Source organism: Manis javanica, chromosome 5 (assembly GCF_040802235.1).
Source record: "Manis javanica isolate MJ-LG chromosome 5, MJ_LKY, whole genome shotgun sequence".
Classification (NCBI taxonomy): Eukaryota; Metazoa; Chordata; class Mammalia; order Pholidota; family Manidae; genus Manis; species Manis javanica.
The window spans coordinates 73,946,160-74,150,851 of record NC_133160.1 but is presented as its reverse complement, the minus strand read 5'-3'; the positions used below and the strand labels follow the sequence as shown (position 1 = coordinate 74,150,851).

The window sequence follows — 204,692 nt, the reverse complement described above, 5'->3', positions numbered from 1 at the left end:
CCCACAAAGTGAGGGACTGATTGCCTTGTGGTGCTATAGATCCTTGGCCTTTATCAAAGGGACAAGAATCTGGGATGGTCACTGGGGGACAAAAGGTGACTGAAGTCAGCATTGTTAACTCAGAAACTGTAGCTACCCCCCATGGAACAAATAGCATTTATACTGGACTCAATTCTTTCTTTCTGGAAACAACTAAACTGCTAAGGAAATGTGTTCTTCAAGTACTACTGTGAAAGATTCACGGTGAAACATTCTTTTTGTCCCCAAGGGCTCTGAGGATAACTACGAGCTGTGGGTCACTTCTGAGAAGGAAAAAACCCTACATCCACTCATTGGTAAGTGTCAGGGAAAATGTATGATGAGGTTGGTGGGGTTCAAAATTCTAACTCTAAAATCTCAAGTTAATGGCTCTTTGGTCTTAAGTTTAAATACCTGTCAAACTGAAAATCTCACACAGTGTTCATTGATGTCGTTAGTATTCAAGTCTTGAATTCCTCTGTTCCACTTCCTAACTATTAAATAGCCTCTAATTTGTGAGCATCTTCTAAAACCCAGTCATGTCTCTGAATCCAAATCCAAATGTTTATCATCTGCTCTGTGCCCAGAATTTTTCTCAGTGGCCTAAAGAAAATGAGATGATCACATTTAGATTCCTCAAGCCGTCACTTGACTGAGCCACACGTACTTTGCTGTGTCTCAGGCTAAGTTTACCACCATTGTTCCCAAGGTTATTGATACAGAGCTTACACCTCTCCTAAAATAGTCATTACAAGTCAGCTCAAAATAGTAATTCTTGGATCATCAAATTTGTTCACTGTGGAAATGGAAATTCCACATTTCCATTAAATAAACACATGCACAGGATCTGAGAGAGACCTTGCAATAGAGTAATGGGGGCAATGATTCTTGCTAGAAACCTTAGAGCATTTCCTCTTACAGAATTATTAATTTTTAATCCTTCCGACAATCCATTGGCTATTACTCTTTCTCCAATGATCTGAAGAGTATTTTCAAGTGATCTGGAAAAATGTAAAGAACCAAGTTTTCTCCTTGAAACAGATATTCCCCATCTTAGAATACAAAGAGTCACCACGTGCATAGCTGAGGACAGTGTGCCCGCCCCCTTCATGGTTTTTTTAAATTAATAATAAGTCAGCAATAAAGTGAAAAACATCAAAACCCTAGGTATATTTATTTTAATAAAATGCATTAACTTAGATAAAACAATAAAGATGGTAACTTTTATGCTTAGAACATCACGTACCACAGCTGGCAATAAGAAATGTGAAGAGGCCGCCCAATCTTGATGATCCCTTAGCAGCCATTCTGAATACTCTTCTTAGCATGCTGGAAATTCTCAGTGGTGAACTAACTCGTGGCTATACTTGTGATTTCATTGTATTTTATTGCTGTCACAGAAGCTTCTTTTGCCTTAAAAGATGGAAGTCGCTGTGATTGTTGTGCTAAACACGGTATTGACATTGTATGTGCACCAGATGAAAGGAAAACAAGAGCTCCTCAAGTTACATTCAATAATACCTGTGAGCTGAAAGAAAGGGAACTTTCATTCTACCCTGGAAAAATGAAAGCTAGGTCATGAGCCCAGAGTTTTGAGTTTTCTATGGAGAGGAAGCAATTTAAAGCATGAAAGAGCAAAACAAATTTCTGGGAGTGGCAACTCCCATGATTTTGGGCGCAGTTTTCCACTCTGTAAACAAGTGTTTTGCACTCTGCTTTTGGGTTCCCAACACAGTGTGCATCCTTCCATCTGACCACTGGCAGGAGCCTCCTGGGGGCAGGGGGACAGTGGGAGGGAAGCATAAAGGCTCCCTGCTGCTCTTGTGTAGCCCTGGGGTTAGAACTGACAAAAGCAAATGGAAATTCTGTTTGTTAAGATGACACCTTGAGGGAGACAACAGTGATCATAACAATTCTTAACATATCCTATTATTTAAAATTTATTAACTACCAATGTTTACTATATTTACTTTGATCCTTATAAGCAAGTGCTTGAAAGCATGAATGTAAGGTTCCAAGGGGCAATCGGCCTGAGCCTTACACACCTAGTTAGTGTCAAGACAGAAACTAGGAGGCGTTAAATAGTCTCAGATGGAAGCACAGCACAAGCCAACACGGTGCACGGCCCTCCCTGATGGGGCTGTGCATTCCAAGCAAAGCACCATGTTTAAACTTTGTTTTTCTCTTTTTAAATTATTGCTTGGGCACCTGCTTTCTGCAGGGGTTTCCCAGGTAAGTGAATATGACGCCGACTCAGAGGCACAGCATTCTTTCTCCAGAAGCCCCAGGAGAATGGCAGCACACCCCAGTATGGTGCACATGCTCATGGTAAGGCAGGTTTGTACCCTACTCACCACCATCAGCCAGAATCTGTATTTAGGTTTTTCTCCATGCAGGGCATGAACATCCTTATGGTATTAAAATGAGCCTTCTTCCTGCTCCGTTCGTGCCCCAGGAACTGCAGGATGCTATCTTTTCTTTCATCCTGAAGCCCAGGCACCTGGCCAGGAACCAACGGACAGGTGAGCCCCGTCCTTTCCCACACGGGCTTCTTCTTGGCTGATGTCTCCACTCCTGGAAACAAACTCACAACATAGAGTTGATTCTTCTCCATGAGGGGGTGGGGAGGCAGTACATGCAAGAACCTAACAATGAACAAATAACCCAAAATAAACCTCAGAGGCACCCAACGCCATTGCTAGGAAGGGTTTTCTCCCCCTTCATTCCTCTAGGTAGACAGTCTCTTCTGTCTCTGTAATTCCAGAGCATTTCCAACATTGAATTACATTATAATCACAACTCTAACTTATTAGAGTGTGAGCTTCATATGTCCGGGGAATGGATTTTTCCCATGACAGGTTTTCTACAATATCTAAGGCCATCACAAGAAGTGATCAAATGGTGGCCTCATTAGAGAGACGTGGGATGAAAGAATTAAGGGGGAGTAAAGAATTACAGGACATATCGACTTTACATAAGGTGAAATTGAACTCTCAGTTTTACCCACACAAGAGCTCACTCGCGTCTGCTTCACAGCATGTGGAGGCCACAACTGGATAGAAATTTAGGGATTGGGCTTATTATTATTTCTTCAGATGATTTTTATCTCTGCAAAGCCAAAATGCTCCCGATGATGTGTCCTTCTCAGAACACACCATGCTATTAATTTGAGACATGTTTGAGCCAGAAAAGAATTTCTACTTAGAGCATTTCTAACATTATGATTGCTATTCTATAAGAACAATTATGCAAAAATTTGTTTTTTAAATGTTCACACCTTAATTCCACCTTGAGGAAACACTAAGCCACATCATGCCATGACCATATAAAAATCCTACATTCCTAAAATTTACCTTCTTTTAGCATTCCCATATACTCATGGCAAAAGCATATATTTTTGGAGTTGCAGAGGCAACATGAACTGTAAGACTAAATAACCTATATTACAAATATTCCAGCTAAGCCGAATAAAATTTCTGAGAGAGTACAGGACTCACTGTGTCTAATTTATGTTTGTTCAAGGGATACAGCATTGTTTTTACAAAAGCTGAATAATAGATTACATTCGCATAGTTCTAGAAATAACAAAATCAGGTTACGAGTAGGGAAACCAGGTCACATACAATTCAACCTACATATGCACATGTAGCATAAGCATGTGTACATGTTGACACACAGAAACCTCCTGCTGGATTAAAGAACGTATTTGCATCATTCCTTCTCTGCCTTTAAAATGGTTGGGGTGTGTATCTCAGGGCAGGAAGAAAGACCCTTAAGTAGGCGGAGTAGTGGCATTATTCCTTCACAACCATGTACCTTCTGGAAGCCGAAAGAGACAGTGGAGAATGGGGGTGGGTATCAAAGATGCCTTAGGTCCTCAAAGTGAAGGAAGTTACTTTTATCGAGGCCAAGTGAGCCCTGACTGGTGCCGACCTGTACGTTACATTCTCTAGTTCACCAGTAAGATACAAGGAGCTTCATATATGTTAAAGTTGAGCAAACTGAAGCTCAAAGACTCTTGAGCAGCTTACCCAACTAAGTGGGAAACCAGGAGCCTTTTGGTTACTTGATTCTGGTCTCGCTGACCCAGCGTCACAAGCACTGCTCCCTATGGGTGCACGTGGAAGTGCACTCACTCATTACGTCCGAAAAAAGCCAAGTGGATGGACGTTTGGGTATATTCGGTGAAATGTTACTCATGTGCGTATCCTTCCTACAACTTGACTCCACTGTTGACTTCTTTAAAGCTTTCAGTTTTGCAAGCAGGTGGTTTAAGCAAATATTCAGGTGCCTTACTTGAAAAACATTCATAGATGAGAAATGAGAACATTAAACTCAAAACGATCACCTTTTCTTTGTAAAGCTCTTTGTCAGTATTGTCCTGAGCTGTTCAGTAATTGGAAATCATGCCTAGGCAGCTTGGTGGGGTATCAAGACAACTGGCCACCTGCAGTCTTGTAATACAGGCAGCATGTAATGACTATTTGCCAAGGACCCTGACTGCAGAAAGTCATCCACGGAGCTGCCTGAGGGTTGTGGCCTCCCAGAGCAAAGGGCCAGGGGCTGACTCAAGAGTGGGGTCAAGCAGGTGGTGTCAGGAAGGGCAGATCCTTTTGACAGGAGAAAGTTGATGATGTTGGTCAAATAGAAAGCCCAACAGGAAATCTCAGAGTCACAGGAGACTTCCTATGAAGGTAGATATTGCCCACACTCTGCCTCATTTGAATACCAAATTTTCTTAGCTTTAAAATTGGGCTCTGACACTGAAATCCACGGCACATAGTTAGTACCAGGAAACTTGTACAGCTATAGGTTGAGTGTTTCATGATGCAGTGAAGCAGGCAGTAGATGCCCCTGAAAGGACTGACCCTGAGTCTGGTCAGGCCTGGAGGTTTAACTACTTGTTTGCAAAATATGGTGAAGGAGAACACATTAGCACCACAAGGATGCAATTGGCCAATTTCAGAATGTGGGAAATTCTAAACAGCCACTGACTCAATTTCTTCTCTTCTCTATATTGGAAGAAATGTGATGTGCAATGGCAATGGTGGAAATAAGGTGAAGTGAATTAAACTGCCAGTAATGATCATCCCACTTCTCCCTTAGATTCACGCTGGAAGAGAGTTAAAAAGAGTGTTGTTGCACACCTGGCCTGTTGGAAGAGCTCCAGCACTTCGCAGGACAACCCCAGCCCAGCACCACCACCTGCAAAGCCAAGACAGCTCTTTGGCATTTCTATGATGGACATTTGTGACGATGACAAGCTGCTCAACCCCATTCTGGTAGGTCTCACTGCAGTCTTGTGTAGCCCTCCTGAGGAATGAGAGCTCAGGAGCGAAAGGCTTCTCCTCCAAATCTAGCTCCAAATGGCTCTGGCTGAGAGGCTTTTTCAATATTACATCAAAGAATCAAATCAGACTTAGGTACTGCAGAGTTATAAGGCAAATACCACAGGAGAAGGTACTTTTGTCCATTGCACTTGTTTCAGGAAATTCACACACGCCTGCTCAGGTCCGTCAAAATGGGTTTCGTGTGTATGAATCTCTGAGGGTCCTCCTCATCCTCATAGTCCCTTTTCATCTCCTTCCTTAAATTCTGCAGTAGGTCCAAGTCTCCTTCAGCTAAAGTGACTCAATCATACAACTCAAAATTGCATCCCATGGATTTGACTTGCATGTCAAGTGCTTAAGTGTAAAGACTCATCCTCTGGCCAGTATGCACACTTTAACCCAAATGGCAACTGTCAGGTTAAAGCCACTGACGTGGGCCTATGTTGTCTTCAATGGTGTACTGATTGACACTGTTAGAATTCACTGAGTGTCCAGTACATTTCCTAGCGCTGTAGTAGATACAGGAAATTTTATTCCAAATTGAAAGACTTTATCATGCTACCTACTGCCCAGGTCCTCGCATCCTTCCCCACAAATTTAGGGGATGCGTAGCTCTGAGTATCATTATCCACACAAAGACACACACCAAGAGCATCAGCAGAGTATGTTTGTGCCCCAGGTCACATAGAAGATAGGCTGGACACTAGATTTTAGAGCCCTTGGACTATGTAACTCCAAGCCCTATTATCTCCCACACTGCAAGCAGAGGCCCTGGAGATATGGCCACAGTAAAGAAACACTGTTGACAACGGAATGTAATCAGAGTAGGTGGCCAGGGATTGGGGCCTGCTTTTAAAAGAGGGAAGGAAATACAAGAAGTGGGAATGGGGTATGTATATACTTGCTCAAAAGGGAATAAACAAATGGGAAATGAGTATGGCAAAATGATTTACAGATGTGGGGAAGAACGTCTACCTCTATTAGGGACTAATGAACAATGAATGGAAGAGGACAAGGTGATTCCACAAAGGCCTTGAAGAAGACAACTTTGATGAAAAAGCATAAATTCCCTGAAATGGAAAATCTGATTCAAATAAGTGATTGAAGTGTTTCAGAACACGAATGTAGAGTGGACTGTTGGGTAGAAACGTATTTAGAGAAATGGAAAAACGATTCCACATGTAGTCCCCCCAACACTACCACAATGCGTCCACATACACTCTGGAGATGAGCTGCCATATCTCTGTCTTTCCTTTTCTTTCTATAGGATATGCTTGCTTTTATCAATGAAAAAGGGCCTCTCAGGAAAGGTGTATTCAGGACAGCGACCCACATGAAATCTGGCATAGAACTAAAGGAGAAGCTCAATTCCGGGAAGAAAGTGAACTGGAATAGTGAATCCATCTTTGTGATAGTGGCAGTCTTAAAGGTAGGGAGACTTCTAGCAGTGTTCACACACAGACTAACTCTGAAGTTGTATGATTGGTATCATCTATCACGATGGCCTAGGAGCTATCAAAGACATAACAGGTTAAGACTGTGCAAAACTATAAAACACAAAGTCAAAATTTCACAGAGCTACTTTGATCATCAAAAGCCTGCTTAGATATAATTTCCTCTTATTCACACACGACCTTCCCCATCATACCTCCTGAGCGCTCTATGCAAAATAACCATGATAATAATAACAAAATAATAAATTTCAACCTCCACACATATACAAAATGTTTACCAGAACAACCGTCCTAATTTGATGACTTCCTGCCCATACTCCTAAGGAGGGAAAGTTTCCAAAGGAAAATTTATATTCATCTTCAGAGATGGTTGTATTACTTTGCCGTAGTATGCAAAATTAGACTTAAAATGCATCAAAAAATGCTCAGTGCAGCCACCAAAATCTCTGGTCACTTCATTATCATTCCTTCCCATTACCCTCATGCCTTTTACTGTCAGAGTCACATAGAGATGCCTCCAGCATGTGGTGTCTTTTCACCTTTAGCGCCTTTGGCATCCTCTGTTAAAACTTGAATTGATTTGTTTAGCCCACTGCCACAGACACAGTCCCACGGAAATCATCTCCCACCACATGCCTCGCCTGGTAAACATGACTTGTAAAAAGTGGGTGCAGCAGCTACAGTTTGATTGGAAATTTTAATGTTTAGTATGTCTATACAAAAAATAGATCAATTGTGAAGGGACACATCTAAATCACAAGTATCAGTTACATGTCTATAAGGAGAATAAGAGAACTGAGACAGGGTATCATCAGTCCATCTTAGAGCTTGTTAGCAACTCTGAACCACAACATGTTAATGTAGTAATGACTGCAAACAGGTTAGGAAAATTATCACATAAATGTCAGTTACATTTGGTCTTTCCTTGTCCTCCATGAGACTATATGATAAATAGCAACAGATAGAAACGACGCAGAGGTGACCACTACCCCCACAGAGACCACAATAATATACACTGGGTATGTGACTAGCAAGGCTGCTGCTGCTCTCTGCAGGGTGCACACATGGAACTGCTTTGATTTTCTAGCAAGAGTCAGCTTTGTTCTACGCCCAAACTAGCCAGAGGATGGCACTCATAGGTACAGTTCTTAGACATTCCTCAAGTTTTCTCCTCCTAAAGTTCACTGATCCTGGTGGAGAATCAGACTTTGCAACTTTGGCCTTGATAATACCATGTGAAACTAACTGGAGACATAGGCCTTAACCAGAAAGGACTATCTCCTCAGGGCCACACTCATTTTGCCATTAAGCTGTCTTAAAAGAGAGGTGCAACTACAAATACCGTTGGCACAGTCGGGTCATGTTCTGGCTTCAGCACAGCTGGCCACCAGTGGATTGTGCAGCACAGGGTCAAGGAGAGAGAGGGGACACACATGTCATGACAGCTGCAGTTTGGGGCACAAGGCTAGGGCCCTTGCGCTCCCTGCTAGACTCCCAGAGCCAGCCAGGACTGTCGTGCTTCCTCCTTCCAAATACACTGGGATGGTTCCACAGCAAACACACTGAGAACTCTGTCCTGGGTGGGTACAGTGTGCCAGTGACTCAGTGGAGCAATGACAGGACTGGGACTTTCCCCTTTTCCTTCACTGCTCTATCACCAGCACTCAAAAGAGCACCTGGCACAAAGAGTGGCTCCATAAGCATTAGAAGGAGGGAACACTTACTGGATCGTAATTGTGATGATTCCCTGCAGACATTTTCTGACTGAGCTAAAACTAAGAGAAGTCCTGGGCTATGTAGTGAGCTCAGTGGAAGCGAGCTATGCCTGTGACGCTGGTAAGGCCATCAGGCTTGCGCAGAACTTTAAAGCTTCATAAATGTTAATAGGCTCACTTGTATAATGGTAACACTTGTTCATCAGCCTTCTGTGCTGCCAGATTTCCAGGCCTCCACTTAGGAGGCTTACATTTGCCTATCCCTAACCCGGAGGCATGAAATTGTGATGTATCTAAATCTTGAGACACTTCCCCTTTTGGGGGGAAGATATATATGTTCTACTGAGGGACTGAAAAGGGTAACAGGTAGCTAGGCATTGAGGATCTGGCTGTATTTCCAACATCTGCTGCTTATAAGGCTGCAGAACGGGACTTTTATAGGGTTACAAAAGGGAGGAATCGAACTATTAAAAGAGTAGTTTTCTCCCAAGGGGCACAGATTCCTCTGGGCGGAAGGCCTGGTTCTCTCTTAATATCTGTGCAATAGCATGCGCGTGTATGTTTTGCTTAAAAAACTTTACTTGCTAGAATTCAGAGCAAGCACTGTCTCAAACAAACAAGCAAGATGGGTACGTGTATTTCTTCTCAAGAAGCTGAATTGTTTTACCACCAGACCTGGTCGGTTTGTGCTAGTTGGCTAAAATGTACACAAAAAGTCACTTCCAGAGGCTACAAGGGGCTTTATCTTCATTGCCAACAGAACCCAGACTCTGTCTCTATGCTCCTCAGTTGTGGTGAAAATCCAAGCTACTGCTTTGGGTGTGCAAGTCAGTGCAGAGTCAGAACCGAACTCTCCTAGGTCATGGTTTGGGTGGCTTTGAAGGTAGCGGGCACTGAACTGAAGTTTGCCACTCAAGGTTTTTCTCTGCAATTTCTCCAATATGTATTGACTGCAATAATAATATTCTTTATTTTTGCAAGGATTTTCTTCAAAATATCTAAGGAAGTCTTTTTTCATCCAGTCTGTATGATAAATGGCTTGCTATTCCTTGTCAAGGGAAGAGGGAGGATGAGAAAATAACTGCCACCCGGAGGTAATGATGCAACAATTAATTACTCTACTAGGCTCACATTGAGAACTACAACCGACATACCCTTAGGAAAATATGCCTATCATTTACAGCTTTGACCACTAAAATAGTTATGAAATCCGAAGGGTTTTCATTTGATCACACTCAGAAGACCAGTTTAAACATACATGCACCTCTTAACTGCCCTCATTGAACTCTTTTTCCCTAAGCTTACTCGTATGGACTCCTTGACCATTTTACACCTTCTGAATGTATGAAACTGATAGGAAATGAGACCCACAAGTCTCTGAGAGATGCTAGCAGACAACTTTGCCAGTGGTATGACCTCACTTTGGCCAAGCACTTATTTAACCGGAGAAGTTATTACCTGGTTCAGGAATTGAATTGGGTCCAACATTTCTCTATGCATTCACACCTGGAGCTCTGTGTTTCCCACTTCCACATCCAAATGATTCCCTCACTTAAAATTTCATTTTTCTGTCTTTAAGCTTTTAGACCAGCTGCCAAGAGCCAATGCTGTGCTCTTGCGGTGTCTTTTCGGGGTATTAAACAACATCAAGCAGCACTCTTCATACAACGAGATGACCGCTTTCGCCTTATCACAGCATATAGCCCCGAGCCTTCTTTGTCTACCTAACCCTTGCAGCACAGAAGCAGGAATGTACTTGATGAAAAGGGTAAAGAGATTTCTTATTTTTATGTCCTGTGGGGCTGAGTCACCACCTTGAGTCTGAAACATGTGCTAGTAATTCAGACAGACCAGTTTTTAAAAGTGCACATTTTAATTACCCCCCTGCCCATCAGCAGGCATTTATCTAGTGGTGTACAGGACAGTGGGCTGTACAGTGGGAAATGGAGAGGAGCTGAGTCACTTCTCTCTCTTTCTCTGTGCAAGAGGGTCAGTGCTACACTGACTAAACTATACAGTGACAAGAGTGATGTGATGTGACTCCTGGGCTTTGGAGTTTGACAAGCCAACTTTCAGCTCTTGGCCTGCTTGCTGAGGACTTGTAACTATGGGCACACTTTGCAGGCGGCGCTTTCCTCATTGTGCAATGGCGGGGACACCCAGGACCTCACTGGTCGTGAGTGGCACATCCTACATGGTTGGGCACTATGTTCCACACACACTGGTCTTCCTCTGTCAGCAGTAGGTCATTCCCAAGAATGCTTGCCTACCATTTCACTTGGTACATGCTGAGGTAGCAGTAAAAGACTCCGGAGCATCCTAATGGAGCCACAGCATGCCTCATGAGATCATAGCTCTGCCCCAACTCGGCCAGAGAGCAGGCATGAGGTGCAGCAGTGCGTGAGGAGTGACTGCCGCAGACAGGCCGCCATGGTTTCTCTCCAACTGCTGACCTTCCATCACAGAGAACCCACAGAGATCTCTGCTTCCCAAGTTTAGGGTTCTTCCACACTTAGTAAGTGAATTTCACAAGTTTTGGTCTATTGGATGCTTCATAAATTTTAGTAAGGTGTTTTACATCATTTGCATCTCAAAAGACCTGGAAAGTTCTTCATAAGAAATAAAGCTTGGTAAGAGATTATATATACATCTCCAACCCAAGCATCCTATGTGACTTCCTTGCAATTTAATCTATCTTTAAAGATGTAAGCATTGATTTAAAAATGTGACCTACTAAGCTAGGGCAGAAATCATAACTTTCGTTCACGCACTGAAAGTTTTTTAACATCTGTGCCAAAGTAGTCTTGGAAGTATCATTTATTTCTTAACGAAAACTGGATTATTCTTGGTTCTTTAGAATCAACTATTGATTTTTCCTCAGAATTCTTGTTCATTTTTTGTTAGACTCAAGATTCACATGTGAGATGGGATTTCTAACATTGCCATGTGAAGAAGAGCACCCTGTCTTCGCCCTTTTGTGTTACAGATATCTCTGGTAGAATTTCTCATTGAAAACTGCCTCAAGATATTTGGTGAAGATGCCACCTCCCTCCTGGGGGAGAGCTCAGTGAACGGTGGTACCAGTGAGGTCGCAGGTACTGTGAATAATTAATTCAGTTGGCTTTGGTAAGGAACACGGTGAGCAGGGTTGCCAGGGTTCATGGGAGATGCTCAGACAGCGCTGTTCTGGAGCCTGCAGCAGCACTTCCCATAGGCAGTGATTTCCACTTGATCCTTCTCCCAAAGGCAGGCACATGGTCAGGTGAGGTTTCCCACCATTGTGAGATCAAAGAAAAGATAAGAGAAGGTCCCTGACTTCAAGAGGTTGCTAGTGCAGATCATTACCAGCATTAGGAGACATCATGGTATGATTCAGTGTTTGGGAATCTTTCAAACAAAGCTTGCAGCAGGACCCCTTATACACATAATCATAAGAGATATACTCTGGTTGAAAGTGCAGTGAGTGAAGGGCCTAGAGCACAGCCTGTTTGATTCACCCCACAACACCCCCGCCTTTTTCTACTCTGTGGCCCTTGAGGCACCACAGGATTCCAGTGCTCTTTGACACAGGCTGGAAAGAAGCAGCATCACTGACACAAAGTCTGACTTCTTTATAGTGTAAACTTCTTTATAGTGTGCCTCCATTTACAGCTATGTTATCTCTGGCCAGTTATTCTAGCTCAGTCTCATTTTCCTCGTCTGCACAATGTGTATGGAAAATTATGTGTAAATCCAAGGACTGTTGTGTAGATTAAATTATAAATATAAATGAAAAGAAAAATAATGGAATTTGCCTTAACACAAAAGTTGAAGTTATTTAATCCTAGCTAATCATGTCTAACTAGCAGCAGTTTGTATTATAATGTAGAGTTTTTAGATTCAGAACCTGCAAATGTGTATCATGCGACCCTTCATATCTTGACATTTCTTACTTTTATGGTAATTCAATTACTTTTTGTCAATTGTTAGGAAAATACATTTGATCGGGGGTTTAGATTAGTCTTGTATCTGAGAATTTGCTTATACTAACACAACTATTTGTTTTTCTTTTCATCAGCAACAACAGAACAGTCTTCTTGCATCTCAGCCAGTGACAGTGACAGTGACAGCGATTCATAAATGGTGCAACTGGAGCATGATGCTGAGGTCCTGCCAGACATGCTTTAAAACCTCAGCTACTGGAGCAGGGGTCAAGATGGTGGCGTGAGTAGGGTGGTGGAAATCTCCCAAAACCATATATATTTTTGAATATACAACTGATACAACTATTCCTAAAAGAGAGACCAGAAGATACAGTACGACAGCCAGAGTACATCTACATCTGCAAGAACTGAGCATCTAACAAAAAGGCCGGTGCTGCAAGCAAACTGGCTGACTGCCACAGCTCCAGAGCAGCTGGAGAACAGCCCCGCCCACAGCAACCACACAGAGTCTCCTCCCAGCACACAGCTAACCGAGACAGACAGAGGAAGCCATAGCAAGGTCCAGAAGGCACAAAGGGGCACCATTCTCGCAGGAGAACACACCAGGTGTGTCTGCCACCCACTGCAGTGCATTAGGCTATGCAGAGGGCCGCCCTGCCCACAGAACCTAAGGAGATTATCCCAGAGACTGGTCCCAGTGTGCGGGTAGACGGCACAGGCAGCTGAAGCCGAAGCAATGTCAAGAAGGCATGAAGTGGCCACAATCCACTGGGCTATCCCAGGGCCGCCCAGACCATGGCAGCTAAGTCACTGAATGGATAAAAAAGCAAGACCCATCTATATGCTCCTTACAAGAGACTCACCTCAAACCCAGAGACATACACAGAGTAAAAGGGAAGGGGTGGAAAAAAATATTTCATGCAAACAATAGGGAGAAAAAAGCTGGGATTGCACTACTTGTATAAGACAAAATGGACTTCAAAACAAAGAAAGTAACAAGAGATAAAGAAGGACATTACATAATGATAAAGGGGGCAGTCCAACAAGAAGATATAACCATTATAAATACATATCTACCCGGATTCACGATGGCCGCATGAGAGGTGAGACAGAGAACTCTTCCCAAAACCACAAATGGTACAAAAATATGGTTAATTAATACAACTAACCATAAAAGAGCAAGAAGAAAGAAAGCTGAAGTAGACTGCATACACAACTCACAAACAAGGCAGACCTCACAGGGGTATGAAAGCCTTGATCTGGCGGGAACCAAGTCCTTCACCCACCCCAGCTCACCAGCGGAAGGAAGAGAAACGGAGTGGGGAGGGGATGGAAGCTGGGAATTGTTGAACACCTGGACCTGGAGATCTGCTTTGTGAGCAGAAACCTATATTGTGTGGTGCTCTGGAGGTTGGGGAGCTGGGACAGGTGGAGTACTTGAGAGATTGAGATTCCGGCAATTTGTGGAGGACGGGATTCACACTCGGACGCTCTGGGACAAGGAAAAGGCAGGTGGTCTGAGAGGCTTCCTAGCAGTGAGAGGGCTGCTGAAGGGTCAGGATTTGCACGGAGCTTGCTGCTTGGGGGAGGGGAGAGCCGGACAATGTTGTCTGGGTGCACTCAATCCGGCTGCCTACTCAGCTCCGAGGCCCCCCACTGTGAAACGCAGCCTGCTGATTCTTCTTCCTGGCCTGACAGCACAGGATCATGAATGGGCAGTCACTGCTCTGGTGTCAGGCCAGCCAGAGGGAAGCCCCACCTACAAAAGCTAGAGATGCCAAGCACAAAGGCTTACACCTGTGTTCTTGGCCCACTGGCACTGACACTGGAGACAGTCACTGCAGACAGGAATCAGGAAATATCTCTTTCCTCCCCTCAGGCGCCGGCTCCACTCCCCTACGACCCCCAACCTCACTCTAGGGACTGAGCATCTCCAGAGACTGAAGCTTCTGGGCAATAGTGGGCACCACACAGAAATATGAAACATCAAAAGAACATGGTTCAGAACAAAATCTCACAAACCCCCAAAAAAGGGCCAAATGAAACTGAACTTACCAATCTTACTGAAAGAGAGTTCAAAATAAAAATCATAAACATGCTTATGGAGGTACAGAAAAATATTCAAGAACTCAGGAAGGAATTTAAGTCAGAGATTCAATCAATAACAAATTCCATATCTTAAATGAAACATACAATGGAGGGATTTAAAAGCAGATGAGATGTAGGAGAAGAGAAGGTAAATGGAATAGAAATAAGAGAAGAGGAATACAAAGAAGCTGAGGAACAGAGAGAAAAAAGAATCTCTAAGAATGAAAGAATATTTGGAGAACTGTGTGACCAAACCAAAAGGAATAATAGTCACATTATATGGGTACAAGAAGAAGAAAAGAGAGAAAAAAGGATAGATAGTGTCACTGAGGAGGTAATTGCTAAAAACTACCCCAATCTGGGGAAGGAGATAGTCTCTCAAGCCATGACGGTTCACAGATCTCCCAACAAAAGGGACCCAAGGAAGACAACATCAAGACATATAATAGTGAAAATGGCAAAGATCAATGATAAAGACAGACTTTTAAAAGCAGCCAGAGAGAGAAAAAAAATCACATACAAAAGAAAACCCATCAGGATATCATCAGACTTCTCAAAAGAAACCTTACAGGCCAGAAGGGAGTGGCATGATATATTTAATGCAATAAACCAGAAGGGCCTTGAAACAAAAATACTCTACACGGCAAGGTTATCATTTAACTTTGAAGGATGGATTGAACAATCTTCACATAAGCAAAAGCTGAGAGAATTTACCTCCCACAAACCACCTCTACAGTGCATTTTGGAGGGACTTCTATAGATGGAAGTATTCCTAAGGCTCAATAGATGTCACCAAAGAGACAGACAAAGAGTACAGAATATGATTCATAACATTCAAAGAATGAAGGAGGAAGAAAAAGGAGGAAAAAAACAACCTTTAGGTTGTGTTTGTAATAGAATATGAAGTGAGTAAAATTAGACTGTTAGAAGTAAGGGAATTACCCTTCAACCTCTGATTAACCATGCATCTAAAGCCAACAATGGCAATAATTACATACCTATCGATAATCACCCTAAATGTAAATGGTCTGAATGAACCAATCAAAAGACATAGAGTTACTGAATGGACAAAAAAAACAAGAGCCATCTATATGCTGCCGACAAGAGACTCACTTCAAACCCAAAGACGTACACAGACTGAAAGTAAAGGGATGGAAAAAGATATTTCATGCAACTAGTGAGAAGAAAGCAAGAGTTGCAGTACTTTTATCAGACAAAATAGACTTCGAAACAAAGAAAGTCACAAGAGACAAAGGACATTACATAATCATAAAAGGGTCAGTCCAGCCAGAGGATATAACTATCATAAATATCTATGCTCCAAAGACAGAATCACCTACATATGTGAAACAAATACTAACAGAATTGAAGGGGGAAACAGAATGCAATGAATTCATTTTAGGAGACTTCAACACACCACTCAATCCAATGGACAGAGCAACCAGAAACAAAGTAAGTAAAGAGATAGAGGCACTAAACAACATACTAGAACAGATGGACCTAATGGATATCTACACAATAGTCCATCCAAAAGCTACAGGATACACATTCGTCTCAAGTGCACATGGAACATTTTCAAGAATAGATCATATACTAGCACACAAAAAGAAACTCAGAAAATTCTAAAAGATTGAAATTGTACCAACCAGCTTCTCAGAACAGAGGCATGAAACTAGAAATAAATTACACAAAGAAAATGAAAAAAAACCTCACAAACACATGGAGGCTAAACATGCTCCTAAATAATCAATGGATCAATGACCAAAAAAAAAAACAAAGATCAAGTAATATATAGAAACAAATGACAACAATAATTCAACAATGCAAAGTCTGAGGTATGCAGTGAAGGCCGTGCTAAGAGGAAAGTATATTGCAATACAGGCCTACCTCAGGAAAGAAGAACAATCCCATATGAACAATCTAAACTCACAATTAACGAAACTGGAAAAAGAAGAACAAATGAGGCCCAAAGTCACTAGAAGGAGGGTCATAGTAAGGATTAGAGCAGAAATAAATAAAATCAAGAAAAATAAAACAATAGAAAGAATCAATGAAAGCAGGAGTTGATTCTTTGAGAAAAATCAACAAAATAGATAAATCCCTAGCCAGACTTATCAAGAGATAAAGAGAGTCTGCACACATAAACAGAATTAGAAATGAGAATGAAAAAATCACTACGGACACCACAGAAATACAAAAATTATTAGAGAATACTATGAAAAATTATATGATAACAAACTGGATAACCTAAAAGAAATGAACAAATTTCTAGAAAAATACAATCTTCCAAGGCTGACCTAGAAAGAAAGAGAAATCTGAACAGACCAATTACCAGGAACAAAATGAAATTGGTAATCAAAAAACTACCTAAGAACAAAACCCCTGAACCAGATGGCTTCACCACTGAATAATATCAAACATTTAGTTAAACACTGAAAGAAATCATTTTAAATCAACTCCTTCAGTCTGATAGTGAATCCTTGCTGCATTTCAAATTACAATAGTTTACTCTATTGGGGGAGGTATCTCACTTTCCTTCCCTGGATTCCCTCCTCCTTCTATCTGCTAAACGTGAGTGTCTCTTTGATACTCTCTTTGGCTGTTTGTTTTCTTTGCCATTTTGCACTCCCTGGAGAAATTCTCAAGAAACTTCAATTCAGCTACTACTCAGAACTAGGTTACTCCACTCCTACAACTCAATAGCAAAAACACAAACAGCCTGAAGAAAGAATGGGAAAAGGACTTCAATAGACATTTCTCAAAAGAAGACATACAAAATGGCTAACAGGCCAAGAAAAGGTGCTCAAAGGTCATTAATCACCAGGGAAATGCAAATTTAAACCACAATTAGATAACACGTCACACCCACTAGGATGGCTATTATCAAAAAGATAAAGAATAACAAGTGTTGGAGATCTTGTAGAGAAGTACACACCCTGGTACACTGTTGGAGGGAATGTGAAATGGGTGCAGCCATCATGGAAAATAGTATGATGGTTCCTCAAAAAATTGTAAATACAACTACCGTATTATTCAGCAATTTCACTTCTAGATATGTATCCAAAAGAAATTGGATCCTGATGTAATATTTACACTTTCATGTTCACTGTAGTATTTTTCACAATAGCCAGGTTATAGGAACAATCTAAATGTCCATCAACAAATGAACAGTAAAGAAAATGTGGTACATACATACAATGGAATATTATTCAGCCTTAAAACAAGAAAGAAATCCTGCCATATACAACAACATGGATGAACTGGAGAAAATTATGATGTATGTGAAATAAGCCAGTCAAAGGAGGACAAATACTGCATGATTCCACTTATATGAGATGTCTAAAATAGTCAAAGTCACAGAAGCAGTAAGTAGAATTGTTAGACAGAAAGACAGATGAGCAGGATGAAAAGAGGGTGGAGCCCACCAAGAACTCAGCGAGTTAAGCAGATTAAGCCAGAGAGCTAGAAAGGACTCAGGCCCTTTGCAATGTGAGTTCATTCCACATGTTCTGAAACTGGGCTGGTCTTGAGACTTCCTCTAGCTAATGCAGGTGAAATATGACAGAGACGAGGGACAAGCATTATGATCAATTTTCCTAAAAAATGATGAGATGAGCGCAATAATAACAGGAGAGACTTATCTTAAGGCAAGACAAACAGTTCTAACTGATGTGTTTCAAATTCTTGGGAGAAGCCACTATCTTAGAAAGGAACAAAGGTTTGTCCCACAGAATTACCTAGAGGACGGGTTATAGACAATGACATAGTGTCTCTCATCAGACAGAATCATGAGATGAGACCTCCTGACAAGCCTACGCCCCCTGACCCTTTACCTTTATCCCATTCTTGAAAGCCTTACAAGACAGAACCTTAAGCCCTTAAGTGCACCTTCTCCTCTCTGAGGTTGCCCACACTGCGCTTTCTTGGAGTGTGAATTTTCAAAAGACTTTTTACTGTTCAACTTATTACACTTTGTCTCTGTGCTCTGCCAGTGATATCTTAGACACTTTGCTGTTCCATTCCACTTTCCAGATTTTAAGTGTAAGTTTTCACTCTCTCTGTCCTTCTCTAGATAAGCAAGTATACCTGCCTTTATATATCTTGACTCTAGCCGGTTCCTCCCTTAGAGTATATTCAAATAAACCTTTCATTCTGTTTCACTACTGTGTCTCTGCCCTTCAATTCTTTATTGTGGCAGGGACAAGAACCGAGAAAAACAAACATCACCCCAACAGAATGGTGATTGGCAGGGGCTGGGAGGAAAGGAAAATGGGGAGTTGTTATTAAATGGGTATAAAGTTTTACTGATGCAGGATGAATAAATTCTAGAGATGTGCTGTACAACACACTGCCTGTAGTTAACAAAACTATTACTGTACACTTCAAAATTTGTTAAAAGAGGGTAGATCTCATGTTAAGTATTCTTACCACAAAGAATAAAATTAAAAAGAATCAGATTACTCCCAAGTTTATGTCTTCAATGCATTTGTCACTCTGTTCTCCATACTCTTACAAATGCCTTTCAGTCATTTGCAGATGGATATATAAGTCCCTCAGCCTTAGCATATCTGATGAACCTCATCATCTTCTGCACAAAACTTAGTTCTGAAACATACATTCCTTATCCTGGTGAAAGGCACCACCCAGTTCCTCCTCCTCTCTCCCCTACATTGGATTTTTACTTCATCACGTTGATAGTTCTTAAACATCTCTTATTCTGGCTCCTCTTCTTCCACACAATTATATTTGCCTTAATTCAAGCACCCTTCATCTCTCAGTGCACACTGCAATAACCAGTATTCCAGCCTCCACTCTCTTCTATGGTCTCTCCTTCATTCCGCTATCAGACACATGTATCTAGACTAACAATCTAATCCCATTACTCCCTTGATTAAAATATTTCAATGTGCACCAACCCACCCACAGGAAAAACCCAAAGATGTCTCTTGTGATGTTATTTCGGCCTACCTGTACAGTCTCACCCCCTACTCTAAACATCTTTAGTTGCCTTTTTCCTTTAAACTGACATGATTCAATCCTCTGTATCTCTGCTTATATTATTCCCTCTATACAATTATTTTTCTGCCCTTTATGCTATTATTCTCTATGCCTTATCTTTCTGGAAAAACGTATTCATCCATCAGTATCACCTGAAGAGTATTCCTTTCTTGGAATCCTGTGTTTTTTTGAGGTCTTTCCTGTGCAAACTGCTCACAGAAGCATCAGACTCTCTGGACACTGGTTAGAAATGCAGAATCCCAGGTCCACCCCAAACCTACTGGGTCCCACTCCAGGGGGTTTTGTGGATGTGAGAGTTTGAGAAGCGCTGTGCTAGATCAGAGCTGCTCCTGGCATGCACCGTTAGCAGCAGGTGGGACATTCCTGCACATGCAAATCACAATCTGATGAAAGATGTGTACCCAGAACATATAAAGGGTTCCCAAAACTCAGTGATAAACATTTTCTTAATGGTCAAAAGATATGAACAGACATTTCACAAAAGAAAATATACACGTGGGAAAGAGGCACATGAACAGATGCTGAACCTAATTAGTCATTAAGAAACCACCTTGAGCTATCACTAAACTGTCCAAATGGAAATAACGACAAAACCTGAAAATACCTAATGCTACCGGCAAGAACATGGAGCAACAGTAATTCTCATACACTGCTGGCAGGAACGCAAAAAGGCTGCAGCCATTTTGGAAAGGAGGTTGTCTGTTTCTTATAGTGTTAAATATGTAATCAGCGTATTACCCAGCAACCAGACTGCTCAGATTTACCCAAGTGAAATAAAACCTATGTTTGGACAAAAGCCGTAGACAAATGTTAACAGCAGCTAGCTTCATTCATGATCTCTAAATAAACAAACCTAAATGTCTTTCAACTGGTGAATGACTGAGCAATTGTATTTCACCAACACAATGGAATATACAGAGCAAGAAAAAGAAATGAACTTGGATATACTCAAGAACATACATAAACTCAAATTTATAATGCTAAGTGGAAGAAGCTAGACTCAAAAGGCTACACACTATTTCATTCACATGACATTTGGGAAAAAGCAAAACCATAGTACGTACAACAGATTGGTAGTTTCCAGGACCTGGGTGTACAGGGAGGGACTGACTACAAAGGAGCACGGAGAAATTCAAGAGGATAATGAACTGTTTTACATCTTGGTGTACATTTGTGTTTTTGGTGGCAAAGTGGCTGCTTATATGATTCTCTGCTTTTGTCAAAATTCACAGAACTGTACATTAACAAGAAACTGATGTTAATATATGTGTTATACTTCATCAGAAAATGAAAAAAGTTGTATTTTACACAGTACCTATATGCTATACTCATATATTCAAACAGGCCAATTTTTTCACATGCTAACATTTCTGAAATTCTGAGATATTTTATAATGAATGGCATTTAACATCATATCATAGTTTCAAAGGATAGCATTTCTTCTTATTGTAACATACTAAGATAATGGTGTCTCCCCATCAGTTGTGTCTTAGATCTGATGAAATATGGTATGCACATGTACTTTAACTTTTAAGTTACACATGCTTATTTCAGAAAATGTGTGAAACACAGGACTGTAAAGAAAAAAGTAAAATTAGTCAATAATTCTAGTTTGTAGCATTACATCTTCTGTGTGGTCTATTTTATTGTCTCTTTACTATGCACACATACTTACATTTATAATTTAAAACATTTTTGCATTTAAAAAATTAGGTAATTTTAGCTTCTACCACCTCTATCACAGAATAACTGAGGTGACACTGGACTACATCTCTCACCTCTCTCATCCTTGGTTTACTCACATGACATCTGACTTAGCCTTTGTGGTCAGTGGACTGAACATCTTCAAACTATTTTATGCACTTACACCTAAAATTTTTTTTAAAGGCTATATACTTCCTCACACATTTTTAGTTGGCGTAAAATATTTTCTCAGATCATTAAGTAGATGGAACTTCTCCAATATTGAGAATAAAAGTTACTTTGCTCCTTTAATAGTGTCTAACAGAGTTTAAATATCATAAATATGTGATACCCATTCCCCCAAAATACATGATATATGCTGTTGCTAAATGATAAAAATTAACATATTTTGGTTTTTTATTTTACAAAAATATATAATATTTTATATTGGAAGCCTTTAATTGATCATTTTGTCATTCTCTTCTATACCAGAAGCATGCAAAGCAATTTGAAATGTTTTCTTCCTAGTGACCAAAAGACTTCAAATGTTTTAAATGTTCTTCTGGGTTGAGTTATCATTACAACTATTATTAATTTCTAAGTAATAAAATGAACATGTTACAAATTTTGGTAAGTAATCATTAAATATTTAATTTTATTAGAACTATAAATCTTAATGAGACAAATGGCTATTTTTTCCCAACTAGTTCAACTATTTATGAATAGACAAGATTACTCATGAACAAATGCCAATTTTTTATTTTTAGAGTTGGAAATACTAAGTAACTTAATTTATACAAATAAGTAGATAGCAATGAAGGGGTTTTCATAGAACACTGACACCCGTTTCTTTGAACTCTTCCAGATTCATGAGCAAAAAAAAATAGAATCACTTAATGAGGTATTACAAAGGGGTCCTTTTTATTGTTTCAAGGAATCAGCTGAAAACTCAATTAGGTTCCCATTCAATTTCATAGAAAGCAAAAAAAATTAAGACCTGTTTGACTTGCAAATGTATTTTTACGCATTATTTTGAAATACAAATCGTATGTACCACCTCTTGTCCACCTCATCCATTCGGTTTTGGTCACCAATTTATTTACACAAAGTCAGTCCTTTTCTTTCAGGCCTGGGGCCTGGTTCTCTGAGGAGCCACGGAGGGCTGATGAGGACGGAGGCAAGCCTGGGCTAGTGGGATGAGGCCCCGGGAGGGGCTGAGGAGAGGACGACGTCTCCTCTGTCTCCTGTTTATGAGCTACTCTGAGTAGAAGTTCCTCTTTAAATTCTTCCAGAAAAGTCCAAAAAGTACTTTTCTTTTTTCTAAAGGACCACTAAATTGTGACTGCTGATGTCTTGCTGTGATTCAGTGTGGTAATCACCACAGCAAGACAGGTTTCCCAGCCTCACCCATCCTTTCCCCCTACTTTGACTGCCTTAGTCTTACATGTCCCAAGTACAGTGTTAGGCTTTTCAAGAACTGTAGAAGGCTTGATTGACTTTTTACCCTGCTTATGAGCTCCTAAGTGGACTGCCACAATTTCACACGTGCTGAGAGAAGAAGACACCAGGCTGCTCTGTCAGAGACAAAGGACAACGTCACTGACAGCACAGCAGGCAGTGTTAGCTCTCTGTTTACATTGGCTTCCCATGCTCACCAGCTCACATGGGGGTACTGCACACACAGCAGATTTGTGTTACAGCTGAGAAACCATGAGCTTGGGAACTTTCACTATTTTAAAGGCATTGGTACAAAACCTGTCAAACCATCTTGGTCAGAAAACAGATCTGTCTTCTGCAACCAGGGTGCTGCATTCCTACCTTCTAAGGCTGTCTGCTACACAAACATCCTTCAAAATATAATCTGGGACAAAAGCAGTCATGACTGGGTAGAGCACTACAGAGCATTGCTCCTCAAGGAGTCTTTCATCTTTACCTGTGGAGACACTTTCTAAAGGAACTAAATTATAATACACAATCATTTTCACAGTTTCCGAGTATTTTCCAACACTTCTGGATCCTCATTTCACCCTTTTGCACTATTCCATGCTGTGGGGGCTGACCTGCAAGGCCCTTTTACCTTCCCTGTGTTCAGGCAATGAGACCTAAGTCAGAGTAGTTTTACCCCTTGCTCCTATCCTGCTAGGTCTTGGTGCTGGCCTCCTTCAGGCGGCAACTGATGTGAGAGCTGGAGTATATTTTATCCTTTGTGCAAAGGACATAGAAAATATATTTTTTAATTATCGAATAAGATGAGGATTAACGTTAATTAGAATAAATCTTTAATGACATGACTTAAAAAAGATTTTAATTACTTTAGTGAAAAATATACAGTGACTTTGAAAGAGATCACATTAAAGCTTTATCTGGAGATTTTTCCCAAAATATTTTTTAAAGTTCACTATTTCCAGAAAATACTGAATTACATTTTTAAAAAAAACTTTCCTACTTTATATACTTTGGCTGTTCTTTGGTGCTTTCCAATACTAGAGAATTATTACTGAGAATAGTGGAAAAGGAATTCCATTACTTAAACATATAAAAAAGATCATTGGCAAGCATTTAGTATTTGTTACTGATGCTCCTTCTTTTTTCCTCAGTGTACTCTTCCTCAGAAGCCATGAATTTCTGGAAATAAAGGAGACTAAAGAAGCAAACTTGATTAAAGAAAAATTGATATTACTCCCTTACTCTCTATACCACGTATCTTAACTCATCACATTATTAAGAAGAAAATATACCAGATTGACCACTAGGCTTTATCCTTAACAGAAATACGTATAAATTTTTAAAAGACTCAAGCCCCCTACATTCGCGCTGCTGTGATTAATCAATACAAAGCCTTCCCCTTTGATAGACACCTAGATTGATTTACCCTTCAGGCCATTCACCTTAATAAGATGTAAGAGGAGGATGAGGAATTTGCATATCCTTTATGAGGTGGGACTTGGGTTTTGGGAACTCAGTGTGGTTTTCTGACACATCAATTGTGGGGAAAAACTACATATGGAAGTATTGGGAAATGTATTGTCTTAAAGCCATCCATGCTTAGGTATTTTGGAAAGCTGGTATAGACTCAGAGGTTCATGAGTATGTACTCACCATGCTAGACTGTACTTCTAAACATTGGGAGGGATGCAAAAAGCTTATAAAAATATTAAATTATCAAGTTCCTGCTTCACAAAACCTCAGTTACCACAGTATAAGGATGAAATCTATTCATACTGTCCTTTTGAAAAACATAATATAGAGAATGTAATGTTTTAAAATAAAAAAGGGGAGCAACCAGAGGAGTCAATCCGTGTCACCCTACCATATTTCTCAGGCTCAAAGTTCGTGTGGCCCTCCATCGCTCCCTTAATTCTCTGTCTAGCTATCTGTGCTGATGTACTGTGCTTGGTGGGGCAGCATGCCTTCCTTAGGTTTTAGAATGGAGCGTGGATCAATGAGCCCATTATCCTGATCTCTTCTAGGGCATATTCTCAACTCTCCAAGACTGAGTCCACAAAACCTAAATGTTGTAGACCCATCTCTTTTGTTCATAGGCTGTGAGAAAACGCATTAGAGAAACATAAAGAAAGCTCTTCTTTCTGATACCCTGAAGTACTTAATGAGCACCAACTATATTCAAAGCACTATGAAAACCCTGCCTAATTTTCAGTTCTTTAAAACGCAGATGTATTTTAACCTAATTGCTTTTATTGCGTTGATGAGCTGTTAAGGAAAGTTGGCATGTTTCAGAGGTTCAAGGTTGTAACTCTAGGGAGAGGAAATCCTGGGGCAAAGTACCTCTAAAACCAAAATCAGTCAAAGGGACAAATGAAGTTTAAAACCTTTTTCATTACTTACAAACTGCAGTCCGGGGGCCCTCTCTTTCTTGCTCAGGCAAAAGCAAACAAGACTTGCCCCGAAGGTCTCACGTTCAGATAAGCCCTTGGATGCCCAGGTAATTACCCATTGATATGGAGATGAATGACTCTCCACCCCTGAGGAACTCCTTTTCATATGAAGATGCACTAAAGCCAGGCAAGATATTCTGGAAATATTACAATTTTACCCACAGGCCACCCCTCCAGAAATCTCGCCTTACAATCTACTCATTTCCCCTCTTCTGCAGTGGTCCCTGGGTGAGAACTGGACTGTCGTGACCAGACTAATGATATACAATAGCAACAGCAATAAAATCATGATAATCCTCAAGCTGGAGGATTCAGCTAGGTTCAAAGTCTTATATAGATTAAGTCCATCGCTCCCCCATGCCATGGGCAGGCAGTCGCTGAAGAGGTAGAGGGTTCAGAGCAATGATCACGTGGCAGCTGCAGCCAGGAGGCGCATCCAGGCCACAGGGACTGTAGAAGAAAATAACTTTAAGGGCAGTAAGACACATGTTTTAATGACGCCAGCACAGCCAAATTCTTGTCCATCAGGTAGGATACACGCAAGAGAGTGGTCCTGTGATAAAACAGTGGCAGGAATGGAATCTCATTCTCGTCTAGTATACCAGACTTTCAGACCCCTCGCTGTGGGAGTTACAGATGGATCAATACATAGGGCTATGGGAGGACTATGCACTGGTTATAAAGATAAAACAAAACTTCCCCATAAGATGCTAGTACCTCCTGGACATTTTGAGAACACTATCTTGATATTTGTGGGCCAATCTGCTATTACTCCTTGAACACACATTGAGACCAGCTTCCAGGCCTTTTCTTCAAGTTGCCGGATGGGCCAGCCATCGCTGGTCCATCTTTTGGAATGTTCAGGGCCATGTCCATATAACAGTATCTCCAGGGTTTAATGCAGTGCGGGTTGACAGCAGGATGTTGCTCTCCTGGGACAAATGAAGTTTAAATATCCTGGCTTCAATATCTCTTCTTTGGTTTGCACACCCAATTGTACAGGAAAGCCAGCAATATGTGTTTGCATGTCCACAGGGATCAAGGCTCCTTTCTGATTCCTACTCAAACGCTGTGGTACTGTCCATAGGCAAACTGACCAGCCCCATAGACTATTGCTGCCCAACTTCACACCAGATTTCAACAAACCATTGTCCCTCTCTATCATGCCTGCCCCAGTAGGGTTATATAGTACATGAAATTTCCACTTTATTCCAATTGCTGCACCCATCCTTGTAATGCATGTCCAGTAAAGTGGGTGCCTTGATCACTCCCAATCACCTGCGGATAGCCATAGGCTGCAACGAGACGCCCTAGTTCCCCCTCCCGGTGGTTTGCTGATCTGCACGACATGAAGGAAAAGCAACCAATAGTCCAGTAGCCGTGTCCACACAAGTCATGGCATACTGATATCCTTCTGATATGGGCAGAGGCTCAATATAGCTTATCTGCCACCTGACAAAGGGTATCGATCCCCTTAATATTGTTCCATGATCCTCCGGACTCGGTGTAGGTTCTTCTCAGAGCACACAGGCACTCCTTCCGGGCTCTGTTGACTTCTTCAAAGGTCAATGGCAAGCTCCACCGATGGGCTACAGACCACACTGTCTTCTGTCCTGCATGCAACCAATGCAGATGCAACCATTGGGCTACATCAGAAGCAGGCTTTCCTTCTAGTCAATGCACCTGGGCCAAGGTGTCTGATTCATCATTGCCCGGGAATGCCAAAGGCAAATGGCCAGTCACATGATATACGGTAACTGTCTCAGTCTGACCAGAGGCCCACAGGTCTTGCCACAACTCTTGCCCCCAAAGGGGATAATATCCAACCATCCAGTTGGCATGGTACCATGTCGGTAGCCACAGGTCGAGCCCCAATAGGCAGCCCAGCTGTCAGTGCAGACGACTATGGGGGAAGGCTCCTAGGTGATCATGAGCGACTCTGCCCACAACTCAGCCCACTGGCTCTTCTTCCCCTCTCCAACCTCCATCCATATGGTCTCAGTCTAAATGGAAAGTGACAGCCCTCCACTTTGGGGGCTGCCCATGACCACAGCTTTCTGTATAACAAGCATCTTCAGGTATAGGGGCTTTTCCCTCCTGATAAGGACTCTCAGCTACCAATGGCTCAAAAGCAACTTCTTCCTGTTTTCCATTGGTATAGGCCACTGGCCCCAATAAGCACTGGAGTTCTCCACTTAATGGGGCTGGCAGAGAGGGCACAGTGCTGGTGTAAATATGTGCCCCATTAGGCCAGTGTAGGCATCAGTGCCATGCCACTCCGTGGCTTTTGGTTCCAGTCTTGAACCCACCCTGCGATGGGATAGGTAGTTATTACCTTGATTGGAGCTGCTACAGTGATGGGCTCCACAGCCAGCAAGGCATGGCACACAGCAGGCAGTTGCCTCTCTTATAAAGGTGTACTGGACCTCTGCTCCTTTCCATAGTTGGGACCAGAAACCAGCAGGTTAGCATGTGCATTCAAGCTGTGGCCAAAGACGCCATCCATAACCATCTTTGGTTACATGAACATCTAGCTCACAGGGCCTTGATGAGTCCATCACATTCAAGGCCTGCACGGCCTTGACTGCCTGCTTAGCAGCAGTAAAAGCAGCTGCACATGTCTCATCCCAGTCCCACCGGATGCCCTTTCATACCAACCGGCATAAGGCCTTCAGAATTTGTGCCAAGTGCGGGATAAACACTCTCCAGTAGCCTCAAAGACCTAAAAGCTCTTGTAAGACGCAACAGGGGTAGGGGTGGGGAAAGCCTGGACCTTGTCTATGATTGCTTCAGGAATAACTCTAGTTTTACCGAACCAGACAACCCCCAAGAATTTCACAGACAAACCAGGTCCCTGAACCCTGGGGCTGTACACAGCCCATCCTTTCTCCTGTAGATGTTGCAATAGCCTAGGAACTGCCTCTTCTAAATCTGATACAGTATCATATGTGAGCATAATATCGTCAATACAGCCACACCGTTTGCAGTTTCTTCCATGTGGCCATGTCCTGAGCGACCAGTCCATGACAGATGGTGGTACATTGGAGGTATCCCTGTGGAAGGACAGTGAAATCCACTGCCAGTCTTCCCACACGAAGGCAAACTATTCCTGGCTCTCCGGTGGTATGTCAATAGAGAAGAAAGCATTAGCAAGGTCTACTACATAATGATATGTTCCCAGCTCATGGCTGAGGGTGTCCAGAATGTCTGCTATAGAGGGGACAGCAGCATGCAAAGGGGGTGTGACTTTATTCAATTCCCTGTAGTCTATGGTCATACACCAGGAACCATCTGGCTTTTTCATTGGCCACACTGGGGATATTCTGGAAATATTACAATTTTACCCACACAGGTATATTTTACCATCTTTGATGGGTACAGTCCACATTCAAAAATTCCAGATCTAAATTAGGATATATTTTAATTGTACACCATTCCAAACCTCTTCAATCTGTCACTAGGATACATTGCCACCAGGTGGAGGGGAATGCCTTTGTTTCATGAACTGAGCTACTTGGCAAAAACTCATATTGGTAATTATTTTATTTGGTTTTCATTGTAATCTCGACTCAATGGAGAACAGTATTGATAATGTGTTAATTCATAATTCTTAACAATAGCTAATAAAATTCCTCTCCCCTTCTGTATCTCCATGGGATTATAATTACACATCATTGTAACTCCAAACATTTTGTACTCGTACGGTGCACTGACTGCAAGAGTGTGGTCTCTGGGGTTCCTAAAGACTCTTTCAGAGGTTTCACAATGTCAAGAATATTTTCTTAATAATGATAAGATATTATCTGCCTTCATCACTCTCATGTTGTCACAAGTGTACATACAGTAGAGTTTTCCCGAGGTTACAGGACATGAGATAAAATTACTCTGACATTAAAGCAATGCTCTGTTATTGTATGTTTGTATTTTAAATTTGCTCCGTAGCCAATGTGGTAAATATTGATAGACAAAAGGGAGACAGGGACTGTGAACTTAGACAGAGGAGGGTTAGGCCCCCGCAAAAGGCCAGGCAAGACAATCACAGTCAGAGCAATGTAACTACATGCAAAGAAACCCCACTACCAAAACTCCATGTTAAACATTAAGCTCTAGAGTCATTCTTCAGTGAGATCAGTTAATATTCCCCAGATAAAGTATCTTGGCATAGCCTGTGTTTTTATTATGCTAATCATTTGTAAACATGTGTAAGATTCACTTCAGCATGCTAAAAGGCCCAGGCCTATATGCTGTTTTTCCTCCATCAGACCTGATCAGGTGATTAGCCACGTGGGCAATTAATAGTGGCAAGCAAGCCCAGCCATAAACAGCACAGTAAAAGCAAGAAAGATTCCATCTTAGACTGCCTTTTAAACTCTTCAGCAAACAGACAATAACTCAGCCCACCTTGAGGGCAGGGCAGGCAGTCTTGACTGATGATTGTTATGCTCCCAGACCAAGAAAAGCTGATATTCTGGGCAAGAAATATGCAGTAAATTTCTTATGTTAACTTTTCACAATTACCTGGAGGACTGATGAGAAAACTCACGTAATGTCTCATCAAGGATGAACATTCTAAGACAACAGGTCCACACCCCTAAGCTCTTTATCACGTTCCCGAAAATCCTCAACTGCCTATAAAGCCCAGAGACAATGCACAACAATGGGTTCTCTTGTCCCCTCCTCATGTCAGCCAGGAGCTCGGTCTTCTCACTTTATATCTAAATTAAAGTCTCTCCCTCACTCTTCCACCTTGAGTGCTTGCTAAGTTCATTCTTCAACTCCTCAAACAAGAACGCTGGCACCATGAGGAGTACTAAAAAAAAACATTCTCTGGGATCCTCAGTAATTTTTGAGAGTCTTAAAGAAGTACTGATACCAAAATAATTTGAGATTTTCTATTCGAGTTACACAGCTAGAATTAAATGTTTATGTATTTTTCTCTCTCCTGAGGACAGGTATCTTGTCATATTCATCTTTGGAAGCAGTCTCATTGAAAACCTTGCACTAACTGTACATACTTGATACTCCCTAAGAGTATACTGAAAAACAAATTACCAATAGCTAAAGCATGTTATTAGAATGAAACAGGTATTAATGGAGATGCTACACATTTTTTTAAGTTTACCCATTAAAATTAAATAACAAAATACTCAAATATGTCTTTAGGCAAAAGCTTAAACCAAATATATTTTGGTCCCTCTCTCTCCAGTCTTTCACTATATTATTGAATACAGTGGTCTTCTCTCCAAAATTCAAACATTAAAAAAGATATTTTTCACATATGTTAGAATATATTTCCTACATATAACCTTACAATATGTCGTCTTACTCAGACATCAGTTCTCAGTTTCTATTCTAAAATTCTACTTTGTCACTTTTTAAAACTTTAAACACAATATAGCACTTTGCTGGTGAATATGACCTTGATGTCCTATAAATTATCTTTAATGCAAACTTTTTTTTCAGTTAGCATACTTTAACATGGAGCATCATATTTTGATCACCCTTCTTTTCCCTTTAAATGTTACAAGGGTTTTACACAAATTTAAGTAGAACTACTAGAATCACTATGAGTTCTAATGTAAATACGTTAGGAACTATCAAAAGTGAACAGGAAGTCATGCTTTATTATGCATTGAGGACATAAGAAGTGTTTAAAATATCTAAAACAAGGACATCCTTATAACACAGTATCATGTGAAATTGATCACTTGAAAAAGCAATTAGATGATATGAACAATCAGCATAATTAGAACAGACTTTGAAACATAGGCAAATACAATTTGCTCGGAGAAAACCTCTAAGCAGCAGCACAGCCAAGGAGGAACAGCCTTTTCAGGCTCCAAACCTACTTTCAGAAGAGGGTTAGGGATGACTCCTGACCATTCTAGGTACAAATCTTCATTGAAATTATCAGCTGGTTTCACTCAATTCTTTTATCTAAAATACTTAAAAGGAATTCTTTACTTGGACTCCTGAGTTAAAACACTGATAGTGACTGAATCCAAGCTATGGAATGAGAAAAACATACAATAAACTTTTCAAGAGTATGATTAAGTACAGGCGAAAATCTTGTAAAAAATGTTGTGTACTTCTGCCAGTTCCTTCCATTCTTTCAAGCTAAGGAACAAGTTATTATACTCTCAACTTAAGGTGGGGGATAAGAAAACATTTTCTAAATCAAAGAAACACTTTTACTTATTTTTTTATTACCCAGGGGTTTTACTGTAAATTAATTTCCTCTGTATTTCACACTATTCATATTTCTTGATACTTCCTAGAATTTTTTGTTGTTGTTGTTTAAATCAGGAATTGAAATAAGTACCAACTATTCTTAGATTATTCAACTGCAGTTGTTTTAAGTTTCAGTTTTTGGTAAAGATTCTCCATAAGCAATTTCTGTAGCTCTTGAGGTTTGTTCTTAGTTGTATAGAATTTAGTGAGCTTCCCACCCAGTGTGTGCTATAAAGTCTTGCTGTTTTCTGTATGTAACAAAACAGCAAAGCATATTGCCTGAAAATGGCTAAAGATTTTTGTCATTTTTACATTAAAACCTGTGAGGTGTTTGTGGATAGAAAATGCTGGGCACAGTCTTTCTTTCCTGAGTAGAAGCAAACCTCCTACAGTAGGCAGCTGATGACAGGGTTCCCAGCTGGACTCCCTGTGAGCCCCTTCAGTGACTACTGCTTTTCTCCCTGCTCTGTAAAAAACAGAGGGCAGACCTGGCATATTTCTCAACTTACTTGTGGGAAGCAAAATTCTAGTACTGATAAGAAAGGGAGACTTACGACTGTTTATTAACCAAATTTTTTAACTTCTCTACTCTCTGTATTTATGAGTAACAGTAATCCTGTAATTGTAGTACCCCTTTACAATACCCAAATTCACCCATGGGCAGAAGCAGGAATGAATCAGAGAGGCACTGTTTAAAAGTCAGGTGCTCTTTACCTTGCCCATTCTCTTCAAACCATCTTATTGCTGTGTGACAGTGAAGTCTGACTGAAGATTTGCATTTCCTCGAATCTCCTTCCATTTCCCTACTTTAGCCCTAAGCATCAAGAAACCACCCCAGATGTGATTTAGCGGAGTGGCCCAAAGTTAGAGCAAGCAAGCCCAGCAGTTGTCTCCCTGAGAGGAAGGAGGAACGGAGAACAGACATTCCGCCCTCAAACTGCAAATCACTCCTCATTCCTTCCCTATGAGTGTTCTCAGTAAGTTATTGGAAGGATGAACTGTCCAAATTCAGAGAGACAGGATGGGAAGGCACTAAAGAAGGATAAAACAAGCCATACATGAATTAACAGAGATAATAAAGGCTGCTGACTGACTTGATGATATACTTTCGCTGTTTCAGTGTGGAGCTCTTTACGTGGAAGAAAATAAACCATTCTAACAAAATACTATGTGAACTCACTTAATAGAAACGATGATGATGATGATAATCACAAAGATGGTGATGATAAAGGATGGTCTAACTCTGGTGGGAAAATACTTTCCCAGCCCAGGGCAAATTACCTTTGAAACCAAAATCAGTCAAAGGGATAAATAAATTGGAAGGAACGCATTTATTGCTTACAAGCCATTGTGCACTTCTCTCTGGTGTCTCCCATGACCCACTGCTAAAAGGGACCCCATGCAATCTCTCCGGTCCAGCTATGCCCTAGCTCTGCATGTAAACACCTATTGATATGGAGATAGACTAAGGCCAGGTGAGAGACTCCGGAAATATTACAATTTTACCCATAGATGCTTAATATAATTAAAGTACTTTTTATCAGAGAGTTAAGTTACATACCTATGTCCACAAACAGAATTTTTCTTTTCCCTATCCTTCATCTATTTCTGAGTTCTTGAGTATATTTATTTATTTGTTCAAAGCAATAAATAATGAGTTTATTACATTGTAGCAAGGTTATTAAATATGGAATACAAATAGGTAAAATGATTTTTATGAAAATACTTTCCTGGCTGTAACATGTTATATAAATGTGTATTAGTATTATTTACAACCAAAAAGATTTATGTGCTTTTAACACAGCGAATTTTACTCCTCTTTTCGGCTTAGGTTGTTCTGGTTCATAGGCAGATACTGATGTTATCTGTATCGCTGGGGAAGATGATAGCATCTTCAGAGAGTGATACTGGCAGATACCACAGGCAGATACCGATGACCAGAAAGTCTCTGGAGTAAGGCTGCCATTACGAGAGCCCATTCCTGAGTGGACTGAAGCTAATAGTAACAAAAGGGAGTGCAACATCTCTGAAACCAAATGTCATGGTGTAATTTTTCCCTACACATATGTATAACATTAAAAGTATTATACACAGCAGTGACAGCAGTGTGACTTCATTTGGGTACCCAGACCCCATTCCAATGTGTGTGGGTCTGTGGGAGGGGGTCTTCCCACATGTATTTACACCAAGCAATTCTTGAACACCAGCAGGGTGTCGGGTAAGTTAACTCAACTCTGATGCTATCTGCCTGGAAGACAGCACCAGATTCCCAGTTTACAGGCTCCGTCCTACAAGACTGCCCTCCACCCCCAACTCCAGACACTGGTGACAAGGCCCAGGCAAGCTCCCTGTGCTTCTGACCTACTGGCTACAGACTGTGGAGTTTCCCACAACCTGCCCCTCAAGTTCCATTCATTTGATAGAGTGGCTCACAAAACTCAGGAAAACACATTTACCAGTTTAATAAAGATATCATAAAAGATACAAGTTAACAGCCAGATGAAGAGAGCCATAAGGCGAGGTCCCAAATAAAGGAGCTTCTATCCTCGCGGAGTTTGGGATCTGGCTCAGTGGCACGTGGACGTGTTCTGGTTCCTCAAGCACAGGAGCAGGATCCAACTGAGCAGAGCACAGAGAGTGAGAGCTCCTCTCATGGGTTCTGTGAGGGCTTCACTGCATAGTCATGATTGACTAAATTACTGGCCATTGGCTGATTCAGCTTCCAGCCCCTGCCCTAGGGTGGGGGGTCTAAAAGTCTCTCATTAACATGACAAACCACCTGTTTTGCCTTTAAGACTCCTGGTGTTTGCAGGAAATGTGGATGAAGATCAAATATACCTGGAAAATATATATTTGGTCATAAGTACAACCAAATATATATTTCTTACAACTCATTCTATCACAGAAAGAATCACACACATAGGCAAGAATGAAATCTCTGAGTATCATCTATGAGTATCAAATCCAGCTCTCTAGAATACCCAACTCTTGTCTAAAGAGCAAGGTATAACAGAAGAGACCAGAGAATTGGGAATAGATTGGTATGCATTACTACAGGTCTGAGATTTTACCCGATTACCTGTTAGGAAGGTCACCTGAACCTATTTCATGAACACTGGTAGAAGATTTGGGACTCCTGAGTCAGGAATAAAGGACTTTTTTATTCAGCCCAGGAAGCAGCAGGGGCATCTGCTTCCCTTGCTTTGCCAGTCCTAATACGGTGATGTGCAGGAGGGCTCCAATGGGGGCTCTCATACACAGGAGGTGGTGTTACCGGGGAAAAACACTGATGTTGCAGAACCCACCATTTTATAGCAAGAAGTAAGCAAGCCTGCCCTTTGTCTCAGAGAGAACATACTTCATTCCTCAAGGTGTTCCCTGAAAATAAAAGCCCTAAGAATGCTCCAGGTCAAAAGTAGTGATGACTTTGCATTCATGGTACACCCATGATGCATGTGAGAAGCTGTGAGAAGCATGAGAGAGTCATGAGACATATCTCCCAACAAGTACTCAGAACACATCAGGCCACACTGTGTCAGTACAAAGCAAAAGGATACTAGAATCCTACTTTTTGGTACCACTGGCTAGAGGATTTGCTGATGACTTAAAACAGTCATCTTTCAACCCAAGCTGGATATTAGAATTGGACCATTTTAATTCCACATCCTAGAGATTCTGATTAAATTGGTGTATCCTGTGGTTTGCCATGAGTATTTTTTAAAAGTGATGCTAATGTACAAAGTAGAGACTCCCCATCTGACAGCCCATGTGGGGTTCAAGTACGTGTTTCCATCTTTTCCAATGAGAAGAATCACGTATGGCAACGGTTCTCAAGCTTTAACATGGATTAGAATCATTTGGAGGATTCTAAAACGCAGATTACTAGGTTCCAACATGACACTTTCTGATTCAGTATGTGTAGGATGAGGCCTGAGAATCTGTAATTTCAATAAGTTCCCTGGTGATGCTAATGCTGCTGGTCTGGAACCACCCTTTGAGAACCACTGATTTAGAGCAGTGTCTTTCAAGCTTGTATGAACACCTGGAATTCTTATTAAACTCAGATTTTGATTTAGGAAGCCTAGGGTGGATTCCTAGAGTCTACATTTCTAACAAGCTGCCAGATGATACTAGCTAGTGTTGCTGGTATACAGTCCATATTTTGAATAGCAAGGATATGGGGTTCCATACCATATTCTTAGGAACCTTCACCCTATAGTTTTACTACATCCAACCTCTCTCATCTCATTCCATATTTTAGCCAACCTACATTTGTGTTAAAACAAAAGATCATTATTTTTCTTGCATTGCATCTCCTATTCCATATATTTTGCCATAAGTATCTTAGGTGCGGAGAACAGCTTTTTGGACCCCCCATAGATCATCCCCATCTGTTGCACATAACAACTATTTCATCATCAGTATCCAGAACACTGTCCTCAAGTATTTCCTTTTGGTCACTACTCAGAATCCCAGACCTCAGCCCCAAGAGTACATTTGGGTAATGCCTGTGCACACCTCTGTTTAGAGCATCCATGGCTAGCTTGTCCCTTCCTTGGTTTATTGAGGGCTAGGACGAAGTCCGATTTATATATTCTGTCTTATGAAGTTTCTTTTATCATATCATAAATACCTACTGACTGGTGCTTTATTTTCTTGCAAGCAAGGCTTAATGACATCTGGGCTATCCAAAGCAGAAAGAAACCTCTCTCACCCATAGCCACCAAAAGACCATTCAGATCTTTTCTCATGGGATATTGTGGGATATGCAGAAATAGCCAATGGGCTAGGAATATTCCCTTGCCTTTGTTATACCAATCAAGTGTATGTATAATTACGTTTCTCATTTTCCAGCAAATTTTACCGGTGTCTTCAGCTAACCTTTTCTGAGTGCCTATCATTTCCACGGCATTGTGTAAAGCACTTCACATGGGTAACCTCATCCCATGCTCACAGACATATGTAATAACATATTCCCCATTACACAGGTCAAGGAACTAAAGCATAGAGAGATGTAATAAGTAACAAAGCAGAGATACCAGCCCCAGGACTGTGGGTCAAGAGCCTTGTTCCTCAATCACTACAGCAGGTTATCTCTTCCATTCTCAGCCTTGGTATCAGTCCATGCAGGAACTCCTCCCTGACCTCAAATGCAAACAAATAATGCTGGCAAGCTGTCTCCTCATTCTGACACAAGAGCTGGGACCTGAATTGAGAATGCTTGGACTTAGTGACAGTTTTGCCATTTATCAACTTTGTGCTCTTAATCCCTCAACCTCAGTTACTTCACCTATAAAATGGGGATAATAATAATACTATCTCATGAGGTAGCTGTGAGAATTAAATAAGGTAATGCATGTAAAGTGATTATTCCAGGGATTAGCAGCTAGTAAGCACTCAAGAAAAGTATGATTACTATTATTCTGATCCTCAAAGGAGCTGAAGTCAATACATATACTTAGGATAACTCACTTCCTAATAGCCAAAGAGAAAAATTCCTCTTGAGTCAAGCATTCCTTTTTAGGTCTTAATACCATAAAAGTCAGATATGTTGAAAGTTGAAATACTCCTTTGAAAAATTAGATTGATACTTTTGAAATTATTTAAAATAATCAGAGGGGTAAGGGACTATAAAACTGTAGGTGGGTATTTTTATCATACTGATTTTAATTGTGAACTCTATATACCATTGTTGTAAACTGAGAAATATTTCAGTTGATTCCGAAATAACTTTGCAGTAAGGTAAAAATGATGGCATTTAAGAGAGAGGCTCAAAACAACTGTACACCAAATACATCAAAGAGAAAGCTGTTTGTGAATGGATAAAAAAACCAACACCCACCTATTTGCTGTCTACAAGAGACTCACTTTAGACCTAAAGACACATAGACTGAAACTGAAGGGATGGAAAAAGGTATTCCATACAAACAGGAATGAAAAAAAAAAAAAGCTGGAGTAGCAATATTTATATCAGACAAAATAAACTTTAAAACAAAGACTGAAGCAAGAGACAATGAAAGACAATATATAATGATTAAGGGCACAATTCAGCAAGAAGATATAACAATTGCAAATTTCTGTACACCCAGCACACAGTATTAAAAATATGTAAAACAGTATTTAACCAGCCATGAAAGGGCAGGTTGACAGTATTACAGAAATAATAGGGGTCTTAAGCCCCACTTACCTCAATGGATAGATCATCCAGACACAAAATCAATAAGGAAACAATGGATTTGAATGAGACATTAAACCAAATGGAATTTACAGGTATATTCAGAGCATTACATCTAAAAGCAGTAGAATATACATTCTTTTCAAGCACACATGGAACATCCTCTAGAATAGATCAGGTTAGGCCACAAAGCAAATCTCAGTAAGTTTAAGAAGACTGAAATCACATCAAACATCTTTTCCAACCACAACATTATGAAACAGGAAATCAATCACAAGAAAAAAATACATTAAAAACATAAACATGTGGAGGCTGAATGGCATGCCACTATACAACCAATGCGTCAAAAGAAATCAAAGAATAAATCAAGAAATACTTGGAGAATAATGAAAATAGAAACAAAGTGGTTCAAAATCTGTGGATGCAGGCAACACAGTCCTAAGAGGGAAGTTCATACTAATACAGGCTACCTCAAGAATCAACAAACATTTGAAGTAAACAATCTAACCTGACACCTAAAAGAACTAGAAAAAGAACAGCAAAGCCTAATTGGTGTAAGGAAATAATAGATCAGAATGGAAATAAATGCAATAGTCTTAAAATACAATAGAAAATATAAATGTAACTAAGAGCTGGTTCTTTGAAGAGATAAACAAAAACTGAAAAATTTTAGCCAGACTCATTAAGAAAAAAAAGAGACGGAACTCAAAATAAATGAAATCAGAAATGAAAAAGAAACTACAACTGACACCACAAAAACACAATGACTAAAAGACAACAGTATTATGGAAATTATGTCAACGAACTGGAAAACTGAGAAGAAATGAATTCCTAGAAACATACAATCTTTCAAGGCTGAACCAGAAACAAATTGAAAATTTGAACAATTAGTAATAAAATTGAATTGGTAATCAAAAAACTATCAACAGGACAAACTCCAGGACCAAATGGCTTCTCAGCTGAATTCTACCATTTAAACAGGAGTTGACCTCCCCTATTCAAACTATTCCAAAAAATTAAAGAGCAAGGAAAGTTTTCAAATTCATTCTATAAAGCTAGCACCACCCTTGTACCAAAACTAGGCAAAGGCAGTACAAGAAAAAAAGAAAATGAAAGACCAATATCCCTGATGAACACAGATACAAAAATCTTCAACAAAATATTAGCAAATGAAATGCAAAAATATATTAAAAAGATCATTCACCTCCTCAAGTAGGATTTTTATTCCAGGGATGAAGAGGTGGTGCAATATCCAAAAAAAATGGCACATATATATATGATATTAACAAAAGGAAGAGTAAAAATCTCAAGAGATGCTGAAAAAGCATTTGACAAAATTCCACATCCGCTCATGAAAACAACAAAAACAACAAAATAAAAACATATATGACATATATCAGCTCACACCATTTAGAATGGCCAATTTTTATTAGAACTGTCACTGTGCCGCTCCGAAGACCTCTCGGATTCTGCGCCCGGCTCCCACCCCCTCCTCCCTGGCTGGGAGGCGACTCACCGGGGCCACAGAGGGCGGTGGGCTGGACGTGGGCACGAAGGCTGGTGGGCTCGGGCCGTAGGCGACAGGCATCCTCGGTTCCGCCGCGGAGGGAGTCGAGAGCAGCGGCCTGGGCCCTGCACGGAGGGCGCCGGGTGTTTACGCCCAGGCGGGCTCCCATCCAGGTGGTCTCTCGCCTGACGGCCCTTTACTTTCTGATATTGGGAAGGACCGGCTGCCTTCCCGCCTGCCACAGAGACCGTGCTCCAGGCAGGCACGTGAGGGGAACCTACACCCCGTTTTCTGCCTCCATGAGGACTCCGGCCTCCCACCTCCTGGCTGGGGAGCGCCACAGGGCTTGCGCATGCTCAGCTGCTGCCCAGAACTGGCCTGCGCCGGTCTCATGGTCTGATCCAGACAAGGCCTGTTGAACCAGGGGGTGTGTGCGATGGACCGTCATCCGGGGCCCAGACCCACACTCCCAGATCCCAACCCCTCTTCCCATTTACTGGAGCGGGGAAGATTGGAAATCCAGGTCATATTTCCAACACTGGAAGAATCAGAGGTACTTTCATCTATGTCAGTAAAGTTACCCATGAAAACAGCCTTTCCAACGATACTCTTTACCAGCTCCAGGGCTTAATTATTCTCTAAAATATTTAGAAAATAACCTCTCATGCTCCATTCTGGTGAGACAGGGACTGTGGGTGTAGTCCAGTAGGGTGAAGGCCTCCGGAAAAATCAAAGCAGGAAGGATTCCACCTTAAAGACAAGATTGCACTTTAACACCCAGTAAGTTTAAGAAATAAGATTTTTCCTCTCTGGCCAACAATACGTCAGCCCTGTAAAATATTTTTGAGTATTATAGCATTATAACTATTAGGCATGATCGATCAAGCTGTTCAGACACAGTCTGCAAGCTAAGTCCAAAAGCATTTCAGGGTACAGAATGCAACAAATTATGTGGGTATTTAGCTTACCAATACTGGTCAATATTTACAATGTTTCTACAGAGTACTCCTCACTCTTTGAGATTTCTCAGGCTCCATTAGAATGGAGACTATTACCGACCCTCTGAAGCTCAAAATAGAGCTGAGCTGAAACTGCTCCAGTATTAAATTCCTCTTTCTCAAAGTTATATCCATAGAGCCGTTTCCAAAAAACATGTTACTATATTGCTGCTATCCTACCACCTTTACTTTGTTTGACTTTCCTAATGCTTCTATTTTCTGCTGTAACCAAATATATATAGTTTTAAAAAATGACTTTCCATTCCCAATTTCATCCCTTTGCTTTGGCATAGTCTATTTAATTTGCAAACACTCACCCAACTTTGTTGGACTCTCCTATCTGTAGGGCTATATCCACACACTCCTCAAGTAAACTAACCCTTCTGCCTTACAAATGACTTCTTTGCAGAGGATCTTCCACTGCCATTCACTGCTAAAGCTGAATCTGAATTAAGCTTTTATGACTAAAAACAGGCAAATGCTTCCATTAAGAATAAAAATATGAAAACTCTAAGTTACCAACAAAAACCAAGAGCAAATCATTTATTATCTCTGGATGTTTTTATCTCAAATGTCTCAATGTTATCCATTTATTCGCAGGCCAAAATCAATGATACATACATTATGGTGACTAGAGCTAACATTTATCAGCAAGGACTTTCATACTCAAATGGAAGATGTGGGGGAATGTTACAAAGTCACCAAGAGTACTTCTAACAAAGTATTCACACAGACTCAACCACCCCCACACCTCTATACACATCATGAACCACTGCAAAAGTGAACCGCTCCTGCTAACAAGCTTAAGTTACATCTCCTGTGGGTGGTGGTGTGGAAAAACTAATATACACACAACTTTATTTTCCAGAGATTTGGAAGGTTCCATTTTAAAAACAGTTGAGGGTCTTCTTCAAGACTAACATTGGTAGACACATAGGCAGGACTTAGATTCAGGTATAAGCAACCAATCCTATACTTTATTCTCACCTCCACAGCACAGCTAATTATTAATGTGCCAAAATGAAGAGTTCAGTTTCTGGCGTCCTGCAATATTCAGCACCAAATCAACTCCTTCTTTCCCTTTATTTGGCTCATTCTCTCATTAGCACATTTAAAATTATCTTATGAAAAACTCCGTGCTCAGGAATTACAGCTAAATTTCTCTCACCTAAAGCCTGATACCCTAGCCTTGATACCCTGGCCAAGTCAAGTTTTCTGGGCCCCAGTGCTCACATCTGTTAAGTCAGAGGAATAGTGAGGTTAGATCTAAATTCCCTACCAAGTATTAAAACTTTTATGATTTTATGATTCAGATACCAAGTCATCAATCATAAATCATAATAATCCAAGTAGCAGGATCCTTATTCTAAGGTGGACAGCAAGAACTTTTTTAGTAATAGATGAATGAAATCAAACTTAATAAGAACCAACCAAATATGCTGTTAATAAACACTTCACGTTTACATAAATTTACATGTATATGTATACACACACACACACAGACACACACATACACACACACACAATGAATAAAAAAAAATTCTTACTTGTCCAGATTTTCTAACAATGACTGGCACAAAATTGTCAAATATCCAGCTTCCACTGCATTATGAGACACATCTAAAACAAACAAGTAAACTGCAGGTTGAGGAGGAGGAAGCTGAAAGGAATAAACATAATGTAATTTATTTAGTAGGTATAATTTATTCTTTTCATACCTCCCTTTCTGCTGTATATTAACTAAGTATATTACACCAAAAAATATACACAAACAGGATTAATGTTTTCTAAGACCTTATGCGGTAAAGAAAATGACACTCTTTTCACTTTTTTCATATAAAGCTGTTGTGGATCAAGCATGGTAAGGCAGCTACTATACAGTAATGGTTAAATAGATGGGCTTAATGTTTCCCTGATAGAAGGTTGGCTGACATCTTTCAAAGGAAATTACGCTTATTTATTATTTAACACCTCCACATCCCTTCCCTACTCCTAAGAAAATTCTTTTTATATTTATGTTTTTAAACCTAACAACCATTAGTACGAGCTATTAGGTCACCTGCTGGTGGCTAAATCCCCAGGGTTAAATGATAACTGTAAACACAGTCCTTGAGATGGTGTTCTATGTATGCTGTGTCCTTATCTGCTAGACATACATATGGAAGTATTTATGGGTTAAATGATATGATGCTGGGATTAGCATTTAATAAACTCCAGGGTGAGTGAGGGGGAAGGGGGTTAGGATGGAACGGGAACAGATGAAGTACATTTAGCAAAGTGTTGTTAACTGATGAAACTCAGTGATGGGTAAATGATGGCTCATTACACTGTTTTCTACTTTGAGGTGTGCTTGAAAATTATTGTTATAGCAACTTAAAATGAAAGGATATATAAAGTCTTTTTTATTAAACATGCTAACCCAGGATCATACAGCAAAAATTAAAGATTACTTCTTGCTGCACTGCTTCAGTTAGCTTCAGACTCCTAAGGAGCCAGAACAGAGTTGGGAACAGAGTAAATTCTAAAGCAGGCAAGAAGTTGAGAGCAAAAGTGACCAAATGCAAATTCACTGTAGTTGATACAGAAACAGGAAAATAGTAGGTAAGTGGGCAGTTACTAACATGGACATAAGGGACCATAACCATTATAAAAATAAAGAAATGGGCCAAACACCAGGAATTTAATACACATTAGCTATCTCTGTTTACCTTTCCCTACGAGCAACACTACATTTTTGCAGGTAACAAAGATTAGAAATGAGGATACAGAAGAAATGTAAGTTATTATAAATATATTTAAAGTAAGTAGATGTGATCAAGAAGATAAGCAGAACTTAGGCCAAGAATTCATTTTTGTTAAGTGGAAAAGACAAGTGAGATCCTACAGTCTGTATATCTAAAGAACAGGCAGAATTTTATGATGACTGGAAACAGAAAAGTTAGAGTGCAGTCAATATCCATTTGTCTTGCTATCTGTACCAGGTGAACCAGTAAGATGGTGGTCTCTTTAAGAGCCTGAAAACTGCAGTTTTGGCAAAAACAAAATTTTCTGTTTGAGGGTCTTAAATACTACATGGTAAAAGAATATGTTCATTCCATACAAGTATTCAAATCAAGATATAGCAACCAACTGTATATGTTATTAGTGATTATCATAGAACATTACTGAAGTTTCTTAGTAATGTAACATTTTTCTAGGTCAAGTAACCTTTACAAAGAGTTTTCTATTTGTTAAGGCTAAACTCTCAGCATTATTTTCAAAAATTCATACTATAAACAATTTCAAGATTTTGACAATTCACTTAACAACAAATTACAAATAATCAATACAACTGCATTCCATGACTGATTTCAACACTGAATAGTTACCATGTAATCTGAAGAAGCAATAAACTCCACGGTTGAATTCTGAACTTCTGGTCGTTTATGAGGCTCTCCGTAAGATCGAGTAAGGGGGCTTATACATAAATTCTTTAGGAACTAGGCAAGAATTAGGGACCCAGTACAAATTTAGTAATTTGATTTGCAACTAAATACACATAACACATGCCTAGAAATAAATACCTGTATCATCAATATTTATATGAGGTTTATAATCTCATCTGTGAAGAATTCATGGAAAGACTAATACCTTAAGAGCTCTTTAAAAATATATCAGAAGCATAAAAAGACTTATTTTCTGAAATCAGGAGAGAAAAGCAGGTAAACTTGCTTCTTAGGATTGTTTTTCCTAGTGTATCACATAAAATTGATGACAGAAACACAAATTTGAAAGCAATTACATTAAAAGGATCTAAGAAACGACCAAAGGGGACAATAGATACACACACACCTTAAGTGTCCATACTGGCAAAGGTCTACACTTAGTTGAGTGAACTAAATGTACAAACAGAAGACAACCTTAACATGTCAGGGTCACGCAGAATTAGTCTGCACGACCTATAACTGCTTGTTTTATGAATACTGAATACTTTTTTCACTTTCCCCTTGTCACTCTCCTCATTATCAATTATCTTCCTGCCCAGCCAAAATTTAGTATCTGTAACCTCATTCTATTCATTAAATTCATTAAGAGGGCCATGAAAATTTTAAAAGCCATGCGGGGAGAGAATAGATAATGCCAAAAGTGTCAAAATGTTTAAACTAATATTAAACACACTTATTTTTAAGAATCTGAAACTTACCATCATTAACTCATAGCACAAATTGGATTTCCACCTACGTTGATCAATGAAGGATACAAAAGGATTTATATATGTTCAACAAGATCCGCATCTCACAATGGTAGTTGATGTTATCACTGGTAATTGCTAGGAAATAAAATAAAGATACTGTAGCAGAAACAGCACCCCAGGGAAAAATAAAATACATACTGCTCTGCTTGTACACAGAATAGAACCTCTAACTGAGCTTTGAAATTAAAGCATTTTAACAAAATCCAGTGATGTGCTGAGCAACACAAGTAGCTACCACAGTTTCTTCTTCTATCGTCACAAACTTTAACACTAAAATAAAGTCAAACCAAATGTAATGAGAGTTACTGGCTGACAAAAAAGCCTAGTTGTCAAAGAAAATAATGTAACCCAGAGCTCATCAACTGGACACATGAAATAATAGTGAGATAGAAACATCTACCACATAAAAATGCCATTGTCTTTGTTCCTGCCTGCGCCTAATCCTAGACTATAGGGCCCTGCTCACAGACAGTCACAACAGTCCTGATGGGAACCGAGGCCATAGGGAACCAAACACAATATGCCTTTAAAAAGCATACGTCTCTCTCTATGCTTAGTTTGGGAAAGGAATTTTAATTCAATTTTAAGAAATTTAGAAAATATGAAAAAAGAAATCACATATTATTCTATTTCTCTAAATTAACCCCTGATATTTTGGTATGTTTCCTCTGCTTTTTCCCCCTATCTATAATATACATAAACAGTTACATCTTTGTATTTAGTTTTTTTCACATATTTAATCTTTATCACATAGTACATATCATTTGTGAAAAAATCAGAAAAAAGCTATATGAAAATGAGAAAATAAAAAATTACTAGGAATTTTACATCCCAGAGGAAGCTACTGTTGCCAATTTAGTGTACATGCTTCTAGAAGATAATCATATATATCCTATTAGGGAACTAGGCTCTACGAGTAAGCTTACTGACCTTGGTATCTCCACCATCTAGCATGACAGTTAGTCAAGAAGTATTTTTCAGATGAATGAGAATAAAAGAAACTCAGTAATAATAAGAGAATTAGAAAACCACAGTAGTAAAAAGCTGTGAGGGAGAAATGCAACTCACAAAGTATAAATAAAATGTGCCTGGATAAACCTTCTGAAGTCTGGAAATTTTAGTTTAAATATAATATATTTACATGAAATACCATAAGATTATGTAAAATTCCTGCAAACTAGGTATTAGGCCACACAGACTATGGAATCTTAAGCAAGTAATATTTTAATTCAACAGACTTGAAGCATTTGAACTGCATTATTACAAAGCTTACTATTTGTTTAATACAGTTAGGAACAATCATATAGTTTTCCTTCCTAACTGGCATCGTGGTTGGTGTTTGCTTTATATTTAATAAAGGAATCTTCAAGTTTATCTATCCTCCATAGCATTTTCAACTTCCAAAACCCAACTTAGACCTAATTAGACTGGTAGAAAACTTCTGCTACTGAATCCAGAGGGGATCACTTCCCATACTGCACTCAATACCTAAGTACCACACAGAATTTTGTTAGTTACATGTATTAGTTATCTTTCCCTGTAATTATTTTTTATATCTTTATCCTGTTAGATAAAAACTTCTTAGGGACAAGGTCAATGACTTAGTCAACTCTGTATTTACTAGTGCTTAGTTTATGGTCTTCCACAGAGCAGGTGCTCAGAAAATGTTTAGTGAATTGAATTTGAAATAAATGATTGCTTCTAATTTCAAATAAAATTCCAATTAATACACAGCAATCTGTTGTGTTCCTATGTACTAAAACAATGAACTAGCAGAAAGAGAAAACAAGAAAACAATTCCATTTACAATCGCACCAAAAAAGAATGAAGTACCTGGGGATAAACTTAACCCATGAGAGATATTAAAGACACAAATTAATGGTAATCTATCTCATGCTCATGGATAGGAAGAATACTGTCAAAATGGCCACACTGCCCAAAGCAATATACAGATTCAGTGCAATCCCTATCAAAATACCAATGGCATTTGTCAATGATCTAGAGCAAATCATCATAAAATTCATATGGAATCACAAAAGACCCTGAATAGCCAAAGCAATCCTGAGAAAGAAGAAGAAAACTGTTGGATTACACTCCCTTACTTCAAGCTATATTACCAAGCTACAGCAATCAAAACAGTATGGTACTGGCACAAGAACTGACCTATAGATCAACGGAACAGAACAGACAGCCCAGAAACAAAACACAGGCATTTACGGTCAATTACATATGATAAAGGAGCATGACTATACAATGGAGAAAAGACAGTTTCTTCAATAACTGGTGTTGGCAAAACTGGACAGCTACATGCAAGAGACTGAAACTTAATTACTGTCTAACTCCACACACAAAAGTAAACTTGAAATGGATCAAAGGCCTAAATGTAAGACATAAAACCATAAAACTGGTAAAGAAAACATAGGCAAAAACCTCTCGAAGATAAGCATGAGCAACTGATCTCCTCGGGCAAGGGAAACAAAATAAAATAATGAGTAAGTGGGACTACATCAAGTTGAAAAGCTTCTGTACAACAAAGGACACCAACAACAGAACAGAACAAAAAGGCAACCTATAGTATGGGACAATATATTCATAAATGATTTATCCAATAAGGGGCTAATGCCCAAAATATATGAAGAACTCGTATGCGTCAACACCAAAAAACCAAATAAGTCAATTAAAAAGAGGTGGAGGACCCCAATACACATTTTCCCAAGAAGAAATACAGATGGCCAACAGGCACATAAAAAGATGCTCCACAATGCTAATCATCAGGGAAATATTAATCAAAACCACAATGTGATATCACCTCACACCAGTTAGAATAGCCACTACTCAAAAGACAAGAAATAACCAGTATTGGCAATGATGTGGAGAAATGAGAACCCTCCTACAGTTGATGGGATTGTAAACTGGTGAAGCCACTGTGGAAAGCAGTATGGAGGTTCCTCAAAAAACTATGCATAGCAATACCATGTGACCCAGTAACTCCACTTCTAGAAATTTACCTGAAGAAAACAAAATCCCTGATTTGAAAATATATGTGCACCCCTATGTTTACTGCCATATTATTTACAAGAGCCAAGATATGGGAGCAACCAAAAGGTCCATCAGTAGATTAATGGATAAGGAAAATATGGTAAAAATACACAATGGAACATTATTCAGCCATAAAAAAAGAAAGAAGACCTGCCATTTGCAACAACATGGATGGATCTAGAGCGTATTATGCTCAGTGAAAAGCCAGGTGGAGAAAGACAAATACCATATGATTTCACTTATTTGTGGAATCTAAAAACAAAGCAGAACAGAATGAACAAAACAGCAGTAGACCCACAGACACTGAGAAGTGACTGTGGTTACCATGGGGAAGGGGGTGGGTAGGTGGGGAGCGTGAGGGGAGACAATAGGAACAAAAATTCTCAATTGCAACATAAGTTGGTCCACAGGGAGGAATACAGCCAATGATTCAATTAAAATCTTCCTATGTTGATAGACAGTAACTGTACTAGTGGTGGTAAGGATTTAATTATATGGGTAACTGTTGAACCACTGCGTTATCTATTTGAAACCAATAGAAGATTGTATATTAACAATACTTCAGTTAAAAACACAAGATGAAAAAATTCTAAGAAAATATATGATCTAAACCCTTGTACATAAGCACACATATCAGTACTCACAAATATTTTAAAATATGTCACTTTACCGTTAAGTCTCTGAAGGGATGTAACAACAATCCTAAAGGAAGCTTAGCTTTATTCAGTAAAGCCTGTGTCTGTGGAATATTTGTCAAAGTACACCGAAATGAGCTGCAAAAAATGCAAACACAAACTATGTCAACTATCACGAAAATACACTAAAGTAGGTATTTGTTGTAGATAATTAAGAACACTCAGGACAAAAGTAAAAATCATTTGGCTATGTTAACTATAATCGGAAAGTCCTGATTACTTTAAGCACCCATATATGTGACATGTGTCACAAGATCTAAATTAAAGGCACAACATTTTTATGGTCGAAAAGTACAACATATTTCAGGGAAAAACATTATCCCATTAGGACCAGCATATACAGCATGAACAGGGGAGTAGAAAACATGAGTCAAAATGCATACATTTGCATCTTTAATGATGCTGTTGCTGCTTTACTGCCCATTTATCACCTGTCGAGCTCCTTCTCTGAGACTCATCAAAGTTATTGCTGCTTCTGAAACCAACTCATCTCTGATCCTAAGTCAGAAGGAATGGCTTCTTTCTCTGTGCTCTGAGATCTGTTTATGTTTCTATGGCATCAGTCTGCTTTGCTTTAGTTGGCATGTACCTTGCCTGTCTTTTCCATTTAAAATCAGAGATCATTTTGTCCTTGTGCAACTTTAGCACCATTCCTTTCATAGAGAAAGTGCTTATAATTTATTAAGTTATATGTTAATGTCAGTAGACACAGAATCAATAAAGGAGCAACCACAGAGGTAAGAAGCAGAAGTACTGAAAACCACGAAAGGAAAGTTTTAAAGAGTTGGTTGACTAGAAATATCCCGATATGTATGGGCTCTAAGCTGGTGGTGTTCCTTGAATGCACCAGTCTGATTCCAGCTTCAGGACTTCTACATTTACTGTTCTTTCAGCTTGGCATACCCTTCCTAGGGAGTCACATGGCTTTCTCTCTCACTTCAGATTTCTACTCAGATGTTAACTCCTTGGCAAAATCTGTCTTGATTCCTCCATTAAAAACAGTCAAGCTCCACCCTTATTACTCCCTACTTCATAGTAATAATCAAACACTGTATTATATAGACGATCCCTGACCTACGATGGTTCAGCTTATGATTTTCAACATTACGATGGTATGAAAGAGATACGCATTCAGTAGAAACTAAACTTTGAATTTTGATCTTTCCCCAGGCTGCTATATGTGGTATGATACTGTGTCATGATGTGAGCTACAGCTCCCAGTCAGCCACACCATCACAACAGTAAACAACCAATACAGTTACAACCATTCTGCACCCAAATGTTTTTTCACTTTAAGTACAAGTATTCCATAAATTACATAAGACAGCCAACACCTTCTTACAAAATAGGATTTGCATTAGATGCCTTTGTCCAACTGTAGACTCTAAGTGTTCTGAACACGTTTAACGTAGGCTAGGCTAAGCTATGAAGCTCTGTAGTTTTGATGTATTAAATGCATTTTCAAGTTAATGATATTTTCAACTTACAATGACCGGACATAAGTCAAGGAAGATCTGTAACTCATTGGTTTGACTTTCAGCTAGAATGTGTTCTCTATTACGATATATACTGCATGAGATTGGGAACTTTATTTTGCTTCCTTCTTCACTCTCAGCACCTACAAATAGTGCCTGGTACTTAGAAGGCATTCACTAAATATTTATTGAATAAATTATTTACCTTAATACGCAGGCACCAATTGTTTCTGTTTTACAGTTGGCAATACTGAAAATTTGAAAGGTTCTAATGATTTGCACAAGTGTTAAAGTTACTTATCAGTAGAACCATGGGAATAACCTAGGTTTGTCCAACTCTAAAGCCTGTACTCCTAATTATTCTGCTTTGCTATTTTGATAAGAGAGATTTTAACAGAAAACACATAACTGAGAAGAAACATATATACCATTTCCTATCTATGGGATCTCTTTATACATACACATAAACTATAGTCACCTCCTTATAGGGCACCTAACCATGTATAGTACAAGGCTGGAATCCACACTCTTACTGACCTAACAGGGGTTTATACTCAGAAGGATGAGGAGCTGTTTCCAACCTAGAATCAATAATTATACATTTTCATGGAAATGATCTTGGCACTGCCTTAAGCAGTGATGGGGAGGGGGCAAGCGTTGGTGGTGGTGTGTAGCAGAAGGGGGCAGCTCCATTTTCCGTTTCTGTATTGAAAATCTTTAAAAAATTTTGACTGAACAGAGAGGAACTTTAAGTTTTTCAAGAGCTAAAACACTATTTTAAAAAAGGAAAATATCAGTTCTAAAGAAGAACACTAATTCTCCCTATGTAAGAAAGAAGACTCTCTTGCTCTGTGAATCAGAGCTTACTTTATGAGGAGGAGAGATTTCAGCAGTAGGAAGGTGTCTTCCAGAAGCACCTGGGTGCAGAGGGAATATCCTATTCTTAGGAAGTACTGAGAGCAGGTAAGAACAAACAAATTTTGGTTTTGGAAGCACTGTGAGGTGAGTAACAGAGCTCATCCACCCAGAGGACACACAAGAGGTTGGTGGCTACCAGACACAGGCTGCCAGCTAAACTTCTCCATGAAGTGAGTAGATACTCAAAAAATGAGAACCAAACCTAAATACAGTCTGGATAAATAAGCTGGGGGTTAGGGGTTTCACATTCTCTCGTGAGTGGGAAAAGAAAACCTGTTCTTGGGAATACATACATCAAGTCTGTATCGTTTTCAAGCAAAGATTGAAGGGTAAAAACTTGAAAGATTCCACCTAATTTAGAAGACATCACAAATTATTACTGGTGAAAAGTGGGGAAGAGAAATGTAAGAAAAATACAGTTAGATTTGGGTTCTTGAAACCGTTCCCTCAAACAAGAGAAAAATCTCCAAAGTATGAGGTGACAGTGAATGAGACTGGATGGAGACAGGAACAGGTGACCTGAATTGAATTTTCAATCTGGAATTTCCATACAAATTAAAATAGAAAAGTCCATGATAACAGGACTTCCAATCAAGGAAGTACTATCATAATACTTTTATTATTTTTGAAAGTCATTCAATGTTTTTGACAAAGTGTATTACTTACTAAAGATTATAAAATAAATACTTACTCTGGGCTACAGTTTAATTTCTTGCGGTCTAAATTCAAGTTAGGTACAGGTGCCCAAACAGGAGTCATGGGTAAAATATTCCCCTCCTGTGTTAGGTTTACCGGTCTCAGGCTTTCTGATTGTGGAGAACTGGGAAGACTCAGTCCTCCCAGACTGGAGGACAACTGGTTCGCACTAGGATACTGCTGAAAGAACAGAACAAAACAAAACACACACACACAACAAACATGAGTAAAATTTATTATACTATATATAGGATTTTAACATACAGTTAAGCAAGAAGAAAATTTTAAACTGGCTTGAAAACAGCAGAATGACTTCACAGTGCAGCTGAATATAAAGCATTCTCAAAAAAGCAAAGTAATGAATAAATTTAAATCTCATTATTACCATTAAACCTCATAACAAAATTTCAGCAACAATACTTTTTAACATCAAGATTTTGATTTCTCTGGATAGAGTTCATACTGGAAAGGCCCAATAAATGCTCTTATTTCGGGGGTTTTTAATTATGAATTTTCAGAATAATGATCCATAGAAAGGAACAATGATGTTTAATGAGTTTCGATTTGCTTATATTTTCTTCCTTTTGCTGTTTTTTTAGTGTTAAGAATTGGAGGCTTTTTATTAACTCAAATGATACAATGAACTGTAGTTATTACTCATTTTGATGCTCAAACTACACAGTCTTTGGCCAGGGAGAGCCCCTTCAAGCTGGCCCAAGTGTCCTTTTGATGTGAACCGACCAGTCTTAGTTAGTTAGCTTCCTTTCTGAGTATTCTGCTCTTCCTTCAGACCTTAAATTAGTCATTGATCCAAAAAGGAGTCTTGGTTCCTTTCAGGTAAGGATGGCATCCAGAGACCGAAATTTGGGCAATAAGAGTGTCCATGCTAGTGTACTGTTATTATTCCCAGACTTTTAAAATACATAGAGATAGAAAACGTGTATTTTTAAATAGAGTAGGGGGGAAACTGAGTTCACATTGACATTTCCAATACAAATTTAAGATGATGATATACAAATTTAACTTCTTTGTTGTTATACCTGTGTATTTCTTTTTTCTTTTGCTGAAAATCTTGATTCTTAATGGTAACAGCATTACTTGTTTCATCTTACAATACCCTAGTGTCAAAATAACAACACCAATACTATTATAAAGGTAAGATAATTAAATTAAATGTAAGATTTCTCTGTAGTTCATTTTGTCCTTACATCCTAATGAGAATGTACAAAATACTGGGTTTTAAGATTAGCTAGAACCATCCTTTTCTCTGTATAAGAATATATGCAACTTGATAAACAGGTTTATTCATTTTTGTTTGCTTTAAACTTTTAAACATGTCAGTGTTCAGTTTTCTCAAAATAAAAAGATAGATTTAAAAAAATTCAAAAGATGGAAGCACAGTCATGGAAACAAGTACGGCAGTTTGTCAGTTATGACATGAGCCTTAGAACTTTGACATCATAATGGCCAGAGAGCTTGACTACTGGAATCCACAGGCTTACTTCAGGTACTTCAGTGCTCAGCCAAGCACTGTAGACACTCTTGGTTTTCAGTGCCAAGAACTGACGAACAAAGGATGTTCTCGTCAATCAAAAAGCGCCGAGATGGTCATTCAAGGCCTCAGAGCATAAGGTACTCTTCTAATACGCTACTTTCGGCATCAAAGCAGTCTGGCAGTCACGGGAAGTGTTCTCTTTTGTTTTCTCTAAAATATATGAACTAATTCTCAACTTCAGAGCTGGATTCATGAAAAGCTACTCATGTTCCTGAAGCTTCATACTGCTGAGCATGAGAGAGCAGGCTTTACATTCTGGGGAAGACAGTTTTCCTGGCTTCATGGGAGAAAACAAACCCCCAGTAGGTCTGTGAAATCCTGCCCTACTTATGAAAGAATTTTTGTGGTCTGTTCAGTTGGGTTGCGGCCAGAGTCCTGCTAGAGCCTAGTCATGGCTCAGGCAAGTAATAGCTAAGCACTTACTTGGGTTTAGAAAGTTTTTGATGTTCCCAGTATTATTTGCTGATCTTTGAGAAATCTGAACAATGACTTAGATAAAACTGAGGTTAGTTTTCTAGAATCCTCCATTATAGAGATTTTTATGTTAACATGAAACCGAATGATAATTACTTCTTCACAAATCTCCTTATCATTTGATATTGCCACAAATTGTCCCTTTTCTTTTTCCTATCTTTTTCTTTTTTTATTTAACATCTCGTTGTAATGCCCTTGGCCTCTTGGATCTCTCCTTCCTAACAGCTTGTCATCGGCTCTGCTTTCTTCTTTTCCCCAACCCTAGAGTCGGCCTGCTCCAGGGCTTCGTCCTGGAAACCCTTCTCCAACTGCTGATACTTTTAAGGGATCAGCATATTTCTACTTCATTCTTTTTATGCTATTGGGGAAAATATCAAACCATTAGCCCCAATTATTCATGTATAATTTGATTTCTGAAATCATAGTGCACTATCAAAGACATTTACAATGAGGAACAAAATATTCTGTTTATTTCTTATGATACTGTTATACTTCATAATACTCTCTTACGCTTTATAGCAGCTCTAGATCATACACAATACTATTTTAAGGTGGGGGGGAAAGGTAGTTTAAGAGAGTTATTTCCCATAAGTAACCTCCCTAAGTAACCTCATCTCTTTCAATACTTTTCTGTAACTTGGTGACCCTAAATTAGAGCAATCAACCCATTTTGGGGGTCGAGACTAATTTTTAGTGCTGTGTCAACCTTGGCAGATAGCATAAAAAATGTTACTGTGTATTTGGACTGTGACTAGTTGCTTTTGGTGTTTGATATGTTGCAAGAAAAGCCCTTCTGTTGAGGTGGACACCCACAGTGAAGCGACTACATCATGCGAGGGCCCCCTGCTGCTTCATCATGATGTGGAACTCAGGAGAGGCGGGAGGAGACAGCAGCGGCACCTCTCCCTGTTCAGCAATGCCTTGCTTGTGTCTAACACCGAGTATGCGGACACCACACTTGTTCTCCTCATTACCATAAATTCACTAACCCTTTTACTAATCAACTGTAATGAAAATGTTAATGAAATGCCTTTAAAAGTAACAAAGTATATTGAAAATATTAACAACACAGATTGATTTGAAAATAAGCAAATAGGTAACTCATCCTACTATTTTGGGTTATTATTGAATTTGATTAGGTACAGCAATTTGGCCAAAGAGGACCAGCCCAAAAGCATTTCCCTGGACATCTTCACGGAGGACATCAAGAAGTGTACCTCTGTAAGTGTTTTTAAGACCAACAATTAAATTTCAAGTTTCTGATGTAGGCGGAATCAGAGACACAGCGAGCTCGGGGGATGGGAGGGAGAAAGGAAGAGTGGAGGAGAGAGTATTTAGAAAGTGCCATGTTGGGAAAATGTATTTTTGTGTATATAAAAAGTGAGTCCTAGGTGATACGAAGAAAGGGGAATCCATAATAGGTACAGTGCTTAAGCATGGAAAGAGCATGACATATTAATGCCCATAACGTGTCTCAAGATCCTTCAAATAGCAACTATAGTGGCTTCTTGTAATTAAGTGATTTTTTATTTTCCTATTAGAATTAAACATTTTTTCCAGATGTCACTACTTACAGAGTGGTTTGGGTTGTTTCTATAGTTTTTATTCCCTATGATGTTTTATTTGTAGTAATTGTAATCTTACAGGAAAGCTGCAAAAACACAGTATAAACAATACCCCATATGCCCTTTACCTACATTCACCTATTTAGTAATATTTTATTCCATTTGCTTTATTATTTATTTTCTCCTTCTCTCCGTATCCGTATGTGTATGTGTATAACTATGTTTGAGGGCATACACTCACCACAGCCCTTCATCCTTAAATATTAAGTATGTCCTAAGAGTAAAGATATTCCGTTATTTAACCACCATACGGTCATCACCTCAGGAAATTTAACGTTTAATCTACTTTGTTGACCCATTCTGTCAGCTGACCTCAATAATATCATCTTTCCACTACAGGATCCACTCAAGGGCCAGGTATTACATTCAGTTTCTATGTGAAAGGCAGACTTGTTTTGAAAGTCTTTCATTCTGAGAAATGTCTGGATTGAATTGAGCTGAGAGGATGATACTTTTAAGGGATCAGCATATTTCTACTTCATTCGCTATTGAGGAAAATATCAAACCATTAGCCCCAATTATTCATGTATAATTTGATTTCTGAAATTACAGTGCACTATCAAAGACATTTACAATGAGGAACAAAATATTCTGTTTATTTCTTATGATGCTGTTATACTTCATAATACTCTCTTACGCTTTATAGTAGCTCTAGATCATACACAATACTATTTTAAGGTGGGGGGAAAAGGTAGTTTAAGAGAGTTATTTCCCATACAGTAGCAGAACTCATGCTGCCTCTGAGTGGCACATACATGCATTAGTTGAGGGATATGAGACTAGACAATCCTCCTGTAGCAAAGGCACAATCTTGTCTCTGCCTGTTTTGATTTCCATTGTGCCGGTGGGTTACATTCAGAATTTTTCATGGAAAATCACCTTGAAATTTTAAAAAATGAACTTCATTTACACACACTTTACACAAAATAAACATTTTTAATGTGCTTCATTCATTCCCAAAGACCCAAGTTTCCCTCTCATACTGTTTCACTTCATCCTGGAGAAACTTCCCTTAGCATTTCTTGAGAACATCTTGTACCAACAGTTTTTCTTTATTTCTTTTATCTGACAATGTCTGATTTTCACTCACGCTCTCAAAAGTTTCATGTACATTAGAGCCTTTGATATTGTCCACAGGTCCCTCAGGTTCTATTAAGTTTTTTCAATCTTGGTTTCTCTCTTTCTTTTTCAGACTGGATCATTTCTCTTACCTATTTTTAAATCACTGACTTTTACGCTTGTCATCTTCATTTTGTTAATTTAGCCCATCCGATAAATTTTCTTTCAAATATTTTACCCATAAAAACGTGTTATTTTTAAACATTTTGAGTTTCTATGCTGAGATTCCTATATTTTTAATTAATAGCATATTTTCATTGATATCATCAAACATAATTACAATAGTTGTTTTGGCTAATAATTTGAACACCTAGACACTTCAAGGTTGGCCTGAAGTCTTGAGAATTGATCACATCTTTCTGGTTCTTTATAGACCATGTTAACACTTAGGTCAAAAGGGAAAAACAGGTCATATTTCTGTTTTTCAAACTGTTTGATAAAATGGTTTTTTTTTTTTCAACCTATTTTCATACAAAGACTCTACTGGAATGTATCTGTTTGGGAGAAGAGACAACATGCAGGAAGAAATACATACAACCCTGTAATTATTATTTTGAACACAGTATGTTCCATATGCTGTGAAAAGCCATTTACTGTCTTACAGGCCAGATAAATGAGGGAGTGATTGCCAGCATTTCAAAACAGATTAGTGTTTTTGTTTTTTTTACCTTACAAGCAATGTCATGGGAGAGTTTTTAAATTGTATTGGAGAGTTTTTGGACATCTTTAAAAATAGAACTGTTACAAAAGTTTTTTAAAAATAAAAATAAAAAAACTTAAATCCCAAGCTAAAACACACTGTTTGAATACTTCTATAAAAATTTAGCACAGTGCTGTTAACTCTACTTCTGGGTTCTGAAACATTTATTCATAATCCTTAGTGCTACAAGTAATTTGAAATCCATGAATGCTTTTGTTAAGACAAGTCCCATTATCAAACAATTTTCAGGGCCATGTGGCATATCAAGCAATTGAACTGAAATCAAAAAGAAAAAGAATACAATGAAAAGAAAAATAATAGGCTAAAAAGGGTTTCTTTTAACTTTGTTTTTAATTTTTAAGGCCCATGAGTGTCCACTTACACAGTTTTCTTTGAGTCCTTTATCAGATGACACGGGCCTCATCGTCTGATAATATTATAATGTTATGTTGTGCATAGTAAATGTTCCTTAAATATCTTTTGAAATTCAGATAGTTTGATAGATACCATCTCAGTATCCTATTAATCCCTTTTAGGTAATTTTCTGTAAACTGTCCTGCTTTTATGAGCAGTTCCTCAGTGTGAAAAATGATAGAAAGCTAGTATAAATACTTGTTCACTGTCAGATTTGGGAACGGAACTCCAATTTCTAACACTTTCAGTATCATTTGCTAGACTCATTGGTTATGTCTCAACAGTATTTCAACAGTGAAAATCTTAGTACTCATGTCATCTGATGGAGAGAAAGTACACTATTTTTTAATGTCTTTATATATTAAAGACATTTCATGTTTCTTATTCTGTTCTTACTGAAGCTGAGTATATAACTGCAAAGAAACAAAGCCATACTATAAAAACACAACGCAGTAAAGAAAGAAAAGCATCCAGTTCCTCTTTTTTCAACTGCTCCCCCCTCCATTATGTTCACAGCCTGAGGATGTTGAGGAGAAGCCCATGTGCCCTCTCAGAGTTCTCAGTCTTTCTCTTTCTTAATGAAGCTGTTACGTTTTATGCGCCACAAATCCTCTAAGAGAAATACAGTATTTTACTGAAATGCTTCCTACTACCTTCATGCTATATAAAGGAATGGAAACAAATTGTAATCAGGGTTTGCTTTACATGTGCTTTATTTTCTCATTGCTTGAAAACAAGTTTTGACTTTTAGAATATGGGATAATAATTTGCCAATAATTATTTGCTCACCTGGTTTAAATTTTTTAATTCATGGCCATTTTCTGATTTCTTTTTTACAGCCTGTAACTATAACTGTAAAAACCTCAGACACAGTCAAGGATGTCATTCACATGGTGCCTACAAGTGCTAGGAGTAACTGTAAGTTACCTGCAAGCTATTTTTAGTTAAAAAACCAAATTTGGTTTTGCCAAGCTCGTGTGTGTGTGTTCACCCATCATAAAATAGCTCATTATTGTAGATGCCAAAGTCTTATTTCTCCCCCAAATGTAGAAATTGGAGGTAGCAAAGCTATGTTATTAGCCTATACATGGGGTACTATTCCTGTATTCCCAACTTAATTTTGTGCAAAATTGAAAGTCATAACATTAAATTGGGCTATAATTTTAGAGGGCTAATCACATTGCATATTTATTATAAATAATATAAACAAAGAATATACATAAGACAACTCATAAGACTCTAAATATTTCTTCCTCTATGGGGCTACTCTTTCTGAATCTTCTTTCCTGATCCCTCCTCTCCCATCCCTGTTTACCTTGGTCATCACCCGAGAACTCAGTCTAGGTAACATGCATCTCAAATGGCATAGATGATCGACATATAGAGGTCACCTGGCTAAAAGCTACATCCCCTTGATGCAGGTCCTCAGAATGAGATAAGCTAATGCCTTGTGTCATACAAGTAAAGGAGGCGAGGGTTTGAATAAGACCCCAGTCTGGGGACTATCTGTATACGCATCACTTTCATCTTGTTTTCTTTTAAATGTCACGTCCCTCATTTAGATGGGGCTAGAGTGAGCTGCTGAAATTTTTTTTTGGTGAAAGAGATGGGTATGTTTCAGGGTTGAGGTTTTGTACAGGGAAGAGATATCAGATGGACAGAGCTGAAGGAAGCATTTGCAATGCACAGTTTCTTATATAAAATTCTCTGTAAATGGGAAATGTCCTGTTATTGTGTGACAGAATTACAAAATTGTAATTTAAGTTTTATTTGACCCAATGGGACATTAAAGCCCCTTAAAAACTCTAGGCAACCAGAATTTGCACAAGAAATTAAGGATTCCTATGCAAATGGAACTTAATAATATGCATAAAGTAAAACTGAATATAGGCATTGAGTAAAACACATATTATATTGATTTCTAACCTATATGATATGTATGCCCTGAATAATAAAAAAATATTGGAAAGAGAGCAGCTGTTTTCAGGGATGAAGTTGGGGAGACTGATTAATGATACAACTAATTTCATTTTATGTTTGTGATTTTCCTTTGCTTAAGGCGATCAATCTCAACTAGGCAAGAAAAAATTTCTATTTTAATGAAAAACAGGTTATTTGGCTACATATGCATGCTTGATTTAAAGGATTCCAACATCGTGTTTCCAATCCCTACTTTAAAATACTTTTATTGGCTCTCAATTCCTTTTTGCAATGGTTTTGAGCAGATTGAGCTGTGTGTGTGTGTGTGTAGTGTGTGTGTGTGTGTGTGTGTGAGTGAGAGAGACAGAGAGAGAAATAGAGGGAGAGAGAGAGAAATAGAGGGAGAGAGAGAGAGAGAGACAGAGAGACAGAGAGAGAAGAGAGAGAGAAGACGAGAGAGACCGGAAGATAGAGAGAGAGAGAGAGATTGCTTCCATGCTTCGACCCTTCTTCATGTGGGGTAAGGCCATGATTTTTAATCAGGAGTACAGGCAAGCATAATAACTATGATCAACTCCATTTCAAACATTTTTTTGCTTCATTGTCTCCTGAAGGGTTCTTTGAAAGAGTTCAGCAGTCTTTCTAATTTAGACTTGTTTGTTTCAAGTGCGAATGCTGGTGTTACTGCAGGGACTAACTGCTTTCTGCATCTGACCTGTGCGCTAGGTTAGAGTCCATGTCCATTCAGTCCCTAAAGGGGGGCTTGTCCGCACCAAAGCCAGTGGGCTGACTTCACGCTGCCATCTGCTCAAGGCCTCTTGGGCATTTCTCTCCTTCTGCTCAGGGTTGCTGAGCTCATGATGCCTTTCAGGTTTTACTTTGCTCAGGAATAATCATGGGACTGTGTGTGGCTTTCTGGAGGGTGTCGTTGTGTGGGCAGGGACATTTGGAAGCAAAAACCAAACATTCTCCAAGGAGTCTGGAGACAACACGAGGCAGGATTCCTGAGATTAGCCTTTTACTCCTTAGTGATGGGGGCATAAAAATGTTTTCTTGTGCCACAAACCACCCACAAAGTGAGGGACTGATTGCCTTGTGGTGCTATAGATCCTTGGCCTTTATCAAAGGGACAAGAATCTGGGATGGTCACTGGGGGACAAAAGGTGACTGAAGTCAGCATTGTTAACTCCACAACTGTAGCTACCCCCCATGGAACAAATAGCATTTATACTGGACTCAATTCTTTCTTTCTGGAAACAACTAAACTGCTAAGGAAATGTGTTCTTCAAGTACTACTGTGAAAGATTCATGGTGAAACATTCTTTTTGTCCACAAGGGCTCTGAGGATAACTACCAGCTGTGGGTCACTTCTGAGAAGGAAAAAAACCCTACATCCATTCTTTGGTAAGTGTCAGGGAAAATGTATGATGAGGTTGGTGGGGTTCAAAATTCTAACTCTAAAATCTCAAGTTAATGGCTCTTTGGTCTTAAGTTTAAATACCTGTCAAACTGAAAATCTCACACAGTGTTCATTGATGTCGTTAGAATTCAAGTCTTGAATTCCTCTGTTCCACTTCCTAACTATTAAATAGCCTCTAATTTGTGAGCATCTTCTAAAACCCAGTCATGTCTCTGAATCCAAATCCAAATATTCATTATCTGCTCTGTGCCCAGAATTTTTCTCAGTGGCCTAAAGAATATGAGATGATCACATTTAGATTCCTCAAGTCGTCACTTGACTGAGCCACACGTACTTTGCTGTGTCTCAGGCTGAGTTTACCAGCATTGTTCCCAAGGTTATTGATACAGAGCTTACACCTCTCCTAAAATAGTTATTACAAGTCAGCTCAAAATAGTAATTCTTGGATCAGTAAATTTGTTCACTGTGGAAATGGAAATAGATTAAAATAAACACATGCACAGGATCTGTGAGAGACCTTGCAATACAGTAATGATGACAATGACTTTTGCTAGAAATCTTCAAGCATTTCCTCTTAGATAATTATTAATTTTTAATCTTTCCAACAATCCATTGGCTATTATTCTTTCTCCAATGAATCAAAGAATATTTTCAAGTGATCTGGATAATCTAAAGAAACAAGTTTTCTCTATGAAATATTATACTCCCCAACTTAGAATACAAAGAGTCACCAGGTGCATAGCTGAGGACAGCGTGCCCACTTGCTTCATTTTTTTCAGTTAGTAAGAAATCGGCAATAAAGTGAAAAACATGAAATACCGGTACATGCGTTTTAATAAAATGCATTCACTGAGATAAAGCAATAATAGATGATAACTTTTAAGCTTAGACCATCACGTACCACAGCTGGCTCTAAGAGCCTGTCCATTCCTGATGGTCGCTTAGCAGCCATTCGGAATACTTTTCCTAGCATGCTGTAAATTCTCAATTGTGGACTAACTGTTCCTGGCTATACTCGTGATTTCATTGTATTTTATTGCTGTCACAGAAGCTTCTTCTGCCTTAAAAGACGGAAGTCACTGTGATTGTTGTGCTAAACAGAGTACTGACATTGCATGTGCACCAGATGAAAAGGAAAACAAGAGCTGCTCAAGTGACATTCAATAATACCTGTGAACTGAAAGAAAGGGAACTTTCATTCTATCCTTGAAAAATGAAAACCAGGTCATGAACCCAAAGTTTTGAGATTTCTACGGAGAGGAAGCAACTTAGAGCATGAAAGAGCAAAACAAAACTCTTGGCCGGCAACTCCCCATGATTTTGGGTGCAGTTTTCCACTCTGTGAACAAGTGTTTTGCACTCTGCTTCTGGGTTCCCAACACAGGGTGCATCCTTCCATCTGACCATTGGCAGGAGCCTCCAGGGGGTGGTGGGTGGGGTTGGGGGGGGGGGAAGCATAAAGGCTCCCTGCTGCTCTTGAGTAGCCCTTGGTTTAGAATTGACAAAAGCAAATAGAAATTCTGTTTGTTAAGCTGACACCTTGAGTGAGAGAACAGTGATCATAGCAATTCTTAACGTATACAATTATTTGAAATGATTAACTACCGATGTTTACTATATTTACTTTGATCCTTATAAGCAAGTGCTTGAAGCATGGATGTAAGGTTCCAAGGGGCAATCTGCCTGAGCCTTACACATCTAGTTGGTGTCAAGACAGAAACTGCGGGGGCCTTTAATAGTCTCAGATGGAAGCACAGCACAAGTCAACATGGTGCGCTGCCCTGATGGGGCTGTGCATTCCAAGCAAAGCACCATGTTTAAGCTTTTTCTCTTTCCAAACCCTTGCTTGGGCACCTGCTTTCTGCAGGGGTTCCCCAGGTGAGTGAATATGATGCTGACTCAGAGGCACAGCATTGTTTCTCCAGAAGCCCCGGAATGGCAGCACACCCCAGTATGCTGCACATGCTCATGGTAAGGTAGGTTTGTATCCTACCCACCACCATCAGCCGGAACCTATATTTAGATTTTTCTCCATGCAGGCAATGAACATCCTTACGGACTTAAAATGAGCCACCTTCCTGATCCGTTGGTGCCCCAGGAACTGCAGGATGCTATCTTTCCTTTCATCCTGAAGCCCAGGTGGCTTCCCAAGAACCAACAAAGTAGAGGTGAGCCCCCTCCCTTCCTGCACCGGCTTTTTCTTGGCTGATGTCCACACTCCTGAAAAGAAACTCAGGACATAGAGTTGATTCTTCTCCATGAGGGGGTGGGGAGGCAGTACATGCAAGAACCTAACAATGAACCAATAACCCAAAATAAACCTCAGAGACACCCAATGCATTGCTAGGAGGGGTTTTTTCCCCTTCATTCCTCTAGGTAGACAGTCTCTCCCTTCTCTGTGACCCCAGAGCATTTCCAACATTCAGTTATGTTATGAACAAACATCACTTGTGTCTTAATTAGAGCATGAGCTTCATATGTCTGGGGAATATATTTTCCCCATCACAGGGTTTTCTCCAGTATCTCAGGCCATCACAAGAAGTAATCAGATGATGGCCTGCTCAGAGAAACCTAGAATGAAAGAATTCAGGGGGAGCAAAGAATTATGGGACTTACCGACTTTAGATACGGTGGAGTAGCCTTGGCATTCTACTTAGAATTGAACTCTCAGTGCTACACACACAAGGAGCTCACTCCCATCTCCTTCACACCCATGTGGAGGCTACAACTGGATAGAAATTTAGGGATGGGGCTTATTATTCTTTCTTGCTACGATTTTTATCTCTGCCCTGCCAAAATGCTCCCAATGATGTGTCCTTCTCGGAAGACACTGTGCTATTAATCTGAGAAGTATTTGAGACAGAAAACAGTTTCTACTCACAGCATTTTTTAACATTATGATTGTTATCCTATAGGAACAATGATTCAAAAATTTGCTTTTTAAATGTTCATACCTTAATTCCACCGTGAGGAACCACTAAACCACATCATACCACAACCATATAAAAATGCTGCATTCCTAAAAATTTAGCTGCTTCTATCATTCTCACATACTCATGGCCATAGCATATATTTCTAGTAGCCGCAAGGGCAACATGAACTCTACGACCAAATAACATACATTACAAATGGTCCAGCTAAGCCGAAAAATATTTTTAAGAAAGTTCACAACATAGTGTCTCCTTTTGCTTTATGTCTGTGCTCATAGAGTAGCTAGAATATATAGCTTTGTATCAAGTGATACAGCATTGTTCTTATGAAAACTGAAGCTTTATCACAGAGTACATCAGATAGTTCCTAGACATAACAAAACCAGGTTACAAGTAGGGAAACCAGGTCACATACAACTCCACCTACATATGCACATGTAGGGTAAGCATGTGTATGTCCTGACAAACAGGATCCTCCTGCTGGATTGAAGAACGTATTTGTGTTCTTCCTTCTCTCCCTTTAAAATGGTCGGGGTGTGCATCTCAGGGCAGGAAGAAAGACCCTAATTAGGCGGAGTGGTGGCATTATTCCTTCACAACCACATAGCTTCTGGAAGCCGAAAGAGCAACTGGAGAATGGGGGTGGGGTCTGCTGTGGGTGTCAAGGCTGCCTTAGGCCTTAGAGTGAAGGAAGTTACTTTTATCGAGGCCGAGTGAGCCCCGACTGGTGCCGAGCTGTATGTTACATTCTTTAGTCCACCAGTAAGATACATGGCTTCATTTATGTTAAAGTTGAGCAAATTGAAGCTCAGAGACTCTTGAGTAGCTTCCCCAACTAAGTGGGAAACCAGGAGCCTTTTGGTTATGTGATCCTGGTCTCGCTGACCCAGCATCACAAGCACTGCCCGCTGTAGGTTCACGGGGCAGTGCACTCACTCACTACGTCCGCGAAAAGCCAAGTGGATGGGCATTTGGGGATATTTGGTGAAATGTTACTCGACTAGACGTTTATCTTTCTACAACTCGACTCCACTGTTGACGTCTTTAAAGCATTCAGTTTTGTAAGTAGGTGGCTTAAGCAAACATTCAGGTGCCTTATTACAAAAACATTCATAGCTGTGTCGTGGGAACATTGAAACAGTCACCTTTTCTTTGTAAAGCTCTTTGTCAGTAGTGCCCTGAGCTGTTGGGCAATTAGACATCATGCCTAGGCAGCTTGGTGGGGTTTCAGGAAAATTGGCCACCTGGGATCCTGCGGGTAATACAGCCGCACGTAATGCCTAGTTCCAAGGACCCAGACAACAAAAGTCATCCATGGAGCTGCCTGAGGGTTGTGGCCCCCCAGAGCATGGGACCGGAGGCCGGCAGAAGAGTGGGGTCGAGCAGGTGGTGTCAGGAAGGGCAGACCCTTTGGACAGGAGAAAGGGGACCACAGTTGGTCACTTGGATAGAGCCCAACAGGAAATCTCAGAGTCACAGGAGACTTCCAATGGAGGTCGATGAAGCCCACACTCTGCCTGATTTGAATACCAAATTTTCTTAGCTTTTAAAATGGGCTCTGACACTGAAATCCACGGCACATGGCTAATACCTAGAAACCTGAACAGCTACAGGTTGTTTCATGAGGCAGGGATGCAGGTAGTAGACGCCTCTAAAGGGACTGACCCTGACTTCAACTACGATATGGGGGAAGGTTCAACTACGAAATGGGGCAGAACAACACATTAGCACCACAAGGATGCTATTGGCCAATTTCATAATGTGGGAAATTCCAAAAGGCCACTGACTCAGTTTCCTTTTCTTCTCGCCATTGGAACAAGTGTGATGTGCAGTGGCACTTGTGGAAATAAGGTGAAGTGAATTAAACTACTAGTAATGATCATCCCACTTCTTCCTTAGATTCCTGGTGGAGGAGATTCAGAAAGGGTGTGGTCGCACACCTGGCCTGTTGGACGGGCTCTGGCAATTGACAGGAAAAACCCGACTGGGTAGAACACCACGGCGCATTGCTCCTCAACGAGTCTTTCATCTTTACCTGTGGACACACTTTCCAAAGGACCTACATTATGATGTACCAACAATTTGTCCCAGTGTCTGGGTATTTTCCAACACTTCTGGATCCTCATTTCACCCTTTTGCCACTATTGCATGCTCTGGGAGGCTGACCTGCAGAGCCCTTGTACCTTCCCGTGTGTTCAGCCAATAACACCTAAGTCAGAGTAGTTTTACCACTTGCTCCTTTCCTGCTAGCTTCTGGTGCTGGCTTCCTTCAGGCCGCAACTGGTCTGACAGCTGGAGTATATTTTATACTTTGTTAAAAGGGCCTAGGAAGTATATATTTTTAATTACCGAGTAAGATGAGGATTAATGGTAATTTTAAAATAAATCTTAAACATGACTTTAAAAAGATTTTGATTACTGTGGTGAACAATATACATTGACTTTGAAAGAGATCACATTAAAGTTTTATCTGGAGATTTTTCCCAAAATATTTTTTAAATTTCGCTATTTCCAGAAAATACTGAATTACATTTTTTAAAAAAAGCTTTCCTACTATATATACTTGGGCTGTTCTTTGGTGCTTTCAGAGACTAGACAATTATTATTGAGAATAGCGGAAAAGGATTTCCATAACTTAAACATATAAAAAAGATCATTGGCAAGCATTTAGCTTTTAAAATGGGCTCTGACACTGAAATCCACGGCACATGGCTAATACCTAGAAACCTGAACAGCTACAGGTTGTTTCATGAGGCAGGGATGCAGGTAGTAGAAGCCTCTAAAAGGACTGACCCTGACTTCAACTACGATATGGGGGAAGGTTCAACTACGAAATGGGGCAGAACAACACATTAGCACCACAAGGATGCTATTGGCCAATTTCATAATGTGGGAAATTCCAAAAGGCCACTGACTCGGTTTCCTTTTCTTCTCGCCATTAGTATTTGTTACTGATGCTCCTTCTTTTCTCCTCAGTGTACTCTTCCTCAGAAGCCATGAATTTTTGGAAATAGAGGAGACTACAGAAGCAAAGTTGATTAAACAAAAATTGATATTACTCCCTTACTGTCTACACCACGTATCTGAACTCATCACATTCTTAAGAGGCAAATAGACCAGATTGACCACTACGCTTTATCCTTAACAGAAATATGTATAAATTTGAAAAAGACTCAGGCCCCCTAGGTGCAGCTGCTGTGACTAATCATTACAAAGGCTTCCCCCTTGTTAGGCACCTAGATTGGTTTACCCTTCAGGCCATTCACCTTAGTTAAGATGTAAGAGGAGGATGAGGAATTTGCATATCCTTTATGAGGTGGGACTTGGGTTTGGGGAACTCAGTGTGGTTTTCTGGCACATCAAGTTTGGGGAAAAACTACATATGGAAGTATTGGGAAATGTATTGTCTTAAAGCCATCCATGCTTAGGTATTTTGGAAAGCTGGTATAGACTCAGAGGTTGATGAGTATGTACTCACCATGCTACACTGTGCTTCTAAACATTCGGAGGGGTGCAAAACGCTCATAAAAATCTTAAATTATCAAGTTCCTGCTTCACAAAAGCTCAAAGTTACCTCAGTAAAAGGATAAAATCTATTCTTAATGTCCTATTGAAAAATATAATACAGAGAACATAATGTTTTAAACTAAAAAAAGGGTGCAACCAGAGGAGTCAATCCGTGTCACCCTACCATATTTCTCAGGCTCAAAGTTCATTTGGCCCTACATTGCTCCCTTAATTCTCTGTCCAGCTATCTGTGTGCCAATGTACTGCACTTGCTGGGGCAGCATGCCTTCCTTAGGTATTAGAATGGAGTGCGGATCAATGAGCCCATTATCCTGATACCTTCTAGGGCATATTCTCAACTCTCCAAGACTGAGTCCACAAAACCTAAATGTTGTAAACCCATCTCTTTTGTTCATAGGCTGTGAGAAAATGCATTAGAGAAACACAAAAAAAGCTCCTCTTTTTGCCACCTTGAAGGACAGAGCACCAACTATATTCAAAGCACTATGAAAATCCTGCCTAATTATCAGTTAATTAAAACATAGATGTATTCTAACCTCATTGCTTTTATTGCATTGATGAGCTGTTCCGGAAAGTTTGGGAGTTTCAGAGGTTCAAGGTTGTAATTCTAGGGAGAGGAAATCCTGGGGCAATGTACCTCTAAATCCAAAATCAGTCAAAGGGACAAATGAAGTTTAAAACCTCTTTCATTGCTTACAAACTGCAGTCCGGGGCCCTCTCTTTCCTGCTCAAGCAGAAGTAAACAAGACCTGCCCCTAAGGTCTCAGGTTCAGATAATCCCTTGGTTGCCCAGGTAATTACCCACTGATATGGAGATGAACGACTCTCCACCCCTGAGGAACGCCTGTTGATATGAAAATGCACTAAAGCCAGGCAAGATATTCTGGGAATATTACAATTTTACCCACAGGCCACCCCTCCAGAAATCTTGCCTTACAATCTACTCATTTCCCCTCTTCTGCAGTGGTTCCTGGGTGAGAACTGGATCGTCGTGACCAGACTAATGATATACAATAGCAACAGCAATAAAATCATGATAATCCTCAAGCTGGAGGATTCAGCTAGATTCAAAGTCTTATATAGATTATGTCCATCGCTCCCCCATGCCATGGGCAGGCAGTCGCTGAAGAGGTAGAGGGTTCAGAGCAGTGATCACGTGGCAGCTGCAGCCAGGAGGCGCATCCAGGCCACAGGGACTGTAGAAGAAAATAACTTTAAGGGCAGTAAGACACATGTTTTAATGATGCCAGCATAGCCAAATTCTTGTCCATCAGGTAGGATACATTCAAGAGAGTGGTCCTGTGATAAAACAGTGCCAGGAATGGAATCTCATTCTCGTCTAGTATACCAGACTTTCAGACCCCTCGCTGTGGGAGTTACAGATGGATCAATACATAGGGCTATGGGAGGACTATGCACTGGTTATAAAGATAAAACAAAACTTCCCCATAAGATGCTAGTACCGCCTGGACATTTTGAGAACATTATCTTGATATTTGTGGGCCACTCTGCTGTTACTCCTTGAACACACATGAGACCAGCTTCCAGGTCTTTTCGTCAAGTTGCCAGATGGGCCAGCCATCGCTGGTCCATGTTTCGGAATGTTCAGGGCCATGTCCATTTAACAGTATCTCCAGAGTTTAATGCAGTGCGGGTTGACAGCAGGATGTCGCTCTCCTGGCCACTTCCTGGCTTCAATATCTCTTCTTTGGTTTGCACATACAATTGTACAGGAAAGGCAGCAGTATGTGTTAGCATGTCCACAGCGCTCGAGGCTCCTTTTTGGGGCTTCCTATTGAAATGCCGTGGTACTGTCCATAGGCAAAATGATCAGCCCCATAGACTATTGGTATCCAACTTCACACCAGATTTCAACAAACCACTGTCCCTCTCTATCATGCCTGCCCCAGTAGGGTTATATAGTAGATGAAATTTCCACTTTATTCCTAATTGTTGCACCCATCCTTGTAATGCATGTCCAGTAAAGTGGGTGCCCAGATCACTCTCAATCACCTGCAGCCAACCATAGGCTGCAAAGAGACGCCCTAGGCTCCTCCTGGTTGTTTGCTGATCTGCACGACATGAAGGAAAAGCAACCAATAGTCCAGTAACTGTGTCCAAACAAGTCATGGCATATCGATATCCTTCTGATATGGGCAGAGGCTCAATATAGCCTATCTGCCACCTGACAAGGGGTATTGATCCCCTTAATATCATCCCATGATGCTGTGTGATTCGGTGCAAGTTCTTCTCAGAGCACCCAGGCACTCCTTCTGGATTCTGCTGACTTCTTCAAAGGTCAATGGCAAGCTCCACCGATGGGCTACAGACCACACTGTCTTCTGTCCTGCATGCAACCAATGCAGATGCAACCATTGGGCTACATCAGAAGCAGGCTTTCCTTCTAGTCAATGCACCTGGGCCAAGGTGCCTGATTCATCATTCCCTGGGAATGCCGAAAGCAAATGGCCAGTCACATGATATATGGTAACTGTCTCAGTCTGACCAGAGGCCCACAGGTCTTGCCACAACTCTTGCACCCAAAAGGAATAATAACCAACCATCCAGTTAGCATGATACCATGTCGGTAGCCACAGGTCAAGCCCCAATAGGCAGACCATCTGTCAGTGCAGATGACTATGGGGGAAGGCTCCTAGGTGATCATGAGGCACATCTGCCCATAACTCAGCCCACTGGCTCTTCTTCCCCTCTCCAACCTCCATCCATATGGTCTCAGTCTTAATGGAAAGCCACAGCCCTCCACTTTGGGGGCTGCCCATGACCAGAGCTGTCTGTATAACAAGCATCTTCAGGTATAGGGGCTGTTCCCTCCTGATAAGGACTCTCAGCTACTAATGGCTCAAAAGCAAGTTCTTCCTGCTTTCCATTGGAATAGGTCATTGGCCCCAGTAAGCACTGGAGTTCTGTACTTAATGGGGCTGGTAGAGAGGGCACAGTGCTGATGTAAATATGTGCCCCATTTGGCCAGTGTAGGCATCAGTGCCACGCCACTCTGCGGCCTTTGGTTCCAGTCTTGAACCCACCTTGCAATGGGATAGGTTGTTATTACCTTGGTCGGAGCTGTTCCAGTGATGGGCTCCGTAGCCAGCAAGGCATGGCACACAGCAGGCAGTTGCTTCTCTTATAAAGGTGTACTGGACCTCTGCTCCTTTCCTTAGTCATGACCAGAAACCAACAGGTTAGCATGTCCACTCAAGCTGTGGCCAAAGACCCCATCCATAACAATCTTCGGTTACATGAACATCTAGCTCACAGGGCCTTGATGAGTCCATCACATTCAAGGCCTGCACGGCCTTGACTGCCTCCTTGGCAGCAGTAAAAGCAGCTGCACATGTCTCATACCAATCCCACTGGATGCCCTTTCATACCAACCAGTATAAGGGCTTCAGAATTTGTGCCAAGTGCGGGATAAACACTCTCCAGTAGCCTCTAAGGCCTAAAAACTCTTGTAAGACTGCAACAGGGACAGGGGTGGGGAAAGCCTGTATCTTGTCTAGGACTGCTTCAGGAATAAGTTTAGTCTTACCTGACCAGACAACCCCCAAGAATTTTACAGACAAACCAGGTCCCTCAACTTTGGGGCTTTTCACAGCCCATCCTTTTTCCTGTAGATGTTGCAATAGCCTAGAAACTTAACCTTCTAATCTGATACAGAATTATATGTGAGCATAATATCATCAACGTAGTGATACAGCCACACCGTTTGCAGTTTCTTCCATGTGGCCATGTCCTGGGCTACCAGTCCATGACAGATGGTGGTACTGTGGAGGTACCCCTGTGGAAGGACAGTGAATGTCCACTGCCAGCCTTTCCACATGAAAGCAAACTATTCCTGGCTCTCCGGTGGTATGTCAATGAAGAAGAAAGCATTAGCAAGGTCTACTACATAAGGAGATGTTCCCAGCTCATGGCTGAGGGTGTCCAGAATGTCTGCTATAGAGGGGACGGCAGCATGCAAAGGGGGTGTGACTTTATTCAATTCCCTGTAGCCTGTGGTCATACACCAGGAGCCATCTGGCTTTTTCACTGGCCACACTGGGGATATTCTGGAAATATTACAGTTTTACCCACACTGGTGTATTGTACCATTTTGATGGGTGGAGTCCACATTCAGAAATTCCAGATCTAAATTAGGATATATTTTAATTGTGCACCATTCCAAACCTCTTCAATCCGTCACTAGGATACATTGCCACCAGGTGGAGAGGAATGCCTTCGTTTCATGAACTGAGCTAGTTGGCAAAAACTCATATTGGTAATTATTTTATTTGGTTTTCATTGTAATCTCGACTCAATGGAGAACAATATTGATAATGTGGTATTAATTAATAATTCTTAGCAATAGCTAATATAAATTCCTCTCCCCTTCTGTATCCTCATGGGATTTTAATTACACATCACTGTAACTCCAAACATTTTGTTTTCTGTTGCACTGACTGCAAGAGTGTGGTCTCTGGGGTTCCTAAAGACTCTTTCAGAGGTTTCACAAAGTCAAGAATATTTTCTTAATAGTGATAAGATATTATCTGCCCTCATCACTCTCATGCTGTCACAAGTGTACATACGGTAGAGTTTTCCCGAGCTTACAGGACATGAGAAAATTATTCTGACATTAAAGGAATATATTATTATTGTATGTTTGCATTTTAAATTTGCTTCATATCCAATGTGGTAAATATTGATAGATAAAAGGGAGACAGGGACTGTGGGCTTAGACAGAGTATGGTGACACCCCCGGAAGAGGCAAGGCAACACCATCACAGTCAGAGCAATGTAACTACATGCAAAGAAACCCACTACCAAAACTTTGTGTTAAACATTAAGCTCTAGAGTCATTCTTAAGTGAGATCAGTTAATATTTCCTAGATAAAGTATCTCAGCATAGCCCATGTTTTTCATTATGCTAATCATTTGTAATCATGTGTAAGATTCACTTTAGCATGCTAGAAGGCCCAGGCCTATATGCTGTTTTTCCTCCCTTAGACCTCATCAGGTTATTTGCAACCTAGGCACCTAATAATGGCAAGCAAGCCCAGCCATAAACAGCATAGTAAAAGCAAGAAAGATTCCATCTTAGACTGCCTTTTAAATGCTTTAGCAAACAGACAATAACTCAGCCCACCTTGAGGGCAGGGCAGGCAGACTTGATTGATGATTGATATGCTTCCAGACCAAGAAAAGCTGCTATTCTGGGGAAGAAATTGGCAGTAAATTTCTTATGTTAATTTTGCAGAATTACCTGGAGGATTGACGAGAAAAAGGCACTTAATGTCTCATCAAGGATGAACATTCTAAGACAACAAGTCCACACCCCTAAGCTCTTTATCACATTCCTGAAAATCCTCAACTGCCTATAAAACCCGAAGACAAAGCACAACAATGGGCTCTTTTGTCCCCTCCTGGAGTGAGCCAGGAGCTCTGTCTTCTCACTTTATCTCTAAATAAAAGTCTCTCCCTCACTCTTCTACCTTGAGTGTTTGCTAAGTTCATTCTTCAACTCCGCGAACAAGAACCCCAGCATCGTAAGGAGTACTAAAAAAACATTCTCTAGGATTCTCAATAATTTTTGAGAGTCCTACAGAAGTTCTGATATCAAAATAATGTGAGATTTGCTATTCGAGTTACACAGCTAGAATTAAAAGTTTATGTACTTTTCTCTCTCTTCTGAGGACAGGCATCTTGTCATATTCATCTTTGGAAGCAATCTCATTGAAAACCTAGCACTAACCAAACGTACATACTTGATACTCACTAAGAGTATACTGAAAAACAAATACTGATAGCTAAAACACGTTATTAGAATGAAACAGGTATTAATGGAGATGCTACACATTTTTTTAAGTTTACCCGTTAGAATTAAATAATAGAATACTCAAATATGTCTTTAGGCAAAAACTTAAACCAAATATATTTTGGTCCCTCTCTCTTTCCAGTCTTTCACTGTATTATTGAATACAGTTGTCTTCTCTCCAAAAATCAAACATTAAAAAGATATTCTTCACATATGTTAGAATATATTTCCTACATATAACCTTAAAATATGTCTTCTTCCTCAGACATCAGTTCTCAGTTTCTATTCTAAAATTCTACTTTGTCACTTTTTAAAAATTAAAACACAATATAGCACTTTGCTGGTGAATATGACCTTGATGTCCTATAAATATCTTTAATTCAAACTTTTTTCAGTTAGCATACTTTAACATGGAGCATCATATTTTGATCACCCTTCTTTTCCCTATAAAAGTTACAAGGGTTTTACACAAATTTAAGTAAAACTACTAGAATCACTCTGAGTTCTAATGTAAATATGTTAGGAACTATCAAAAGTGAATATGAAGTCATTCTTTATTATGCATTGAGGACATAAGAAGTGTTTAAAATATCTAAAACAAGGACATCCTTATGGCACAATATCATGTGAAATTGATCACTTGAAAAAGCAATTAGATGATATGAATAAGTAGCATAATGAGAACAGACTTTCAAACATAGGCAAATACAACTTGCTCTGAGAAAACCTCTAAGCTGCAGCACAGCCAGGGAGCAACAGCCTTTTCAGGCTCCAAACCTACTTTCAGGAGAGGGTTGGGGATGACTCCTGACCATTCTAGGTACAAATCTTCATTGAAATTATCAGCTGGTTTCACTCAATTCTTTTATCTAAAATACTTAAAAGGAATTCTTTACTTGGACTCCCAAGTTAAAACACTGACAGTGACTGAATCCAAGCTGTGGAGTGAGAAAAATATATAATAAAGTTTTCAAGAGAATGATTAAGTACAGGCGAAAATCTTATAAAAAATATTGTGTACTTCTGCCCGTTCCTTCCATTCTTTCAAGCTAAGGAACAAGTTATTATACTCTCAACTTAAGGCGGGGAATAAGAAAACGTTTTCTAAATCGAAGAATCACTTTTATTTATTTTTTTTTCACCCAGGCATTTTACTGTAAATTAATTTCCTCTGTATTCCACACTATTCATATTTCATGAGACTTCCTAGAATTTTTTTTTATTTAAATCAGGAATTGAAATAAGTACCAAGTATGCTTAGATTATTTAACTGCCATTGTTCTAAGTTTCCGTTTTTGGTAAAGATTCTCCATAAGCAATTTCTGTAGCTCTTGAGGTTTGTTCTTAGTTGTACAGAATTTAGTGAGCTTCCCACCCAGTATGTGCTATAAAGTCTTGCTGTTTTCTATATGTAACAACAAAACAGCAAAGCATATTGCCTGAAAATAGCTAAAGATTTTGTCATTTTTAGGTTAAAACCTGTGAGGTGTTCCTGGATAGAAAATGCTGGGCACAGTCTTCCTTTCCTGAATAGAAGCAGACCTCCTATACTGGGCAGCTGATGACAGGGTTCCCAGCTGGCCTCCCTGTGAGCCCCATTCAGTGCCCACTGCTTTCCTCCCGGCTCTGTAAAAAACAGAGGGCAGACCTGGTGTACTTCCTCAACTTATTTGTGGGAAGCAAAATTCTAGTACTGATAATAAAGGCAGACTTACGACTGTTTATTAACCAAATTTTTTAACTTCTCTACTCTCTGTATTTATGATTAACAGTAATCCTGTAATTGTAGTACCCCTTTACAATACCCAAATTCACCCAAGGGCAGAAGCAGGAATGAATCAGAGAGATACTGTATAAAAGTCAGGTGCTCTTTACCTTGTCCATTCTCTTCAAACCCTCTTATTGCTGTATGACAGTGAAGGGTGACTGAAGATTTGTATTTCCTTGAATCTCCTTTCATTTCCCTACTTTAGCCCCAAGCATCAAGAAACCACCCCAGATGTGATTTAGCGGAGAGGCCAAAAGTTACAGTAAGCAAGCCCAGCAGTGTCTCCCTGAGAGGAAGGAGGAATGGAGACCAGACATTCCGCCCTCAAACTGCAAATCACTCCTCATTCCTTCTGGATGTGTGTTCTCAGTAAGTTATTGGAGGGATGAACTGTCCAAATACAAAGACACAGGATGGGAAGGCACTAAAGAAGGATAAAACAAGCCATACGTGAATTAACAGAGATAATAAAGGCTGCTGACTGACTTGATGATATACTTTTTCTGTTTTAGTGTGGAGCTCTTTACGGGGAAGAAAATTAACCATTCTAACAAAATACTATGTGAATTCACTTAATACAAATGATGATGATGATGATGATGATGATGATGATGATGATGACGATGATGATGATAATCACAGAGATGGTGATGATAAACGATGGTCTAACTCCGGTGGGAAAATACTTTCCCAGCCCGGGGCAAATTACCTTTGAAACCAAAATCAGTCAAAGGGATAAATAAATTGGAAGGAACCTATTTATTGCTTACAAGCCCTTGTCCACTTCTGCTCTCTGGTGTCTCCCACGACCCACTGCTGAAAGGGACCCCACCCAATCTCTCCGGTCCAGCTATGCCCTAGCTCCCCATGTAAACACCTAGTGATATAGAGATGGACTAAGGCCAGGTGAGAGATTCTGGAAGTATTACAATTTTACTCATAGATGGTTACTATAATTAAAGTACTTTTTATCAGAGAGTTAAGTTACATACCTATGTCCAGAAACAGAATTTTCTTTTCCCTATCCTTCATCTATTTCTCAGTTCTTGAGTATATTTATTTATTTGTTCAAAGCAATAAATAATGAGTTTATTTCATGCAAGGTTATTAAATATGAAATACAAATACATAAAATGATTTTTATGAAAATACTTTCCTGGCTGTGACATGTTATGCAAATGTGTATTATTATTATTTACAACCAAAAAGATTTATGTGCTTTTAACACAGTAAATTTTACTCCTCTTTTGGGCCTAAGTTGGTCTGGTTCATAAGCAGATACTGATGTTATCTGTATCCCTGGGGAAGATGATACCATCTTCAGAGAGTGATTCTGGTAGATACCACAGGCAGATACTGATAACCAGAAAGTCTCTGGAGTAAGGTTGCCATTACGAGAGCCCATTCCTGAGTGGATTGTAGCTAATAGCTACAAAAGGGAGTGCAACATCTCTGACACCAAATATCATGGTGTATTTTTTCTCTACACATATGTGTAACATTAAAAATATTACACACAGCAGTAACAGCAGTGTAACTTTATTTGGGTACCCAGACCCAATTCCAGTGTGTGGGGGTATGTGGGAAGGGGTCTTCCCACATGTATTTACACCAAGGAATTCTTGAACACCAGCAGGGTGTTGGATAAGTTAACTCAATTCTGATGCTATCTGCCTGGAAGACAGCACCAGATTTCCAGTTTAAAGGCTCCGTCCTAAAAGGCTGCCTTCCACCCCCCACTCCTGATGTTGGGACCTTTTGCCTCTTTTAGGCCTGTGATGGCCGCAGACTGGAGGTTTCCATCCTCCCTCGTTACTTCCGCATTTGTGGCCTAACTAGCTTCCTGTGCGCGCGATCTTGGCCCTAACTCCGCCTCCCCACCTATCCTGAAATCTGCCTAAAGACCCTAGTGACAGATGAGATAATCAATTCCCATTGGTTTCTGTTACTTCCTTATCTTCCCCTATATAACTAAGCCTCTGATGGAATAAAGCTGAGTCTTGCTGCGCTCTTGAGGCTGACACATCTCCCGGCTTGGTATGGTTCTGTTTTCCCCAGGATCTCAGGGGAGGGTGTCCAAGCCACCGACACTTGCCCTCTCGCTCAGCCCCGGGGATAACAGGCTGGTCCTGCTTGTCCCCCCGCCTTCTTGTTGCTGAAGAGCAACAACTGGTGCCCCATGTGAGGAAAGAGGAACTTCGCTGATGAGCTAATCGGACTATGGGTAAGTGTAATCCCATAAAATACGGGACATTCTTCTTCCAAGCCTGATCCCTCTCTTGAATCCCTTAGGGTCCTCCTCCGAAGTAGAGGCCTAGAGCTCTCTGACAGCCAAGCTATCAAAACCTGGGAGACCTTAGTTAAGGTCGCCCCGTGGCTGCCTGCAAGTAATTTGTTTGACTGGGAAACTTGGGACAGGGTGGAGCAACTCGTACGCAAAGCCCAAGTTAATCAGGGTGATATCCCCCCTCTGGGGACCTTCCCCACTTAAGCAGCCCTTAAGAGTTGCTTCCCTCCTTGGCCATCGAAGCCAGCTGCCAAGAACTTAATAGACAGGGAAACCACTGGGTCGGGAGCCCCTTCCCGGGGAGATTCTGATCCCCTTCCTCAGGCTGAGTCCATGCCAGCAGGACAAGAAAGCCATAAAGAGCCAGATGAGAATTGTGGCAATGGCGTCCTCGACCCTTTTGATGCCGTCCCCTGGCCTCCCAAATCCACGGCTCCTTTGTACCCACCACTTCCTGGTACTAGTTCCTCTTCTAACCCTTTCAAATCATCATCAGCCCCCCCTCCTCCATACCAACGAGCAGGGGTTTCAGCTCCTCTCCCATATAAAGACTCATGCTCTCCCATTGGCTGCCAACCCCAAGAGAATCCATTTGTTCCACCCACAACTTAACCCAGGGCCATGTCAGCTATTTCCGGTCAATGTTAATCCTGGAGGTAACCGCCCTGCCCCCTGGTACCCTTGGGAGCCAGGTGACCTTAAGGAATTAAAGAAGGCCGTTCTTGAGGATGGCCCCAATGCTCCTTGGACTGAGACCATCCTCCAGGGACTTTCTCACCATCCATGCACCACTGCAGATTGGAGGGCTCTTGCCCAGGCAGTTCTCCCTGGCCCCCTTTATATTAAGTGGTGTGCTTTGTATAAAGAGGAATGCCAGCAACAAGCTGAGAGGAATCTGACATACTCTTGTACATATATATGGATGATATTATCTTGGGGGCCACTTGTTCCCACAAATTAGACCTCTTCAAAAATGGTGCCTTTCCCTGCTCAAAAGCTATAACTTTCAGATTGCCCCAGATAAAGTTCAACAGGTAGCTCCTTTTAAAATTTTGGGGACTACTTTGACATTAGATGTTGTCTCCTCTGTTAAGCCCCAGTTATGTATTCAGGAAGCATATACGCTACTACAGCTCCAGAAATTGCTGGGAGAAATCAATTGGATGAGGCCCTGGATTCCTATAACCACAGCTGATCTTATCCCTCTTTTCAACCTATTAAAAGGCCTTGATCTAGCTTCAACAGTGACTTTAAACCCTATACATAGAGATACATTAACAAAAGTTCAACATGCCATTGATAATGCTGCCTTAAAAAGATATGATCCAAACTTGCCGCTGGTCCTCTATATTATGGCGGGAGAGACCCTCCTCACTGCCCTTTTGGCTCAGGAGGGAGATCCCATACATTGGATACATCTATCTGTGGGAGGGGCACCCTGAGTGTACTCTATAGTGGATCAAATGGCTGACTGCACTGTCAAGGGATGAGATCTTTCTGTCCGTCTTTTTGGGTGTAAACCCCACTCTTCGATCATCCCTTTTTGGGTCAATGATTTCTCATGGCTACAGAGAAATAATTCCAGATTGGCAATGGCCATGGAGGGCTTTCCGGGGATAGTGGACTGTCACTATGGTCCCTATAAGCGGATGAGTTCTTTTAGCCAGTTGGCATGGCAGCCACCAAAAATGTTCCTCACTGAGGCACACCCCTCTTTCCCCCCTGTTTTTACTGATGGGGGTAAACGGGGAGCCTCTATGTTAATGTTCCCCCCAGGCACAAGTGAGTGCCCTCCGGCCGTAATCCTCTTTCATGAGGTACAGGGCTCCGCCCAGTTTAAAGAGCTTTATGCTGTTCTTTTAGCTCTATCTGAGATCCAAGGCCCTCTTAATCTGTTTTCGGATAGCCTTTACCTTGTCAATCTACTGCCCAACCTTGTGGGCACACACATCAGACTTGACGATAATCCCATCACTCCTTTGATGATTCAAGCCCGCAATTTGTTAAAACAGAGACTAGTTCCCCTTTTTGTACAACATTTAAGGGGACATCAAGACTTGCCAAGCTTTTTGTCGAGAGGCAATGCTCTTGCCGACCAACTAGCTTCAGCCTACACAGTACAGGAGGCCACCTCTTTTCATCAACTTACACATGCTAAATGGAGGGGACTACACCATCGGTTCCCTCAGGTCCCCATCAGAGACTTAAAAAAGATCATTAGGACATGTAAGTCATGCTAGCCTTTTCTACAAGTTCCTCCGCTTCAAAAGGGCAGAGTGAACCCTCGAGGCATGAGGCCCAATAACCTTTGACAGACTGATGTCACACATTTTGCCCCTTTTGGGAAGCTGAAATACATATTTTTAACAGTTGATACCTTCTCCCATGCTTATTGGGCTACAGCCCATATGGGAGAAAAATGTAAACATGCCATAAGCCATTTTCTCCAGTGCTTTGCCATTCTTGGCCTGCCAGATCAAATCAAAATCGATAATGGTCCCTGCTTTATTAGTAAATCTTTCACTGAATTCTTGAGTAAATGGCAAGTTTCCCATACCACTGGAATTCCTCATAACCCTAAAGGACAAGCAATCGTGGAAAAACACAATCATACCCTCAAATGTCAAATAATAAAACAAAAAGGGGGAACACTCCCCCCCCATGATCAACTAAAGATGGCATTATTTACTCTAAATATTTTAAATTTTGCCAAAGGTGAACACTTCTCGCCCTTCCAAAAGCACTGGACAACAACCGTTACTTATCGGACCATTAGAGCCCGATGGAAGGACCCCCTTACTGGAGAATGGAGGGGCCCAGACCCCCTCATTACAGCTGGAAGGGGATTCGGCTGTGTTTTTCCGACCAATGAAAGAAGGCCGATCTGGGTCCTCGCAAGGGATCTCAAGTATTACCCCCCTAAGGAGGGGGAGTTCACTGATGTCAATGATGACCCAGAAGGCCCCCTGCCTCCTGAGGATATCTCTCTTCTTTCTCTCTTTCAGGGTCTGCAATGAACCCAACGAGGCTGGTCTTCCTGTTAATGGCAATAAATCTCGCATTAGCTAGGACAGGATTTGGAGATCCCGGTCAAGCAAGAGCCATACTACAAAATACCATCGGAGACCCCTGCACAGCCTGCACTCACTCCAAGGCCCCTCCCCACACACACTGTTATACTTCTACCAAAACCTGCCCTAATGGGCAACAGGCAGTTACACTTATGCAAGGGACAGAAAATGGATGCCCTGGGAGAGTTTTCTCTCTCACCATTGTTGGCCAGGCCCCAAAATATCTTCACCTGCCCAAGGGAAATCCCCCTCTGAGTGTCCTTGCACCACTTTTCTTGCCTCTGTTCATGCTACATGCTATCAGGAGGTCATCCCCTGTACTCACCGAAACAAAACATACTGGTATGCAACTCTGATAAAAGGCAAGGATGAATATGCTGACTGTCAAAAGAATAGGGGAGAGAACGTCTGCTGGAATAAATTTGCCCCTATAGGTGCCTCTGATAGGGGCGGAGTCCAATATCAGGCTCAACAGTACCAAAATTAAAAAACTGGTAGACAGGCTGATTGAAGACAAAAATCCCCCAATTTACCACCCTCTTAGCCTCCCGGAGATCAGGGGAAAATTGCTTCTTGATCCTGAGACACAATCAATCATACAGGCTGCTTTTACCTTACTCAATAGAACCAATCCCGATTTAGCTAAGGATTGCTGGCTGTGCTTGAGGCCGGGACCATTACAAGCCAATGCTCTTCTTGTTAACCTGTCACAGACCGAGCCCCAGTGCCAGCTGTTACCCCCAAGTTCTAGAGTCTATCTAGACCCTCTTTTCCCTAAAGGCCCATGCTTCAAAGCTGACCCCCGTACTGATAATATTAGTAGGATAGATATAGGTCGAATCCACTATTCTTTTTGTCAACAAAATATTACTGTGAACAATACCTTTCTCTGTCCCCCTAATGGAACAGTCTTCATTTGTGGGGAAGACGTGTTTGGCTTTCTCCCGACAGACTGGACAGGGCTTTGTGCTCCAGCTGTAAATTTCCCTGACACTGGAGTGGTCCCTAATAATCAGAGCCTCCCTATTCCTGCTTTAGACCACATTGGAGGTAGATCAAAAAGGGCCATCCAAGTTATCCCCTTGCTTATAGGCCTTGAGGTGGCCACCAGAGCTGCCACTGGGGCAGCAGGATTGGGGACCTCTCTGCATTATTATAAAGCCCTTTCTCAACAGATGATTGATGATATACAAGCTGTAGCCAGCACAATTCTTGACCTCCAAGCACAATTGTATTCCCTCACGACAGTAGTCCTACAGAACCGTACGGGGCTTGATCTCCTCACAGCTGAAAAGGGAGGCTTATGTCTCTTTTTACAGGAAGAGTGCTGCTTTTATGCAAACCGCTCCGGCATAGAAGGTCAAGCAACTTCAAGAAGACCTTGAGAGACGCCGAAAAGAATTACAAGCCAATTTTCTTTGGACTGCGTTACATGGGTGGTTGCCCTATATTCTGCCCTTCCTTGGTCCTATCCTTCTTTTGCTCCTACTTTTCACTTTTGGGCCCTGCATTATTAACAAGATTATCCAGTTTGTCCAAAAAAGAGTTGAATCAATTCAGTTGATGTGCGTGCAGGTACATTACCAGAGAGTTGCCACAGAAGCCAGTGACCCCTACAATCGCTGTGAACTTTATGATGAGGCCGTGTCCATTAATTCCCCCTAACTATCTCCCTGCGCGCCCATGATGGGTAAGATCTCCAAGGTGGAGACAACCTAGGACAGGCCACGGAGGATGAGTAAGCTTGGGACAACCCAAGAGCTGCAAGGTACCCAGTGACGGGTAAGATCCCCAGAGGGGAACAACCTAAGACAGGGGCCTTGCCTGCTGGGACATCCCAGAGCATTTATAAAACAAAAAGGGGGAATTGTTGGGACCTTTTGCCTCTTTTAGGCCTGTGATGGCCGCAGACTGGAGGTTTCCATCCTCCCTCATTACTTCCGCGTTCATGGCCTAACTAGCTTCCCCTGCATGTGATCTTGGCCCTAACTCCGCCTCCCCACCTAACCCAAAACCTGCCTAAAGACCCTAGTGACAGATGAGATAATCAATTCCCATTGGTTTCTGTTACTTCCTTATCTTCCCCTATATAACTAAGCCTCTGATGGAATAAAGCTGAGTTTTGCTGTGCCCTTGAGGCTGACACATCTCCCGGCTTGGTGTGGTTTTGTTTTCCCCAGGATCTCAGGGGAGGGTGTCCAAGCCACCGACACTTGCGCTCTCGCTCAGCCCCGGGAATAACAGGCTGGTCCTGCTTGTCCCCCCACCTTCTTGTTGCTGAAGAGCAACACCAGACACCGGTCACAAGCCCCAGGCAAGCTCCCTGTGCTGCTGACCTCCTGGCTACAGACTGTGGAGTTTCCCACAACCTGCCCCTCAGGTTCCATTAATTTGCTAGAGCGGCTCACAAAACTCAGGAAAACACATTTACCAGTTTAATAAAGGATATCATAAAAGATACAAGTTAACAGCCAGATGAAGAGAGACATAAGGCAAGGACCCAAATAAAGGAGCTTCTAGCCTTGTGGAGTTTGGGGTCTGGCTCAGTGGCACGTGGAGGTGTTCTGGTTCCTCAAGCATAGAAGCTCTCACGGACCAAGGAGCAGGATCCAATCGAGCAGAGCACAGAGAGTGAGAGCTCCTCTCATGGGTTCTGTGATGGCTTCGCTGCATAGTCGTGATTGACTGAATTATTGGCCATTGGCTGATTCAGCTTCCAGCCCCTGCCCTAGGGTGAGTGTCTAAAAGTCTCATTAACATGACAAACCACCTGTTTCACCTTTAAGACTCTTTAGTGTTTTCAGGAACTGTGGATGAAGACCAAATATACCTGAAAAATATATATGTGGTCATAAGAACAAACAAATATATATTTCTTACAACTCACTATATCACAGGAAGAATCACAGACATAGGCAAGAATGAAATCTATGAGTATCAAATCCAGGTCTCTATAATACCCAACTCTTGTCTAAAGAGCAAGGTATAACAGAAGAGACCAGCGTATTGGGAATAGATTGGTATGCATTACTACAGGTCTGAGATTTTACCCGATTACCAGTAAGGAAGGTCACCTGAACCTACTTCATAAACAATGGTAGAAGATATGGGACTCCTATGTCAGGAATAAAGGACTTTTAATTCAGCCCAGGAAGCAGCAGGGGCATCTGCTTCCCTTGCTTTGCGAGTCCTAATATGGTGATGTGCAGGAGGGCTCCGATGGGTGCTCACATACACAGTAGGTGGTGTTACCAGGAAAAACACTGATGTTGCAGAGCCCACCATTTTATAGCAAGAAGTAAGGAAGCCTGCCCTTTGTCTCAAAGAGAACATACTTGATTTCTCAAGGTGCTCCCTGAAAATGAAAGCCCTAAGAATGGTCCAGGTCAAAAGGAGTGATGACCTGGCATTCATGGTACACCCAGCAAGCAGTGGGAAGCATGAGAGAGTCATGCGACATATCTCCCAACAAGTGCTCAGAACACATCAGGCCACTGTGTCAGTACAAAGCAAAAAGACACTAGAATTCTACTTTTTGGTAGCACTGGCTAGTGAATTTGATGATGACTTAAAATAGTCATCTTTCAACCCAAGGTGGATATTAGAATTGGACCATTTTAAATCCACATCCTAGAGATTCTGATTAAATTCGTGTGTCCTGTGGTTTGCCGTGAGTATTTTTAAAAAGTGATGCTAATGTACAAAGTTGAGACTCCCCATCTGACAGCCCATGTGGGGTTCAAATATGTGTTTCCATCTTCCCCAATGAGAAGAATCATGTACGGCAATGGTTCTCAAGCTTTAACATGGATTAGAATCATTTGGAGGATTCTAAAACACAGATTACTAGGTTCCAACACGACAGTTTCTGATTGAGTCCGTGTAGGATGAGGCCTGAGAATCTGTAATTTCAACAAGTTCCCTGGTGATACTAATGCTGCTGGTCTGGAACCACCCTTTGAGAACCACTGATTTAGAGCAGTGTCTTTCAAGCTTGCATAAATACCTGAAATTCTTCTTAAACTCAGATTTTGATTTAGTAAGTCTGGGGTGGATCCCCAGAGTCTACAGTTCTAACAAGCTGCCAGGTGATGCTAGCTAGTGCTGCTGGTAGACCGTCCGTATTGTGAATAGCAAGGATATGGGGTTCCATACCATATCCTTTAGCAACCTTCACCCTATGCTTCTACTACATCCAACCGCTCTCATCTCGTTCTATATTTTAGCCAACCTACATTTGTGTTAAAAAAAAGATCATTGTTTTTCTTACATTACAACACAGATTCCAGACATTTTGCCATAAATATCCTACGGATGGAGAACAGCTTTTTGTACCCACAAGAAATGATCCCCATCTGTTGCACATAACAACTATTTCATCATCATCAACCAGAACACTGTCCTCCAGTATTTCCTTTTGGTCACTACCCAGAATCCCAGACCTCAGCCCCAAGAGTACATTTGTGTAATGCCTGTGCACACCTCTGTTTATAGCATCCATGTCTAGCTTGTCCCTTCCTTGGTTTATTGAGGGCTAGGACCAAGTCTGATTTATATATTCTATCTAATGTAGTTTCTTTTATCATATCAAAAACACCTACTCATTGGTACTTTATTTTCTTGGACGCAAAGCTTAATGACATCCAGGCTGTCCAAAGCAGAAAGAAACCTCTCTCACCCATAGTCACCAAAAGACCATTCATATATTTTCTCATGGGATATTGTGGGATATGAAGAAATAGGCAATGGGCTAGGAATTCCCTTGCCTTTCTAACCAAACCAGTGTATGTATAGCTAAGTTTCTCATTTTCCAGAAAATTTTACCAGTGTCTTAAACTAACCTTTTTTGAGTTCCTATCGCTTCCCCAGCATTGTGCAAAGCACTTTACATGGATAACCTCATCCCATGCTCAGAGACTTATGTAATAATATATTCTCCATTATACAGACCAAGAAACTAAAGCACAGAGAGATGTAACAAGTAACAAAGCAGAGATACCAGCCCCAGAACTGTGTGTCCAGCGCCCAGGTCCTCAATCACTAAAGCAGGTTTTCTCTTCCATTCTCAACCTTGGTATCAGTCCATGCAGGAACTTCTCCCTGACCACAGACGCAAACAAACAATGCTGGCAAGCTATATCCTATAGGGGATTTTACATTCTGACACTAGTGCTGGGACCTGAATTCAGAAGGCTTGGATTAGTCACAGTTTTGCTGTTTATCAACTTTGTGCTCTTAATCCCTCAACCTCAGTTACTTCACCTAAAAAATGGGGATAATAACTATCTCAAGGGGTAGCTGTGAAAATTAAATAAGGTAATGCACGTAAAGTGATTATTCCAGGGATTAGCAGCTAGTAAGCACTCAAGAAAAGTATAATTACTATTACTCTGATTCTCAAAAGAGCTGAAGTCAGTACATATACTTAGGATAATTCACTTCCTTAATAGCCAAAGAGCAAAATTCCTCTGGAGTCAAGCATACCTTCTTAGGCATTAAAACCATAAAAGACAGATATGTTGAAAGTTGAAATATTCCTTTGAAAAATTACATTGACACTTTTTACATTCTTTAAAATAATCACAGGAGAAAGGGACTATAAAACTATGCATAAATATTTTTATCTTACTAATTATAATTGTGAGCTCTAAATACCATCGTTGTAAACTGTGAAATATTTCAGTTGATTCCAAAATAACTTTGCAGTAAGGTAAAAATGATGGCATTTGAGAAAGAGGCTCAGAACAACTGTATACCAAATACATCAAAGAGAAAGCAGTATGTGAATGGATAAAAAAACAACACTCACCTATTTGCTGCCTACAAGAGACTCACTTTAGACCTAAAGACGCACAGACTGAAACTGAAGGGATGGAAAAAGGCATTCCACACAAACAGGAATGAAAAAAAAAAACCGAGCTGGAGTAGCAATACTTACATCAGACAAAATGACTTTAAAACAAAGACTGTAACAAGAGACAAGGTAAGACAATATATAATGATTCAGGGCACAATCCAGCAAGAAGATGTAACAATTGTAAATTTCTGTACACCCAGCACAGTAGCATTAAAAATATGTAAAATAGTATTACCAGCCATGAAAGGGCAGACTGACAGTATAACAATAATAATAGGGAACTTAGCGCTCCACTTACATCAATGGATAGATTATCCACACACAAAATCAGTAAGGAAACAATGGATTTGAATAACACAGTAAACCAAGTGGAATTTACAGGTATACGCAGAGCATTACATCCAAAAGCAGTAGAATGCACATTCTTTTCAAGCACATGTGGAACATCCTCTAGATTAGATCAGGTTAGGACAAAAAGAAAATCTCATTAAATTTAAGAAGACTGAAAACACATCCAGCATCTTTTCCAACTGCAAAGTTATGAAACTGGAAATTAATCATGAGAAAAAATGTTGCGAACATAAACATGCGAAGGCTGAATAGCGTGCATCTAAACAACCAATGTGTCATAAAAGAAATCAAAGAAGAAATCAAGAAATACTTGGAGAATAATGAAAATAGAAATAAATTGGTTCAAAATCTGTGGATGCAGGCAACGCAGTCCTAACAGGGAAGTTTATAGCAATACAGCCTACTTCAAGAATCAACAAACATTTCAAATGAACAATCTAACCTGACACCTAAAGGAACGAGAAAAAGAACAGCAAAGCCTAATTCGTATATGGAAATAATAGATCTGAGTGGAAATAAATGCAATAGACTTAAAATACAATAGAAAAGATAAATGTTAACTAAGAGCTGGTTCTTTGAAAAGATAAAAAGTGATAAATCTTTAGCTAGACTCATCAAGAGAAAAAGAGACCGAACTCAAAATAAATAAAATAGGAAATAAAAAAGAAACTACAACTGACACCACAAAAACACAACGATTAAAAGACAACAGTATTATGGAAATTATGTCAACAAACTGGACAATTTAGAAGAAATGAATTCCTAGAAACATACAATCTTTCAAGACTGAAACCAGAAACAAATTGAAAATTTAAACAATTAGTAATAAAATTGAATTGGTAATCAGAAAACTATCTGGACCAGATGGCTTCTCAGCTGAATTCTACCAAACATTTAAACAGGAGTTGACCTCTCCTATTCAAACTATTCCAAAAAATTAAAGAGCAAGGAGTTTTCAAATTCATTCTATAAACTAGCACCACCCTTGTACCAAAACGCGGCAAACACAGTACAAGAAAAAAAGAAAATTAAAGATCAATATAACTGATGAACACAGACGCAAAAAATCTTCAACAAAATATTAGCAAATGAAATTCAAAAATACATTAAAAAGATCATTCACCTCATCAAGTAGGATTTATTACAGCGAAGAAGAGCTAGTACAATACCCAAAAATCAATCAATGGGATATACTATATTAACAAAAGGAAGTGTAAAAATCTCAAGAAATGCTGAAAAAGCATTTGACAAAATTCCACATCCACTCATGAAAACAACAAAACAACATAATAAAAACATATATGACATACATTTTTATTGTCATATATGACAAATCCACATCCAACATTATATTCGATGGCAAAAACCTAAAAGCTTTTTGTCTAAGATCAGGAACAACATAAAAATGCTTGCATTTACCACTTCCATTAAACATAGTGTCAGAAATCCTCCAGACACAGCAATAAGAAAAAAGAAAGAAACAAAAGGCATCCAAATTGGTGAGGAGAAAGTAAAAGTGTCACTATTTGCAGATGACATGATACTCTACATAGAAAACCCTGAAGACTCCACCAAAAATTAGAATAAATGAATTTAGTAAAGTCACAGGATACAAAAATCAATTACAGAAATCCACTGCATTTCTACATACAATGAAATAGAAGAAAGAGAAATTAAGAGAACAATCCCATTTACAATTGAATTAAGAAGAATAAGATACCCAGGACTAAATGTAACCAAAGAGGTGAAAGACCAGTATACATCAATATAAAACATCGCTGAGAGAAACTGAAGATGACATGATAAAGGAAAACAATTCCATGCTCATGGAAAGGGAAAATTAATATTCTCAAAATGGCCATAATGCTCAAAGCAATCTACAGGTTCAAAGAAATGCATATCAAAATGTGAACAGCATTTTTCACATAACTAGTGCAACTAAACCTAAAATTTGTATGGGAGCACAAAAGACCCTGTATAGCCAAAGCAATCTTGAGAAATAACAACAATGCTGGAGATACCACAGCCCCTGATTTCAAAATGTACTACAAGGGTACAGTAATGAAAACAGAGTGGTACTGGTAAGAAAAAAAAAAAAACAGATACCAAGACCAATGGAACAAAATAGAAAACCCAGGAATAAACCCAGGCCTATATGGTCAATTTGTCATTGACAAAAGAGGTAAGAATACACAATGGGGAAAAGACACTCTTCAATAAATGTTTTCCTGGGAAAACTGGACAGCGAACAATACTGTGCAAAAAGAATGAAAATGGATCGTTTTCTTACACCATACACAAAAGTAAACTCAAAATGGATTAAAAACCTCAATGCAAGACATGAAACCATAATATTCTTAGAAGAAAACATAGGCAAGGCTCTAATGAACATAAACAGGATAAATTTCTTTCTGGATACATCTCTCTGGGCAGGGGAAACAGAAGTAAAGATAAACAAGTGGGAATACATCAAACTTCAAAGCTTTTCTGCACCACAAAGGAAACTATCAGCAAAATGAAAAGGCAATCTACTATATGGGACAATAATATATTTGTAAATTAGGTATCTGTTAAGAGGTTAACACTTAAACTATGTAAAGAACTTATATGCCTCGACACCCAAAAAATAACCCAATTAAAAAATGGGTGGAGGACCTGAACAGACATTTCTCCAAAGAAGAAATACAAATGGCCAACAATAGACATGAAAGGATGCTCCACATCACTAATCATCAGGGAAATGCAAATGAAAACTACAATGGGATATCAGCTCACACCATTTAGAACCGCCAATTTTTATTAAAACCCTGTCACTGCGGAGTTCCCAAGACCCTTCGGATTCTGCGCCCCGCTCCCACCCCCTCCTCCTTGGCCTGGGAGGCAACTCACCGGGGCCATGGAAGGCGGTGGGCCAGACGTGGGCACGACGGCAGGTGGGCTTGGGCGGGGGGCGGTAGGTGGGCTTGGTTCTGCGGCGCAGGCAGTCGAGAGCAGCGGCCTGGGTGCTGGCACGGAGGGCGCCGGGTGTTTACTCACAGGCAGGCTCCCATCCAGGCGGTCTCCCGCCTGATGCCTCCTTACTTTCTGATATTGAGAAGGACCGGCTGCCTTCCCGCCGGCCGTGCTCCCAGCAGGCATGTGTGGGAGCCTACATGCTGCTTTCCCCTGACTGAAGACTCCGACCTCCCGGCCTGGGAAAGCCCCGGGGCCTGCGCATGCCCAGCTGGCTGCCTCGAACTGGCCTGTGCCGGTCTGATGGTCCGATCCAGGCAAGGCCTATTGGACCAGGCCGGGTTTGCCATGGGGCGTCATCCGCGGCCTAGACCCACGCTCCCAGATCCCAGGCCCCCTTCCCACTCACTGGAGCAGGGAAAGGTAGCCTGCGCAGGCCCCTTCCGGCCCCAAACTGGCATACATACAATTTTTTTTTTTTTTTTTTTTGTAGAAGTCACAGTCCTAAAGATCAAAATTATTGTGCTGGGTCCCAAGAAAGACCCAAGAAAGACAACACCAAGACATATACTAATTAAAATGGCAAAGATCAAGAATGAGGACAGACTATTAAAAGCAGCCAGAGAGTGAAAGAAATAGGATCACATACAAAGGAAAGCCCATCAGGCTATTATCAGACTTCTCAGCAGAAACCTTACAGGCCAGAAGGGAGTGGCATAATGTACTTAATGCAATGAAGCAGAAGGACCTTGCAACAAGAATACTTTACTTTATCTGGCAAGACTATCATTTAAATTTGAAGGAGGGATCAAACAGTTTCCAGATGAGCAAAAGCTGAGAGAATTTACCTCCCGCAAACCATCTCTACAGTGTATTTTGGACGGACTGCTCTAGATGGAAGTGTTCCTAAGGCTAAACAGCTGTCACCAGAGAAAATAAAACCACAGTAAGGAAAGTAGAACAATTAATACTAAGCAGATGCAAAATTAAATCATCTGCCCCCCAAAGTCAGTCAAGGGATAGACAAAGAGTACAGAATATGATACCTAATATACAAAGAATGAAGAGGAAGAAAAAGGAGGAGAAAACAAAAGAACCTTTAGATTGTGTTTCTAATAGCATACTGAGTGAGTGAAGTTTAACCTAACTTAGATAGTAAGGAAGTTAAACTTGAACCTTTGGTAACCACGAATCTAAAGTTGGTAATGGCAATAAATATATATCTATCAATAATCACCCTAATGTAAATGGTCTGGATGCACCAATTAAAAGACACAGAGTCACAGAATGGATAAAAAAACAAGACCCATCTATATACTGCCTACAAGAGACTCACTTTAAACCCCAAGACATACACAGACTAGAAGTGAAGGGATGGAAAAAGATATTTCATGCAACTAATAGGGAGAAAAAAGAAGGAGTTGCAGTACTTGCATCAGACAAAATAGACTTCAAAAAACAAAGAAAGTCACAACAGACAAAGAAGGACATTACATCATGATAAAGGGGTCAGTCCAACAAGAGGATATAAATATCTATGCACCCAACACAGGAACACCTACCTACGTATGTGAAACAAATACTAACAGAATTAAATGAACAAATAGAATGCAATGCATTCATTTTAGGAGACTTCAAAATACCACTCACTCCAAAGGGCAGATCACCTAGAGAGAAAATAAGTAAGGACACAGAGGCACTGAACAACACAATAGAACACATGGCCTAAAAGACATCTACAGAATTCTACATCCAAAAGCAGCAGGATACACATTCTTCCCCAGTGCACATGGAACATTTTCCAGAATACTGTTGTGCCCAAAGTCGCGAATCCCAGAAGACCACCAAGGAGCCAACACCGATGCAAAAGCCTTTATTCGAGCTAGCTCGAGCTCAATCTCTCATCTGCACCAGTGCGGTGGCAAGATGGCAGAGAAAGAGAGCGAGTTTCAAAAGTAAAAAGGTTTTATTGGGGGTCTAGGGGTGGTTGGTGGGGTGAGAGGTGTGGCCTTGGCCGACTGGCTGGGTCTGGGGGTAATTGGTGGGGTGAGAGGTCATAGCTCTGGTCGATTGGCAGGGTCTAAGGGTGGTTGGTGGGCTTCTTGCTGACTGGTGAGTAGAGAGCCAAAGCTCCGATTGGCTGAGGTAGGATCCTTGAAATGGCAGCACTTATGCTAAGGGGGGGGGTCTAAAAATAAAATTAACTTCTGGGGGAAAAAAACTAAATCCCCTTCAAATACACCACATACTTAGGACACAAAAAAGGCCTAATTAAATGAAAAAAGATTGAAATTGTACCAACAAACTCCTCAGATCAAAAAGGTATAAATCTGGAAAGAAATTGCACAAAGAAAACAAAAAGGCACACAAACACATGAAGGCTTAACAACATACTCCTAAATAATCAATGGATCAATGACCAAATTAAACAGAGATCAAGCAGTATATGGAGACAAATGAAAACAACAGCTGTTTGAAAATAGCAGCAGACTCAGAGACTCCAAGAAGGGACTAGTGGCTACCAAAGGGGATGGGTGTGGGAGGGCAGGTGGGGAGATAGGGAGAAGGGGATTGAGGGGTATTATGATTGGCACATACGGTGTGAGGGGTATCACAGGACAAACAGTGTAGCACAGAGAAGGAAAATAGTGACTCTGTGGCATCTTACTACCCTGATGGACAGTGACTGCAATGGGGTGTCGGGGGGACTCGATAATATGGGTGAATGTAGTAACCACATTGTTTTCATGAGAAACCTTCATAAGAGTGTATATCAGTAAGACCTTCTTTCCCCACCCCTAGAGTCCGCCTGCTCCAGGGCTTTGTCCTGGAAACTCTTTTCCAATTGCATCAACTCCCTAAGTAACCTCATCTCTTTCAATACATTTCTGTAACTTGGCGAGCCTAAATTACAGCAATGAACCCGTTTGGGGGTCGAGACTAATTTTTAGTGTTGTGTTTACCTTGGCAGATAGCATAAAAAATACTATCATGTATTTGGCCAGTTACTAGATGCTTTTGGTGTTCGATATGTTGCAGGAAAAGCCCTCCTTTTGTGGTGGATACCCACAGTGAAGTGACTACATCATGTGAGGGCCCCCTACTGCTTCATGGCCACGTGGAACTCAGAAGAGGCTGGAGGAGACAGCAGCGGCACCTCTTCTTGCTCAGCGATGCACTGCTTCTGTGTAACACCAAGTAAGCAGACACCACTTGTTCTCCTCATTACCATAAAATTGTTTTCACTAACCCTTTTACTAATCAACTGTAATGAAAATGTTAAGTGCTTTTTCTTTAATTTTACAAATGTTTTGATCATTTATCCAGCAAGTACTACGCAGGTAGTGTTCTGTGCCATGCCACTGTAGAAACAACTGAGAATGTGACGGGTAGAGTCTCCCTTGCTTACAGACGGACAGTACAAACAAGAGGGGTTCAATTGCAGACTGTGATTAGTGCTTCCGTTAACAGATGAACAGGGTGCTGTGTGAAGAAGAAGAAGAAGGGACCACATTAGAGAGGGGTCGCCTACAAGGGCCTCTCTGAAGTGGCAGCACTTAAAATGAACCTATGGGATGAGAAGCAGCTACCATTCCTATGCAAGGTAGCTGAGCCTTCTAGGCTGAGGGAACAGCAGCCCTAAGTGGGTGCTGTTGGCCCTTGGAGGGAGGGGTCAGAGGCCGATGGGACTGAAGCCTGAAGCATGGGTCTGATATCAGACACGATTCCGTGGACAGGGATCCAGTCACACTGGGTCTCCACACGCCACAGTAGGGGTTGAAGTAGGCTAAGGGTTTTTCACTAGGCCATATCTGGTTAAATTTTTAGCAAAGTCTCTTGATTTTTGTCAGATAATGGATTGGTGGGGAGGCAAGGAGACAGTTAAGGAGGCAATGGTCCCGGTGAATGGTAACAAGGGCTCCGTCTCAGGAATGGCAGTGACGAGAGATGCAGCAGACAGATTAGGAGTACATGTTGGAGCTGGGACCACTGGGTGCACTTTCCTCTCAACTCTGAACACAGATGCAACTAATACCCAGTCCAGAGAAAACGTGGTGATTGCTCATTAAGTATCTGAAGGTGGGTAAATGGAAGGGCGTCTGTTTACTTGTCCCATCATGAAAGACAAAGAATACTTACCAAAGTATCAAGAAGCCTTTCAGTCACTACAGAAAACTGAAACTCTTCTCTTTACTACCCTCACCCTCAGCCCCAGTTATGTCATCTCAAATATAAGGCAGGCAAGTTCTATTCTTAATCCGAGTGACATGAATACTAATAATTTATCACGGCTTATTACAGGTCGGTTATTATGCTAAGGAGTTGATGTACTTAATCTTGTCTAACCCTTACAACTACCCTGTGAAATGGGATTATGTTCCTTATTTCACAGAGTACTTTGATACTCAGAGTCAATTGGGTTGCTTTGGACAATTAACTTCTCTGTGAGCTTCCTCGCTTATAAAATAGGGCAAACAGAGAGTACCTGATGTAGTTGCTTGAGGATGAAATGAAATGATGTTTATAAAATACTTACAACAGTGCTTGGCATATGGTAAGGGCCCAGCAAATGTTACAAGAGAGTGGAAACCATGTTCTGGGCTTTTGGATAACTTGGTTTAGTTGCAAAGGAGTAGGTGATCTTGGCAATTTGTCAAATGGAAGGAATTACTGAAATGTCTTTTTCTCGGTTAACGTATTCGGAAGTTTCCACACAATACCTGAAGTGTCTATAGACATGGGTACCTACATTAGAGAATTTAAAAATCTATAAAAACAAGCAAATAAGTGCCTATCTTTCCCAGTGGCCATTTTTAACTTGATAATGCCTTTAGAGTTACTATCTAGAAAAATGATTATATCTGATAATTGTGTTTCATAAAAATCTTCAAATTCTCAGACATAGGGTAAAAAATGTTGAAGTAAAATGTAGAAAGCAGCCACTTTGTATCACAAGACGTGTTTCCATCGTGCTTATGTTGGTTGTGACCTAACCTTTGAATCTACATTATCCTTCAGTTCGGTTTCCTGCGAAACCAGTTTCATTTCATAAATGCCATTAAAGAGTCCCAGCTTTAGCTGTTCCATCAATCAGTGGACTCCCAGGAATTTTTGCACGAGGTGTCTCTGATCTCATTTTAGCTTTAGTGTTCCCACATGTGGTTTGAACAGTAGTGAGTTCACAGCGGTGTGGCATGTTTCCTAGGAATCCTTCATAAGGCTTGTAACTATTTAAACTTCAGGCCTACCTGAGAATTAAATTTATGGATAAAACAAGACATATGCTGGTTTCCATGTCAGAGGTCAAAGGAGACAAGGAAGAAATTGTCTGTCACCTGACTTCCCTGAGATAAATGGGAAGGATTTCCACCATCTACATATAACACCTCCTGGCCACTGGTCTGGGATTGAATGGCTGATTTTTAAGTTGGGTTCAATCTGTGGAATAAATTTTTCAGTTTTAGCAGGACCCTAAGCAAAAATGGTATGAACAAAATCTTTTCAGAAAAGATTTTAAAATAGCTTATGCTATAAAGGCTATAAAATCTTTTTTAGAAATTAAGGTGCAAAATGTTAAATTCCTCTAATTCAAGTTTTTTTCCCAGTCTGCCTCTTTATGAGAAAATTTGCATAAGTATTCTTATAAACCATGTATCATGTATCTTTGTTTAGCCTCTCAAATACTTCTTGAGTAGGTAAGACATGAGTAAATTAATAACTATAAAGATTATATATATAATAAAACAAATACATCAATAAAAAATGAAAGACTGGTTCTCTTCAAAAGTTCTAAAATATATAGTCTAGTCTTTGCTCAATAGTCAGCATTAGAAAGATGGCTATTTGCTGCCATCAAGGCAATGTTTTCAGGGCTTTCCTGGGTCAGGCTTTGCTCACCACACACTCAAGGCCCATCTAACCATCTTCTGTGCTAATCACACAGGACAACAGAGATGAAGGAGCACGCTTTTCCCTGGAGCAGTGAGACCTGACATCTTGCCGTGAACTGCTCACATAACACTTAAACAAACTGAGGTCTTGTTTGGTTATCATTCTAGGTACAAACACTTCTTTAAGATAAAAAATAAAGTACCACTGAACACAGTGTGGACTGCTGACTCTATGGGGAAAGCCAACATCGATGGCCAGAGGTCCTTCATCTTGGGCTGGCCAATGGTGAACTTTGTGGCCACCTTCAGGTATGACTTACAGACTGGTCCTGTATTTACATGAGTTAAAAAGGAAACTCTAAAATCTGATAGTGTCATGAGCCAGTGACTCACTTTTTGACCTCTGGTGATGACACTTGTTTGCTTTGTACTTTCCCTAAAAAATGTTTATATGTGTGAAATGTATGCACATTCATAGTAAACAGTGGGAACTACTGGCGTAATTTCCTCTTCTGTTGCTCAGAGGTTTTTCAAACGGGCTCTACAAGTTACTTGGGCATGTGTATGTTCAGGGTGTGTGGAAGCAGCACTGAGAGAGCGAGGCTCTGGGGCCCCTCTCCGGCATCCTGCCCCCTGGGCCCCTGGGGTTTATGTGTTTTAAATCACTAGAGTATCCGTCTTGAGCTAGTACTATTAGAAAGTCCACTCAAGTTTAAAAAATTGCTTTTATACTCCCAAATCAATTCCCTTAAGAATTAGTATTATATAAATACAATTAATCATGGCATCAAACACTAGGTTGTCTTCTGAATGTCTGTGTACCTATGATCTTATTTGGTGTCTATAGGGAGGTGACAGTCTAAAACAAATCTGTAAGTCCATGGAGTAGAGGTTAGTTTTCAAAAATATATTCCTACACTGGCATGAGGATGGGGAATGTGGCCTCTTATCCTGGACATCCTGAGGGGACACTCCTGGGCTGACAGGGGTTGTGCCACACTTGCTTCTGCTCTCTGGAGCAGCCACACCCCAAGTCTCATTCTTGTCTTACACCTCGAGTTTTCATCACACGCTGTCAGGGTTCTTCCTTCTCCCCTGCGCCCCACTCCACCAAAGTCTCAGGCGTCGTCATAATGATGAGACTACTACATTTACTAAATTCTATAATGCAACTGCTGACTTCAGGAAAATTTTTCAAAGTTTACTGGGAAGAAACATGGGTTTGTATCATTCTCAGTATGTCTTCTTTTCCATGACAGATTTCTCTAAAGATTAGTAGTTCCTGTTGCTTAATGTCTTCGTGTTGCAAGTGAGAGGAAAGAGTTTCCATTGGGAAGATATAGAGTCTTTGATAAGCGAGTTTCTCAGAAACTTTTTTTCCTAATGAGGGGATGAATGTAGAAGCCAGGTTTACATGTTTTCTTGGTGAAAAGCTGTGTAAGTGCATACATATAACCATGCCTGGCACCTGGTGCTTGTGCTACTTGCTGTCAGTACTCTCCTACAGATGGACTTGAGTAATGAGAAGCTGTGTCCACATACATATTCAGGCTGGGGAGCTAAGTGGGCATTCCAGTTTCCAGAAATAGGTCCAGAGTGGTGATGGGGGTAGGGGGCCAGGGAGCTACGTTGCTGGCAGGAATATAAAATGTGGCAGCCACTGTGCAAAGTTTGATGGTTCCACATTATGTTAAAATAGAAATACCGTATGACCCAGCGATGCCACCTCTGGGTGTATATACCCAAGAGAAATGAAAACATACCTGGACTCAAAAATTTGTACATGAGTGTTCACAGCAGCATTGTCCACAATTGCAGAAAAGGTGGAAATAACCCAAGTGTTTATCAATTGATGAATGGGTAAACAAAATGTGATACAGTGGCTGAGGACAGGGGAAATGGAAATGATTCCTTGAAGAACCCAGGGGTTGCTTTTACGTGATGAAAATGGCCCCGAACTCATTAATGGTGGTGGCTGCACAATACTGTACAGGTGCTAAAGAACACTAATGGCTACAAATTTGATGCAATCCCTATCAAATTACCAGCAACATTCTTCAGCGAACTGGAACAAATAGTTCTAAAATTCATATGAAAACACCAAAGACCCTGAATAGCCAAAGCAATCCTGAGAAAGAAGAAGGAAGTGGGGGGGGATCTCAATCTCCAACCTCAAGCTCTACTACAAAGCCACAGTAATCAAGACAATTTGGTACTGGCACAAGAACAGAGTCACAGACCAGTGGAACAGATTAGAGACTCCAGACATTAACCCAAACATATATGGTCAATTAATATTAGATAAAGGAGCCATGGACATACAATGGGGAAATGACAGTCTCTTCAACAGATGGTGCTGGCAAAACTGGATAGCTACATGTAAGACAATGAAACTGGACCATTGTCTAACCCCATACACAAAAGTAAATTCGAAATGGATCAAAGACCTGAATGTAAGTCATGAAACCATAAAACTCTTAGAAAAAAACATAGGCAAAAATCTCTTAGACATAAACATGAGTGACCTCTTCTTGAACATATCTCCCCGGGCAAGGAAAAAAAAGCAAAAATGAACAAGTGGGACTATATCAAGCTGAAAAGCTTCTGTACAGCCAAAGACACCATCAATAGAACAAAAAGGCACCCTACAGTATGGGAGAATATATTTGTAAATGACAGATCCGATAAAGGCTTGACATCCAAAATTTATAAAGAGCTCACCCACCTCAACAAAAAAAACACAAATAATCCAATTAAAAAAATGGGCAGAGGAACTGAACAGACAGTTCTCCAAAAAAGAAATTCAGATGGCCAACAGACACATGAAAAGATGCTCCACATCGCTTGTCATCAGAGAAATGCAAATTAAAACCACAATGAGATATCACCTCACACCAGTAAGGGTGGCCACTATCCAAAAGAAAAACTACAAATGTTGGCGAGGTTGTGGAGAAAGGGGAACCCTCCTACACTGCTGGTGGGAATGTAAATTAGTTCAACCATTGTGGAAAGCAGTATGGAGGTTCCTCAAAATGCTCAAAATATACTTACCATTTGACCCAGGAATTCCACTCCTAGGAATTTACAATGAGAATGCAGCACTCAAGTTTGAAAAAGACAGATGCACCCCTATGTTTATCGCAGCACTATTTAAAATAGCCAAGAACTGGAAGCAACCTAAGTGTCCATCAGTAGATGAATGGATAAAGAAGATGTGGTACATATACACAATGGAATATTATTCAGCCATAAGAAAACAAATCCTACCATTTGCAACAACATGAATGGAGCTAGAGGGTATTATGCTCAGTGAAATAAGCCAAGTGGAGAAAGACAAATACCAAATGATTTCACTCATCTGTGGAGTATAAGAACAAAGGACAAACTGAAGGAACAAAACAGCAGCAGAATCACAGAACCCAAAGAGGAACTAACTGTTACCAAAGGGAAAGAGACTGGGGAGAATGGGAGGGTAGGGAGGGGTAAGGGGGGGGAAGAAAAAAGGGGGGATTATGATTAGCATGTATAGTGTGGGGTATGGGAGAAAGGGGAGGGCTGTGCAACACAGTGAAGACAAATAGTGATTCTACAACATTTTGCTATGCTGATGGACAGTGACTGTAATGGGGTTTGTGGGGGGGACTTGGTGTAGGGGAGAGCCTAGTAAACATAATATTCTTCATGTAACTGTAGATTAATGATAACAAAAAAAGGGGGGGATTACTCCCTGACAGGATGAAATTAACTGCAAATCAATAATTAATGCATGCTTTACATACCCTTAATTTTGATCTTTTAAAGGGTGTAGGATGATCAGCTTTGGAAGTATATTTTTCTGGTAATATTTCTTTCTCTTAAGAAAAAAAAAAAGCAGTTCCTCTGTGGTGATCTCCAATAGGTTCTTCACAATGGTATAAAGTTCATATCAAAGTGTGGGCAAAGGGTTTGTTTGTGTTTATACAGAGGATCAAAGCCTAATTTTGCTACCCAGAAAATGAATTAAGATACAATATGAAAAAGAACTTGAAATATCAACATCCTCTGGAAGAGTCATTCCAGAAGATGATCATCAAAAATCTTTGACAAAGATCCTGGCGCTGTTGCAGTTGTAGCTGCATTCATCCCACCAGTTCCTGGACTTGCCATTGGAATGAAGAAGGAGATATCTAAGCTGGCCTGTGTATACAGTAAAACAACAAATTTGAATGGATCTATACTGTCAGAACTCAACCAAGAATTAGGAGAAGTGCAAGTTGCAGCGCTCCAAAATCTTGCGACTATAGACTATATACTGTTAAAAGAACATATGGGATGTGAACAGTTCCCAGGAATGTGTTGTTTTAATTTGTCTGATTTTTCTCAAACTATTCAAATTCAGTTAGACAATATCCATCATATTATTGATAAGTTTTCACAAATGCCTAGGGTACCTAACTGGTGTTCTTGGTTTCACTGGAGATGGCTGGTAATTGTAGGTCTGCTTTTGTTATGTATCTGTATTCCTATTCTGTTAATGTGTGTATGCAATTTAGTAGTTTGTTAAAACCTATACATGCTTATGTTACTCTACAAGAAGATATGTCAAAGAAATAATCAATCTTCCATGTTTTCTTCCGTCTGCTACTTCTATAGCTTTTCTTCTTCCTTCCTAATTACAACCCTTTAATAGAATGCATGCCTCATATAGAAAATTACCGAGTATAATAATTCTTCCAAGTGGTAAAGATACCTCAAGACAAATGCTGGGCATAGAATCCACAGGGCATAAATCTGCAAAGAAGTAAAAAGCTAACCTTTTCAAACAATATGGCTTCTCTCTCACTTACCAACTTTACATTTCCCTGTATGGCCCTGGAAGATGACTGGTTAGCCAGAGATGGGTAAGATTCCTCAAAGGAGGAACAACCTAAGAATGGCACAGTTGCAGGGGGGCCATCAGGTGAGAAATTGGGGATCAACAGAGGTGAGGCTTAGAACCTTACTTCCCCTGTTTTGAGAGAAATCTTCTGCATCCGTGGATGTTTTGTTGCCCTTGTCTAGCTTGGATTAATACTTAGCCTACAGGCACACACCTGATCATCTACATTTGCCCTCTTACAGCACTAAATTATGTTTTCTACCTTTATCTTGCATCTACCTACCACTTCAACATTTTCTTTAAAATAATAATAATAATAATAATAATAATAATAATAATAATAATAATAATAAGGGAGAAATGTGGGATTCACATATAAATCAAGTATAAAAATCAAACGAATAATCTTATCTGACTTGATTGTTTATAGTTATGATGCGTGATCAAAACCGAAAGTTTCTGTGATATGACTGTCCTTGCACTGTTCACCATGTAAGAACTTCTTCACTATCTAAGAACTTGTTCACCATGTAAGAACTTGTTCATTATGCTTCAGAAGATTGGGGACTGTTGAGAATTAGGCTTGGGGTTGATTAATGGTTGTGCATTGAGTCCCCTATACAAAATTTTATTGTTGTTAAGAACCATTTGATCAATAAATATGAGAGATGCCCTCTCAAAAAAAAAGAACACTAATGGCCAATTTTACGGTATGTGTAATTTACCACAGTAAAAAAATACTAGTAAGTGATAAATCCATGTATAAATGAACCTTAAGGCCTTTTCACTTTTTGATATTACATGCTGTAAAAACTTGAGCAGAGAAAGTACTAATCTTTAGTAATTTAGTTGTAGGTGGATTGATCTTGGTCAGAGAATCATAGAATGAAGAATAAACTTTCTAGAAACTAACTGAGTATATTACAATCTTCTATATCTATAAAGACATAGAATATTGTGGGTTTTCCCTAAAAGGATATTCTGTTTCTGGATCAAGATAGTCCATCCAAATGCCGAGTTTCTTAAGTACAATTTAATCTGTATCATCTGTGATCATCTTTGTATTTGAGAAGCACTACCAGCTGCAGAAACACTGAGGTATAACTGACCCATTTCCAGTTCTGGAAACTGAAGTTCAGAGTAAATGTCACTTGCCCATGATCGTATAGCTTGCATCACAGAGTTGCAATGAAGTGTTTAGATTCCAAACCAACTTCTCTTCCACTTTAGGATCTGTTTCCTTCACTGTAATACTGCTTGTGAAAGAGCAGGGCCCGTCAAAAGCCCAATTATAAGGAGAGTACAACTTACACATATGTCCACATCACTAACTACTGGCTGCTGCTATGGTTATATGGAATGACAATCTTAATATGTCCCTCAAAGTATTTTATGTCATTTAATGTTTTCTCCCACTTTTTTAAATTGCAGATCTCCAGAACTAAAGGAAAAATGGTACTCTTTCCTTCAAAGGTATTTTGTCAATATACATATTTTAAATCTTTAACCCATGATAATTATAAATCTCTTCAGAGCAGTGCCCCCAAATTATTCTCCCTCTCCTTAGCAGAAATTGTTCAACTGTCCTCAAATAACGTGTTGTTTAGATTTACTCTGGAAACTACTGCAAATAGTGTTCTCTCACTTACATGCAGGTTGTGCTGCTTTTAGAGGAAGTACTGGTTCTCATCCTCATCTTCCCCTTCTCTCCAACCTAATTACTGGAGCTAACATTAATCTCAAAACGTGTTAAATTTTCATAAATACAGGTGACACTGCTGATTCTCAAAGCAACTGCTACTTCCTACCTTTGACCAAGGAAGGTGCCAGGCCCCCTCATAGAGGCGAAAGCTTTGAGGATGGATCTGCTGCCCAAATCTCACTTGACAAGGGAAACCAGAAAAATTCCTGAGCCAAATCTTATTTTCTTGAAATATGTCTGCATGTTGTTTTCCAACCCATAATTTGATTTTGCTGAGTTTATTTATATGCTTTTAAAAATAAAGTATATTGAAAATATTAACAACATAGATTGATTTGAAAATAAGCAAATAGGTAACTCATCCTACTATTTTGGGTTATTATTGAATTTGAATAGATACATCAATCTAGCCAAAGAGAAGGACCTGCCCAAAAGAACTTCCCTCAGAATCTTCACGGAGGACATCGAGAACTGTGCCTCTGTAAGTGCTTTTAAGACCAACAATTAAATTTCAAGTTTCTGATGCAGGCAGAATGAGAGACAGAGCGAGCTGGGGAGGATGGGAGGGAGAAAGGAAGAGTGGAGGAGAGAGTATTCAGAAAGTACCATGTTGGGAAAATGTATTTTTGTGTACATAAAAAGTGAATTCTAGGTGATAGGAAGAAAGGGGAATCCATAATAGCTACAGTGCTTAAGCATGGAAAGAGCATGACATATTAATGTCCATAACGTGTCTCAAGATCCTTCAAATAGCAATTATACTGCTTTCTTGTAACTAAGTGATTTTTTATTTTCCTATTAGAATTAAACATTTTTTTCTAGTTGCCACTACTTACAAACAGATATATCTGGTTTGGGTTGTTTCCACAGTTTTTACTCCTTATGATGTTTTATGTATAATAATTGTAATCTTACAGAAAAGCTTCAAAAATATAGTATAAACAATACCCCATAGGCCTTTTCCCTAGATTCATGTATTTAGTAACATTCTATTCCATTTATTTTATTATTTATTTTCTCTCTTTCTCTCTGTGTGTGTATGTGTATATCTATGTTTAAGGGTCACACATTCACCACAGCCCTTCATCCTTAAATATTAGGTATGTCCTAAGAATAAAGATATTCTGTTATATAACCACCATAAAGTTATCACCTTAGTAAATTTAACATTTAACCTGTTCGTGATCCCATTCTGTCAGTTGACCTCAATAATGTCATCTTTACAATACAGGATCCACTCAAGGGCCAGGTATTACATTTATTTTTTATGTGAAAAGCACAGGAGTTCTGAAAGTCTTCCATTCTGAGAAATGGCAGGAGTGAATTGAGCTGAGAGGATGATACTTTTAAGGGATCAGCATATTTCTACTTCATTCTTTTTATGCTACTGGGAAAAATATCAAACCATTAGCCCCAGTTATTCGTGCATAGCTTGATTTCTGAAATTATAGTGCAATAGTGAAGACATGTACAATGTGGAACAAAATATTCTGTTTATTTTCTATGACACTGTTATACTTTATAATACTCGGTTATACTTTATAGTAGCTCTACATCATACAAAATAGTACTTTAAGGTGGTGGTAAAAGATAGTTTAAGAAAGTTATTTCCCATACAGTAGCAAAAGTCATGCTGTTTCTGAGTGCCAAATAGATGCATTAGTTGAGGGATATGAGACTAGACAATTCTCCTGTAGCAAAGCACAATCTTGTCTCTGCCTGCTTTGATTTCCACTGTGGCAGTGGGTTACAGTTAGAATTTTTCATGGAAAATCACCTTGAAATTTTAAAAAGTGAACTTTATTTACACATAATTTACACAAAATAAACATTTTTAATGTTCTTCATTCATTCCCAAAGACCCAAGAGTCCCTTCTAATACTGTTTCACTTCATCCTGGAGAAACTGCCCTTAGCATTTCTTGAGAACATCTCGTACCAACAATTTTTCTTTGTTTCTTTTATCTGACAATGTCTGTATTTCACTTACGCTCTTGACAGATTCATGTATATTAGAGCCTTTGATATTGTCTACAGGTTTCTCAGGCTCTGTTAATTTTTTTCAATCTTCGTTTCTCTCTTTCTTTTTCAGACTGGATCATTTCTATTACCTATTTTCAAATCATTGATTTTCCACTTGTCATCTTCATTTTGTAATTTAGCCCAACCAATAAATTTTTTCTTTCAAATATTTTACTGATAAAAACATTCTATTTTTAATTATTTTGAGTTTCTCTGCTCAGATTCCTATATTTTTAATTATTAGCATATTTTCATTTATATCATTGAACATAAGTATCATAGTTGTTTTGGCTAATAATTTGAACATCCAGACATTTCAAGGTTGGCCTGAACTCTTGAGAATTTGATCACATCTTTCTGGTTCTTTATATATCATGTAACACTTTGGGTCAAAAGGGAAAAATAGGTCATATTTCTGTTTTTCAAATGGTTTTTTGTTTCAAGCTATTTTTATACAAAGAGCACTATCTAGTGGAATTTATCTATTTTGGAGAAGAGACAACATGCAGGAAGAAACACATACAACCCTGTAATTATTACTTTGAACACAGTATGTTCCTTATGCTGTGAAAAACCATTATCTTACAGGCCAGATAAATTAGGGAGTGATTATCAGCATTTCAGAACAGATTGTTTGTTTGTCTTTTTTACCTAACAAGCAATGTCATGGGAGAGTTTTTAAATTGTACTGAAGAGATTTTGGACATCTTTAAAAATAGAACTGTTATAAAAGTTTAAAAAGAAACTAAAAAAAACCTGTTTTTTTAAAAAAACTGTTAAGTCTCAAGCTAAAACACATTGTTTGAATACACCTATAAAATTGAGCATAGTGCTGTGAACTCTACTTCTGGTTCTGAAACACATATTCATAATCCTTAGTGCTACAAGTAATTTGAAATCCATGAATGCTTTTGTTTACAAAAGTCCCATTATCAAGCAATTTTTCAGGGCCATGTGTCATATCAAGCAATTGAATTCAAAAAGAAAAAAAATACAATGAAAAGAAAAATTTAATAGATGAAAAGGCTTTCTTTTAACTTTGTTCTTCATTTTTAAGGCCCATGAGTGTCCACTTACACTGTCTGTCTTCTTTGAGCACTGTTTATCAGAGGACACTGGCCTCATCGCCTGATTACATTTTAATGTTATATTATACATATTAAATTTTCTTACTTACATATTGTATTATTTTAAAATATCTTTTGGAATTCAGATTGATAGATACCTCAGTATCGTTTTAATCCCTTTTAGGGAATTTTCTGTAAACTGTTTCATTTTTATGAGCAGTTTCTCAGTGTGAAACATGATAGAAAGCTAGTATAAATAACTTGTTCACTGGCAGGTTTGAGAACAGAACTTCAATTTCTAACATTTTCAGTCTCATCTGCTATTCTCGTTGGTTTTATTTGTCTCAACAGATTTCAACAATGAAAATCTTAGCACTCATGATGTCTGATGCAGAGAAAGTAGACTATTTTTTTATGTCTTTTATAGCCAGTTTTTATTCTGTTCTTACTGAAGCTGAGTATATAACTGCAAAGAAACAAAGCCATACTATAAAAACACAATGCAGGAAGAATGAAAAGCATCCAATTCCTCCTTTTTCAGCTGTTCCCCCCTCCATTATGTTCACAGCCTGAAGATGTTGAGGACAAGCCCATGTGCCCTCTCAGAGTTCTCAGTCTTTCTCTTTCTTAATGAAGCTGTTACATTTTGTGTGCCACAAATCCTCTAAGAGAAATACACGTTTCACTGAAACGTTTCCTACTAGGTTCATGTTATATAAAGGAATGGAAACAAACTGTAAATAGGGTTGCTTTGCATGTGCTTTATTTTGCTATTGCTTGAAAACAAGTTTTGACTTTAGAATATGAATAATAATTTGCCAATAATTATTTATTCACCTAGTTAAAATTTTTTCATTCATGGCAATTTTCTTATTTCTTTTTTACAGTCTATAACTATAAGAGTAACAAATTTAGACACAGTGAATGGCATAATCAACATGTCACTACCAGTGCTAGGAATAACTGTAAGTTACCTGCAACCTATTTTTAGTTAAAAACCAACTTTGATTTTGGAAGCTCGTGTGTGTGTGTGTGTGTGTGTGTGTGTGTGTGTGATGCACTTCCCATCCTAAGACAGCCGATTCTTATAGATATCAAAGTCTTATTTTGTCCCCCAAATGTAGAAATTGAAGGTACCAAAGCTATGTTATTAGCCTATACATGGGTACTATTCCTGTATTCCCAATTTAAAGTTTGTGCAAACTAAAAGTCATAGCATAAAATTGGGCTATTAATTTTAGAGGGCTGCTCACATTGCATATTTATTATAAATAATATAAACAAAGAAAATTTATAAGACAATTCATAAGATTCTAAATATTTCTTCCTCTACGAGGCTACTCTTCTGAATCTTCTTTCCTGATCCCTCCTCTCCCATCCCTGTTTACTTGGTCATCACGCGAGGACTCAGTCTCAGTAACATGCATCTCAAATGACATGTTTTGTTGTTCTGAAATAGAGATCACCTGGCTAAAAGCTACATCCCCTTGATGCAGGTCCTGAGAATGAGATACCTAATGCCTCTCATGAACCAGTGAAGGAGGCATGTTTTGAATAAGACCACAATCTGGGGACATCTGTATACACATCACTTTCATCTTGTTTTCCCTTAAATATCATATCCCTCATGTTTTGATGGGGCTGGAGTGAGCTGCTGACATTGGGAAAAGAGATATCAGATGGACAGAGCTGAAGGAAGCATTTGTAATGCACAGTTTCTTATATAAAATTCTTTGCAAATGGGAAATGTCCTGTTATTGTGATAGAATTACAAAATTGTTACTTAAGTTTTGCTTGACCCAATGGTACAATAAAGTCCCTTAAAAACTCTGGGCAACCGGAATTTCCATAATAAATCAAGGATTTCTGTGCAAATGGAATTTAATAATACACTTAAAATAAAATTGAATGTAGGCATTGAATAAAACACAGATTTTATTTATTTCTAACCTATATGATATGTATGCCCTGAATAACAAATAAATCTTGGAAGAGAGCAGGTCGTTTCAGGGATGAAGTTGGGGAGACTGATTAATGATATAACTCATTTCATTTTATGTTTGTGATTTTCCTTTGCTTAAGGTCATCAATCTCAACTAGGCAAGAAAAAATTTATATTTTAATGAAAAACTGAGGGTTATTTGGCTATATATGCATGCTTTATTTAAAGGATTTCAACACTGTGTTTCCAATCCCTGCCTTTAAAGATTTTTATTGGCTCTTTAATCCTATTTGCAACGATTTTGAGCAGATTTAGCTGTGTGTGTGTGTGTGTGTGTGTGTGTGTGTGTGTGTGTGTGAGAGAGAGAGAGAGGAACAGAGGGAGGGAGAGAGAGAGAGAGAGAGGGAGGGAGAAACAGACAGACAGACAGATTGCTTCCATGCTTGGGACCCTTCTTCATCTGGGTAAGGCTGTGATTTTAATCAGGAGTACAGGTAAGGATTATAACTATCATCAACTCCATTTCAAACATTTTTTGCTTCATCGTCTCCTGAAGGATTCTTTGAAAGAGTTCAGCAGTCTTTGTAATTTAGACTTGTTTGTTTCAAGTGGGAATGCTGGTGTTACTGCAGGGACTAATTGTTTTCTGCATCTGACCTGTGCTCTAGGTTAGAGTCCATGTCCCTAGAGTGGGCGGGGCCTGTCCACACCAAAGCCAGCGGGCTGACTTCATGCTGCCATCTGCTCAAGGCCTCTTGGTCATTTCTCTCCTGCTCAGGGTTGCTGAGCTAATGATGCCTTTCAGGTTTTACTTTGCTCAGGAATAATCATGGCAGGAGGTGTGGCTTTCTGGAGGACGTTCTTGTCTGGGCAGGCACATTTGAAGGCAAAAACCAACATTCTCCAAGGACTCTGGAGACAGCACAAGGCAGGACTCTTGAGATTAGCCTTTTCTCTTAGGCATTTCTCTCATGCTCAGGGTTGCTGAGCTAATGATGCCTTTCAGGTTTTACTTTGCTCAGGAATAATCATGGCAGGAGGTGTGGCTTTCTGGAGGACGTTCTTGTCTGGGCAGGCACATTTGAAGGCAAAAACCAACATTCTCCAAGGACTCTGGAGACAGCACGAGGCAGGACTCTTGAGATTAGCCTTTTCCTCCTTAGTGAAAGGGGCATAAGTATGTTTTCTTGTGCCATGGAACACCCACAAAGTGAGGGACTGATTGCCTTGTGGTGCCATACATCCCTGGCCTTTATCAAAGGGGCAAGACTCTGCGATGGTCACTGGGGGACAAAAGGTGACTGAAGTCAGCATTAACTCAAAAACTGTAGCTACCCACCATGGAACAAATAAATAGCATTTATACTGGACTCAATTCTTTCTTTTTGGAAACAAAGAAATGCTAAGGAAATGTGTTCTTCAAGTACTACTATGAAAGATTTATTGTGAAACATAGTTCTTTTTGTCTCCAAGGGCCCTGAGAAAGATCACCAGCTTTGGGTCAGTTCTGACAAGGAAAAGACACCATATCCACTCATTGGTAAGTGTCAGGGAAAATCTAAGATGGGGCTGATGGGGCTCAAAATTCTAACTCTAAAAGCTCAAGTTAATGGCTCTTTGTTCTTACGTTTAAATACCCTTAAAAGTGAAAATTTCATAGAGTGTTCATTGATATGGTTAATATTCAAGTATTCTTCTGTCCCATTTCCTGTTAAATAGCCTCTAATTTGTGAGATCCTTCCTAAATCTAATCATGTCTGTGAAACCAAATCGACATATTTATCATCTTCTCTGTGCCCAGAATTTTTCTCAGTGTCCTAAAGAAAATGAGATGATCACATTTATATTCCTCAAGTCGTCACTGACTGAGCCACAAGTACTTTGCTGTGTCTCAGGCTGAGTTTACCAGTATTGTTCTCAAGGTTATTGATACAGAGCTTACACCTCTCCTAAAATAGTTAGTACAAGACAGCTCAAAATAATAATTCTTGGATCAGCAAATTTGATCAGTGTGGAAGTGGAAATAGATTAAAACGAACACCTGCACAGGATCTGAGAGATACCTTGCAATAGAGTAATGGGAGCAACGATTCTTGCTAGAAATCTTAGAGCATTTCCTCTTACATAATTATTAATTTTTAATCCTTCCGACAATCCATTGGCTATTACTCTTTCTCCAATGATCTGAAGAATATTTTCAAGTGATCTGGAAAAATCTAAAGAACCAAGTTTTCTCCATGAAATAGATATTCCCCATCTTAGAATATAGAGTCATCAAGTGCATAGCTGAGGACAGTGTGCCCACCTGCTTCATGGTTTTTTAAAATTAATAATAAGTTAGCAATAAAGTGAAAAACATCAAAACTCTAGGTATATTTATTTTAATAAAATGCATTAACTTAGATAAAACAATAAAGATGGTAACTTTTATGCTTAGAACATCACGTACCACAGCTGGCTCTAAGAAATGTGAAGAGGCCGCCCAATCTTGATGATCCCTTAGCAGCCATTCTGAATACTCTTCTTAGCATGCTGGAAATTCTCAGTGGTGAACTAACTCGTGGCTATACTTGTGATTTCATTGTATTTTATTGCTGTCACAGAAGCTTCTTTTGCCTTAAAAGATGGAAGTCGCTGTGATTGTTGTGCTAAACACGGTATTGACATTGCATGTGCACCAGATGAAAAGGAAAACAAGAGCTCCTCAAGTTACAGTCAATAATACGTGTGAGCTGAAAGAAAGGGAACTTTCATTCTACCCTGGAAAAATGAAAGCCAGGTCATGAGCCCAGAGTTTTGAGTTTTCTACGGAGAGGAAGCAATTTAAAGCATGAAAGAGCAAAACAAATTTCTGAGAGTGGCAACTCCCATCATTTTGGGTGCAGTTTTCCACTCTGTAAACAAGTGTTTTGCACTCTGCTTTTGGGTTCCCAACACAGTGTGCATCCTTCCATCTGACCACTGGCAGGAGCCTCCTAGGGGCAGGGGGACAGTGGGAGGGAAGCATAAAGGCTCCCTGCTGCTCTTGAGTAGCCCTGGGGTTAGAACTGACAAAAGCAAATGGGAATTCTCTTTGTTAAGCTGACACCTTGAGTGAGAGAACAGTGATCATAACAATTCTTAACATATACTATTATTTAAAATTTATTAACTACCAGTGTTTACTATATCTACTTTGATCCTTATAAGCAAGTGCTTGAAAGCATGAATGTAAGGTTCCAAGGGGCAATCGGCCTGAGCCTTACACACCTAGTTAGTGTCAAGACAGAAACTAGGAGGCGTTAAATAGTCTCAGATGGAAGCACAGCACAAGCCAACACGGTGCACGGCCCTCCCTGATGGGGCTGTGCATTCCAAGCAAAGCACCATGTTTAGGCTTTGTTTTTCTCTTTTTAAATTATTGCTTGGGCACCTGATTTCCGCAGGGGTTCCCCAGGTGAGTGAATATGACGCCGACTCAGAGGCACAGCATTCTTTCTCCAGAAGCCCCAGGAGAATGGCAGCACACCCCAGTATGGTGCACATGCTCATGGTAAGGTAGGTTTGTACCCTACTCACCACCATCAGCCAGAATCTATATTTAGGTTTTTCTCCATGCAGGGCATGAACATCCTTATGGTATTAAAATGAGCCTTCTTCCTGCTCCGTTCGTGCCCCAGGAACTGCAGGATGCTATCTTTTCTTTCATCCTGAAGCCCAGGCACCTGGCCAGGAAACAACAGAGAGGTGAGCCCCCTCCCTTCCCACACGGGCTTTTTCTTGGCTGATGTCTCCACTCCTGGAAACAAACTCACAACATAGAGTTGATTCTTCTCCATGAGGGGGTGGGAGGCAGTACATGCAAGAACCTAACAATGAACCAATAACCTAAAATAAGCCTCAGAGGCACCCAACGCATTGCTAGGAGGGGTTTTCTCCCCCTTCATTCCTCTAGGTAGACAGTCTCTTCCTTCTCTGTAATTCCAGAGCATTTCCAACATTGAATCACGTTATGAACACAACTCTGTCTTATTAGAGTGTGAGCTTCATATGTCCGGGGAATGGATTTTTCTCATGACACAGTTTTCTACAATATCTAAGGCCATCACAAGAAGTGATCAAATGATGGCCTGATTAGAGAGACCTGGGATGAAAGAATTAAGGGGGAGTAAAGAATTACAGGACTTACCGACTTTACATAAGGTGAAATTGAACTCTCAGTTTTACCCACACAAGAGCTCACTCACGTCTGCTTCACAGCATGTGGAGGCTACAACTGGATAGAAATTTAGGGATGGGGCTTATTATTTCTTCATACAGTTTTTATCTCTGCCATGCCAAAATGCTTCCAATAATGTGTCCTTCTCAGAACACACCATACTATTAATTTGAGACGTGTTTGAGCCAGAAAAGAATTTCTACTTAGAGCATTTCTAACATTATGATTGTTATTCTATAAGAACAATTTTTCAAAAATTTGTTTTTTAAATGATCATACCTTAATTCCACCATGAGGAAACACTAAACCACATCATGCCATGACCATATAGAAATCCTACATTCCTAAAATTTACCTTCTTTCATTATTCCCATTACTCATGGCCAAAGCATATATTTTTAGGAGCCGCAGAGGCAACATGAAGTGTAAGACCAAATAACCTATATTACAAATATTCCAGCTAAGCCGAAAAAATTTTTTGAGAGAGTACAGGATTCACTGTGTCTAATTTATGTTTGTTCTCATAAAGTAACTGAAATACATAGCTTTGTATCAAGGAATACAGCATTGTTTTTACAAAAGCTGAATAATAGATTACATTCACATAGTTCTAGAAATAACAAAACCAGGTTACGAGTAGGGAAACCAGATCACATACAATTCAACCTACATATGCACATGTAGCATAAGCATGTGTACATGTTGACACACAGAAACCTCTTGCTGGATTGAAGAATGTAGTTGCATCATTCCTTCTCTGACTTTAAAATGGTTGGGGCGTGTGTCTCAGGGCAAGAAGAAAGACCCTTAAGTAGGCGGAGTAGGGGCATTATTCCTTCACAACCACGTAAGTTCTGGAAGCCAAAAGAGAAAGTGGAGAATGGGGGTGGGTATCAAAGATGCCTTAGTGCCTCAAAGTGAAGGAAGTTACTTTTATCTAGGCCACAAGGAGCCATGTCTGGTGCTGAGCTGGACGTCATATTATTTAGTCCACTAGTAAGATACAAATAGCTTCATTTATGTTAGAGCTGAGCAAACTGAAGCTCAAAGACTCTTGAGTAGCTTACCCAACTAAGTGGGAAACCAGAGGCCTTTTGGTTACTTGATCCTGGTCTCGCTGACCCAGCGTCACAAGCACTGCTCCCTATGGGTGCACGTGGCAGTGCAGGCACTCACTACGTCCGTGAAAAGCCAAGTGGATGGACGTTTGGGGATATTTGGTGAATGTTACTCATGTGCTTATCCTTCCTACAACTTGACTCCACTGTTGACTTCTTTAAAGCATTCAGTTTTTGCAAGCAGGTGGTTTAAGCAAACATTCGGGTGCTTTATTAGAAACACATTCATAGCTGAACAATGGGAATCTTAAACTCAAAACGATCACCTTTTCTTTGTAAAGCTCTTTGTCAGTATTGTCCTGAGCTGTTCGGTAATTAGAAATCATGCCTAGGCAGTTGGTGCGGTATCAAGACAACTGGCCACCTGCAGTCTTGTAATACAGGCAGCATGTAATGACTATTTGCCAAGGACCCTGACTGCAGAAAGTCATCCATGGAACTACCTGAGGATTGTGGCCCCACAGAGCAAAGGGCTGGAGGCTGGCGGAAGAGTTGGGTCAAGCAGGTGGTGTCAGGGAGGGCAGATCCTTTTGACAAGAGAAAGTGACCATGGTTGGTCACTTAGATAGCCCAATAGGAAATCTCAGAGTCACAGGAGACTTCCTATGAAGGTAGATGATGCCTACACTCTGCCTCATTTGAATACCAAATTTTCTCAGCTTTCAAAATATGCTCTGACACTGCAATCCACTGCACATGGTTAGTACCAAGAAACATGTACAGCTACAGGTTGAGTGCTTTGTGAGGCAGTGAAGCAGGCAGTAGATGCCCCTGAAAGGACTGACCCTGAGTCTTGTAGGGCCTGGAGGTTTAACTACTTGTTTGCAAAATATGGCGAAGGAGAACACATTAGCACCACAAGGATGCAATTGGCCAATTTCAGAATGTGGGAAATTCTAAACAGCCACTGACTCAATTTCTTTCTCTTCTTGATATTGGAAGAAATGTGATGTGCAATGGCAAAGGTGGAAATAAGGTGAAGTGAATTAAACTGCCAGTAATGATCATCCCACTTCTTCCTTAGATTCATGGTGGAAGAGAGTTAAAAAGAGTGTTGTCGCACACCTGGCCTGTTGGAATAGCACCGGCACTTCCCAGGACAACCCCAGCCTGGCACCACCACCTGCAAAGCCAAGACAGCTCTTTGGCATTTCTATGATGGACATTTGTGATGACGACAAGCTGCTCAACCCCATTCTGGTAGGTCTCACTGCAGTCTTGCATAGCCCTCCTGAGGAAGGAGAGAGAGCTTGGGAGCCAAAGGCTTCTCCTCCAAATCTATCTCCAAATGGCTCTGGCTGAGAGGCTTTTTCAATATTACATCAAATAATCAAATCAGACTTAGGTACTGCAGAGTTAAAAGGCAAATACCACAGGAGAAGGTACTCTTGTCCATTGCACTTGTTTCAGGAAATTCATACACGCCTGCTCAGGTCCGTCAAAATGGGTTTCGTGTGTATGAATCTCTGAGGGTCCTCCTCATCCTCATATTCCCTTTTCATCTCCTTCCTTAAATTCTGCAGTAGGTCCAAGTCTCCTTCAGATAAAGTGACTCAATCATACAACTCAAAATTGCATCCCATGGATTTGACTTGCATGTCAAGTGCTTAAGTGTAAAGACTCATCCTCTGGCCAGTATGCACACTTTAACCCAAATGGCAACTGTCAGGTTAAAGCCACTGACTTGGGCCTATGTTGTCTTCAATGGTGTACTGATTGACACTGTTAGAATTCACTGAGTGTCCAGTACATTTCCTAGCGCTGTAGTAGATACAGGAAATTTTATTCTACATTGAAAGAATTTATCATGCTTGCTACTGCCATGATCCTCGCATCCTTAACCACAAATTTAGGGGATGGCATAGCTGTGATTATCATCATCTGCACTTCACACACACAAAGGCACACACCAAGAGTGTCAGCAGAGTATGTATGTGTCCCAGGTCACACAGAAGATAGGCTGGACACTAGATTTTGGAGCCCTTGGACTATGTGAATCCAACCCCTATTATCTCCCACACTGCAAGCAGAGGCCCTGGAGATACAGCCGCAGGAAAGACTGTTGACAACGGAATGTAATCAGAGGCGGCGGCCAGGGATTGGGGCCTGATTTTAAAGGAGGGAAGGAAATAGAAAAAGTAGGAATGGGGTATCTATATACTTGCTCAAAAGGGAATAAACAAATGCAGAATGAGTATGGCAAAAGAATTTACAGACGTGGGGAAGAGTGTCTACCTCTATTAGGGACTAATGAAGAATGAATGGAAGACGACAGGGTGATTCCACAAAGGCCTTGAAGCAGACACGTTTGATGAAAAAGCATAAATTCCCTGAAATGGAAAGTCTGATTAAAATAAGTGGTTGAAGTGTTTCAGAATACGAATGTAGAGTGGACTGTTGGGTAGAAATGTATTTAGAGAAATGGAAAAATGATTCCAAATTTAGTCCCCCCACCACTACCACAATGCCTCCACATACACTCTGGAGACAAGCTGCCATATGTCTGTCTTTCCTTTTCTTCCTATAGGATATGCTTGCTTTTATCAATGAAAAAGGGCCTCTCAGGAAAGGAGTATTCAGAACACCGACCCATATGAAATCTGGCAGAGAACTAAAGGAGAAGCTCAATTCTGGGAAGAAAGTGAACTGGAATAGTGAATCCATCTTTGTGATAGTGGCAGTCTTAAAGGTAGGGAGACTTCTAGCAGTGTTCACACACAGCCTAACTCTGAAGCTGTATGATTGGTATGGTCTATCACGATGGCCTAGGAGCTATCAAAGACATAATATGTTAAGAATGTGCAAAACTATAAAACACAAAGTCAAAATTTCACAGAGCTACTTTGATCGTCAAAAGCCTGCTTAGATATAATTTCCTTTATGTCACACATGACCTTCCCCATCATACCTCCTGAGCACTCTATGCAAAATAACCATGATAATAATAACAAAATAATAAATTTCAACCTCCACACATATATAAAATGTTTACCAGAACAACCGTCCTAATTTGATGACTTCCTGCCCATACTCCTAAGGAGGGAAAGTTTCCAAAGGAAAATTTATATTCATCTTCAGAGATGGTTGTATTACTTTGCCGTAGTATGCAAAATTAGACTTAAAATGCATCAAAAAATGCTCAGTGCAGCCACCAAAATCTCTGGTCACTTCATTATCGTTCCTTCCCATTACCCTCATGCCTTTTACTGTCAGAGTCACGTAGAGATGCCTCCAGCATGTGGTGTCTTTTCACCTTTAGCGCCTTTGGCATCCTCTGTTAAAACTTGAATTGATTTGTTTAGCCCACTGCCACAGACACAGTCCCACGGAAATCAGCTCCCACCACATGCCTCGCCTGGTAAACATGACTTGTAAAAAGTGGGTGCAGCAGCTACAGTTCGATTGGAAATTTTAATGTTTGGTATGTGTCCCTTCACAATAGATCAATTGTGAAGGGACACATCTAAATCACAAGAATCAGTTACATGTCTATAAGGAGAATAAGAGAACTGAGACAGGGTATCATCAGTCCATCTTAGAGCTTGTTAGCAACTCTGAACCACAACATGTTAATGTAGTAATGACTGCAAACAGGTTAGGAAAATTATCACATAAATGTCAGTTACATTTGGTCTTTCCTTGTCCTCCATGAGACTGTATGACAAATAGCAACAGTTAGAAACGACGTAGAGGTGACCACTACCCCCACAGGGACCACAATAATATACACTGGGTATGTGACTAGCAAGGTTGCTGCCGCTCTCTGTAGAGTGCACACATGGAAATGCTTTGATTTTCTAGCAAGAGTCAGCTTTGTTCTAAGCCCAAACTAGCCAGAGAGTGGCACTCATAAGTACAGTTCTTAGACATTCCTCAAGTTTTCTCTTCCTGAAGTTGCCTGATCCTGGTGGAGAATCACACTTTGAAACCTTGGCCTTGATAATGCCATGTGAAACTAACTGGAGACATAGGCCTCAATGAGAAAGTGGCGGACCACACGGAGTTGGCCGTTAAGCTGTCTTAAAAGAGAGGTCCAACAACAAATACCCTTGGCACAGTCGGGTCACGTTCTGGCTTCAGCACAGCTGGCCACCAGTGGATTGTGCAGCACAGCGTCAAGGAGAGAGAGGAGACACACATGCCATGACAGCTGCAGTTTGGGGCACAAGGCTAGAGCCCTTGCGCTCCCTGCTAGACTCCCAGAGCCAGCCAGGACTGTCGTGCTTCCTCCTTCCAAATACACTGGGATGGTTCCAAAGCAAACACACTGAGAACTCTGTCCCGGGAGGGTACAGTGTGCCAGTGACTCAGTGGAGCAATGACAGGACTGGGACTTTCCCCTTTTCCTTCACTGCTCTATCACCAGCACTCAAAAGAGCACCTGGCACAAAGAGTGGCTCCATAAGCATTAGAAGGAGGGAACACTTACTGGATTGTAATTGTGATGATTCCCTGCAGACATTTTCTGACTGAGCTAAAACTAAGAGAAGTCCTGGGCTATGTAGTGAGCTCAGTGGAAGCGAGGTATGCCTGTGACGCTGGTAAGGCCCTCAGGCTTGCGCAGAACTTTAAAGCTTCATAAATGTTAATAGGCTCACTTGTATAATGGCAACACTTGTTCATCAGCTTTCTGTAGTGCCAGATTTCCAGGCCTCCACTTAGGAGGCTTACATTTGCCTATCCCTAACCCGGAGGCATGAAATTGTGATGTATCTAAATCTTGAGACACTTCCCCTTTTGGGGTTAAGATATATATGTTCCTCTCAGGGACTGAAAAGGGTAACAGGTAGCTAGGCATTGGGGATCGGCTGTATTTCCAACATCTGCTGCTTATAAGGCTGCAGAACTGGACTTTTATAGGGTTACAAAAGGGAGGAATCGAACTATTAAAAGAGTAGTTTTCTCCCAAGGGGCACAGATTCCTCCAGGCAGAAGGCCTGGTTCTCTCTTAATATCTGTGCAATAGCATGCACGTGTATGTTTTGCTTAAAAAACTTCACTTGCTAGAATTCAGAGCAAGCACTGTCTCAAACAAACAAGCAAGATGGGTACGTGTATTTCTTCTCAAGAAGCTGAATTGTTTTATCACCAGACCTGGTCAGTTTGTGCTAGTTGGCTAAAATGTACACAAAAAGTCACTTCCAGAGGCTACAAGGGGCTTTATCTTCATTGCCAACAGAACCTAGACTCCGTTTCTATGCTCCTCAGTTGTGGTGAAAATCCAAGCTACTGCTTTGGGTGTGCAAGTCAGTGCAGAGTCAGAACCGAGCTCTCCTAGGTCATGGTTTGGGTGGCTTTGAAGGTAGCGGGCACTGAACTGAAGTTTGCCACTCAAGGTTTTTCTCTGCAATTTCTCCAATATGTATTGACTGCAATAATAATATTCTTTATTTTTGCAAGGATTTTCTTCAAAATATCGAAGGAAGTCTTTTTTCATCCAGTCTGTATGATAAATGGCTTGCTATTCCTTGTCAAGGGAAGAGGGAGGATGAGAAAATAACTGCCACCCGGAGGTAATGATGCAACAGTTAATTACTCTACTAGGCTCACATTGAGAACTACAACCGACATACCCTTAGGAAAATATGCCTATCATTTAGAGCTTTGACCACTAAAATAGTTATGAAATCCGAAGGGTTTTCATTTGATCACACCCAGAAGGCCAGTTTAAACATACATGCACCTCTTAACTGCCCTCATTGAACTCTTTTTCCCTAAGCTTACTCATATGGACTCCTTGACCATTTTACACCTTCTGAATGTATGAAACTGACAGGAAATGAGACCCACAAGTCTCTGAGAGATGCTAGCAGACAACTTTGCCAGTGGTATGACCTCACTTTGGCCAAGCACTTATTTAACCGGAGAAGTTATTACCTGGTTCAGGAATTGAATTGGGTCCAACATTTCTCTATGCATTCACACCTGGAGTTCTGTGTTTCCCACTTCCACGTCCAAATGATTCCCTCACTTAAAATTTCATTTTTCTGTCTTTAGGCTTTTAGACCAGCTGCCAAGAGCCAATGCTGTGCTCTTGCGGTGTCTTTTCGGGGTATTATACAACATCAAGCAGCACTCTTCATACAACGAGATGACCGCTTTCGCCTTATCACAGCATATAGCCCCGAGCCTTCTTTGTCTACCTAACCCTTGCAGCACAGAAGCAGGAATGTACTTGATGAAAAGGGTAAGGAGATTTCTTATTTTTATGTCCTGCGGGGCTGAGTCACCACCTTGAGTCTGAAACATGTGCTAGTAATTCAGACAGACCAGTTTTTAAAAGTGCACATTTTAATTACCCCCCTGCCCATCGGCAGGCATTTATCTAGTGGTGTACAGGACAGTGGGCTGTACAGTGGGAAATGGAGAGGAGCTGAGTCACTTCTCTCTCTCTCTCTGCCCAAGAGGGTCAGTGCTACACTGACTAAACAATAGAGAGACAAGAGTGACTTGGGCTTTGGAGTTTGACAAGCCAACTTTCAGCTCTTGGCCTGCTCACTGAGGACTTGTAACTATGGGCACGCTTTCCAGGCGGTGCTTTCCTCATTGTGCGATGGCGGGAACACCCAGGACCTCACTGGTCGTTAGTGGCGCATCCTACATGGTTGGGCACTATGTTCCACACACACTGGTCTTCCTCTGTCAGCAGCGGGTCATTCCCAAGAATGCTTGCCTACCCTTTCACTTGGTACATGCTGAGGTAGCAGTAAAAGACTCCGGAGCATCCTAATGGAGCCACAGCATGCCTCATGAGATCACAGCTCTGCCCCAACTTGGCCAGAGAGCAGGCATGAGGTGCAGCAGTGCGTGAGGAGTGACTGCCCGCAGACAGGCCGCCATGGTTTCTCTCCAACTGCTGACCTTCCATCACAGAGAACCCACAGACATCTCTGCTTCCCAAGTTTAGGGTTCTTCCACACTTAATAAGTAAATTTCACAAGTTTTGGTCTATTGGATGCTTCATAAATTTTAATAAGGTGTTTTACATCATTTGTACCTCAAAACACCTGGAAAGATCTTCATAAGAAAGAAAGTTTAGTAAGAGACTATAATTACATCTCCACCCCAAGCATCCTATGTGCCTTCCTTGCAATTACATCTTTAAAGAAGATGTAAGCATTGATTTAAAAATGTGAGCTATTAAGCTAGGGCAGGAATTATGACTTTTGGTCACGCATTGAAAGTTTTTTAACATCTGTGCGAAAGTAGTCCTGGAAGTATCATTTATTTCTTAAGGAAAACTGGATTATACTCGCTTCTTTGGAATCAACTATTGATTTTTTCTCAGACTTCTTGTACATTTTTTGTTAGACCCAACATTCACATGTGAGATGGGATTTCTAACATTGCCATGTGAAGAAGAGCACCCTGTCTTCGCCCTTTTGTGTTACAGATATCTCTGGTAGAATTTCTCATTGAAAACTGCCTCAAGATATTTGGTGAAGATGCCACTTCCCCCCTGGGGGAGAGCTCAGTGAACGGTGGCACCAGTGAGGCTACAGGTACTGTGAATAATTAATTCAGTTGGCTTTGGTGAGGAACATGGCAAGCAGGGTTGCCAAGGTTCATGGGAGATGCTCAGACAGCGCTGTTCTGGAGCCTGCAGCAGCACTTCCCATAGGCAGTGATTTCCACCTGCTCCTTCTCCCAAAGGCATGCACACGGTCAGGTGAGGTTTCCCACCATTGTGAGACCAAAGAAAAGATAAGACAAGGTCTCTGACTTCAAGAGGTTGCTAGTGCAGATCGCTACCAGCATTAGGAGACATCATGGTATGATTTAGTGTTTGGGAATCTTTCAAACAAAACTTGCAGCAGGACCCCTTATACACATAATCATAAGAGACGTACTCTGGTTGAAAGTGGAGTGAGTGAAGCGCCTAGAGCACAGCCTGTTTAATTCACCCCACAACACCCCCGCCTCTTTCTACTCTGTGGCCCTTGAGGCACCACAGGATTCCAGTGCTCTTTGACACAGGCTGGAAAGAAGCAGCATCATTGACACAAAGTCTGACTTCTTTATAGTGTAAACTCTTGTGCCTCCATTTACCAGCTATGTTATCTCAGCCAGTTATTCTAGCTCAGTCTCAGTTTCCTCGTCTGCACAATGTGTATGGAAAATTATGTGTAAATCCTATGATTGTTGTGTAGATTAAACTATAAATATAAATGGTAAGAAAAATAATGGAATTTGCCTTAACACAAAAGTTAAAGTTATTTGATCCCAGCTAATCATGGCTAACTAGCAGCAGTTTGTATTATAATGTAGAATTTTTATATTCAGAACCTGCAAATGTGTATCATGCGCCCCTTCATATCTTGACATTTCTTACTTTTATGGTAGTTCAATTGCTTTTTGTCATTTCTTAGGAAAATACATTTGATCAGGGGTTTAGATTAGTCTTGCATCTGAGAATTTACTTGTACTAATACAATTATTTGTTTTTCCATTCATCAGCAACAACAGAACAGTCTTCTTGCATCTCAGCCAGTAACAGTGACAGTGACAGTGACAGCGATTCATAAATGGTGCAACTGGAGCATGATGCTGAGGTCCTGCCAGACATGCTTTAAAACCTCAGCTATGGGAGGGGGGTCTAGATGGCGGCATGAGTAGGGCGGCGGAAATCTCCTCCCAAAACCATATATATTTTTGAAAATACAACATATACAACTATTCCTAAAAGAGAGACCAGAAGATACTGTGCAACAGCCAGACTACATCTACATTTGCGAGAACTGATCATCTAACAAAAAGTCCGGCACTGCAAGCAAACTGGCTGACTGCCACAGCTACAGAGCAGCTGGAGAACAGCCCCGCCCACAGCAACCACACAGAGTCTCCTCCCAGCACGCAGCTAACCGAAACAGACAGAGGAAGCCAAAGCAAGGTCCAGAAGGCATGAAGGGGCACCATTCTCGCAGGAGTACACACTCAGCGTGTCTGCCACCCACAGCAGTGCACTAGGCTATGCGGAGGGCCGCCCTGCCCACAGAAGCTAAGGAGATTATCCCAGAGACTGGTCCCAGTGTGCGGGTAGATGGCACAGGCAGCTGAAGCCGGAGCAATGTCAAGAAGGCACGAAGTGGCACCATTCTTGCAGGAGAACACACCCAGCCTGGCTGTGAAGTGCCGCAATCCGCTAGACTATCCCAGGGCCGCCCAGACCACAGCAGCTAAGTCATTGAATGGATAAAAAAGCAAGACCCATCTATATGCTCCTTACAAGAGACTCACCTCAAACCCAGAGACATACACAGAGTAAAAGGAAAGGGGTGAAAAAAAATATTTCATGCAAAGAATAGGAAGAAAAAAGCTGGGATTGCACTACTTGTATCAGACAAAATGGACTTCAAAACAAAGAAAGTAACAAGAGACAAAGAAGGACATTACATAATGATAAGGGGGGCAGTCCGACAAGATGATATATCCATTATAAATACATATCCACCCTAATTCAAGATGGTAGCATGAGAGGTGAGATAGAGAACTCCTCCCAAATCCACAAATGGTACAAAAATACAGTTAATTAATACAACTAACCCTAAAAGAGCAAGAAGAAAGAAAGCTGAAGTTGACTGCATACACACCTCACAAACAAGGCAGACCTCATAAAACAGGGTAACATATGAAAGCTTTGATCTGGCGGGAACCAAGTCATTCACACACGCCAGCTCACCAGTGGGAGGAAGAGGAACAGAGTGGGGAGGAGATGGAAAAACTGGGGACTGCTGAACACCTGGTCCTGGAGATCTGCTTTGTGAGCAGAAACCTATATTGTGTGGTGCTCTGGAGGTTGGGGAGCTGGGACAGGTGGAGTGCTTTAGAGATTGAGATTCCAGCCATTTGTGGAGGACAGGATTCAAACCTGGCCGCTCTGGGACTGGGAAAAGGCAGGCAGTCTGAGAGGCTTCCTAGCAGCAAGAGGGCTGCTGAAAGGGTGGGGTTTGCATGGAGCTTGATGCGCGGGGGAGGGGAGAGCTGGACAAGGTTGCCTGAGCTCGCTCAGCCCAGATGCTTGAGAATTTTGAGGAGCTTCAGGTGCCCCATTCCCCTGGCTGTCTACTCAGATCCAAGGCCCCCCACTGTAACATGCAGCCTGCCAAGACTTCTTCCTGGCCTGACAGCACAGGCTTGCAAATAGGCAGTCAGTGCTCTGGTGTTAGGCCAGCCAGAGAGAGGCCCCACCTACAAAAGCTAGAGATGCCGAAATACATAATCTGAGGCGGAGCTAAGATGACGGCATGAGTAGAGCAGCAGCAATCTCCTCCCAAAACCATACATATTTTTGAAAAACAATACATATAACCATTCCTAAAAGAGAGACCATAAGACACAGGACAACAGCTAGGCTACATCCACACATGCAAGAACCCAGCGCCTCGCAAAGGAGGTAAGATACAAGCCACAGCCCAGCGGGATCCGAGCTCCCCTCATCCCAGCTCTCAGCGGGAGGAGAGGAGTCAGAGCAGGGAGGGATAGGGAGTCTAGGACTGCTAAATACCCAGCCCTAGCCATCCTCACCCGGAGAACAGACACACAGTGCATGGGTGCTGGACACTAGGGAAACAGGACAGTAAGACCTGTGAGCGGGTCCCCACTGCCAGCGACCCTGGGACAAAAGAAAAGCAAGTGCCCTTTGAAAATCTTAAAGGGACAGGGGCCTCACAACTGGATGGAAACAACCCAGTGCAATCAGCCCAGGAACTGGGAATCCTGAGGAACTCGGGGCACCCCAACCCCCTGGGCGGCAGCACAGCTTGGAGGCCCCTCATGGTGATAAACAGCCTCTTGCCCATTCCCCCTTTGGCACGGCTCCACCACAGCAACGGGGCAGAGCTTCTTCCACAGTGGCCAGACAAGAATCAGGCATGCTGTGTGTGTGCAGCTGCCCAGCACAAGCTGCTAGGGGTCGCTGTTCTCCCAGGAGAGGAAGGCCACAAACTAGCAAGAAGGGACATTCTCCCAGCTGACACATGCGCCAGCTCCCCACAATTACCTCTATCGCCATGAAAAGGCAGAAGAATTTGATAAAGACCAAACTAACCCAGACATCCTCCCCTGAGAAGGAATCTGGGGAGATAGACCTAACCAATCTCCCTGAAAAAGAATTCAAAATAAACGTCATAACCATGCTGATGGATCTTCAAAGAAATATGCAAGGGCTAAGGGATGAAGTATGGAAGGAGATTACAGAAATGAAACAATCTCAGGAAGGACTTAAGAGCAGACTGGATGAGGTGCAAGAGGCCATAAATGGAACAGAAATCAGAGAACAGGAATGCAGAGAAGCTGACACAGAGAGAAATAAAAGGATCACCAGGAATGAAACAATATTAAGAGAACTGTGTGACCAATTCAAAAGGAACAATATCTGCATTATAGGGGTACCAGAAGAAGAAGAGGGATAGAAAGTGTCTTTGAAGAAATAATTCCTGAAAACTTCCCCAAACTGGAAGAGGAAATAGTTGCTCAGACCACGGAAGCACACAGAACACCCAACAGAAGGGACACAAAGAGAACAACACCAAGACACATAATAATTAAAATGGCAAAGATCAAGGACAAGGACGGAGTATTAAAGGCAGCCACAGAGAGAGAAAAGGTCTCCTACAAAGGAAAACAGATCAGTCTATCATCAGACTTCTCAACAGAAACCTTACAGGCCAGAAGAGAATGGCATGATATATTTAATGCAATGAAACAGAAGGGCCATGAACCAAGAATACTGTATCCAGCACGATTACCATTTGAATATGGAGGGATTAAACAATTTCCAGACAAACAAAAGTTCAGGGAATTTGCCTCACACAAACCACCTCTACAGGGTATTTTAGAGGGACTGCTCTAGACGGGAGCACTCCTAAGACTAAATAGATGTCAACAGAGAAAATAAAATCACAGCAAAGAAAGCAGATGAACCAAATACTAACTAAAGGCAAAAAATAAAATCAACTACCCACAAAAACAGTTAAAGGAAACACAAAGAGCACAGAATAAAACAACAAACATATAAACAATGGAGGGGGAGGAATAAGAAGGGAGAGAAATAAAGAACCACCAGACAGTGTTTATAATAGCTCAATAAGCGAGTTAAGTTAGACAGAAAGATACTAAAGAAGCTAACCTTGAACCTCTGGTAACCACAAATCTAAAGCCTGCAATGGCAACAAGAACATATCTTTCAATAATCACCCTAAATGTAAATGGATGGAATGCACCAATCAAAAGACACTGAGTAATAGAATGGATAAAAAAGAAAGACCCATCTATATGCTTCTTACAAGTAGCATAACTGAATGACATGCAAACTGAAAGACATGCACAGACTAAAAGTCAAGGGATGGAAAAAGATATTTCATGCAAACAACAGGGTGAAAAATCAGGGGTTCAGTATTAGTATCAGATAAAATTGACTTCAAAACAAAGAAAGTAACAAGAGATAAAGAAGGACATTACATAATAATAAACGGCTCAGTCCAACAAGAGGATATAACCATTATAAATATATATGCACCCAACACAGGAGGACCAGCATATGTGAAACAAATACTAACCGAATTAGAGGAGATAGAATGCAATACATTCATTTTAGGAGACTTCAACATGCCACTCACTCCAAAGGATAGATCCACTGGACAGAAAATAAGTAAGGAAACAGAGGCACTGAACAGCACACTAGAACAGATGGACCTAATAGACATCTATAAAACTCTACATGCAAAAGCAACAGGATACACATTCTTCTCAAGTGCACATGGAACATTCTCCAGAATACACCACATACTAGGCCACAAAAAGAGCCTCAGTAAATTCAAAAGATTGAAATTCTATGAACAAACTTTTCAGACCACAAAGGTATAAAACAAGAAATAAATTGTAAAAAGAAAACAAAAAGGCTCACAAACACATGGAGTCTTACTAACATGTTCTTAAATAATCAATGGATCAAAGAACAAATTAAAATAGAGATCAAGGAATATATGGAAACAAATGAGAACAACAACACAAAGCCCCAACTTTTGTGGGACGCAGCAAAAGCAGTCTTAAGAGGAAAGTATATAGCAATCCAGGCATACTTAAAGAAAGAAGAACAATCCCAAATGAATAGTCTAACATCCCAATTACTGAAATTGGAAAAAGACGAGCAAATGAGGCCTAAAGTCAGCAGAAGGAGGGACATAATAAAGATCAGAGAAGAAATAAATAAGATTGAGAAGAATAAAACAATAGAAAAAAATCAATGAAACCAAGAGCTGGTTCTTCGAAAAAATAAACAAAATAGATAAGCCTCTCACCAAACTTATTAAGAGAAAAAGAGAATCAACACACATCAACAGAATCAGAAATGAGAAAGGAAACATCACGATGGACCCAACAGAAATACAAAGAATTATTAGACACTACTATGAAAACCTATATGCTAACAAGCTGTAAAACCTAGAAGAAATGGACAACTTCCTAGAAAAATACAACCTTCCAAGACTGACCAAGGAAGAAACACAAAATCTAAACAAACCAATTACCAGTAAAGAAATTGAAGGGGTAATCAAAAAACTACAGAAGAACAAAACCCTGGGCCAGATGGATTTACCTCGAAATTTTATCAGACATACAGAGAAGACATAATACCCATTCTCCTTAAAGTTTTCCAAAAAAGAGAAGAGGATGGAATACTCCCACACTCATTCTATGAAGCCAACATCACCCTAAAAACAAAACCAGGCAAAGACACCACAAAAAAAAGAAAATTATAGGCCAATACAACTGATGAACATAGATGCAAAAATACTCAATAAAATATTAGCAAACCAAATTCAAAAATACATCAAAAAGATCATTCATCATGATCAAGTGGGATTCATCCCAGGGATGCAAGGATGGTACAACATCCGAAAATCCATCAACATCATCTACCACATCAACAGAAAGAAGGACAAAAAACACATAATCATCTCTATAGATGCTGAAAAAGCATTTGACAAAATTAACAACCTTTCATGATAAAAACTCTCAACAAAAAGGGTATAGAAGGCAAGTATATCAACATAATAATGGCCATACATGACAAACCCACAGCCAACATTAAACTTAACAGCGATAAGCTGAAAGCTTTTCCTTTAAGATCAGAAACAAAACAAGGATACCCATTCTCCCCACTTTTACTCAACATAGTTCTAGAGGTCCTAGCCACAGCAATCAGACAACACAAAGAAATAAAAGGCATCCACATTGGTAAGGAAGAAGCCAAACTGTCCCTGTTTGCAGATGACGTGATATTGTACATAAAAATCCTAAAAATCCACTCCAAAACTACTATAAATAGTATCTGAATTCAGCAAAGTTGCAGGGTACAAAATTAATACACAGAAATCTGTTACATTCCTATGCACTGACGATGAACTAGCAGAAAGAGAAATCAGGAAAACAATTCCATTCACAATTGCATCAAAAAGAATAAAATACCTAAGAACAAATCTAACCAAGGAAGTGAAAGGCCTATACCCTCAAAACTACAAGACACTCTTACGAGAAATTAAAGAGGGTACTAATAAATGGAAATTCATCCCATGTTCTAGGCTAGGAAGAATTAGTATTGTCAAAATGGGCCATTTTCCCTAAGCAATCTACAGATTCAATGCAATCCTTATCAAAATACCAACACCATTCTTCAATAAAGAAGAGAAAATAGTTCTAAAATTCATATGTAACAACAAAAGACCTCAAATAGCCAAAGCAATCCCGAGAAGGAAGAATAAAGTGGGTAGAATTACGCTCCCTGACTTTAAGCTCTACAAAGTCACAGTAATCAAGACAATTTGGTACTGACACAAGAACAGACCCACAGACCAGTGGAACAAAACAGACAGCCCAGATATAAACCCAAGCATATATGGTCAATTAATATACAATAAAGGGGCCATGGATATACAATGGTGAAATGACAGCCTCTTCAACAGCTGCTATTGGCAAAACTGGACAGCTACATGTAAGCGAATGAAACTGGATTGTCTGACCCCATATAGAAAAGTAGACTCAAAATGGATCTAAGACCTGAATGTAAGTCATGAAACCATAAAACTTGGGAAAAAATATAGGCAAAAATCTCTTGGACATAAGCATGAGTAACTTCTTCATGAACATATCTCCCCGGGAAAGGGAAACAAAAGCAAAAATGGACAAGTGGGACTATATCAAGCTGAAAAGCTTCTGTACAGCAAAGGGCACCATCAATAGAACAAAAAGACATCCTACAGTATGGGAGAATATATTCATAAATGACATCCGATTAAGGGTTCACATCCAAAATATATAAAGAGCTCATGCACTTCAACAAACACATAGCAAATAAACCAATTAAAAAATGGGCAGAGGATCTAAACAGACACTTGTCCAAAGAAGAAATTCAGATGGCCAACAGGCATATGAAAAGATGCTCCATATCCCTAATTATCAGAGAAATGCAAATTAAAACCACAATGAGATATCACCTCACACCAGTTAGGATGGCCAACATCCAAAAGACAGACAACAACAAATGCTGAGAGGATGTGGAGAAAGGGGAACCCTCCTACACTGCTGGTGGGAATGTAAATTAGTTCAACCACTATGGAAAGTAGTATGGAGGTTCCTCAAAAGCAGTCACGACTGGGTAGAGCACTACAGAGCATTGCTCCTCAAGGAGTCTTTCATCTTTACCTGTGGAGACACTTTCTAAAGGACCTAAATTATGATACACCATCATTTTCTCAGTTTCTGGGTATTTTCCAACACTTCTGGATCCTCATTTTACCCTTTTGCACTATTGCATGCTGTGGGGGGTGACCTGCAAGGCCCTTTTACCTTCCCTTGTGTTCAGCCAATGAGACCTAAGTCAGAGTAGTTTTACCCCTTGCTCCTATCCTGCTAGGTCTTGGTGCTGGCCTCCTTCAGGCGGCAACTGATCTGACAGCTGGAGTATATTTTATCTTTTGTTAAAAGGACATAGAAAATTTTTTTTTAATTATCAAATAAGGTGAGGATTAATGGTAATTAGAATACATCTTAAAAAACATGACTTAAAAAAGATTTTAATTACTTTAGTGAACAACATACAGTGACTTTGAAAGAGATCACATTAAAGTTTTATCTGGAGATTTTTCCCAAAATATTTTTTAAATTTCGCCATTTCCAGAAAATACTGAATTACATTTTTTAAAAAAACTTTCCTACTTTATATACTTTGGCTGTTCTTTGGTGCTTTCCAATACTAGAGAATTATTACTGAGAATAGTGGAAAAGGAATTCCATTACTTAAACATATAAAAAAGATCATTGGCAAGCATTTAGTATTTGTTACTGATGCTCCTTCTTTTTTCCTCAGTGTACTCTTCCTCAGAAGCCATGAATTTCTGGAAATAAAGGAGACTAAAGAAGCAAACTTGATTAAAGAAAAATTGATATTACTCCCTTACTCTCTACACCACGTATCTTAACTCATCACATTATTAAGAGGAAAATATAGCAGATTGACCACTAGGCTTTATTCTTAACAGAAAAATGTATAAATTTTAAAAAGACTCAAGCCCCCTACATTCGCGCTGCTGTAATTTATCATTACAAAGCCTTCTGCTTTGATAGACACCTAGATTGATTTACCCTTCAGGCCATTCACCTTAATAAGATGTAAGAGGAGGATGAGGAATTTGCATATCCTTTATGAGGTGGGACTTGGGTTTTGGGAACTCAGGGTTGTTTTGGGGAAAAACTACATGTGGAAGTATTGGGAAATGTATTGTCTTAAGGCCATCCATGCTTAGGTATTTTGGAAAGCTGATTATAGACTCACAGGCTGATGAGTATATACTCACCATGCTAGATTGTACTTTTAAACATTGGGAGGGATGCTAAACACTTATAAAAAACCTAAATTATTGAGTTGCTGCTTCACAAAAGCTCAAAGTTACCTCAGTAACAGGATAAAATGTATTCTTATTGTCCTACTGAAAAATACAATACAGTGAATACAATGTTTTAAACTAAAAAAGGGGAGTAACCTGAGGAGTCAGTCTGTATCACCCTACCATATTTCTCAGCCTCAAAGTTCGTTTGGCCCTCCATCGCTCCCTTAATTCTCTGTCCAGCCATCTGTGTACCGATGTACTGCGCTTGCTGGGGCAGCATGCCTTCCTTAGGTAATACAATGGAGTGGGGATCAATGAGCCCATTATCCTGATCTCTTCTAGGGCATATCCTCAACTCTCCAAGACTGAGTCCACAAAACCTAAATGTTGTAGACCCATCTCTTTTGTTCATAGGCTGCGAGAAAATGCATTAGAGAAACACAAAGAAAGCTCTTCTTTTTGCCACCCTGAAGTACTTAATGAGCACCAACTATATTCAAAGCACTATGGGAATCCTGCCTAATTATCAGTTATTTAAAACATAGGTGTATTTTAACCTAATTGCTTTTATTGCATTGATGAACTGTTAATGAAAGTTGGCGTGTTTCAGAGGTCCAAGGTTGTAACTCTAGGGAGAGGAAATCCTGGGGCAAAGTACCTCTAAATCCAAAATCAGTCAAAGGGACAAGTGAAGTTGAAAACCTGTTTATTGCTTACAAACTGCAGTCCGGGGCCCTCTCTTTCCTGGTCAGGCAAAAGCAAACAAGACCTGCCCCTAACCTCTCAGGTTCAGATAAGCCCTTGGTTGCCCAGGTAATTACCCACTGATACAGAGATGAACCTGGACTCTCTGCCCCTGAGGAATGACTGTTGATATGAAGATGCAATAAAGTCAGGCGAGATATTCTGGAAATATTACAATTTTACCCACAGGCCACCCCTCCAGAAATCTCGCCTTACAATCTACGCGTTCCCCTTCTTCTGTAGTGGTCCCTGGGTGAGAAAACTGGACCACTGTGACCAGACTAATGATAAACAATAGCAACAGCAAAAAAATCATGATAATCCTCAAGCTGGAGGATTCTGCTAGGTTCAAAGTATCATGCAGATTAAGTCCATAGCTCCCCCATTCCATGGGCAGGCAGTCGCTGAAGAGGTAGAGGGTTCAGAGCAATGATCACGTGGCAGCTGCAGCCAGGAGACATATCCAGGCCACAAGGACTGCAGAAGAGAATAACCTTAAGGTAAGTAAGGCACATGTTTTAATGACACAAGCATAGGTAAATTCTTGTCCATACATGCATGTATCCAGGTAGGAAACATGCAAGAAAGTAGTCCTGTGATAAAACAGTGGCAGGAATGGAATCTCATCTGGTCTAGTATATCAGACTTTCACTCCCCTCCCTGTGGGAGTTACAGATGAGTCAATATATACGGCCTTGGGAGGTATACCACTGGCCATAAAGAAAAAACAAAACTTCCCCATAATATGCTCTTACTGCCTGGACATTTTGGGTACACAATCTTGATCTTTGGGGGCCAGTCTGCTGTTACTCCAGGAACACACATGAGACCAGCTTCTAGGCCTTTTCGCCAAGGTACTGGACGGACCAGTCATTGCTGGTCCAAGTTTCCAAATGTTCAGGGCCATGTCTGTTTAACAGTATCTCCGGGGTTTAATGCAGTTGGGGTTGACTGCAGGATGTTGCTCTGCTGGCCATATCCTGACTTCAGTAAGTCTTCTTTGGTTTGCACATACAGTTGTATAGGAAAGGCAGCAACATGTGTTAGCATGTCCACAGGGCTCAAGGCTCCTTTTTGGGTCTTCGCATTGAAACACCGCAGCACCGTCTGTAGGCAAAGTGACCAGCCCCATAGATGATTGGTATACAACTTAAGGCAAGATTTAGAGAAACCATTGTACCTCTCTTTCATGCTTGCCCCAGTAGGGTTATATAGTACATGAAATTTCCACTTTATTCGTAATTGCTGCACCCGTCTTTGTAAAGCATGTCCAGTAAAGTGAGTGCCTTGATCATGATCACTCTCTATCACCTGCTACAGCCATAGGCTGCAAAGAGATGCTCTAGGCCCCTCTTGATGGTTTGCCAATCTGCACAACATGCAGGAAAAGCAATCAGTAATCCAGTAGCTGTGTCCACACAAGTTATGGCATACTGATATCCTTCTGATATGGGCAGAGGCCCAAAATAGCCTATCTACCACCTGACAAGGAGTAACAGTCCCCTTAATATTGTCCCATGTTGATCCATGACTTGATGTAAGTTCCTCTTAGAGCACACAGGCACTCCTTCCGGGCTTTGCTGACTTCTTCAAAGGTCAATGGCAAGCTCCACTGATGGGCTACAGCCGACATTGTCTTTTGTCCTGCATGCAACTAATGCAGATGTAACCACTGGGCTACATCAGAGGCAGCCTTTCCTTCTAGTCAATGCACCTGGGCCAGTGTGTCTGGTTCATCATTTCCTGGGGATGCCAAAGGCAAATGGCCAGTCACATAATATACGGTAACTGTCTCAGTCTGACCAGAGGCCCACAGGCCTTGCCACAACTCTTGCCCCAAAAGGGGATAATAACCAACCATCCAGCTGGCATGGTACCATGCTGGTAGCCACAGGTCGAGCCCCAATAGGCAGCCCAGCTGTCAGTGCAGACAACTATGGGGGAAGGCTCCTAGGTGATCATGAGCCACTCTGCCCACAACTCAGCCCACTGGCCCTTCTTCTCTCCTCCAACCTCCATCCATATTGTCTCAGTCTAAACGGAAAGCAACAGCCTTTCACTCTGGGGGCTGCCCACGACTAGAGCTGTCTGTATAACAAGCATCTTCAGGTATAGGGGCTTTTCCCTCCTGATAAGGACTCTCAGCTACCAATGGCTCAAAAACAAGTTCTTCCTGCATTCCATTGGTATAGGTTACTGGCCCCAATAAGCACTGGAGTTCTCCACTTAAGGGGCTGGTAGAGAGGGCACTGTGCTGCTGTAAATATGTACCCCATTTGGCCAGTATAGGCATCAGTGCCATGCCACTGCATGGCCTTTGGGTATAGTCTTGCACCGACCCTGCGATGGGATAGGTAGGTATTACCTTGGTCAGAGTTGTTCCAGTGATGGGCTCCGGAGCCAGCAATGCATGATACACAGCAGCCCGTTGCTTCCCTATAAAGGTGTACTGGACCTCTGCTCCTTTCCAGAGTTGTGACCAGAAACCAACACGTCGGCATGTCCATTCAAGCTGTTGCCAAAGACCCCATCCATAACCATCTTTGGTTACATGAACATCTAGCTCAAAGGGCCTTGATGAGTCCATCACATTCAAGGCCTACATGGCCTTGATTGCTTACTTGGCAGCAGTAAAAACAGCTATACATGTCTCATCTCAGTCCCACCTGATGCCCTTTCATACCAACCAGTATAAGGGCTTCAGAATTTGTGCCAAGTGTGGGATAAACACTCTCCAGTAGCCCCAAAGACCTAAAAGCTCTTGTAAGACTGCCACAGTGGTAGGGGTGGGGAAAGCCTGGACCTTGTTATGACTGCTTCAGGAATAACTTTAGTTTTACCTGACCAGACAACCCCCAAGAATTTTACAGACAAACCAGGTCCCTGAACCTTGGTGCTGTTCACAGCCCATCCTATTTCCTATAGATGTAGCAACAGCCTGGAACTGCTCCTTCTAAATCTGAAAGAGAATCATATGTGAGCATAATATCATCAATGTAGTGATACAACCACACTGTTTGCGATTTCTTCCATGTGGCCAAGTCCTGGGCTACAAGTCCATGATGGATGGTGGTACTGTGGAGGTACCCCTGTGGAAGGACAGTGAATGTCCACTGCCAGCCTTCCCATGTGAGGCCAAACTGTTCCTGGCTTTCCTGTGCTATGTCAATAAAGAAGTAAGCACTAGCAAGGTCTACTACATAATGATATGTTCCCAGCTCATGGGGTGTCCAGAATGTCTGCTATAGAGGGGATGGCAGCATGCAAGGGAGTGTGACTTTATTCAATTCCCTGTAGTCTACGGTCATACACCAGGAGCCATCTGGCTTTTTCACTGGCCACACTGGGGATATTCTGAAAATATTACAATTTTACCCACACAGGTGTATGTTACCATGTTTGATGGATGGAGTCCACATTCAAAAATTCTAAATCTAAATTAGGATATATTTTAATTGTGCAACACTCTAAACCTCTTCAATCCGTCACTAGGATACATTTGCCACCAGGTGGCAGGCGAATGCCTTCATTTCATGAACTGAACTACTTCCCCAAACTCATATTGTTAATTATTTTATGTGGTTTTTATTGAAATCTCGACTCAGTGGAGACCAATATTCTTCGTGTGGTATTAATTAACAGTTCTTACCAATAGCTCATATAAACTCCTATCCCCTTCTGTATCCCCACGGCATTTTAATTACACATCGCTGTAACTCCATTTGGTTTTCCAGTGCACTGACTGCCAAAGTATGGTCTCTGGGGTTCCTAAAGACTCTTTCAGAGGTTTCACAAAGTCAAGAATATTTTCTTAATAATGATAAGATATTATCTGCCCTCATCACTCTCATGCTGTCACAACTGCACATGTGGTAGAGTTTTCCCGAGCTTACAGGACATGAGAAAATTATTCTGACATTAAAGGAATATATTATTATTGTATGTTTGCATTTTAAATTTGCTTCATATCCAATGTGATAAATATTGATAGATAAAAGGGAGACAGGGACTGTGGGCTTAGACAGAGTATGGTGACACCCCCGGAAGAGGGAAGGCAACAAACACCATCACAGTCAGAGCAATATAACTACATGCAAAGAAACCCACTACCAAAACTTCCTGTTAAACATTAAGCTCTAGAGTCATTCTTCAGTGAGATCAGTTAATATTTCCTAGATAAAGTATCTCAGCATAGCCCATGTTTTTTCATTATGCTAATCATTTGTAATCATGTGTAAGATTCACTTTAGCATGCTAAAAGGCCCGGGCCTATATGCTGTTTTCCCTCCCTTAGACCTTATCAGGTTATTTGCAACCTAGGCACCTAATAATGGCAAGCAAGCCCAGCCATAAACAGCATAGTAAAAGCAAGAAAGATTCCATCTTAGACTGCCTTTTAAACTCTTTAGCAAACAGACAATAACTCAGCCCACCCTGAGGGCAGGGCAGGCAGACTGGATTAATGATTGATATGCTTCCAGACCAAGAAAAGCTGCTATTCTGGGCAAGAAATCTGCAGTAAATTTCTTATGTTAATTTTGCAGAATTACTTGGAGGACTGATGAGAAAAAGGCACTTAATGTCTCATCAAGGATGAACATCCTAAGACAACAAGTCCACACCCCTAAGCTCTTTATCATGTTCCCAAAAATCCTCAACTGCCTATAAAACCCCGAGACAATGCACAACTACAGGCTCTCTTGTTCCCTCCTGGTGTGAGCCAGGAGCTCTGTCTTGTCACTTGATCTCTAAATAAAAGTCTCTCCTGCACTCTCCTACCTTGAGTGTTTGCTAAATTCATTCTACAACTCCACGAACAAGAATCCTGGCATCATAAGGAGTACCAAAAAAAATGTTCTCTGGGATCCTCAATAATTTTTGAGAGTCCTAAAGAAGTCCTGATATTAAAATAATTTGAGACTTGCTATTCTAGTTAAATCACTAGAATTAAATGTTTATGTATTTTTCTCTCTCCTGAGGACAGGGATCTTGTCATTTTTATCTTTGGAAGCAATCTCATTAAAAACCTAGCAATAACCATACATACTTGATATTCACTAACAGTATACTGAAAAACAAACTACTGATAGCTAAAATATGTTATCAGAATGAAACAGGTATTAATGGAGATGCTACACATTTTTTTCGGTTTACCCATTAAAATTAAATAATAAAATACTTAAATATGTCTTTAGGCAAAAGCTTAAACCAAACATAGTTTGGTCCCTTTCTCTCCAGTCTTCCACTATATTAGTGAATATAGTTGTCTTCTCTCCAAAAACCAAACATTAAATAGATATTTTTCACATATGTTAGAATATATTTCCTACATATAACCTTAAAATATGTCTTCCTCCTCAGACATCAGTTCTCAGCAGTATTTATTCTAAAATTCTACTTTATCACTTTTTAAAAATTAAAACACAGTATAGCACTTTGCTGGTGAATATGACCTTGATGTTCTGTAAAATATCTTTAATGCAAACTTTTTTTTTAGCTACCATAATTTAATATGGAGCATCATATTTTGATTACCCCTCTTTTCAGTATAAAAGTTACAAGGGTTTTACACAAATTTAAGTAAAACTATTAGAATCACTATGAGTTCTAATATAAATACGTCAGAAACAACCAAAAGTGAACAGGAAGTCATGCTTAATTATGCACTGAGGACATAAGAAGTATTTAAAATATCTAAAACAAGGACATTCTTATAACACAGTATCATGTGAAATTGATCACTTGAAAAAGCAATTAGATGATATAAAGAATTAGCATAACGAGAACAGAATTTCAAACATAGGCAAATACAACTTGCTCTGAGAAAACCTCTAAGCAGCAGCACAGCCAAGGAGGAACAGTCTTTTCAGGCTCCAACAGTCTTTTCAGGAGAGGGTTGGGGATGACTCCTGACCATTCTAGGTACAAATCTTCATTGAAATTATCAGCTGGTTTCACTCAATTCGTTTATCTAAAATACTTAAAAGGAATTCTTCACTTGGACTCCTGAGTTAAAACACTGAGAGTGACTGAATCCAAGCTCTGGAGTGAGAAAAATATATAATAAAGTTTTAAAGAGTATGATTAAGTATAGGCCAAAATATTATAAAAAATATTGTGTACTTCTGCCCATTCCTTCAGTTCTTTCAAGCTTAAGGAACAAGTTATTATACTCTCAACTTAAGGAAGGGGCTAAGAAAATGTTTTCTAAATCAAATAATCTCTTTTATTTCTTTTTGTCACACAGGGATTTTACTGTAAATTAATTTCCTCTATATTCCACACTATTCATATTTCATGAGACTTCCTAGTATTTTTTTTTTGTTTAAATCAGGAATTGAAATAAGTACCAAGTATTCTTAGATTATTTAACTGCCATTGTTTACGTTTCAGTTTTAGGTAAAGATTCTCCATAAGCAATTTCTGTAGCTCTTGAGGTGTGTTCTTAGTTGTACAGAATTTAGTGAGCTTCCCACCCAGTATGTGCTATAAATTCTTGCTGTTTTCTATATGTAACAACAAAACAGCAAACCATATTGCCTGAAAATGGCTAAAGATTTCATCATTTTTACTCTAAAACCTGTGAGGTGTTCCTGGATAGAAAATGCTGGGCACCATCTTTGTTTCCTGAGTAGAAGCAAACCTCCTACACTGGGCAGCTGATGACAGGGTCCCCAGCTGGACTCCCTGTGAGCCCATTCAGGGTCCACTGCTTTTCTCCCGGCTCTGAAAAAAACAGAGGAGGAGAGACAGAGGCTTCCTCCTAAAATTGGATACAATTAGAAAATTTAATTGGCGCAACTAATCCTGAGAGAGCAACAGGAAAGAGGATGGCATCAGACTGCACACACCTGGAGAAAAGAGCAGACCTCACAGAACAGGGTAACGTACCAGAGCTGTGGCTCCATGGGACCCGAGCCCCTCCCCCACCCCAGCTCACTGGAGGGAGGAAGAGACACGGAGCAGGAAAGGAGTAGAAGGCTTGGGACTGCTGAATACCTAGCTCCGGAGATATGCTCTGGGAGCACAAACATATATTTCACGGTGCTTTCATGAAACTCGCATGACTACCGGGTTGGAATACCTGGTTAATACAGGCAGAGTTCCTGGGGAGACTGGGATTCTGGCTGCTTGTGGAAAGCAGGGATCCATATCCGGCTGCTCTGGGACAAAATCTTATACCTGTATGCCTGGCCCACTGACTCAGGCAGTGGAGACAGGCACAGGAGCCAGGAGGCGGGGAACAGCTCTTTCCTACCCCCAGTACCGCTCCCCTGTGACCCCCGACATTGCTTCAGGGGCTGAGCAGCTCCAGAATAGAGCTTCTGGACACTAGAGGGTGCCATATACAAACATGAAATGTCAAAGGAACCTTGTCCAGAGTAAAATTGTTAATACAACTCCCAAGAAAGATTTAAATGATATGGACCTCGTGACTCTTTGTGAAAGGGAGTTCAAAATAAAAATAATCAACATCCTAATGGAGGTATGGAAAGACATCCAAGAACTCAGGTTAGAATTCAGGTCAGAGATCCAATCATTAAAGAACATGATGGAGGGTATTAAAAGCAGGTTGGATACGGTGGAGGAGACAGTAAATGAAATAGAAACTAGAGAAGAAGAATACAAAGAAGCTGAGGCACAGAGAGAAAAAAGGATCTCTGAAAATGAAAGAATATTGAGAGAACTGTGTGACCAATCCAAGCGGAACAATATTCGCATTATAGGGATACCGGAAGAAGAAGAGAGAGAAAAAGGGATAGAAAGTGTCTTTGAGGAGGTAGTTGCTGAAAACTTTCCCAATCTGGGGAAGGAGATACTCTCTCAGGCCATGGAGATCCACAGATCCCCCTACACAAGGGACCCAAGGAAGACAACACCAAGACACATAGTAATTAAAATGGGAAAGATCAAGGATAAGGACAGACTGCTAAAGCAGCCAGAGGCAGAAATAAGATCACATACAAAGGAAAGCCCACCAGACTAACAACAGACTTCTCAGGAGAAACCTTACAGGCCAGAAGGGAGTGGCATGATGTATTTAATGCCATGAAGCAGAAGGGCCTGGAACCAAGATTACTTTATCTGGCAAGATTATGATTTAAATTTTAAGGAGGGATTAAACAATTTCCAGACAAGCAAAAGCTGAGAGAGTTACCTCCCACAAACCATCTCTGCAGTCTATTTTGGAGGGACTGCTATAGATGGAAGTGTTCCTAGGGTTGGATAGCTGTCACCAAAGGTAGGAAAATCATGGTAGGGAGGGGGGAGCAGCTGATTGCAAGGCAAATGCAAAATTAAATTGACTATACAAATGCAAAGCCAATCAAGGGATAGAGAAAAAGTACAGAATCTGATACCTAATATACAAAGAATGAAGGAGGAGTAAAAAGGAGGAGAAATAGAAAAGAACCTTCAGACTGTGTTTGTAACAGCATACTAAGTGAGTTAAGTTAGACTCTTAGATAGTAAGGAAAGTAACCTGGAACCTTTGGTAACCATGAATCTAAAGTCTGAAATGGCAATAAATACATACCTATTGATAATCACCCTAAATGTAAACAGACTGAATGCACCAATCAAAAGACACAGTCACTGAATGGATAAAAAAACAAGGCCCATCTATATACTGCTTAAAAGAGACTCACCTCAAACGCAAAGACATGCACAGACTAAAAGTCAAGGGATGGAAAAAGATATTTCATGCAAACAATAGGGAGAAAAAAGCAGGTGTTGCAGTACTAGTATCAGACAAAATAGACTTCAAAATAAAGAAAGTAACAAAAGATAAAGAAGGACATTACATAATGATAAAGGGCTCAGTCCAACAAGAGGATATAACCATTATAAATATATATGCACCCAACACAGGAGCACCAGCATATGTGAAACAAATACTAACAGAACTAAAGGAGGAAATAGACTGCAATGCATTCATTTAGGAGACTTCAACACACCATTTACTCCAAAGGACAGATCCACCAGACAGAAAATAAGTAAGGACAGAGACACTGAAGAACACAATAGAACAGATGGACCTAATAGACATCTACAGGACTCTACACCCAAAAGCAACAGGATACACATTCTTCTCAAATGCACATGGAAATTCTCCAGAATAGACCACATACTAGGCCACAAAAAGAGCCTCAGTAAATTCAAAAAGATTGAAATCCTACCAACCAACTTTTCAGACCACAAAGGTATAAAACTAGAAATAAATCGTACCAAGAAAGCAAAAAGGCACACAAACACATGGAGGCTTAACAACATGCTTCTAAATAGTCAATGGACCAACGACCAAATTAAAATGGAGATCCAGCAATATATGGAAATAAATGACAACAACACAAAGCCCAAACTTCTGTGCGATGCAGCAAAAGCAGTCTTAGGAGGAAAGTATATAGCAATCCAGGCATATTTAAAGAAAGAAGAACAAACCCAAATGCACAGTCTAACATCACAGGTATCAAAATTGGAAAAAGAAGAACAAATGAGGCCTAAGGTCAGCAGAAGGAGGGACATAATAAAGATCAGAGAAGAAATAAACAAAATTGAGAAGAATAAAACAATAGAAAAAATCAATGAAACCAAGAGCTGGTTCTTGGAGAAAATAAACAAAATAGATAAGCCTCTAGCCAGACTTATTAAGAGAAAAAGAGAATCAACACACATCAACAGAATCAGAAATGAGAAAGGAAACATCACGACGGACCCCACAGAAATACAAAGAATTATTAGAGACGACTATGAAAACCTATATGCTAAGAAGCTGGAAAACCAGGAAGAAATGGACAATTTCCTAGAAAAATACAACCTTCCAAGACTGACCAAGGAAGACACACACAATCTAAACAAACCAATTACCAGTAAAGAAATTGAAGGGGCAATCAAAAAACTACCCAGAAAAAAACCCCCGGGCCAGATGGATTTACCTCGGAATTTGATCAGAAATACAGAGAAGATATAATACTGTTTTTCTTAAAGTTTTCCAAAAAATAGAAGAAGAGGAAATACTCCCAAACTCATTCTATGAAGCCAACATCACCCTAATACCAAAACGAGGCAAAGACCCCACCAAAAAAGAAAATTACAGACCAATATCCCTGATGAATGTAGATGCAAAAATACTCAATAAAATATTAGCAAACCAAATTCAAAAATATATCAAAAGAATCATACACCACAACCAAGTGGGATTCATCCCAGGGGTGCAAGGATGGTACAACATTCAAAAATCCATCAACATCATCCACCACATCAACAAAAAGAAAGACAAAAACCACATGATCATCTCCATTGATGCTGAAAAAGCATTCGACAAAATTCAACATCCATTCATGATAAAAACTCTCACCAAAATGGATATAGAGGGCAAGTACCTCAACATAATAAAGGCCATATATGATAAACCCACAGCCAACATCATACTTAACAGCGAGAAGCTGAAAGCTTTTCCTCTGAGATTGGGAACAAGACAGGGATGCCCACTCTCCCCACTGTTATTTAACATAGTACTGGAGGTCCTAGCCACAGCAATCAGACAAAACAAAGAAATACAAGGAATCCAGATTGGTAAAGAAGAAGTCAAACTGTCACTATCTGCAGATGACATGATATTGTACATAAAAAACCTCAAAGACTCCACTTCAAAACTACTAGAACTGATATTGGAATACAGCAAAGTTGCAGGATACAAAATTAACAAACAGAAATCTGTGGCTTTCCTATATACTAACAATGAACCAATAGAAAGAGAAATCAGGAAAACAACTCCATTCACAATTGCATCAAAAAGAATAAAATACCTAGTAATAAACCTAACCAAAGTAGTGATAGACCTATACCCTGAAAACTATAAGACACTCTTAAGAGAAGTTAAAGAGGACACTAACAAATGGAAACTCGTCCCATGCTCCTGGCTAGGAAGAATTAATATCATCAAAATGGCCATCCTGCCAAAGAAATATACAGATTTGATGCAATTCCTATCAAATTACCAACAACATTCTTCAACAAACTGGAACAAATAGTTCAAAAATTCATATGGAAACACCAAAGACCCCGAATAGCCAAAGCAACCCTGAGAAAGAAGGAAGTGGGGGGGATCTCATTCCCCAACTTCAAGCTCTACTACAGAGTCATAGTAATCATGACAATTTGGTACTGGCACAAGAACAGAGCCACAGACCAGTGGAACAGATTAGAAACTCCAGACATTAACCCAAACATATATGGTTAATTAATATTTGATAAAGGAGCCATGGATATACAATGGGGAAATGACAGTCTCCTCAGCAGACGGTGCTGGCAGAACTGGTCAGCTACATGTAAGAGAATGAAACTGGATCACTGTCTAACCCCATACACAGAAGTAAATTCAAAATGGATCAAAGACCTGAATGTAAGTCATGAAACCATAAAACTCTTAGTAAGAACCATAGGCAAAAATGTCTTGGACATAAACATTAGCAACTTCTTCATGAACATATGTCCCTGGGCAAGGAAAACAACAGCAAAAATGAACAAGTGGGACTATACCAAGCTGAAAAGCTTCTGTACAGCAAAGAACACCATCAACAGAACAAAAAGCTACCCTACAGTATGGGAGAATATTTTTGTAAATGACAGATCCGATAGAGGATTGAGATCCAAAATATATAAAGAGCTCATGCTCCTCAACAAAGAAAAAGCAAATAATCCAATTAAAAAATGGGCAGAGAAGCTGAACAGACAGTTCTCCAAAGAAGAAATTCAGATGGCCAACAGACACATGAAAAGATGCTCCACATCGCTAGTTATCAGACAAATGCAAATTAAAACCACAATGAGATATCACCTCACACCAGTAAGGATGGCCACCATCCAAAAGACAAACAACAGAAAATGCTGGCGAGGTTCTGGAGAAAGGGGAACCCTCCTACACTGCTGGTGGGAATGTAAATTAGTTTAACCATTGTGGAAAGCAATATGGAGGTTCCTCAAAATGCTCAAAATAGACTTACCATTTGACCCAGGAATTCCACTTCTAGGAATTTACCCTAAGGATGCAGCACTCCAGATGGAAAAAGACAGATGCACCCCTATGTTTATCGCAGCACTATTTACAATAGCCAAGAAATGGAAGCAACCTAAGTGTCCATCAGTAGATGAATGGATAAAGAAGATGTGGTACATATACACAATGGAATATTATTCAGCCATAAGAAGAAAAAAAAATCCTACCATTTGCAATAACATGGATGGAGCTAGAGGGTATTATGCTCAGTGAAATAAGCCAAGTGGAGAAATACAAAAACCAAATGATTTCACTCATCTGTGGAGTATAAGAACAAAAGAAAAACTGAAGGAAAACAGCAGCAGAATCACAGAACCCAAGAATGGACTAACAGGTACCAAAGGGAAAGGGACTGGGGAGGATGGGAGGGTAGGGAGGTCTGAGGGCAGGGAAGAAGAAAGGGGTATTATGATTAGCATGTATAATGTGGGTGGTGGGGGAAAGGGGAGGGCTTTGCAACACAGAAGACAAGTAGTGATTCTACAACATCTTACTATCCTGATGGACAGTGACTGTAATGGTGTTTGTTGGGGGGACTTGGTGTAGGGGAGTGCCTAGTAAACATAATGTTCTTCAAAAAAAATAGAAATAAATAAAAAAATAAATAAATAAACAGAGGGCAGACCTGGCGTATTCACTCTAGTTATTTGTGGGAAGCAAAATTCTACTACTGACAATAAAGGGAGACTTACGACTGTTTATAAACCAAATTTTTTAACTGCTCTACTCTCTATATTTTTGTGTAACAGTAATCCTGTAATTGTAGTACCCTTTTGCAATACCCAAATTCACCCAAGGGCAGAAGCAGGAAATGAATCAGAGAGATACTGTTTAAAGTCAGGTGCTCTTTCTTTACCTTGTCCATTCTCTTCAAACCACCTTATTGCTGTATGACAGTGAAGGTTGACTGAAGATTCGTATTTCCTCAAATCTCCTTTCATTTCCCTAATTTAGCCCCAAGCATCAAGAAACTGCCCCAGATGTGATTTAGCGGAGTGGCCAAAAGTTACAGTAAGCAAGCCCAGCAGTTGTCTCCCTGAAAGGAAGGAGGAACAGAGAGCAGACATTCCACCCTCAGCCTGCAAATCACTCCTCATTCCTTCTGGATGTGTGTTCTCAGTAAGTTATTGGAAGGATGAACTGTCCAAATTCAAAGAGACAGGATGGGAAGGCACTAAAGAAGGATAAAACAAGCCATACGTGAATTAACAGAGATAATAAAGGCTGCTGACTGACTTGATGATATACTTTTGCTGTTTTAGTGTGGAGCTCTTTACGGGGAAGAAAATTAACCATTCTAACAAAATACTAGGTGAATTCACTTAATAGAAATGATGATGATGATAATGATGATGATGATGATGATGATGATGATAATCACAAAGATGGTGATGATAAAGGATGGTCTAACTCCAGTGGGAAAATATTTTCCCAGCCTGGGGCAAATTACCTTTGAAACCAAAATCAGTCAAAGGGGTAAATAAATTGGAAGGAACCCATTTATTGCTTAGAAGCCACTGTTCACTTCTGCTCTCTGGTGTCTCCCACGACCCACTCATAAAAGGGACCCCACCCAATCTCTCCGGTCCAGCTATGCCCTAGCTTCCCATGTAAACACCTATTGATGTGGAGATGGACTAATGCCAGGTGATAGATTCTGGAAATATTACAATTTCACCCACACATGGTTAATATAGTTAAAGTACTTTTTATCAAAGAGTTAAGTTACATACCTATGTCCACAAACAGAATTTTCTTTTTCCTATCTCTTCATCTATTTCTAAGTTCTTGAGTATGTTTATTCATTTGTTCAAAGCAATAAATAATGAGTTCATTACATGCAAGGTTATTAAATATGGAATAAAAATGGGTAAAATGATTTTTATGAAAGTACTTTCATAGCTGTAACATGTTATACAAATGTGTATTATTATTATTACTACCAAGATTTATGTGCTTTTAACACAATAAATTTTACTCCTCTTTTGGACCTAGGTTGGTCTGGTTCATAGACAGAAACTGATGCTATCTGTATCCCTGGGGAAGATGATAGCATCTTCAGATAGTGATACTGGCAGATACCACAGGCAGATACCGATAACCAGAAGTCTCTGGAGTATGGCTGCCATTACGAGATCCCATTCCTGTGTGGACTGAAGCTAATAGTTATAAAAGGGAGTGCAACATCTCTGACACCAAATGTCATGGTGTATTTTTTTCCTATACATACGTACAACATTAAAAATTTTATACACAGCCATAACAGCAGTGTAACTTCATTTGGGTTCCAATCTGTGTAAGTATGTGGGAGGGGGTCTTTCCACATATATTTACATCAAGCAATTCTTGAACACCAGCAGGGTGTTGGGTAAGTTAACTCAACTCTGATGCTATCTGCCTGGAAGACAGCATCAGATTCCCAGTTTAAAGGCTCCGTCCTACAAGACTGCCCTCCACCCCCAACTGCAGACACTAGTCACAAGGCCCAGGCAGCTCCCTGTGCTTCTGACCTACTGGCTACAGACTGTGGAGTTTCCCACAACCTGCCCCTAAGGTTCCATTAATTTCCTAGAGCGGCTCACAGAACTCACGAAATCACCCTTACCAGTTTAATGAAAGATATCATAAAAGACACAAGTTAACAGCCAGATGAAGAGAGACATAAGGCAAGGTCCCAAATAAAGGAGCTTCTATCCTCGTGGAGTTTGGGGTCTGGCTCACTGGCACGTGGAGGTGTTCTGGTTCCTCAAGCACAGAAGCTCTCAGGGAACAAGCAGCAGAATCCAATTGAGCAGAGCACAGAGAGTGAGAGAGCTCCTCTCATGGGTTCTGTGAGGGCTTCACTGCATAGTTGTGATTGACTAAATTATCAGCCATTGGCTGATTCAGCTTCCAGCCCCTGCCCTGGGGTGGGGGTCTAGTAGTCTCTCATTAACATGACAAACCACCTGTTTCACTTTAAGACTCTTCAGTGTTTTGGTCATAAAAACGACCAAATATATATTTCTTATGACTCATTATATCACAGGAAGAATCACAGACATAGGCAAGAATGAAATCTATGAGTATCATCTATGAGTATCAAATCCAGGTCTCTATAATAGCCAACTCTTGTCTAAAGAGCAAGGTATAGCAGAAGAGACCAGAATATGGAGAATAGATTGGTATGCATTACTACAGGTCTGAGATTTTATCCGATTACCAGTTAGGAAGGTCACCTGAACCTATTTCATAAAAACTGTTAGGAGATATGGGACTCCTGAGTCAGGAATAAAGGACTTCTTATTAAACCCAGAACGCATCATGGGCATTTGCTTCCCTTGCTTTGCGAGTCCTAATATGGTGATGTGCAGAAGGGCTCTGATGGGTGCTCACATACAGAGTAGGTGGCATTACCAGGAAAAACACTGATGTTGCAGAACCCACCATTTTATAGCAAGAGGTAAGCAAGCCTGCTCTTTGTCTCAGAGAGAACATACTTCATTCCTCAAGGTTGTTCCCTGAAAATAAAAGCCCTAAGAATGGTCCAGGTCAAAAGTAGTCATGGCCTTGCATTCATGGTACACCCAGCAAGCTGGGAGAAACAAGAGAGACTCATGAGACATATCTCCCAAGAAGTACTCAGAACACATCAGGCCACACTGTCAGTACAAAGCAAAAGGACACTGGAATCCTACATTTTGGTAGCACTGGCTAATGGATTTGCTGATGACTTAAAACAGTCATCTTTCAACGCAAGCTGGATATTAAAATTGGACCATTTTAAATCCACATCCTAGAGATTCTGATTAAATTCGTGTGTCCTGTGGTTTGCCATGAGTATTTTTAAAGAGTGATGCTAATTTACAAAGTTGAGACTCCCCATCTGACAGCCCATGTGGGGTTCAAGCATGTGTTTCCATCTTCCCCAATGAGAAGAATCACGTATGGCAATGGTTCTCAAGCTTTAACATGGATTAGAATCATTTGGACGACTCTAAAACACAGATTGCCAGGTTCCAACCCGTTTCTGATTCAGTCAGTGTCGGATGAGGCCTGAGAATCTGTAATTTCAACAAGTTCCCTGGTGATGCTAATGCTGCTGGTCTGAAACCACCCTTTGAGAACCACTGATTTAGAGCAGTGTCTTTCAAGCTTGTATGAATACCTGGAATTCTTCTTAAACTCAGATTTTGATTTAGTAAGTCTGGGGTGGATTCCCAGAGTCTACAGTTCTAACAAGCTGCCAGGTGATGCTGGCTAGTGCTGGTGGTAGACCGTCCGTATTGTGAATAGCACGGATATGGGGTTCCATACCATATCCTTTAGCAACCTTCACCCTATGCTTCTACTACATCCAACCGCTCTCATCTCGTTCTATACTTTAGCCAACCTACATTTATGTTAAAAAAAGATCAATGTTTTTCTTGCATTGTAACTCCTATTCCAGATATTATGCCATAAATATCCTATGGATGGAGAACAGCTTTTTGTACCCACAAGAGATGATCCCCATCTGTTGCACATACCAACTATTTCATCATCATCAACCAGAACACTGTCCTCCAGTATTTCCTTTTGGTCACTACCCAGAATCCCAGACCTCAGCCCCAAGAGTACATTTGTGTAATGCCTGTGCACACCTCTGTTTATAGCATCCATGCCTAGCTTGTCCCTTCCTTGGTTTATTGCGGGCTAGGACAAAGTCTGATTTATATATTCTGTCTTATGTAGTTTCTTTTATCATATCATGAATACCTACTGACTGGTGCTTTATTTTCTTGGAAGTGAGGCTTAATGACATCTAGGCTATCCAAAGCAGAAAGAAACCTCTCTCACCCCTAGCCGCCAAAAGACCATTCAGATCTTTTCTCATGGGATATTGTGGGATATGCAGAAATAGGCAATGGGGTAGGAATTCCCTTGCCTTTCTTACCAATCAAGTGTATGTATAACTAAGTTTCTCATTTCCCAGAAAATTTTACTGGTGTCTTAAGCTAACCTTTTTTGAGTATCTTTCACTTCCCCACCACTGCATAAAGCACTTTACATGGATAAACTCATCCCATGCTCATAGAGATATGTAATAATATATTCCTCATTACAGAGGTCAAGAAACTAAAGCACAGAGAGATGTAACAAGTAACAAAGCAGAGATACCAGCCCCAGGACTGTGTGTCTAGTGCCCAGGTCCTCAATCTCTACAGCAGGTTATCTTTTCCATTCTCAGCCTTGGTATTACTCCATGCAGCAACTCCTCCCTGACCACAGGTGCACCCAAACAATGCTGGCAAGCTGTCCCTGCAGGCGATTTTACATTCCGACACAAGAGCTGGACTCTGAACTGAGAATGCTTGGACTTAGTCACAGTTCTGCCGTTTATTAACTTTTTGCTCTTAATCCCTCAACTTCAGTTACTTCACCTATAAAATGGGGATAATAACAACAATCTTATAGGGTAGCTGTGAGAATTAAATAATATAATGCATGTAAAGTGATTATTCCAGGGATTAGCAGCTAGTAAGCACTCAAGAAAAGTATGATTACTATTATTCTGATTCTCAAAGGAGCTGAAGTCAGTACATATACTTAGGATAATTCACTTCTTACTAGTCAAAGAGCGAAATTCCTCTTGAGTCAAGCATTTCTTTTTAGGCTTTAAAACCATAAATGTCAGATATGTTGAAAACTAAATATTCCTTTGCAAAATTATCTTGACACTTTTAAAATTATTTAAAATAATCAGAGGGGAAAGGGACTATAAAACTATAAGTGAGTATTTTTACCTTCCTAAATATAATTCTGAACTCTAAATACCATTGTTGTAAACTGTGAAGTATTTCAGCTGATTGCAAAATAATTTTACAGTAAGGTAAAAATGATAGCATTTGAGAGAGGCTCAAAACAACAGTACACCAAATATATCAAAGAAAAAGCAGTATGTGAATGGATAAAAAAACAACACTTACCTATTTGCTGCCTACAGGAGACTCACTTTAGACCTAAAGACGCATAGACTGAAACTGAAAGGATGGAAAAAGGTATCCCATACAAAGAGGAATGAAAAAAAAAAAAAGCTGGAGTAACAATACTTGTATCAGACAAATTAAACTTTAAAACAAAGACTGTAACAAGAGACAATGAAGGACAATATATAACGATTTAGGGAACAATCCAGCAAGAAGATATAATCCAGCACAACAGCTTTAAAAATATGTAAAACAGTACTAACAGCCATGAAAGGGCAGATTGACTGTATCACAATAATAATAGGGGACTTAACGCCCCACTTACATCAATGGATAGATCATCCAGGCAAAAATCAGTAAGGAAACAATGGATTTGAATGACACATTAATACAAATGGAATTTACAGGAATATTTAGAGCATTACATCCAAGAGGAATAGAATATACATTCTTTTCAAGCACACGTGGAACATGCTCTAGAATAGATCAGGTTAGGCCACAAAGCAAATCTCAATAAATTTAAGAAGACTGAAATCACATCAAGCATCTTTTCTAACCACAACAGTATGAAACTGGAAATCAATCACAAGAAAAAATAAGTTACAAACATAAACATGCAGAGGCTGAATAGGATGCCCCTAAACAACCAATGTGTCATAAAAAAAATCAAAGAAGAAATCAAGGAATACTTGGAGAATAATGAAAATACAAATAAAGCTGTTCAAAATCTTTGGATGCAGGCAACACAGTCCTAAGAGGAAGTTTATAGCAATATAGGCTACCTCAAGAATCAACAAACATTTCAAATAAATAATCTAACCTGGCACCTAAAGGAACTAGAAAAAGAACAGCAAAGCCTAATCAGTATAAGCAAATAATACATCTGAGTGGAAATAAATGCAACAGACTTAAAATACAATAGAAAAGATAAATGTAACTAAAAGCTGGTTGTTTGAAAAGATAAACAAAAACTGATGAATCTTTAGCTAGACTCATCAAGAAAAAAAGAGACAGAACTCAAAATAAATACAATCAGAAATGAAAAAGAAACTAAACAACTGACACCACAAAAATATAATGATTAAAAGACAACAATATTATGAAATTATATCAACAAACTGGACAACTTAGAAGAAATGAATTCCTAGAAACATATAATCTTTCAAGACTGAACCAGAAACAAATTGAAACTTGAACAATTCGTATTAAAATTGAATTGGTAATCAAAAAACCATCAACAAGCCAAACTCCAGGACCAGATGCCTTCTCAGCTGATTTCTAGCAAACATTTAAACAGGAGTTGACCTCTTCTACTCAAACTGTTCCAAAACATTAAAGAGAAAGGAAAGTTTTCAAATTCATTCTATAAAGCTAGCACCACCCTTGTACCAAAACTAGGCAAAGACAGTACAACAACAAAAAAATTAAAGACCAATATCCTTGATGAACACAGATGCAAAAATCTTCAACAAAATATTAGCAAATGAAATTAAAAAATACATTAAAAAGATCATTCACCTCATCAAGTAGGATTTATTCCAGGGATGAAGAGGTGGTGCAATATCCAAAAATCAATCAATGGAATATACTATATTAACAAAAAGAGGGGAAAAATCTCAAGAGATGCTGAAAAAGCATTTGACAAAATTTAACATCCACTCATGAAAACAAAACAACAAAATAAAAGCATATATGACATATGTTTGTATTGTCAGATGTGACAAACCCACAGCCAACATTATATTCAATAGCAAAAACCTGAAAGCTTTTCCTCTAAGATCAGGAACAACATAAAAATGCTTGCATTTACCACTTCCATTCAACATAGTCTCAGAAATCCTCTAGACACAGCAATCAGAAAAAGAAAGAAAAGGCATCCAAATTAGTGAGAAGAAAGTAAAATTGTCACTATTTCCAGATGACATGATACTATATATAGAAAACTCCGAAGACTCCACCAAAAATTAGAATAAATGAATTCAGTAAAGTCAGAGGATACAAAAATCAATTACAGAAATCCATTGCATTTCTATATACAAATAATGAACTAGAAGAAAGAAAAATTAAGAAAACAATCTGATTTACAAATGAATTAAAAAGAGTAAGATACCTAGGACTAAATGTAACCAAAGGGGTGAAAGATCTGTGTTCTTATACATACATCAATGAAAGAAATTGAAGATGACATGATAAAGGAAAACTATTCCATGCTCATGGATAGGGAAAATTAGTATTATCAAAATGGCCATCCTGCCCAAAGCCATCTAAAGATTCAAAGAAATGTCTATCAGAATGTGAATGGCATTTTTCACAGAACTAGAGCAACTAATCCTAAAATTTGTATGGAAGCAAAAAGACCCTGAATAGCCAAAGCAATCTTGAGAAAGAAGAACAATGCTGCACATATCACACCCCCTGACTTAAACTGTACTACAAGGCTACAGTAATCAGAACAGTGTGATACTGGTAAAAAAAAAAACAAAAAACAAATACCAAGACCAATGGAACAGAACAGAAAACCCAGGAATAAACCCAGGCCTGTATGGTCAACTTGTCATTGCCAAAGGAGGCAAGAATACACAATGGGAAAAAGACACTCTTCAAAAACGTTTCTGGGAAAACTGGAGAGCAAAAAATACTGTGCAAAAAGAATGAAAATGGATAATTTTCTTACACCATACACAAAAGAAAACTTTAAGTGAATTTAAAACCTCAATGCAAGACATGAAACCGTAAAACTTTTACAAGAAAACATAGGCAAGGCTCTAATGAACATAAACATGAGAAATTTCTTTCTGGATCTCTCTCTCTCTCTCTGGGCAGGGGAAACAGAAGTAAGAACAAACAAGTGGGACTACATCAAACTAAAAACTTTCTGCACCACAAGGGAAACCATCAGCAAAATGAAAAGGCAGTCTCCTATATGGGAGAATGTATTTGGAAATTATGTATCTATTAAGTTAACATCTAAGATACATAAAGAACTTAAATGCCTCAACACCCAACAAATAATTCAATTAAAAAATGGGTGGAGGACCTGAACAGTCATTTCTCCAAAGAAGAAATACAAATGGCCAACAACAGACATGAAAAGATGCTCCACATCACTAATCATCAGGGAAATGCAAATGAAAACTACAATGGGATATCATATCACCTCACACCATTCAGAATGGCGGATTTTTATTAAAACCCTGTCACTGAGCAGCTCCCAAGACCCCTCGGATTCTGCGCCCCGCTCCCACCCCCTCCTCCCTGGCCTGGGAGGCGACTCACCATGGCCATGGAAGGCGGTGGGCCGGACGTGGGCACGAAGGCAGGTGGGCTCGGGCGGTGGGCGGTAGGTGTCCCTGGTTCCGCCGCGGAGGGAGTCGAGAGCAGCGGCCTGGGTCCCGCACGGAGGGCGCCGGGTGTTTACGCCCAGGCGGGCTCCCATCCAGGTGGTCTCCCGCCTGACGGCCCTTTACTTTCTTATACTGGGAAGGACTGGCTGCCTTCCCGCCTGCCACAGAGACCGTGCTCCAGGCAGGCACGTGAGGGGAACCTACACCCCATTTTCTCCCTCCATGAGGACTCCGGCCTCCCAACTGGGAGAGCAGTGAGGCTTGCGCATGCCCAGCTGGCTGCCCAGAACTGGCCTGCGCCGGTCTGATCCAGTCGAGGCCTGTTGGACCAGGGTGGGTGTGCGATGGGGCGTCATCCGGGGCCTAGACCTGATGCTTAGGAGCCGTAATATTTGAATGATCATAATCTTCCTTCAAACAGTAGTATACTGATTCATTTACATCAGTTTTAAGAATGTACTTCTATTTTCCCCCCTCTCACTGAGCCGTAATTTTTTTTTTTTCTTCTAGAAGCAGTTGGTTTCTTTTACCATACAACGGGCGGATTAGATGAAGTGTCAGTGAACAGTGTAAACTCGGCAAAACTGAGATACTCCAAAGGCCAGTGTGGGACTTGGGCAATGTGACAAAGCATTTCCCTTAAAATTTTTCCTTAACAAATCCTGGAGGCAAAATGTTCAGACAATCTAAAAGAATAGTGAATAAAAGGTAAACCTCTGATCTTCTCCCTCCTGAGTTTTACTCCCCATCCCCAAAGGTAACTCCCGTTTGGTGTTTTCTTGGGGTAGTAGAGCTTTCATGCTTACGTATATATATGTATTCAAACGTGCAGGTCTTCATAAAAAGCAAGTGGGGTGAGATGGTATATATACACATTGGCTTGTTATTTAACAGTATGTCTTAGAGAGTACAACTATGCCACCTGCGTTCTTGTAAACTGTAGTGCGGCTCTCCTTTAGGGGGACATGTAGCTTTCTTGACTATAAATGATACTGCAGTGAATATCCTTGTTTATGCTTCTTTATGCACAGGTGCGAACATTTCTCTAGACAAGAGGCTTACTGTTGGAGTTTCTGTGTAGAATGTATGGGCTTTTACAGTATGGACAGATGTTTGCATATTACCTTCCTAAAAGAACACTGATTTTCATTCCCACCATCAGTGTATGAAAGCATCCATTTTTCCCACATCCTTGGCAACTCTGGATATTATCAATCTTGTTAATTTTTGCCAATGTGGTAGATGAAGAATGATGTAGTTGTTCCAATTTATTTTTCCTGGGTTTGTAAAAGTTGAGCATTTTCTCCTGTGCTCATTGATGATTTGTATTTCTTCTATGAAATGTCTGTTCTTGTCTGTCATACATTTTTTCTATTGTGTTGCTTATTTTATTTCCTTAAGTCACTCCTTATGTACTTTCTGAATATAAATTACTTAGATTTTATATATTTTACGTATTTTATTTACTTGGACATTTGTCTTTTTTCTTTATCCATGTATCTTATTTTGTTCAGAAGTTTATGTAGTCAAATCTGTCAGTCCCTTTCTTTTATGGTTTAATGATTTTATATCTGCTTCACGATTATAAAATACCTATTGTTTTGTAGTTTAAAAAATTATTTAGCTCTTTCATGAATCTGATATATAGTTTTGTGTAATATGTGAGGTAGGCAAACTTTCCTTTTTTTCTGGGGCAAATTCTCTTTCCAGATATACCCACCTCCAATCCACCCCACATGTTTTCCTGTGACACTTTGGATTTATGGATTCTTAGTACATCTGTAGAAAGAACCCCTGAAATTGTTTGCAGAATGTTTGCAATGTGTATAGGTGCATTTTTTTCCTGTGGAGGAAGCTCTTAGTTTTCATCAGATTCTCAAAAGGATGCAATGTCCAACAAAGGTTAAGAAGCCTTGTATTACATTCTCTCCTCCTCCTTCCATTGGGAAGTCCCAGAGAGGCAGTCTGGTTTCTATATCCCTTTCCAAACCTTCCCGTTTCATTTCTTAAATTCTTCTCATTTTATATCAGTAGCAGTTTCAATTCATTCATTCAACAAGTGTTAAGTGAGCACCTACTATATTAGGCATGCTGTCAGTAAAGCTCACTAAGACATGGAAACTGTGCTCAACTGGCTGATAGGTAATAACTCTCAGCATCTTAGAATATGGTATAACAAGTGTTAGCATAATGCTATGCACAGAGAACTATAGAAGTTTATAGGAAAAAGCAAGTCCTAGGTTGTGTGCATGTGTGTGTAGTTATTTCCGAGAGGTCATTCTGACATCAGTCTGGAGAAAAAAGAGAAAACAAAGAAACCAGCTGTGAAGCTTATCTACATTTCTGTGGTGGAGAAATTGGAGAAGTGTTATGGATGGAACTGAAGCTCTGTCAGTGGAGACGGAATGAATGTGAAAGATTTAGGACATACTAAGAAGGCAAAAGAGACTGGAATTATATGTTGGGCTATTGAATTTGGGGCTTAGTGGGAAATTAGAGGTCAGGAATAATTGCCAGGTTTCTAGTTTGGGTGACTGGCTGGTTGGTGGTGTCATTGCTAAAGTAGGAGATGAAGACGGAGCACCAGACTTAAAGAGAAGCTGAGTTTAATTTTGCATATTTACAATACTGCATATGGATATAGAGGCAGAAATGAACATGATCACCCTAAGTGAGGATATAAACAGAGCAAAGATCGGGGGGATACCAATGTTTTAGGAGTTTGAGGAGAAAGAGAGATATGAGAAAAATCAAGAGAGAATATCACAGGAGACATGGGAGGAGAGTTCCAAGGAGGAGAACATGGTCCCTAGGGGGATATACTGCAGAGAGATCAACTGGCATAAAGACAGAAAAGGGCCACATGAGTAAGCAGTCTGGAGATCACTGGTGACCTCCCCGAGAGCACTTTCAGGGGAGCAATAAGAGTAGAGGCTAGTGGGAGACAGGTTACAATGGTGAGGAATGGGCCTGCATGAGTGAACAGAATGTGAGCTGGTAAAGGCTGTACATGTATACGAGTGTTGCCCAACACTCTTCTGAGAAGGTTTGATGGTGACTAGAGAGGAATGTGGAGGAATTGCTGTTTATTTCTTAAGTAGTAGGGTCATGGTGCAAGGCTGTTAATGAAGCTCCTTTGAAGTTAACCCCAGAGCTAATGAATTCAGTGATCTGGTAGGTATCTTTAGCTGTTGAAAGATTTGATAGCTGGATTTGATAAAGGTTTCCATTGACTTATATTCAGAGTATTAAGAAATATTTGGCAGCTGAGATGGCGTGGTCACTGCCAAGTCAGAATAGAAGCTATAACACCTGAGAGCAGATACCAGCTATAAACAGCTGGTAGGGTCTAACCAATTAATAACAGCTTTGTTCCTGTGCCCAAGGACTATCTGGCTAACTGTAGACATCTTTCTCAGAAATACCTGGACCAAAGGGCTTGACTTGCAAGATTGTATTTATGACCTTGAGGGTCCTAAATACCAGAGCACAGAAGTTATAATAGCATTGCAAAATGTATGCAAATTCTTCTGCTAAATTTGATTGAAGGCCACATTTGTAACGAGCCCCAGGGCCAAAAAGGGCAAACAAGCAAAAAGGAACACTGCAAAACTTTGTTTTTCTCCCCCTAAAAACTAAGGTTAACAGTATGTGACAAGTTGCTGAGGAAGAACAAAATGAAGAACATATTCTAAGTAAGAATTATAAGGGCAAGAAAGATTTTAGTTTCCATAGTAGCGTCATTTTGAACTCTAAGGTTAGGAACAAAATGGGTTTTTCTATAGCAGAGCACACATGATAGGGAGACTTTCTGTTTCCACTAATGTTCCCTAAGTGACCAGTGCTAGTGTTGGCATTGAAATGATAAGAACTAACGCCCTCTTGGATGTGCTCTGTGTTGTTCTGGTAGGAGGGAGCTGCAGGAAGAGGCCTACAGCTTAAGGGAGGTGCACTTGATCATTTTAGTTCAAGACTCCCCCTCATTTTTCTCCTGTGGTAAGTGTACAATCTTGCATTATCCTAGGAAATAATTTTTTCAATTAAGAACTCCAGCATAGTTTTTTTCTTTTGACAAATGCTGTATAGATAAACCTCTCAGCATAACTAGCTTCTTTCAAAGATTTCATAGGGAATATTCAAAGTGAAATATAAGTCTGTCTGACGTATAAACAGTTAATTACAGTTATTCTGCTTTCCTTTACTCTTCTCAATGATTGCTCAGAATGTCATGTCTTGCTATACTTCCAAGAAAATTGGAATTTAAAAGTTCATTTTGAAAAGAAGGCAGAAAAAAATGAGCATTCTGTGGGAAGGATAAAGTGCGTAATGTTCTTTTGGTGGGTAGAGTCAATGAGATTACCTTTCCTGAATAAAGAGAAAGAAAAACCATGTTTGTTTACCTGAATTTCGTGTCTGTTGTCACTGCCTTTTTTGGCTGAATTCTTTTCTTTTAGTGCATGTTGCACTGGACTAGATGAGATACAGGCACACCTCAGAGACCTTGGTGGTTCCGTTCCAGACCACTGCAATACTGAGCCATAATTTTCATACAATTTACATCTACATGTGTTTAAAACACACACACACACTGCCAAACTGTTATCCAAAGTGAATGTGAATTTTACATTCCCAACAGTAATATATGAGGATTCCAGCTTCTCTACATCTCTAACACTTAAATTGTCAGTCTTTTCAATTTAAGTCATTTTAATGGGTGTCTAGTGGTACTTAATGGCGATTTTAATTTTCGTTATCCTCCTGATTAGCGATATATTTTCATGAGCTTGTTATCCATGAAGTACTTATTTTGTGAGTTGTCCAAATTTTTTTCTTTTGCTCTTTTCTTAATGGGGATGTGGTTTTCTTATTATTGACTTAAAATTCTGTTTATATTCTTTGTGTATGTGAATATTTACCCTTTGTCAGATAGATATTTTACAGATATTTTCTCCTATTTTGTGGCTTGCTTTTCATTTTCTTAAGTGTCTTTTGATAAGTGAAAGTTTTATTTTGATCAAGTGCATTTTATCAAATTTTTCATGTATGGCCTATGATTATGTCTTATCTAAGAAACTTTTGCATAACCCAAACTCATAAGATTTTCATTTATACGTTCTTCTAAAAGATTTATGGTTTTAGCTTCCATGTTTAGGTATATGATGTATTGTAAATTACTTTTTTGTGTTTGGTATAATGAAAGAGCTAAGATCCTATTGCCCACACAGATATCAAGTTATTCTAGCAAACTTTACTGATAATACTGTCCTTTCTCCACTGAATTTTTGACACTGCTGCCGAAAATCAATTGATTATATTAAGCGTTGGTGTATCTCTGGATTATTGTTTTTGTTCCATTGATCTATATGTCTATTCTTTGCCATTACTATATTGCTTTGATTATTATAGTTTTATAAACCTTGAAATCAGATACTGTAAAGCCTCCAATTTTGTTATTTAAAAAAATAATTAGGAAATTTTAGATTCTTCAATTTCCCTATAGGTTATACAATAAGCTTGCCAATTTCTACTTTCCATCATTTATGAAAGATGTATTTGCTGGATATAGAATTTTAAGTTAACATTTTTTGTCAGTATTTTAGAAAAACAAGTCCACTGTCTTTGGATTTACATAATTTCTGATAAATCTGCTATTATCTTTATATTTGTTTCTCTGGATGCACTGTATCTTTGTTGTCTTGATGCTTTTAAGATTCCCTCTTTAATACCTTTTCAACAGTTTGCTTATAATGAAACTTGGAGTAGTTTTACTTCTTTATTTTACTTGTGCTTCATTTTCCCTTTTGGATCTGTGGGCTTATAGTTTTTTAAATCAAATTTAGAAAAGTTTTGGCCATCACATCTCCAAATATATTTTCAGTTCCTTCCCTTCCCAGGAATTCTAATTGCACATGTGTTAATTCATTTGTTACTGGCTCGTAAGTCATTAATAGCTACTTTTTTCACTCCATTTTTTTCTCTGTACTACATTTAGGATATTTTCTGTTACTTTCCACTGTGTGTATTGGATTTGTGCAGTTTAAAAGTTATCGCCTGTTAATTAATTTTACTGTCTTCTTCATTTTGGATATGTTTCATCAACTGACTTTTCTAGCCATTATGGGTCACATGATTCTGCTTCTTCACATATGCTGTAGTTTGGGTTGTATGCTGCATATGGTTTTATCCTTTTGAGGGCTGCATTTTGTCATATCTTGTAGAGTGAATCTACATTACCTTTAATGCTCAGTTTAGCCCCATTTTTAAGGTGAGGTTTCTCTTGGGTCTCTACTAAATGTACCATATATTGGTGAGCGTCTCTTCACTTTGGGTTATGGGAACTTGAATGATTCTAGACCTTTGTGAGCTCTGGGAATTGTTTCAGCTTACAGCTCCCTGATAATTGTTCTTTCCTCTGAAATTGTTCACATCCAATGATGTATTTTTACACTGGGACTCCTATGAAGATATCTGGAGTGATTTTGCATAGCTCCCTCCTCTTAGGCAGTCCGCTACACAAAGTCTAGTTGCCTTGGCCTCCCTAAAGGATGATTTTCTCCCCTCAGCTCATTGACATAATCAAACTTTGTTTGAACTCCCCTTCCTGTTCTTCATGGACATTCCTTGTATACAAAGCCTGGGAAAAGTGGGGCTCACCTCATTTGTTTCTCTTCTCTCCAGGACTGCTGTACTATACTGCCAACCATCAAGTACCTTAAGATAGTTATTTCCTAAACCTTTTCCAGTTTTCTATTGTGCATGGATGAAGGGTGTAGCTCCAGGAGGAGGGGGGTTTCCCATCTGGTGCAAGTTCTCTATGAACCCGATTGAGACCAAAGGAAGACAATGGCAAGAAGATGGAAATCAAAGGGTTTATGCTCATGGCTCAGTCTCTCTTTGCTCATATCAGTCACTCTCTTCAGTACGCTTTGGACCCCCTCACACACAGCCCCTAAGCTCTCTCTCTCTCTCCAGCCACGCTCCATGCTCTGAAACCTGGCTGCTCAGCTCTCCCTCCACACACCAGGAGGAGCTCCATGGGCAGGTCCCTGGTGACAGGTGGGGGCCTGACCAATTATGTACCAGAAATGGGGTGGAGGAGAGAATGGGGCTTCCTCTCCACCCCTGCCCTAGACCAGCAGTCCCATGAGTTCACACATGATTTTATGACATACATATTAAGACCAGGTGGGAATCCTAGTCAGAAAACTCCATTTTCCCCACAGAGGGTAATCATATATCCTGTGACCAAAATCTGACCTAACTTAGAACGCAGTTTGGCTTTAGAAAATCCAGAGATTTTAGTATCTTTGAAATATAATAGAATTGAAATGTACATTCATGTGGGAAAAGAAAAGGTAGCTGTATTTATTATTTAATCTCAAAAATCTTCTGGAGTCCTATTCCTTCTATTAGCAGGAAAAAATACAATTGGCCAAACAAAATTAACTCATGTTCTTTTGATTTTAAATACTTGGGGGGAAAAAAAATCAGTCAGCAAAAAGGAAGTCACAGCTGTCTCTCCCCTCTTACTGGCCTTCTCGGACTCCCTTTCCTCTACAGCTGGCTCTGGGTCCGGCTGGCACGATGGTGTGCAGGGACACCTTTGGTTCACAAGCTGACCTCTGGAGGTTCCCCTCCACCTGCTCCTCCCCAGAGGTCCTGTACCAGTGCCTCCTGATGTTCAACTGGTCTTGCCTTGTTCCATGGTATCATCTGCTGTTGTCCAAGGTTGATACCTCTGGACCTTGTCACATCCCCACATCCTAATGTCACTATAGTATTCCTTTTCTGTTCTACTGATTGTCTCAAATCTGTGACCCTTTTGGGAGACTATTAGCCATCAGCTGATTTTCCTCACCACACCACAGTAAGCAGAATTCTTTGAGGCAGTCTTCAACCATTTCCTCAGATATTCCTCTTCTGCCCAGACTAGCACAGGGCTTTGTTAAGGAGCTTATGGCATTCCCACATAGCGAATAGCAGACTCATATCTATACTCCCCAAAGTCTCTTTCTCCTGTTTCCAAATCTTATTCTTCTTCTTGAAAGGGAATTCTCCTTTCTGTGATGAGGAAAATTCCCTTGCAGTATAGTCTCTGTTCTCTTTATGCTGTGGCTTCTTGTAATACAATGCTATAGGAACTGAGTGAAGCAAGCCCAAGCTTTGCATTATAAAGAGAAGCTTTTGGAATTTGTAAAGCACTCTTGTTCTTTAACAAAGCATTGCTTCATGACTAAATAGTTGGAATAGATTTTTGAAAGTCAGTTTGAAGACCAAAGAAGAATTAAAGACCTCTTTGTTCCATCCCTACTCTAACTCTGAAGCAATAGCTGCCATTGATTCAACAGATAGGGCAACCAGTGAACACCTAAGACTAGGGACCAAAAATAAAACACAGTTCTAATACCTTAAAAATTATTATCTCTTTTACCTCCTTTATAGCAAATCTTTGCATAAGGATTGACTTTTATTATACCCTCCACCTCCTTACCAGCATCCACATGGTCTACATATAATAACAATAATAACATGTACTGATTGTATAAGGTGTGTCAGAAACTGTTCAAAGTGCTTAAAACTTACTTCATCCCTAAAACAAGCCTATTGTTGTGTATTATTATTACCCCTATTTTATAGAAGGTAAAGTTGAGGCACAGAGAGGTTGAGTAACTTTCCCAAGATTACACAGACACATTATTTTGGAAAAAATAATGTAACCTTAATTTTTAGAATTTTTATTTGTAAATTGAGGTTAACAATTGCAACAATATGTGTGAGGCAATAATAATAATAATAAACAATTGCAAAATAAGCAAAAGCTTCCCAGACCCAGATTGCCTGAGTTTAAATCCTATGTTTCAGAGTTATTACCTGGTACCCTTCAGTTCCTTGAACTCTGTAGCTCAGTTGCCTAAACTATAAAGCAGGAAGATGATAAGTGTATTTGCCTTTGAGAATTATGGTAAGGATAAATGAATTAAGTAGAGACATGTACCCAAGCCTGACACATGGCCAGTTCTCAGTTAACATTAGCTCTTTTCAAAGGCCCAACCTACCTTACCTGAAACATTGGAGACAAGATGAACTTTGGAGTTTGGAGACTTCTTTAGAATGGCGAAATGCATTATTACCCCAGTGGGGTCTAAGAAATACCCCATGATTAAACATTAAGATTTCTATAGCAAGATGCATAAATATTCACACATGATCTTATGACGTACACATTGGGCGATATTAAGACCAGGTGGGAATCCTAGTCAGAAAATTCCATTTTCCCCACAGAGGGTAATCACATATCCTCATTATTTTTGTGACCAAAACCTGACCTAACTTAGAACACAGTTTGGCTTTAGAAAATACAGAGATTTTAGTACCTTTGAAATATAATAGAACTGAAATGTACATTCATTTGGGAAAAGAAAAGGTAGCTGTTTTTATTATTTAATCTCAAAAATAATTGCACTTTGGGTGCAAGACTAAAAATAGAGTCATGTCAGTCCAGGTCAGATTTTGCTGCTAAATTAATTACTTCAAAATTTTAATTTGCAGAGGATTTTATTCTAGAGTTCAAGTAAGGTATTATGGACAGTATTATTTCATATTGCTGTGATAATCTAAATGAAGAGATCTATGTAAGCTAGGCTAAACACAATGCCTGGTGTGCAATAAGTTCTCCGTAAGTGTGCATCAGTGTTTACAGCTGGAGCAGCATCTTCATAGTTTGAGTACAGTATTCTCTGAGACATTCCCACAAGTAACTTCCTGTGAAGTTCCCAGCTCTCCTTAGTACATCATATTTTTTGTGTAGGTGTGAAACTCATCTATCTCTTTATCTCTTCCACCTTCCTTGGTGACAATCCCTTATCTGATTCCCTGATCCTATTACTGTCTCACCAGTCACAGTGAAAGAAAAAGGAAAGAAAGAATAAAATGATGGCTTTCATTGAACATTTTATTTTATTTACTTATTGAACATTTGCTCTGGGGTATGTACTAAATACTTTATGTAATTATCTCATCTACTTTGTGGAGTAGGTATTGTCATTCCCATTATATAGAATGAGAAACTGAGACACAGAGAGTGATTACACAGGACTTTGGAAAGAAGTCCCTGAAATTGTGTGTGTGATGCTCTTCACCTCTCCCACAAGAAGGAACCATAGTTTATTCACATTCACTAAGAGATATTCATGGTCCAAAGTTTAAGAACACTTGAAGTTATAGATGTTATAAAAATACTGGACATTATGGATGGACCAATGAATGCTATCAGATTCCAGATTCTGGTGGGATTTATTTACAAGTCCTCCCACCAACCTCGAGAGGGCAACACTGGTTCGTCTCTGAAGACGGGAATTAAAAGACTTCCTCAACAACGTTTCTGTTATTGGAACCACAGGCTTTCAGCCTTCCCTTCTCAGCTCACCTTCAACATTTTCCCCACAACCTCCACCTTTTCCCTCCCTAAATCTGGTTTGTACTCCCTTCAGTCTGTCACCCTCACCAGATTAAAATCTCCTTCGAAAGCAAGAGCCACGTCTAATTCCTCCTTCTCTACATCCCCCAACTATAATATTTTACACACAGTTACTGAATATGCTTTTGAAAAAACAGAAACTAAAGCGATATCTGAAGGGAAATCTCAGACTGACATTTCAATGTCAATTGTGCCCTTATTTTGCAAAATCGGCAGCAGCCCATACCTTCCCTCAAGTTCCCCCAAACTGAGGAATCTTTTGTTTTTTGTCAAATAACTATCGAAGAACATTTTCAACATTACAATAAATATTTCTCCAGGCTTAACTGCTTAACTGCCCCTATCCTCCAGACTCTGAAATTATAAAATGCACTCTGCTTTTTCCTTCAGGCCCTACATGTGTGGGGTATAGATGTGTTGAAGTAGGTGGGGATGGAAACTCTCAAAAATTAAGCACAAGCAAATGCAAGAACTTTTTAAAATTCTCAGATAATCTCTATCATTTCCTTATTTTTCAGTATAGTTATCCTATAAAACACACACATAAAAATGATAGAATAAAAGCTCTTTTAATATGATTTCATCCCAGTCATCCACGGAGCTTTTCCTATATAATCATTTAATTCAAATCTTTCTGTTCCTCAGAAAATCATCTTTGTCTCTTTTCCTTTGGCAGGGACTCTACTTGTGTGACAGCTTGTGTTTTCGTAGAATAGCAGCACTTCTTTTTGTATTCTTCTAGGACAATGAACACTTAAATAAATTTATATTTCTATCTCCACATATCTGCTGGGATCAACATGTTCACATAGAGGGACTGAGGTACAGCAGGAAGTAGGGGTTGGGAGAAATTAGGGGACTTGTATTATTTTTTTTACTTCAATTACAGATTAAAGATCAGTGAAATAAAATCATTTTTAAAAGATTTTCCTATGACTGAGAAAATGGCAATTGTCTAGATGGGAAAAAATAATACTAAATTTGTGAAAGTAGCTGGAGGGAAGAATAAAACAAAGATGGTCCCTCTCTGGTGTTGCTACTATTCATATGCTACCTTATTTGTTAAACCACATGATCCCACCACTGAAAAAATGTAAACAAACTTTGAATTTTGAAATAACAAACACTGAGAAATAGAACACATATCTCTTCTTTCTTTCTTTAAAATATTTTTCAAGGACATATCCATTCACCTCACTACATCTTCTAGCTAATACGAAGATACCAGAGATTTCACTGTAGAAAGTATATGCCCAGCCCGAATATTGGCCCATAATATTCTTCAAAATACATCTTGCAACTCTTGTCAAAGGAGTTAATTGAAATAGCAATATTAATTATGTTTTGTTTTATTGTTTATGATGGAATAGTCCTAAGGACTGTGTTTGAGTAAATTCTTAGTTTTTTATCCGAAATCCATTCTATAATAACAATAGGTAGGTACCCATAGTTTTTTCAAATGTACAAGTAAAATGCTGAGGTTTGGATAGGGCAAAGCAATTGTCTAAGGTCACTCAATAAAGGACAAAAGTGTTGAGGGAAAGAGTTTCTTTTCACCTTATGAATACTCAATCCAAATCACCTGAATTAATTAAGGAATAAAAAACATGCAATAAAGAGTTTCAGCTTCCATTTCATTTTGTGTGCAATGAAAATTAAATTCTAATTTACATAATGATCTTTAAATTTTTTAAAATAAAAAGATAAATGCATTCTATCAATATTAAATAGTCAGATGATTAGGAAGCACTTGTGATTTGTATACCCAACTTTTAAATTGAAAGAGACAGCATTAAAAAAAAAAGATGGGTGAGACATTCTACAGTTCCTCAGCTGAAAGAAACAGTACTTCCTTTTCTCACTATACCACAGCTCCCTGGACGGCGGACCATATCTGATTAGAATGTGTCTGTCCGTCCAGCAGAGCAGTTATGTTACTTCTCCCAGCAGCTGATCGGGTCAGTTTGCCCCAGGACTCAACTGATCACCTGGTTATTACATTCCCAAGACTGAAGATTCTCATTTTTTTCTCCCCCCAGCAACTAATGTATTATCCTTTCTTCAGAAACCCAGGCTCCTTCCTCTGAGAAGTAATAAAGAAAGATTGAAGAATTATGGCTTGTTTAAACAAGAGTGTTGTCTATTTTCTCTTCAATTCTGGGAGAGACAATGGAGAAATACAGTAAATTCCTGATGTCATTTGACATCCATTTTCTCAGTTAATAGAATGGACATTTGAAATTTTTGTACTGAGAAAGAAACTGCTACAGTTATTTTAGTTTTATTTCAAGAAGAAAAGAATTCCATTGGATTGAAAACTATAGGTACCATTGGGGAATAAAGGATTTATTAACCAGGAATTAGTTTACTGACCTAGTTAATGTTCAGTGCTATTCCTTCTACAAAAGATAGACATTCTCCCCTAGTTTCCACAGGAATGAATGAAAGCATGCATGGTGTGGGATTGTTTGTGTGGCTTTCAGCTCTGGAAAGTTGTTGTAGCCTGTGGAGCCAGAGTGAAGAAAAGAAGCTGAAGGCACTTTGATGTCTAAATTCCATTGGTAACTTATAAGCAAAAATAACGGTAGAGTGAGCTGTGGAAATGGTAGTGGAAGAGAGAGGATGTTTGAAGAAAAATATTCAGACAGTTGTTTTAACATTAGACTGATCAAAGAAAACAAGATTGGGAGCCATTTTCTCCTAAGGAAGAAAAAAGGATGTTTACATTCTTAGTTTTTCTTTTCATCCAAGTCCAAGTATGAAGAATCTGAGTCTAAGGCTGTCTGGATGTCCCAGTAATAATTCTTCAGAAAAGCCTTCAGTGAAGAACTACGGAAACCAATAACAGGGAAAGGAAGCTATTTCAATGGGAATGTGGAAAGCTGGGGAGAAGAGCATGAGGATATAGCATAATAAATCCAGAAAGGGAAATACCTCCAGAGATCTAAGTTTTTCTCTGTGGTTCTTAACCACAGGCATAAGCTTCATACTCATGGAGCTTTTTCATAACACAATTGCCAAATGCCACCCTAGACCTTCTAAATCAGTAACTGTACTAGTGGGCCATGGGCATGGATCATTTTTGACGGTTCCACCAGTTATTCTGAAGCATACTTCAGCTGCAGAGCTATTTCTCTAGTGTAATCCACATCTCCCCAGGCCTCACCACTCTGTGTTTACAAAACCACAGTAACAGCAACAGCCCAAATCTCAGGGTCCTTCATGGATAATTACAGGGTCTCATTCACATATTATTATAGGGCCCAAATGCATAGCACAGGGTTAGACAACACTCCTTCCCTCATTGAGGTCCTGGCTAGCAGAGCCGCGTGAGTGTGGCACTTAACACTGGCTCCCTGCTCAGAGTGCTGCCCCCTTTCCTGGTTCTCCCAGAGGGAACCCCTCAAGCTCAAACAGCCTTTGCCAACTCAGCCCCAGGCTATGTTATGCTGGACATGGTGGAAATGATGCTCCTTCAGAGCCCGGAAGCACAGGCTCACTAACAGGCTGCCCCTAATTGTGGATCTGTAGAATGCTTCTCCTTCCCTCCACACCTCACAACCACTTTAGTAAAGTTTATTTATAGCAATTCCTTTTATCAGGTACATAATGGCTGGCTATCAAGAAAAAATTACAAGCATAGCATAAAGAAGAAAACACAATTTGAAGAGATAGAGCAACCATTAGAAGCAGACATGGCAGGGATAAGGGACAGGGAATTTAAAACAACTCTGATTACTATGATAAAGACTTTAATGCATAAAGTAGAAAACATGCAAGAACAGATGGACAATAAAAGCAAAGAGATGAAAATTCGAAGAAAGAACCAAAAAGAGATGCCAGAAATGAAAAACACTGTAACAGGAGTGAAGAATGATTCTGATGGCTTGTTGGTGGACCGGACAAGCTGAGGAAAGAATCTGTGAGGCTGAGGTTGTATCAACAGAATCCTCAAAGCCTGAAAAACAAAGAGGACAAGCTCTCAATGAAACCAAACAGACTATCCAATGACTGTGGGACAAGTACAGAAGGTGTAACGTGCATGCAATGGAAATCCCAGGAGGAGAACAAAGAGATGGAAACAGAGAAAACATTTGAAACAACAGTAACTGAGAATGCCCCTAAATTCAGGTCAGGTGACAAACCACAGATCCAGGAAGCTCAGATACATGCCAAGGTATCTATATTTTGGCAATATCCTTTCAAATTAAGGAAAATCAGAAATAAAGGAAAAAATCCTGAAAGAAGCCAGAGGGAAAAAACATTTTACCTAAAGAGGAACAAAGAAAATAACTACATCCAACTTCTCAGAAACCAATCAAACAAGAGGAGAGTGGAGCAGAATATTTAATGTGTTGAGAGAAAATGATTGCTTTCCCGTAACCTGTATCCTGTTTTATCACCTTGGCCCCTGAGACCCATGATGGGTCTGAAAACAGATCCCTAAGATTTTCCTGAAGACACTGTCTCCATCAGCATTTAGACTAACTCCATGGTTAATAAAAAAGACCCATCTTATCCACTCATACCCCTTGCCATCTCTGTCTCCAGACAACCTCCGCTTTGGAGACATTTCCTATTATATAAACTACTTCATCCAAATAGCCTCTTTGGGCTGCACATTTTTATCAAACACACACGAAAATTCCAATCCCAATTTAAGTTGAGATGAGATCCCTCATACGATAGTAATTCTACGACAATACCATTTCTTCCAAGTTACCTAAACTCTAGCTAAGTCTAAGGGAATCTCAAGGTCTTAGATCAAGTGAGTTGCTAAATGCCAACCTCTATAGTCACCCAGAAAATGCTGGTAACACCTGCATTTTCAAACCCAAGGCCCAAGTGCCATTTTGACTGCCACATGGATAAGAGGAGGGAAAGGTAAGAGGGCATTTGGCAGAAAATGTATTCTCCAATCCCAACCCTAAAAACCACATGAAGTTGCCTGTATCCTGCCCAGGTTTCCTGATTTGCTTGCTCCCTGTCTCAGCCCACTTTCCAAATCTTCTCATCCGAGCTTTTCATCTTTGCAAGTGTCTCCGCCATTCAGCCTATTCCTTTAGCTCTTTAGTTCCTTTTGGCTCTTCTTTCTCTTTCCTCTCACCTCCCAGAGCAAATCTATCAGGAAGGCCCATGGGTTCTACAAATTTCTACTGATACCGCTCTCACCTTCTCTGCATCCCTGTGGGCCCCAGTGCAGATGACATGATTTGCAGAGATGAATGCAAAAACCACAACTGATTTCCTCAAATCCACTTTTGTAACTGGAATTTTTTTTCTATGGTACAATCAGAGTCATTTTTTTAAATGTCTGCTTTCCCTCTTTTAAAAATTTAAAAATATTCCTGAATCCTCTGACGGTCAAGGTCTTCAACTATAAATTCAGTATAATGATTTCTACACTAGTAGAAGAGTTTGAGAGAATATGAATATATAGAAGGATAATGTTATATAAAGAGCTTTATGTAATACTTTATTTGGCATGTGTCAGAAGTTACTGTTGCTATTTTCTTCTCTCTAAGATAACTGAGGGGCTTGGACCAAATGAAGAAACAAAAGTCCATTCTAGTTCTAAACTCCTGTGACTGTAAGTCACTAAAAGAGGCTGGGGTGCAGCTAAATTTTAAACTTGTTGCCATACTCTTTAGATTTTCTATTGGTAATAAAAAGTTGAATCACACTGGACACAGATATGACTCATGTTACACTATACCAGTGGTGATGAAAGTCACTACAGTCTACATAGTGCCCTTGACCAGCCCCGGCTCTGTTACCTTTTTTATGACTGGGTCATACCTTGCTGATGGACTGCTCAGGCTAGGGAGTCAAAAGTAGAGAGTAAGTGCTCCAAATAAGCCAACTCTTAAAACAAATTGAAATAAGGGATTTAATATAAGCACCACTAAGCACCAGTCACCTCATCTTCTCCTCAAACAGGGGTGGGTTGGGGGAGAGTCTCCAAAGGAGGAAGCAATGGGTCATGTTTTTCAAGTTAACCCTGAAGAAGGGAGAAAGGAACAATCAGAGAGGCATATCAGAGGGTCCCTTCCGAGAAAGAAAATGCTTTTTACCTGAACTGAACTGAATTGAATTTAAGGAGCCTCCTGAGTTCTCCTCCACAAGAATCTGAGGGTCAAGACACTGGGTAATGAGAAGTTGCTAGTGTTTCTTCTGTTTATTTGAGCTGTTTCATGTCTTGTGGGCCCATGAAAAACAGGACCAGGTAGCTGGTTACTGGGCTGGCTCCTAAGCGTGACTACTGGGAAAGGAAGAAAAACAAAGAATACAGAATATATGAGGAAAATAGTGTCCTTTAGACACATACATCTGTATCTTCTTCCAAGTGCGTAAGCCTCTGTTTTATTCTTTCCCTGATCCTTTCAGATTCTAAACTCCTGCTCCATCATCCCATTCTTGAAAGGAACCTCCTGGATCAATGACCCATTACATGCTCAGTCATCTCTGGAGTGTCTGCAGACATGGGAATCACACCATTTCCTTTTCAATCTGTAATAAATAAATAAATTTATAATTCTCCATGAATGAAACATGAGTTTATTTGCTTAAGATAAATACATGCATGACTGCAGTTTGAAAACTCTCCACAAAGTTGGCTCTTACAGTGTGAATCTCAGAGTCTTCATCTGTAAATTACAGGTCGAATGCCTACCTTGTTGGTTGTTATAAGAAACTGAAAGTTATGAATGAAAAAATTTATATTATGCTTGACACAGAGTCGGCAGTTATCTTTTCCCTTAATGGAAACTCAAGGATAGCCCAAATTTGGACATTAATATTTCAGGCATATTCCCAGAATGAACATAAGGATTTTTCTAATTGCCCATAGCTTATTGTCCCAGTAAACATGTTTTAAAATGTCCTATAATTGATGAAATCCATTAGACTTCTAAGGACATATTTGGCTTTCTATTATGAATTCTAATACTTGAAAAGCTAGGGGGAAAGTCTTCCGTAACAGGGTATGTCACATACAAGCTCTGTTTTTGCTTATTTATACTAAATAGCCTCTAACCTCCAGCCCACTATGCTGTTCAAGATTTATTTACAAACCTTCAGCCAGCAGCCAGCGTAGAGTTCCATGAGTTCTGAGTATGCGTGAACTTCCCTCCAGCAAATTACTCTGGGTCAGTATTTCTGATGCGACTTTGATTTCAGCATGTTTGTCTACTCAAATTTAGAAAATACATAGATATAAACAATTTTTTCCACTGCGAGTGAATCTCATTTAAGTGCATGCTATTTAGAAGAAAGACTAAACTTATTGAAATATTCCCATATGGGTTATAATTAAATGCATAGATAGTGACATGATCCTGACATACTAAGCAAGGGAGGAAGTCCCATAATTTTCAAAATATTTAGTGAGCTCAGTTGATCCATATTTTGAAGAGCCATCAAATTTCTCCCCATGGAATAATATGAATCACACATAAACCCTAATTCATATAATTTTTCTATATTTTAAGGTGTAGGCAAATTGGGGTTCCTTTTGCTAAGTAAACTAGACATTATTCTTCAATATAATTGTCATGTGACAGCTTTAGCTGACTAACCTTGTGTTCTCACCAAGATACAATACTATGCGGAAAGAAATTATTTTTATATGAGGTATAGGGAAAGGTGTTCTAAATGCACAGAAATCTTCATCCCAATCTTAAGTATTTAATCAGGTCTTTTCAGCACACTAGCATAACTGAAAAACAAGGTGAGCATATTTGAAAGCAACTTTCATTCTTTTCACTCAATTTGATACTACTCTTTGTAGAACCTTTATACAATTATTTCCTAAATGAGATATTAATATATGAAACATCATATAGTCAAGAAGCTACTTCCTGAATAAATCTGACTCACCTGGAGATTTTGAGACTTAATGTTTTATTGATTTAGCTTGAGACAACCAGCTGTGTATAATGATAACCATAAGCGTCTATAGAACACTTTATACTATTTAAAATGCTTTTACAAACATCATCATTTATTGTTTAATCACAAATAATTATGACCAATCCTTTGGATTGGTCAAAATGCAGAAAAACGCTAATTCAGATTCCAAATAACTTTAAATAGCATTTCATTGATAAGGAAGTAGAGCATTTTACAAGAAAATAAGTATAGGTTTTGAACAAATATGTCAGAAAAGTAGTTTTTCAATTAAACATAAAAATGCATAACTATGGCAAGACTACTATCAATGTTATTTAGTTCACTCTTAAATATATAACTGCATTAGAGCTTGAATGGGCTCAACTGAGGCACTGGCCACACATCATTTGGCGACTAAAGTCTGATACATGTAAGCTAGGTTAGAAATTCCATAAGGACAGAAGGCCCAGAAAGGAAGTGGAGGGTATGAACTATTGTTATTAAGAAGTACAGGAGTTATAGCCGGGGAAACCAAGTATGAATAACAGAACCACAGCCCTGAGCAGGGCCGACTGTGAAAGGCGTATCCAAGGTACCACTGGAGGGGGATGGGATACATGGGAAGTCGGGGTACTGCAGGGCCAAGAGTTGGAGTGTAGGTCCGGGCATGACCTGTGCACGACCTCATGGGTCAGCTGATACCGAGGTACAGGGGTGGACTTCACTTAAAGGTGTCTTTTGGGAAGGACAGAAAACAAAATAGATCAAGTGTTGTTAGTTTTAAATGCATACCTGGTTATGGTAGTAGTTACTACAATTCAGTTGTACATGGAGATTTGTTTTCTTACCCAGAATGCATTATTATCCAGGTAATTGCTGACTTCCCCATATTGACTTGAAATATTAGCCCAACAAAATTTAAGAAATCAGATTCTGTAATTAACAATTATAAGTAATTAGAATGATTATTATATACTAAATTCTAAATAAAATTACTTATATGTCATTTTGAAGAGGATAAAGTTTAAGTCCTTCATCCTCGTAAATAAAAAGAAAAGAAGTATTTTCTAAAAACACTGGGCCTAGAACTTTGACTGATGTATGATAGTGAAAATTACTTGTTACTTGAGCATGACCTAATTCAGATTTGTTGCAATTTGGAGTGACTCATTTAATAGTCTTATCATGGCACTATTAGGAAGTAAAAAAATATTACTATAACCCATTATAATTTTTTTATTCTCCTTTTAACCCACGTAACACTACATAATTCCAGCAAAATCATTTACATGATTCTGAGTACTGATTTTAATTACACATCTAGGGACTTTTTAGAGAAGAGTTGTACTTAATTGTCCCTCCTTTTGAGTTTCACAAAGGATAGCTCTGTCTCAGGCCAGTTTCAAGTTGTAATACACGAATCTCTCTGAAAAATGTCCTGAGATATTTCTGTGTCTTCTGAAGTTAATGGAAATAACTTTGCATTAGATAATGTTGGCTGATGGAAGAAAAATACTATGGTGGAAGAAAAACTATGGTAGAAGAAGAGCTCAAAGGTAAGTTTTCAAAATGCTTATCTCAAAGGATTCAAAGTGAATTTGTCTGATACAAAAAATCAAACTCTGTTAACTAGTGGAAAGAAAAGAGACTAAAAAGCATGCTAAAAGAACAGAAATATGCTACTGCTTCAAGGGAAATTTCAAGAATAAAGGATAACTACTAAGGACCTAAAATATCAAAAGTTGTGCTTGACTGCAGTTTGTCACCACTGTGGGCCTTAAATTAAATATTTGAAATAACAGTTTATTCAGAGACAAGCATATGGATTAAAAAAATAAAATTAAAATACCCACAACTAATATGAATATAGAGTATCTGTTTTCTTCTCTTCTCCTGACCCCTACCTCACGGTTGGAGGTTGACCTTCTCTATTTATTGGCCGAGTAGGAGAAATTAGATAGCACTCCAAAGGCTGACCTGACTAGGGCAGGAAACAAGTTTTTCTGGGAAGAACACAGTCTTTGTAAGTCTCTTGACAACTGGCTTCTTTGGGCCCCTTCTTTCCTGCGCACTGCCAGCCAGTGCACACAGAGGGCCGCCTGCCCGAGTCCCAGCGCAGCCAGCAATGTGGCTGCTGCAGACACACGAGGTTGGGAGACAGGCTGATGTTGATTCAGTTTAAGTCTGATCAGCATGACTGGGTTTTCCAGAGGGAATAGGGAGCTTGCTTTCTCTTCTAAGCCCAGGACAATGTTTCTGCACTCTGAGAGGCTGCGTGGCAAACTTAATAAAAATTTAATGTTAACTATATGTTCATTTGTATGTGGATAGGTGTTTTCCAACATCCTGAAACTGCTGAGAAATGCACACATATACTCACACACATTAGTAGGGAGGCAGAGACCTATTGAGTTGCAGGAAGCTCAGTTTAATTTTCAAACTAGAGAGATGGCAAATCTTAGAGTGAGACTGCCTGAAACCTCATCCAGGCCAGAAGTTTTCATCATGGCAGCGTGGGAATAATCAGGAAAAGTCTGTGAGAAACTTTGGCCCCTCAGCACCTTAGCGTCAACGGGGGACCGTGGTGTCAGCAGTTAGCTGTCCTCCTCTTTGCCTCACCCTCACCTGCCACCGCACACATACACCCACGCAGGAATTCACGAATAGCGATGTCTTCTCTTCAATCCTTGGCGCCTGCCGTATTGAGGTCGGTGGTCCTACATTCATCTTCCTTCTCTTTCCTCAAAACTAGAGTCAAGATTTGAGCGTGTACACAGACACACAGAGGCAGTCTCCTAAACATTCGTTTGGCCAACAGTCCAGCAAATTCCAGTCCTCTCAGGAGTAACTAGTCACTTCATTTCTTTTGGAAGGCTCAGCTCCAACGGAAGCCCAACATTTTGTTTATCTTCCACTGGTTATCTTCCAAGGGACATGCTCAAATGTGCTCATAGTGACATAGTACCTCTGTGGAAATACATTTCAAAATTGTGAGAAATGAAGGCTTTGTTGTAGAAAGAGGGGTTATTATCCAACCAAAAGTTGTTTTTGATTCTTTGTAGAAGTGGACAAAATACAAGATTTTTAAACATTTTAAACAACCTAAAGTAGTGTTTCTAGCCCCTCGGCCATGTACAAAGTTAAGCAGATCCACCTTTATGTTAAATGGATATTTGAAACCTATAAATACAAAACAATTTCATTTCAGTTAATTGTTTTGACCTCTTCCTGCTGCAGCACTTTTTGGAGAACTGCTAACAAACAGTAAAAAAAGATTTGCATTTCAGAGTCCTTTATTTCCCCAATCATGCACTAGGGTGGGTTGTAATGAATAATGGAAAGATTCAGTGGCAGGAAGGCAAAAAGAGAATAAAGAAAAATAACAATGGAGATAATAAACAGCTCCATAAACTGTTTCATTAATCCTTAAATGACTGAGGATTATTACTGAGCTCATTTTTTTGTTTGTTTCAATTATGGACTAGAAAAGGGTGACTTTGCTGAGTTTCATAGCATGATTGGAAAGAGGCTTGCTCAAAATGCTTAAGTCCCTATGTTTTCCTTAAATAGATGTCAACACTAGAACTATTTTAAATGATACATCATTGAGAAAAGAAATTAAGTAAGATTTCAGTTTCTTCTCTAAACATAATTTTATGAAAGCAAATTGGAAATAATGGAACTCAGGGACTTTACTACTGGTCTCAATCACTGGATTTTTGGCATTTGTATGTAAACAAATAACTCTAAAATGACGTAAGTGCTATATTCAAAATATGTGTCCTGGGAAGACTGATGACAAGACATATCAACAGCAATTAAGATATTTATTCTTACACGTTTTAGGACCCACTTTCAATCTAACTAACAGTCAACAGTCAACAAATATTTATTGAGCACATATTATATGCCTGACATTTGCAGTTTAACAATGCCAACTATTATCTCAAATTCTCTTTTAAAACAAAGATTATTAAATAAATGGGATTAACAGAGAGAGCCAATGATTTATTTGCCTTGGGAACATGAGAGGGAGAAAAATTTCAGAGACCTTGCTAGGACTAGAGGTGAGCTGGTAAATGTTTAAGAACTGTCTCCCAGGGTTTTAAAAAAAAGGAGTCCTGCTTTGCAATGTTTGCTAACTAATGTGGTGTAAGTACATTAGTACTTAACCCTAAGTTTTCATTATAATTTTTTTATTCTCCTTTTAACCTACATAAGACTATATAATTCCAGCAAGGTCATTTACATGTAATTAACATTGTGATTCCAAGCTACCAGGCTGACATCACAGAATGAGGAAGAGATGCTCAGAACCCCGTCTCCTGACGCAGCAGCGTAAACCCGCTCCAGCACATTTGGTTGCACCACCAAACAGTAAATGGCTCTTCTTCCATTAAAGAAAAATGCACCAGAAATTAACTCCTGGAGGCTCATCGCTCTTCTTTGGAGCATGCCCAGCATGGCTTGCCCATGTCTTATGCCAGGTGGATGTCCAACAGTTGGCAGGACATAGTAGCCTAAGAAGGTACCATTAGAAATTATACTTTCTAATATTTATTTTTTGCTAGGTTTGATGTAAGGCACCAAAATGATCAAAGACTTTCTGATATACTCCTATAAGTATTCTCCATTAATTCTACTCAAGATGAAATTGATGCATCTTACACAATACAGTGTCTGAACAATTCATAGCAAGTCGTAAAACTCAGGATTGCTTGGTGACGAAAAGTTAGACTTTTGGTTAAATGGCTAAATATTTTATTTAAAATGTCTCAACTAGATTTAGAAGCATGTGAGACATTGTTTCCTTTTTCTATTTCCTGAAGTATAACTCCCAAAACTAGAATGTGTTTTGAAAAGACAAAGATTAAACACTGCAGGGAATTAAGTCTGCACTCATGTGCAGACACCTTTTTCTTTTTGAGTGGCTTTGTGAGTTTTGGAAATCTAGAATTTCTTACGTTGTGTTTGAAAATGAGTCAGGTGAAAATGCAACTTGAAATAGAGAAGATGGTAATCATCAGAGTTCTACTTACCGGGACCTACATAACTGGGTCAGCAAGAGGCTAGGAATGAATGTGTCTGTAATGGAAAGAGGAACTTTTCTGGAATATTTAAATAGCTGATACTAAGTCATTGTCTTGGAGACCCATGTGGTGCACTCAGTCACTGTGTCAGATGAGGCTTGAGGAAGGAATCCCAGATGGAAAAGTCCGAAGCAGGAGACTGCTATCTAGAGAAGAGCTGGTGGTTGTGCTTTGAAACCTAGACAGCAAGAGACCCCTGGAAGGGCTGATTGCAGAAAGGAGGAAAGCACCAGGAACCCCACTTCTGTAAGTGGGGAAGCAGCTTACAGAAAGGGAAAAATTGCAGCCCCTTCATCTGCTGGATGACATTGCTACTGAATGGTTTGGAATTTACCTATATCCTTTTATATATTTACTGTTCCTGATTTCTTTTACCATTTGTATATTTGATTTTAGGCTAATCACTCACACGACGAGTCACATAGTAATCTGTACTTCTGTCATACCTCCTTTCAGGAAATTTTTATTCACCCAAAGCTGTAAGACTAAATGACTCATCTGTGGTGTGCGTGTTACAGAAAACATCCTTAAACCACTGAAAGCCGACCGTGCAATTTGTGCATTATCGTGCTTCTTGCTTTTGCTTTCCTTCTGGTTTCTTTAGGCACTTTTTCTCCATGGTTGGTGCCTTTCCTAGAGCCAAAGCAAGGGGAAGGCAAGATTGCAAACTCAAGGCAGCCTGATTATTAGAACACTTTGAGAAGGGTAAAAAAAACACAAATTGTCAACAAAGGGGCTTTGGAAGTCATCTATGCATATAACTGACTCACATTATAAATCATCCCTTTCTCTAGCACAGTGCTGTCTGCTAGGACTTGCTGTGATGACATAAATGTTCTGTATTTTTGCTGTTCAATGCAGGTGCCACTACTGCAGCTGTATAACTGGACTTTTAATTGTATTTCATTTTAATCATTTTAAATGTAAAGAGCCACATGTAGCTAATAGCTACAGTGCTGGTCAGCACAGCCCTCCAATAAGCCTCTCTAGTTATCACATTCAGCTGTACAATATCATTTCATTAATTCCGAAAGTACTAAATTTAGAAATCATGATTATTTGACTGATAGAACTAGTCTTACATTGACTTTCTGAAACATGAAGAGAAAAGCTAATAATCAGATTAATAATGTAAAAAACATTGTAGATCAAAAGTTTAACTTCAATAGCAGCAGGAACTCATTACAAGAACAAGTTTAGAACTATTAAAACTATGTGAAAGTTAATGTAGATAATAAATTTGTTAGATGATAAATCACTCTTATTATTCATTGATGTGAAGCAGGTTTAAGTGAACCTTTATTGGGATAGGGATGCACAGAGAGCTACTGAAACATTATTTCTGTGTCTGTGAGGGTGTTTCTGGAAGCAGTTAGCACCTGAATTAGTGGGCTGAGTAAAGAGATTTGCCCTCATCAACGTGGGTGGACGTCACCTGACCAGCTGCAGGCCCAGACTGAACTAAAAGACAAGGGAGGGCAAATTCTTGTCTCTCTCCTTGAATATCCTTCTTCTCCTGCCCTTGGATATTAGAGCTCCTGGTTTTGAGACCTTGTAATTCTGGGACCTGGATCATCAGCTCCCCATATTCTCAGGCCTTCAAACTCAGAGCAGCTTTCCTGCCCAGGCTGCACATGGCAGGTCGTGGGACTTGGCCTCCAGAACCACATGAGCCAATTCCTGCAATAAATCTCATCACACATATGTCCTACTGGTTCTGCTTTCTGGAGAACCCTGCTTAATTTAACTCCTTAATAGTTAGATACACATTCATTAATTTATTCAAATGGTATGCCAGACACTGGAGCAGTGCTGGAGATTTTTTAAAAGACTTGCCCTCAAGAAGCTAATTTTTGTTCTGGGATTAAATACGCATTTTGCTTATAAAGTTTAGTATTAATATAAACATTAACGTATTTGCCACCTGGAACATATGCAAGGGCATTAAACCATTTAATGTCCCCAAAAAGCTCATTTTTATTTTTAAAGATGTCACCAGCACATTATCTGATGTATTTCAAATTTCTTACCTTTCACATAAATACTGAACTTTTCCCAGATGTGTACAAAATAATGGAATGTTGAATAGTTTATTTAACTGTACTCTCTGTATGTCAAATATTTAAGGTTTCTGCTACATTTTTTAGATTATAATAAGCTTAAAACTTTGCAATAAAACTCTTAAACCATGATTTAGTTATATATATATATATATATGATATGATATGTATATATGTGATATATATCATATGTATACACACATAAATATAAATTACTACTGAACTAATACAAGTACTATATTCTTCATAAATACTATAGGTTTAACTACACTTACATAACCTTAAGAATAACTGTAAGTATAATGGTTTCTTCTTTTAATTTCTTACATTAGTTATTACTTTAACACCTAATATGTACTATGATTAACAAAAAGGATGAATCGATTTGCACATAATGAAAGGGATTTAATATGTTAGGCTTTCCAGGAATATTGAGCATGAGCTATGGAGCCAGACTGCTCAATTCCCAGCTCTCCTACATTCCAGGTATAACCTTGAACAAGTCATTAAACTTATTCATGCTTCAGTTTCCTCACTGGGACGGTAAAAAATAATATTTGCCTCTTCATAGTGCCATTGTGAAAATTTCATAAAAAAGATTTATGAAAAGTAGTTTACCTAGTCCCTGACATATGACGAGTGCTTAATAAAATTTTATTATTACTGTTGGGAATATTTCAAGGCAAACTAAATATATTTGGGAGCCCGTGTCACCTACTTAGGGGAGATATTTGAGGAGGGGGAGCTTGCCGGTGTTCATGATTATTATTACTATACCAGGAAGTATCTGTCTTCACAGAAAACTAACCAGAGCTTAAATACTGGAAGACTTTTACTCTTTTTTCTAAATTTGTAGATAAAAGCTTCCAGTATTTTAATTTCCTTACAGAATGTTAATTTACTTACTTTCTTCTTGGTACAAGATTGGAAAGTCCATACTTTTTGCGATTTCTATACTTTATTTTGAACAATATTTGACATGGAGTCACTGCAGAGGAAGTTCCCCATATTGAAAACAAAATTTATTTTCTCTGTAGGACCTGTGCATAAGAAACTCACCAATAAGGGCTTTACCCTATATGCATATAAAGTCAGTGAATGGAAACATTTCTATAATAAATACTGCCCTAGAAAGGGTGTAATATTTGAGAAAGGCTCCAGTCCAAAAGCATGATCAGAAATTCTCAAGTACAGCACTGAACTAGATCTCTATGCCACCATGCACGCAGTAAACAGATTTAGCTGGCAAGGCAAATCAAATTAGGAAAACTGAACATCACAGTAATGTTGCCAGTTTCTCAAGCCTCAAAGATATACATCTTTGAATTCACACATAAGTCAGTATTATAGTATACAGAATGTTCCATGAGCTTGGTTCAAACCCTGCATTGAAAGGTATGCACTTGTGATTCTGCTCCTCAATTACATGCTTCTAAGAGATTTGAAGGAAATAATTGACTCCAAACTGGAGAGCTACATAGGGAAATGCGCACATTAAGTCAAGTGTGCTTTTAAACCCTATTTCTATTTTTATTTGGTTTTGGAACCATTAGCTGCTATAACAAACAAACTTACGAGTGTATGATACCTCAAATACAGTAGACATTTACCTCCTACTCATGTTAAGTGCAGAATAGGAGTTTTTGGTTGACAGATGGTCTCCTTTGAGCAGAAATTCAGAGACGCAGGCTTCTTCCAGTTTTGACTCCCTTATTTTCAACACGTCATTTCCAACATGGCCATGCTAATCTCCAAACAATCAAAAGGGAAAGGAATAAATAGCATCACGTGGAAAGGCTTCCTGGGCCAGGAAGCTGGGAAATGCAGCCTGAGATGGGCTTGGGAAGACAGGCAGCAGCGCCGCGCGCTTCCTGATGGCCTGCAGCCCTCAGCCTGGGGTTTCCTCCCCGCGGTCACCAGCGCGCTCCCTGCTGCCTGCGTAGCCTCTAGAATTGCTGGAAGAAAGTAGTCGCATTAATTAATTCCCATTTATGTGTCAGTCCTGGGTATGCAATTTAAAAGCGGAAGCCTGGAGCATGATTACTCCATCAAAACACAAAAGGACGAGTTTTGTGTCTTTCCATTTTGTTTTTTGTTGTTGTTTTGTGGGGACTTTGGTAGAACAAGATGAAAAAATACCTTAAGCAAGAGCTCCTCAGTCTACAAATAAGGAAAGTTCTAAAGCAGCAGTCGATTTCCTAGAAAATGATGTGGAGGATGCAAATTAAAGAAAATATATTATAATAGCATCTATTCAATTCTGCTTTTTTCCCCCTCGTCTCTTTAGCTATTCACAGTGCAAAGTAGTGGCAGGTTGGTGTCTCTACTGGTATGAGGTGAAAGATGTACCTTATCACATCAACAACAGAGACTATGTGTCTTAAATCCTGTGCTGAGTTAGCACATACAACAGGTCTAAGGGCAACATGGTCCCGAACTGAAATCTTGCCTTTCTCCACAAAGCTGCTCCATATTCTTTCCCTTTTCTGCTGGTGCAACTCTGTCCCAAGATTTGCATACGACTAAAACTTTAGAGTCATTCTTGACTCTTCTTCTCTCACACCTCTTATCTAAGCTTCCAGAAATCCTATTGACTCGATATTCAAAACACCCAAAACATGAACACTTCTCCCCATCTTCACAGCTGGTGGGAGCCCCCCATCCTCTTTTGCCCTGATTACAGAAACAACCCCCAAACTGATTTCTCTGCTTCTATTTTGGCCAACCACCCACCCCACACCCACTTCCATCCCTCCCCCGGCCCCACACACAGTCTACTCTCAACCCGTGGGGGGGGGGGGGGGGGGGGGGCGGGGGATGGGGAGAGAGAGGCAAAGTGGAAGCAGGGAAATTAGTTAGGAGGCTACTTGAGCCATCCCAGTAAGCACTAATGAAGGCTCTCACGCTCTCCCTCTCCCTCAGTCGGCTTCAGCAGTAATGGCCTCCTCTCGGCTTTTGAACAGACTAGGTGTTCTATCACCTGTCTCCCTACAGTCACCTTCTCAGCAAGGTATATCCTGGGTGTCCTATTAAATATCGCAATGCAATTCTCATACTCCTACCCAGAATTTTCAAAACATCTAAAACTGATTTTCTTTTTCTTCTTTTTAATGGAAGTATATTTGACATACAACATTATATTAGTTTCAGGAGTGCAACAAAATAATTCTATATTTGTATACATTGCAAAATGATCACTGCAATAAATCTAGTTAACATTTGTTATCACAATGTTACCAAAATATTTTGTTCCCTGCGATGAGCACTTTCAAGATCCACTTTCTTGGCAACAGTCAAATAAGCAATACATTACTAACCAGAGTCACCATGCTGTACATTACATCTCTGTGACTTACCTATTTTATAACAGGAAATTTGTACCCTTTCACTGCTTTACCTTCATGCATTTTGCCCACTCCCACTCCCTCATCTGTATTTGTGAGATCAGGTTTTTTTTTAAATTTAAGATTCCACATGTAAGTGAGATCATAGAGTATTTGTCTTTGTCTGACTCATTTCACTGAGCGCAATGCCCTCAAGGCTCACCCAAGTTGGTGCACACCGTGAGATTTCATTCTTTTTCATTGTATCCATCTGCCACATATTCTTCATCCACTCATTTCTTTATCCACATCAAGGAACAGCTAAGCTGTTGTTTCCATGTCTTGGCTATTATAATTGCTGCTGCAATGAGCACGGGGTGGGGTTAGGTATATATCATTTCAAATTAGCATTTTCATTTTCTTCACATAAATACCCAGAAGCAATATGGCTGGATCATATGGTAGTTCTATTTTTAAGTTTTTGAGGAACCTCCACACTGTTTTCCATAGTGGCTGCACTATTTACACTTCCACCAAGAGTGCACAGGTGTTTTCTTTTCTCTACATCCTCACCAATGCTTGCTATTTCTTGTCTATGTGATAATTGTCAGGTATAAGATGCTATCTTACTGTGGCTTTGGTTTTCTTTTCCCTGATGATTTGTGATGTGGAAGACCCTTTCATATATGTGCTAGTCATCTTATGTCTTCTTTGGAAAAATGTCTATTTGGAGCCTTGGCCCATTAAAAAAATTTTTTTGTTTTGCTATTGAGTTGTATGAGTTCTTTGTATATTTTGGATATTAACCCCTTATCAGATACATGATTTGTAAATATTTTTTCGCATCCAATAAGTGACCTTTTCATTTTATTGGTGGTTTCCTTTCCTGTGCAAAAGTTCAGTGTATCAAATTCAAAAAGTCATCATGGAGAATGATGTCAAAGAGCTTACCTGATGTTTATCTTTTATATAATATACAATGTCCTCTGACATGCTTTATAATTTGCATGGGTTTTATGTTTATCATTTGCCTCTCTTCCACAAAGTAAGCTCCACAGAGCAGAGATTTCTTTTGTCCTTTTTTCCCTTTGCTGTTTTTCCATACCTAGTAGAGTACCTTGCATATAAGAGACACCGTAGAAATATTTATGTTAAGTTAATTTTTCTATAAAGCAATATCAATATATCAATTTAAAAATTGATGATCCTATCAGTTTCAAGCTTTCTAGGTCACTCTTACATGATAGAGAAGTTGAATAACAATTCTTGGGACCAAATTTCTCAAGGTGGGTTTGATGGAAAACTAATCTCACTTACCTTAACGGGTAAGTTCAATAATACATGGCATTCCATAACTCCTTCTCGGAGATATGCAAAGTATTATGTTCTCTGAGATAGTCTGCTGTAAAGAAACCTGTTTATCTCTAATCTGGCGTTTCCCAAATTTACGTGATATACCTCTTTTTCTCAAGCACCTATTAGTATCCCATGGAATTACTGCTCTGAGGAGACAGCATTGCTCTAGAGCAATCATTTAAAAATAATAATATCCATATAAATTTAACCCAGAACTGCAAGGTTGACTCAACATATGAATGACATGTTGTCAATGTAATATAGTATATCAGCTACATAAAAGATAAAAGCCACATGATCATCTCAGTAGATACAGACAAAGCAATTCACAAAATCCAGTATCTTTTCATGATAAAAACATTTAACACATGATGAATAGAAGGGAACTTCCTCAACCTGCTAAAGGACATCTACCAAAAAAATAAAGAAATCAAACAAAACCACAGCTTGCTTCAGACTCAGTGGTGAAAAACAGAACTTTCTCTGTATGACCAGGAATAAGAAAAGAATCTTCATTTTCACCACATCTACACAACATTAAAGTGGTCATACTATCCAGAGCAGTAGACAAGAAAAGGAACAGGAGCATCTGCTTGGAAAGGAAGAAGTAAAATCATCTTTATTTTCGGGTTACATGATTTTTGTGTCAAACACACACCCACGCATACACAATTAGAGCTAATAAATGAGTTCACCATGGTTGCCGGATACAAAGCCAATAACAAAAATCAGTTGGATTACTATACACTGGCAATGAACAAACTGGAAATAACCTCAATTCCATTGAAAATAGCATGTAAAAGAATAAGATACTTAGGAATAAGTCTAACAAAAAAGTGTAATGTAAGTCAACTGAGTATTACAAAACATCATTAAAATATATCCAAGAAGGAGAGATTGAAAATGGCGGTGTGAGAGGTAAGATGAAGAAATCCTCCCCAAACCACAAATAGTTCAAAAATATAGTTAATTAATACAACTAACCCTAAAACAGCAACAAGGAAGAAGGCTGAACCAGACTGCATACAAACCTCACGAACAAAGCAGTCCTCACGAAACAGGGTAATGTTATGAACGCTTTGATCCAGCGGGACCCAGGCCCTTCCCCCACCCCAGCTCACCATTGGGAGGAAGAGAATGGATCAGGGAGAGGTTGGAATCTGGGACTGCTGAACACCTAGCCCTGGAGATCTGCTTTGTGAGCAGAAACCTCACTACACTGTGTGGTGCTCTGGATTTTGGGGGGCTCGGACAGATGGAGTGCTTGAGTTTGAGGAGGCGGGAATCCACATCCAGCCACTCTGTGTCAGAGGAAAGGCAGGCAGTCTGAGAGACTTCCTAGCAGTGAGAGGGCTGCTAAAGGTGCAGGGTTTGCACGGAGCTTGCTGAATGAGGGAGGGGAGAGCTGGACAAGGTTTTCAAGGTGCGCTCAGCCCAGCTAGTTGGGAGCTTTGAGGAGCTTCAGGCACTCCATCCCCTTGGCAGCCGACTCAGGTCTGAGGCCCCCCACGATGACATGCAGCATGCTGAGCCTTCCTCTTAGCCTGCTGGTACTGGTTTGAAAACTGGCATCACTGTGCTGGTGTCAGGCCAGCCACAGTAAGGCCCTGCCTACAACAACTAGGCACGTAAAGCACAGAGGCTTACACCTGTGTGCTTGGCCCACTGGCTATGACACTGGAAAGAGGCATCGCAGATGGGAATCAGGAAATGGATCTTTCCTCCCCCCAGGCACCAGCTCCACTTCCCTATGACCCCCAACCTCACTGCACAGTTGAGCAGCTCCAGAAACTGGAGCTTCTGGGCACTAGCAGGCACCACACAGAAATATGAAACATCAAAAGAACATGGTTCAGACCAAAATCTCACAAACCCCAGAAAAAGCACCAAATGAATCTGAACTCAACAATCTTCCTGAAAGAGAGTTCAAAATAAAAATTATAAACATGCTTATGGAGGTACAGGAAAATATTCAAGAACTTAGGAACAAATTTAAGTCAGATACTCAATCAGTAAGAAATTCTGTATTTGAAATGAAACATACAATGGAGGGATTTAAAAGCAGGTGATATGCAGTAGAAGAGAAGGTAAATGGTATAGAAATAAGAGAAGAGGTATACAAAGAAGCTGAGGCACAGAGAGAGAAAAGAAACTCTAAGAATGGAAGAATATTGAGAAAACTGTGTGACTAAACCAAACAGAACAATATTTGCATTATAGGGGTACCAGAAGAAAAAGAGAGAAAAAGGGATAGAAAGTCATTGAGAAGGTAATTGCTGAAAACTTCCCCAATCTGGGGAAGGAGATAGTATCTCAAGCCATGGAGGTACACAGATCTCCCAACACAAGGGAACCAAGGAAGACAACATAACATCAAGACATATAATAATTAAAATGGCAAAGATCAAGGATAAAGACAGACTTTTAAAAACAGTTAGAGAGAGAAAAAAGATCACATACAAAGGAAAATCCATCAGGCTATCATCAGACTTCTCAACAGAAACCTTACAGGCAAGAAGGGAGTGGCATTATATATTTAGTGCAATGAAGCACAAGGGCTTGGAACCAAGAATACTCTACCTAGCAAGGTCATCATTTAAATTTGAAGGAGGGATTAAACAATTTTCAGATAAGCAAAAGCTGAGAGAATTTACCTCCCACAAACCACCTCAACAGTGCATTTTGTAGGGACTCCTATAGATGGAAGTATTCCTAAGGCTAAATAGATGTCACCCAAGGGATAGACAAAGAGTACAGAATATAATTCATAACATACAAAGAATGGAGGAGTAAGAAAAAGGAGGGGGAAAAAAAGAACCTTTAGGTTGAGTTTGTAATAGCACACAAAGTGAGTTAAATTAGATTGTTAGATAGTAAGGGAATTACCCTTCAACCTCTAGTTAACCACGCATCTAAAGCCAGCAATGGCAATAAGTACATATCTATCAATAATCACCCTAAGTGTAAATGGTCTGAATGCACCAATCAAAAGACATAGAGTTACTGAATGGATAAAAAAACAAGACCCATCTATATCCTGCCTACAAGAGACTCACTTCAAACCCAAAGACATACACAGACTGAAAGTAAAGGGATGGAAAAAGATATTTCATGCAACTAATAGTGAGAAGAAAGCAGGAGTTGCAGTACTTGTATCACACAAAATAGACTTCAAAACAAAGAAAGTAACAAGAGACAAAGAAGGACATTACATAATGATAAAAGGGTCAGTCCAACAAGAGGATATAGCTATTATAAATATCTATGCACCCAACAGAGGAGCATCTATATATGTGAAACAAATACAAACAGAATTAAAGGGGAAAATAGAATGCAATGCATTCGTTTTAGGAGACTTTAACACACCTCTCACTCCAAGGGCAGATCAACCAGACAGAAAATAAGTAAAGACACAAGGCACTAGACAACGTATTAGAACAGATGGACCTAACGGACATCTACAGAACACTCAATCCAAAAGCAACAGGATACACATTCTTCTCAAGTGCACATGGAACATTTTCAAGAATAGATCATGTACTAGGCCACAAAAAGAGCTTCAGTAAATTCAAAAAGACTGAAATTGTACCAACCAGCTTCCCAGATCACAAAGGGATGAAACTGGAAATAAATTACACAAAGAAATTGAAAAAGACCACAAACACATGGAGGCATCATAACACACTCCTAAATAAACAATGGATCAATGACAAAATAAAAACAGAGATCAAGCAATATATGGAGACAAATGACAACCATAATTCAACAACACAAAATCTGTGGGATGCAGCAGCGAAGGCTGTGCTAAGAGGGAAATATATTGCAATAGAGGCCTACGTCAGGAAAGAAGAACAATCTCAAATAAACAGTCTAAACTTACAATTAATGAAACTAGAAAAGGAAGAACAAATGAGTCCCAAAGTCAGTAGAAGGAGGGACATAATAAAGATTAAAGCAGAAATAAATAAAATTGAGAAGAATAAAACAATAGAAAGATTCAATTAAAGCAGGAGCTGATTTTTCGAGAAAATAAACAGAATAGATAAACCCCTAGCCAGACTTATCAAGAAAAAAAGAGAGTCTACACACATAAACAGAATCAGAAATGAGAAAGGAAAAATCACTACGGACACCACAGAAATACAAAGAATTATGAGAGAATACTATGAAAAGTTATATGGTAACAAACTGGATAACCTAGAAGAAATTGACAACTCTCTAGGAAAATACAACCTTCCAAGCCTGACCCGGAAAGAAATAGAAAATCTGAATAGACCAATTACCAGGAAAGAAATTGAATTGGTAATCAAAAAACTATCTAAGAACAAAACCCTGGCACAGATGGTTTCACTGCTGAATTTTATCAAACATTTAGTGAAGACTTAATACTGATCCTCCTTAAAGTTTTCCAAAAAGTAGAAGAGGAGGGAATACTCCCAAACTCATTCTCTGAGGCCAACATCACTCTAATACCAAAACCAAGCAAAGACACCACGAAAAATAAAATTACAGACCAATATCCCTAATGAACATAGATGCAAAAATACTCAACAAACTATTAGCAAACCAAATTCAAAAATATCATCCATCATGGTCAAGCGGGATTCATCCCAGGGTTGCAAGGATGATACAACATTTGAAAATCCATCAACATCATCCACTATATCAACAAAAAGAAGGCCAAAACCACATGAACATCTCCATAGATGCTGAAAAAGCATTTGACAAAATTAACAACCATTCATGATAAAAACTCTCAACAAAAAGGGTATAGAAGGCAAGTACATCAACATAATAATGGCCATATATGACAAACCCACAGCCAACATTAAACTTAACAGCGATAAGCTGAAAGCTTTTCCTTTAAGATCAGGAACAAAACAAGGATGCCCACTCTCCCCACTTCCATTCAACAGAGTTCTGGAGGTCCCAGCCACTGCAATCAGACAACACAGAGAAATAAAAGGCATCCAGATTGGCAAGGAAGAAGTCAAACTGTCCCTGTTTGCAGATGACGTGATATTGTATATAAAAAACCCTAAAAATTCCACTCCAAAACTACTAGAACTAATATCTGAATTCAGCAAAGTTGCAGGGTACAAAATTAATACACAGAAACCTGTTACATTCCTATGCACTAACGATGAGCTAGCAGAAAGAGAAATCAGGAAAAGAATTCCATTCACAATTCAATCAAAAAGAATAAAATACCTAGGAATAAACCTTACCAAGGAAGTGAAACACCTATACCCTGAAAACTACAATACACTCTTTTTTTTTTTTGAGAGCGCATCTCTCATATTTATTGATCAAATGGTTGTTAACAACAATAAAATTCTGTATAGGGGACTCAATGCACAATCATTAATCAACCCCAAGCCTAATTCTCAACAGTCTCCAATCTTCTGAAGCATAATGAACAAGTTCTTCCATGGTGAACAAGTTCTTAGATAGTGAATAAGTTCTTACATGGTGAACAGTGCAAGGGCAGTCATATCACAGAAACTTTCGGTTTTGATCACGCATCATGAACTATATACAATCAGGTCAAATATGAATATTTGTTTGATTTTTATACTTGATTTATATGTGAATCCCACATTTCTCCCTTATTATTATTATTATTATTACTTTATTATTTTTAATAAAATGCTGAAGTGGTAGGTAGGTGCAAGATAAAGGTAGAAAACATAATTTAGTGCTGTAAGAGGGCAAATGTAGATGATCAGGTGTGTGCCTATAGACTAAGTATTAATCCAAGCTAGATAAGGGCAACAAAACATCCACGGCTGCAGAAGATTTCTCTCAAAACAGGCAGGGGCAAGGTTCTAAGCCTCACCTCTGTTGATTCCCAATTTCTCATCTGATGGCCCCCCTGCGACTGTGCCTGTCTTAGGTTGTTCCTCCCTTGAGGAATCTTACCCATCTCTGGCTAACCAGTCATCTTCCGGGGCCATACAGGGAGATGTAAAGTTGGTAAGTGAGAGAGAAGCAATATTGTTTAAAAAGGTTAGCTTTTTACCTCTTTGCAGATTTATGCCCTGTGGATTCTATGCCCAGCATTTGACTCGAGGTATCTTTACCACTTGGAAGAATTATTATACTCAGTAATTTCGATATGAGGCACCAATTCTACTTAATGGTTGTAATTAGGAAGGAAGAAGAAAAGCTATAGAAGTAGCAGATGGAAGAAAACATGGGAAGATTGATTATTTCTTTGACAAATCTTCCTGTAGAGTAACATAAGCATGTGTAGGTTTTAAACTACTAATTAAATTGCACACACACATTAACATAATAAGAATATAGCTACATAACCAAAGCAGACCTACAATTACCAGCCATCTCCAGTGAAACCAAAAAAACCCAGTTAGGTACCCTAGGCATTTGTGAACACTTATCAATGATATGATGGATATTGTCTAACTGAATTTGAATAGTTTGAGAAAAATCAGACAAATTAAAACAACACATTCCTGGGAACTGTTCTTTTAACAGTAGATAGTCTGTAGTCTCAAGATTGTGGAGCGCTGCAACTTGCATTTCTCCTAATTCTTGGTTGAGTTCCAACACTATAGATCCAGTCAAATTTGTTGTTTTACTGTATGCACAGGCCAGCTTAGATATCTCCTTCTTCATTCCAATAGCAAGTCCAGGAACTGGTGGGATGAATGCAGCTACAACTGCAACAGCGTCAGGGTCTTTGTTGAAGTTTTTGATGATCATCTTCTGGAATGACTCTTCCAGAGAATGTTGATGTTGGAAGTTCTTCTTCATATTGTATCTTAATTCATTTTCTGGGTAGCCAAATTAGGCTTTGATCCTCTGTATAAACACAAAAAAATGCTTTGCCCACACGTTGATATGCACTTTATACCATTGTGAAAAACTTATTGGAGATCACCACACAGGAACTGCTTTTTTTTTAAGAGAAAGGAATATTACCAGAAAAATGTACTTCCATGGCTGATCATCTGACACCCTTTAAATGATCAAAATTAAGGATACTTAAAGCATGCATTAATCATTCATTTACAGTTAGTTTTATTCTATCAGGGAGTAATCCCCTTTTTCTTTCTTTTTCATTTTTTGTTATCATTAATCTACAATTACATGAAGAATATTATGTTTACTAGGCTCTCTCCTATACCAGATCCCCCCCACAAACCCGTTCACAGTCACTGTCCATCAGCATAACAAAATGTTGTAGAATCACTGCTTCTCTTCTCTGTGTTGTACAGCCCTCCCCTTTCTCCCACCCCCCCATTATGCATGCTAATCATAATACCCCCTTTCTCCTTCCCTGCCCTTATCCCTCCCTACCCAGCCATCTTCTCCAGTCCCTTTCCCTTTGGTACCTGTTAGTCCATTCTTGGGCTCTGTGATTCTGCTGCTGTTTTGTTCCTTCAATTTTCCCTTTGTTCTTATACTCCACAGATGAGTGAAATCATTTCGTATTTCTCTTTCTCCGCTTGGCTTATTTCACTGAGCATAATACCCCTCAGCTCCATCCATGTTGCTGCAAATGGTAGAATTTTTCCTCTTCTTATGGCTGAGTAGTATTCCATAGTGTATATGTACCACATCTTCTTTATCCATTCATCTACTGATGGACACTTAGGTTGCTTCCAGTTCTTCGCTATTGTAAATAGTGCTGCGATAAACATAGGGGTGCATCTGTCTTTTTCAAACTTGAGTGCTGCGTTCTTAGGGTAAATTCCTAGGAGTGGCATTCCTGGGTCAAATGGTAAGTCTCTTTTGAGGATTTTGAGAACCTCCATATTATTTCCACAATGGTTGAACTAATTTACATTCCCACCAGCAGTGTAGGAGGGTTCCCCTTTCTCCACAACCTCACCAACATTTGTTGTTGTTTGTCTTTTGGATGGTAGCCATACTTACTGGTGTAAGGTGATATCTCATTGTGGTTTTAATTTGCATTTCTCTGATAATTAGTGATGTGGAGCATCTTTTCATGTGTCTGTTGGCCATCTGTATGTCTTTTTTGGAGAACTGTCTGTTCAGTTCCTCTGCCCATTTTTTAATTGGATTATTTGTTTTTTGTTTCTTGAGATGGGTGAGCTCTCTATATATTTTGGATGTCAAGCCTTTATCGGATGGGTCATTTACAAATATATGCTCCCATACTGTAGGGTACCTTTTTGTTCTATTGATGGTGTCTTTTGCTGTACAGAAGCTTTTCAGCTTAATATAGTCCCACTTGTTCATTTTTGCTATTGTTTTCCTTGCCAGGGGAGATATGTTCAAGAAGATGTCACTCATGCTTATGTCTAAGAGGTTTTTGCCTATGTTTTTTTCTAAGAGTTTTATGGTTTCATGACTTACATTCAGGTCTTTGATCCATTTTGAATTTACTTTTGTGTATGGGGTTAGACAATGGTCTGGGTTCATTCTCCTACATGTAGCTGTCCAGTTTTGCCAGCACCATCTGTTGAAGAGACTGTCATTTCACCATTGTATGTCCATGGCCCCTTTATCAATTAGTTGACCATATATGTTTGGGTTAATGTTTGGAGTCTCTGTTCTGTTTCATTGGTCTGTGGCTCTGTTCTTGTACCAGTGCCAAATTGTCTTGATTCCTATGGCTTTGTAGTAGAGCTTGAAGTTGGGGAGTGAGATCCCCCCCTACTTTATTCTTCCTTCTCAGGATTGCTTTAGCTATTCGGGGTCTTTGGTGTTTCCATATGAATTTTTGAACTGTTTGTTCCAGTTCTTTGAAGAATGCTGTTGGTAGTTTGATAGGGATTGCATCGAATCTGTATATTGCTTTGGGCAGCATGGTCATTTTGATGATATTAATTCTTCCTAAGCAGGAGCATGGGATGAATTTCCATTTGTTAGTGACCTCTTTAATTTCTCTTAAGAGTGTCTTATAGTTTTCAGGGTATAGGTCTTCCACTTCCTTGGTTAGGTTTATTCCTAGGTATTTTATTCTTTTTGATGCTATTGTGAAAGGAATTGTCTTCCTGATTTCTCTTTCTATTAGTTTCTTGTTAGTGTATAGGAAAGCCACAGATTTCTGTGTGTTAATTTTGTATCCTGCAACTTTGCTGTATTCCGATATTAGTTCTAGTAGTTTCGGAGTGGAATCTTTAGGGATTTTATGTACAATTTCATGTCATCTGCAAATAGTGACAGTTTGACTTCTTCTTTACCAATCTGGATTCCTTGTATTTCTTTGTTTTGTCTGATTGCTGTGGCTAGGACCTCCAGTACTATGTTGAATAACAGTGGGGAGAGTGGGCATCCCTGTCTTTTTCCCGATCTCAGAGGAAAAGCTTTCAGCTGCTCCCTGTTCAGTATGATGTTTGCTGTGGGTTTATCACATATGGCCTTTATTATGTTGAGGTACTTGCCCTCTATTCCCATTTTGCTGAGAGTTTTTATCATGAATGGATGTTGAATTTTGTCAAATGCTTTTTCAGCATCTATGGAGATGATCATGTGGTTTTTGTCTTTCTTTTTGTTGATGTGGTGGATGATGTTGATGGATTTTCGAATGTTGTACCATCCTTGCATCCCTGGGATGAATCCCACTTGGTCATGGTGTATGATCCTTTTGATATATTTTTGAATTCAGTTTGCTAATATTTTATTGGATATTTTTGCATCTACATTCTTCAGGGATATTGGTCTGTAATTTTCTTTTTTGGTGGGGTCTTTGCTTGGTTTTGGTATTAGGGTGATGTTGGCTTCATAGAATGAGTTTATGAGTATTCCCTCCTCTTCTATTTTTTGGAGAACATTAAAGAGAATGGGTATTATGCCTTGTCTGTGTGTCTGATAAAATTCTGAGTAAATCCGTCTTGCCTGGGGGTTTTGTTCTTGGGTAGTTTTTTGATTACCTTTTCAATTTCTTTGCTCATAATTAGTTTGTTTAACTTTTGTGTTTCTTCCTTGGTCAGTCTTGGAATGTTGTATTTTTCTAGGAAGTTGTCCATTTCTTCTAGGTTTTCCAGGTTGTTCTCATATAAGTTTTCATAGTAGTCTTTAATAATTCTTTGTATTTCTGTGGAGTCTGTCGTGATTTTTCCATTCTCATTTCTGTTTCTGTTGATTTGTGTTGATTCTCTTTTTCTCTTATAAGTTTAGCTAAAGGTTTATCTATTTTGTTTATTTTCTCAAAGAACCAGCTCTTGGTTTCATTGATTTTTTCTACTGTTTTATTCTTCTCAATTTTGTTTATTTCTTCTCTGATCTTTATTATGTCCCTCCTTCTGCTGACTTTAGCCCTCATTTGTTCTTCTTTTTCCAGTTTTGATAATTGTGATGTTAGACTATTCATTTGGTATTGTTCTTCCTTCTTCAAGTGTGCCTGGATCGCTATATACTTTCTTCTTAAGACTGCTTTCGCTGCATCCCACAGAAGTTGGGGCTTAGTGTTGTTGTAATTTGTTTCCATATATCCCTTGATCTCTATTTTAATTTGTTCATTGATCCATTGATTATTTAGGAGCATGTTGTTAAGACTCTATGTGTTTATGAGCCTTTGTTTTCTTTGTAGAATTTATTTCTAGTTTTATACCTTTGTGGTTTGAAAAGTTGTTTGGTAGAATTTGAATATTTTGGAATTTACTAAGGGTCTTTTTGCAGGCGAGTATGTGGTCTATTCTGGAGAATGTTCCATGTGCACTTGAGAAGAATGTATATCCTGTTGCTTTTGGATGTAGAGTTCTATAGATGTCTATTAGGTCCATCTGTTCTACTGTGTTGTTCAGTGCTCCCATGTCCTTACTTCTTTTCTGCCAGGTGGATCTATCCTTTGGGGTGAGTGGCGTGTTGAAGTCTCCTAAAATGAATGCATTGCATCCTATTTCCCCCTTTAGTTCTGTTAGTATTTGTTTCACACATGCTGGTGTTCCTGTGTTGTGTGCATATATATTTAGAATGGTTATATCCTCTTGTTGGACTGAGCCCTTTACCATTATGTAGTGTCCTTCTTTATCTCTTGTTGCTTTCTTTGTTTTGAAGTCTATTTTATCTGATAGTAGTACTGCAACCCCTGCTTTCTTCTCTCTGTTGTTTGCCTGAAATATGTTTTTCCATCCCTTGACTTTTATTCTGTGCATGTCTTTGGGTTTGGTGAGTTTCTTGTAAGCAGCATATAGATGGGTCTTGCTTTTTTATCCATTCTATTACTCTGTGTCTTTTGGTTGGTACATTCAGTCCATTTACATCAGGATCACTATTGAAAGATATGTCCTTATTGCCATTGCAGGCTTTAAATTCGTGGTTACCAAGGTTCAAGGTTAGCCTCTTTAGTATCTTACTGACTAACTTAGCTCACTTATTGAGCTGTTATATACACTGTCCGGAGATTCTTTTCTTCTCTCCCTTCTTATTCCTCCTCCTCCATTGTTCATATGTTGTGTGTTTTGTTCTGTGCTCTTTTTAGGAGTGCTCCCATCTAGAGCATTCCTTGTAATATGCCCTGTAGAAGTGGTTTGTGGGAGGCAAATTCCCTCAACTTTTGCTTGGCTGGGAATTGTTTAATCCCTCCATCATATTTAAATGATGATCATGCTGGATATAGTATCCTTGGTTCAAGGCCCTTCTCTTTCATTGCATTATATATATCATGCCATTCTTTTCTGCCCTGTAAGGTTTCTGTCGAGAAGTCTGATGATAGCTTGATGGGTTTTACTTTATAGGTGACCTTTTTCTCTCTAACTGCCTTTTAAACTCTTTCCTTGTCCTTGATCTTTGCCATTTTAATTATTATGTGCTTGGTGTTGTCCTCCTTGGGTCCTTTCTGTTGGGAGTTCTGTGTATTTCCGTGGTCTGTTCAATTATTTCCTCCCCCAGTTTGGGGAAGTTTTCAGCAATTATTTCTTCAAAAACACTTTCTATCCCTTTTTCTCTCTCTTCTTCTGGTACCACTATTATATGCATATTGTTCCTTTTGGATTGGTCACACAGTTCTCAATATTGTTTCATTCCTGGAGATCCTTTCATCTCTCTCTATGTCAGCTTCTATGCATTCCTATTCTCTGGTTTCTATTCCATCAATGGCCTCTTGAATCTTATCCATTCTGCTTATAAATCCTTCCAGAGTTTGTTTCACTTCTGTAATCTCCTTCCTGGCATCTGTGATCTCCCTCCAGACTTCATCCGTTAGCTCTTGTGTATTTCTCTGCATCTCCATCAGCATGTTTATGATTTTTATTTTGAATTCTTTTTCAGGATGTCTGGTTAGGTCTGTCTCCTTCTCTGGTGTTGTCTCTGTGATCTTGGTTTGCCTGTAATTTTACCTTTCCATGGTGATAGAAATAGTTTGCAGAGCTGGGATGAGTGACAACTGGAAGAACTTCCCTTCTTGTTGGTTTGTGGCCTTCCTCTCCTGGGAGAACAGCAACCTCTAGTGGCTTGTGCTGGGCAGCTGCACGCAGACCGGGCTTCTGATTCCTGCCTGGCTGCTATGGTATTTATCTTCGCTGTTGCTGTGAGTGTGGCCTGCCTCTCGTTGCTGCTCCGAAATGGTGGAGCTGCGTTGGAGGGGGAGCGGCTGGGAGGCTATTTATCTCCGTGAGGGGCCTCCATGCTCCCTGCTGCCCACGGGGTTAGAGTGCCCAGAGATCCCCAGATTCCCTGCCTGTTTCCCTAGTATCCAGGACTCCACACCTGCACTGTGTCTGTGCTCTGGTCCGGATGGCTCGGGCTGGGTGTTCAGCAGTCATGGGCTCCCTCTCCCTCCCCGTTAGGACTCCTCTCCTCCTGCTTGGAGCTGGGGGGAGGGGCACTCGGGTCCCGCCGGGCTGGGGCTTGTATCTTACCCCCTTCACAAGGCGCTGTGTTCTTGCAGGTGTGGATGTGGTCTAGATGTTGTCCTGTGTCCTCTGGTCTCTATTCTAGGAAGAGTTGTCTTTGCTATATTTTCATAAATATATGTGGTTTGGGGAGGAGATTTCCGCTGCTCTACTCATGCCGCCATCTTAGCTCCACCTCCTACAATACACTCTTTAGAGAAATTAAAGAGACACTCATAAATGGAAATTTATTCCAGGCTAGGAAGAATTAATATTGTCAAAATGGCCATCCTTCCTTAAGCAATCTACAGATTCCATGTAATCCTTATTAAAATACCTGCATCATTCTTCAATGAACTAGGACAAATAGTTCTGAAATTCACATGGAATAACAAAAGACCCCGAATAGCCAAAGCAGTACTGAGAAGGAAGAATAAAGCAGGGGGAATTATGTTCCCTGACTTCAAGCTTTACTACAATGCCACAGTAATCAAGACAATTTGGTACTGCCACAAAAACAGACCTATCGAGCAGTGGAGAAGAATGAAGAGCCCAGATATGAACCCAAGCATATGTGGTCAATTAATACATGATAAAGGAGCCATGGATATACAATGGGGAAGTTACAGCCTCTTCAATAGCAGGTATTGGCAAACCTGTAGAGCTACATGTAAGAGAATGAAACTGGATTATTTTCTAACCCCATATACAAAAGTCAACTCAAAATGGATCAAAGACCTGAATGTAAGTAATGAAACCATTAAATTCCTAGAAAAAAATATAGGCAAAAATCTCTTGGACATAAACATGAGCAACTTCATGAACATATCTCTCTGGGCAAGGGATCCAAAAGCAAAAATGAACAAGTGGGACTCTATCAAATTAAAAATTTTCTGTACAGCATAAGACACCATCAATAGAACAAAAAGACATCCTACAGTATGGGAGAATATATTCATAAAAGACATATCTGATAAAGGGTTGACATCCAAATTACATAAAGAGCTCACACACCTCAACAAACAAAAAGCAAATAAGTCAATTAAAAAATGGTCAGAGGAGCTGAACAGACACTTTTCCAAAGAATAAATTCAGATGGCCAACAGGCACATGAAAAGATCTCCACATCGCTAATCAGTAGAGAAATGCAAATTAAAACCACAATGAGATATCACCTCACAGCAGTTAGGATGGCCACCATCCAAAAGACAAACAACAGCGAGTGTTGGTGAGGATGTGGAGAAAGGGGAACCCTCCCACACTGCTGGTAGGAATGTAAACTAGTTCAACCATTGTGGAAAGCAATATGGAGGTTCCTCAAAAACTCAAACTAGAAATACCATTTGACCCAGGAATTCCACTCCTATGAATTTACCCTAAGAATGCAGGAGCCCAGTTTGAAAAAGACATATGCACCCCTATGTTTATTGCAGCACTATCTACAATAGCCAAGAAATGGAAGCGACCTAAGTGTCCATCAGTAGATGAATGGATAAAGAAGATGTGGTACATATACACGGTGGAATATTTTTCAGCCATAAGAAGAAAACAAATCATACCATTTGCAACAACATGGATGGAGCTAGAGGGTATTATGCTCAGTGAAATAAGCCAGGCAGAGAAAGACAAGTATCAAATGATTTCACTCATCTGTGGAGTATAAGAACAAAGAAAAAACTGAAGAAACATAACAGCAGCAGACTCACAGAACCCAAGAATGGACTCATAGTTACCAAAGGTAAAGGGACTGGGGAGGATGGGTGGGAAGGGAGGGACAAGGGGGGAAAAGGGGGCCTTACAATTAGCATACATAATGTAGCAGGGACCCACCAGTTCCCCTGAAGCCAAAGAAAGAAATTAAAAGCATAATTATCTGTGTTCTGGAAAAACCACAAAGAGATTTTCTAAAATTTTAACCTGTCATACTTCAGAGTGAATTGTTAAGAATATGAGAATTAAAAACTATCACTCTGAAATAAAAGGCAGTACCAAATGTAAGACCAGAACTTAAAGTAGAATAACTGGGAGACATTCACCTCATAGTCTTACTTTTCCTGTCAACCAATCATTTTCAGTGAGATGAGGATAAGCGTCAGCTATCTGGGAGGGGGAGTCGCACATACACACTAATTCATGTGAGTTCTCCCAGGAAGCCCCAGAAGGCACTGCAAGTTTTAAGATCCTTAGACATGTTTAGTTAAGGAATAGATTCACTAAGCAAAACAATCCGAAAGAGCTGCACCTCCTCAGTGACTAAGGCGCACCATCTCGAAGCTGCCTCCTCTGCAGAGAATGAAGTGCGGCTCCAGGGTTGGCGCACTAAGCGGCTTTCCAACAAACCCGTACTCGCCAGTGATGCTGTTTTTCTCCTGTGCTGGCAGATGAGTCCCCAAGCACACCGCACGTCCTCTGGCTGCCGAGGGAACACACACAGCTTGTCTGCCTGCGAGCGGCTGTCCAGGGCACATGCCCTGCTGGCCGGTCGGCAGGCTGACTGTGACAGTTGTTTGACAACACAGGGGAAGCATGTCCATAGGAGATCGTGGGTGAATGCCAGGCCAAACTTCTCAACTTCCCACTCGTCTCCTTTTATAGACTTGAGAGCTAACCACAAGCAGTTGCCTGCTTTGATAAACGTGAATCATAGAGATGGAAATAAATGCTGCATCTGGCACGCATTTTAGGCCTGTTTTTTGGACAACTGAATGTAAATAGTTGTCTTTTTTGGGTTTGTAATGTCTAACAGGTATTTTTAAAGGATTTATATTTTATCTCCTAATGTTATATAAGTTAACCCATTTTTAGGTAAAACAAATAGCATCTGAATGTTGCTATTTCATTGTCACTGACTTAAAAAATCACCTGGAAAATTTGCTTCATTTTTAGAGCCTAAATTTTACTGCTGACAAAAAGCAATAATTATATTTATCTTCTCATTTCTCGTGTTCACAAGAAAGCTACTGCACAAATAATGTAAAATATCACTTTGTTGTGATTTTAGCTCAGAAGGAGGGATGCAGGCCTGGGCTAAAGGACCACAGGGCCTTACAGGGAGCCTCCTTGGGAGCCAAACTTAAAGACTAATTTATTGTCCTACCCTTGTTTAGCCTTTGCTCTAAATTTGTTATTTAGCTCTTTTACTTGTTATATTATATATGTTTTTGTAAGATACCTGCCCCAAACCCTTTCGGAATAAAGCCAGGATATGAATAATCAAGTATCAATGAAATGGTGTAAACTTTAGTTGGATTTTCTTGAGCATGTGCTGGGTGATTACGGAGATGATGAAACAAGAGAACAGCAGGCAATCCTAGGGCATTGCTTGGGAGCACCAACTTATTAACCACTTAAAATGCATAAATCACATACAAATAAATAAGGCTGTCCTTAACATTTGGGAGAAATGTTTAAATGGAAAAAATGCTGGAAGTGAGAATTAAATATTTGTTAATACACTTTTATACTCACTTTAATATTTTGTGCAGGTACTATTCTGGTTGTTTTACATGTATGATATGTGTTCTATTATTACCACGACCTCCATTTTTTCAAATGAGGAAACTGAGGGTCACAGTGGCTAAGTACCTCACCTAAAGTCACACTGATAAAAAGTGGCAGCCAGGATTTGAAGTCGGGCCATCTAGTACAGGGTGTATTATGCCATTAGGCAGCATTATTGCTCCAAGCAGCAGAAGACAGTTGTGTGAGTACTGACTCTCAGTCCTGAAGTCTCAACAGCATAATCTTGGGAAGCAAAGAGTGGAGGTTAAAAACACATCCTGAATTCTGAGCTCTGCTTGGAAATCATCTTGTACATGTGTTTTCTAAAAGCCCCTAGGCGATTCTATTCTTACACTCTGGGTTAAAAATTATTGAAACAGATGAACCCATTTCAGTTCACAAACTACAGAGCAGCAAGGACTTTGAAGAGTATTCTATATTTTAAGCAAGCTCTTCAAAATTTTGGAATACAGGAATGATTAAATGAGCTCAGTGTTATATGATGAAACAGTTATGAGAACAGTCATGACCCAGAGAACCCAAGCCACAGAGAGGCCCCTCGCTACCATTGTTCTGTCAGTGACAGACACCACATTTGCAGCAGTGGGCAGTTAGGATCTGTATTCAAGAGAACACAGAAGTGTAAGCCCAGCAGTGATGATGGCAAACCGAGAAGTACCCCTTTTACAGCATGTGCAGGTTACACTTTGCATTAACAGAAATGGAAAAAGCCACCCGATCAACTACTACAGGTGCATACTCTGTTTTTACTACATGAAAAATGATGTTCTTTTAAACCTATGTTTTATAACCAAAACAATGCAAAATATCTTCACCACTTTAATTTTCAGTAGATCACAGAAATTGAAAGTTAATTGACTGACTTAAATTGCTCTGTACTCAACAAGATTTTATTTGAAGACGAGAGAGCAAGAGCCATCTCCACCTATGGACAGGCTCCAAGTCTCAATTTTGAATAAGAGTGAGATTAAATGAAAGAGGCTGAGTGAAGTATTACCAAGTAACAAATTAAAATTTACGTGTATTTTCCCTGAGCATTGTTGATTCCACATGGAAACAGAGGATGCAGCACCTTTTGATGTCAACCCTCCCAACCAATTATTTTACTTCCTGGAGATTTCCAGATGCACAAAGGGTTTAGCAGTTTACAAAGACCACATATGTGAATTAATCACTAGACTCCTTATGTATTTCATTCTATCCACACTCTAGATGCAGTTGTGTTAGGTGCCAAATTCCTTCTCTTTTTCTCAACAGTGACTTACATGTTTCAAATCTTTTGTGGCCTGATGGGGATGTAAAGAAATAAATTAGTATTAGATGTCCTCAAAGGCCCACGTTTATTCTTGCACTGAAATCAAACTGATTTGCGAATGAGGCTGACCTAATGGAGACACAGGTACACTTTAGTCCCTACTTATATTTCACTATGCAGTTCTTCACCTTAGGGACTAAACCACTATTTGTGCCCAGAAGCTCTTTCACCTAATTTTATCTTAACTGTCATGTGCTAAGTAGTCTTGAGCCCCTGTATGGCTTACTTTTTTCTTTCTCTCTCATCAGGCTTTGCAGTTCCATGGAGCCGTTTTACAATTTGAAACTATAAACAAGCTCTCTGAGATTTTGGAGATCTAACCCTGTATAAATTTGAATAAGCAAAAGGGACAACATTCTGTACATTCTCCAAGGACTTTCATTTGTGAGGTATTATACTAAGTTATTTGATCCCAATGGGAAATCTACCAAATAATAAGAAAAGTGAAAACCAAAAAAAAGTAATAATCTGGGATTATGATAATTTGGACAGATTCTAGGTTAATATTTTCCCTGATAGGACATAAACAGTTCAAAGAGGCAGGTAAACCAATTTACACTTTAGGTAAGAGTTCAGAGCAAATAGCATGTAAAATAATACTCTCTGGCATTTGCAAAGCCGCTGCTGACCCACAGCTCAGGCTGCCTTGGGGCGCGGGTGGAGCCTGAGGACGGTCGTTGTGAGAAGTCACGAAGCTCACCCTCCTCTCTTAACCGGCATTCTGCAGGTTCTGAGTTTGCCGGGCAGGCCTGGTCTCTGCGGGGCCGACAGGGCAGGTGTGCCCCGCATTAGCCTCGCAGAGCCACCTCCACCTGTGGAGAGGCTTCAAGGTCTCCATTTTGAGGCGCAGCGACAGAGCACTGCCGTTTTAATCTTGGGTTCCAGCTGCATTTGCTAATCCAACTTTACTAACTATGAATACACTGACTCTTTGATATTTTTTTTTTCAGCATTTCTGTCTACTTTCTATCACTTAGAACAAAAAGAGAAGAGGTGATTCATTGACTCTTCACTTTCAATGGCCACCTTAGGCAAGTTGCCTTGCCCCCTAAATTTTTCAGATATAAAATGAGAAGACTGTTCAATACTAAAGCCCCCTCCAGCTATTTCATTTGTAAAATAAATTCTTATCAATACTATTTATGTCTATTCCTTTAAGACAGTTGATCAAATATTTAATAAATATTTTATTTCCTATTAAAGTAATCTTATAAACATTTTTATTTTCTTATGCCAGTGAAAATTCATCTGGAAAATTCAAAAGGCAAAAAAAAAAAATACTCATGAGAATATATACTGATCCAACTTGCATTCATAAAATAAAACTCCCATAGCCTATCATCTCCAAAGTCAGATTTCTGTAAATCAAAAACTCATATACAATTTTAAATTACTGTGACAACATCCTTTCTGAAAAGGAGGACAGAAAAGAGAAAAGAAGTTCATCTTTTGAACATCTAGATGTGTTCCATATTATGTTGGAGACACTCGTGTATCTATGTAAGTGAAACCCTTGCAATGGCGATACAGATGTTCTCACATTGCCATACTTATACAGAAGTCACCGGAAGTTCAGAGAGATCAGACACATGCTCAAGAACACACTGCTAGTAAAATCTGTAGTTTGAATCCCCATCCGATGACCCCGAACCAAGTCTTTCCAAACCATTCCCACCATGCGCTGCCATGGGAGACACTGGGCTGAGCCAGCGGAAAGTGTGTGAAGCTATCCTTAGCACACTGGGATGATTGGGTGGTTTTTCACTCCTGGCAGGACAAGCTCCCTTTAAAGTATCATCTTCTGCTGCTCTTTTTCAAAGAGCATCATGCTGGTTATAAGCCTCACATCCTCGGGAAGCAAGTGTCGCATCATTCTTGGAGGACTGTTGTTTCCTTAAATGTTAGATGGAGAGAGGTTACACATCAGAGCCACCGGACTGCTTTTTGTCTAATGTGTGATAATTTGTTTGTCTTAAGGTCAAATGGACTTATTACCAGAGCTCTCCTGAAACGTAAAAGGCAAATGGAAAGGTGACAAAAAGCAAGGTTGGGTCAGAACTCAAAAAAAATCCCATGCAGAATGGATTTGATGTAGAAAAGGCAAAACCTGGGGACGAAACAAAAAAAACAACAACTAAAAAAGAAATGTGTTTGACAAGTGTCATAAATACTTGATTAAAAAACATATTTCAGTTATGCAAGGCAAAGAAATGAAATCAAGAATATTCTGGTTTCTTTGCTACAGAGGGAGAAAAACTAGTAACAGATGACATTAAAAATGCAAAGACTAAATAATTGTACTCCTTCATATATTTTACCTTTCATTGAAAAAAATAACATAAATAAGAAAGTATATTCCTTAGCCTACATACACATAGGGATACAGCTCAGTGAATTTTCATAGTGATCTCAGTGATCACCACCTGGTCAAGAAACAGTGCATCTCCAGGGCTCTAGGAGCCCTCCTCCCACCCCTGCCAGTTGCTTCTCCCTCCCCTCAAAAATTTCTATCCCTACTTCTGACACCACGCATCAGTTTTACTTGTTCTTGATCTTCACATAAACAGAATCATACAATGTATCTTCATGTCTGACTCTTTTGTCTGGCTGCTATGTTTATGAGACCTCTCCCACATCGTTCACTTTCATTGCTAAATGTATGTCGTGGAGCGAATAAAATACAATTAATTTATGCATTCTATGTTTATAGATATTTGGATGTTCCCAGTTTTGACTATGACGGATGCTTAAGAAAATGAGTATTCATGTGTATGACTTTCTGCTGTCCAACTATCTGTTACATATATACCTAGGAGCGGAATTCTGAATCACTGGCTGTGCATTTGCTCAGTTTAAATGTTTATCGCCAAAAGGTTCTCCAAAGTTGTTGTATCAATTTACATTCTCACTAACAGTGTATGAGGAGTTGCAGTTATTCCAAGCTTTCCTTGAGTGTGGTATTGGCATATTGGTATTGGCTATTTTTTAATTTTAGACTTTCTAGCGGGTGTGGAGTGGTACCTTATTGTGGTTTTAATTTGTATTTCCCTAGTGACAAATGAAGTTTGGAACATTTTCATATGTTGGTGACAGTTTGGATGTGCTCTTCTGTGAAGTGCCCATGTAAGTCTTTTGCAATGTTTTCTAATATTTTTTAAAAATTATTTGTTGGAATTTTGTTGTGTATGTATTCTGACTCCTAGTCCTCTGTTGGTTTATGTATTGCAAATATCTGCTCCTATTTTGTGGCTTGCCTTTTCACTTTCTTAATGTTATATTTTACCAACAAGTTTTAATATAGTGTGATTTATCGATATTTTCTTTCATGATTAATGTTTTCTGTATCCTGCTTAAGAAATCTTTGCCTACTCCAAGTTCATGAAGATCCTCTCCTGCGTCATCTCTGTAACTTTTATTGTTTCAGATCTCAACATCACTTCTAATTGTTTCCATGTATGACAGGAGTTCCCTTTGTCTTTTTGGAGAAGTATCATTCATTTTAGTCAATTAGGAAACCACTACAATGAGAAAAACTAATTATCTATCAGTCTTAAATTATTACATATATTTGGACTACTTGGGCTTGAAGATGGGATCTTTATTTACAAAATACGTTGACTGTTACCACTATAGAGTCAGCAACTTTACTCTGTAAAGTTTAGAAAAGAAAATAGAGTGACTTTTCTTGGACACCAGAGCATACAAAATCCCTGCTTACTTACTAAGACAAGGTGGTTGACAGCTTTCCATTCAGAATGAGTTCAGGAGCTTTAGTGAAGGTTTTAGAGTCAAAAAGGACTGGGTTTCTATCTCAGTTCTGCCACTGACCTGTTGTTACTGCTGCAATTATTTAGTTCACTATGTGACCTCTGCACAATTATAATCACAGCCATCTCACTGGGTCAAAGGGAGGAGGCAATTACGTACCATACAGGTTTTGTTCACCCTTGTGTCTCCAGAGCTAAGAACAGCATGTGTCACAGAGTGGAGCTTAATACCCATTGGTCTTACACTATCATTATTAGTTACTTACACTCTAATTAGAATAAATTAGAGTCCTAAACTCGCTATGTATACCTTCTATGTCCTCCCTTTGAAGAGAAAAATCAGCATGAATGGATTGGGCTGCAGAGTCTCTAAAAAAGTGTTTTATGTCTATTAGTTTATGGAAGTAAACTCTTGTGAGTTAAATAAGTGAAACAGTGGCCCACATCACTAGTGGTCTATGAACCTAAATGTTAGTGAATTGCAATGTTGTTAAGCCTTTTCTGTTAAGTGGGTACCCCAAAGACTTACTGCTTATGGTTAACTATCTTTAGAGAATGTTTGTAAAATAATGTTAATAGTAACAATCACTAATATGTATGGTTTGGTTAATATATGCCAGGCACTGTGCCAAATGCTTAGATAAGTTGCCACATTTCGTTTCCTTAATAATATATTTGCATGACTTAGGGAGCTCTTGTACCAGTATTCATTTACTGAGTCCCAGTGGTTAAGAGCAAAGTAAAAGTCACTGTAACACAACATAATTCACTAATAAGTTGGCCACTTACAGAACGAATTACCACTCATATAACCATCATTTCCATTCAATGCCAGCATCCCAGTATGAGAGCCAAAGTTTTTGTTCCTCAGATTCTTGTTAATTGCATCAAACATCCAGCAACACAGTGAAAACCAACAACAAAATATGACTGTACATTTTGGAAAAGATGCAGATTTCATTAAGTTGATAAGAAAATATGTTGGGATACCATTCAAATGAGAGGCAAAGACATTAACAAATGAGGATCTGGCAGCATTTAGAGTAACTAACAACAAAAAGAGAAAATTAGCAAACTGTTGAGAGACTATGCTTTTAAAAAGAAGAATTATTTAAATATGAAAAGATTATAAATACAAAAGGACCCTGATTTAAAAACCAATTCCAAAGTGAAGATTGTCTATCATGCTACCATATAATTTCATCTAAAAAATTATGCCAAAAATTAATACCTGATTCAATCTTTATTGACATTAAAAATAGCATAACTTGCAATGTTAACTATGGATTAAAATGAATTCATTTTCATAGAGTTTACATGAATTTTTAAAGATGAATTTGTAAACATCTTACAATTTGCTTTAATTTGGTATTTGAAGTATATTGATTTTAAGTGGGTTTCTCTCCTTGTATGAATGCTGCTCAGATAAAGGAGGCTCTCTTATTTTCTCATAACCTATTTAAAATACAGGAAAGCTGAGGCTTTACATAGCTCTGTAGCTTAACCAAAATCACAGAAAGACATCCAGTCTGCAACATCCAGTCTTGGTCCACCAGAGTAGTGTTGCTAAAATTAGAATTCTAAAATTATTCTGATAATAAGACTCTGACTAATGAAGTCAACAAGATGGGTAAGGGGAACTTGAAATCCTTGACTTCTCAAGTTGTTGAACGTGAGCTGATGATATGATACAGAACAGGATATGATATAGAAATTCTTCAGTAAGAATTTATTATTTGGGAGTTAATATTTGTGGGTCAAGATGCCTCTTCTTACTTAGAGAAAGTGAATGCAGCTGGCACTGAAAGAAAAATATTTCTAAAACTATGATAGTCAGTGGATCACTTACTACAAAGTAAATCTGGAAGATTAGAGAACATCGGGAACCATAAAACCATGTCAGCCCAGCCCAGCGCTGCACTCTGCTCAAGCTTATGGGCTTGTGAGCATGTGACTGATTTCACACCCCAAGTGAAACCACGACGTGGTACATGTGGGAACTCTGGACACCCCCTTCCATTTGCAAACAAACCTGGAAAACTCGGACTTTAGAGGTGCACATGCTTAGTGACAGCAGGGACAAATTCCCTTGTGTGATAAACTGCATGATAAATGGGATGAAGTTCGGGGCTTCACCTTTTAATTCCAGTTGCTAAAACACATAGCTTCGCCTCCTCCTGCTCTTCATCTATTTTGAGGGGAAATATCCTGCCTCAAGTTTTTAGGTAGATGATCATCATATCCTTGGGGATGGAGAGAGAAGAACAATTTTTAATGGCCCATTATCATGGCTCCCAGTGACACAAATTAAATGCAATTTTGTTAGAAATGAAAAAAAAAACCAAGAAATTTTACTGGTAAGAAAGAGACACTTGATCTGGGAAGTACCTTGCTTGCCAATATCAGTTCTAACTTGAGACTCAACCGAAAATGTTCACCCTCTTCTTAAGGAAAGCTGGTGTAACAAAGAAATT

The 204,692-nt window shown here is 39.7% G+C and overlaps 1 protein-coding gene and 5 long non-coding RNA genes across 10 annotated transcripts; 5 read left to right on the top strand and 1 right to left on the bottom strand.

Moving 5' to 3' along the window:
• The first annotated feature begins 237 nt into the window (after positions 1-237).
• Positions 238-65,658, top strand: LOC140849570 (uncharacterized). The gene is made up of 3 exons (XR_012131610.1): positions 238-335; positions 62,361-62,489; positions 65,151-65,658. It is a non-coding gene; the product is annotated as an uncharacterized lncRNA (long non-coding RNA).
• On the bottom strand, positions 38,387-150,718 carry LOC140849568 (uncharacterized). 4 transcript variants are annotated; one of them, XR_012131607.1, is made up of 8 exons: positions 150,584-150,714; positions 51,090-51,274; positions 50,348-50,397; positions 47,981-48,083; positions 43,406-44,346; positions 41,585-41,697; positions 39,699-39,789; positions 38,387-39,451 (listed from the first exon to the last, which is right to left on the bottom strand). It is a non-coding gene; the product is annotated as an uncharacterized lncRNA (long non-coding RNA). The 4 variants fall into 4 exon arrangements; XR_012131605.1 differs by lacking the exon at positions 50,348-50,397 and having other exon boundaries at positions 51,090-51,271; positions 150,584-150,718; XR_012131604.1 differs by lacking the exon at positions 50,348-50,397.
• On the top strand, positions 51,248-57,836 carry LOC140849569 (uncharacterized). Of its 2 annotated transcripts, none has more exons than XR_012131608.1 (3): positions 51,248-52,726; positions 52,831-54,344; positions 57,821-57,836. It is a non-coding gene; the product is annotated as an uncharacterized lncRNA (long non-coding RNA). The 2 variants fall into 2 exon arrangements; XR_012131609.1 differs by lacking the exon at positions 57,821-57,836 and adding an exon at positions 56,345-57,108.
• On the top strand, positions 112,766-120,199 carry LOC140849697 (rho GTPase-activating protein 20-like). Its single transcript, XM_073238040.1, has 6 exons — positions 112,766-112,874; positions 114,202-114,363; positions 117,075-117,187; positions 117,672-117,861; positions 119,068-119,176; positions 120,132-120,199. The coding sequence occupies exons 1-6, from the start codon at positions 112,830-112,832 to the stop codon at positions 120,197-120,199; spliced, it is 687 nt and encodes a 228-aa protein (XP_073094141.1). The 5' UTR covers positions 112,766-112,829.
• Positions 150,719-150,844: 126 nt separating the features above from the next.
• On the top strand, positions 150,845-167,685 carry LOC140849567 (uncharacterized). Its single transcript, XR_012131603.1, has 4 exons — positions 150,845-150,984; positions 151,162-151,359; positions 154,562-154,647; positions 167,516-167,685. It is a non-coding gene; the product is annotated as an uncharacterized lncRNA (long non-coding RNA).
• Positions 167,686-174,063: 6,378 nt separating this feature from the next.
• LOC140849571 (uncharacterized) lies at positions 174,064-199,540 on the top strand. The gene is made up of 3 exons (XR_012131611.1): positions 174,064-174,354; positions 198,700-198,840; positions 199,402-199,540. It is a non-coding gene; the product is annotated as an uncharacterized lncRNA (long non-coding RNA).
• The last annotated feature ends 5,152 nt before the right edge of the window (positions 199,541-204,692 follow it).

What these genes read in the sequence shown, in the direction of transcription:
- LOC140849697 (XM_073238040.1), top strand. Translation starts at nt 112,830, where the DNA reads ATGATGGACATTTGTGATGACGACAAGCTGCTCAACCCCATTCTG. An exon ending in GAATGTACTTGATGAAAAGG is followed by an intron (nt 117,862 to 119,067) that starts GTAAGGAGATTT and finishes TTTGTGTTACAG; the next exon opens with ATATCTCTGGTAGAATTTCT. An exon ending in TGGCACCAGTGAGGCTACAG is followed by an intron (nt 119,177 to 120,131) that starts GTACTGTGAATA and finishes TCCATTCATCAG; the next exon opens with CAACAACAGAACAGTCTTCT.